Raw genomic sequence first — 213,123 nt, 5'->3', positions numbered from 1 at the left:
TGATTAATATACTGAAACCAAACCTCACCTTCCATTCTTAAAAAAAACTCTTATTTTATTATTCTTGAAGATAATGAATCTAACTATTGTTTTAATTAATATTTTCTGTATGCTGTTCCCCTTCCCTTCAATTGTTGTTGTTTATTCTTTCAGTCACTTCCGAATCTTCATGACCTCATGGACCAGCCCACACCAGAGCTCCCTGTTGGCCAAGCCAGTCACTTGGCATCTATCCATCTTGCCCTTGGTTTGCCCCTCTTCCTTTTTCCTTCCTTTTTCCCCAGCATGGTTATCTTCTCCAAGCTTTCCTGTCTTCTCATTATGTGGCTGAAGTACTTCATTTTTGCCTCTAATATCCTTCCCTCCAGTGAGCAGTCGGGCATTATTTCCTGGAGTATGGACTGGTTTGACCTTCTTGCAGTCCAAGGCACTCTCAGAATTTTCCTCCAATGATTCTCCTTCAATTTTTACCTAACACTTAAAAATAAATGATCTAGAATTTCTAAGTGTACAGTCGAAAAAAGTCAAAATATGTTGACATTGTTTCACTTGCTACAGCAACAAGATATTACCAATATTCAGTAAAATATAAGACTTAAGCAATATATAGGAAAGAAGGTCAATTTCCCCTTGCAAACTATACAACTAAAGCCAGCTAAAAATATCTAACTATTTTGAGTGCCAATAAAGGATCAGCAAAAGCATAAGTTGTTAAGTGCTACTCAGCTAGATTTTTCTTGAGACCAGCTTTTTGCCCTTGAAGTTAGAGAAATCATTTGCAGGGTCTCTGTAGTTAATTTAAAAAGAAAAGAACTAAAGCTTTTAATAAAAGTTTTAAAATGAAAAAGACTACAACACTTGTGTATTTTCAGTAGGGTATTGCTTCTCACAAGCCAACTTAAGTCTGGGGCACCGTGCAGCCACTATGGATGGCAGGGGGTATTTTCATTCACTGGACTAAATTTAGTGCAAATACCCAATATACACAAATTTGAATACTGGCAGGGTTGGAGAGGGGATGGGGGATTAATTTTGTAATTCAGGATTTGTAGTTGCTGGGATTTATAGCTCACTTACAATCAAAGAGCATTGTGAATTCCATCAACTATGGAACTGAACCAAACTTGGCACACAGAACTCTCCTGACCAACGGAAAATACTGGAAAGGTTTGGTGGGCATTGACCTTGAGTTTTGGAGTTGTAGTTCACCTACAACTGTGGACTCAAACAATGATGGATCTGGACCAAACTTGGCACGAATACTCAATATGCCCAAATCTGAACAAATTTGAGGAAAATAAGTTGACATTTGTAGTTATTGGGATTTATAGTTCACCTACAATCAAAGAGCATTCTGAACCCCACCAATGATAGAATTGGGCTAATCTTCTCACACAGAACCCCCATGACCAACAGAAAATACTGTGTTTTCTGATAGTCTTTCACGCCCCTCTAACACCTCCTTGTGATTCCCCTCCCCGGGGTTCCGACCTCCAGGTTGAGAACACTGTCCTAAACAGACAACTCTTACCTGCACTATTGGAAGCTGGATTGGGTTCATTGGGAAAAAAAACATAGCCAAAGTACCCCTCTCCCTTCATCCAGATCAAGGGTATTCACTGCTTCCATTTAGTCAAGATAAACAAACATGAAATATCAAACACATGATTGGAGTGAGATAACATCGGGTTTAATGAAGCACCAAATGAGAATAAAGAGAAGGTAGGGGTTAAACAGGGAAACAGCTTGCCTTGAAAAGATGGCAGTAGTCACTTGATCATTGGTAAATATTATGAACACCTAGTCAAGAAGAAGCAAGTTCTTTTTTCACCCCATTGGATACTCTGCTTGATCAATTATTATAAAAGTAGTCATTGCATAATTTTTTTTCTGAAGGGGAAACAGTGATCAAGGATCTCAAAAGACTGCATGACCATGTATAATTCTCAGCCAGAGCATTTCTTCTGGTATTGCCTCAAGCCTTTGAGCTGCACTTATCTCAAGCGTCAAGAATGCTTGCCAACATTTCTATAGATCATGGTTGGGAATTATGAGACTCCCAGCATTCATCTTCATTGCCTATACTGGCCAGACCAGTAATGTAAACTTCATTCTAGCAAAATCTACAGAACTACAAGATTCCCACTCCTGCTATCTGTATTACTCTTTATTATAAAGAGAGTGCAGTGAAGAGTTTTATAGGGAATTCAGATAACACTGCATTCAGTTATAGCTCTGCTGTGTTTTTCATTGTTTTTATCTCTTTTTGCCACATCAGGAAATGCACAATGACTTTTTTTTTGGAGCCTCATTCATTAAGTTGATTTTGAAGATAATTTTAATTAGCACGAACCATTCCCATGATACCAGAACTTTCCAAAGGAATGATCGACCAGACCACTGTAGTTACTGGAGAACTAGATTTTACAGAAAGATACAAAAGGAATATATGACTGTGCTGTGCAATATTTATTACCGTTCCTGAAGGTGACAAAGCATTGCCAGTTTCTTTTGCTTTTAGAAGTCTTTAACTTGACAGCTTTGTGAAGTGGGTTAATTTGCATGAAACATAAAAGATGCCATTTACAGAAATAGAAGTGACAACCGGAAAAGGCTGTAAATGTAGCTGTCAGATACTAGTCTGCAGCAGATAAAAGACAAGTGAAGCAAGAATGAACCCAGATGCAAAAGATAGGTATGTTGTGCCCATCAAAACACAAGATAGGTATGTTGTGCCCATCCCCTCCCTGGGGAAATACACACTGTAGTTGTCTCCTGGCAGGACAAAACCAGATTGCCAAGTGAATGCCAACACCTTTTCATAAATTTCTCAGACTACAGACAGGTTGGTGAACTCAGGCCCATTCTCATTGATGCCACAAAGCAAGTGTTCTTCTTAGGTAAATGACACACATTGTCTTTTGAGCAGTTGCCATATCAGAGGCTTAACATTTTCTGGACTGGACAAATAGATGGTAAGATGCTCTTGGCTGCATATATGGTGATTTAACTCTTTTTGTCAATAAATTGTTCCAAGATCCAGCTTTCAGGCTCAGTAAATAAACATAGGAGCAGGCTCCTTCAGCTGGCATGGATCCCCTGGTTTCAGCTTCTAGCTTGAGCAAGATTTTGTTGGTAAGATATTTTAAGATCAGGACTCAGCAAATTGTTATTTTAAGCTGGCAAGAGGCCATGGGCTTGGGGGAAGGTGAGGTACACTCAGGTCAAGCCCAAGCTGTCACATTATGGCATGGGCTGGTAGCAGCTAGGCACTGTTGTGGCACTGGGTTGAGATATGGTAGAGGTAGCCACAGCTCAAGTATAGTCATCTTGTTTTTTGAGGGAAACCAAAGGTGAGTCTCTCTTGCTAGGCAACGAACTACCCGACCAACCCTACTGCAGGTGGAGGGCCTGGAGCAGCTGCAGCAATTTGTTATTGCCTGGCACAAGGCAGTAACAAAACATCAAAGCCACAAGAAACTGAAAGCAAACCAAGAAAAGTTAGTAAAATATTGCAGAAGCCAAATCTCTACAACTGAGGGCTTGTCTATGTAAGGCAGTGTTTCTTAACCTGTGGGCCGTGAAGATGAAAATCTGGTCCACAAGCCTCCTTCCTCTTTATTTCTTTATTTTATTTATTTTATTTCTGCTCCTTTCATGCCGCCTGCCATTCTTTCCCTGTCACTGTCCAGCCCTAGTCCCTTGGATAGACGACATCAGCTCTAGATTATTAAACATGGTTTTCTGTGGGCGAGCAGATGGCGACTACTGGATGGCCTATGTTCTGTATCAGAAACTAGAGCAGATGTGGTCTATCCAATGCAGTTTTATGAATCAGCACCCCAACTAACCAAACCAAATCTAAAGTTAACCAAAAACTGATTTGTAACCCTTTTGGTACTAATGTTGGAGAGTGGTCCCTGGTCAAGTGGTCCCTGGTCAAAAAAAGGTTGGGAACCACTGATATAAGGGGTAAAATCGCTCACCTAGAACCTGGTACAATCAGGCCAGACAATGTATGGGAAACCCTTGCACTCACCTAGAAGTCAGTGCAATCAAACCAGGTGATTACTTTATAGAAAGACTGTTGCTGGCAGGTATTGTCATTGTCTGTCCTCCTCACTTCTGAGCACTAGAAGCACCACAGGCTTGCAGCTCTGCTTAAAACAACCCATGAATTAAAGTCTTACAATTAAAAGTATAATATTTAGGAGATATAGCTCAAGAATTTGCATTTCCTACAGGAGGGAAAGGTGTACAATACATGCATCTATATACCTTCCAAATTTTGTGTCACCAGATAATATAAAATAAGTGGGAAGAGAGAAAAATGCTTTGAGCTAGAGATTTTCTGTTTCCGCTTCAGAACTAGCTAAACCAGTAATGCTAGTACTACTTTGGGTTGGGAGCAACTATCTCTCCCACTCAATCTTTCTTTTTTTGTACTTTTTAAAGAAATCCTCTGTGGTGTTTACATATCAAAGTCTTTTATGTAGTACAAGCCTAACACTATCTGGCACTTATCACCTGGCATTTGCCTTTTTTTTAATTATTCCAAAAGCATTGCTACAGCAATAGCTTAATACTATGAACATTATACCATTATTTCTGATAAAAAGCCACAAGCACAAGATAGCAGCTGTTAGGTACTTTCTATGCAGATTAAAAAAATGAGTTCTGCAGATGCATGTGTTTCAGCTGCAATCTTGCACATATTAGGAGAATCTTGCACATCTACATTGGAGAATTAATGCAATTTGACACCACTTTAACTCAATAAAATGGAATCAAGGTCTTTCTCTGCCAATGAGACAAGGTCTTTCTCTGCCAATGAGAGCTGGTGCCTCACCAAACTACAAATCCCAGGATCCCATAGCTTTGACTCAAAGCAGTTAAAGCAGTGTCAAACTGCATTCACCCTACAGTGTAGATGCATTAATTGTGTTATATCCAGAACATGTAACTAGGAGGCAGATATAGTCTTCCTTGCTACTGCTTCTCAACAATACTGATGAATACTTTTAGCTAACCGTGAAACGTAGGTTCGAGCCCAGCAGACTCTCCTACTGCCAATGAGCCTGATTCAAGACACAAACTGGGTTTGAAGGCAACAGTAACAGAGGTTTATTTCTTTCAGGCCCAAAAGGATGTTAGATACAGAGTATCCACTTTTAAAGATCCAACATAAAGCATGCATCAAAGTACAGGACATTTTATTCATTTTGGCAGCCATTCAAAATACCTGCGCCCTCCCCTGATTGGATGAAAAGCCAATCCCCGCTAGGATCTGGGCATTTGTTGGCCAGGGATTTCTCCTGATGTAACAGGCAGTCGGGATTTCCTCCGTGATAGGAAAAATGAAATGTCATTTGTGGTTTTGAAGCTGGAGTCGTTTGGAAGGTCTGCCCTGAGAAAGATGCAGACAAGTGGAATGTGGTAAGGCAATATGCAAAGCAGTCCGTGATGAGATTAATTGCTCAGTCCAGTTTACACAAAGGGTGAGCTTCAGAGATCACAATGAGTTTTTATGTAAATATAACCAGTTCAAGGAAAAGTATACAGAGTTAATCTGTGCTCTGATGTCTGGCAGCAGCTCATCTCTGGACCCCCTCAGGAAGTTGGAAAACTACTTTACATTGTGGCATTAATTTTTCCTGCTGGCATTCACTCCTTCTGATGGCCCCACCTCATGGTAGGTAAGAGCCAGAAAACCCCTCAGGGATACACATAAAAAGTAAAGGTTTCCCCTTGACATTAAGTCTACTCATGTCCGGCTTTGGAGGGTGGTACTCATCTCCATTTCTAAGCCAAAGAACCAGCATTGTCCGTAGACACCTCTACGGTCATATGGCCAGCATGACTGCATGGAGTGCCGTTACTTTCCCATTGGAGTGGTTACTATTTATCTACTCACATTTGCATGTTTTCGAACTGCTAGGTTGGCAAAAGCTAGAGCTAACAGAAGAAGTTCACCCCACTCCTCGGATTTGAACCGCCGACCTTTCAGTCAACAAATTCAGCAGCTTAGTGGTTTAACCCACTGCGCCCCTGGGGGCTCCTAGGGATACACATAGGCATATCATATTATTTTAGTTTTTCCAAGAGATAAGTGCTGGACTATATGAACACAGATATAGTTCTCTGCTCCAGCACATGCAGTTACTTTTACTAATAAACATGCAATACCAGCTAAGCAGTGTAATTTCTCCAGTGGTGTGGGGCGCAGACACCCCGTGATAATGCGGCATGTCTCATTAAGAGCCACATCTACTGTTTTAGTGTGGTGAGATGTGTTCCACACTGGGCATGCATACTCAGCAGCAGAGTAGCTTAGCGCAAGGGCAGATGTCTTCACTGTGTCTGGTTGTGATCCCCAGGTTGTGCCAGTCAGCTTTCGTATGATGTTGTTTCTAGCGCCCACTTTTTTGTTTGATGTTCAGGCAGTGCTTCTTGTAGGTCAGAGCACGGTCCAAAGTGACTCCCAGGTATTTGGGTGCGCTGCAATGCTCCAGTGGGATTCCTTCCCAGGTAATTGCACCACCTGACATCCGCCGGGAAGTAGCAGCCAATAGTGAAAGGACCAAGGCAGAGACATCTCCAGCTCATCCCCTGTTTGGGTATCAGCCAGCACGTCAACGACTTAAATCAAGACATAGTTTTCTTAGATCTACAGAGACACTCACTGGAACACCCCAGCAAGCGAGAGTCCAAAAGTGGCAGGCCCAAACCCAGCACCTCAATTCATGGGTGATACCAGATGAGAGACTCCCCCCTGGGCACTCAGAAGACTGGGCGACTTGGAAGGCGCTGAACAGATTGCGCTCTGGCACCACGAGATGCAGAGCCAACCTTCAGAAATGACAGGGTGGAATCCTCGACATGCGAGTGCGGAGAAGAACAAACCACTGACCACCTGCTGCAATGCACCCTGAGCCCTGCCACATGCACGATGGAGGACCTTCTTGCGGCAACCCCAGAGGCACTCCAAGTGGCCAGATACTGGTCAAAGGACATTTAACCAAATACCAAATTTGCAAAATCTGTGTGGGTTTTTTTTTCTTTCTTTTTTTTTCTTTTTCTTTTTAATCTCTGTGTTTGTTTTGCTCTGTTAGAATTGTAATACAATGGTTGCTGATGACACGATAAATAAATAAATACTAATAAACATGTATGTGGAGATCACAGAGTTATGAAGAGGACCATGTAGGTTTTATAAATTATTTCTTAAAGGAGGATAAATTGATAGCTCTGAGACTGAGTGAAACCTCCTTTGTTAAAGAGCTCACAGATAGGTTGTAGCCCAGGATTAGTGGGTGCACATTTCCTGTTCAGTTCCCCTGAGGTGATTTGTTTGTGAAACATCAATCTCTTTTGGAATGTGGAGTCTTCCTGCCCCTCCTGGGAGGGTTACTGGAAATAAGGCCAAAGGTGGGAAGGAGAAATACTACTCTTTCGAGATTACAAAACTCTATAAAATGTAAAAAATAAAATAAAAATCATGTTTTTTTTGCTGTCTTTTGTCAGGGGAGTCCAATTTTTCAATACTATGGATACAAGCTGGCTGAAAATGCTACACAGATGGTTGGACATCCATATTAAATGAATTGGATTGTAGGGACTTGAAGACGTGGCTTTTCAATCAAGCCTTTAAGAATATTTAGCCCTTAGTTGTCCTACGTAGTAGTTACACATCCTGCACTTTATCCTATGCCCTCTCTCCATTACTGCAGCTGGCACTTATTTTATTCCAATGTTTACAGCCCGGCCACGGACTGTGGCAATTTACTACCATGATTAGAGGATTGCAGCTTGATTGAGTCTGAATTGAGATGTTTATATGTGCATGTGCATGTGATTTATTTTATTGCATTTTATATTGTGTTCACTTTTATGTTTGTTTTTGGCACTTTGTGCCATCCGTAAGCCACCCTGAGTCTCTTCGGGGAGATGATGGCAGGATATAAGAAGAAAGTTGTTGTTGTTGTTGTTGTTGCTTTTGTTTGAAACACAACAAGATGAGTCTACAGCAAACAAGTTCACTCTGCTGGCTGTTGTATTGGGTCACACGTCAGACACTTCCCAAATGTCTAGGACTGTGTGATGTATCAGCAAATGATGCGTGCAGATCTGAGTAGGGTGGCCTTCTGTAGCTGACAAATGGTAATTTTGTCAGCGCCGATTGTGTTTAAATGCAGGTCAAGGTCTTTAGGCACTGCACCCAGTGTGCCGATCACCGTTGGGACAACCTTGACTAGCTTGTGCCAGAGTCTTTGCCATTCGATCTTTAAATCCTCATATCGTGTCAGCTTTTCCAGTTGTTTCTCTTCAATCCTGCTGTCGCTTGGGATTGCAACATCGATGATACATACTTTGTTTTTTAACACGATCATGAGGTCAGGAATATTGTGCTCCAAAACTCTGTCTGTCTGAATTCGGAAGTCCCAGAATAGTTCAGCATGTTCATTTTCTGTAACTTTTTCAGGCCTGTGATCTCACCAGTTCTTTGTCACAGACATATGGTATTTGTGGCACAAGTTCCAATGAATCATCTGAGCAATGGTGTTATGCCTCTGCTTGTATTCTGTCTGCACGATCTTCTTGCAGCAGCTGAGGATGTGATCTATTGTTTCATTTGCTTCTTTGCAGAGTCTCACTTGGGATCTGTCGCTGACTTCTGGCTTTGATGGCATTTGTTCTAATGGCTTGTTCTTGGGCTGCCAGAATCAGGCCCTCTGTCTCCTTTTTCAAAGTTCCATTTGTGAGCCACAGCCATGTTTCTTCTTCTTCTTATTATTATTATTATTATTATTGGAGGGAAAGAGATCCCTTCTGTGAACACGCTTCTAGCCATAGAAGGCATATCTGGAATCCAATCCATTTACACTGGAGTAATCACCAGTGGAGCTCACTTTTCTGTCAGTTATGTATGTTTCTTAGCATGTGTAAGCCCCCAGTGGCGCAATGGGTTAAACTCTTGTACCAACAGGACTGAAGACTGACAGGTCAGAGGTTTGAATCCAGGGAGAGCATGGATGAGCTCCCTCTGACAGCTACAGCTCCCCATGAGGGGACATGAGAGAAGCCTCCCACAAGGATGGTAAAACATCAAAACATCCGAGCGTCCCCTGGGCAACATCCTTGCAAACGACCAATTTTCTCACACCAGAAGCAACTTGCAATTTCTCAAGTCGCTCCTGACATGAAAAAAAATCATGTGGTGCTTCCTACATAAGTAGGGTAAGATGAAATAAATTGTTCTTACTTGAGATAGAAAAAAGAGATGAGGAGGAAATCAGACTAGTGAAATAACTTGAAAGTAAGATCTGGAGGATTCTGTAAAAACATGTTTTATCATAATTTGATTTTACTAAATCAATGCTTTTCACTTATTTTTGAGCAGGTAAAAATCTTCTTTGATTACTCATTTAATTATAAGTGCAGGTTTTGGTGTAGAAATGTGGGTGTATTTTTGAAAGATCATTCCACAACTATGCATTTTGAGCTTCCCTGTGTGTAAAAGGGGAAGCTCAATTAGCAATTCTTAATTACCTTCCTTACAGGGATGTTACAAGGGCAAATTAATGATTGGGAGATGAAAAGGAGTCTGCATATTACATCTAAGCATTAAGACTGAAGAATTGAGATTGCCCTAATTTTACTGTTCTTGAAAAAAATATGACAAAGAAATTAGATAGTGAATGCACATTTTGTAAAAAGCCATATGATGATTCTTACCTTGACTAAAATGCAGGTACTTGAGAGATTGTATGCATCATATCACAATCTGTGTTACCTGTACAATAAACCTCTTGCTGTTTAATATCTAAAAATAGTCGACAAAGTAAGATACTCTGAGTATTTCAGCCAATATTTCTGTCCTCCACATAATCTGTTGTATTTCACATTGGGCTTAGCCATGTTTTTTGTCCTATCCCATTTTTCAGTTTTCAGATTTCACTGAAGTACTTTGCTTTATTCATTAGGAAACACACATATTTCAACGCCATATGACAGCTTGGAGAGCCATATCGGTTGACTATGGACAATGTTATATGTATAAAGCTCAACTGAATGCAGGGAGCCTACTGAAATCGGGAGGACAGATATCTGTTTCCCCCCTGGGGTGCTGAAAGATCAGTTTTCTATTGGCCTATTATGTTGGGGGGGGGGGGCTTCCCAGGCTTCCCTTCCTGTCATTTTAACCATTTAAGCTAGAGAAGAGGCGCTAGGCTGCAGGCAGGCGCACAAGCTTTCTGGGCCTGCATGCCACACACTCACTCTTTCCAAGGCAAGGAAGCTGCTCTCACAAAAAAGCAGGCAAGGAGCCGGGGATCGGCTCCCGCTTGCTTTCGTGTCAAGCTGATTTTCGTACAGGGAGGGGGCTTCCTGTTACGTGTGCCCAAAGGTAACAAAAATAACGAAAGAATGAATATAACGAAAGAAAATGGATCCATGCACAACTCTAATAGCCAGCTCTTCACAGGACTGGTTTCCAGATCAGAAAAAAATGTCTCTAGAGAAACGGTGTTAGGTTATTAAGACTAGAGTGAGAAGGAGTAATGTGATGGTCTTTCCTTGTGATTCCTACACCTAACACAGAAGACCCTGAATCATCTTGGTGGGAGCCCAATTGGTAAAATGGTTGCAACTCAATCTGAAATCTAATTCCAATTGATGATAGGACAGAGTCAGTTTCCATCCCAGGAATCTCTAGCTTTTCGTTCTTTCCAGATGATTTCACAAAGAGAATATCATGTATGCTTTTGTAAGAGATCCAGAGATTTAGCAGTGAAACTTATGATGCCTTTATATTGTAGAATTAATGCAGTTTGACACCACTTTAATTGTCATGGTTCAAGGCTATGGAAACCTCAAAGTTGTAGCTTGGTGAGAAATCAGTATTGTTTGATAGAGAAGACTAAAGATATTGGTAAACTATAAGTCTCATGGTGCCATAAAATTGAACCATGGTGTCAAACTGTTTTAATTATACAATGCAGATGTACCTGTAAATGGCCATTTCAAATATCCATGCTTTGCTGCTGGATAAGTACTGCTGCTCTAAACAAAACAAACTCCTTCATGCTCTGGATATATCTCCAATAGAATCCATTAAGTAAGAAACAGAAATCCCTCTACTCTGTGCACCACATGATATGTTATTGTATAATCATTGTGCTGTATTTACTCTGTACTAGTAATATTCTGACTCACTCAGTCACCAATAGCTTTTCTAAACGACTGCGTGTCATTTGGTTTGTTCTAATTCAGCTACTGCATAAATATATATGTCTAATTGGCTATGAAAGTAATTCAGGTGGACTATTAAAGTTCAGATTAAAGCAATGACCTATTTAACTTCCCAACAAATTAGAATTTATGAGAAGAAACTATAGCATGCCCTATCATTCTAGGGAAGAAAGCTGAATGTGGGCTTTATCCCACACTGCCCCACCCCTTTCTAAACACTTAGAATCCATTGAGGGTACCATTTATGACGGAGCACTTTTCACGGCGCAGGAGAACTTCCTGTCAGCTCCATCATGCTTCATTAGGGAAACATCTGAAACAGTCCAATAAAAGGGATAAGATGGTCAGAGATCATCTTCTGGACTCAGGAACCAGGATATAACCGGAGAAAACACACATAAACACACAAACATAAGAGTAATGTCAGAAATATTAAAAATTAACTAGGTATTTTAATTACAAAAATGTGAGTCAAACACTCAAAGGGTTAAATGAATGCAGTGACTAAACAAAAGCTGTAGTTCTATATAAGCAGGTATGCCTGTAACTTAGTAGTGTCAGTCTGTGAGAGGTCTCTGTGCAAGAAGGGCTTCAGTGTGTTTGTAGGCCTCATTATGAGAACGCCTCAGTGTTAGTTCACTTCAGTGGGAGAAAGGTGTCAGTCTGAGAGAGCCCGCTGTGTGAGAGGGCCTCAGTGTGAGTTAGTAGGCCTCCGTGTATGAATAGGCCTGGTGTGAGAAGCTTGTGTGAGAGGAAGCTCCAGTGTTAAGGCCTCATCTGAAATCTCATGCGTGAAGCTCCTGTGTAACTTCAATGTGAAAAGAGGCTCTGTGAGAGCAAAGCTGTTTATCTGCATAAGAAAGAAGCCTAGCATGGAAGCAAAGAAGAAAGTGTAAAGAACTTTGTTTGTGTTATGAAAATCTTGTTCTTGTAAATAGTGCAACCATATTATTTTGCTATAAAGAAAAGCCTATGGAAAAGATAACATTGGTCTGTGTATTTTAGTTATTTTTATCACTTTGAGCTACTGGTGCTGGGTCATGCTGCTGCTGATAAGTTACTCTGCTATACATTTATAAGGAGGGTCTTTTGTTAATAAGCCCACTTGCCCGACAGCTAGGAGATGTCAAATTGGCCCTGGTTGAATTACTTCAGTGACCAGGAGTAAAGGGTGTTCCTGTGGGCAGTCCCCTACCAAGCATTAACATTTGTCTCCCAAAACTCTGCGTCATGAGCCTACCATGGTATTTTTTAAATTAATGTAATCATTTGAAATGACAATATTTCAAAATATATTTGCTTTTCTTGTCTGTAATGCTAGCTTCTCGGATCTATGCAATGGAGTACTGTCTCTTTAAATCAGTGCCTATCAGCAGGGTAGGAGATAAAGGAATGGCAATATCTCCAAACTTTTTTCAAATGTTTTTTTTAAATGGAGAATGGTGTGGAACTGCACTTGCTGGTGTGATAAATCTGAAAATGGATTATTTCAGGAGAAAAGACAAGAAAGAACAACATGCGATAAGAAATGACAAACAGAACGATGTGCTTTGTAACTCTACAAGACTAAACTACACATTAATATAATCCTCTCCCCCACCCCCAGAGTGCTATGACTTTGTAGTCCTTGATCAGAACAAGTGTTCACCTTTTGTTAGAACCAGTTCAAGCTTGTCATGACTCATACATTAGATGCAAACCAGCATATTTCCTTGTACAGGTTTTTCGAATGCTCAAAGTACTTCATTTGTTGTTCATTCGTTCAGTCGCTTCCGACTCTTCATGACCTCATGGACCAGTCCACTCCAGAGCTCCCTGTTGGCCTTCACCACCCCCAGCTCCTTCAAGGTCAAGCCTGTCATTTCAAGGATAGCATCCATCCATCTTGCCCTTGGTCTGCCCCTCTTCCTTTTGCCTTCCATTTCCCCCACCATCATTGTCTTCTCCAAGCTTTCCTGTTTTCTCATTTTCTTTGCCTCTAATATCCTTCCCTCCAGTGAGCAGTTGGGCTTTATTTCCTGGACTATGGACTGGTCCAAGGCACTCTCAGAATTTTCCTCCTATACCATAGTTCAAAAACGTCTACCTTCCTTCGTTCAGCCTTCCTTATGGTCCAGCTCTCGCTTCCATAGATTACTACAGGGAATAACATTATTTTAACTGTGCAGATCTTTGTTGCCAGTGTAATGTCTCTACTCTTCACTATTTTATCGAGATTAGTCATTGCTCTCCTCCCAAGAAGTAAGTGTCTTCTGATTTCCTGGCTGCAGTCTATGTCTGCAGTAATTTTCTCGTCTAGAAATACAAAATCTGTCACTGTCTCCACGCTTTCTCCCTCTATTTGCCAGTTATCAATCAGTCTGGTTGCCATCATCTTGGTTTCTTTGATGTTTAACTGCAACCCAGATTTTGCACTTTCTTCTTTCACCTTGGTTCAAAGGCTCCTCAGCTCGCTTTCAGCCATCAAAGTGGTATCATCTGCATATCTAAGGTTGTTAATGTTTACACGTGATCTATTTGTAATTCTCTCATGTGAGGCATTATCTCACGGGGGAAATGGACAGAGGCTGAGATAGCGAGACTTCCCAAAGGCTTCTTAGTAAGTTAATGACAGAGGTGAGAGTCAGAGTTCTTAGTTCAACATTTACTCTCTTGGTCATTAAATTACACCTGCTTTGTAATGATGGATGCATTTGGATAATCACAATTGCTCATATTTCTTTGTACTTCTGCTGACACAACAACATATGCCTGTTATCCAAGGCAATTGACTGATTTCTGAGTTGCAGCAAATATGTTTTCAGAAATGGGGAACAGCAGTGTATTGCTTCTTTGCCGCAATATTATTTGTCAGATGTAACCTGAAATCTATATGCACGCTACTAAGGTATTGAACTTAAACATTGGTCTAATGAAAAAAACTTACTTACATTTTGCATTTTTCTTGTTCCTTTCCCATACTTCATTTTATTACCTGCACCAATGAAGAGTTCTGAAGAAACTGACAGCTTATACACTTTCAGGTTGGGCTTAATAAAGGAATTGCATACACTCCAACTGTCCGGATTTAACAGGAACTGTCCAAAGGAATCCTTTGATGTTCACCTTTTTTTGGGCTGCTATTAAAATGTCCCAGCTTCTTTCTCTTCCCACTTTCTGTTTCATTTGCTACAAACCAGGCATGGGCAAACTTTGGCCTCCGGTTGCTTTGGCCTTCAACTCCCACAATTCCTAACAGCCTCAGGCCCTTTCCTTTTCTCCCTTAGCTGCTTGAGAAATTAAAAGGGCCTGAGGTTGTTAGGAATTGTGGGAGTTGAAGACCAAAACACCCAGAGGGCCAAAGTTTGCCCATGCCTTTTACAAACTATAGTTTGACCTCACTAGGTTTCGTTCAGGAGGAGGCAGCAGAGGGGGCTAAATCCTGCTCTTTCTCGTTGGCTCAGGCAAAAGCTAACTGCTTCTTCTTGTCACTGAGGACTACAATTTCTTTATTAAATTATACATTTATCTCATAATATTTTTAGTATTTCAGAATAGAACCCTGAAAAGAAGCAGGGGAGCGGAGGGATGATTTATGTTGCCACCAATTTGAGAGGAACCAGTATTCAGGAGATTTTACCCCAGTTCCCAATTTTAAAAAGAACTGGCCGATTTGCAATGGAGGTTGCCGATTAGGAACCAAATTTACCATCAAGTTGGAAGGGAGGCTGTTCAATTGCACCTCCTCCTTTATTAAGAAAGTAATAACTTAGTAGTAATTACACTGTATATACTGTAGCGTGACTGGAGAGAAGAATATAGATTTATTTGGTCACTTTTCCCTGCATTTCTGCCACCACGTGAGGTAAGTTGTAATATTGTGAGAAATGGCACTTTGGACACAGAATAGACGGAGCTGAGGCAATCTTCAAATAAAAGTTAACAATTTTATTAAGTACACAGCATGTGGTTGCAAGACGTAACTTTTCCTTGTTGCACTTGGAATAATACTTGTAACTTTAACAGTTCATTCTTTCAAGTAACACAGTATCTTTCTGACGTAGAGCACTTGTTTCAGACAAAGTTTCAATACAGGGATGTTTCCCTTATTTGATCCTCCCTAGATCAAATACTAAGTAAACTATTCTTTAGCCTCTCCTTAGACTAAAAGAATACCAGCTATGTTTCACCATTCGGCTGCACTAGCCTGAGAAACTTCCAATAGCCAAACCCAGCTTTTCAAAGCCTCAAAGCTTTGCTTCACAAGTCACTCCGCCACCTTTCCTTTCCTTCTCTCCCAACTCCTAACTCCTCACTCCTCTGAACCTAACTCCTGACTCCCCTGAACCTAAACCCGGACTGCTCACTCCTCTAAACCTAAACCCTAACTGATTTTTAACTGTTGTTTTTTCAAACTCTCCCCTCTAAGCTCCTCCCACTTCCCTCTCTCCTGCATGGCAACGCACATGGAGGACTCCTCTGACTTAGGCCGCTCCAGCATTACTGCAGCCAATCTAAACACAAATACAGTTAAAATCATACAATTTATAATCAACTCCTGTACAAACCCATACTAAGATATCGAAAAATATGAAAGCTAAATTTAAATAAACCTTTCCACCATCAGCATATTCATGAACGTATTTTATTATTTGTTGTTTTGTGTGCCTTGAAATACCTTCTGATCCTAATGTGAAATACCTTCTGAAATACCTTCTGATCCTACTCTGTAGGATTATGTATTATGTATTTTATTATTGTTGTTTTGTATGCCTTGAAATACCTTCTGATCCTAACATGAAATACCTTCTGAAATACCTTCTGGTCCTACACTGCAGTAGAAGGAGTGCAGTTTGATCCCACTTTAACTGCTATGGCTCAATTCAATGGGATCATAGGAATTGTAGTTTGACAAGTGTTCAGCCTTCTCAGCCAAAAAGTGCTGGTTCCTCATCAAACTACAACTTCCAGGTTTCTATAGCATTGGACTACGAGAGTTGAAATGTAGGTGCACCCATAACATAACACTCAAACTACGTGCCATGCTGGCCCTCTCTCTCCTTTTAACTAGCATTCTTTATATCCCACCCTTTCCTTCAAAACCAGGACTCAACGAGACTTCAAATCACATTTAGTTTTTATATAAACACAATACTATTCAGTGCTAGGAAGGGTCAGACCCAGACTGGCAGAAAGAGACTTCTTTACTCTTGCTTCTTATGGCAGCGCATTGAGCCCCTTAAATAGCAGGTTTGGGAACGCTGTTAAATAGGATGAGTCTGGTTCAACAACAAAAAAAGGAATTCCTGGAAGCAGCCCAATGCACTTTGCAAATCCCCTGTGTGAAGCATATTGTATGAGACAAGACTGGAAGATTGCTTTGGGGATGGAGAGGCTGAATGTGCCTAAATCTGGAGCCAAAACTGAAACACTACTCTTAAGGAAGGCATAAAGATTGTGAAGCCAATTAAGAAACCAATATACTTTTGCTTATTTTTGCAGTCAAGTAACTTTGCAGAAAGATTCCAGGAATGGTTCCTGGAAAAAAAAATTATCGTCTCACATTCACCTTCACAAAAATAGCTAGAAGAGGCAAGAGATTAACATATTCAGGCTTGTCTCCACTTTGAGAACCACCAAGTAAAAGCAGTCGGAAGGCCTTTTTCTTCGGCCTCGTTCTCATTGGAAGGCTTCCTAGCGAGATCCACAATTTATCCCTTTGCACGGGAACAGTGGGTAAAAGAAGAAACAAGGACTTTGGTTTTCTTGGGTCACAGACAAAAAGAGGGAGTTCATGTGAACACAGTGTGACTCAACCAGAACAATTTTCCAAATCAGCACATTGCTCTTTCTGCCAGAGGCTGAGCTACAAGACAGGCAGCAGACATATGATGCATTTTCATCTTCCAGTTAAGTACCTGTCAGCCTCTAGCCATCAGGCCAAAGAAATACATTTTCTAGGATTCCTTCCCAGCAATAAATAAGCCTTCATCAACTTGATGCCCTCTAGATGTGTTGGATTATATACAGCTCCCATAATTTTCAGATAGTGTGAGACTGGCTGGGAGCTATGGGGAATTGCAATATAATACATTTAATGGGTACCAGAATAGGGAAGTTTTGTCCAAACCAGTGAATCTCACTCTTTAATTCTCCAAAAGTTTTAAAAATAAACTCCCAGAATCCCCAATCAATTGCCATGTGGTTTTGGGGAGGTTTAAATCTAAACTAAATCTAATTTTCTTTTCTTTGTGTCAGGAGCAACTTGAGAAGCTTCAAGTTGCTTCTGGTGTGAGAGAATTGGCTGTCTGGAAGGATGTTGCCCAGGGGACACCCGGATGGTTTATCATCCTGTGGGAGGCTTCTCTCATGTCCCCGCATGAGAAGCTGGAGCTAACAGACAGGAGCTCGCCCACTCCCCAGATTCGAACTGCCGACCTTTTGGTCAGCAGTCCTGCCAGCACAAGGCTTTAATCCACTGCGCCACTGGGGGCTCCTAATCCAAAGATGTGGGCCTTCCTGAAATGAAGGTAGCCTGATAACAGAAGATCTTTATCACTTTTCTTTTCAGAAGCAGAATTTTTAAAAACTTTTCCTCAGGCATACTCATTATTTTAATTAGACAGCTCAAAGTTAGCATCCTTAATGATGGATTTAAAGGAAATGCTTCAGACCCCACATACTTAACAACTTACTCAGAGATGTTTTTGTTCATGTGAATACTATGATGTGGGGATGATAAAACATCAGGTAGGAAGCTAATAAGTTAAATGCTAACTTTTATTAAAAATTGCTGAAGCATTGTCTTCTGAGCAAATACTGTTGTTGCGTGCCTTTAAGTCATTTCCAATTTATGGGAAGCCTAAGAAGCAGAGAGAGTGTGACTTGCCCAAGGTCACCCAGTGCATTTCCATGGCCAAGTTGGGATTCAAACCCTGATCTCTAGAGTCTTAGTTCAATACTCAAACCACTAAACCACACTGGTTTTCTTTACACATTTACCTGGAGCTTCCAGTGGCACTTGGATTCAGTTTCTCATTCACTTCCCTCACTCTTAACATGCTTTGTTTGTTAAAGGTGATCTGGTTCTGTTAGATTACAGAGATCAGCCGGGGAATTAACAGTGGAGCATGCTTAACTTGAAATGTGAGACTCTCTAGGCAGAAGCAGGATACTTTTGTGCACAATTGAATCTGCCTCCCCACTCCCAAGGACCTGTATGGAAAGGTCCCAAATATTTTTTTAAAGTGGCACATTATACCACAACATGCAACAGAAACTAATCCAAAACATAACCAATGAAGTTATTGAACCAACTTACAGAAAAACTGCAAAACTCTCCATATAAGGGGTATAAAGAAACGCCTTGACTTACTGCTGAAGAAATATTTTCTTCTTTTCCGTTCTTTCCAAAACTTAGTCGTTCAGCTCCAGATGCCAAATTGTTTACACTTTGTTCTAGAAACTATACAACGCATATAGATTTTTTTTCATATGTGATCAGACCACCAAATCCCAGAGCCATATAATGTGTTTATTCCAATTCTAATATCTCTTCTCCTGACACAGGTTAGGTAAAGGTAAAGGTTTTCCCCTGACATTAAATCCAGTCGTGTCCAACTCTGAAGGTTGGTGCTCATCTCAATTTGTAATTCGAAGAGCCGGTGTGGTCCGTAGACACCTCCAAGGTCATGTGGCCAGCAATGCCTGCATGGAATGCTATTACCTTCCCTCCGGAGTGGTACTTACTGACACCAATATTCCTCCACATTCCTGTACAATAGTTTTATCTTTTTGTGAAAACTTTTAGCTTCTATGAAAAAAGATTCACAGCAAGATTCAACCATGTGGATTAACATTTGTCACATAGTTTTGCAAGGTTGTGTGCAACACCAACATAATATGCAACCCACATATAATGGAGAGCAGAAGGACTAATGTTGCTATGAAAAATAGTAAGAATTACATGGAATATCTTCCCCACCATCCCATTATTTCAAGGCTCAATGATGTATATTTCTAGGTTTAACCTTGCAGGCAGGATATTCACCTGGAAGATGACAATATCTAACTTAAAGGAAAACTATTAACCAAACCTTAAAGTTAAAGGTAAAGGTTTCCCCTTAACATTAAGTCTAGTCAAGTCCGACTCTAGGGGGTGGTGCTTATCTCCATTTCTAAGCTGAAGAGCCAAAGTTGTCCATAGACATCTCCTAGGTTATATGGCTGGCATGGCTGCATGGAGTGCCATTACCTTCCTGCTGAAGCGGTACCTATTGATGTACTCACATTTGCATGTTTTTGAACTGCTAGGTTGGCAGAAGCTGGGGCTAACAACAGGAGCTGACTCTGTCATGCAGATTCGAACCGCTGACCTTCCAGTCTGCAAGTTCTGCAGCTTAGCAGTTTAACCTGCTGCGCCACCACAGCCCCAACCAAATCGTAGAGACTACAAATCTCAGAACCTCCAGCCAACACCAGCATGGCTGGCTACCATATAGTCTATGGGCTTGGGGCATTGTAGGCCCCCACAAAAAAGCCCGCGTCTTTCCAACACAATTTTCTGAACACAGAGCTTCATCAATTCATTGAGTCGAGTTGGTAGGCTTTCTGACTTAAAAGAAATGCCTTCTTTACATTTTGCTTGTGATCAGTCAATTTAGCATCCAAGCAACTCTCCCTTTTTATGAGCAGCACACTAGTGTTACAATCACAAAAAGAAGAAATAGTTATGTTACTTGTCTTCAGTCACATCATCAACTTGACAGCATTGCAAATTTCAAAGTCCAGCTGGAAGGGAAATAAATTATATAGTGTACTGTTTGAATGATATCTTTGAATCAAATGTACTTTTCTGGGAGAAAGATATTGAATTCTAGTGTGAATACAATGAGCAAAAACTGCACATTTTGTTGAGCCACATATTGAGAACCCACAAACACTCAAGGATACTAAAAATTTGCACTACCAAATTAAAGGAAGTGAAAGGAACATTTTAATAATGATGAACATATTTCATGAAATGAGGTGTTAATACCTGATTTCATCACCATCTATTAATGAGTATATGCAAGGAGCTGCAGTGGCACAATGGGTAAACTCCTTGTGAAGGCTGAACAGCTGACCTGAAGGTAGGTGGTTCAAATCTGAAAAAAGTAAAAACCTGGCTCTTTGAGCAAGCATTCGGAACCCTGGAGTAAACAGACAAACTATAGTTGGAAATTGACCCAGGAACGGCCAAGACAATGTAACGGATGAGGATTTGAACGAGGGGACATAGTTCTTTTTAAAATTGTTTATTATGCACTGTCATTTATGTTTAATTTGCACAATGTTTTTGCTTTATTAATGTATATAATTTGTTTCGGCATCGAATTGTGCCGACTATGTATACCACCCTGAGTCGCCTTCAGGCTGAAATGGGCGGGATAGAAATAATGTAAATAAATAAAATAAATAAATCCGTGAGATGGAGTGAGCTCCCATCTACCAGTTCCAGCTTCCCATGCAGGAACATGAGAGAAGCCTCCCACAGGATGGTAACATATCTGGGCATCCCCTGGGTGACGTCTCTGCAGACAGCCAATTCTCTCAGACCAGAAGCAACTTGCAGTTTCTCAAGTCGCTTCTGACACGATTAAAAAAAATGAGTATACGCAAGCTGTCTTGCAGCTTCCATGATGGGTTTGGTTCTAAAGCCCTGTAAGCGAGTGTTCAAACAACTGTGAAGCTTAAAATAAACATTAATATTAGTGGAAATATGCTGACTACCTATATATTTAATGCAGACAGTTGCCCTGCAACCAGTTTTACATGTAAGTATTTTTTGATCTAGTCATCATAGATGCAACCACTCCACTGTCTCTTGACTTTAAAGATCACATTGAACACATGAACACCAGCACATAATAATAATAATAATAATAATAATAATAATAATAATATTTCCCCCATTGGAACTTGTGCCACAAATACCATCTGCCTGTGACAAAGAAAGGGTGGGATCACAAGCCTGAAAAAGGTTACAGAAAATGAACACGTCGAACTACTCTGAGACTTCTGAATTCAAACAGACAGAGTTTTGGAGCACAATACTCTTGACCTCACGATCATGTTAAAAAACCAAGTATGGATCTTTCGATGTTGCAATCCCAGGCGACAGCAGGATTGAAGAGAAACAACTGGAAAAGCTGACACAATACAAAGAACTGCAAAGACTCTGGCACAAGACAGTCAAGGTGGTGATCGGCACACTGGGTGCAGTGCCTAAAGACCTTGGCCTGCACTTAAACACAATCGGCACTGACAAAATTACCATTTGTCTTCTACAAAAGGCCACTCTACTCAGATCTGCACGCATCATTCGCCAATACATCACACAGTCCTAGATATTTGGGAGGTGTCCAACGTGTGACCCAATACAGCAGCCAACAGAGTGATCTTGTTTGCTGTGTACTAATCTTGTTGTGTATCAGATTATCATCATCTTTTCTAGAACCAGAAAGGTAGAACACCATCCAGATAGTGATCTTTCAATATAATTGGCTTTTTTTCAGCTTGCACATTAAAATGAGGGCTTTAGGCAAAGAGACAAAGTGGGTACATTGACCAAAAGATAATTTAATTGCCAGACACACACTTTATACATTATGAATGAACTTAAAAGGGGTGCTATGGTGCGAGGGAATAAATGCAGAAATGAAAAGGCTATAAATGAGGATTTTGCATATAAAAAGCTAAGTATCCAAAGTTACATAACCAGAGTTTGTGACAGAAACAGCTCCAAGAAAGAAAAGAAATGCTATTTAGGGACTGAAATTACACAGGAGAATCTGGCAAGGCACACATACGCTAAAGACAATTGCAGTAGCAATTAAATGTTAAATATACGACGCTGCATCTTTTATTATCTCGTACACAACCTGGAAAGCAATACCAAGTAAAGCAATTAGGGGCAAGGAACCAGAACATATGTGGGAGGCATTTGATAGAGGAAAAGCCAAAGTTGTGAAAGTACAGGGAAGATTCCGAAAAGTTGCCATCATTTTTGGAAGAACGTTTTAGGGTAGTAGTTTTGGGAACTATTTGGAATCAAACCAAAAACATTCACTTAAGGCACAAAAAAAATTATGATAGAAATCTAGACTGTATAGAGAAAGCATGGGCAAACTTCGGCCTCCGGGTGTTTTGGATTCCAACTCCCGCCATTCTGAACATCCTCAGGTCTCTTCCTTTCCCCCCTCAGCCACTTAAGGATGTTAGAATGTTGAGGCTGGCCAATAAGAAACCATATGCAAATTAGTAGGTAGAGATATCTAATTCATGGGCCAACTTAGGCCCTTTGGGTGTTTTGGACTTCAACTCCCACCATTCCTAACAGCCTCAGCCCCTTCCTTTTCCCCCTCAGCCACTTAAGTGGCTGAGGAGGAAAAGGAAAGGGCCTGAGGCTGTTAGGAATGGTGCAGTTGGAGTCCAAAACACCTAGAGCGCCGAAGTTTGCCCATGCCTGGTGTAGAGGCTACAATCAGGTTATACTCTCCCAACCTGATCTCGTCCTGGTGCCTTTAAAATGTAAATGTACACAGCACGAATGAAGGAAATATAAGGAAATGAACGATGAAGGAACAGAAGACATTCCTAGCATTTTTCACATGTTCAGTTTCTACTTCTGCTGATAAAGAAGATTGATTTCCTTCTTTGTAGCAGACAGACCACATGCCATCTTCAGTATTCCTGGGAGGCTTCAGCCACAATTGTTGTTTTAATTGTGTGCATGTCTTCATTATCATTTCTGATTGATGATTTCTCAGACTAGGGCAGGTATGGTCAAACTAAGGCCTGGATCTGAATGCGGCCCCCTGGGTGCTTACCCCAAGCCCTCCTTATTTTCTCTCTCCTCTCAGCATAAGGACACAGTGGCCCACCTCATCCTTACGCAACGGATGGGTAAAGTAAGGGACGCAACAGCTGAGAGCCCACCCCAAGTCTTACCCTCCTCCCAACATAAATACGGGATGAGTCTTTACTGGCATTTCCCTTGCTCTTTTTTTTCCCCTTCACTTTTCTATACCTTATTGTTCTCTTTCATTGTATTCTATATAAAAATTTAATAAAATTTCTTTAATAAAAAAAGACGGGATGAGTAGCTCCGTCCTTATGCTGAGAGGACAGCATGAGGAAAGGCACACAGCAGCTAAGAGCCCTCTGGAGGGCTCTCAGTCACCACAAGTCTCGCCCTCCTCCCAACATAAGGATGGGATGAGTAGCCCTATTGTTATGCCCAGAGGACAGCCTGAGGAAGGCACACAGCAGCTAAGAGCCCTCCGAAGTGCTCTCGGCTGTCACTTGTCTCATCCTCCTCCTGGCATAATGCTGAGAGGACAGCCTGAAGATTGGGGGAGGAGGATCATGGAGAAAGATCATGGTAGTCGCCACATGTCTCGTTTTCGTCCCGGCATAAGGGAGGGGCAAGTAGCCCTGGCCTTATGTGAGGAGGACAACTTGAGGTTGATCCAGGACCTGCCCCGCCCCCCTCAGCCCCGCCCTATCTCATGCCCTTCCCCTCCTGGCCCACATAGCACGTGCCCAGCCACCCTCCCTCCTGGCCCAGCCATCCCGGCCAGCCCACAATGTAGATTATCTGCTTTGAAAATCTGGATTATATGGCAGTGTTGAAGGGGCCTAGGAAAAGAAGCAATTGATTCAAATGATAGGTTCCACCTAAACACTAGGAAGAACTTCCTGACAATAAGAGCTGTTTGGCAGTGGAATATGATGCTTCAGAGTCTGGTAGGGTCTCCTTCTTTGTAGGAAAATACAATTAAAGCACACTCAACAGATGGCTTCCACATACTTACACAATCTACTCCCAACTCAAGAATGGAAAACGGAAGGTTACTGGACAGGAAAAAAGATTTAAAGATGGGTTTAAAGCTAACCTTAAAAACTGTGGCATAGACACCGAAAACTGGGAAGCTTTGGCCTTTAAGCACTCTGACTGGAAGTCAGGTATGGCCAGCAGTGTTGTGGAATTTGAAGAGACATGAATGGAGGGTGAAAGGGAGAAATGTGCCAAGAGGAAAGCGTCTGACCAGGGGCCCCATCCCGCAGTCAACAAAATTTGAATGCGTCCACCTGAGGGTGGGTGACCGGGACAGTTTAGGGATTCTGTTAGTGTACCGTCCACCTCGCTGCACTACAGACTCCCTGACTGAGCTAGCGGGGGTGGTCTCGGACCTGGCGTTGGAGTCCCAACGGCTACTTGTGCTGGGGGACTTCAACGTCCACGCCGAGGCCATCTTATCGGGAGTGGCTCAGGACTTCATGTCTGCCATGGCAACCATGGGGCTGTCCCAACAGGTATCTGGCCCCACCCACAGTGCTGGACATACATTGGACTTGGTTTTCTGTCAGGGATGGGAGGAAGGTGGCGGTGTTGAGGAGTTATCCATCTCTCCGTTGCCATGGACCGACCACCACCTGGTCAGCTTTAGACTCACTGCACCCCTAACCTCCGCAGAGGTGGAGGACCCATTAAGTTGGTCCGCCCCAGGAGGCTTATGGATCCGGATGGATTCCTGACGGCTCTTGGGGAATTTCCCGCCTCCTCGGTTGGTGATCCTGTCGATGCCCTGGTCGCTCTCTGGAATGGGGAGATGGCTAGGGCAATAGACACGATCGCCCCAGAACGTCCCCTCTCGAGTAGCCGAGCTAAACCAGCTCCTTGGTTCACTGAGGAGCTGGCAGCGTTGAAGCGAAAGAAGAGGGTACTAGAGAGTGTGTGGCGTTCGGATCCGAGCGAGCCAAATCGAACACGGTTTGTGTCCTTTTTAAGGGCATATGCCGCGGCAATAAGAGCCGCAAAGAAGACCTTCTTTGCGGCCACTATTGCGTCTGCAAAGAACCGTCCGGCTGAACTGTTCCGAGTTGTCAGAGGCCTGTTAAAGCCCACCATGCAGGATGGGTGCCCTGATGACTCGGTAGCTCGCTGTGAAGCCTTTGCTCAGTTCTTTGCAGACAAAGTCGCTTTGATCCGCTCTGGTCTGGATACCATATTAACGGCAGTCTCTGAGGATGTAACACGAGCATCTGCTTGTCCGGTTTTGATGGATTCATTTCAATTGGTTCAATCCGAGGATGTGGACAAGGTGCTTGGAGGAATGAGAGCTACCACATGCATCCTAGACCCCTGCCCATCCTGGCTTCTGAAGGAGGCCAGAGGGGGATTGGCCGAGTGGGTGAAGGTGGTGGTTAATGCCTCCCTTCGGGAAGGCATATTTCCAGCCAGCTTAAAGCAAGCTGTGATAAAACCGCTGTTGAAGAAACCATCACTGGACCCCACTCAATTCGTCAACTATCGGCCTGTTTCCAATCTCCCCTTTTTGGGCAAAGTCATGGAACGTGTGGTGGCCTCACAACTCCAGGCATTCTTGGTAGACACGGATTATCTGGATCCGGCACAGTCTGGCTTCAGGCCGGGGCATGGTACCGAGACAGCTTTGGTTGCCTTAGTCGATGATCTGCGCCGGGAGCTCGACAGGGGGAGTGTGTCCCTGTTGGTGCTGCTGGACCTCTCAGCGGCCTTCGATACCGTCGACCACGGTATCCTTCTGGGACGCCTCGCGGGAATGGGTCTTGGAGGTACTGTTCTACAGTGGCTCCGCTCATTCCTCGAGGGTCAGTCTCAGAAGGTGTTACTGGGGGACTCCTGCTCAACCCCACAACCTTTGTCTTATGGGGTTCCTCAGGGTTCAATATTGTCTCCCATGTTGTTCAACATCTACATGAAGCCGCTGGGTGAGATCATCCGGAGTTTCGGTGTGCGATGTCATTTGTACCCAGATGATGTCCAACTCTGTCACTCCTTTCCACCTGTCACTAAGGAGGCTGTCGAGGTCCTGAACCGGTGCTTGGCCGCTGTGACGGTCTGGATGGGGGCGAACAAATTGAAATTGAATCCAGACAAGACAGAGGTACTCCTGGTCAGTCGCAAGGCCGAACAGGGCATAGGGTTACAGCCTGTGTTGGATGGGGTCGCACTCCCCCTGAAGACGCAGGTTCGCAGTTTGGGTGTGATCCTGGACTCATCGCTGAGCCTGGAACCCCAGGTTTCGGCGGTGACCAGGGGAGCATTCGCACAGTTAAAACTCGTGCACCAACTGCGCCCGTACCTTGGGAAGTCTGACTTGGCCACGGTAGTCCACGCTCTGGTTACATCCCGTTTAGACTACTGCAACGCTCTCTACATGGGGTTGCCTTTGAAGACGGCTCGGAAGCTCCAATTAGTCCAACGGTCGGCAGCCATGATACTAACAGGAGCGGAGCACAGGGAGCACACAACTCCTCTGCTGCACCAGCTCCACTGGCTGCCGATTTGCTACCGGGCTCAATTCAAAGTGCTGGCGTTGGCCTTTAAAGCCCTAAACGGTTCTGGCCCAACCTACCTATCCGAACGTATCTCGGCCTATCAGCCCACCAGGACCCTAAGATCTTCTGGGGAGGCCTTGCTCTCTATCCCGCCTGCTTCACAGGTGCGGCTGGCGGGGACGAGAGACAGGGCCTTTTCTGTGGTGGCCCCTCGGCTCTGGAACGCCCTTCCCATGGAGGTAAGATCAGCCTCCTCGCTGATGGTATTCCGAAGAAGACTAAAAACTTGGATGTTCAAGCAGGCATTTGGCTAATTCGGTACAATGAATGTGTTGATTATGGATTGGTAATATGGATGATGCAATTGGACCACGATTTTAGTCATGAGATGTATTGGATTGTGATTTCGTGTAATATTGTGTATTATGTTTTTTATGGTTTTAATTGTATACTGTGCACTGTATATTTTATTGTAAACCACGTTGAGTCGCCAATTAGGCTGAGAAACGGCGGTATACAAGGACAGTAAATAAAAATAAATATCAAGCCAACCCTGACCAGGACCACCTTCCATCTGGAAACCAATGTCCTCACCGTGGGAGAACACGTGGATCAAGAATAGGGCTGCATAGCCACCTATATATCCACCATCAAGACACTACACTTGGAGGGCAATCATACTCTAGATCAGGGGTCCACAAACTTTTTAAACAGAGGGCCAGGTCAGAGTCCCTCAAACTGTTGAAGGGCCGGATTATAAATTGAAAAAACATGAATGAGTTCCTTTGCACACTGCACATATCTTATTTGTAGTGCAAAAACACTTTAAAAGAATACAATAATTAAATGAAGAACAATTTTAACAAATATAAACTTACTAGTATTTCAATGGGAAGTGTGGGCCTGCTTTTGGCTGATGAGATAGGATTGTTGTTGTTGTTGTAAGCTTTCAAGTAGTTTCAAACATAGGTTGACCTGAGTGAGGGCTGGGTAAATGCCCTTGGAGGGCCGCATCCGGCCCCCAGGCCTTAGTTTGAGGACCCCTGCTCTAGACCATGGCCATATAGCCCAAAAAAACCTACAACAACCCAATGAGGGATTGCTTAAGTAAGTACATACACACATACATATGAAAGAAGATAGCCTTTTGCAGACGTAGCATCATTTAAGTTTATTACTAGCTGTTTAAATAGATAAGCAATAACTCCTGAAATCAAAACTTGTTATAAGGTAAAACCACCAAAGGTTCAGAAACAGAAACAGAGACCAAGTCTTATCTTTTTTATATATATTGTATCAATAGCAGTAAAGCCTCTTATATGAATTAGCTGAGCTAGTGGAATCAGTGGGATGTTAATATGCATTTGAATTGCTCTGGTGATAAAAACATCCTGAGAGTATGAGGAAGGAAGGTCAGTCATTCTCAACAGGATTGAAATACAATTAGGGCTGACAGACATTTTTTGTGGGGTAGACCGAGAACAAGGAAGAGGTTCAAAGCAACTGCCAGGGGACGCCTAGATGTGTTACCATCCTGTGGGAGGCTTCTCTCATGTTCCAGCATGGAAAGCTGGAGCTGACAGATGGGAGCTCACCCGGTCAGCAGTTCAGTCAGCACAAGAGTTTTACCCATTGCATCACCATGGCTCCTTGCATATACTCATTAATAGATGGGGATGAAATCATGTATTAACACTTCATTTATTAAATATGTTCATTATTATTAAAATGTTCCTTTCACTTCCTTTAATTTGGTAGTGCAAAATTTTAGTCCCCTTGAATTTTAAGAGTGGTTGTGGGTTCTCAATATGTGGCTCAACAAAATGTGCAGTTGTTGCTCATTGTATTCACACCAAAATTCAGAGAAGTACATTTGATTCAAAGATATCGTATTTCCATGTGGGCTTTCATTTCAAAGAAATTAATTTTAAATGGGTGATAGTCTAATAACACTATGTAACAACTTCTGAAAAAAAATCTGTTCATGGTTTGAAAGTGTTATTTCCTGTTTAATTGTAAGCACTTCTTTCGAAAATAGTTGCTATACTCCAGAAACTTTGTTCCTGTGGCTACCATTTTTTTTGCAGTTCAATAAACCTTTTCCATGTTTTTATGATAGAACCAATTAGGAAATGACATTTATAACTCAGGAACAAAAATCATGTTACATAGTGTAATCAACAGAAGCATATACGTCCCTGCACCCAAGCAGAAGTGTCTAGAGTCCACAAATCTTTGGGTGCCTGCCAATCAGAGAAAACGTTGTCGTCAGCAGGATCCACCCTTCTCATATGAGAAGGAGCCATTCTCATCTTCCCTTCCCAGCCCTGAATTTAGATGACCCGGCTTTTGTGCCAGGCTTTGGAGACATTCAGGCCCCTTCCACACAGCTGAATAAAATCCCACATTTTCTGCTTTGAACTGGAATATATGGTAGTGTGGACTCAGATAACCCAGTTCAAAGCAGATATTGTGGGATTTTCTGCCTTGATATTCTGGGTTCTATGTGGAAGGGCCTTCAGAGAGCCTTAGTTTTGACACCCTGAAAGCCCCAATGTGCACACACACACACACACACATACACAAACTCAACATGTCTCCTGAGAATAACATAATTGAAGGGATGCTCTCTACTGCTTTCTTTCTGCAGTTACCGACTGGAAAGGAAACCTTAGGTTCATCTCATCACTTGCTGAACAATGATGTAACACTATACATTGTGAGCAGATTTTTGAATCCATCTACCTCCATTTATTGCTTTTTAATTACTAATACCAGAAATATGTACCCTGAATAAGTCCAATTTAAGCAAAAAGTTTCATCTATATGTAATAAACATTTTTAATAGGTTGCTGTGAGTTTTCTGGGCTGTATGGCTATATTCCAGAAACATTCTCTCCTGACGTTTCTCCCACATCTATGGCAGCCATCCTCAAAGGTTGATGGGTCTGTTGGAAACTAGGCAAGTGAGGTTTATACAGGGTTAGTCAAAATGCATAGGCCAATAAGCCATTCAATTGAATGGCAGATTGGCCTATGCATTTTGACTAACCCTGTATATCTGTGGAATGTCCAGGGAGGGAGAAAGAACTCTTGTTTGCTTGAGGCAGGTGTGAATGTTGCAACTGATGACCTTGATTAGCATTGAATAGCTTTTCAGCTTCAAAGCCTGGCTGTTTCCTGCCCAGAGTAATCCTTTGTTGGGAAGTATTAGCTGGCCCTGAAGGATTCCTGTCTCAAATTCTGCTGCTTTTTGAGTGCTGCTCTTTATTTCCTCTCCTGATTTTAGAGGGTTTTTTTCATATTGGTAGCCAGATGTTGTTCATTTTCATGGTTTCCTCCTTTCTGTTGAAATTGTCCACATGCTTATGGATTTCAGTGGCTTCTCTGTGTAGCCTGACATGGTAGTTGTTAGAGTGGTCCAGCATTTCTGTGTTCTCAGATAATATGCAATGTCCAGGTTGGTTCATCAGGTGCTCTGCTATGGCCGGCTTCTCTGGTTGAATTTGTCTACAGTGCCATTTTTTAAAAACGTAAACAAGCACTTATTGTTTAAAGGATGCTGTGTTTTTGCAAGCTACGCTGGGCTCAGAGGGTGGTTCCTGACTTCATATGAATAAGGATAAAACATCGATGCTACTATGGTCAGGCTTGGCCTTTGTAAGTATGTATGTATGCAAGTATTTAGAGTATTTATACCCTGGCTCTTCAGCCACAAAGACTCTAAGAGCAACTAACAAATTGTTAATTTGGCAGTTGCCTGTCAACAGGTTTACAATGTCTCACAGCACATAAGTGAATGATAATGCAGGAGAGGATTCAGTCCAGCACATGCCACTAGTTCTTCTCTTCTCTGAGGCCACAGAATGCCATTTGGAAGGGAAAAAGGACCTTTCATCCCCTTCTAGGCTTCGGCATGATTTTTTAAAATTGCGTCAGAAGCGACTTTAGAAACTGCAAATCGCTTCTGGTGTGAGAGAATCAGCCGTCTGCAGAGACATTACCCAGGGGACACTTGGATGTGTTACCATCCTGTGGGAGGCTTCTCTCATGTTCCTGCATGGGAAGCTGGGGCTGACAGATGGGAACTCACCCCATCTTGTGGATTCAAACTGCCGACCTTCAGGTCAGCAGTTCAGCCAGAACAAAGGTTAAACCATTGCACCACCACAGCTCCTTTCGGCATGATGAAACTATGCCTTTCCTCCTCTCCCTCCAAGATTAGCAACTGAAATGGAGGATCTTTTGTCTGTTTCATCTTTCTATAGGAGCCCCCAGTGCCACAATGGGTTAAACCCTTGTGCTGGCAGGACTGCTGACCGACATGTCAGCAGTTCGAATCTGGGGAGAGAGGTTGAGTTCCCTCTGTAAGCTCCAGCTCCCCATGTAGAGAGATGAGAGAAGCCTCCCACAAGGATGGTAAAACACCAAAAACATCTAGGCATCCCCTGAGCAACATCCTTACAGATGGCCAATTATCTCACACCAGAAGCAACTTGCAGTTTTTCAAGTAGCTCCTGACACAAAAAAATCTTTCTATAATTACTTTCATACAATTTAATTTCTGAGAATAATCTCTCACAATTCATTGGGTTTATTTTATTTTTTTTGTCGTGTCAAGAGCAAGCGCTCCTGTTGTGAGAGAATTGGCCATCTGCAAGGACGTTGCCCAGGGGACGCCTGGATGATTTTTTGATGTTTTATCATCCTTGTGGGAGGCTTCTCTCATGTCCCCGCATGAGGAGCTGAAGCTAATAGAGGGAGCTCATCCGCCTCTCCCCAGATTTGAACTTGCGACCTGTCGGTCTTCAGTCCCACTGCGCCACCGGGGGCTCCTATTTAATTAAATGTGGACAAGTCAGACACAGCCAAGTTTTCACAACTATAATGACAATGGCTCCTGTGATCTTTAAACAAGAAAAGCATTAAACTGGCCTTGCTATTCCATCATAAATGTGCCTTTTGAGTTCATCTTGATTTGTTTTGTTTTTCATAACAAAGGCTCCTCTAGGTGTTTCATTCCAAGTATGCTCTTATGGCATTTTAGCCTTTATGGGACAATCCTATCCTACCGTGTTAAGAGGCAAAAGCACAACAGCTTCCCGGGAGATAAAGGTCAATGAAACAAAGGGAAAGAGAATTGTTGTGAAGCAGAAAGGGCCGTTTTCTGCAATATCAGTTGGCTTAATCGATGGTACAGCAGGGAGCACTCAGCCTTTAAAGCTTCAAACCGAAATGGTAATGATATCAATACATGTAGGTTGATGTTTAAAAAGTCAAAAAATGGCATTAAAATGACCTCAACAGATTACAGAACTGGGCGAAAACTAACAAAATGGATTTTAGCAGAAAGAAATATAAGGCACTATATTTAAATGGAAAAACGGAAATGCACAGATATTTTGATGAGCGGCTCGAAAACAAGCCATATGAAAGGGCTCTAGGAACCGTATTAGACCACAAGTTGAACATGAGCCAACGGCAGCTAAAAAGTCAATGCGATTCTAGCCTGCACCAATAGGAGTATAGTGTAGATCAGGCATGGGCAAACTGGGGCCTTCTGGATGTTGTAGACTTCAACTCCCACAATTCCTAACAGCCTCAGGCCCCTTCCTTTTTCCCCTCAGCTGCTTAAACAAAACCCTCTTATAGTACTGAGGCTGAATTAAATATGGTTTTCTGTGGGTAAGCAGATGGCAACTACTGGATGGCATATTTATTTATTTATTTATTAATGCACTTGTATACCGCTAATATCTCAGCCTAAATCAGCGACTCATTGCGGTTTACAACACTTAAAAAACACTTAAAAACAACAATATTCAGATTAAAAACATAGAACACATATACAGTACACAGTATTGGGCCACCAATACAGATCAATGCATCTCTTAACTAAAATCATAATCCAATTTCGTTGTCTGTGATTGCCAGTCCTTGATCATGAACTTCATCGCACCGGATTAGCCGAATGCTTGTTCAAACATCCATGTCTTCAGTTTTTTTCTAAATACCATCAGCGAGGAAGCTGATCTTATCTCTATAGGGAGGGCATTCCAAAGCCGCGGGGCCTCCACAGAAAAGGCCCTGTCTCTCGTTCCCGCCAGCCGCACCTGTGAAGCAGGTGGGATGGAGAGTAGGGCCTGTCCTGAAGATCTTAGGGTCCTGGTGGGCTGATAGGCCGAGATACGTTCAGATAGATATGTTGGGCCAGAACCGTTCTGAATCAGAATCATATGTTCTGAATCAGAAACTAGAGGTGATGTGGTCTATCCAATGCAATTTTCTGAATCAGCATCTCAAATAACCAAACTGAATCTAAAGTTGGCCAAAAACTGATCTGTAATCCTCTTGGTACTGATGTTGCAGTGGTCCCTGGTCAAACTGGTCCCAGGTCCAAGTGGGCCTGGGTCCAAGTGGTCCCTGGTCTAAGTGATCCCTGGTCCAAATGGTCCCTGATTAAAGTGGTCCCTGGCCCAAATTGTGCCTGGTCCCCAGTCAAGTGGTCCCCAGTCCAAGTGGTCCCGCGTCCATGTGGTCCCTGGTCCAAGTAATCCCTGGTCCAAATGGTCCCTGATGAAAGTGGTCCCTGGTCCAAGAGGTCCCTGGCCAAGGTGGTCCCTGATAAAACTGGTCCCTGGTCCAAGTGGTCCCCAATCCAAGTGGTCCCCGGTCCAATTGGTCATTGGTCCAAGTGGTCCCTGGTCCAATTGAGCAGTGGTCCAAGTGGTCCCCAGTCCAAGTGGTCCCTGATCCAAATGGTCCCTGATCCAAATGGTCCCTGGTCAAGTGGTCTTTGATCAAAGTGATCTCTGATCAAAGTGATCCCTGGTTAAAGTGGTCCCTGGTCCAAGTGGTCCCTGGTCCAAGTGATCCCTGATGAAAGGGTCCCTAGTCCAAGTGGTTCCAGGTCCAAGTGGCCCCTGGTCCAAGTGGTCCTCAGTCAAAGTGGTCCCTGGTCCAAGTAGTCCTGGGTCCAAGTGATCCCTGGTCCAAATGGTCCCTGATGAAAGTGGTCCCTGGTCACGTGGTCTTTGATCAAAGCAATCCCTGATCAAAATGATCCCTGGTTAAAGTGGTCACTGGTCAAGTGGTTCTTGGTCCAAGTGATCCCTGGTCAAAAAAAGGTTATGAACCAGTGCTCTGGTGGTTTTTAAACTGAGGCTGTTGGGAATGCTTTGCGCTTTTCCTGAAGGGCAGAATGGGGTTCGGCTCCGTGGCCCTTCCCAAGTCTTCGCTTCGGTGCTTCTGTGGGCCGGAGGCATTGTGCAGCCCATCACTGTGACGCCACGAAAGAAGTCCCCGTGTCGTCACAGCAGCATTACCTGTGAGGTCACAGCAGGGGTGACTAGGAACCTGGGCTGGGGGAGGCGGGGCAGAAGCGCCAGGCTCCTCCTCCTCCTCCTCCTCTCCTGGCTTCAGCCTCACCTGCCGGCCAGGTGTCGTGGGCAGCTCTCTCTCTCTCTCTCTCTCTCTCTCTCTCTCTTTCCCGGCGTGGCGAGCATGGCGGAGTCTCAGCTGCTCTGCCTGGAGGAGGTCTCGTTCTGCGGGGAGCGGGTCAGCGAGCACCACCCGCGCTTCTACTACGACGAGGCGCAGCGGCGGGCGCTGGAGGCATTGGCCTCCCGCGGGGAGAAGGCGTACCGGGAGCAGCTCAAGCGGGACCAGCTCCCAGACTTCCTCTCCAGCCGGGAGCTGCAGGCCCTGCGCGGCGGGTGGAGCGCCTACGCCAAGGGAGGCAAGCAGGGAGGGGGAGGAGGAGGGGGGGCTGCCACGCCGCTGGGCCCCTCCGGGAAGCCCCTCTCCCTGGTCTACTGGCCCGAGTGCTCCGACACCGAGATCCCGCCGCTGGACCTGGGATGGACCCACAACTCCTTCTACCGCGGGGTGCCCCGCATGGCCCTCTACACGCAGCCCCGCAAGGAGGACAAGGCGCCCCACCTCAAGCAGCTGGTCCGGGAGAGCCTCCAGCAGGCCCACAAGGTGGGTGACTTCCCAAGGGCCACTTCCTCTAAGTTCCCCTTAAGACTCATCCAAGGAGAACTTCAGGCAGCCTCACTTCGAGGACTTCTTTCGGTGGCCCGCCTTCCGTTTGCCTACTCGCCCAGGTATGCGCCAACTTGGGCCCTCCTTCCAAGTGTTTTCGACTCTATACCGGGCATGAGCAAACTTCGGCCCTCCAGGTGTTTTGGACTCCAACTCTCACCATTCCGGACAGCCTCAGGCCCTTTCCTTTTCGGGAAAAAGGAAAGGGCCTGAGGCTGTTCGGAATTGTGGGAGCTGGAGTCCAAAACACCTGGAGGGAGGGCCCAAGTTGGTCCATGCATGAGCTATCTCTGCCTACTAATTTGCATGTGGTTTATGCTTGGCCAGCCTCATCATTCTAACATTCTTAAGTGGCTGATGGGGAAAAGGAAGAGGCCTGAGGAATGGTGGGAGTTGGAGTCCAAAACACATATGATTCTACCTGGAGGGAGGGCCCAAGTTGGCCCATGCATGAGCTATCTCGACCTACTAATTTGCATATGGTTTCTGATTGGCCAGCCTCAACAGTCTAACATTCTCAAGCGGGTGAGTGGGAAAAGGAAGGGGCCCGAGGCAGTTAGGAACTGTGGGAGTTGAAGTCCAAAACACTTACTGGGAAGGCCAGAGTTTGTCCATGCCTGTGAAAATGTATTGCACTTATGGCCATCCTTGCCAGTGCATTTAGAAGTAGAATCTGTTCAGATGTGATGGCTCTTTAAATGCATTACTGTTCCTTCAAAGCCCATTTTGAGTGTTTATTATGGTGTGCCTTCCAAGTCCTTAACTACTTCACCAAAGTTTACGTGGGAAAGTTTGTTCAGAGGGTTGGCTGGTTGTTTCATCATCATCCAATGCATTTTCATGACTGAGTGGGGGAATCAAACCCTTGGGCCCACGAATACTTACTTCCTTAAGCAATCCCTCCTAGCCCGGGGATGATGGTCCTCCAAGTGTAGTGTATTAGCAATAGGTCTGTAGGTGGCTGTAGAGCCCTATTCTTGATCCTCATGTTCTCCCGCAGTGAGGAAATCGGTTTCCAGATGGAAGGTGGTCCCAGTCAGGGTTGGCTTGATGCACCTTCCTCCTGGCACATTTCTCCCTTTCGCCCTCCATTTGTGCCTCTTCAAATTCCGCAGCACTGCAGGTCACAGTTGACCTCTAGTTAGAGCACTCAAGGACCAGGGCTTCCCAGTTCTCAGGGTCTATGCCATGGTTTTTAAGGTTGGCTTTAAGCCCATCTTAAATCTCTTTTCCTGTCCACCAATATTACATTTCCCGTTCTTGAGTTGGGAGTAGAGTAACTGCTTTGGGAGATGATGATCGGGCATTCGGACAACGTGACCAGTCTAGCGGAGTTGATGCTGTAGGAGCATCACTTCAGTGGTGGTAGTCTTTGCTTCTTCCAGCACATTGACATTTGTCTGCCTGTCTTCCCAAGAGATTTGCAGGATTTTTCAGAGGCAACACTGATGGAATCGTTCCAGGAGTTAGAGTGTGACGTCTGTAGACAATCCACATTTCACAGACGCATAGCAGGGTTGGGAGGACAATGGCATTATAAACAAACACCTTGGTATCCCTATAGATGTCCCGGTCCTCAAACACTCTCTGCTTCATTTGGAAAAATGCTGCACTCGCAGAGCTCAGGAGGTGTTGCATTTCAGTGACAATGTTCACTTTTGTTAAGAGGTGGCTGCCAAGGTAGCAGAAATGGTCAACATTTTCTAATGTTACACCATTAAGCTGTATTTCTGGCATTTCAGAGAGATTGGCTGGTGACTGCTGGAAGAGCACTTTGGTATCCCTATGGATCATGATCAATGAGAGGCTGTTTCTCGCATGCTTCTGCAAAGTGTTTCGAGTGGCTTGTAGGATGCCTGGCTCAACAGCAGTACATGTGAAAAATATCTTGGAATCCTTGCAGACAACGTTAAACATGAGCCAACAATGTCATGTGGCAGCTAACAAGCCAATGGGATTTTGGCTTGCATAAATAGGAGTACAGTGTCTAGATCCAGGGAAGTAATGCTACCCTTCTATTCTGCCTTGGTCAGACCACATCTGGAATACTGTGTCCAATTCTGGGCACCACAATCAAGGGAGATGTGGACAAGCTGGAAGGTGTCCAGAGGAGGGTGACTAAAATGATCAGGGGTCTGGAGGACAAGCCCTATGAGGAGTGGCTTAAACAGCTGGTCATGTTTAGCCTGCAGATGAGAAGGCTGAGAGGAGACATGATGAGGGCCATGTATAAATATGTGGGGGGGGAGTCATAGTGAGGAGGGAGCAAGCTTGTTTTCAACTGCTCTGGAGACTAGGACGCAGAGCAATGGGTTCAAACTACAGGAAAGGAGATTCCACCTGAACATTAGGAAGAACTTCTTAACTGTGAGAGCTGTTCAGCAGTGGAACTCCCCCCCCCCCCTCGAGTGTGGTGGAGGAAGGATCCTTGGAGGCTTTTAAACAGAGGCTGAATGGCACTCCCTCAGGAGTGCTTTAAATATATTTTCCTGCTTCTTGGCAGTGGATTGGACTGGATGGCCCACGAGGTCCCTTCCAACTCTATGACTCTATGAATGTAGTTGGACACTGCTTTAACTGCCATGATTCAGTGCAATGGAACCATTGAAATTGTAGTTTCACAAGATCTTAGTCTTCTTTGCCCCAGAGTGCTGGTGCCAAATCAAAGTACAACTTTGAGGATTCCATCATACTAAGCCATGTGAGTTAAAGTAATGTCTTCACTGTATCAGTTCTACAGTGTAGAGATGCACCCTTGGCAAGGTTTATTCAGAGGGGACCTGCTATTGCTGTTTTCTGAAGCTGAGAGGATGTGACTCACCCCTAGTCACAAGGGGGGGGGGGGGGTCAGGCAGGAACTTCATAGCCAAGCAGGAATTTTAAACCCTGTTTCCAGAATCATAATCTAATGTGCAAACGACGCCACGCCAACTCCATAGATCTAAATATACATACTTAAGAGATCAATTCTGTTAACATGATGATACTTTCAATGCATTGCTATTCCTTCAAAGCCCACATGAGTGTTTGTTGTGGTGGTATGCCTTCCTTTCCCACATGGCAACCCTACCATGATGTTTACTTGACAAAACAGGGTTTTTAGTGGCTTTTTTGCCATTGCTATTTTCTGAAGCTGTGTGAGGGTGACTCATTGATGGCCACTGAGTGTTGATTAGAGGTTTGAGCAGGAATTTGAACCCTGGTCTCAAGGGCAGGCATAGGCAAACTTCAGCCTTACCGGTGTTTTGGACTTCAACTCCCACAATTCCTAACAGCCAGGCTGTTAGGAATTGTGGGAGAAGAAGTCCAAAATACTGCAGGGCTGATGTTTGCCCATGCCTACTCTAAAGTCAAAGTCCAATGCACTAATCACTACGCCACACACGCTCTATGGATCTAAATATACTGAACATACTTAGAGATTGATTCTGCTGGCACGATGATATGTTTAATGCACTGCATTTATAACAGCCCAACCAAAAAATAATCATTAGTTTCTTGATTTTGAGGCTTGTTCCTGTGGTCATTTAGAGCATTGATTCAGACAATTACATTGGCTCGATGGCATTAGCCTTAGTTTCCTAGATATGGTTTTCTATGGGCGAGTAGATGTCAACTGGTGGATGGCATATGTTCTGTATGTCAAAACCTACCACTGATAGGGGAAAACTGGTGCCATTTTTGGAATCAGCAGGTCAAATATTCCCAGAATCAGGTCAAGCAGTTGAGGCACCAAAAAAGTGTGTTGGTCAGTGATAATCAGTACTTGCCAGTCTATTTAGGTATAGAGTCTTTGCAGGCCTTCCAAACATATAGGTATTTGAAATATATTACACTATGTAACACGACTTTTGTTCCTGGGTTATAAATGTCATTTCCTAATTGGTTCTATCATAAAACATGGAAAAGATTTATTAAACTGCAAAAACTTTGTTTTTGTGGGACATCCTGCAGCACATTTTGCCGTAGATATTCAGTGAATATCTCGGAAGTGTTTCAACCAATTCAAGATAGTTTGTGGCAGCCACAATAACCAAGTTTCTGGAGTGTAGCATCTACTTTCAAAGTAAGTACCGCACAATTAAATAGGAATAATACTTTCAAACCAGGAACAGATTTTTTTTCAAATGTTGTTACTCAGTGTGTTGTGTTACATAGTGTTATCTACCCACTGTTATCTACCCACTGTTCCCAGTGTCATGCCCTCTAATATTTCACAGTTGAAAACTGGGGCACTTGTGGCCAAGCAACATCAGGGTGTGGTCAAAATGGTAAAAGTTATTAATTAGTGAGAACACACAAGATAGAAGAGGCTGTGGCAGTTTGCTTTTGCCTGAGGCTAATGAGAAGGGAAAGATTCCTCCTCCTCTTTCCATTGCTGAGTAAATCGAGTGCAAACTATTTCACAACTGGAACCCAGTTTGCAGCCATTGAAAGGTGAGAACAAAGGGGGATACTGAGCTGAGGAGAGACAAAATGGGATATTTTTAAAGCAACTGAAAAAAGTGGGATGACTGAGGATTAATTAGGACTGCCCCTGCCAAATTGAGACAGCTGGAAGGTATGCAGCATGTTTCAGTTCACATTGAAAATAAGGATGCCTCTACATCAGGCATGGGCAAACTTGAGCCCTCCAGGTGTTTTGGACTTCAACTCCCACAATTCCTAACAGCCTGAGGGGGGAAAGGAGAGGGCCTTCTCTACATTGTTTTAATAATATAGCTCAACATGACTTTAATTGATATGGCTCAATACTGTGGATTCCTGGGAAGTTGCACAACAATCTTTAGTAGAGAAGGCTAAACACTTTGTAAAATGACAACTCATATGATTCCGTACCATTGAACCATGAAGACTAAAATGATATCAAGTTGCATTATTTATACCATGGAAACCAGTGGTTCTCAACCTTCCTAATGCCGTGACCCCTTGATACAGTTCCTCATGTTGTAGTGACCCCCAACCATAACATTATTTTCATTGCTACTTCATAACCATAATTTAGCTACTGTTATGAATCTTAATGTAAATATCTGATATGCAGGATGTATTTTCATTCACTCGACACAAATACCCAATACTCCCAAATCTGAATACTGATGGGGTTGGGGGGGGGGGGGTTGATTTTGTCATTTGGGGGTTGTAGTTGCTGGGATTTATAGTTCACCTACAATCAAGGAGCATTCTGAACTCCACCAATGATGGAATTGGACCAAACTTGCCACACAGAACTCCCATGACCAACAGAAAATACTGGAAGGATTTGGTGGGCATTGACCTTGAGTTTTGGAGTTGTAATTCACCTACATCCAGAGAGCACTGTGGATTCAAACAATGATGGATCTGGACCAAACTTGGCATGAATGTCCCCAAATGTGAACACTGGTGGAGTTTGGGGAAAATAGATCTTGACATTTGGGAGTTGTAGTTGCTGGGATTTATAGTCCACCTACAATCAAAGAGCATTCTGAACCCCACCAATGATAGAATTGGGCCAAACATCCCTCACAGAACCCCCATGACCAACATAAAAACAATGTGTTTTCTGATGCTCTTTTGCGACCCCTCTGCCACCCCCTCACGACCCCCCCCCCCAGGAGTCCTGACCCCAAGGTTGAAAAACGCTGATGTAGACATATGTTGAGTCTATGAGTGCAATCCCAACTTCCAGAACTAGCTTACTGAGGTGGGATGTAAGTACCAGCTCCTCCATTGATATAAAACTGCTCATGAATTTAGCTCTGGATCTGCTAGATCCTCTTAAGAAATCTGATTCACAGTTCTTAAGCTGAGAAAAACTTCCACCCCAACTGACTTTCTAATATGAGTGACAAAAATCAACAAGGCCTTGAATGTGATAATGGACCCACAACTCCATTCCTCCCAATGCCTCTTAGGGTTGTTTTGTCCCGTTGTGTTTATAATAGATCTATTGCTTTTGTTTTCTAGCCCAGGGAATGGAGTGTATGACACAATAAATATATATACTTAAGGCTTAAGCTTTCCATGTGTTTTGTTTGTCCTTCAGCTTTTCAGTGATAACAGAACCCACAAAAAGCTTTTCAAAACCGATAATGCCTTTCTTGTTACTTACTTTCCTGTATTTCAGTTTTAAATGTTTCAACACAGTATGATGGTATTCTAACGAAACCTTCTCTTCTCTCCTGACTTTTTGATCTTTGCATAAGTCCAGTTTTTCTGGCTCCCTTCACACTGAGTGACGGACAGCTAGTTTGCATTTCAGAAACTGCCTGGGAGCACTTTTCCAGGACTTTCAACCCATGCTTGTTTGGACAAGCAAGATTATTCAGCTCTTCCTGGTTCCTGTATATGTGCACTATTATAGGACATGGTTGTACTAGGAGGGGGATTTTGAGAGTTGTCCTGGAAAAGTAACCTTTTCAAGGTCTGGTGGAATGTAAGGTGTGTTGTATACATGAATGATCATATAGAAGTGTCTCTCTCACAGTGGTCTCAACCTGGGGTCCCCAGATGTTTTTGGCCTACAACTCCCAGAAATCCCAGCCAGTTTACCAGCTGTTAGGATTTCTGGGAGTTGAAGGTCAAAAACACCTGGAGACCCCAGGTTGAGAACCACAGCCTTTGAACACATCATACTTCCAGTTGTGCTGTTCTGGCTAGAATAGAATTTCATTTACTTCAAAGTTAGTTAATTCAAAAATGAAATATATGATTCAAAAATGTAAATAAATAATAAATGTAAAGTCAAGACTTTGGAAGGAATTCATTCCTTCTTAGTAACTCTTATTGAGCAAAACTCATAAAGCGATACAATAATAAGGAATAGTTAATGGGTCAATGAAACAACTATGGACTTGATTTTGGATGGCATGATTTTAATAGGGTTAGGTAAAGGTTTTCCAATGACATTATGTCCAGTCATGTTCGACTCTGGGGATTGGTGCTCATCTCAATTTCTAAGCTGAAGAGCTGGCGTTGTCTGTAGATACCTCCCAAGTTCATGTGGCTGGCATGACTGCATGGAGTGCCGTTACCTTCCCGCCAGAGTGGTATCTATAGATCTACTCACAGTTGCATGTTTTCAAACTGCTAAGTTGGCAGAAATTGGGGCTAACTGCAGAAGCTCACGCCGCACCTTGGATTTGAAACTATGACCTTTTGGTAAGCAAGTTCAGCATTTTAACTCACTGTGCCACTGGGGGCTCCATGATTTTAATAATTGTTTTTAAATCATGTTGTTTTTAATCGGTTTTAATATCAATGTTATTGTATTATCAATGTTTAAATTTTTATGCTTTATTTCTAAATACTATTTTGCATTTATGTTTTAATGTGGTTAGGTTAATTTATAGTTATATGTTTTCCAGTTATATAGTTATATGTCTTGCTATTATCTTATGGTTTTCACATATATGTAAAGCATTGAATTTTGCCTTTATAATGTTGGAAACCACTTTGAGTTCCCTCAGGGTGAGAAAAGCGGCATATAAATGTAGTAAATAAATAGATAATATTAGATTCTCATAATACAATAATCTTAGTCCTGAGACAAAGCGAAAGGGGAGGCTACCTCAAAAGCACTTTGAGCTCATATTTGAGAGACATCACTCTAATATAATTGATCAATGCTGTGCAGTGCTGGGATTTGTAGTTTGATGAGGCATCAGCATTCTTTGGCACCCCTCATGACCCCGTAGCAGTGATCCAGGGCAGTTAAAGTGGATTCATTCTACAGCATAGATGGTTTCTTTTCAGTTGCTGAAAGCTTTGATGTTCTATCTATCACTTTTGTTTTTAAAGAAGGAATTATAAGTAGGCTGCCACTGTTAATACACACCTTTTAAAAGCCAAATTACAAAGAGTGTACTTTTTGCCACTGCATATTACATTTGCCAGCAAATACTTTTTTTGTTTGTTTGTTTCAGGGTTTTGAAAATTGGGGTGCTCAATAGATTCAATGGCACATTAGACTTGAATAAATACGGGATATATAAGGTAGCTGTTTGCTGAATTGTTCTTGGAGTCCTCGTGGACAACAAGTTAAACATGAGCCAACAATGTGATGTGGCGGCTAAAAAAGACAATGGGATTTTGGCCTGCATCAATAAGAGCATAGTATCTAGATCTAGGGAAGTAATGCTACCCCTCTATTCTGCCTTGGTTAGACCACACCTGGAATATTGTGTCCAATTCTGGGCAACACAATTGAAGACAAGCTGGAATGTGACAAGCTGGAATGTGTTCAGGGAAAGACAACTAAAATGATCAAGGGTCTGGAGAACAAGCCCTATGAGGAGTGGCTTAAAGAGCTGGGCATGTTTAGCCTGAAGAAGAGAAGGATGAGAGGAGATATGATAGCCATGTATAAATATGTGAGAGGAAGTCACAGGGAGGAGGGAACAAGCTTGTTTTCTGCTTCCGTAGGGACTAGGACGCGGATCAATGGCTTCAAACTACAAGGAAGGAGATTCCATCTGAACATTAGGAAGAACTTCCTGACTGTGAGAGGTGTTCAGCAGTGGAACTTTCTGCCTTGGAGTGTGGTGGAGGCTCCTTCTTTGGAAGCTTTTAAACAGGCTGGATGGCCATCTGTCAGGGGTGCTTTGAATGCAATATTCCTGCTTCTTGGCAGGGGGTTGGACTGGATGGCCCATGAGGACTCTTCCAACTCTATGATTCTATATCCTACACTATTGATGGCTTTGTTGGAATGGACTCAGCTGAAGAGAAATATAAGTTTTGGATTTATCTAGGGATTTGCTAAGTGTTTCAGGTGATTCTATGGTATACTTCCTTGGGAAGTTACCATACACATGCCTTGGAGGACCTAGAGACTCATTGAGAGGTATCATCTCAAGGAATTTGCTAGGTTCTCCAGGGCAATTCTATAGTATGCTAGGACATAGCTAATATATTTTAGACTGTTTGGATCATTTTTTGACATTCAGAAATTTACAATGCCAAATAATATTGTCGTATCATCTTTGGTAAGTGGAGGTCTGCCTTCCCTTTGGAGGTCACATCCGGACCCTTTGGCTGCCTCTCCCTTGAGGGGGGAGACAGCTTATGGGCCGTTGGTTAGACCCCCTGTGGGTTCGCAATCTTCACCAGCCTCAATCCACTGGGGAGTGAGAGCTATGCTCACCAATACCTCCATGGGCTGTGGAAACGTGAGAGAGCTATCACATCCACCGTCCTGCCGCCATGAACCCCACACCGGAAGTCATCACCTGTAGTATTCTGAGTGTTATTTCAAGTGTTTTAATTATAGCAAATGTATGAAATTCTATTAAAGTTGCATATGGATATATTAACCATATTGATATAATTTTTAAATTATAGAGAATTTCAGGATACATTAAGATCACATATATCTAGGAATATGTTGTTTGTAATAATAATAATAATAATAATAATAATAATCTTTAGTTGTACCCCTCCACCGCCACCCCAAAGGGACTCAAAGCACCTCACAGAAGCATTCCAAGTGCCACATGCAGACAACAATACATAAGTATAAATACAATCATAAAAGTATAATGAACAGCACATAAAAACCTCATTAATAAAATTATTAAAAAATTGAAAATTATAAAATTCCTAAAACACCGTGGAACCTGCCTGGTGGCTATCTATCATAACAATCAATCAAAGTGTGGGCCAGTACTATCAATGATTCATCACATTGGCCATGGATTACTCTGGATCAAAGGCCTGTCTGAAGAACCATATTTTTAGATTCACCCGGAAGGCCTGAAGAAAGGGGGTTAATCTAATTTCCTTAGAAAGGGTATTCCAGAGCCGGGGAGCCACCACCGAGAAAGCCCTCTCTCTCATCCCCACCAACCGTTCTTGAGACGGTGGTGGGCCCGAAACAGGAGGCTCCCCATCAAATCTTAATGCCCATGCCGGTTCGTAGAAGGAGATGCAGTCTCAAAGATAGGTTGGACCCAAAGTATATAGGGCTTTATAGATAATCCCTGCACTTTGAATTGGGCCTGGAAACTTATCGGGAGCCAGTGGAGCTGCTGTAAAAGAGGGTGGTATGCTCCCTAAGGCTCACTCCAGTTAATAATCTGGCTGCTGCTCTTTGCACTAGCTGCAGTTTCCGAGTCATCTTCAAAGGCAGCCCCATGTGGAGTGCATTACAATAGTCCATTCTGGATGTGACTATGGTGTGTGGACCACCATGGCCAAGTCAGGCTTCTCAAGATATGGTCACAGCTGACACACAAGTTTTAACTGCGCAAAGGCCCTCTCGGCCATTGCCGACACCTGAGCCTCAAGCATCAGTGTTGAGTCCAGGAGGACCCCCAGATGGCGGACGTGTGTCCTGAGGGGGAATGTGACCCCATCAAGCACAGGCAGCCATCCTATACCCTGAGTGGCCTTGCAACTGACCAAGAGGACCTCTATCTTGTCTGGATTAAGCCTCACAATCATAGCAAAATAAGTTGCAAAGTATTGTTGAAGACTTTCATGGCCAGAATCACTGGGTTGTTGTAGGTTTTTCGGGCTGTATGGCCATGTTCTACAAGCATTCTCTCCTGATGTTTCACCACAGATGCAGGCAAAATGTCAGGAGAAAATGCTTCTAGAACATGGCCATACAGCCCAAAAAACCTATAACAACTAAGTTGCAAAGTATTGGCACTCATTAGAAAATCACTGAGGGCCAAATCAGATATTAGCAAAGCTTGCAATAGTAGTCTCCATCAATTAGTAAGTTATTCCATCCCTTCTTAATACTCTGCTATAACTATAGCCTACAATTTGAAAAGCAAATGTGTTAAAAATCAATGACACAGCTTCCAATATTTCACAGATGAAAACCAGGACAGGTGAGACCCAGTGTGGTCAAGATGGCAAAACGTATTAAAAAAGAAGAGCACACAAGCCAAAAGAGACCGCAGAAGTTTGTTTTTGTGAGATTTACGAGAAAGGACACATTTCTTCCCCTTTGCTCTTTCCCCTGCTGAGTTACTTGTGCAAACTACTTTTGCCCTCTGAACTCAGCTTACAGCAATGGAAATAGTATTAGGACAAAAGAAGAAAGTGAGAGGAGGAGAAACTAGGACATTTTAAAAGCAATTGAAAAAATGAGATGACAAAGGTTTAATCAGGACCGTTTCTACCAATTGTGACATTTGGAGGGTATGCAGTGATGTTCAGCCTTATACAGTAGAGTCTCACTTATCCAACCTTCGCTCATCCAACGTTCTGTATTATCCAACGCAGTCTGCCTCTCGCCGAGATCCACAGCTGTTTCAATACATTACAGTGTTTTGAATGCAGTAATTACTACATAATGTTACTGTGTACTGAACTGCTTTTTCTGTCGAGTTGTTGTAAAATATGTTTTGGTGCTTAATTTGTAAAATCATAATGTAGTTTGCCGATTAATAGGCTTTTCCTTAATCCCTCCTTATTATCCAACATTTTTGTTTCTCCAACGTTCTGCCGGCCTGTTGATGTTGAATAAGCGAGACTCTACTGTATCTGGGAGCAATAGACTTTCTCTTAACTCGTTCCCCCATTATTAATGCTTCATCTCATATTTTATTACTACCTCGTGTACTTATGTTGAAAGCCTGCATACTTATTTATGCAACTGCAGTGAAGGTAGGTACAATTGTAAAAATGATTTATCCCTGTAATACTATGGCTAAATCTGTATAATCAATGGCACCTTCTTTGCAAGATTCATAACCATGATAAATGAGATTTCATATTTAAGCAGCTGAGCTTGCCAGGTTATGTGGGTTACTTTTATAAATGCAGTATTTATGTATTTTTAAATTTTTGCTGACTTGAGAAAACAGGAAACTTTCCTCCCTGTCGAGCTTGAAAGTGCTTGCATTTAAATGATACAGGTGTCTTGATAATTTGCTAATGTAATAAAATCCCGGAGCTCGTTTGTATTCCTATGCACACGTTCCAGAGACTTTGTGTTGCATGAAAATATCCCGTTTTTTATGCCTCTGATTTTGTGCACATATTTGTTAAAATGACACTAGCTTGGTCTGTGCTATCAATGAATACCAGGTTTGTAGACTGTATTTCAGAGGAAATAATGTGTAAACGCCCCTCTGAATATTTCTTAGCTAAGAAAACTGTGTGAAATTTTTAAGGTCATCATAAGCTGATGACTGGAAGACACATAGACATTTACAAAATGGCTTAATTGGTGGCCATTTAATTTTCAGGTAATTTGAGCAAGGGTCCAAAATGATTCTGAGTGATATTGGGCTTCAGTTCCATAATATATAATTACTCTGAAATTAACTCCATCTCCACAGTAAAGTAGAACACTATTTTCCTTGTCCCTCAACCCCATTATTCCATGGGTAAGCAGGTGGAAGATTAGCATTTATTAGTCAGATTTTGCACATTTTTGGTAGATTGGCAAGAACTCTGCTCATTCTTGTCTTGGGTTGGTTTCTTACTTTTTTAAAGTCTCAATATGTTGTACTCCAGAGCAGGAACACCTCTGTCCTTAAACACCACACCAGTTTGGTATAATCAGCAAGCAATTTATTGAAGAATATATGTAAGCAAAGCAATAAAAATGGTAAAAACAGTAAAAGATAAATGATAGTCCACGAGCTTCAAGGCACAAAGGTAAAACACAAGATACAAAGGTACAAAATCCATAGAACAAGGCAGCATGAAAATCCAATACACAGATCAAGAGCCTGGCAAACTTGGAACATAAAACTAGGAACACTTGGAAACAATGCTATCATGAAATTCCAACGTTGACGAGACTAAGCTAACTCTTTCCCTTGTAGCAATATAAAGCTTTTCCTGACCCCAGAACCGAAAGGAAAGCATTTCTCTTGCCCTTACAGCCATATAAGGATTTCTTATCTCTCTTTTCCTGCAGACGAATTGACCTGAGAACTTTGTTTACAAAAGGCTTGCTTTCTATCTTCACTCTTGTTAAATTCTGTACCTGGCAAATAATCCTCAGAAGACAGTTGTTTCTCAGCAAAAGACTGTTTAGGGCCTCTCCCAGGAATGTAACCTTGCGAATCTGCAGAAGAAACACTCCGTCCATGAGACACCTCGGGTTTCTCGCCTGGGCTTAACTCAGGCCCAGAAAACCCTCATTCGCAGTGCCAACAGACCCAGGCCCAGAAAAACCTTCAACCCCATTACCATCACGATCATCAGATATAGTCACAGGCTGAACTACAACACAATATTCATTGTAGTATAATATAGATATTCATTAGTTTCTTTTGATCAAGTCTTTGTACTAGTCATGCTTTGAGTTTAGTGTTAGAATCCCTGTTGTGGGATGACAAAGAATTATATTTTTGAAATATATCTTATAAAATGGGGCCTCTGGTGGTGCAGTGGGTTAAACCACTGAGCTGCTGAACTTGCTGACCAAAAGATTGGCAGTTCAAATCCGGGAAGTGGAAGTGGATAAGAGCTTCTGCTGTTAACCATAGCTTCTGTCAACCTAGCAGTTCAAAAACATGCAAATGTGAGTAGATCAATAAGTATCATTTCAGCAAGTACATGGCACTCCATGCAGTCATGCTGGCCACATGACTGAGGCGTCTACGGACAACACTGGCTCTTCAGCTTAGATATTGAGATGAAGGGGAAATGCTTCAGCACCACCCCTCAAAGTCAGACTCAACTAGATTTAATGTCAAGGGGAAACCTTTACCGTTACTTATCTTTTAAAATGCATTCATTAATATTGACTCCGCTGCCCCCAGCCCATTGTTATGTCCACAGTGAAGCTCTGATTAATGGGCCTAATTAAAATAAGAAAGCAGATGCCACAAGCTCATCATTTGGCCAGCTGCCTGGACTTTCCTCACCACAAGCCAATAAAAAACTGAAATAGAGATTTCAGTTTAGATGTACTTGAAATCAGTTTTAATGTAGATTGGGTGCATATTGTGGGTACATGTGTATGTCCTTCCGCCCTCTGGTATACAAACAAATGATAATCCCACTATAATGTCGGAAGGGTGCTGTCTCCTTAGAACATGCAACTAGTAGTGTGATGCTTGGTTGTTCCTCTTACCTTTCTTCCCTTTAAATTAATCACCACCACATCAGTTTTTGCAGATATATCTATTTATTTATTTACATCATTTATATTCTGCCCTTCTCACTCCAAAGGGGACTCAGGACGTATCACAGAACACATACATGGAAAACATTCAATGCCATTGGGCAGTCAGGACATATAACCTATGACCTATTTGCAGTTCCAGTATCCCAATACAGGCCTTCTAGCTTCACAACACCTCATCTTGGTGTAGGCGTGGGCCAAAGCATACATTACACAAAAGATATAGTGAGCACAATTGTCTTCATTTTTTTCTTTAATGACAGATTCAAGGAAAGGGTGGCATTACTGATAATGTAAAGGATAGGAACACATAACCTCCAACATTTCACAGATGAAAAAAGGGATAAAGGGAGTGCTCACCCACTGCCTCCAGAGTTAAAAGAAGGAATCACTGTTGCAGCAACCAGTTTTTCAGTATAGTCAGCAAGTTCCTGAACTGGGTTTTCACAGAAGGCTTTGGGAGACAAGACCAAGGTAATTAGAGAAATTTTAACTTACTAATTATAACATGCACACCTTCGTTTAACAGACAAGGGTTCTTTCTCCCACCCTGGACATTCCGCAAATATATATGCACTCCACCTGCCTCACTCCCAACAGAACCTCTGAAGATGCCAGCCACAGATGCAGGAGAAACATCAGGAGAGAATGCTACTGGAACATGGTCATAAACCCAAAAAACTCACAGCAACTCAATGATTCCAGCCATGAAAGCCTTTGACAATAAATATGAGAAATTACATATATTATGGAACTGGCAACATCTCCAGTTACCTAGTTTCCAAGATGCTGAAGGTCCAGACATTCAAGAGGCCAGTCTTGCCTAGTTTAAAGATGAAATAAACAGTGACAGACAAGGAAAGGAAGAAAGGAATGAGTAAATAGAAAGTGAGTGCTTGCACTAGCACACTAAAAGTGCAATGACTGTCCAGTGGAGCTCAAGAAACCTATCAACTTATCTACATCCTATATTAACATGTTGTTTAATTCTGAGTCACAGTCACAGGCAGTGTGATATTCTCTTGTAGCATTTAGAAAACTATGAGACTGAGATCAGACAGGTCAAGTAAGTTGGCTATGAACACTGACTGCTGTCAGTCAGTAACAGAATAGTTTTTCAGTTCTGTGGCCACATGAATAAGAAGTCAAGGCCCCAAAATAAACCAGAAGGTCCATTTGGTAGGCGGTGACATGGCACAGAGCAACAGGAAGTGTCATTTTGCATCCTGTTGCATTGTTTTGCTAGGAATCCACACACCATAGAAGAAGCTGATCAATTATCAGTGCTTGAAGTTGAAGCCATAGGATTAATTGTAGTCTGCTTTGGGAGTCTATCAAGGCAGCCCTGGCACATTTTGACTTGGACTACCTTCAACCCCATCCACTCTCTAATTCAGGCCTCTTGTTTGTCTTTTAACTTGTCAAAACTTTTCCTAGTGGCATAGGACAAGATAAAAGAGCTTTGCAAGTGTAGGCATACAAGGTCAGGCCCAGCTCAGAGGTGCAGGTGGAAGGAAACCTTGCAGTGGTTGGGCATCCTCAATCGTCACTGCATTCAGTTGACCTAACAATTGGGCCAGTCATGTTATCTGGTTTCTGGATTTGTGCTTTCCTATCCAACTCCAGACAGGTTTATCTATATAAAGTTGTGGGCTTTTTTACTTCCAGGCCATGTTATACTTGTTGTATTGGGGATACACCCTCTCCCCATACCAGCCTCTCAATGCTAGGCCTGCAATAGACTGTTGTCTTTATAATCCAGTAATGCAGAATATATTAAAGTTCCATAGCAAAGAAAGTGGGACCCAGTCTAATGAGACATGTCTCAATTGTGCAGTCCTTCCAGACTCCAACATAATGAGCTTCCCCACTCAGGAGCTATGTGCAGCAATGTAGATTTGCTTCGGGCTGTAAAGCGCACCACCCTGATTCTCACTTGTTTTTGCTGGCCCTCCATTCGGCTTGTATGGCCCTGTCTGTTTGATTAAAGCAGTACTCAGCAAGTTGAGACCTCTCTGAGACCCAGTTGACCCCCAGCAGGATTGGAAACAGTCTTGGCTAACAATAGCTCTGGCAAGATTTCCAAAAGCTTTCCAGCAGAAAATATATTTAACACAGAAGAGGAGTTTACTAGAAGCAGGACTACCATATGAATAAGCAATGCCTGTGTTGCAGTTAATCAGTTCATTCAAGCATTTGCAAAATTTTGTAGCTATTCAGAATTGACCAATGTGGCAAAACAGTTTGTGTGTGTGTGTGTGTGTGTTCTAATGCTTTCAGCTGAGGCTTTTATTGTGCAATTGCTGCCTCATACTCAAAACATGAAGGTATCGCACTATGGCTTTTTTTTTAACCACAAAAAAGAGGGAACAAAAAATATAGGACATCTGTACAATGTCTGTCGTGAAACCGATACCCAGCTTCCAAACATGATCATTCACAGCAATGTTAGTCAAAACAGCAAGCAGTCCCAAGTTCAGACTGAAGAATCCAGCCTAAAAGCCACAAATTGAAGGGACTAACACAAGGTGAGCCGATAGTCCATTCTGAGATCCAAGAGCCCATTTCCACAGATAACAAAATGCAAGGTCAGTCCAAATGCCAACGATATAGTCTAATGTTCATGAATTCCAAGATCACCAACAGTCCGAGGCCACAGCCCCAAACTCCGACGTTGCTGCCAGCAACAAGATGAAACTCCTAAGAACCTTTAATGCTAGGTTCTCAGGTGTTGCCTATTGATATTTCATTTTTTGAGCAGACCTTTTTCCTTCTCAAGTCTAAAAGAGCCAGAACATTTAACCCTTTCTCTGTATGCCCTGGCATACTTGCTTGTTCTTGCTCTGTATACTAAGACATGGTAGCTTCCTCTTCTTCCAAGCTCGGCTGAGGAAGCTGCTGGGCACTGCTGGGCTCCAGCTGAAACAATAATGTTTTTAGCTTGACAGTAGTAGAAGAAAACGTCCTCAATATTGAGCTAAACAGTTAGGGAGAAATATTGATTTGGAGGTTTGGGGAAAAGGTGTAAAATTTTGATAGCTGATTAAATTAGAGAAAATATGTATAAAATGTTTTATAGACGCTATATAATCCCAGAGCTAATGAACAAAATAGATCAGACTTTTTGAGGGGAATGCTGGTTGTGCAGGACGCAGAAAAACTCTTTTGTCATGTTTGTGAGTCCTGCAATATACTACAACTTTTTAAGGAAAAGGTGGTTATAGAAACAAATAATATGATCACAAAAAAGATTAAGAAAAACCCAAAAATGTGCTTTTTAGGATTTTTTTGAAAAGAGCATTAGTGTAGAAAACTTAAGAAATGTGCCAACACAGCTTTGTTGCAGCAAAACTAACAATAGCAAAATCTTGGAAGGGGAAAATAGAGTTAACTATTAAAGTTTGGAAAGATAAAGTACTAGAGCAGTGGTTTTCAACCTGTGGGTCCCCAGATATTTTGACCTTCAACTCCCAGAAATCCTAACAGCTGGTAAACTGGAGGGAATTTCTGTGAGTTGTAGGCCAAAACCCCTGGAGACCCACAGGTTGAGAACCACTGCGCTAGACTATATCCAAATAGCCAAGCTCACTAATAGTATTAGAGGAGGAAATAATTAAGAATTTGTAAATAAATGGAGGCTGGCATTTGGCTATCTGGAAAGGAAGGCAAAGATTTAAAAGTAGTCACAAAGGGAATTTATTAAGGCAAGAAACATGGGTAAATGCTTGTTAGATATGAGATCCACATTGAGTGGTGTCGGAAGTCTTGGGTGATGGGTTCATGGATGTGGGTAAGAGGAGTAGGGTTTGATAAGTGATAATTGTACAGTCATTAATATGTTGTCTATTATTTGCATTAGATGTCTGTATAACATCTAGTTAATGTTTTCTTTTCTTTTTGATGTATTTTTCTTTGTTTTTCTCTTTCTTTCATTTACACAAAACATAAAATTTATCAACTAAAAAAGAGAGAGATAACTTCCTCAAAACTTGCCTCCTAGGCTAATTCATAGTAATATAATTAGTGAGCTGAAGACTGCATTCCTGTGTGCACTTAACTTGGGTACTAAGTCCATTAAATTCAACGAGAAGCCAATAAATATGTATGGAACTTAACTGCAAGAATAGCAGATAAAAACAGAAGAGGGTGGGGATATTGACCTTGTTTTCCACTACAACATGGAACAAGGAATATTTGGTAGAGAAGCCATAATAGGAAAATGTTTTATAGCCATTCAGACTGTCCATTTTAGCCCAGTATCATCTCACTGGAATAAGTAGCTCTCGGAGATTTCTTGCATCATCTCTACATCATTCTTTCAATTGGAGATGGCAGAGATTGAACCTGAGATCTTCTGCATGCAGAGTATGTGCCCTGCCATCTATCCAATTTTTTGACATTTAGTTGCTGTTAGTAGTTAGTAATGGTCAGTTATAGCTTTTTGTATCCTACAACAACCCATGGATAAAGTTGTATTGTTTCATTACAGGTTTTTTGCCCAACATTCACACTATTCCTGCCTCATGTTACTGGAAAGGTTCACTGTTGACCCACAAGAAGGCAGGCTAAAGCGCTATGAACTATTTATACCACTACAGCTTCATGTCTTGTTTTGGTGCAGTAGGTTGTCCTACCATACCTTATCCTGCCTATAATTTTCATTCTGTCACTTCCCTAGACTTTACAATGGAAGAAGTCATGGTATACACAGTCATAATTGAAGTTTTATTATGGGAAAGATTTGTATAGGAAGCTGGCAAAGAGAACTAACATATGGAAGGACAGAAATAAAAGATGATTATAATCTAGTACTAGTGGCACGACACCATGACACATGATTGCTGGCAGTGTGCAAACAATAGGACAGAAGACTTTGGTGTTACAATTTGCAAAAAATGAGAATTTTCATTCACAAATGAGCCACTAACAGCCTGTCTGGAAAGAAGAAAACAATTAGAGGATCTGAATTTGTGATAGCAAGGATACAGATAATGACAAGAGCTTGACGCCCATTCTTGAACCATCCCTAGAAGAGAAACAATTATATTGCGTCAATTCCTTTTTGGTTGTTCCAAAGTCATTGACCTATATGGATTATAATGATGCCGCAGTTCCTCTTGCTGATGTTGATAAACCACTGGGGTGGGGTGGATTATAATCGTTTTTGCTGGGTAGATAAATACCAGATTGGTTTGTTTGTTACTGGTCGAGATAGTTTTTCTAGACAGTGTAGGTTAAAATAATTGTGAGAAACTAGTCTGACACATAGCACAAGGAAGGAAGGAATAAAGAAGGAACTATTGTGGAATGTTGCAGACATTTGTTCAACACAGAGCACTCAGTGAAAGCCCCAGGGTGGCTCTCAACAAGAACTAACAAGTTTTTCGTGTGTAAAAGTACTAAGACTCATGCTATGAAATAATGACATCTTGAACATGTTGAAGCATATATTGCTCATAATGTAGAGTGTCATTATATGATTTCCCTTGGTGGTCTGAAAATACAATTCTCTGTGTGTGATTTTGTAGTATTTTTCTGAAAAAAATGATTTCTTCTTTCTTTCTATGACTAGATCATTGCAATCGTCATGGACCATTTTACAGACAGAGACATCTTCCGGGATGTTGTAGATGCAGCATATAAACGGAGAGTCCCAGTCTATATCATCTTGGACGAAGAAGGCTCTAAGTTCTTCTTGGAGATGTGCAAGTGCATGGAACTGAGTGATTACCATATCCGGGTAAGAAGATGTGCACCTTGTCTTGATGTTCTTCCTGAAACATATGGAAGCACTGTACATATTTTGTTGTCCCTCTGAGATAAACTGGAGAACTGTGGTCTTTATGTAGGACTTGATACTTCCTTGAAGTATCAAGAAAGTATCTTTTAGAACCAGAATTCATAATTAATCTAAAGTCTATTCCACATTTCTAATTCTTCTCTCATTCGTCTTCTTCCACTTCTTCATAATATTTTCTTCTTCCTCCTCCTCTTCCTTCTCTCTTTCTCTCTCCCCTCCCTACTTTCCTCACTTTCTTCTCTTAATAAAAAAAGAATTTTATTTATTTATTTACCATATTTATACCCCACCCTTCTCACCCTGAAGGGCCTCAGAGCGGCTCACACAAAGGCACAATTTGATACCATACGAACACATATCTCATAAAATAAACATATACATTAAAACCAACTGCTAAAAACAACTCAAACATTATTAAAATCATATAATCCAGTATTGTAGTCCAAAGTCATTTCAGTTGTCATTGCACTATCCCACATCCATTTTGTGCACTGAAGATTATTATCCGAAAATCTGGTTCCACATTCACATCTTTAGTTTTTTCCTAAAGGTCAGGAGGGAGGGGGATAGTCTAATTTCATTAGGGAGGAAGTTCCACAGCTGAGGGGCCACCACTGAGAAGGCCCTGTCTCTCATCCGCACCAACTGCATCTGTGAAGGAAGTTGGACCAAGAGCAGGGCCTCCCCAGAGGATCTTAACCTCCAAGGAAAACAGGATAGTTCTAGTGATGCAACCCACCACAACTAAAAGTGCAGTACACTCGTCTAGCATTAAATGTAGGGGGAAAGACACATTTTAGAATCAGGATATGATTTCAGATGTCTTCTGAAATTATTTTATTGGTTTTCTGTGTATCCTAGGTACATTACAGATAGTAAAAAAATACAAAATGCTTGTATCTAATACTTTGATCTTAATTAGAGGGATGATAAGAACTCAGGAGCCTTTCTTCACCTACCAGTCTCATCAGGTTGACTTTTTATATTTGTAGGCATGCAGATTGTTATCTTATTTTAATGCTTGGATTTCCAGGCACTAGTTTAAATCACTTTTATAGGCACATGATTAAAGCTGTGGTGTCTAGGATCCTTGCTTTAACAGTTAATTTCTTCTATTATGCTGAGTATGAAAGTACCCAAAATACTGGGGAGGATAGCCAGAGAATCTTAAGGGATCTTGCCCAAGTGAGAAATCAAAGAGAGAGCAGAAATCATCTGAAAAGATTTCACTACAGCCCCTTCTACACTGCCAGATAAAATACAGATTATCTGGTTTGAACTGGATTATATGGCAGTGTAGACTCAGATAATCCAGTTCAAAGAAGAGAATGTGCACTATCTGCTTTGATAATCTGGATTATATGGCAATGTAGAAGGGACCTTTATTTAATTAGTGTAGGTTTTGATTATAGACTTCAAATATTCCTGTTATGACATCTATAGTTGATAGTAAAAATAAAGGTAAAGGTTTCCCATTGACACTAAGTCTAGTCTTTTCTGACTCTGGGGGGAGGTGCACATCTCCATTTCTAAGACAAAGAGCCAGAGTTGTCTGTAGACGCCTCCTCAGTCATGTAGCCAGCGTGACTATATGGAGCATCATTTTCTTGCCGAAACAATACTTATTGATCTACTCAACTTTGCATGTTTTCGAACTGCTAGTTTGGCAGAAGCTGGAACTAACAACAGTAGCTCACCCGTTTGCAGATTTGAACCACCAACCTTCCGATCAGCAAGTTCTGCAGCCTAGCAGTGGCCCCAGATAGAGATAGTTAATAATAGAGATATTAATTGTCAATCAGAATTTTAACACATGACTTCATGCAAAAGGTTCCGTATAGAACAAGCATGGTTCCCCATTCTCTCTCCTTTATCTGAAGGACTAAGAAGTTGTTTTGTTAACTATCCACATAGACAACTTAATAATATGAACACCCCCTAAGCATTACAATTTTAGAATATTTAACGTGGGGAATTGTCTGATTACCTGGATTTCCAACTTGTAAACAATAGTATTATCTGAAAAGGAAACTTAACACTAATGCCCCCTTTAAGTAATCTTAAGTATTGGAATTTCAGGATATTTAACATAGCAAAATAAACATGCAGCTTTGTAAAATCATCAAAACAGGGACATAGATTACCACTCCTCTTGAGGGAACACAGACTTTTCACCTAGACACATACCTTATATTCTGACACTGTATACAAAAAATGACACATCTTACATAATATTTGTTGTAGCTAGCATTATAGTTGTTACATATGTCTCTAATTGCCTATATGGACACCCCTTTTAAGCAATCCTAAGCATTACAATTTTGGAATATTTAACATGGGGAATTGTCTGATTACCTGGACTTCAAACTTAAACAACAGTATTATCCAAAAAGGAAACTTAACACGAATGCCCCCTTTAAGAAATCTTAAGTATTGGAATTTCAGGATATTTAACATAGCAAAACAAACATGCAGCTTTGTAAACTGATCAAAACAGGGACATAGATTACTACTCCTCTTGGGGAAACACAGTCTTTTCACCTAGGCACAAACCTTATATTCTGACAGTGTATACAAAAAATGACACATCTTACATAATATTTGTTGTAGCTAGCATTATAGTTCTTACATATTGAAGTCTCTAATAGCCTATATGGACCCTGTTTCTGGTGATTTGACAGCTTTCTTCCTAACAGCTCCACTGAGCACTAGCTGTCACTGGTTGCCGGTTCGTTTTAAAATCCCAAATGATTTCTAGTGTGTTGTTTTCAGAATCACAACTTTGTGCACCTGCCCAACAACTTCATTTCCCTTCTGTGTATCAGGTATGATGAATGGGCAAAATAGAGAGATTTTAATTGTTGTGTTGATTTGTCTTTTTAATTTTGTTTTATGATCTGTTGATTTATTATAAACTGCCATGATACACTGCAGTGTGAAAAGATGTATAAATTGCTTGGCCAGTGATATGACTTGGCCTAAGATAGTTAATTAAGAAGAAGAAGAGCCTGAAGACAATGTTGATTATTAAAACTGAATGGCTAGTCTAATTTCTTTAGTATGGTACCTTATTGAATATACTAAATTATCTTAATCCAGTTGTTAAAACTACCTTCTCATTGCAACAATGAATTAAAAATATTTTATTTTTTTCCAAGAAAGAATTAAGAAGGAAATCTACTTGCCAAGTTATGTTATAACTTCTTTTAAAGTTGCTCAAATACTACTTGATACAGAATTTGTATATCCTGCCATAATGGTTACTTGAAAGATGGAGTTTACACTGCATGCCAAGTTAAAGAATATGGAGGTTGAATTGTCAGGAATATCCTGTGATGGAAAAGATTTGTGCAGACTGGTGTGGGCATGAAGTAGATCACTCATTTGGTTTCTGCTAGATATGTTATGTTACCTGTTACGTGTATTAGGTATGCAGCAGTGCTTTCTTGGTTGTTGCCTGGCTTAGAGCAGTTAATCTGTGCTGGAGGCAAGTTTAAAAATGATTAAAAACCTAATTTTTAAACTGGCATCCAATGATGCTTAATTTGTTGCTGCTAAGTACCAACAAATGGATTTTAATATGTACACACTGTTATTGATGCCATTCAGTGTTATATTATGTGACTACTATTGTGAACTTCCTTGAGGACTTGTGGAGAAGAGAAAGAAACTGAAGGATAAGTAATAAGGAACCCATTAATAGCCAGCATTCTGAAATTAGATGTCTTCTCCCAGCCAAGAGATTCAGGAGGACTTTTCTCATCTTTAATTTTACACAGGATGTCTGGTGAATGAAAACAGTTTTCTTACCTGTTAAAGAACAGAATACATACTTTTTTGGGATCTATATCTTTTTCTGTTTGACAGCATTCTAATGTATTATTGTAGACAAGATTCAGTGTAAACCTGTAGACAAAGTGCTTTATTCACTGCTGTTTCTTCATCCATGTTTTAAAAAGATCTACAAACTGTTATCATAAAAACCCTTTAAGAAAGGTTTATCAGTGTTCTTACACTAAAGGTAACAAGAGTATAAAATATGAAAAAAATAGTTGTTAGACTAAGACTCTGGATTCCTTTGAAGCTAATCAGGACTTCCTTTTTTTAAAAAAAAAGACATCAGTAATGGGTGTTTAACACATCTGCCTTTACAAAGCACCACAGACACTAAGATCTTTTGGGGAAGCCCAGCTCTCGGTCCCACCACCGTTACAGGCACATTTGGCGGGAATGAGAGAGAGGGTCTTCTCAGTGATTGCCCCCTGACTATGGAACTCCCTTCCTGGCAATATTAGATCAGCCCCCTCCCTCCTGTCCTTCAGAAGGATGGTGAAGACCTGCCTGTGGGGCCAAACCTTTGGGAAAGTGCAATGAGGCAATAATAGAATGATGTCCTGAGATGGTTTTTAAGCTACTGATTTTAAAGTGGGTATGAGTGATTTAAATGTTTGTGTATTTTTATGGTTTTATGTCCCGGCATTGAATGTTTGCCATATATATGTTGTGCTCCGCCCTGAGTCCCCTGCAGGGTGGGAAGGGCGGAATAGAAATGTTTCAAATAAATAAAGAAATAAACAAAGCAGCCTAATTAACAATTTATCTGCCATTCTTAATCTTCCTTTGTGACTTCAGTTACAAAGGAGTGTTGAACACATTCTAGAATTAATTCCTGTGGGACAATAGCTAGGTGCAAAATGTTACAAATGGTTACAAAATGTTACAAAATAGCAAGGTGCAAAATGTTACAAATAGTAAGAACAAATCCTAAAATACACTACATGGAATCCATGCATCTAATAGCTCTGCACAAATTCCTCAAGAAGCATCTCTATGTAGCAATCTTCAAAATATGCTAATACTATATAGCAGTGGTTCCCAACCTGTGGGATTTTCTGAATCAGCACCCCAAATAACCAAACCAAATCTAAAGTTGACCCAAAACTGATTCGTAACTCTTTTGGTACTAATGTTGGGGAGTGGTCCCTGGTCAAGTGGTCCCTGGTCAAAAAAAGGTTGGGAACCACTGATGTATAGTTTATTATAGGTTACTAAGCAATATCCTGATTTTATTTAGAAGACATGGACTTGTTGGCCCAGTTTATAAGCTTGTATTTTAATCCTGCGGTTAACTGGGGCTAAGTCCTGTGGAACTTAGAGGGATTTATGGTAACTTTTGAATAAATGTTAAGGGGGTCAAGGCATTCAGTAGGCTACAAAGCTGGGATATTGCATCTTGAGGTGGAGCTATTCCTTTTGTGATCTTGAAATCTGATTTTCTGGATGACAAACCTAGTCCTTGTCATCTTATGTTCAGAATTAATTTGCCTTGATTGCAGTAGTGCTTACATAATTGTGCTGCGCATTTCATCCTTGTTTAGAAGCATGTCCTGGCAATTAATCTGTTCTCTCCTTATAAAAAGGGTGGTGCTCCTTTGTTGTTCCATCGCCTTCTATTTAATATTCTCTGCAGATGGTTGCTGGCTCTTGGGTGAAGATTCCCTTTTACTATGTCTTATTCTAGGGTCAAGAAGGACATGTCTTTACTCACTGTCTTTCTGCTGTATAGGTCTGGATGAGGTCTGGAATTGTGCTACTCTGAGCTGCAGTTCAGATACTTGTTAAACTGGAACATCATCCATCTAATACAGCACTGTTGTGTATCTGAATGAAATAAAAAAAATCATTAAACCCAACATGATGTGGGGGGCATAAATAATTATACAGAGAGAGTATTCCCCATATTCTTGTTGTTATTTGTTGTCAAGTTGGATTTGATTTATGGTAATCCAATGAATGAGAGATCTCTTAGAGCAGGGGTCCTCAAACTTTTTAAACAGAGGGCCAGGTCACAGTTCCTCAAACTGTTGGAGGGCCAGATTATAATTTGAAAAAAAAATGAATGAATTCAGTTCTTGTGGGGGTTTTTGGGCTATATGGCGATGTTCTAGAGGCATTTCTCCTGACGTTTCGCCTGCATCTATGGCAAGCATCCTCAGAGGTGAGGACCTCACCTCTGAGGATGCTTGCCATAGATGCAGGTGAAACGTCAGGAGAAATGCCTCTAGAACATGGCCATATAGCCCGAAAAAACCCACAAGAACTGAGTGATTCCAGCCATGAAAGCCTTTGACAATACAATGAATGAATTCCTATGCACACTACACATATTGTATTTGTAGTGTAAAAAACACTTAAAAACAATAAAATAATTAAAATGAAGAACAATTTTAACAAATATAAACTTATTAGTATTTCAGTTGGAAATGTGGGCCTCCTTTTGGCTGATGAGATAGGATTGTTGTTGTTGTTGTTGTGTGCTTTCAAGTCATTTCAGACTTAGGTTGACTCTGAGCGAGGGCCGGATAAATGTCCTTGGAGGGTCGTATCCAGCCCCAGGGCCTTAGTTTGGGACCCCTGTTTTAGAGAGAGTCTTCTCAATAGTCTTGCTCAGGCTTCTCCAACTGTAAAACACTTTCCCTTTTCTAAAGAGTCATATCATCTCTCTTTAGTTCATTGACCCCCAGTGAAAATTAATGGTTGATTTGACATCATTTCTATTGGCAGTAAATGGGGATGCCTCCCTCACCCTTTTCTGTAAGGTAACAATCAATTCTCATGTGAGGGACCCCTAATCATTATCTCTTATGTGTCAGGGATAGGGTACCATATTGATGTCCACTGGCTACAACTGTTTCTCTCCCCCCCTCCCCCCATGAAAACTCTCCAGAGACCTGCAGCCGATGGTTCATGGACTAAACCTTGTCCCTGGACTACAATTTTGAACAGCACTAATACTAGCAATATCATGTGGATTGATAGAACTATTCTTTAAATTTCTCACAACGCCCAAACACAGAAAGAAAGAAAGAAAGAAAGAAAGAAAGAAAGAAAGAAAGAAAGAAAGAAAGAAATCCTTGGTCTACTATAACTTTTGGACAGTCACCAATTGGGGTGAAAAACGATCCCCACTTTTCCCAAAGCCTCTCAGAGCTGGAGCTGGTGTTGAGTATATGAGAGGCAGAACATAGAAAAATGATGTGATTAAATTACTGCCTTTGTTGAGAAGATCATAAGACTTTGTGCATTAAGCCCATTTTTTCTTTGTGTCAGTATATCCGTGTGCGTTCGGTGACTGGAGTTGGATTCTATATGCCTTCGGGGAAGATCAAAGGCAATTTGTGCTCCCGTTTCCTGATGGTGGATGGCGATAAAGTCCTCACCGGATCATATAGGTCAGTTGACCTTTTACTTTGTTTGTACATGTATGTGTAAAAAAGAAAAGTTTTTCACCTGACACTAAGTCCGACTCTGGGGGTTGGTGCTCATCTCCATTTCTAAGCCGAAGAGCTAGCGCTGTCTGGAGACACCCCCAAGGTCATGTGGCCAGCATGACTGCATGGAGCACTGTTACCTTCCCACTGGAGTGGTACCTATTGATCTACTTACATGTGTGTGTATATCTATATAAATCTATCTTTCTATCTATTTATCAGCAATACATCTAATTATAATCGTATCTTGGAAACATGCAACTTTTGTCCCATTCCATTACAGTTTAGCTTAATTCATTTCTTCCAAGTTGAACATAAGAATTGTATTATTTTACTGGCAGTAACTGTTTAGAGCAGGCATGGGCAAACTTCGGCCCTCTTTAGCCTTAAGCTAAAACAAAACATCCTGCTTCTCTCCAGATGTTTTTGGACTACAGTTCTCATCACCCCTCTTCAGTGACTAGGGTGACTGGAGTTATGAAATTTGAGTCTGTCAACACCTGGAGGGACCAGATGGTTATCAAAAGAGCACTAATTTGATAAATATTTTGCCAATTTTAAGCTAAAACGTCAAGGAAAAAGGAGTGTATTCTTAGAGTAAAAAGTAGGATGTCTGTGTGTTCAGAAATACTATCTAGTTCTGAGCATGAAGCCACCTGAAGCCAAAATAAAGTAGAGATAACAAGAAAATATTCCAACAGAAAGGCTTTTTTGATAATTGAGCCTGGTTTTTCTTATGCTTGCAACACACATGTTTGATCACTGAACATTAATCTGTCTGCTGGCAAGATGGTTCTGGAGATTAGTGTAAAGAAAAACCAAAGACAAAAGATAAACTCAAACAGATAAAATACCCAACTATTAAAATTATTGAAGAGCATTTCAGCAGTGTATCCCAAATAAAAATTTAAACCAGGCTAAGTACAGGCATTTTTCAATGGCATCTAAAGTTCATAGGATTATATGACAGGCACATGGTGTATAAAGAACATTTACAAAGAAAGGTCAGTACTAATAAGAAGGTTTTATCCTTTGTGGCTACCCAACTAATCTTGGTAGTTGAGAAACCTGAAGAAGAACTTTAACAGAAGACCTGAAGGCACAGACAGGATCATATGCAAGGGAGTAAGCCTTGAATTGCAATAAATCTTGGTTTTATTTTACGTTTAGCTGTTCTTAACATGTTGTAACTGCTGTTAAGATTTTTTTTATGTTAATATATTAACTCTCACTTTTCCATCCAAGTCAATGCTATGTGCATCTACAAATAAGCAATATAAATTATTGTATTATTTTACTGAATATCCAGAGGGAGGGCTGTTAAATTCGCAATAATTTAACAGTGGTTCTCAACCTTCCTAATGCCACAACCCCTTAACACAATTCATTATGTTGTGGTGACCCAAATCATAAAATTATTTTCATTGCTACTTCATAACTATATTTTTGCTACTGTTATGAATCGTAATGTAAATATATTGTCGAAGGCTTTCATGGCCAGAATCACTGGGTTGTGAGTTTTCTGGGCTGTATGGCCATGTTCCAGAAGCATTCTCTCCTAACATTTCACCTACATCTATGGCAGGCATCTTCAGAGGTTGTGACCCGGAAAACTCACATCAACCAAGTAATGTAAATATCTAATATGCAGGATGTATTATCATTCACTGGACCAAATTTGGCACAAATATCTGATATGCCCAAATTTTAATATTGATGGGATTGCGGGGGTTTGATTTTGTCATTTGGGAGTTGTGGTTGCTGGGATTTATAGCTAATCTATCATCAAAGAGCATTCTGAAATCCACCAGTGATGGAATTGAACCAAACTTGACCAACAGAAAATATTGGAATAGTTTGATGGGCATTGACCTTGAGTTTGGGAGTTGTAGTTCACCTACATTCAGAGAGCACTGTGGACTCAAATAATGATGGATCTGGACCACACTTAGCACAAATACTCAATATGCTCAAATGTGAACACTGGTACAGTTTGGGGAAACAGACCTTGACATTTGGGAGTTGTAATTGCTGGGATTTATAGTTCACCTCCAATCAAAGAGCATTCTGAACCCCACCAATGATAGAATTGGGCCAAACTTCCCACACAGAATCCCCATGACAAACAGAAAATACTGTGTTTTCTGATGGTCTTTGGCAAAGGCTCTGACACCCTCCTTGCGACCCTCCCCCTACCCAACAATGCTACTTTTTTAAAAATATACTGTAACCCAGATTATGAGAGAATTTCTTTTTTAACACTTTTTAAATATATCTTTCTAAAATTCCTACTTATTTGTGTGTTTCTTCAATACATTTTTAAAAAGTATTTCCAATTATTAACATGAAAATATGTGAGGGAGGAGTAGATTTCCCAGGTCAGCCCTCTTTAGACTCAATTAAGGCCCAGAGATAAGAAGAAACTGGCTCTCTAGAGAGTCTTTGGTTGGCAGTGGCAACAAGGATGTGTCTTTTTAATGATTCATCTTTTGGAGGGAAGGAAGAAGGGGGAACAGGGCAGAGGGGAAGATGAAGACCATTAAAGGAGAAGTGATAGTGACTGTGGCAACAGGAAGAAGGATGGAGGAAAAGGGCTGGAGGAATAGTGAGCAAAGGCAGTAGGGAGGAATGGCCCATTTTTCAGGGGTGGTAAAAGTTCCATAACATTCTGAAATAGTCTGTAAAATTTCCAGATCTGCTACAATATTCAAGCAAGCTTTTAATATACAGCAGTGATTCTTAACCTTCCTAATGCCACAAGCTCTTAATACAGTTCCTCATGTTGTGGTGAGCCATAACCATAAAATTATTTTCGTTACTACTTCTGCTACCTTTATGAATCATAATGTAAATATCTGATATGCAGGATGTATTTTCATTCACTGGACCAAATTTGGCACAAATACCCAATACGTCCAAATTTGAATACTGGTGGGGCTGGGGGAGGAGATGGATATTGTCATTTGGGAGTTGTAGTTGCTGGGATTTATAGTTCACCTACAATCAAAGAGCATTCTGAACTCCACCAATGATGGAATTAAACCAAATTTGGCACACGGAACTTCTTTGACCAACAGAAAATACTGGAAGGATTTGGTGGGCATTGACCTTGAGTTTTGGGGTTGTAGTTCACCTACATCCAGAGAGCTCTGTGGTCTCAAACAATGATCGATCTGGACCAAACTTGGCACGAATACTCAATGTGCCCAGTTGTGAACACTGGTGGAATTTGGTGAAAATAGACCTTGTCATTTGGAAGTTGTAGTTGCTGGGATTTATAGTTCACCTACAATCGCAGCGGAGGAGGACTTTTGGTGGGAGGATTCACTGTGTTGTTTCCAAAAAAGAAGAGAAGGATAGGTGGAGATGGTCTTTGGCAACCCCCCTAAAACCCATCTCGTGACACACACCCCCAGGACTCCCAGCCCCCAGGTTGAGAAACACTGATATACAGGAATGATCTCAAAATTGAATACAGAATATTATTTAGAACACTGATTAAAAATGGAAAATTTGCAGAAAGTCTCAAATAATTTGTTCAGTATTCAGAGAATATTCTAATCCTGAAGAAGGTTAATCTCATCTAACACCATTACTCAGCAGGTCGGGGGCATGGGTAGTTCATTCTGTGTTATGAGTCCCTTCATGGCGAGAGCTTGTTCATGAGAAAGTATATCTTTATAATTGCAATTCTTTAATAGCATATTCTGTGTTTTGTAGCTTCACATGGACCTCATCTCACATAGACAGAAGCATTCTCTTGTACTTGACTGGGCAGCATGTGGAGATGTTTGATCTTGAGTTTCGTGAGCTCTATGCCATTTCAGAGGAAATTGATCTCTACAAAGAGCTGGATATCCCATGTCCTTTCCGATTAGGAATTGAGAGAATGGGATTTTCCTCTTCTACTGTGGCCCGGAAAGCCATCAACCCAAAATACGGACTGGTGGTGGGACTTCCTCCGGGGGAAATGTTGCGCTGGGCCTCCCACCAAAGGCAAGAGACACAGGAGACATTAGAAGGAAGAGGAGAAGAAAGTGAATCAAATAAACGACTGCATTCTTTTCTGAATGACCTTGTAACTGTGGAGCAAATTCTGCCAGAGATTGAGCCTCCACTTGAGGACCTGAACAGAGGAAACCGGAGTCCTCAGAAGTTACTTGCCATGTTCCAACTGGACCCAAAAAATAAATCCAAATCCAGAGAGTCCATACTAGACTCTACGAAGAATGATATTGCCAATGGGGAAGCTGGTTCCAAACAGAACAGAAAATTTGGAAGTGGACTTTTCAGAAGGTCCAAGCGACCATCACCTTTAAATGCTGATGCCAATTCTGTTGCCAGTGAAACCACAGAAGAGTTTGTGGTTGTGAAAGTGCCAAAGGACAACCAGAGCAACTTTCGCCCTATTAGTGCCCGTAGCAATGTGGGCAATTCAGGTAAATCTCCAGAGAAAAGCCTCTCTTTATTTTACTTTTTGAACAATTATATATTTATGGAATAATTTTTTTAAAAAAATCCTAGCACTAACCAAAATAAATGGGTTGGAGAGGGAGAACACTTCCTTGGAAGGGCTACAATCAAAAGAAACAAGTGTAGCAGCCAGCCATTCACATACTTACTGTATATCCTTGAGTATAAGCCTAGTTTTTCAGCCCCCTTTTTAGGCTGAAAAAGTTCCCCTCAGCTTATACTTGAGTCAAGGTTGTTTATTATTTTACTCTGTTAGTAGGGTTATTTTTATTACATTTATTATTTTACTCCATTATTATTATGATTATTACATTTACATTATTTTACTCTATTATGAATATTATTTTATTACACTTATTATTTTACTCTATTATTATTACATTTGTTATTTAATTCTATTATTACAGTTATTATTACATTTCCATTATTTTATTCTATTATTATTTTATTACATTTATTATTTTACACTATTATTATTGGAAGGATACGTAAGCACATTTACACTGAAGCAGGTTAGAATTATGGTTTAATCAGAGTTGGACAGTCTGATCTTAAATTACACAATTTTGCAAATATTCAAAAAACATTTAACCTATTGATGTCTCAATTAATGTAATTTTATTGGTATCTATTTTTATTTTGAAATTTACCAGTAGTTGCTGCATTTCTCACCCTCATTATCCTCGAGTCAGTACACTTTCCCAGTTTTTTGTGGAAAAATTAGGTGCCACAGATTATATTCGGATTGGCTTATACTTGAGTATACACGGTAATATCTATAGTTCAGCCTATAATATCACCAGAAGCTAGATCTCTGGTTTCAAGGCTTATCCAAATGTTTCTAAATATGCTGGCCAAATTTTCAGACACATGTCTGAAATTTGGCAACCTTGATATTTTTTATCTTTTTTTACCTTTAACTCTTGGTTACTTGTTCAGAATTCCTTTTTGCAAAAAAAAAAACCCCTCCAAAACACCCCCCCCTTCCAACATTTGTTTTCATTTCCAAAAATCTTCTGGGTATAACATTAAGGCATAATAATAATCTCTCAATATTTTTTAAAAACCTATCTATATTGAAAGAGTGGAGTGGGAGGAGAGCAATTCTGTCAAAACTAGCACCATCTAGAACAGATATGGGCAAACTTTGGCCCTCCAGGTGTTTTGGACTTCAACTCCTACAATTCCTAACAGCCGATAGGCTGTTAGGAATTGTGGGAGTTGAAGTCCAAAACACCTGGAGGGCCAAAGTTTGCCCATGCCTGATCTAGAATCTTGACTTGGTTTAGTTACATCTCACAGATTTGTTTTCAGGTAAGTATGACATAAGGGGTTAATGGGAGAAATTCACACGTCTTTCCTGTTTGTAAACTAAGTTTGATAACCAGGTGTCCATGATTCCAAGGAGGAGGCAGGTTGTCATCCTGAGAAATGTGAATGCATTAAAACTGTGAAATGCCTCTGCCCATCGTACATTTGTTGTGACAAGCATGGGAAGTATCTGTATTCGAGCAGCATCCCCAGATACAGTGAGCTGAATCCTAAACAGAAGCCTTCTGTTCTATTTAAGCCTTTCACTAAACTCGTTGAAACATTTAAACTGTAATCCTATTACCTTAGAAACACACCCCAAGGGACAAATCTCTTGCTCTGAGGTCTTTGACAGTGTTCAGTAGAGCACTACCCACTGAGATGGAGGGAATCCAATGGCCAGTTTCACCCACTGGCTTATGCAAATTGCTGCAGTTGACATCTCCCTCCTTGGAGGCCAGAATCTTGACCTTCAGAAGGGACCAAAAACAGGTATTTTGTGGGATCTTAGTAGGAAGGGAAGTAAAAGTCTAGATCCACTGGGTTCCTCACATACTTCTATAAAAAATTAGATGTGCACCATCTAATTTCCTCCCATTATAGCAAAACCAAGAATGGTTTTGGTATAAAGTTTGGAAGGGGGAAAAAAGGGAGGAGTGAAAAGCCACCCCTGCAGATATTTCTACCTTGCTGGCAATACCAAAGTAAAGGTAAAGGTTTTCCCCTGACATTAAGTCTAGTCGTGTCCAACTGGGGGTTGGTGCTCATCTCCATTTCTAAACCGAAGAGCCAGCATTGTCCATAGATACCTCCAAGGTCATGTGGCCAGCATGACTTCATAGAGCACCGTTACCTTCCCGCCGGAGCAGTACCTATTGATCTACTCACATTTGCATGTTTGTGAACAGCGAGGTTGGCAGAAGCTGGGGCTAACAGCAGGAGCTCACTCCACTCTCCAGATTTGAACCACCCACCTTTTGGTCAGCAAGTTCAGCAGCTCAGTAGTTTACCCCATTGCGCCACCGGGGGCTCCTGTCAACACCCAAACAGTACCTTATTTTTTAAATGTGGGAATGCCTGATAATAGAGGATTGCATTCTCCAGCAATTTAGGATTGCAATCTTATGATCTACTTTAGTGGCTTTTAGTGACTGATATAAGCCCTATAGATGCCAATAATTTCCTTTCAAGTGTGTTGTTGAAAGCTTTCATGGCCGGAATCACTGGGTTGCTGTGAGTTTTCCGGGCTGTAGGGACATGTTCCAGAAGCATTCTCTCCTGATGTTTCACCCACATCTATGGCAGGCAACCTCAGAGGTTGAAGGGTCTGTTGGAAATTTCCTTTAAAGCCTTGTGTCATCCAAGCTAAAATCTGATAGTGTTCAGTACAAGAAAAGGAACTGCAAAAGTAACTTAACATATTGGAGAGGAATGAACTGAAGCTGGAGAGAAGTGTCTTCGCCCTTCAAAAAATGAGGGCATTCTGGGAACTAGGAAGACTTGGGCTTGAGTTTTAACACAAAGTACATTTCATTTAAAAAAAACATTAAGAGATATTTGCCTTTTAAATTTAAAATCTTTTTTGGTGATCAATACTATTCCAAAAGTGTATAAATGTAGAAATATAATAAGCTCAATCTTGTGAGAGAGAAAAATAAATGACAAAACCAAAGGTGAAAAACAGTAATATTTGTTTGTACCAGGCTAGACAGTTCACAGCGGGGATGCTATTCAGCTGTGAAGCTGGATTTGACAAATGCATTTGACAAATAAAGGGTCTTGTCCTCCTTTTGCTGCAGTTAAATGTAGAGGAGGGATGGAAGGGAAGGAGTATAAACCTTTTTCATGTGGCCAGAACAGGTTTCACCAATCTCATTCCTTGTGGATGTGTTAAAGCTCACCATGCTGCCTGGACCTGGCGGAAGCTGGCATCTAATTCATGTGGAAGAAACTATGTTGAAGGAGTGGGTTGCTGTGAGTTTTATAGACTGTATGGTCATATTCCAGAAGCATTTTAATATTTAAAAACTCTAAAATCAGGAAAGTAAATAAAGAACAACACTCAAAAACAGGGGAATTCCAGACAAGAAACAATCAGAGCCAGCTAATCACCTCCCAACAAAGGATTCCCCTATGCAGGAAGTAGCCAAGCTTTGAAGCTGCAAGGCTGTCTAATGCTAATAAGGCGATCAATTGCAACATTCACACTTGCCTCCAACAGACAAGAGTTCTTTCTCCTACCCTGCACTTTCCACAGATATATAAACCCCACTTGCCTAGTTTCCAACAGATCTCACAACCTCTGAGGATACCTGCCATAGATGTGGGTGAAACATCAGGAGAGAATGCTTCTGGAAGATGGCCATACAGCCTGGAAAACTCACAGCAACTCAGTGATTCCGGCCATGAAAGCCTTTGACAACATATGTTGAAGAAGGCTGGAATAAGGTTTTCATTTCTGTTACATATAAGAGGAAGTCCTCTACCGTTCAGGAAGAAAAAGTGGAATACTGTAAGAGGAAATTCTAGCTAGATCTTTTGGAAGGAATCTGATTTTTAGTGTACAAAAGTTGGGTAGAAGTACTCGAGTTGCATAACAGAGTATGAATTGTGAATAGAGAGTTCACTTACTTAAAGCATCTTGAGGCCCTGCTTGACAATAGGGTCTATTTCTTTGGAGCAGGCCTACATGAGGTAATACGCTTTAGCAGTACTGTTTCTCAATAGATAGAAAATAACTTACGTTTTTGCAACAGCTTATTAAATTGATGAAAGGACACACAGCAACCCCTAGTGACTCGATCAGAACATAACAGAGGATATTCTGTTTACCTACCGTTTATAAGGATGTAAATTACAAAAGCCTAAATTTGATTAATAATAATTCAGTTGCCAATTCCTGTTCTGAAATATATCTGCTTTATCTTTCAGAGATATGTAATCCCAGTGAGGGTGGTCACCAGAATTTTCAGTATGAAAAACAAATAAAAACAATGTGTTGTCGAAAGCTTTAATGGCCAGAATCACTCGGTTGCTGTGAGTTTTCTGGGCTGTATAGCCATGTTCCAGAAGCATTTCCTCCAGATGTTTCACCCACATCTATGGCAGACATCCTAGGAGGTTGTGAGGTCTGCTGGAAACGAGGCAAGTGGAGTTTATATATCTGTGGAATATCCAGGGTGGAAAAAAGAACTCTTGACTGCTTGAAGTAAGTATGAATGTTGCAAATGGCCACCTGTCTCAAGCAGACAAGATGTTTTTCTCCCACCCTGGACATTCCACAGATATATAAACCCCACTTGCCTAGTTTCCAACAGACCTCACAACCTTTGAGGATGCCTGCCGTAGATGTGTGTGAAATGTCAGGAGAGAATGCTTCTGGGACAGCAACTAAATAAAAACAATTTCATTTAGAGGCAAAAAAATATTGATGCAGGTGAAATGTTAGGCGAAAATGCTGCTGGAACATGGCCATACAGCCTGAAAAACTCACAGCAACCCATTTTCATATTTATTATTTCAGCAATTAAATCTTGCAGATAGCAATTGACAGGAAGTGCTTAGTAATCTTATTAATATAGAAATTGTTTGTTTCTTTATTGCCATTATCCATTATCCATAATGGAGTTAAAGGTGATGTACAACTTTAAAAAACTAATACAGGCAGTGCCCCATTTACAAACACCCAACTTACAAACGAATAATAGTTAAGAACAGAGGTGAGACAACAGGAAATCTACTTTTTGGAAGGGAAATTCACTCCTGAAAGAGTTATCATGGGGAAAAGGCGTCCTCGCTGAAACTTTCTCTCCGGTCCTTGTTTTCACAACAAGCCAATTTTTTTTCAAACTCCAATTTTCACAGGGAAAGAAAGTGTGGTGAAATCTTCTGAACAGGGACACAGACCGCCAAACAGACACCACCTATCTTGTTCATATCTTGAGGACTGCCTGTACAGCTAAAATCTCTCCATACAAATGTTAAAACACGATGAAACTAGACCTCTGTTAAAACCAATTCTAAAAATATGTGTTCTCCTAGTGAGTTATATATTTTTTCCTCCATTGGAGAAGGGCTGTGCTAGAAATTGCTTGGTTGAGTTATGGATTATGTGTCTGTCTCTTTAAAGTGTGCGCTGAATAAGTGCGCTATTCAGAGGAGGCAAGTGACAAGGAGGAAAGGATTAAACCTCCTTTTCTAACTGTTTCATTGTTCCAAATTCTCATCCTCCAAAACGAGACCTTTCTAAAGGTTGAATTCCTTACATTTTCGCATCTAGCTAATAAGAAAAGCTGAAAACAGAGGATTTTCCCCAATGCAACCATTTTGCTGAAAGAAATGCTGTAACTACGCAAACTCAGCTAAACATGTGCATGTGGGAGGTCTACTGAAGTGTATGGCCTGGGCTTGACTGATTCTTTGCCTGGTTGGTCATTCGGGATCTCTTCCCGATGGCGTTTTCTATGACACATTGGAAGAAAACTGCTAGACGAAATATCTAGTCAGCAATAACCAGAGCTTGTATTGTGGCCATGATATTCTGAGTGGCACAGTCCAAAAAAGGAACTTCTCTAAGCCCTGAAAGCATCACGGTTGCATAGAGAAGCAACCCTCAAAAGGAACTGTGCTGGGAAGTTTGAGATAAACTATTGGGGCTGTCATCAGCCTTTGGCACCTGAGATGGCTGCATTAATACTAAGCCTGGCCATGCTATTGTCAACAACATTTTACTTTGAACTAAACTCTTTCAGTCTAATGTTTAAATATACTTCAGCTTTAGTTATAGGAGTCTCTTGGGTGCACACAATTCCATTAAAGTATTATCAATTAAGTGGTATCCCAAGGGTATCTGCAATTCTGTTAATATGTTGAAACATTTCACTTTGTGGTTGATGAAATTTGTAAATCTATTATTTAAACAGAGCCACAAAATGAGCATTCTTTATTCAAAATTTTGAAATTAAATCACTCCAAATTATCCTCATGGGTAGTTGAGGTAGTTATACATTTGCTTTCTGATGCCTTGATGTACACAAACATTGTTTCATGCACAAAATTATTTTAAAAGATTGTGTACAAAATGACTGTCAGGCTATGTGTTTAAGTTGCATATGAAACAAAAATCATGGAATCATGAAATTATAGAGACCACACAGGCCACCCAGTCCAACCCCCTGCCATGAAGAAAAAGCACAATCAAAGCACTCCAGACAGATGGCCATCCAGCCTCTGTTTACAAACCCCCAAACACAGAACCTCCACCACACCCGAAAGCAGTTCCACTGTTGAACAGGTTGTGTTTAGATTTGTGTCTCATCTGCAAGATATGTATCACCATTATGTATATATTTACATAATATGTATATATTTACAAACATAAATAGTCCAAATCTGGTGGGGGGGGGGCAATTAATTAAGTCCACATGCTCATTTTCCTAGTAAGAGTAAACAGACTACAGATTTCACATCTACAAATTGTAGAACAGCTGTCCTGAATACTCCTTGTCTTAAGTATTTTGGATAAGGAATATCTGTAGTAATCTATGATGGTATTTTCAGAAATTGCTTCCAATGTCTGCGTAGGCTCATCTCATGATTTTCAGAAATACAAAAGTGAGAATCCTGTTCTCAACTTGTGGATCCGCAGGCGTTTTAGCCTACAACTCCCAGAAATCCCAGCCAGTTTACCAGCTGTTAGGATTTCTGGGAGTTGAAGGGATCTGGGGATCCACAGGTTGAGAACCACTGCTGTGAGGAAGGCATGGCTTAGCATGAAACTTTAAAACAAAAGATTTGGTGGAAACCTTTAATCAGATTTTCTTTTCTTTCTTTCTTTTTTACTCCAGGTAAAATTAGTGCAAGCTCCCATCCAGGAGAAAAAACCAAGCACTCAGCCTGTGTGATCTCATGACGTAGGAGAAACCGGAACGGGAAAACATAGACTCCTAAAGGGAAGCTGCTAGGGAAGGCTGCTGGGCTCCTTTCAAACCTACAGCCTGATTTCCTCACAGTGATCTGTATAACGCTTGGAGTGTCCAAGACAGAGCTGGTACCTTTACTTTCAGGGTAAAACATATGACCTGGAAGATGCTTGTATGATGATGAAGAAGTAGCAGCATTAATTAAGGAACTGTGATAACTGGATTTTACAGTTTTTAATCTTGCAGGGGAACATTCCATTTCTTGGTGGTGCTCTTTCCTATTGTCTGGCTATAGACCGAGAAGAAGATTACTGCATCATTGATTGTTGACTGGAATATTATTATGCACTACAATGTGTAATACAGTGACATTTTTTCATGTCTCTTGTTTTAACAGACTTGTCAGAGAAAGTGCCTTGGGGGGGACTCATAGACCTAGGAAATACTCCCTTGTTTCTTATGGCTTCCATTTGAGTGAAAAGATGGGAGTAAAAATTTCAGTGCCTGATTGTTTCTCTTGTGGGTTATTATTAAGTTGCCCTAATGCAATGAAAGTGTAATTAAATTAGCATGGCAACACTTATCATTCCATTCCATTCCATTTATACCTGGAGTTTTAATGAAATACAACAAACAGAGTGATTGTGTGTATGAAGGAAAGAATTATAACATCAGTTAATGCTCACTAAGACATAGGGACAAAGTTTTGCATGCAAGAGAGAGCATCCAAAACTATCAATGGACAGAAGCGATTCCCAAATAAGACATTATGCCATTTGTTATTGTTTAGCTTAGAAAAAAGGCAAGTGAAAGAAAATATGAGAGATGTTAATATAGTTATGCACCATATTATTTTTATTCCCCTCATAATTCTGGAACTCAGGGTCACCCAATGAAGTTAAATGATGAGAAATTCGGGAGAGATAAAAGGAAGGATTTTTAAAATACAAGATGTTGTTAAAATATGGAGTTTGCAGTTATAGGATGTGATTGTCATTCCTTTGGTCTGTTTCAGAAGACAATTGGACAGATTCATGGCAAATAAGGTTTTCAATGGTTACTGGCTATAACTGCCATGGGTTGTCTTCAGTATCATAAATTGTGCACTTCTGCATGCTAGTCATTGGGATAAATGAATGATTTGATGTGATTGAGCTCACACTGTGGATTATGAGCTTTTCACAAGCCTTTCTTTGGCTACTATGGAACCAGTGATTCACTGAAGCATTTCTTATATTCCAGTGTTCTCAATAAATTGAACTATACAAATATAATAACAAAATTGGTAAAAATGTAGGATTGGATCTTACAAAGAACATTATATTTTGTTGAAGGCTTTCATGGCCAGAATCACTGGGTTGCTGTGAGTTTTCTGGGCTGTATGGCCATGTTCCAGAAGCATTCTCTCCTGATGTTTCGCTCACATCTATGGTAGGCTTCCTCATGAGGATGACTGCCATAGATGTGTGTGAAACTTCAGGAGATAATGCTTCTGGAACATGGCCATATAGCCCGGAAAATTCACAGCAACCAAACATTTTAACTTCCAAAAGGTATAGCCATGCATGTATGTATGTCCATTAAAGCCAAAACAACATTGTCCCGTGGCCCTTTAAAAACAAATTTATTGCATGCATTTTCATGGACAATATATAACTCCATCAAATTAAGGATGCATTATCTAGAAATTCAACTTTACATGACTACACATGGCTTTGGCTGGGATTGTAGACAGTGCAGTCAAGGGTAAATAAAATGCAGAAAACCATGACATGAGAGTGACATTATTCATATTGGGCAGTCACCAAATCCAGTAACAATTTGGTGAAGGAGCAGTTTCATCATTACTATAATTCTCACTATGAGCATATTTGCATTTAATTTCCTTCTGATCTTCCTGTCTATAATCCCATTCCCAACCACTTCATGTATCAGATGGACTGGGGTATAGTACATAGATGTTCTGTTATAATTTGTTTTCCATGTCAGAAGCAACTTGAGAAACTGCAAGTCACTTCTGGTGTGAGAGAATTGGTCATCTGCAGGGATGTTGCCCAAGGGACGCCCAGATGTGTTACCATTCTGTGGGAGGTTTTTCTCATGTCCTCATATGGGAAGCTGGAGCTGACAGAGGGGAGTTCAACCTGTTTCGCGGATTTGAACTGCTGAACTTCAGGTCAGCAGTTCAGCTGGCTCAAGGGTTTAACCCACTGTGCCACCGCAGCTCCATGTTATAATGATTTGGTTGGTCTTGATAGTGTCGCCAGATTTTTAAATTATGTTTATCCTTCTCCATATGTATATGTATGTCAGGTACTTCAACCATTAAATCACATACATATGTTTCTATATGACTCACGTGCCTAATACTAGAAGGGAAAATATCAAAGTTGTCAGAGCAAAAATCCAGGAGAGGTTCATGCTAGTTTTTACACACCCAGTGGATTTATTCAGTGTATGTACATTTGTCTTCCAGACAGCTGTCCTCTAGTCCAGATTACAGTTTAATAGTGCCTTAAACTTTAGCATTTTACTTGCAGTCCTACCTGAAGTTATCTGTATTTTGGTGTCTGCTGTTATAGAATACTAACCAGCAGAGAGAGGAGGAGAATTGCAGGATTGCGTGCAGGTTTTGAATGCTGAGCAATGCAGCACATCCAAAAGAAAAGTCACATACCTTGTTTACGCTTCCACAAGAGAACATATAACAATTGATTATAGTTTTGAATGACTCAGGGTAGGTGATGATCAATTAATTGCTATTATTTAATGTTGATTTAGATGTAACAACTTGATGAGTGCTTGATGTAGATCTCTTTTGCTCTCAAAATGACAAGTTATACTGGATGTCATGGAGATCAGCAGTGTATAAAAATGGGAACGAAATTGTCTCCCTCTGGTATCCATATTCTACAGGGTAGCATTCAGTCACAGCTATAGCACTTATGCAGTCTGTTTAACTGCCAAGCGAAACTGTGTGACTAGTATTACAAGAGCAACAATCTCTGCCTTCATTCTGCTGGAAGTCATGACACTTACTTGGAAATTGCCTCAATCCTCTTAAAATTGTATTCTGGATGTATCTGTAGTTTAACCCAGGCCTGCCTTTACAGTGAAAAACATTACAGCTTTTTATATTTTGAAGAAATAAATTGTTTTCCTAAACTGATTATAATAGAAATGTACATGCACATATTTGCAGGATGAAGTTTGTTTCCAGCCATCAGCAAGCCAAGTGGTTTGTGCTTTTTATAACCGTAGTTTTTAATATCTTTTATGACCTCGTCGCACTAGAGAATGAATCCACTTTAAATCCTGTTTCTGCCTCTTTCAGAATTCTAGGGTTTGTAGTTTAGCAAGGCTAATAAAGATTCCTCCCAAAACTACAAACCCCAGAATTCTGCAGGAGGCAGCAACCAGATTTAAAGTGGATTTATTCTCTAGTGTGAATAGGCAACACGGGGATTCAATACATTTTTCCAAGACATCTCCAAATACATTTTGAGATTCTTTATTCTCTGTTTCAGGTCCTATTCCTTCTGTCAATATATTTGACAGAAGTTAGCAGATTCAGTGATCTGTTCCATTTGTTTTCCCATCTGTAACTTTATTTTAAAAAATACTTAAATCTCTGCACAAACATTTTGTTTTAAATTTAAATCACTGCATGAGGCTAAGGATTGTTTGATCCCCAGGTGTTATTGAACATCAATTTCCATCATCAGTTTCCATCATCAGTTTCCACACAGCTGTATAAAATCCCACATTATTTGCTTTGAACTGGAATATGTGGCAGTGGGGACTCAGATAACCCAGTTCAAAGTAGATATCGGACCCTTCCACACAGCCATATAACACAGATTAATATCAAGGCAGAAAATCCCACAATATCTTATTTGAACTGGGTTATCTGAGTCCACATTGCCATATATTTCAGTTCAAAGCAGATAATGTGGGATTCTATACAGCTGTGTGGAAGGGGCCATTGTCAGATTTTCTGCCTTGATATTCTGGGTTGTATGGCTGTGTGGAAGCGCCCTTAGACAACCTGACCCATTTCTTTGCCTTTATGTTATTTTTCTCATATTTGAAAGATTAACCCCGTGTCACAACCTGGAAAATTTACTGTCTGCTTCTATCAGAATTCCCCTACTAGTCATGATTATAAAATCTTTTGGGTTGCTTGAATGAAAATACTTTCTATTAAAAAAGTAGTTAAAATTACACACATAGATAGATAACAAAAATAATATAGTAGTAGGAAAACAAAAAATGTACACTGTCATTTGAATGGCAAGCACTCAGTGGTGTGCACTGGATGAATTGCATACGTCTTTAGTTTTTAAAAAAAATATTGAGTGGGTTATTAGGAAAATACTTTTGCCCAAGACTTTAGAGCATAGCAACCTCCAGTCATGGAAAATCAGATATTGAACTGGTGATTTATCCATGACAAAAAGCAGGTTTCATATGTCCATTCCCCTGGAACAGTATGTATGCACATGCATGAGTTAGGAACCTGCTGCATACTCCGGTTACTGATTCATATACACTCAGGAAAATAAATATTTGCACTATGTCATATACTCTTTTTTTTCTTCCTATAATGGGATTACTGCCAGGAAAGAAAAATAAACCATCCCTGGTATATATATTTCAATGAAACACTCCCAGTTCAGTGATAATATTGTTTCCCCATTCTATCCCAAACTGAACATATTATTGACTTTTTATGCCTTCTTTTTAGGAATACATTTTATGTGCATTTTAGACTGGTTTTTCCTTGCCTGGGGTATGCTTTTTAATCTCAGGTCTCATTACACAGGGTTTTGCCTTTTAACACCCCTTTCCACACTTTTTGGATTTCTTATCATTTCTAGTACATTTGCTTTCTTACACTCTGGTAGTTTTTTTAATACCAATTATCTGCTTTAACAGCTAAAACTTTTTTTTACTATTGTCAGCTTAGATTTTGCTCAGATATTCTGGCAAAATAAAATAGTTGGTTTTATTTGTGCATACTGAAGGTAAAACTTGCAGCTACCAATACTGAGAGAGAATTAGCTAAATTCAAAGAGGGCAAGAATATTGTGGCTTTATATTATATCTAATATAGGAGCTGATATCTGAGTATCTACTGTTTCGAAATGTGGGATATGCCCTGCTTCCAAGTTTCACAATGTGATCTTGATCACTATTAATTGTTTTTCATATCAGGAGCGACTTGAGAATAAGTCACTTCTGGTGTGAGAGAATTGGCTGTCTGCAAGGACATTGCCCAGGGGACGCCTGGATGTTTTACCATCCTGTGGGAGGCTTCTCTCACGTTCCCCGCATGAGAAGCTGAAGCTGACAGATGGGAACACACCCTGCTCCCCGGATTCGAACCTTCAGGTCAGCAATCCTGTTGGCACAAGGGTTTAATCCATTGCTGCACTGGGAGCTCTGCTGTGTGATAAAAATGTTGGACTAGAAAGACTTTTTATTGACCAAGTAAGATTCTTATAACTTCAGGAATATGCAAGGAGTGAAAGCAGGGGATCATTATAATTTATGACAGTTAGCCCCTATATTTTGTGAAATACATGGCAGCAGCCCATTAAATAGATTTACATGGCATTTGTTTTGTCAGAGAAATAGTTCTTTTAAGCTTTCAGTTTACTTCTCAGGACAAATCTAGTCTGCCTAAGACTGTCATATGCTTGCACTAATACTGAAACATGGAGCTGGAAGTATAGAAAGCAAAGAGTAGTGTGACAAAAGAAAGGCTTCAGCCTAAATCATGATTACTGGATTGTGAAAACTACACATCTACCGCTCGTGCTGCACAGAAAGTTTTGATATATAGAAATTGTTCCGCGGCTGAATATTTAACACGCACAAATTGTTAATGCGGTTTGTGTATAGCTTCCTAAAAAAACTATAATGACCAATCATTCAATGACTTGTGGCTTTTGCACTGTGAAACTACTTAAAGCTTCACTGGAAAATGAGTTTGCCCTTCTGACCTTCGGTGGAATAAATAGAGGAAGTGAAGCAGTGCTGTTAGTGTTGTTGATTCAGGGAAAGATCTGTCCCACTTTACCCTTTCTTTCTTGCTTCCCTTTACTATGTAATGGTGCCTGAGCTGTTTGTGCCTTATAAATACTTGAATGCCATTTGTAGTTGGGAACAAAAACCCTGTGGTAGACTCAGCCCATTAATGCTGTCCTGGTTTTGTTGTGCATAAACATGCTTGTTATACAGTGTATATATGTGCCTTAGGGGTCACAACCAATGCATTTTATACAACAAATAACTAATGTACTGTGTTTAAAGAGACTGTGTTGATTGCTGTGTTGTCATCCTTCAAAATGTATACATTTTTCTTTGTAATTTATAAATAAACTGTGGGTGTCTAATCCTTTCCTATTGTTTTCCTCACTCTGAGTCCTAACATAACTTTGGGATATTTAGAATCATAGAGTTGGAAGAGATCTCGTGGGCCATCCAGTCCAACCCTTTGCCAAAAAGCAAGAAAATCACCTTCAAAGCACCAGTGACAGATGGCCATACAGTCTCTGCTTAAAAGCCTCCAAAGAGGGACCCTCCACCACACTCCAGGGCAGAGAGTTCCACTGCTGAACAGCTCTCAGAGTTAGGAAGTTCTTTCTAATGTTCAGGTGGAATCTCCTTTCCTGTAGTTTGAAGCCATTGTTCCGTGTCCTAGTCTCCAGGGCAGCAGAAAACATGCTTGCTCCCTTCTCCCTATGATTTCCCCTCACATATTTATACATGGCCATCATGTTACCTCTCAACCTTCTCTTCTGCAGGCTAAACATGCCCAACTCTTTAAGCCACTCCTCATAGGGCTTGTTCTCCAGACCCTTGATCATTTTAGTCACCCTTCTCTGGACACATTCCAGCCTATCAACATCTCCCTTCAATTGCAGTGCCCAGAATTGGGCACAGTATTTCAGGTGTGGTCTGACCAAGACAGAACAGAGGAGTAACATAACTTCCCTGGATCTAGACACTAGACTCCTTTTTATGCAGGCCAAAATCCCATTGGCTTTTTTAGCTGCCGCATCACATTGTTGACTCATGTTTAACTTGTTGTACACGAGAACTCCCTATATCTTTTTCACATGTACTTCCCTCAAGCCAGGCGTCCCCCATTCTGTATATTTGCATATCATTTTTTTCTGCCTAAGTGGAGTGTCTTGCATTTGTCCCTGTTGAACTTCATTTTGTTAAATGTATTGTCGAAGACTTTCATGGCCGGAATCACTGGGTTGTTGTAGGTTTTTTTGGGCTATGTGGCCATGTTCTAGAGGCATTCTAGAGGCAAAACGTCAGGAGATAATGCCTCTAGAACATGGTCATATAGCCCGAAAAAACCTACAGCAACCCATTCATTTTGTTAGTTTTGGCCCATCATTGTTTTGAATTCTGCTCCTGTCTTCTGGGGTATTGACTATCACTCCCAATTTGGTGTCATCTGAAAACTTGATGATCATGCCTTCTAACCCTTCATCTAAGTCATTAATAAAGATGTTGAACAGGACCGGGCCCAGGACAGAACCCTGCAGCACTTCACTCGTCACTTCTTTCCAGGATGAAGAGGAAGCATTGGTGAGCACCCTCTGGGTTTGTTCACTTAACCAATTACAGATCTACCTAACCGTAGTTTTGCTAGTGCACATTTGACTAGTTAGTTTGCCTGAAGGTCATGGTGAACCTTCTCAATGGCCTTACTGAAATCTAGATACACTACATCCACTGCATACCCTGCATATACCCATCTTGTAAATCTATATATATATAAAGAGATCAAATTGGTCTGGCATGACTTGTTTTTGATAAATCCGTGTTGACTATAAGAATGACCACATTCCTTCCTAACTGTTTGCAGACCACTTCGTTAATTATCTTTTCCAAAACCTTGCCTGGTATCGATGTGAGGCTGACCAGACAGTAATTGTTTGGGTCGTCTTTTTCCCCTTCTTGAAGATAGGGACCGCATCTGCCCTCCTCCAGTCTGCTGGGACCTGTCCCATTCTCCAAGAACTCTCAAAGATGATTGCCAGTCATTCCAAAATGACTTTCGTTAGTTCCTTCAATACTCTCGGATGTAGTTGATTTGGCCCTGGAGACTTGAATTCGTTTAGAGCGGCCAAGTTTTCCTGGACCACTTGCTTCCCTATTTGGGGTTGGATTTCCCCTAAACCTTCGTCCACTCCTTGTTGCTGAGGTTATCCTATTACAATGGCCATGTATGCTGTCAGACTTTTGGGCAGATAATTATTATTCCATAGGGGGCAATTGTCTGTTAATTGCACCAATTTCATATTGTTCCATGGTGTTTAAGAAACTGAATTTAACAGAATGAAGTAGCTGTCTTTGCTTATGTATCCACTCCTTCACAAGGGACTGAATTCTCAGCCTCCTAACGCCCTTTCTTGCCTGCCCCAAACTTTGGTTTTACTTCAGTGTGTGCTACCATTTCAGACAATTTCCCCCTATTTTCAGAGATGTAATAACTATTTGTCACCTCTTCAGGAGTCCTTGTGGTCTTGAAGATGATACAGAAATGTCTTAAATAAATAAAACAATGCTATTTACCTATTTACTATATTTATACCCCACCTTTCTCAACCCCATAGAGCACTCAAGGCAGCTTATATATATAGGCAGCAATCCGATGACATGAAAACATACACATACATTAAAATAATCATTAAAACATATCAAACCTTAAAACCACTTATTTAAAATCATGTTATCCAAAATCATTGTCCATGGCCGTTCCAAATTGTCATTGCACTGTTCCATATTCTCTAGTGGGTTACAAACCAAAAGCTTGATCCCACATCCATGTCTTTAGCCTCATCCTGAAGGTAAGGAGGGAGAGGACTGATCTAATTTCACTAGGGAGGGAGTTCCAAAGCCAAGGGGCCATCACTGAGGTCTTGTCTCTCGTCTCCACCAACCACACCTGCAAAAGAGGTGGGACCAAGAGCAAGGTGTCCCCAGACTATCTTAACCACCTAGTTGGCTCATAGAGGGAGATACATTCAGACAGGTAAACTGGGCCGGAACCATTTAAGGCTTTATAGGCTAAAGCCAGCACTTTTAATTGTGCTTGGTAGCAGGCAGGCAGGCAGTGGAGTTGACGTAATGGAGGAGTTCTATGTTCCCTGTACCCTGCTTCAGTGAGAAATCTGGCTGCCTCCCATTGGACTACTTGAAGCTTCCAAAAGATCTTCAAAGGCAACCCCACATGGAGGGCCAATCCTCCACAAAATAATCCAGTATTATACTCAAGCAGTCAGCCACTGTTGTTCTTTACTCTCTCCTACAGAAAGTAGCAAACTAAAAAGGGAAGTTTTCCATATATTTAAATTTCACATCACAAGAACATGTTCCATTAAATTACAAAAGTTCCCCTTGCCTTGAATTGAAGTGAATAGGAACCATTTTCATATGGTCAATATTAAATAGTGCTAGTTGTTGTCTTACACTCTCTCTTATACACAATGTACTGTGTCTGCTATATTGTCATTTAATACAACTGTCAGTGTAATATCAAAGCAAACACCTTTTCCTATGATAACTCTTTCTTTCCTAGGGGTAGATTTTGTGGTGGAATTAAAATCACGCATAGTTCACATCTTTACCAATCCATACACTGTCTTGCTAGAGAAAAGATATGCCATGCAGATGATCAGTAAATAATAAGGTGTTTACTCTGTGTTATGCAGAGCAACATATATACAGCCATGTGAACAGTTGCGCTGACTCACACAATATCCCTTGAGAGAGATTTAAATGGTCCATAGGTGTCCATGTGAAAGATCTTCTTCCAGCAGCCCAAAAGCAAAAAAATACAAACTGTCTTCACAAGCTCCTGCACAGAAAACCTAAACATATAACTGTTGCCAAAACTCCCTGGCTCATCTAGCTTCTCAGTATAGCCCAACCAATCAGCTTCATGCTCTGCATTTTTCAGTTAGCACATTCACCAACTGATTTTTACATGCTCCAACAGATTTCTCCCACTGCCTGTTGTCTCACCGTTCTTAACTATGAGTCTTTTTGTAAGTTAGACATTTGTAACTCAAGGACTGCCTGTGTACTCAGTCTTGGCTCTCCTTTAAAATATTTGACACTCTGCCATGCTCCAAGGAAACAAGTGCTCCATCGTTTCTAACCTTCTACTACAGATTCTTTCCATCTGTCGGATACTTGCCTTGAACACTTACAGCTGAAAGAGGTGGGAGGAAAAACAAGTAAAAACAAACTGTGATCACTCTTTGCTGTCCCACGGAGTATAGTCTATTTGTATCAAAAGATTGGTTGCTCTAATTTATCACAGTCATTAGTGCCATTGTGCCGCTCCTTGGAAGAACAGAAAATGGTTCCAATTCAGTGTGCTAGGGATAACTGTAGCAATCATACAAATTAGAGGTGGATAAGAGGGGGGGAAATAACCATGGGGTCATCTTGTCCATTGCTCTTCCCCAATGCCATTATTCTCCACAGTACATTTTCTAGCAATTTGTAAATGATTCAGCCATTTGTATTTCGCAGGAGTCTATTCCACACTCTGTATCCTGGACAGACAGTTATAAATTACCTCTACTGAAATGCTCAGTCTATAGAAGCTTTGTGAGCTGCAACTGTGAAACAAAATGACCTTTACTTCCCTTGGTGTACCAGAGCATCTGCTGTTCTACTTTTGAGATAGGAATCCAGTAATAAATGCAAAGGGGGGAAAGGGGTCTAAGGAGGGAACATTTAAATAAATCTCTTAGAAGATGATGCTGAATATGCTTTCTGGATTTCTTTTATTGGATATTGGCAATGGCTTGCAATTCTGAACTACCTGGGAGAGTGTTTGTATAAATGTGTATGAAGTTTACATATGCATACACATTTCTATATATAATTCACATTGTTTTCTGGTGGACTGTTAGTTAAGATTCAAGACAAATTTGAAACAAACCCTTTGACAGGGAAGCACATACACAAATCACCATGCTAAACCCAATGGAGATCTAAGTTTGTTATAGTTTTACAAGGTCTTTTGCCTTCTCTGCTTGATAGTAATGGTGTTTCACCAAACCGCAAATCCCAGTTAAAGTGGTGTCAATCTGTATTCATTCTACAGTGTGGATCAGGCATGGAAAAATTTTCTAACTTGGGGGCCACATGCTAGCACTCCTTGCTAGGAGGACTGGCTGGCCAGTGATGGAAGGAAGGGAAAAAGGAGGAAGGAAAGAGAGAAGGGAGGAAGGGAAGGATGGAAGGAAGGAGAAAGAGGGAGAGGGGGAAGGAGGGAGAAAAGAGGGAATGAAGGAAAGACAAAAGGGAAGAAGGGGGAAGGGAGGGAGGGAAGGATAAAGGAAAGAGAGAAGGAAGGAAAGCCAAAAGTAAAGGAAGGAAGGAGAAAGAGGGAGAGAGGGAAGGAAGGAAGGAAGGCTGAAAGGGTGGAAGGGAAGGAAGGAGGGAGAGAGAAAGGGGGAGGGAAGGAGAGAAAGAAAGAAGGTAGGAAGGATCGGATGGTGTGAGAGAGGAGGGCCTGCGAAAAGAGCCGAAAGGGCCTCATCCAGCCCCCGGGTCTGGGTTTGCCCATACCTGGCGTAGATGTACCCTTCTACATAACCATTCAGGCAGAGAGGCCTCCACCAGTTTTCAATCTAGCACATGTTATACACAATTTGATAAAAATTAACATATATTGATCTGTAATTATTTTAACATATATTGATCTGCAATTCTTCCATTCATCCCTTGCCTATAATTATTATTGCACAGATATTGTGCCCTTTTCTGTAGAAACTTGTATAAATATTTCTAGGCTGAATCCATTTGGACTTTCTGAGTTGGGAAATAAAAGCTTTTACACATCCTGAGACTGTTTTTCTCTTGACGTCAGATTTAGTGGATGCTTCCAGTTCCTTCTGCCTTTGGTGGCGAGCCAGAAAACAAACATTTGGCAGTGTCAGTACAGTGCATTGCTATATCATGTGCCGGCAGTGACACAGCGGGAAATTGCTACTGTCTGACCCAAAGTTGCTGCTGCTGCAGGCTGATATCTACATGAGCAGTACACAATGGCATTAACCCATTATGTTGAGTAATCTAGATTAGGATGGCACTAAGGGAGAGCCCAAACCGGATGAAATTACTTTCTCAGGAGGGCTCATATTGGCCCTGCTTTCCTTCTCTGTTGCTATTGCAACCAGATGGAATGGCTGCTGCACTTTATTTATCTGCAAATTGTGTTAAGGAACTCTTTCATCTGCAGATGGGTTGAAATGCTTTCAATAAATAAAATTACGATCTGGAGTTCAAGCAGATGGGGTGAGGGATCTACATGTACAGCGGAAGGTAATGTGAGGAATGAAATTATTTATTTATTTACCCTATTTATATCCTGCCTTTCTCTATCCCGAAGGGGACTCAAGGCAGTTTTACATATAGACAACTAATCAAGGCCTTTGGACATCATATAGTTAAATACATTTAAGTTAAAATTTAAAATTTAAATTAATTAATCACTATTTAAATGAAACATAGAATCATGGAAGAGTTGGAAGAGACCACATGGGCCATTCAGTCCAAGCCCCTGCCAAGAATCGCATTCAAAGCTCCCCCGACAGATGGCCATCCAGCCTCTGTTTAAAAGCCTTCAAAGAAGGAGCCTCCACCACAGAGAGTTCCACTGCTGAACGGCTCTCACAGTCAGGGAGTTCTTCCTAATGTTGTGGTGGAAACTCCTTTCCTGAAAGATGCAGCTCTTCATTCCCTACCCATTAGTTACAGTTACTTCTAGTTTAGACTTAATAATGTTATCCAATTAACCAAAAATGTTTGGGTTTCACACATTTTGTAGTGGGCTTTCCATGTCATGGTACTCCTCTATTCTGCCTTGGTTAGACCACATCTGGAATATTGTGTCCAATTCTGGGCACCACAATTGAAGAGAGATATTGACAAGCTGGGATGTGTCCAGAGAAGGGCGACTATACAGGATTGTATATGTACAATAAGATAAACCACATCCTCAATTTAAGTGCTCTTAGAAGTTGTACCCTCTGAATGGCCTATTGGGCATACATGAAAAGAACCAAAATAGTAAGCAATAAAGGCAAGGGGTAATGAAATGTAAGAAGTACATTCTGTCGTAATTCTATGTGAAACTAAAATTTATAACAGATTTTGCTATGGCAATAAATTGGAAATCATAGTTGGATTGACTCTCAGGAAAATCAGTATAAGATTGTAGATCAGTGTTTCTCAACCTGGGGGTCGGGACCCCTGCGGGGGTCGTGAGAAGCTGTCAGAGGGGTCACCAAAGACCATCACAGGGGTTCTGTGTGGGAAGTTTGGCCCAATTCTATCATTGGTGGGGTCCAGAAAGCTCTTTGATTGTAGGTGAATTATAAATCCCAGCAACTACAACTCCCAAATGACAAAATCAATCCCCCCCCCCAACCCCATATTCAAATTTGGGCATATCGGGTATTTGTATCAAATCTGGCCCAGTGAATGAAAATATATCCCGCATATCAGATATTTACATGATGATTCATAACAGTGGCAAAATTACAGTTATAAAGTAGCAATGCATATAACATTATGGTTGGGGGGGTCACCACAACATGAGGAACTGTATTATGGGGTAGGCACATTGGGAAGGTTGAGAAACACTGTTGTAGATGGAGATATGCTAGATCAGGGTTCCACAAACTTTTTAAGCAGAGGGCCAGGTCACAGTCTCTCAAACTGTTGGAGGGCCGGATTATAATTTGAAAAATAAAACATGAATTCCTGTGCACGCTGCGCATATCTTATTTGTAGTGTAATAAACACTTAAAAATAATACAATTATTAAAATGAGGAACAATGTTAACAAATATAAACTTATTAGTATTTCAATGGGAAATGTGGGCCTGCTTTTGGCTGATGAGATAGGATTGTTGTTGTTGTTATGTGCTTTCAAGTCGTTTCAGACTTAGGTTGACCCTGAGCGAGGGCTGGGTAAATGACCTTGGAGGGCCGCATCCGGCCCCCGGGCCTTAGTTTGAGGACCCCTGTGCTAGATATTAGCAAAGAAACCCCTGATCATGATAAAGTGTTAAACAAATAAAATTAAATGTACTGTTGAGCTAGTTTGGTGGTTTCATGTTGGAGTCTCTCTGCAAAGTTTATTTGTTGGAGAATGTGGATTTTCAGCCCAACAGCAGAGGCTCAAATGCTCTTTTACTGAATGTTGACATTTTAAAAATTAAATGTATTAGTTTACAATGTGACCAATCAGTTTTGTTCTATATAGCTAGTCGATAAGAATTCAGAGTACATGACAATGGGGCTAGAAACATTAAAACAGGACTAAGAAAACTGCAGGTTTGAGCCTGCATTCATTTGTCTAAGGTTTACATGTATTGGGTAATGTGGCCAGATCACTATTTCCCCATCATCTCCTACCTCACAGGATTGTTTTGAGATTTAAAACATGAGCAAGAGAACCACACAAATTGCCTCAAGCTCCTTGAATAAATAATACACAAATGCTGCGAGATAATAGCATATATCATGGAACAGAATTCGATTCACAAATGAACTGTGACTTTTTTTTTGTAGGGAAAGGTTTCACTTCATCCTTTCCTCCCTACGGTGCTAGAAACCTCCTCTCATCCTATTTGTGGTGATTCAAGAGTAACTTAATCCAAGGTTTGCTGATTTCACGTTAAAGTTTAAATTGGGTTAGCAGAAATAATTTGATTAGCACAGCAACTAGTACTATTCAGTAGTATAACAGTGACACATAGCGGCTAAAAGAAGCATTTTCTTCCTCTTCCTAGTATTCAAACCAAAGCATAGCACAGAAGGGTTGCTTTGAGTTTTCTGGGCTTTTTGGCCATGTTCCAGAAGTACTCTCCTCTGATATTTTAGCCACATCTATGGCAGGCATCCTCAGAGGTTGTGAGGTCTGTTGGAAACTAGGCAAGTGAGGTTGGCCACCTTGATTAGCATTGAATGGTCATGGATAAATAAACATCACTTGGCAACAACCAGCCAGGCTTTGAAGCTTCAAGGCTATTCAATGCTAATCAAGGTGGCCAATTGCAACAATCATTTAATGTTTTTATCATCCTTGTGGGAGGCTTCTCTCATGTCCCCGCATGAGGAGCTGGAGCTGATAGAGGGAGCTCATCTGCCTCTCTCCGGATTCGAACCTGCGACCTGTTGGTCTTCAGTCCTGCCGGCACAGGGCTTTAACCCACTGCACCACCGGGGGCTCCTACATTTCAGTGGGACCCATATACTAACTACTGGTAGTATAAACCAATATTCTGGTATAGATTTGCAATGCAAACAACAACAATGCAAACAAGGGTACTGCATGTGTCAATAGATCTTAAGAAAATCGTTTCTGCAGTATACAAAGAAAAATGAAGTTGGTAGGTTGCCTTTGAGAGAGGGAAGAGGTAGCATAGTTGCATACGTTTCAAGGTTTCAGATAAAAATCACAAGACATATGGCCAAGGAACATCAGTACGTTTTCAAGAGGTCAAAACTTACATGAGTTATAAAGGATTAGGTCCTGTCTGATATTGGAAGCTAAACAAGGTCAGCCCAAGACTAGGTTAGTACTTGAATGGAAGACTGTCAACTAAAACCCAGTGCTGTGGGCTATATTTCAGAGGAAGGATGTAGCAAATCACCTCTGATTATTCCTTAAGAAAACCCTATGAAATCTATGAGGTTGCCATATTTATTTGTTAAAAGCTAATTTCCGTAAAACGGACAGTAGGCAAAATGAGTGCCATATTGCCTTAAGCAAGCAATAAAAGGTAAAAGTTTCTCCTTAACATTAAGTCTAGTCATGTCCAACTCTGTGGGTGCTGCGCATCTCAATTACTAAGCCGAATAGCCAGCGTTGTCCATACACGCCTCCTAGGTCATATGGCCAACATGACTGCATGGAGTGCTGTTTCCTTCCTGCAGAAGTGCTACCTATTGTTCTACTCACATTCGCATGTTTTCAAACTGCTAGGTTGGCAGAAGCTGGGGCTAACAGCAGAAGCTCACCCCATCCCCTTTCGGTCAGCAATTTCAACAATTCGGCGGTTTAACCCACTGCGCCACTGGGGCTCCTAATGGGTGCATCTACACTGGAATCATGGGATTTGTAGTTGTGCCAGGTCTTTAGTCTTCTCTACTACTAAAGAACTTTCTAGGTGCAAAGATTACTGCAGACGCAGACTGCAGCCAGGAAATCAGAAGACGCTTACTTCTTGGGAAGAGAACAATGACCAGTCTCGATAAAATAGTGACGAGTAGAGACATCACACTGTCAATGAAGATCTGCATAGTAAAAGCAATGGTATTCCCCATAGTACTCTACAGATGTGAGAGCTGGACCATAGGGAAAGCTGAGCAAAGGAAGATAGATGCTTTTGAATTTTGGTATTAGAGGAAAGTTCTGAGAGTGCCTTGGATCGCGAGAAAAACCAACCAGTCCATACTTCAGGAAATAAAGCCCAACTGCTCATTGGAGGGAAGGATATTAGAGGCAAAGATGAAGTACTTTGGCCACATAATGAGAAGACAGGAAAGCTTAAAGACAATTATGCTGGGGAAAATGGAAGGAAAAAGGAAGAGGGGCAGACCTTTTCCAAGAGTTCTGAGGCTGTTAGGAATTCTGGGAGCTGAAATCCCAAATGCCTGGAGGGCCCAAGTTTGCCCATGTTTGTTCTGGTCCCACTCCAAGCCCTCAGGAGGAGAGCACCACTGTGCATGCGCGCACAAAGCAATTTAACTCCCTTGGGCTGAAATTTGCCCATGCCTGGTGTAGACGCAGCTTTTGATTCTTTTCCACATTTTTGCTACAAACCACTTTAATGTGTCAAGTGAACTACAGAAAAGAAACACTAGTTTCATGTATTCAAGTAGAAACGTGTAGCTGCAAAGCAGTACAAAGGCTTATTTATTTATTTTATTTATAATGTCAGGAGCGAACCAAAACAGTTGTATTGCATTAAAAACAAACAAACAAACAAACAAACAAAACACAAAGTTAGCAGACTTGGTATTCTATTAAATGTCCTTTGGCCAGTAGCTGGCCACTTGGAGTGCTTCTGGTGCATAGCAGAAAGTGGTCTGTGGTTTGCTCTTCCCCACACTTGTATGTCGTGGATTTCACTTTGTAGCCCCATTTCTTAAGGTTGGCTCTGCATCTCATGGTGTCAGAGCGCAGTCTGTTCAGCGCCTTCCAAGTTGGCCAGTTTTCTGAGGTTCTGGGTTTGAGTCTGCCACCTTTGGACACTCGCTTGCTGAGGTGTTCCAGCGAGTGTCTCTGTAGATCTTAGAAAACTATTTATTGATTAAAGTTGTTGGCGTGCTGGCCGAAACCCAAACAGGGGATGGGCCGGAGATGTCACTGCATTGGTCCTTTCACTATTGGTTGCTACTTCCCAGAGGATGTCAGGTGGTGCAGTACCGACTAAACAGTATAATTTCTCCAGTGGTATAGGGTGCAGACACCCTGTGATAATGCGGCATGTCTCATTAAGAGCCACATCCACTGTTTTAGCATGGTGAGATGTGTTCCACACTGGGCATGCATACTCAGCAGCAGAGTAGCAAAGCACAAGGACAGATGTCTTCACTGTGTCTGGTTGTGATCTTCAGGTTGTGCCAGTCAGCTTTCGTATGATATTGTTTCTAGCGCCTACTTTTTGCTTGATATTCAGGCAGTGCTTCTTGTAGATAAGAGCACGGTCCAGAGTGACTCCCGGGTATTTGGGTGTGCTGCAATGCTCCAGTGGGATTCCTTCCCAGGTAATCCTCAGAGCTCAGGATGCTTGTCTGTTCTTAAGATGAAAAGCACATGTCTGTGTTTTAGATGGATTAGGGCCCTGAGTTGCCTTCGGGCTGAAATGGGCGGGATAGAAATAATGTAAATAAATAAATAAATAGATAAATAGGGACCAGTTGGTTTTCCCTGTAATAGGCAGTAAGAGCACCTAGAGCAGTGGTTCTCAACCTGTGGGTCCCCAGATGTTTTGGCCTTTAACTCCCAGAAATCCTAACAGCTGGTAAACTGGTTGGGAATTTTGTTGAAGGCCAAAACACCTGGGGACCCACAGGTTGAGAACCACTTACCCAGAGCTTCGGAGAACTTCTGTTCCACCATCTCAAAGCTCCTTGCTTGAGCAGTAATGGCACGATCATCAGCATAGATGAAACTCTTTGTCCCTTCTGGCAATGGCTGGACATTTGTGTAAATGTTGAACATTGATGGAGCAAGCACGCTCCCCTGAGGCAGGCCGTTCTTCTGTTTTCGCCATCTGCTTCTTTAGCTCTACAACTCAACAAAAAAAGCTCCTGTTTTGTAGCAGATTTCCTGTGAGTATTAAGATAATATGAGTGCTTATTAGATTAGCTAGGAGCCCCCGGTGGTGCAGTGGGTTAGACCCCTGTGCCGGCAGGACTGAAGACCCGACAGGTCGCAGGTTCGACTCCCTCTATCGACTCTAGCTCCTCATGTGGGGACATGAGAGAAGCCTCCCACAAGGATGATAAAAACATCAAATCATTCGGGCGTCCCCTGGGCAACGTCCTTGCAGACGGCCAATTCTCTTACACCAGAAGCGACTTGCAGTTTTTCAAGTCGCTCCTGACACAAAAAAAAATAATAGATTAGCTATTTTTTAAACTGGAGTTACCACAGACTGAATGTGGGGTTCCTGGTTGCTTTTTGCGAAAGTGTATCATTAGTGGCAGAATGGATGCAGAAAAATCCTCTGCATATGCTCAGAAGCACTCAAAACAGGTCTGACTTGGAATCTCTCACCTTTGATTCAGTTATTGCTCTTTATAGGATCGGATAATCACCTTCAAAGGTATGATTGGCCCAGATCCAAGTTTGCAGGATGGAAGGGGCGAGGGGAGGGAAAGTGAGCTGAGCATGCGCAGAGCGAGGAGAAAGTGAGCATGCGCGCGACACTCGAAGTGGGGGCGGGGGGGACGGTAGCTGCCACCGTCACGTGGCGCTCGCCAAAGCCCACGTGCGGGCATCGGCATCTCTCTCTCCCCCCCCCCCCCCCACCGCTGCGCAGAGAATTCACTGCGCTTGCGCGGAAGCTCACCGCGCGTGCAAAGGAGGGAGGGGGAGGGGCGGAGAAGCTGTTCTAGTCGCCCGAGAGCGACAAAGGGTCAAAACGGGTTATTGAATCGCACGACCTTGGCCAAGTCACAGTCTCAGCTCCTCTGAAGGAAGTCTACATTGTAGAATTATTGCAGTTTGATACCACTTTAAACTGCCATAGTTGAATGTCATGGAGTCCTGAGTGTTGTAGCCTTTAGACACCTCTTGCAAGAGTGCTACTAAAAATCCGAGAATTCCAAGACTTTTAAAGCGGTTTCAAACTGCATCAATTCCACAGTGTAGATGTGCCCTCAAAAGCTCGATTTCAGACTGACATCACAATTCAAGAGAGATATTGACAAGCTGGAATGTGTCCAGAGGAGGGCGACTAAAATGATAAAGGGTCTGGAAAACAAGCCCTATGAGGAGCGGCTTAAGGAGCTGGGCATGTTTAGCCTGAAGAGAAGGCTGAGAGGAGATATGATAGCCATGTATAAATATGTGAGAGGAAGCCACAGGGAGGAGGGAGCAAGCTTGTTTTCTGCTTCCCTGGGAACTAGGATGCGGAACAATGGCTTCAAACTACAAGAGAGGAGATTCCATCTGAACATGAGGAAGAACTTCCTGAGTGTGAGAGCCGTTCAACAGTGGAACTCTCTGCCCCGGAGTGTGGTGGAGGCTCCTTCTTTGGAAGCTTTTAAACAGAGGCTGGATGGCCATCTGTCAGGGGTGATTTGAATGCAACATTCCTGCTTCTTGGCAGGGGGTTGGACTGGACGGCCCACAAGGTCTCTTCCAACTCTTTGATTCTATGATTCTATCACAGCCAAACAGTAGACATTAACAGTACACATTAACAGTACACATAACAAAGCGCACGCCCCAGCGCATGCGTCTCGGAAGAATTTATTTTTCAGGCCCAAGGTTTATGGCGGGTCCAGCTCCGTGCAAGAGATTAGTTTACGAAATGCCCAGCCAATCAAATCAACGTATGGAAAAGAGTGGGTGGGGGAAAATCTGCCATTCATGCAGATAGGCAGCGTTTTTAGCCAATGAGAGGACAGCTAGGGCTGAGGCAGCGAATAGGCCCGAGTTAAAACGACGTAGAACCAATAGGGAGGAGGTTGATTTACATGCTGCCCAATTATTATGATCAACCCTATAAAGGCGTGGCTTGGCTGGATCGGCATCTCTGGCTACGAATACCTCGTGAGGTTTTTGAGGCTTCGGCCAATAGAAACCGAAGAGAAGACGGCAAAGGGGGCGGGTTCCCCTGTGACGGCTAGGCGCAAGAACCAATTGGCGGCTGCGTTATTGCGGAGTTGTCCAATGGCCGGCGCCGGGGGCGGGCTTTGATGTGTTTGGGTTCGTGCCCCTCAAGGGAGTGAGACGACGGCGACGAGGAAAGTTTATCTCTTGGTGGTGGCTCCCTCGCCTCCCCCTTTTCCCTCCCCGCCGCTTGTTTTGATCTCGGCGCCTGGAGGCTGGCTGTGCCCGGCGGGCGGGAAGAAGCGGCTCTCTCCAAAGGCGGCGGCCTCCGCCTGAGGCGAAGAGGCGACGCGCGGCCTCGGTGGTTTCTTGGAGGTGAGCAGCGGCGATGTAGGCCTCAGCCCTCCACCTCTGGGCCTTCCCTTATTCGGGCTTGCAGGATTGTCGGGCCTCCTTTCGAGGGGGAAAAATCTCCTCAGACTCGGCGGCAAAAGGCTAAGAGAGCGATGTGAGAGTGGTATTTAAAGGGCGGGAAGGGAAGGTTGTGAGGCGCCGTCTCGTTCGAGTGTTAGGGCCGTTTGAGGCGAGGGGAAGGGTCGTTAGGGAAAGAGCTCCCTTTCCCGTAGTTGTTGGAACCGGGCTATTCGAATGTGGCCTGAGGGGGTGAAATTGCTTCTGTGCGCATGCGCAGTGGAGCTCTCTCTGAGGGCTTGGAGTGGGACCAGAGCAGGCGTGGACAAACTTGGGCCCTTCAGGCGTTTTGGACTTCATGTCCCAGCATTCCTAACAGCCTCAGGCCCCTTCCTTTTCCCCCTCAGCCGCTTAGCGGCTGAGGGGGAAAAGGAAGGGGCCTGAGGCTGTTAGGAATGCTGGGAGATGAAGTCCAAAACCCCCGAAGTATGAAACCCCACAACCCCAGTACGTATGAAAGATCTTGGAGTCCTTGTGGACAACAAGTGAAACATGAGCCAACAATGTGATGTAGCGGTAAAAAAAAAAAAAAAAAAAAACCCAATGGGATTTTGGCCTGCATCAATAGGAGCATAGTGTCTAGATCTAGGGAAGTAATGCTACCCCTCTATTCCGCTTTGGTTAGACCACACCTGGAATATTGTGTCCAATTCTGGGCACCACAATTGAAGAGAGATGTTGACAAGCTGGAATGTGTCCAGAGTAAGGCGACTAAAATGATCAAGGCTCTGGAGAACAAGCGCTATGAGGAACGGCTTAAGGAGCTGGGCATGTTTAGCCTGAAGAAGAGAAGGCTGAGAGGAGATGTGATAGCCATGTATAAATATGTGAGAGGAAGTCACAGCTTGTTTTCTGCTTCCCTGGAGACTAGGACACAGAACAATGGCTTCAAACTACAAGAGAGGAGATTCCATCTGAACATGAGGAAGAACTTCCTGACTGTGAGAGCCGTTCAGCAGGGGAACGCTTTGCCCCTGAGTGTGGTGGAGGTTCCTTCTTTGGAAGCTTTTAAACAGAGGCTGGATGGCCATCTGTCAGGGGTTATTTGAATGCAATTTTCCTGCATCTTGGCAGGGGGTTGGACTGGATGGCCCATGAGGTCTCTTCCAACTCTTTGATTCTATGATTCTAAAGGAATTATATTGTCGAAGGCTTTCACTGGGTCGTTGTAGGTTTTTTCAGGCTATATGGCCATGTTCTAGAGGCATTCTCTCCTGACGTTTCGCCTGCATCAATGGCAAGCATCCTCAGAGGTAGTGAGGTCTGTTGGAACTAGGAAAATGGGTTTATATATCTATGGAATGACCAGGGTGGGACAAAGAACTCTTGTCTGCTGGAGCTAGGTGTGAATATTTCAACTGACCATCTTGATTAGTATTTGATGGCCTGGCAGTGCCTGGGGCAATCTTTTGTTGAGAGGTGATTACATGTCCCTGATTGTTTCCCTCTGTTGTTTTGCTGTTGTAATTTTAGAGTTTTTTTAATACTGGTAGCCAAATTTGGTTCATTTTCATGATTTCCTCCTTTCTGTTGTAATTGTCCACATGCTTGTGGATTTCAGTGGCTTCTCTGTGTAGTCTGACATGGTGGTTGTTAGAGTGGTCCAGCATTTCTGTGCTCTCAAATAATATGCTGTGTCCAGGTTGGTTCATCAGGTGCTCTGCTATGGCTGACTTCTCTGATTGAAGTAGTCTGCAGTGCCTTTCATGTTCCTTGATTCGTGTTTGGGCGCTGTGTTTGGTGGTCCCTATGTAGACTTGTCCACAGCTGCATGGTATAAGAAAGAAATTGCCGTAGGGTCTCCAGACACAGTCTTGATTTAAACTCTGTCAGAGTGAGCAGTGGTTTGGAAGCGAATTTTGATGAGAGAGATCATGTTGGAGAAAAGAAGGCTGGGAGGGAGATGTTAGCCATTTATTCTTTAGTTAGTTAGTTAGTTAGTTCATTTATATGCCGCTTTTCTCACCCTGGGGATGGAACTCAAAGTGGTTTCCAACATATTCATGGCAAAATTTGATGCCTAATATACATATAAAAACCTAGCATAAAAGTAACAGTAACGTATAACTATAAATAAACGATTAAAATAGAAAAATGAAAAAAAACCCATTTAGAACATAGAATTAAATATATTAATATAAACATTAAAATCACATAATCCAGAAATCATATTCTGAGGCCTTTCCAAATGTCAGTTGATTGTGTGTTCCTGCATGGCAGGGGGTTGGGTTGGATGGCCCTTGTGTCTTACAACTCTATGATTCTGATAACCAGAGTGCAAAAGATCCCTTTTTGGGCGACAGCTCCCAGCATACCCAGCCAACCTATCTATTAGAAATACTGACTAGGGATAATGGGAGACATGGAAATATCTGTAGACATTACACAGATATATAAACCTTACTTGCTTAGTCTCCAACAAACCTCACAACCTCTGAGGATACCTGCCATAGATGTGGGTGAAAGATCAGGAGAGAATGCTTCTGGAACATGGCTATATAGCCCATAAAATTCACAGCAACCCAATATAAGTAATGTTTCCTATCCCTGATCCTAGCCAAACTCTGAAATAGATATTTACTGCAAGTGTAAAGACAAAAACAAACTGAGTGTCATTCCTACATGGTTACAGTAAGTACAAATTGAGTACCTCTTATCCAAAATACTTGGGACCAGAAGTGTTTTGGATTTTGGAATACAGTACCTGTATTTGCTTATATGTACATCATTTTGGGAGATGAGACACAAATCTAAATATGAAATTCACTTTTATATACCCCTCATCTTCATAACCCAATGGTAATTTTATACACAATGTTTTTAAAAGTTTGTATATATTGAGATATCAGAAAGCAAAGCTGTCACAATTGCACCACCTATATATACAACTTTGGAGTATTTCAAACTATGGTATGCTTAACTTGTGTGTCATTTCAGTGGAGGGTGGAAGTCCTGAAATATGGCGAGGAGTGTGATTGGTTGTTGATCTGCAAAATGTTTGCGCTACTGCCTGGCTGCACAGAGCCTCCATTCTGGTCCCCCCCCCCCCCAAACTCTCAAGTTTTAGACTCCGGTTCTGTGGTGCAGTCAGTCAAGAGTAGGAACTGAGGCTGAGGACAGTCAAGAAGCCTCTGGTGTAAATCTTATTTATAGCACCTCTGGTTCTAGCAATTGCCTTTGAATGCAACATGAAAAATGATCCTGGAGGATATAAATAAATATAACCCGGCTGCTTGCATCTTTCTCTTCTCTCCCTCACTCCCCTTGTCTCTTGATCAACAGGACTGCTTAGAACCCCAAGAGAGTGGCGGCTACGTAAAAGTTACATATAATAAGATTTAGATTAGGATTCGTAACCCTTCTTTAAAAATGTTGGAGACAGTATTTTTGTTTGAGGGAAATGTGAAGTTATTTCCCTTAAACAAGGTTGGGTGACAAGAAAAAGAACAATAAAAGTGAGAAAACAGTTTTGTGTGATATGGTTTACTAAAGTATCACGAGGAGAACATTATGTTTCGGACAGCGAACTACTGACTAAAACAGATGCAACTTTCTCCTGTCTGTTACACACTGTTTCCCTGTGTCTTGTTCACCGTTGCCTTCTAAAAAGATAATAATTGAGGTGCTGTTACTTGGTATATACTGGCAGATTTGAAGTGTATGTGTGCCTTCAAGTTGCCTTATGAGTCCATGGATTTTATTGGGTTTTCTTAGGCAAGGAATGCTCAAAGGTGGTTTAGACAGTAATCTGTATTTATCACCCTTTAGCTGCCTTAATGATACGATTGCAAAGGGTAAAAAGGCATTACACTGATCTCAAAAATATATGATAGAGACATATTAACATTTTGGAGCTAAAGCAAACCAATAATCTATTTTCAGACTATGAAGTTATCCATTTTTTGGAAGTATAGAGTGGAATCTGAGAAATGTAGGATAGGTTATTTTTTTGGTCATTTTTTGTGTTTTGAGTGATCATGCTATCAATTATGTCAGCTGCTAATCAACCTCAGAGTATGATTTAAAAGAAGTGACTTTCTTAGTGTGACTTGTTTAGTTCTAGGTATCATAAGATAAATTTTGTTATTTCTACGATAGTTAAGGATTTGGAGGAGCGGGGATAGTAAGTTCGTATTTTTGTCATGATGGAAAATATTTGTCAGTGATTCTGAGATTGTGTTTGCTTGAACATAGTGAAAGCATTGCCATGACCTCCTTTTCTGCAACATTTATTTAAATTTCTAAGGGCTTTCCTCATTTAAAAATAGCATCCCTGTAGTTTTCCGCTTTTACACTGTAGTATTAAATTCTTGTTCTGGTTCATTGCAAACATTTGAATTTTGCATTTCATTGTGATTGTAAGTTCTTTAATATAGCAAAATAAAACCACCATATGTTTTTTCATATTGTTTGGATCAGTAAACTGTAGGTAAGGTGAGATTAGTCTCTTGAAGAATTAAAAAAAATAGACTCACGAGATATTTGATGGAGGCTCATTGCTCTTTGTTGCTTCTTAGAACAGTTTCCATAAACGAGCGGTAGGACAACTGCGAAATAGTTGCTATATTCATGTGCTTGTAAGTTAAGGTTTTATTATTGCTATATATTTTAAGTCAAATGGAGGTTAGAGTTTGTTCAAGGCATGGCAAACGATCTCATTACGTCAGAATGGAATGTTCACACTTGTTTCATTTAATATTCCATAACCCAATCAGTCTTGATTAAGTCTTCCGCATCTCCAAATCTTTATTCCCCACTTACCTAACATTGCAGAAATTTGTATTTAGCATATGAAACTACTTGGTACCAGCCACAAATTGACCACCTAGCACATATGCAGGTGGTTCTTAGTACGCCCTTCCTACTCCCTCAATATATTAAAAACACCTTCCCCCATACAAATCAGAGCAAAACATTATTGTCAAGAATCGTAGACTTGGGGCCTTATCATATTATACAATTACTGTGCTGTTACTCCACTTTAACTATCTTGACAACATTGTATGAAATTCTAGGATTTGCAGGTTAGGAAGGGATATTTACAGTCCTTAGCCAGAGGATTCTTGGACTTCACCAAGGTACAGACCCCAGACTAATGCAGAATGTCACTATGGAAGTTATAAAGGAATAATATTAATATAACAATTTAGTATGATAGGGATAATTAATGAGAGAATTAACAAATATCTTTGATTGAACAGTGTGATTCTGTGCTTTTAAACAATAGTGCTTTTTTCCTTTTGTTTCAGTTCACCACTTTCATGAGCTACCTTGAAAAAGCATTAATTAATAGTAATGTGATGTCTATTCACAGTGATAGGGGATAGAACTACCTTTGTTTGGGTGGTAATGTTATTTTGTATTAGGGATAATTCACAACATTTTTAAAGAAGGGTTACACCACAATAAGCCACAATAACATGCAGGTACTCAACATTAGTTAGTGTTGACCATAGCACTAGTACGTCCTTTAACTATAATGGTGACAGAACATAACACACATTTCCAAGGCTGGGGAATTATTACTCTATCTACATTCATCTTGTAATTTCAACATGTGAAGTTCGAAATTTTGTTCAGACCATTGCTTCCCTCAGCCATTTATCTTCATTACCACAATTTAAGTTACCATAGCAGAAAAAGATGGTTTTTCAAAACTTTTTAGTAATGTGCTTTCTGCCTTCTTGTATTACATTTTCATCCAAAATTATTTTTGTTAGTAGCCTAAACTGAAGAAAGAATTTTGAAAACGAGTTTCTGTACATTCATAATTCAGCAGTGTGGTTGAATCGTTTGCCTATTGTGGTCTTAAACACTATGTAAAATGAAGGATGAATAATTGGTGATTATAAACTTTGTGATTATATCTCTTATATCTCTTGATGTCAAATTACTTTCAGCAAAGTTCACAGCTCAAAACTGTTGAAGTCTCTTCTAAATATTTGTGTTTATATAGACATACGATTACATATCTAATTTTTATATTGGAATATATACAAATATATTATAAAAACAAAAGTATTTGGGAACCTTAAAGGCTGTTAAGCTTTATTTGGCATAAACCTTTATATACTTTACACTGTTTTATCAGATGTAACTGGATTGGATTCCGCAAGAACTTATGCCGTGATAACATGTGTTATTCTTTAACCAAGTCTGTGTTTTCTTTTCTGCAATAGACTGACATGGTTACCACCACCATCTATAAAACTTAAAAAAAACAGATTTTAAACGGGGCTGACAATTTTGGCCAAGATCCTGCATTGGAAGACCCATCTGCAGAGATGTAGGTATGTTTTCCAATGCTACCATTCCAAACATACCATCTTAAGATCACAGCCCTGTTACCTAGCAAGGCAAGGGATTATGGAGAAGTGCCCATTTGCTATAGAAGCCTTTGTATTGGGAGAGAGTTCATCTTCACGCTTCTCCCTGCTCTCTTGTGGCTTTTTAGTTGTGTGTCCAATGACCATAAACATGAAGTGTGATGGCACACTTCAGACATACATTATGCAGTACAAACTCATATCAATGACAGATACATTTCTGAACCTACTGAAACAGGAAGCCATGGATAATAGCTAGCCCTATTGAAATTAACATCTTCTAACAGAAGTTATCATAGCATATAATAGAAAATGCCTAGAGGACCTAGGAAATGCCTAGAGTGAATCTATTTTGTCAGATGTGAGTGGGAAACTGTGTCTGTCAACTAGTTCTATGGATGTGGGGATTGTATTACAATTACTAAGCTAGATGACAACTCACATTCAAAATACCTGTGTTGGGGAAAAGAGTAATAAACACACTAGTTGAGTCTCTGCTAGGAGATTTGCCACAGTGACATGAATGTTCCTGTAACTTGCAGCTTGCATATTTTGATTTATGTAGACAGCCTAGTTACAGTACCAAGTTGATATAGGGAGCTTAATGTGTTTCAACATTTGGAAGAACTGTGTTTATTTCAGTTTTGTGTTTTTCACTCCTTTCAGGCCAGTTGCCGCCATCATGGTTGATTGCTGATTTAGGTGCTCTATAGTTTAATTTAGTATTGCAGTATGGGGAGGTATCTGATGTGAACAGCTACAGTGTTTTTAGACAAGTATTCTAATATGGAAATATCTAAAATAATGTTAGGTGTAGTAGTGTTGGGTGTTTCTATGGATCATCAGTACAATTTTATTACTGTTCATCCAATAGTTTCCTGCAGTTTTTGCCAGTCATGAAAGTATGGATTGTAAACACATTGATACTTGACCACTTCTGTTGCCTTATTTTGGGAACATTTTTACCTTCAAATTTTTGCCTGTTACATTGTTTTAAGATGATATGTGCTGATAAGCTTTGAACTGTTTTTTCCCCTTTTATTTTACAGTGGTTTGACTTTTGCACTGAATGTAGCCAGCCCGGACCTTTTCGGGCTTCAGCAGCCCTGAGAAGCTGTCAAGGTAATTCCTGTATAAAGAAGAAAGTATGTATTCAATAAAGGGATGAGGTGACTAGCTAGGTTAAGTCTGCATTGATATATTATGGGTTGTTTTTAATTCCAAGTAATGATATAATAAGGAATCTGTGGGAAGGATTAAAGTATATATTCAGCATTTTGTAAAATTACTCAATATAGTTTGTTACTCAGCAAATAGGCGCATATAGATAATCTAAGAGATACTGAGAAATATCTTGTTCATCTGATGTGAAATTTTAGATATACTGTTCAAATGTTTCCATTATGTTCAGTTGATATTGATATACAAAATGAGTCCTTTTTTATTTGAAATTATTGGGACCAGAAGCTTTTTGGATTTAAGGTGCATTTTTTCAGATTCTGAAATATATACATTATAATATATGTACATAAAATGTGGTATCTGTACTGTACTGGAGTTCTCTGCGAACCCATGAATGAAATGGAGTGTTGTGGATGTTGGTGACAGCAGAAGCAGTGGGGAGAGTGGGTAGAGGGAAGGAGGAAGAGTGTGTGGCTAGCCAGTACAAAAGAACCGTAGGTAACTTTCTCCTGGTGGACCCAGGCCAGCCCCTTGCAGGAGGCATAAAGAGTCAGAGGCAATGAAAATAAATAATCTTCTCATCCTCAACTGCAGTAATAGGTGCTACCAGAACATGAAGTAGTGAGGAGGCCTGGCTCAGGCGCCTCCTATGGCAGCAGAGGCTCCTATGTGGAGACAAAATTAGAGGCCAACTCAGGCTCCTCCTCCTCTTCAGTGCATTCTTCTCACCTTTGCATCTTTCTGGTAGGTGGAAAGGGGTGTTCAATGACCTTCCAAGGCTGAGTTGTGTGCAAGTGAGAGGATAATGGGGAGCCAACAACAAAAAGTTTTAAGGGATTTTCAGATTTTGAAATTCTGGATAAGGCAGACCCAAGCCAGTATGTACAGCGAGTCAAGTGAAGATGCATATAAGCTGAGGATCAATACAAGTAGCACTGGAAAGTTGAGTCCCACATTCTCTAGAGTGGTTTCTACCAACATGGGTCCATAAAGATGTGCTTGGCAGCTTCCATCAACGTAGCACGATAAGTTGTCGTGAATAATGAAAATAATAGTTGGGGAGTCCAAGTTTGGGGATGGAGGGTGCGTCTACATTGTAGCTATGGAATCTTGGGAGTTGTAGTTTTACAAGGTCTTCCAAACTGTGTCAAAGAGTTCCGGTGCCTCTCAAAACTACAATTCCCATTATTCCATAGAATTGAGCTGTGGTATCTGTGCATTAATCTTAAAGGGTAGATATAGCCTTAGGCTTATTTCTATAGATAAAAATATTTGCAGTAATTCTAAGATGAGTAATGTCCTTTCATACTTTATAACTGTCATTCCAGTGTACAGCATCTCTAAAGAACAGACAGTTACCATAAACAGTTTGCTAGTTGCCTTCTTTTCGCAACAATGTATAGTTTTATAGAATATCAAATTACCTCATGTGAAGATGTTTCATGGTCTTTCTTGAAAGTTAAAGTTAGATATGTGGACATTTTGCTTACAATGTTATTTGCTCTTATAGTAAAGAGAAAAAAAGAACAAAAATGTCTCTGTTTGACTAAATTGCTTTCCCAGAATAAAGTACTGCGTAGCCTTTCATATATTTGACTTGCATAAATGGGCTTGTCAACTACTTGTGGCAAATAATCCTAAAATCTATGGCATGCTGTCATATTTGCTGGTAATATTTGCCAGTATATGTTCTTTCCCTCTAAATTTCAGTATATTCTTGGAGACTAAATGTGGGTTCAATGCATTCTCCATCATAAGATAGAACAATCTTTTCTTCCTGTGTTGATCCTATAACTGGGGCACACCTCTGTTGTTGCTAGCTAAACCGCTATTTGATCACTCCAGAACGTGAAAGGGTATTCATTGGACTCATGCATACTCAATAACAAGTATATATTTTTCTGCATATTATAAAAATGGACTGAGACATTTTTCAATCTGCTCACTGACCCATTCTGCAAGATCTGGAAGTTCTTGTATATAGTAGAAGTACAAAAAGTGATTTGCCATGCACTCACTGTTCATGCAGAAAAAAAAAAACATTGAAGTAACTATTTTGTTACCCACTTTGTTTCAAATTATGGAATGACATAATTGTTCAACCTTTTCATGAATGATTTTGTATTTTTTAAAACACCATGTAGTTGAGGCAGAATGCAAGTTTCTGGAATTAACAATTTACTATCTGTAAAATTCAGGGGGCAAACTCCATATGAGAACAAAGATTAATTTTCTGTAGCAATAAGTTTAATGAATAATTTGCACACATAGAATAATTTCTGTTGTAACACAGTAGTAATTAATTTTAATTAGTATTTTTTTAAACCCAGCAGAGTGGGTTAACCTTTCTACAGGCTCAATTCTGCCCAAAATTTCTTAGTATACATATTCATATTTGCACATCATTCTTCTTACCCCTTTCAATCTTTTTCACCTACCTCATTTCTGTGACTGGGATGCTTGTGGTGGAATGCTTATATTGGCCAATAAGTTAAGTATTTACAATGTGTGAATTGATTCATTAACTCAGCTTCCAACCTATTTTTTTCAATATGTTTTTCTTTCCTTACCCCTCACCCCCCCCCCCCCCCCAACAGAACTTCAGATTTTTGCGAAGTTTTGCACAGATCCTGTTCCCATGCAAACTGATGAGGGAGAAATTTTGGAGGAAGGCAGTTCTAAGGTCAGTGAAATGGATGCATGATGCTAGAAAAAACGTTAATTTGCACATTGATTATTGTTTATATATTGGTATCTAGAAGACTTCTAGATATCCTTGCATTAATTAAGATGATTTTTTTTCAAAGTTCAGTTTTCCATTTTATGCTAATATTTCCAAATTAGAGGATGTGGCATTTTATGAGAATTTGGCATTTGCCAGAATATTTCTGTCCTGAAGATACATTCTCACCTGTCTGTTGCAGATAAATCCTATATATACATGTCTGATAGGGTTGTAATTTGGTATTTCTAATGAGAAATTTGTCTTCTAGAAATTTAAGAAAAAAACTTGTAAACTGAAGAGTTCAATCTTCACACTGTTTATTATGTAGGTTGCAATTTTATTCAAGTACCCAAGATTAAATCTTATTGAACTTGTAAAGTTTATTTCTGAGTTGACATAGGGTTATGCTGCACATTATTTCCAAAGGAATAGCCCTGCTAGTTTGTTGTAGCAAAACCAATAAAAAGTCTGTTGACAACTTGAAGATACTCAAATTTGTTACAACAACACTTTTTTGGGCTATCAGATGTCCCTGGTAATGTGGACTAGAGTCCGCATATGAGTACTTAAGGTGATTCAGGGGCATGTTGCTAGGCACTGCTTCAGTTAGGAATTTCTGTGGATCAATGTGCAAAAATAGCTTTAAAAACATTACATTTTACAGAAAGATGAGTAAAATAATTATTTCAAACTACTGCATATAAATAATAAGTCAGCTTTTAAGAAATCATTAATGAACATATGTTTCAGCATGGGTTTCTATGAAACATATATTCATTGGAAAGTTTTTGTCTGGATCATTCTTGTTTTGCTGGTACTCCTTAATTAGTAGTCCTATCTGCTTCTTCAAAATAGCTGCATAAATTTGTGTTCTGCTTAAATCTTCCTGCTTTTCAGACTAGAATGAGACTGCAGTTATTCACTCATCTGAAATCTGCTATGCGTTCACATCGCAATCCATCCTGATGCTTAATATATTGCACTCTTGCTTGCAAATTATTATATCTCACTTTGTTCTTCTTACTCTTACATTCCACTTCTTGGCCAACTGTCATTGTGGAAATGACTTGATTCTCTGCCTTTGAAATTCAGGGCTGTGTAATAGTGGCACTGTCAAGCCAGAAGGGATGAGAGTATATATTTTTCAAAAGACAGATTACTGAATAATGCTATTTCACATGCAATAATGCTCTTTCTCAGACTTGGCAAACATACCACTATCTAATAGTTTAGACATGTTGAACTTATTTGTGGTATTTATAATTAGGGGAGCTGCCAAAAGCAAATGAGGCAATATATAGCATCATGAATTTGTAACCAGCTATTTGTCTGAAATTAATTGCTGTGTGCCACAAATGAGAGTCAAACTGTAGGGCCAAAGTTAATATCAGATATCATATTGGCAGTGAATATATGTGTAACTGCTTTATAGTGACTCAGAACATTAATGCATTTATATCAGTACTCTCAAATCAGATTAGGAATATTGCTAAAAATTAATTATTCCAAGCCATTGAATATGAATTTTTAATGGGAGCAGTGCATGCAAAGCATGTGCTCTGGATCTATATGCCTTTACAAAAATCAGCCACATTAAAGGATTTAATACTTTCAGAATTGTACTGCTCTTCTGAATGCTGAATTTTGGACTTCAGGTCCAATAAGAGAAATATGAATTAAAAGATGAAAGAAGAAGAACAAACATGCATATGGAGTTTGGTACAACCAAATCTATCCCCAGTGTTTCAGTATTTGAAAATGGATTCATGCATACTGCTAGTATGCTTATTTGTTTGTCCTGGTAATTGATGCTATTTACTATAGAAATTTAGCATTCAGTGTGGTTAATTATTTTGCTGTTATGAGTTTAACTTTTAGCTATTTATTTAATATTCACACCCTACCCCCATAAAGGCAAAACATACATTTTATTATAAAATGATATGAAACAAAAATGGTAAATTGCATTGCAGACTAAAAGTTTTGTAATACTATCTTCAAGCAGTCTAACTTTTAAAAACTTAATTTTGAGATCTTTAAACTATTCAACCTATTATAGTCTATGATCAAACTCTAGTTTATTACTGGGGCTTAATTTCCTTTTATCTGTGCTTTTTGCCAATGGGACTAAAATCTTCTGTTTCTTTTATCTTGATGAAGCGAGTGGGAATTTTTTTAATGAAATGTTTTAGCTGCTGTTGCTATGTGGAGCAAGAAAAAAAGAATGAAATGTTTGAAAACTTTTGTAGTGGTTTGATAGCAGTGGTGTCTTAGTAGGCTTGAGCTCTTAAGCAGCGTACGAGATCATAAGAAATAAATAAGAACAGGATCATAATTCTCATTGGTGCCCTTACATTTCCATCATTCCTTTATTCTGTCTATGGTACCAGTATTTTGTTATCTGTTCTTAACCACTTTTCCTCATTTATTTTATGCCAGAACTGTTAATTCATTTGTTTATTTCGCTTGTCATACTTAAACAATTCTAGGACAACTTAAATCACCGTAAGTAGGCCAGTCAAATTTTCTATAGGAATTGAGTCCAAGTAGCTCCTATACCCAAACATTGTCTTGAGTCCTATGTCCCTCAGAGTAATGGTAAATATGCAAGAAAAAAACATTGTTAGTGGAAGAAAATAGAATGAGAAGGTAAACAGTTGAGAGTGTTTAATGAAAACGAGACCTATCTCAACAAAAAAGGCAGTTCATAAACATTCTTATGTGACCTTGGCAAGAGCCATGGAAAGTGATTAGCTCAAAGCAGACCTGCACAACTAGTGAGTAGTAAGGGGCCAAAATCACATAGATTAAACCTCTTGGGGCCACAAATAAGTTTTTAGCATCTCACTTTCCAAGTAAGGTATGATTAATGATTAATTGCGATTGTTGTTGTCTGCCTTCAAGTCGTTTCAGTCTTAGGGTGACCATAAAGTGACTCTATCACAGTTTTCTTATCAAGATTTATTCAAAGACCGTTTGCCTTTGCCATCCTCTTGAGGCTGAGAAAGTGTGGTTTGCCTAAGGTCACCCAGAGGGTTCAGTGCCATAGCATGAGGTTCAAAAGACTACACTGTGTTTTCTGAATGCCTTCCCTCTCTCCTCTTTCTTTCTTTCTCCCTCCCTCCCTCTCACTCCTTTCCTCTATTTTTACTATCTCTTTCTTTCCTTCTGCCTTTCCTTTTCTCCTTCACTCCTTCCTTTCTGCCCAGAGGCAGACAGCGGCAGTGAGAGAAAGCAGCAGCAAGCAGGCAGCTGGTGCAAGTGGCAATGAGGGAAAGAGGCAGGAGGCTAGCAGGCAGGTGGCAAGCGGGTGACCGGGGGAAGCAGCAGCAAAGCAAGCGGCAGCAAAGGAAAGGGGCATTGGGGCAGCAGCACTTAGGAGGCTGCACCAATGGCTTGTGTGGGCCACATGTATGTTGTGCAGGCCTGGTCTAGGCATTTGGCCTCAGCAGAGCAGAGGCCTATTGACCTGTTTCCGTTCCATCAGGTCATAGGTAGGATATGGGAGGTATCTCCTAATCCTTCCCATAGCCTGACTGCTTTGTTTTAAAACATCCCAATACTTAGATTACTTAATTCATGGATGAATCAATCAATCAATCAATCAGAGAGGTGGAAAACATTATACAATCAATCAGAGAGTGAAGAACATTCTTTTTTTACAACCATTTATTGTTTTTAACTTCACAGCCAGAAAGTTTTGTTATATAATCTATAATTTCATTGTTCTATAATTGTCCTTGGTAACTGTGCCATTGTATTATTGAGGTAACAGAGAATGCCAACCTGGTAGGATGCTGTGCTCATTGTACAACTTGTAACCAGTTTTTTTGGGTTTTTTTGTTTTGTTTTCCCACCAGGAGTGTAGATAAATGATTTGGAGAACCTACTCTTGAGCATGCTCTGTATAATTGCACATGTGAAAAACTTGGTGACTACAGTTGATATCACCACATTTGATTGGCTTTTTTGGAGGTGATTGTGAATGCAAGCTTTACCAGAAACTGCAATTGCTTAAAACGGAAGGGCATATCTGTTGAAATCAGTGGAATACAGGGAATGAATACATCATTGCCCTTTCCCTCCCCAGTCAATACTGTTGCTTCTATGATGTTGAGCAGCGAAGACTTGCACCATTACATAGCCTAGGTGGGTTGAGATTTAGAAGCAGCATGATAGGCGAACCATAAGTTGCAGGTGGTTTTCTCAAGTAAGGAATAGTCAGCTGTAATTTTGCCAGTTTATTCTTCTGAAACATAGCATACAGTACCTGGTGTGCATTAACATTTTCCTATCCAAATATTGATGAAGGCTGACCGTTATTATTTACAGTAGAGTCTCGCTTTTCCAACATAAATGGGCTGGCAGAACACTGGATAAGCAAAAATGTTGGATAATAAAGAGGGATTAAGGAAAAACCTATTAAATGTCAAATTACATTGTGATTTTACAAATGAAGCACCAAACCATCATGTTTCACAACAAATCAACAGAAAAACCAGTTCAATACATGGTAACATTATGTAGCAGTTAATGTATTTACAAATTTAGCACCAAAGCATCGTAATTTATTGAAACAGCTATGGATCCGGGTGGGAGGTAGACTGCGTTGGATAATACAGAACTTTGGATGGGTCAAGGTTCTGTTGTATTTGTTTTATCCCGCTGTTCTCCCATGGGTGGGAACCTTACTTTGATTCCAAGATCAGACATAATCTGGAACCTAACATTAGTGGACATTTTAGAAAGAAATAGCTAGATCTTAATATTTTCTGTGTTGTATTACCCTTTACAGTAATAGCTGTTGTTAATTGTTGCCAAGGCAACTTCAACTTAGGGAAAACCTATGAATGAGTGAATTTCAAGTCACCTTGTCATCAGCAGTCCTGCTCAAATCTTGCAGACTCAAGACCATGGCCTCCTTGGTTCAGTTTATCTGTGTGTAGAGTTTTTGCCTTCTATAGTGACTTATGTCGTCTTGTGATAAATGCAGAGTGTGACTGCCTCACTTTAATTATAACAGCTTCTAGAGAGAGTCAGGCTTGATTTGCTCTAAGGCTCATTTATGTTACCTTCCTTATAGTCCACTGTATCAGTAGAACTTTTTCCCATTACCACATCCCAAATGATTGGGTTTTCTTCTTACCATCTTTCTTCACTTTAGTATACAATGATACATCTTTACACTTTGGATCCCATTTAGTTCCTTCATTACTGCCCTTCCAAGTCATAGTCTTTTGATTTCTTAACTGTAGTCTCCATCCTGATTGATGGCTGAGCCAAGTATGGAAAATCTTGAACTATTTCAGTGTCCTCATCATTTAAAATATATAGATAGAAAAGCTACCTCAGAGGGAGAGATGACAAATGCAGAGGGCTCAAAAGACAATGGATTCCCAAAATCGCAAAGACACAAATCCACTACAAGCAGTAGTACATAAATCACAGAGGTAAATGTTTTTTTGCAACTTATATAATACAACATTGAACGTATATACAACTTATATGATAAGCATTGAGTGATTTACAGAGAATATAAGACTGTTATATACACAGTGATTTGAAATGGAGAGGGCTACCATATCAGCAAGAAGACACTTTAGGGATTCCTTCTCAGAAGGCATATCCATCAAAAAGGGCCTCTCTGGCCCCCTCTACACTCCCATATAAAATCCAGATTATCTGCTTTGAACTGGTTTATATGGCAGTGTAGACTCGTATAATCCAATTCAAAGCAGGTAAAGTGGATTATCTGCTATGATAATCTGGATTATATTGCAGTGTAGAAGGTGACTCAGAGGGTCAGAACGTTATCATGGAAATGTTCTAAAAGAGGCTTCCTCAGAGGGCTAAGCAAAGATGGTGGAAGGAGATGGGCGGCAACCCCTCCAGCCCCGCTTTCATGTTGGGGGGGGGGGGCGCAATTCTGAGAAAGGAAAAGTGGCCACAGCTTCTGAGGAGAAGGAAGAAGCCATACCCGAGCAACACCAGGTATATATACTACTACTACTATAAATCATAGGATCATTTTCTTCTAAAATTCTTTGGCATGTTATTTTATCCAAGAGTTATTTGTAGCATGATCCCTCATACCCCTTCTTTTCATACACCCAGCTTGGACTTCTGACATCTCTCATGCCATATATGGTAAAAAATTTAAGCACATTCCATTTCCTGATTTTAAAATGTGATAATAGTAGTTCAGGTATATTTGTATCTACATTTATTTATTTGGCTGCAGTTTTGTCAGTAGGATGTTTTAAATTCACCTTTAAAGTGCATTTGGACAAATTAGGTTCTAACACTTGGTGGTTTATAAGGTTTTTTACAATCTTCCCTATCAGTATGGAAGACGAAGCTTAAAATTGCCCATCTCATGTTACACAACCAACTAGTAGATGTCTGTCAAGTATGATAAGAGCTTATCATTATTGCTCAATAAGGTGTTTAGCTTTAATCTTAAAGCATATGTCAGTGTGAGTTATGAGAGTTTAGGCAGTGTCCAAAAAGGTTAGAGAATTACGGAGACTGAGTAAAATGTGTGGAAATGAGGAATTTGTGGAGTTGACTACAGTTTATTCCAGCACAGGAAGTTTACATCCTGAATCATTCGTGGCCCAAGAACAAAAATATTGTCATGCTAAATTTTTATCTCCTCCTTTCTAGATATTTTCAAACTTACCCTTTAATTGTTCGATTTTAAGCTGGGAAGGATAAGGGGAAAATTGTAGCTCAGGGGCTGCATGTGGTCCCCCCAAACTGAATTTGAATGGAAAAGGATGAAGCAGTTTTCTTAGAAGCCTCCAGTGATTCACTTTTAAAAGAGTGCAGGATTTTTTCAGGCTTTTAGGGAGTAATTGTTGGCAGTCCAAATAGTTCCAAGAAAGCCCAAGGGACAAAAAGTGGCTCTCAGTCCTGTCAAAATTGCCCACCCTAACTTAGACAATGTAACAAGTAACTGTAGCACGTTTTAATTTAAGTATTTTTGATTCCTTCAGTTAATACATTGTTTGCAGTTTGAAACCTCAACTCCAGAGGTAGGTAACTGTAGCAAGATCGGAAACTTGTTTCTGTTCTGGTAACCTGTTTAAGAGGCTCACTATGTGTTTTGTTCTTACTTTTTACTGTTTTATTTATTTATTATTAAGAAGTATAATAAAAGTAAGTATACTACACTGAAAGTAAATTTTCTCTCCTCATCGTCAGCTGAAGGGACAGAGACAATGTTGCCAACAGCAGCTGATAAAGAGTTTCATACAACAAAGCTCCCTCAGTTGCAAGCCTGCTGGTTTGGTGGTTTTTCTTTGTTTTCCAAACCATACAGGTTAGAGTTTACGGTCAGCCCTCTGTGTCCACAGAGTCAACTATCTGTGAAAATATTTTTTTTAAAAAAACTCCCAAAAGCATACCCTGACCTGTCGGCAATTCTAAATATTTTCTAGTTATGGACCTAGCTGTTGATTCTTGAATACAGAGCTTTTTCAAAGCATTCTTCAAAAGAATGCCAAATGTAGAACTTGGATAATATTATAGTCTCAGTTTCTCTGATGCCAGTGTGTGTAGGGGAGGGATGTACTTAAAACTGGAAGGTTTCTTTTTCACAAGAAAGGAAACATTGAATACACAATATAGCAAAATCCACAAAAATACATTGCACTGATATCTTTATTAGGCCAACAAAAAGGTGCAAAATAACATTATACAAACCTTTGACGCTCATAGACCAAAGTCATTTTAGGGGAAGAAATGTACTGAAAGGTCACAGTTGGCTCTCTTGAAATAGTCGTATAAGAGTATGGTAGAGGGAGGTTTAGTGTAAGTAAAGCCTAGTGGCATTTGAAATACAAAAGCAATGCAAAGCAGTCAAATATTATTCTCCATTATTAGAAAAAACACAAAAAAAGTTGAGTGTAACCTGTATTTGACCTGTGCAAAGCTACAGGCATATACAGTGAACCTCTTGAGAAGCCTCTGCATTTGGACATTTGGAAACAAATTTAGGTGTTGTAAAAGACAAAATGTGCCACTGATGGCTGATAATAAAAATTTGATCTCCTTATTGTGATTCAACCAGCAGGACAATTTGTAGGACATTCCATATGGATTTACATATATATGGACCACTTGGGTGTAATAGCTGTGAGCTTTCAATGGGACTAAGATTTTTTCTCCTTCCCTACATTCCTTTTCACACTCTCAGTAAGTCTGCTTTTAATTCATAAAAGAGCAATAAAAAGACAAGTAATAAAAATTCCGCCCCCATTAGTAACTAAAAAGTAACTTCTCTTGAGAACCATCTGTTACTGACACATGCAAAACTTTATTGACAGAGAACAATATATTTCTGAAGCCATCCCTGTACTGTTGCATTTGGAAACACCTTTAGGTGCGATATAGGCAAAATTTGCCAAAATGTAATCCATGGAAAGACATGTATCTTTGTTGGAAGTAGAAAACATCAAAGCATTAAATCCTAATCCTTTAGTTCCCTATCATTTGTGATTCCACTGTTGTGGCTAAATTTGGTATATTCAAATTTAGATAAAATATTCTGGAGTAGCTGTGTTGGCCATGCAGCAAAATATGACAAAATCAAAAATCCACAAGCAGCAATACCGTTATTGGACCACCTTCAAAGCATAAAATAGATATCTTAGTTTTTGCAGCTCCACTGGCTTCTTTGGGGATACATGCTAAAAATCAAACAGGTGAAAAGTGGTAGTGATAATGTGCCACACTTGCATGTTGTGGTTTTTGCAACAAAGCATGTTCTGTTTTTTATGTAAAATGCTGTAGAAACTGGATACATGTTTGATGTCAAAAGCCAAGTATAATCTTTCAAAAAAATTAATGGAAGTCGTGTCTCAATAGCTTATTAGAATTGTAGAAAACACACAGAAAAGGGCAATCTTCATTATGTGGGAAGATTAAAACATTTGGGAATATTTCACTTAGAAAAAAGATCACTAAAAAGAGATCTGATAGAGGTGTATACAGCAATCTATGATGTGGAGAAAAAAGAATAGGGAAGAGGTGTTGTCTCTTTCTTAAAAGAATAGAAAGTGGGACTATGCATTAAAGCTGAATAGTGTGCAATTCAGAACATTTGAAAGGAAGTATTTCTTTACAAAAGGCAAAATTCAACTGTTCTTTACAAAGTGCAAAATTCAACAGAAATTCTCTCCCACAAGATTTTTTAAGAGCTGCCAACTTGGGCAGCTTTAAGTGGGGACTAGCTAAATTAATAAAGAATACAGCCCATGGTTGCTGCTCATTAGGTTGGCTGTGTGTCACTTCCAGTCTCTGGTAGTATTGTTTGATCAGCACTATGTGACAAAAGCTGGTGTTGTACTCATGTAGGATTTCCATAGCTGTTTATTTGATTATTGTGTGAACTGAATGATGGAATAGATACACCTTTTTGTCTGATCTAGCATGGTTCTTTCTATGTTCTTGGAAGCTTACATCATATTTCCATGTTGTACAAAAACAGTGGTCAATTTCTAGGCAGATAAATTCCTAACTTCAGTGTTCAAATGGTGTAAAACAGCTCTTTTTCATTCAGTTTTTCTATCTGGACAATTTAGAACTTTCACTAAAGGCTCTATACAAGATCTATTCCATATTTCACATCAGGCGAATGCCACTATGATTGTACAGGCGTTTGCCATACTATGAATCCAGAGCTAGCATGGTGTAATGGTTTGAGTGTTGGACTGTGACTGAACACCAGGGTTCAGATCCCCAGATGGCCATGGAAATTCACAGGGTGACATCGAGCAAGTCATTTTCTCTCAGCCTCAGAGAAAGACAAAGCCAAACCTCTCTTAAACAAATTTTGCAAAGAAAGCCCCATGATAGGTTTTCCTTCAGGTCACCTGGTGATCCCATTATTTTCATAGGGCTTTTGTAAGGAAAGAATGCTCAGAGGTGCCTTTACCAGCTCCTCCCTTAACCTATAGCGTCGTCTTTCAGTGGTCTTCCATCCAAGTACTAACCAGGGCTGACCATAATTAGCTTCTCGTATCAAATGGCATCTGTTAGTTTTTGGACAGTTAGGTGAGGCTCACCTTAGGGTCAACATAAATGACTTGAGTGCAGACAACAACAAAACTATGGATTCATGTTTTAAGATTCATGTAAAATAAAGTTCAAAGTTTTTCATATGAAGAGGTAAAGAATCCAGTGCCACTCTAATAATTCCATGTGTCAACTTCTTCTAACATTCTTCCTATTTGCCTTTATGCAGTTAAGAGCTTACACTTAGGAAAACGTAGTATGGAGGAGAGATATGACCATGGATGTGTACATTTGTTAAACTACAAATGACAACCTCCTGGTTACAATTAGCAGTGAAAAAGAGGTGATAGATTGTGTTAGGGAAAGGACCTTTTAGGGCAGCATGTATTTTGCTCCATCAATGCTGACCTCCAATGCTTGCCTTCGCAGATGGAACATGAGGATTTTGTAATGGAAGGGCATGGCAAGACTCCACCTCCTGGTGAAGAAAACAAACAGTGAGTCATGTTTATTTAAAAAGGGCCTTAATAAAATAAATGATATAAAGCACACATACATAAAGTGGTCTGAAGCACTTTTAAAGACATCTACCATTGTAATAGTAAAATCGAAAAAGTATAATCCTTAATATGCTTATATGGAAATAAGGCCCATTGAATACAATGGTCCTTACTTCTGAGTAAGTGTGAATGGGACAGGAGTGTAAGTAATACAGTAGACTCTTTATGTTAGCCTATATCTAAATTTGAGGGTCCCCAGGTGTTTTGGCCTACAACTCCCAGAAATTCCAGCCAGTTTACAAGCTGTTAGGATTTCTGGGAGTTGAAGGCCAAAATATCTGGGGACCCATAGGTTGAGAATCTCTGGCCTATATGCTGAATCATTGCCAAATATGACTTGTGTAAATCCCATTACTTCAATATGTCTATGCTAGTTAGGCCAGCAACTGGATTTAGACTATTGAAAATTATAAATAAATAATAATTTTGATGGCTATAATCTAGAAACATGCTATGTTGCTATGATAACAGAGGTCTCTATCACATTAAAAACTAGAGGATAAGTAAATTAGGGCTTGCCTGCTAATGTACATAGTTAAATAGATTCTTCTGGTATGTGAGCCTTATGTTTAAAGTCCTGCAGGTCGAGTACAAATGTACTTGAATTGGTACTGTTGATCTCAGTTATAGCTGCAGCTTAATTATAATGTTTTTCTCCGGCATATTATATTCTAATTAGTAAATGCAAATATTTTGCTGATAAACTTTATGTGAACCTGAGTTTGTTATCTCTATTGCACATAAGCTTTTAAAATATGTAATCCAGTATTGTGTAAATTATTTACCAGTGTAGTCGAGCTTGAGTCTTCAGAAGACATTTCATAGAATCAAAGAGTTGGAAGAGACCTCATGGGCCATCCAGTCTAACCCCCTGCCAAGAAGTAGGAATGTTGCATTCAAATCACCCCTGACAGATGGCCATCCAGCCCCTTTTTTAAAGTTTTGTGAAACAAGTTTTGTGAAACAAAAAAGCATTTGCAAAAATGTAAAGTAATGCATGAAATGTAAAGTACTGCCTTAAAATTGAATTTTTGAGATATACAAAATTTAGATTGGGGTAGGGTACCCTAGGGCATGGGCCAAAAGGTCTTTGGAAGTATTTATGGGTTCAGGAATGGAGAAGCAAACCACTATATTAGTGTATAATATGAGGGAGAAATATTGACATGCTGGGAAAATGTTTTAAAACAAAGGAAGAAACTTTTAAGGGGCTTTAGGGACTGCAAAATGTGGGAGTTACATGCTGCCTACAATCTACACTTCCCAGTCTTTAGTTTATATGGTAATACAGTTTCTTTTTGTTATTTTCTTTTATCATTTATAGCAGACTACCATATTTTGTTTTATGGTTCAAACTAGTGTTGGAATACAGTGTTCTTTGTGGTTTCTATGGCTGACGGAAATGGGTTATTTGCACCTGTACAGCACTGAGTTTGTCATCGTCATCAGTAGTAGTACCTTATTGATCTCTCAGGCTGAGACCCAAAGCAACTCATAAACCTAAAAACAATACAGTTTAAAACATACAAGTATAAATCTTAAAATAGAGTTAAACATATAATTATTGTGCTGTTATGCAAGCCTTTTGACAATAGCTCTGCCCATGCTCAGCAGCAGTATATAGTGCCTTTTCTACCTAAAATCTTCCATTTATTTTCCTCTGTCATAGCAGAAACATCCAAGAAGCAATTCTTGTGAACTGTTTCTCAGACCTCAGTTTTCTCTGGTGTTTTTTCTTATTTTGGTTTCATTTTCAACTACTTTATCCACTTATCCTATGATTTGAATCTGCAGTGGTGTTTGACTTCGACTTTGCGCTTTTCTTGACTTTTCTTCAGTAACTCTTTATTTTTCTTTCCAATCTTTGGGATGACTTAGCCTGACTTTTGTCTTCAGTGCTTTCTACCTCATTTAAAAGGTGTACCACCCACAGCAGCAAGATTCCTAGCCACAATTGCTATTCTTATAACATGAATTCATGTGTCCATTATAAGACCATCAAATCCCAGACTGGAAACTCGTATGCATTGGTTCTAGACCTATCAGGTTCATTTCTTTGACTTGCTACAAAGAATCCGAGATGAATTAGAGATATTCAAAAAGGAAGATAACATGCTGGACTTCAGTGATCAATACCGTATGTCTGCCCATGGTTTCAGCAGCTTCTCCTAACTATGATCTTGCAAGTTTCCATGTCCTTCTGTGGGTGCCTGTTACTTTTGGATGCTCTCTTGATTTTATGTCCTCGGATCCCATCGCAAAAGGAATAAGGAGAAGCACAATAAGAGGGGGAAAGGCCAAACATCATAATGAGGCAGTATCTTCCCTTATTGCTTCTTGGATCAGGCCACTCATACCCCGATGGGCTACTGTAATTTGCATTCTCCAGTTTTGGGACCAATTCTGGGTTCAATTCAGACCTAGTGTAGCCTCAGCTATCTTGGAAACCCTTTAATGCAGTGGTTCTCAACCTGTGGGTCCCCAGATGTTTTGGCCTTCAATTCCCAGAAATCCTAACAGCTGGTAAACTGGCTGGGATTTCTGGGAGTTGTAGGCCAAAACACCAGGGGGCCCACAGGTTGAGAACCACTGCTTTAACGTATGGCTTATTGCAACATTCATTTGCCTACTGGAAACTGGTATTCTTGATATAAATTATTTCTGCCAGGAAAGCAGAGAAGATATGTATTCTCTGTTTTGACCAGTTCTATTTAGGTTTCCCACAAAACAAGTTCATCCTCAGGCCATAAATGTTCTTATTCTCTAAAATAGTATCTTAGTTTCACTTAACCAGGACATTTGTACTGCCTGCAAAATCTAACTATGGACTTAGACAGAATTTTGCATTTATTGATGCAAAATTCTACATCGATAGGACTCCTAGTTCATGGAGGAGCCAGAGATTTTTAGTCTGTTATTTCTCCTTGAAACTTGGACTATTGGTATCAGCACAGTGTCTTTCAAAGTCGGCTATTGTGACAATCCACTTAGTTATGAATTGGCTAATAAGAGACTGTTCTGCTCACATACAGAAACATTTTACATGGGCAGTTGCTTCATCTTCTTAATTTCTGAGTGGCATTCCTTTGCATAATGTTTGCAGAGCAGCTTTGTTGTCCCATCCTTAAACTTTCATTTTCCATTAGACTGGATGCGCAATCCAGGACTTGATGCTACTTTTGTGAAAGCAGTGCTGTTTTCATGTTTGAAATAAAGTTCATAATGAATAACTAGGAGACATGTGTTATTTTTCTGTGGCATGACACTCCCATCTCCTGTGGTTAGTAGCTTGCTAGTTTTCTTTTGTGTGAGTCATAGACATCATGAAGAAACAAGGACAGGTTGCATATCTGCAACTGTAGTTCTTTAAAAGGGTCATTTATAAACTTGCAATCCTGTCCATCTTCCTGTAATTCTCTCTTGCCTTTCTTATCTCTTTGAGGCTACTGTTGTGGCATTCATGGAACTGAGGATTTAGGTGGACATAGTGCTACATAGTGTCATTGAAGGTAAGCAGATTTTTACCAAAAAGCTTGCATAACAATTTTAGAAGGTTCTCAGCAGTATATTGCAGAGACGCATATAACCTATTTGTGTGAGTTCACAGATGACCACTTGAAAAACTACGTATGCAGTGTGTTTGCATCTTTTCCAAATTTTCTCTTGGTTGTCCATTTTTTCCTCCCTTTCCCTATGGTGTGTGACTTTATAACTCATAGCTGATGTTTTTTCTCCTTTGACTTTTGCTTTCTGCAAAAGGTAAACAGAAAGAATATACTATAGAGTATAGACTTAAACAAAATATGCTGTTCTCCTTCACTTCCCATTGATGAAGACTGCTAGTTGAAATGCATCTAGGTTCTTTTTAAATGAATTGGACGATACCCTGAGTCATATTTTTCCTTCAGCAAATCATTCATACCCTGTACCTTCTCTCTTACTTCTGTTTACACACACACACACACACTTTATATTCATATCCTAAGTCTCTTTTTTACTTTTCATTATTTCACTGAGTTAGGTCTTGTCCTTTCCTTTTATCCTTCTTTGGGTCCTCGTTCTCATCTTGTTCTCTTCTCTGTTTTCTCCCAGGTACCTGCTTCTATTCTTACTTAAATTTTTCTTTTTAATTTATCTCATTCATAATCTTCGTTCATTCAAGACATGCACCCTTAGGTTCTTTTCTTCTCCAGTATCTTTCACTTGCACTTTACTGTGACTGATTTCATACAGTTATATGTGTTTCAGCTTCCATTACTGAAGCTACATGCTTTTTGGTACTCTGTTGCTGATTGTTTGCCTGTGGTTTATGAATATTCAAGTGCATAACCATTTTTGAAAAAGAGGGAAGTTTCAGATAGAACTTCATTTTATTTAATTTATATTCTCCTTTTCTCCTAATACTATAACTCACAACATGCTTAGAAAGGGAATACAATCAAAATGTGATAAGTTATAATATTAAAATGCAATTAATACTATTTAACACATTAAAACAACAACCAGGTTTCAAACATTTAAAAAGCAAATCAACAACAAAAATACAGTAGCCCTGTTAAAAAACCTCTTCCTCAGCAATTAGTCAGTAATCGAAATTATGTCTGATTAAAAGATTTTTTGTTTCCTAGGAAGAGGAATGGCAAGCAAATCAGTCTTAAGTCTAATTTGGGAGAGAGTTCCACAATCCTGAGAGCAGAAAGCAAATAACATATGCATGAAAATGCTATAGCAGGTGTTGAGATTATTCATTAATGATAGAAATAACATTTGGATTGATGTTGTATCAGGTTGAGTTAAGGTGAAGTTCTGAGTACTTTTCAGTAAAATATGGGCTCTGTTCTTTTAATTTACTAAACTGAGAATGAATCCCAGAAGTCATTATTTTGTATCATAAAATATGATCAGTCTGAACATAGGAATCTTTACAAAAAGGATCCTGCCCCATTAAATAGACTTTGTAGTAAATGGCAAGGGCCATTGTCTCATTGTTGTTATTGTGTGTGTTCAGGTTGTTTCTGACACATATACCGATTCTATCATGGGATTTTTCAATTTGCTCAGAAAAGGTTTTCCATTGCCTTCCCTGAGACTGTAAAGGTGTGATTTACCCAAGGTCACCCTGTGGGTTTCATGGTTAAACAAATTTAAACTCTAGTTTCCAAAGTCATAGTCCAATGATGAAACCACTACACAATACTAACTGTCTCATATGTGACCAAATCATGAATTGTGGAGATTATTTTGGACCAAGCCAAGAATTCACAGTTTGCATAGCCACTTGTTCAAGGTCACTGAGTGGGATTTTATGGCTTAGCAGAGATTTGAACCATGGTCTCAAGTCATGCTCAAGCACTTAACCCTATAACACACTGGTTCTCCAGTTCTGTTTAGAGCGGCATGATCTAAATGAGTAGAATTAGATGAAGTTTTGCTAATTGGCAGGCTTTTATCCTTGATGAGTATGGTTACAACTTCTGTGGCATAATCCATGCATCTTTATTTATACATGTTCTGATAGATTCTTGCTCAATGAGGAGATTCTGAGTATTTTCATTCTAGTGTTTAAAGCTTAAAGTGAAGGATATTTAGGCATGTGTCACAGATTGAACAAACACTAAATCATCATGGGAATTACATGGCTCTCTAGATGTCTCAGCAGCCCTAACTTTGTTGTTGTTCATTCGTTCAGTCGTCTCCGACTCTTCGTGACCTCATGGACCAGCCTACGCCAGAGCTCCCTGTCAGCCGTTACCACCCCCAGCTCCCTCAAGGTCAGTCCAGTCACTTCAAGGATGCCATCCATCCATCTTGCCCTTGGTCGCCCCCTCTTCCGTTTGCCTTCCACTTTCCCCAGCATAATTGTCTTCTCTAGGCTTTCCTGTCTCCTCATGATGTGGCCAAAGTACTTCAACTTTGTCTCTAGTATCTTTCCCTCCAGTGAGCAGTCGGGCTTTATTTCCTGGAGGATGGACTGGTTGGATCTTCTCGCAGTCCAAGGCACTCTCAGCACTTTCCTCCAACACCACAGCTCAAAAGCATCGATCTTCCTTCGCTCAGCCTTCCCTAAGGTCCAGCTCTCACATCCATAGGTCACTACAGGGAATACCATGGCTTTGACTAGGCGGATCTTTGTTGCCAGTCTGATGTCTCTACTCTTCACTGTTTTATCGAGACTGGACATTGCTCTCCTCCCAAGAAGTAAGTGTCTTCTGATTTCCTGGCTACAGTCTGCATCTGCAGTAATCTTTGCACCTAGAAATACAAAGTCTGTCACGGCCTCCACGGTTTCTCCCTCTATTTTCCAGTTGTCAATCATTCTTGTTGCCATAATCTTGGTTTTTTTGACGTTTAGCTGCAACCCAGCTTTTGCGCTTTCTTCTTTCACCTTGATTAGAAGGCTCCTCAGCTCCTCCTCGCTTTCGGCCATCAGAGTGGTGTCATCTGCATATCTGAGGTTGTTAATGTTTCTTCCAGCAATTTTCACCCCAGCCCTAACTAGAATTGCCAAATACTCATAAGAGTACTGGAAAATATAGTCCAATTGCATTAGGGAAGAGTACAGGATTCCCATCGAAAAGCCACTTGACGTTACAAAATAAAATTCTTGTGTGCCTTCAAGTAATTTCTGACTTATGATGGTCCAAAGTTGACCGTATCATGCGGTATTCTTGGCAAGATTAATTTAGAGGAGATTTACCCTTGTCTTCTTGTGGGTTTCCATGGCCAAGCAAAGTTTTGAACACTGGTTTCCCAGTGTCCTAGTCCAACTATTACTCCACACCTGTTCTCTTCCAACTAGAAATGAAACCAATGCAATCTTTTGCTTACATATTGATTGTTTCTGCACCCTATCTCAAATATTGGGTTGACTTCTCGAAAACTGCAGACAGACTACTTGAAGGGCATTTTTATGAAACAGTTTGGGCATGCTTGCAAGTTGGCCATAGAGGTCAGTTCAGTTAGAGCAAAATACCAGGTTTGTTCAAGGATTGCCTTGTGTTTATAGAACTTCTCACAAGGATAATACATTTGAGTCTTTCATTGTTATCCTTTGAATGAGACTTTTTTATTTCTATACCCTTTTAGTTAAAACAATGGACATTTTCCCATATATTTTTCACTCTTTTAAACTGGGAACTTTATTGGATGGATTAGAAGCTATTTTATCCTGCTTTTAAAGTAAAAATTTAGTTTAGATATGACTTTTTAACATTTTTGTGATATTTTTATACTTCTGGTAGCAATCAAATGTCATTTTCCTTATTAAACACAGTGTTTTGTGAGCAATTAGCTATGCATATTTTAGTTTTTACTCATAAGTAGCAATTTTGGCCTATACAATTAAAATTCTAGCCAAAATCCAAGGAAGCTAGCTATAGACAAGAATGCTGTTTTTATGGGCTGCCCACACCAAACAGTATGAATAATTTGCTTGCCTCCAGTTGCTTTTAAAACATGCATTCTTTCATCTCTCGTTTGCTAGAAAATCAAAGTAGGGTCATGGTTTTGTTTTGTTTGGTAGTATGTAATTGTTATATTCAACATTATTTGTGTATTTATTTATTTATTCATTCATTGAATTCATTTATTTGTTTCCCATTGATAGCATAAGTCTAAGTGACTTGTGCTGAAATTAGTTTAAATAATTTAAAATCAATAAGCTAATAGCTAGCTGTGCTTTAACTTACATTAGCCTTCCCTAGTCTGATCTTCCAGAAAGAATGAGCATTTTGGTCAAACACATTTCTTCCAGGCTGGAAAAGATTGGTTACAGTCATTTTCTTTGGAGCTCTGTATGCACAAAGAATAGCTATGTCTGTGTTTTGTCAGGTGAAAAAACTTTTTGAAACTTTCCTTGGTTTCTCTGATGTTGGACATTTTAAGGCTGTTCTAACAGATGCTGTAAGATTTAATCTGCATTATTGCTTTTGTATGATAATTGGCATTGTGTGCAATATTACAGACAAAAACAAAGTGAACAATATCATCATAAATAAATATATAGCAATAGTTCTGTGGTAAGACTCTGCCTGAGGTAAGATATGTGTCTTCTGAAAGCAGCCTGAATGCCAGAATATGTTCCTCAATTAATGCTCAGATCATATATTCAGTGTGACAGGTGTTCCATGAAGGTGAGTTTGGTAAAGAAAACAAATTTATCTTAAGAGCCAAGGGGGTTTATTTTAAAGGAGCAGCAAAGTTATGAAATAAGGAATATTTTGAATTAGTTTTCAAATTGTGGAAACAGAAAAAAACTCAAAAGCATTGGAAGATATGTGTGCAGAGAGTGGATATTTTTGAAGGGTGAGAGATGCAGTACAGCGGTAGCCCAAAGGATAGTGGGAATAGAGGCATAAACATGACCTATTCCAGTACCAGGGTACTGCCATCAACCTTGACTATGAATTCTCTTAGCTGAAAGAGATTATTATATACTGTGACCATCTTATGTTAGAATTTAGAAGAAAAAAATGTGAGAACCGAGACATTTTTCGATATTGATTGAACAATATGCCCTCCAACATAGCAGAGCAGAGTATTTGAACTGGGATTTTCCCAACATTGTATCCAATACTTTAAGGAGGTCTGTTAAGAAAAGAGTTTATGTTGGGTGCATTTATACTGTAGACTGAATAAGGTTTGGCATCACTTTAAATGCCATGGCTCAGTGCTATGGGATCCTGAGAGTTGTAGGTTTTCAGTGTCTTTAGCCTTCTCTGCCAAAGAGTCCTGATGCCTCACCAAACTACAAATCCCAGAATTCCATGGCATTGGTCCATGGCAGTTAAAGTGGTGTCAAACTGCATTCATTCTACAGTGTAAATGCACTGTTCACTATCTAGAAACCTTTGAGAGTGTTCATGCACGTGAAACTCTGTCTTGCACTACCTCTTGATCAGTCTTTTTAGTCTATATTAGTTCACAGGGAAGTGGTTATGACATTCAGAGGAATCTGGATGCTGAAGATTGAGTAACTGTATTTGTAACTGAAAATAGGAAAGGGATTTTTTAAAAGAAAACTAAAGTTTATAATCTTCCTCACAGCTTGCTAATGTTATTTTCAATAGTCAGAAGTCGAAGTTTGTGAACTGTAATAGTATAAAGGTCATAGTTACCTATCTGTTGTGAGTTTAACACTGTATATACGTGTGTGTCTACATGATAGAATTAATGAAATGTAACTGTACTTTATCAATGCTATGGAATACTGGAATGTGTAATTTGTTGTGGGCACCGCCAGTCTTGGGCAGAGAAGGCAAAAGATCTTGTAAAACTACAGCTCCCATGATTCCATAACATTGAGCCATGGCAGTGAAAGTGGCATCAAATTACATTAATTCTACAATGTAAATGCACCCTTAGGGCCCTTCCACACAGCCATATAACCCAGAATATCAAGGCAGAAAATATCTGCTTTGAACTGGCTTATCTGATTCCACACTGCCATATATTCCAGTTCAAAGCGGATAATGTGGGATTTTATTCAGCTGTGTGGAAGGGGCCTTAGTTTTAAATAAGGGCAGCTAAACTGTTCCTTTCTGCCCAGCTTTAGTCCCAAATTCAATGCGATTCAGACTGCATTATATGGCAGTGTAGATGGGGCCTTTGTGTATCCTGTGCTCCCTTTCAACAGTGATTTCTTTTCCCATCCTTAGTGTTAAGGATTTGCTGTTTCAATTCCAGGAGAGAAATTTCAACCAATTGCTGAATACTGTTTGTTTTGTTTCAAAACGTACATTATTGCCATATTTATTAAAAGAATAGATGAAAGAGGGACTTGGTTACAGCTGGAATAAAACCAGGTCGAACCAAAGCGGCAGCTTCTCCCCCTCCCCCCCCCCCCCCAAAAAAACTCTGCGTCTCCTTTAAGAGCGTAGCTTCCAACCCCCTTCCTGAGTGACAGTGTGCCCAAGTCACGTGACGCGCCTCTATTTGAAGGTCACAAAAAGCTGCTTCCTTTATAGAGGCGGGGGGAGGGGGAGCGCGCGGCGGAGAGAGAGAGGGAGTGTGTGTGTGCGCGCGCGCGCGCGCGGCGGAGAGCGAGAGGGAATGTGTGTGCGCGCGCGCGCGCGGCAGAGAGAGAGGGAGAGGGAGTTCAAGCCAAGATGGCCGACGGATTCTCTGCTGGCTTTTGAACATTGCAAATCGAGCGACTAGAGAAATACGACGGGATTATTCGGGGATCTCTTCACTTCCATTTTTTTTACCTTGTATGCCTCAACTTGCTGGATTTTAAGCACTGTTGCACTTTATGAGGTTAGTAAGCTTTATATATACCTTTATTGGGACGTATATATATATATTAAAAATGGTACGTTTGCTTTGACCGTTTCGTTTGATCCTGCACCACGACGTGTTGTGTCGCGCGGACGCGGTGTAGTTTTGCCACATTTGGGGAGGGAAAACCCGGACGAAAGACGTGGCATATTTTGGAATAAAAATTTTATGTATTTTAAAATAGGCTTGTAAGCATCTTCGTTCAAAATCCTCGGCCATAATGAATATTTTCTCAAAGATTCGCTTCAAGCGCATTCCTTTGAAAGCGCACACACACAAACACACACACAGGGTTGAGGCTTTTTAAATCTGCTGCAAAAATTAGCATAAATTAAATAGGCTTGCATTCTTTCTTGCTTCTAGGATTGGCCAGGGAAGGGGGGAGGTGCGCATTTTTATCAGAAACCTGTATTTCTATTCACACACACACACACACAAATACACCTTTGAATATAGAGATTTGAATTAAGAGTTGAAGGGATTTAGTATTTTAGGAGATGTCTGTGGGTCAAAATCTGCTATAAAAATCTTTATGGATTAATATTTTGCTATGTGATAGTGTGCCCCCCCCCCCCCACTACTGTATTTCCAATTCTTGTAACCAAATGCTTTTCAGATTGCAGTTGAAACCAAATTGTGGTCCTCTGTAAATATGACGTTTACATTTCATGGCAATTTTAGCAGTAAGAAATATCAAGTACTGCAGTCCCATTTCTCTAGCAGCTTTGCTTCCCTCCATCTGACGCTTCAAGTTTAAAATATGATTTTAATTTTTTTGAAGAGGTAGAATAAATGATTTTGCATTTTGAATAGTATGCTGCTGCAAATGTGAATTTAAGGGAGCTGGAAAAAGATGGTATCTTCCAAAGGTTTTTTCTGTTGGTTTTCCTTTAAAAATTCAGTCCTGTGTTTCACATCTCTCATCCCTCCAAGGGAAGCAGAGGAGCAGCATTGTAAATCTTGCTTTCTGTGGGCAAGCCCTTCCCCCTGCATTGTGAGAATGTGATGTAATGCACTGGGGTGGAGGGTTGAATAGGATAATACACATTTTGACTGCCGTGGATTTTCACCCTTTTTCTGAAAGGCCTTGTGTTCAGTTTGTGTTGCAATTATTTCAGTAAAGACAGATGGAGGTAGTCTGTGTTTTTATGCTGTGATTGATAAATTAGTTTACCAGAACATTTATTTGAAAGTGTTCACATTGCAGTCACTTGCCATCATCCCGGTAGTCTTGTAAGTTTCTCATAGCACAAATCAAGTAAAAACCCAAACCTGATGACCACAAGTTTCTGAATTTCACAACTTATTTTTCTGTTGTTTTTAAAAAAGTCAAATGAGCTATGTATTAATAAAGAAATAAATTGATGTTGAACCAAAGTTTCATTGCTTGAGGTTGCTCTGCACACATGTGAGGAAACATGCATGTCTTCATGTGGGTGACCTATTTAAGCCAAAGTAACCTTGGCTTAGTTTTTAGAGTTAACAGCTTAAGTATGTATTGTAGTATATGTGTTTCTTGTATATGTGATTAATTCTCTTTCTAAATCTTGTTATGGGTATGTAGTTAATGATTAAAATGCTTTTGGAAATTCAGCAAAGGCAATGAATGCTATCTTAAGCCATGCAGACCATTAGGCCGACTTACTTGATATGTGCTATTTCCTGAAGTAATGATGCAGAAATCTATGCCAAGGGTTTTGTTATATCCCTTCTAGCAGTTGTTCTCAGTCTGTGGGTTCCCAGATGTTTTGGCCTTCAACTCCCAGAAATCCTAACAGCTGGTAAACTGGGTGGGATTTTTGGGACTTGTAGGCGAAAACATCTGGGGACCCACAGATTATGAACCACTGCCCTCTAGGCATTTTCCAAGTTCTCTAGGCAATTCTGTGATGTGCTTCCACCGGAATTTACCATAGAGTTGGCCTGGAAGTCCTAGCAAATCCTCTCTAGGAATTTGCTAGGTCTTCTGCTGACTGTGGTAACTTCCAGTAGAAATAGTTCATTTCAGTGGGTTCCGTATTATCCACAGTTTCCTGTTTCCATAGTAAATTGAGGAGTGTACTGCCATGGATACCGGTGATCATTCTGTAGATTTTTGATGCACATGCAAGTTGTTGCTGGGAAATGTTATTACTAGTGAATATTCATGGTAGATAGGTAGCGCCCCTGATGGCGCAATGGGTTAAACCCTTATGCCAGCAGGACTGCTGACCAAAAGGATGGAGGTTCGAATCCGGAGAGTGGCGTGAGCTCCCGTCTGTCAGCTCCAGCTTCTCATGCAGGGACATGAGAGGAGCTTCCCACAGGATGGTAAAGCATCCAGTCGTCCCCTGGGTAACATCCTTGCAGGCCGCCAATTATCTCACACCAGAAGTGACTAGCAGTTTCTCAAGTCACTCCTGACACAAACAAGGTACATAGGCATGAAATATGAATATAAAATAAACATGCAATTCTGTTAGCTGAATCCAGTCATGCCAGCTTTGCTGATAAATGTTTTCTGTCAGAAAAATACAGTTAAGGTTATAGATGAAAGTTTAATTTTCATAGGTTAAACAATGGATTTGATTTACTATGTTGCATGTTCGCATTATGGAAAGAAAGCAAGGATCTAATTATATTATATTCTTGATTTGAGATCACTCCCTACAGTTTAATAGTTGCAGAGATTCATGAATCTCAGCTAGACTTGCGAATTGTTATATGTTCAGAAATGTGGGAACACCATATCTTTAGACTTCACATTTTGCATTCTGTTAGTTTCCTCCACTAGCGATCATATTGTGACAATTTCAGATAATTTGTTATATTATAACTAATACTATATTCCTGTGTCTGGAAAATACCTATCTCTATGAATTTGGAATTGGTTGTTGTGAGTTTTCCAGACTATGGCCATGTTCCAAAAGCATTCTCTCCTGACGTTTCGGCCACAACTATGGCAGGTATCCCCATAGGTTGCGAGGTCTGTTGAAAACTAGGCAAGTGAGGTTTATATATCTGTGGAATGTCCAGGGTTGGAGGCAGGTGTGAATGTTGCAATTGGCCACCTTGATTAGCATTGAATGACCTGCAGCTTCAAAGCCTAGCTAATTCCTGCCTGGGGGAATCCTTTGTTGGGAGGTGTTAGCTGGCCCTAAGTGTTTCATATCAGGAATTTCCCTGGTTTTAATTTTATTTTTTATTTGTTTTACTCTCAATTTACAGTCCTGATTTTAGAGTTTCTTAAATAGTGGTAGCCAGATTTTGTTCATTTTCATGGTTTCCTCCTTTCTGTTGAAATTGTCCACATGCTTGTGGATTTCAGTGGTTTCCCTGTGTAGCCTGACATGGTAGTTGTTAGAGTGGTCCAGCATTTCTGTGTTCTCAAATAATATGCTATGCCCAAGTTGATTCATCAAGTGCTCTGCTATGGCTGACTTCTCAGGTTGAATTACTGTAGTCTCTCAGTGCGTTTCATGTTCCTTGATTCACATTTGGGTGCTGTGTTTGGTGCTCCTTGTGTAGACTTGTTCACAGCTGCATTGTATACAGTAGACTCCTTCAGAGTTGAGAGGATCCCTGTTGCCCTTTGCTGAATATAGCATTTGTTGAATTTTCTTAGTGTTCTGTAGATAGTTTGTAGGTTGTGTTTCTTCATCAACTTCCCTATGCAGTCAGTGGTTCCTTTGATGTATGGTAAGAACATTTTCCTCTGGGTAGATCTTTGTCTTTACTCTTGTGGCTTGTTCTTGGTCTTGTAGCTCTTCAGATTTCTGTTGTAGAGTATCCATTGTCCTACACTGGTGGCGCTACAAGATTTGAAGCTGCAAGGCCATTAAATGGTAATCAAGGTGGCCAGTTGCAACATTCACACTTGCATCAAACAGACAAGAGTCCCAGTCCCCGTCCCCCCCGAACATTCCAAAGATACATAAACCTCACTTGCCTGGTTTCCAACAACAGACCTCACAACCTCTGAGGATGCCTGCCATAGATGTGGACAAAATGTCAGGAAATAATGCTTCTGGAACATGGCCATACAGCCCGGAAAACTCACAGGAACCCAGTGATTTCAGCCATGAAGACCTTTGGCAACACATCGGACTTGGACTTCTTTTTGATATATCATCTCCTGGAGTTACTCTTAACTTTTAAATCTAAATAGCCAAGTAATTTATCAAATAAGTTTTACTTTGCAAATTTTGATTTTACTTTAATACTCAGTTGTTAGCACAGTCACCAAAACCAAATCCTGATTGCTAAAATGATCATTCTTTTGTGGAGATCAAGACAATCCCATGGTTAAGATTAGGATTATAAACAGGAAAAAGAGATAGATAAGTGGGGGCTAATGGTATCTTTGTTAAAATACTACCATCAAAATGACCCCTCCTAAATCCTATTAAATTCTGGGTTTTTTCTTACTTCCTTGGTGTGGAGGAGAGAACAATATTTTATTACTGTGGGTTATTGTCTACTACAGAGTTGATCAGCATTTTTGAATGGGCACCACAAATAATGCAATACTTATGGTACAACTGACTGAAATTTCCATCTCTTGAATGGGTCAATTGGCAAGGAAGTTTTTCTAGCTGGCTTTCTGTTTGCCATTTTCCAAGCAAATGAATCCACTGTGAAAAGGAGCTGAAAGCTTCAGCCTTAATATGTTTGGTATCAGTTCTTCAAGCTGGTGGAAGTAGCAGTCTGGTCTCTTTTCATATTTGTTTTGAGATGTGGATTGCACCAGCTGGTCTTAGGAAGGACTTCTGGATCATAACACCCTCAGAAACAAACTATGCTTGAAGAAACTGGTTCAGAGTAAGCCCTGTTAAAATATTGATTAAGGAGACGTATTGTTGTGTGATTACCAGAAAGATGTGAATTTTAAAAATAATTTTATGTATATTCAGAGTCACTTTTGAATTATCAATACCAGTAGTCCATGGCGATATGCAGTTTTTATCTCCATTTTACTTATATGCATGTGTGATTGACTGTTGCAGTAACTGTTACTGGTAGATAGTTTTAAGGATACTAAGTCTTGTCATAGTTACGAGGGTTGAATGGAAAGTAATGCCTCCACCTTCGTAACGCCTTAACAGATGGCAGTACTGGTATGCGGCAGGTACTGGCTTGTTCAGTAGACTCTCTTCTACAGTTCCATTTTGGCGGGAAGCCTTAGCATTGAACGATGGTATTGTTAAAGTGCGAAGTATGGAACCTTGCGTAGAGGGTTGGTCAGTGCGACTTAAGCAATGTGCAGTCATTGAATTCTTGACAACAGAAGGTGTCACCCCAAAGGAGATTTGTCAGAGAATGCAAGCTGTTTATGGTGATTGTGCTGATGTGAGTACTGTGCATCGTTGGGTGAGTAAGTTTAAAGATGTTGAGGTGGGAACATATGACTTGCGTAGCAAACAAAGAGTTGGATGTCCTGTGACTACAACCACCGAGTTTCACAAGCGAAAGGTTGACAGATTGATTCAGGACAATCGTCGTATAACTCAGAGAGAATTTTCAAGCATAATCAGCATTTCACAAGAACGTGTGGGTCACATTATTGCTTTGCTTGGCTATCGGAAGATCTGTGCACAATGGGTACCCAGGATGCTGACGCCTGAAATGAAAACACACAAACTTGAAACTTCAGAGACTGGATCTCACCACTGTCCGACATCCTCCATACAGTCCAGATTTAGCAACGTCTGACTTCCATCTGTTCCTGATAATTAAAGAAGATCTGCGGGGACATCATTATGCTTCTGATGAAGACGCTGAGGGAACTGTGAGACGCAGGTTGCAGAAACAGAGTGTTGACTTCTTCCGTGACAACTTCAGAAAACTTGTTAATTGTTGACAGAAATGTATCCAATTATCTGGTGATTATGTGGAAAAGTGAATAGTGGTAGCTAAAGAACACATTCTAAGGATTATTTCTGCATTTGATTTATTAAAATATTCCCATCCAAACTAACGAAGGCGGGGGCATTACTTTTCATTCAACCCTCGTATTTTAAGAAATTTTGACTCAAAAGTTCTAATTTTTACATTTTAAAACAATATTGCTCATTCAGTTTAAAAAAAACTTCAGGCTTAATCACACACACACATACTATCAATTTGGCATACTGTCCAACCATTAAATTAAAAACTGATCATACTAACTTGTAACAGATTATAAAACTGCTCTTATAACTCTGTAATTAGTTACTTGATAGCTCTGTATTACATTAGGACTGATGCTTTGTTCTTCGGTGTGATATGCAGTACTATGCAGCATATTCCACATTATGACATTTTGCAGATGAGTGTTTGGTTCTACAGTATATTTGAACCCAAGAAATATATATTTTCGCATGTTGAATAGAGGGTATTTGGAACAGCTAAATAGCTGATATTCACAGAGTACTAATCTTAGAAAAGTGATACCGAACAGAGTGGGAAAAGATCACTGCATATAGCCTTTGCAGAACAATCAGCTTGCATTTCTAATATTTTGCTTAGTACTTTGTCCTGACTTCATAGCTTTTTATTAATTTTGATGTTTCAACTACTTTTCACCTGACTGGATGTGTCTTCGTGTGAATCAAGAACCTTTTTTGATTATCCATTCATATTGCTTAACTGTCATGCATTGTTGCACCTTGTAAAATCAATAGTACCACTGCTATTGCTGAATATTAGTAAATTGTGGAATATTTCATTTTCTCTGTTTCACTTAACAAAAGAAATACCAGATTTGAACAGATAATTAAATGTTTGGTTCAGGCTGTTGCCCTAAGATAGGTTACCTTGTAACCCGTAGTATAAAAACATAAATTATATTCTTTGTGTCAGCATATCTGTGAGAACTTGTTTCAGTTGTCAGTGATCAAACCAGAACTACTAATTTCTATTCAAATTCTCCTGTAACATTAATTTTCTTATAGTTTGCCATATTAGCAAGATGATTTCAGAGTTTGTGTAATAGTGTGCACTACAGAAGCAGTCAGCTGCACATTTGTATATTTGTAGGATGTATATGAAATCTAGAAATCTAAAAGGTGCATGACCATTACACAGATTACAGTTCATCCCTCACAAATAATCTTTCAGTTCTTTCTCTAGTACACTGCTTCTTGAATTGTGGGTCCCAATTGCAAATGGAGTCCTCTTAGCTCAGTGTTGGGGTACCACAAATTGGCAACAGTGAATGTTTTCTGAATGTCACTAAGTAGCTGTTTGAGACATTTACATTAATCTATTGTGCAGCGTTTATGGTACATAAAATATCTTTATACATGAGGTTACTTAAAAATTACTCAGACTGAAAGGGGTCATGAGTGGAAAAGTTTTAAGAAGCCCTGGTCTAGTATTCTGAACAGACTGGAAAGCCTAACATAGAAAACCATCTTGGGTCTTGCCCTGGGAGAAAAGCATGATATAACTTAAAGGACAGTGAGATGTTTTTCCGGTTGCATACACCTAAATCAAGTTGTGATCTATTGAAATCGCAAAGCTTTAAACTTGAAAGATTTGAAGGAAGAGGCCATTACAGATTCTTCAGACCAGTTAATTTTTTATTAATTTTGCTTCCCAATGATGCACTGCAAAGTATCTTCAGACAAGATTCCTTCTGTTGTTTGCCATCATGCCAGATGTACCTTATTGAAAACCCTATGAATGACAGACCTTTAAGAGTCTTGGTTATTAACAGCTTTGCATAAGTCATAATCACTGAAGGACATGAGTTCCTTGATCGAGTTGATGCAATCCTTTTCTACTGCTTTCTACTTTAATAGTAGCCTTTGTTTAGTTATTATAAAAGTTCATCTTCTTGTATCTCACTGGTGTGTGTGAATGTATGTTTTGGTGCTGTGTCCTTGGAATATGAATATATATATATATATATATATATATATATGTGTGTGTGTGTGTGTGTGTGTAATATATTTATTCCTTTGCCTACTTCATGTAAAGGCTAATGTTTTCAGGACCAGCACTAATTTCCTGGTCTTTTAGTTTCTGTGCATAAATGTATTTTAAATACAGACATACCTCAATTAACAGAACTTCAGATAATGGAGCTCCTATTTACAAAATGTTGTTATGCCTGCTCAGCCCTCCTTTTCCTTCTTGTCCTTTGTCTTAATGAAAGGCTTTTTAACAGTACCAGCATTGAGAGCATGCTGAAAGAAGGTTGAAATAAAACATACTTTCAGTACAGGATTAAAATAATATGTCAGTATACAATATTACAGTATGCAATGCAATAAAACTCAAGCTTGGAAAAGAGACTTCTGTCTCTATAGGAAGTGGTGGGTACCTGCCTAGAACAGGCAAGGTGAAGAATACCCTCCTCCAGGATCAGACCATGTGTGAACAACAAAACAGAGAAAAGAAGAAACACATGTCTCACTAACGACCACTAGCATGGTCAATAAAAGCATAGCTCTATAAAAAAAATCACCAGAATGGAAATTATGAGAAAAGTAGACACTTAAGAAAAAATAACATCCCTGGATGCATTTTGAATGAAGTCTTTAAGGAGCTACAGACGAAAACAGGCAAGCTGGCAAGAAGGAGGTGAAATGCTTTGGACCAGAAGTGTTTGGGAGGGGAGAGGCAGGGGCTTGCGAAAAGTATCTATGAGCCACCTTTTCCTCCCTCTCTCAAGCGGTTCTCTCTCTCAGTGTTGGTTTTTTCTCCCCTTTTGCAGGAGGGGGGTGGGGCGAGGAGGGTGTCATTTTAACGCATGCTCTGTATAGTCATTTAGTTTTGTGAAAGATTAAGTTATTTCAATTCATCCAGTGGTTTTTGAGTTCTGTTAATCCCACAAACGAACATTACATTTTTATTTATATATAGATCAGACCATAAGTGACTGCACCTCATGACCTCATCAACGAATTCCCTGTGCATGGCCTGAATATATTTGGTAGTATCAATTATAATCAAGTGTTAAATTATGGTCAAGCTTTGAGCAAACTAATGTTGAACTGAATGTTGACTCACCAAGTTTTCCATTGATTTTATGGGGTTAACGATTGTGTGTGGTGCATTGTTACACCTTTTTTAATCTGTTCCAAAAACCTACCACATTTGTTGTATGTGGTGGTATGTCCTAAAATTGTTTCCCATCATTAGGTTTTCTTGACAAGACTAGAGTGGTTTTGCCATTGCCAGTTTGTCTTCTGAGGATGATCTTGCCAAAGATCACCCACTCGGTTTCCACGGATGATTTAAGTTTCAAAACCTGCTATGAATCACACTAGAGAGTGAATCCACTTTAAATCCATTTCTGCCTCCTGCAGAATTCTGGGGTTTGTACTTTAGTGAGGCTGTTAAAGGTTCCTTCCTAAACTACAAACCCCAGAACTCTGCAGGAGGCAGCAACTGGATATAAATGGATTCATTCTCTAGTGTGATGAGGTCCCTGATCAACTTGGGATCTAACTTAACACTATACCATACTGACTCTCCTAATGTTTCTTTAACATACAGTATGCATAAATATTTCCAAACCCAGTGCCTACCCCAAGCTCTGATATTACATTTAGACACAAGAATGTCCTTTGAATATAGATTCCAAATTTATCACCCAATACTTGGCTTCTGTGAAGGAAAAATCAACTTACCATTCTGGACTATTTAAACAAAAGGAATAGTGGAAGGATGGCCAACAAAATACACCTTCTTTCGGCCTTATTCAGAGGCAACAGGGCAACAGAAGTTGTATAAATGTCAGTACCGTCAAGTACTAGGTTCTTGTTGACACCAACAAAGTATCAGTGATATAATATTAACATCAATTAAAATCTATATTGAGAATGTAACAATTGCTTAGTTAAGGAGCACTGCATATAAAAACGATCAGTGTTGGAGGCGGCGGCGGGGGGGTGGTGGTGGTGGTGTTTTAAATACGTACAATTTTAGTCAAAACTGAACTTGCACACACAAGTCCCCAGAAGTCTAAAATCCTCCAAGAACTCTGACTAAATTTGTTTCCTCATGGTTCTCTGAAGAAAAATAATCAGGTAATTATGGAAGATGCTTCATCTGAAACAATACTTCTCATCTCTATCTTGTAATGTGCAGTAGATTTTTAAAGAACAATGCAGTGTTTCATTAAACGCAAATGTTACTGTGATAATTTTTCAAAGTTGTAATTAACTGTGACATCCATATGCTTTAAAAGTATCTACACATTTTCCTTTTCAAACAGCTTTTCTGTTTTACAATGTAGATCAATGCTTTAGATTCTTTTTTCTTTAACGTTATTGGAATTAATGTTCTTTATATAATTTAAAATTGTGTTTTTTATATTTCAATTTATTTATGACACAATGTTTCCAGCTGGATATTTTCATCACTTCTTAAAGGGGACTCAATTATGTTTTAAATGAATCTTGATTGTTTACTTTAAATTAATCTCCTACAATTCTATGAGATTGACTTCTATTTTTCCTTGAGTTAAACCAGATCAAGATTATTTGACTAAAATCCAAGCTCTTGAATTTCATTATTCTGTTGTTCAACAAGTAACACTAAAAATCAGTATGTTTCGTTGTATTCTTTTCTGCTGCCTCGTAGAGACAGGAGGTGTGGTTTTAGTTCTGCATTTAGCAACCAATTCCATAACGGAACTTCTGCTCCGTCATTCTTTTGTGGTCTTACTGCTTTCAGTATGGAGGAAATCTGGGTAGTTGCTACAAAGGCAATACCAGAGCATTACCCACTGTGACCTGTAGGCATATTCAATGCTATATCATGGCTCCTGCCAGATTCAGAAATGCATGAGGATTTTTAAATATATAAATAAATAAATCTCAGATTTTGATTTGAAAAAATAGTTCTGAGATGCATTCAACTTACTAAATGTGTAGATGCAAAAATGTTTGGCTTGCTAAGAATGTCATACTCTATGTTTGTGTTGCTATTTTCATAATATGGCCCCGTGAGAAGCAGTTACATATTTGTGTAGCAGTATAAAATCTGTTTTGGTAGGATTTGTCTTAAAGAAATTGAGACGGTTAAAAGACTCATGTTTGAGTAGCTGGCTCCTGCAGTTGCAGTTTTGGGAAAGATAAAAGGTGAATAGTGCATTTGTGCCTACATTAAATGCCTGCATATATGTGTGTGTGTGCATAAATATTCCCATAGAAGGTAAAAGCAAAACTATTATTTTACTATATGTTCAAAAATGTTATATACTCCATTTTGTTGGTGAAAAAAAAGGATACTATACAACATTCGTTCTCAACCTATAGGTCCCCAGATGTTTTGGCCTTCAACTCTCAGAAATCCTAGCAGCTGGTAAACTGGCTGAGATTTCTGGGAGTTGTGGGCCAAAACACCTGGGGACCCACAGGTTGAGAACCACTGCTATACAAAGATATCAAACCTGTGGCCCTCTGGATGTTTAGGACTCTAACTCCCATGAGCTCTAACCAGCTTGTCCATATTTGACCAACTGATTCCAGAAATGACACCAGTTTTTCTGTATCAGCTCCAGATTTTGAGATACAGAACATACACTATCTAATAGTCATTATCTGCTCATTCATAGAAAATCATGATAACCACATCTAAGAAACTAGAGCAGATGTGGTTTATCCAGTGCAGTTTTCTGATTTAGCCCCCCCCCCCCCCCAAAAAAAAAAAAACAACCAACAACAACAACCAAGGCCTGAAAACCAAGGCACAATTTTGCTTGGGCTGTGTAATTGAACGATTCTTTGGTTATCTTTTTTAAAAAATTGCTATTGAAAATGCAAGTACAGGGCTCCCCTTTACATGCAGAACTGGTAACATCACACTTTCAGTTAACTCTTTGGATCAAGGCAGGACAGAGTGAGTAAGTTTATATAATTTATTTGACCACTCAGTACCTCCTTTCATTGAAGTGGTTAAATCATTCCATTCAGTAGATGAGTGAACTTTCTAACAGGTCACATGGTTCATATTATTAAATGCTCATGACAAAGATCAACTTGTATACCTGAGAACCTGGGCATTTTTTTAAGTTAAAGTTTAAACCAACACTGTAAGATTTATTTATTCTTTGCTGTGTCAAGATCTTCATAATGCTGTTTGCACATCATTCTAAATATATTTCTACTGTACACTTGTTCAGATGTTTGAGCATCTCTTGTGTCAAATTGTGTAGCCTAGTATAGAATTTTACCCAGGGTACAGATCGCATTTACAACTGTACCTGGATAGCAAAACTCAGAACTGAGCCTGAATGCCTAGTCTTTGGCAGTGGCCAGGAGTGCATTTGCACAACTCAAACTAGTGTGTCTGTACTGTACCTGTAGATTAGAATGGCAGAGCTCATTATGGTGCCACATGCTTTGATTACATCCCATTTGGATTACTCTGTGTGGGTAGAATTCAAAGACATAACCATGTTATTCTGGAATATCAATATACAAAGGGATCTTGTAGCACCTTTGAGACTGAGATAAGTTGTAATGTAAGCTAGTCTGTTTCTTCATGATCTCTGTGATAAATGGGTCCTCTGCACCTATGCAGAGCATTGTTTAGGGCCTTCTAGGCCTGCTGTGTAAAGTTTTTGGCAATAATCCCTCTTTCTCCAGTATTACTTTATAGTACCCTTCTTACCTTAAACCTTCAGTTACTTTTTGTCTTACAAGTGAGCAGCGAAGGAATGTCTCTCGTGGGCTGTTTATTTCGCCACTCTTTTTCCTTGGGCTTTTGGATTTTTTTATACTTCTGGTACTCTTTGGATTGGGTGCTGTCAGCCTTCTACATTGTTTAAGATGCGTACTACATGCAGCAGCAAGATCCTTACCCACAATGGTCATTCCTGGTGCATATTATGTCTTGGATTATGTCCCCATTGTAAAGCTTTCAACCTGGAAGAACCATGAATCCAGACTAAAAGCTGTACTGTACGAGGAGGACCTTGAAACCTTGATTCCATTGTGGTTTCTGCATCTCCATATGCAGTGTTAGTTCCAGTGGGTCAAGTTCATCCATTAGACTGGCTACAAAAAGATTGGTTCTCAAACCTGAGGTTACATTAAAGGTGTTGAGACATAAGGGTTTTTGCTTGGCTGCAGTCTCAGCCTTTCATACCCTGACTGATCAGATTCTGTTTCAATTCTCTCCGTGTATGTCTGCTCAACATTCTAGTAATACCAGTGCAGTTATCTTTCTTAATGTTCTTCCTACTCCTGTGTATTCTGACCTATTTGGACCCTCACTGATGGGATGGCAAGAACAAGCATAGGAAAAGGAAAAAGGCAAAATACTCAGATAAAAATGCCTCCTCTTCTGCAGCTACTGTTTCTGACCAGGCCACACATACACATCTCTAAACTTCTGCGAATGAAGGTTGCAACTCGAACTAATTTTCCCCAGTCTGCTATAGCCCCTGAAACCCAGCCTCATTCTTCCACCAAGCCCTTACAGATTGTTCAGATCCAAGTTGGCTGTGCATCCAAAGGGGAAATTATGGACCAGTCTATGACTTCGCAGTCTCCTGAGCTGTCTACTGCTACTTTTTTTCTCAAGTGACTCCACCCCTCCAGTTCACTGATGAGACTTTGTCACTCCTGAGACTTTACTACATGTGTCTTCCTCTCCACTTCATTGTACATTTCAATGTGTTTATTTATTTGTTTCATCCTAGCCTTCATTGTTGGCTCAGCCTTCCTCATGTAGTAGATCTGCAGTCAGTCATCACTTTCAGTATGCTTTTGAGGACTTCCTGTATTTTATGTTATATTACTGCCTGTAATTATGTTCTAATTTTGTACTATGTTTTTAAATTGAATTGTGCTTTTAAAACTTCATACACCACCTTGACATCCATGCTGGGAGTAAGATGGGATATACATTAAACTACATCACTAAACAGAGCTCATTGTAATTTAAATCATGGCTGTATTAATTTTCATATAGAATAAATCCCCACATGCATTTCTAATTGCCTTAGAAAATGTTCAGTCTATTGGTATTGCTTTGGCAGCTTAAATGGGACGATGTTATTTACCTCAGTTAATTGCTTTAAAATGCATGCCATCTTATTGAGAAAGTCATATATATCTATTGTTGTTTGTGCACTATTAAAAGAAGACAAACTTCCTCGCCAGAATCTCAATGAACAATTTTTTTTCTCTAATAGTGATTCATGTAGTTGGCTGTCCTGATTAGCTGTACCACTAAAACAACCAAACGTTGTAAAGTGTCCCTGCTTTTCATAAGCTCTTAATCCCTAGAGCTTTTCCAGCCTCAAAGAAAATTTTCATAGCCTTGGAGAAGTGTAGCTATGAGTAGAGGTTCTTTTCATGTCCTACAGGAGTTTTTATCTTGAATATCAATTTTTCATCACGTATTTACTGTGGTAAAACCTAGGAAAGAGCAAACTCTTTCCTTTAACTATAGTGTCATTCCCCCCCCCCCTCCAAAAAAATCCTTTAGAATCAATTTTTCGTGCTCCTGAACTATGATCTAATAAACAACCCTTCAAGATAGCGTGTAAATAACCCATTTTAAATACCCCTTTTATTAGTCATGTCACTCAGTTGTCATTGTATATTAGCTTATTATTCCAGGAGTAGGTGTGCTGGTAGAGAAGTATATAGAAAAGAACTTGGTACAGAGATACAAGCTGAGTTTCAGTGGACAAATGTTGGTGGTCACTGAATGGGTATGTTTTCAACATGAGGATCCTGGCTTATAAGACTTGATTACATATACGTGAAATTGTTTTAGTTCTTGGAAGAGTGGATTGTAAACAGTCTGTCTTCCCATTTTAAGATATCAGATGTGTTTGAAACAGTACTGCCAACCATCATTTGTCTAATTTTATTTTATAACTTACATTTTGGAGAACTAGAAAGCTTGTGCAGTATTTTGTAACCTTTTATTTCATCAAATAAAAGGCATTGCCCTAATAAGGATTTTGAGTTTTTTAAAAAGTGGTTTTCACCAGTCGAACATTTAGCCTTTTGATCATCAGCAGTATTAGTAATTTTGATACGGGTTCATTATCCAGGTGGAGGCCACCAGAGGGGTGTTAGAGAAAAAAGGATAGTCTACTCTATGGGGGTGGAGGGTGGGTTGAAGGGGGAAATCCATTTCCCCCTGTTTTCCTGTTAATTCCTCCCACCCACCCATGTTCCTGTCCTGGAAACAACCCTTATTTATGAAATAGGTAGTGGGGAGGGGGAATAACTTGTGAAAACGCGAAATAGATTATCCTAGTGCCCCCTGGTGGCCTCCGCACAGACAATAAAACAGTGCCATAATGTTAAAAGACTTACTTAGATGGTTTTATTGCTATATAAAGCTCTCTCCATTGTAATCTTGGAACTGGGAAACGTGTCAGTTGATGCTAGATTTCAGATAGATACAGTGCAAGATCAATGACAAGCTCCTTCATCACATCCCTGGTGACCATGCTAGACTGAAAACAGCTAATTCTTTGATTAATTAACACATTGGGCATGTCTGATGTTATAAGATTTTAATTTGTTCTTGATTTTGGCATAGTGCCTATTTGGATGACTAAATTTTAATTTAAAATTCTTAACAGAGAGAAGGAGCAAGAAAAGGAAGAACAGTTAATGGAAGACAAGAAAAGAAAGAAAGAGGATAAGAAAAAGAAGGAATCTACTCAGAAGGTAAGCCAGGCTTGTCTTTCTTACATGAATGTAAGAGATTAGCATATATGGACTGTTTGCCAACATGCTACAGCTGAGATCTTGTGTGCTAAAGGTTCGTATTTTTCATCCGTAATGGTTGTGTACAAATTATAAGTGACTATTCTGTTTCAAGTCCATGATCCTGTAGCAACCTGCTATGGAATCCTGATATTTATAGTAGTTTTGTGAGGCACCAGCACTCTTTGGCAGAGAAGGCTAAAGGCCTTAAAGAACTATAACTCCCAGGATTGCATAGCAATGAGCCATGGCAGTTTAAAGTGGTGCCAAACTGCATCAGTTCTGTAGTGATATACATCCCAGTGTGTGTCATCAGTAATGGGCCGGAGGAGTACAAACAAATTGAAATTCAGACAAGACTCCTGGTCAGCCAGAAGGCAGATTAGGGGATAGGGAATTTAGCCTGTTCTATATGTTACACTTCCTGAAGACACAGTTTTATGGTTTGGTGGATGTACCCCTGAATTCAGCTTTGAACTTAAAGTCCTAAGTTTCTATTGTGGCCAGGAATGCCTTCACACAGTTAAAGCTTGTGTTGCCAACTGTGCCCATAGAATGTGTTACAGTAATTTAAATAGGATGTAGTTAAGGCAGATGGTACTGTGGCAAAATCTAAACTTTCATGGAATGGGAGCTACTTTTGATTGTGCAAACTCATTCCTGACCACAGGGAACCCAGCATCCTATCGATCAGTAGTTCTCAACCTATGGATCCTCAGATGTTTTGGCCTACAAGTCCCAGAAATCCCAGCCAGTTTACCAGCTGTTAGGATTTCTGGGAGTTGAAGGCCAAAACAGCTGGGAACCGACAGGTTGAGATACAGGGTTCTAGATACAGGGCAGTCTATAAACCTGAAATTTAAAATCTCATCTACCATACATTGAGTTCCATATTGCCTGATGTTCCTGTTTCTTAGACCACAGCTTATATGCATAGATGTAATTTTCAGCTTATTCTGTGACTAACTATGTCTCAGTTTTTTGTTATCTTTGTATACAAATGGCAGAAAATGCGACATTGTTTTTTGGGTATATGATGTTATTACCACTTTCCAGTTGGTTACGTAATCATTTTGTTGCTGTTGTAACTCTGCTGTACATTGAAGCCATCTAAGCCATTTAAAAAAAAAAGATCAGTTAGATAAGATTTTAAATAAGAACTAAACAGTCAAATTGGGTTTTTTTCCTGTGTCAGGAGCAACTTGAGAAACAGCAAGTCGCTTCTGGTGTGAGAAAACTGGCTGTCTGCAAGGACATTGCCCAGGGAACACCCAGGTGTTTTACCATCCTATGGGAGGCTTCTCTTACGTCCTGCATGAGAAGCTGGAACTAACAGATGGGCACTCACTCCATTCCCCAGATTCAAACTGCCAACCTTTCGGTCAGCAGTCCTGCCAGCACAAGGGCGTAAACCATTGCACCAGCAAGGGCTCCAGGAGGGATGTGATCATAATGCATTTAGAATATGACATTTAATGTTTGGATGGTTTTAGGGAATATTGAACAGGCTTATGTTAAAAGGTATAGTGTATTGCTCTCCCAATTTAATTATATTTAAAAATAAAGCATTGCCTTTATCTATTGAGATGGCAGTAGACAAATATAGGGAATTATCTGTCTGTTACTTATCTCCTGGTTTTTGTCCAAATTTGAGACTTAAGAAGGCTATGTGCTTTGTGGTGAAACCTGATAATATCACACTTTTAAGTTAATTTCATATCTGCAATGCCCATTTAAGATTTGGCTGGATTTGTGTATTCTCTGCTTCTCTGCTTATCCCAGATTTATAATGCCGAATAAAGAGCCTGAAGGACTTTGGAACTTGCTTTAAAAACATTTGTGCACATACACACATGAACGCATGATATTTGGATAGCCCAGTACACATATTACTCAGCTTTATTTTTCATTTAGTTATTGTATCTTAGAGTAAAAATAGAAACATTAACATGTGAAAGATTTTTTTGTGGGGATAAATTTAACTTGTATACTTCGGTAAAATCAAATAAAAGGGGGATGTGATTTTCCCCTTCTGCCCATATGAAACGTACTTCATAGTTGGTACTCCATTTTGATCAAGAAGATCCTTGCAATCCAAAACTGTAACCAGGAATTACAGAAGATCTTCATCCCTAATACAAATTTTCCTCCTTCCAAGTAGAAAAGTGAAGAAGATTATGATGATACCTATAGAAGGACTTCTTTGCTTTCGATGTGAAACTTGTGTAAATTACAAGCATACCTCACTTAATGAAGCAGATATGTTCCTTAGCTTTACTTCTTTCACAGAAACATTGGTAACAAAGGTGTAAATAACTTGGAAAGAATAGAGGAAATTTCCAACACCATAAAAGGGAACGGTTCAACGCGTTTCAGCATAGTGTTCGACAATACATTTCAGTGAAGTTTTTATTCAAAACGAACAGTATGACCATTTCAAACCTTTTCCAAAATGCATCCAAGGGATGATATTTTTTTCAGCAGCCTCCACTTTCTTAAATTTTTTTTTGATGGCGACCCTTATAGATCTATGCTATTTCAACATGCTAAGGTAAACTGTTGATGAAGGTGAATCTGATTTCCTCTATGCTTCCTGCGGTTCTCTTCACACATATTCAGTGTTTTAGGAGGCAGTTGTTTACCTTGCGTGCTTCTACATATGCACACATAGCTAAAGTGGAACCATCTTGACTAGAATCTCATTCTTCCCAAAGTCAAGTTTTATTTAATTATGTACTGTGGACATGAAGCTGCAACCCAGCATTGAAAGTCTGTCTTTCTCCTGCCCTCCTTTTAGCATTCTCTCTCTCTCTCAAAAAAAAAAAAAAAAGGCTGGAGGGAAGAGCACCTTCCAGCCTAGGCAGACGAATGAAGGGAGGGCTGGGCTCATAGGCTAGGGAAAAAAAGGGGGATAAAGCTAAACTCCCATAAAAAGTTGTATAAGGGAGCTTCTTTATCAGAGGCTGAAATACGACTGTAATACTCTGCATCATTCTGTAATAGTAGAATGTAACCTGCAGTGAAAGTTATCTTTGAACAATAATTTCTATTCTATTTCTTCTATGGTATTCTTTGTACTGTAGAAAACTCAGCTTCTTTTCCATAGTAGATTCTTTACATAGGAGTTCCATTTGAGTAATCTGACTGTCTATCCAGTGACAAAATACCCCATCTACTTGGCAGTTTTTTGCCTTGTGCTTGTCAGTGTGTATGTATCTAATTAAATATCACAGTTTGGGTCACCTGGACTTCCAAATTGCAAACAACAGTACTGTCAAGTAGACAGATAAACAGCATTTTATTTTAACATATTTCGTATTTCTTGGGTTCTAATTTGAAGACATTGATATTATCATTCTTTTATCTGTTTTTGTATCTTTGTAAAGTAAAACAGTTAGCTTATGTTGTGTAGTTTATGCAATATAGCTTACATGCTCTTTGTAGAGGTCACATAGAGACTAGGGCATATTGCTTTTATAAACATTATATAGCCAAGGTGTATTTCTTTTTATAAAGAGAGTGTTGCATACTTATGAGGCAAATGACACAGGCAGATCAGGTAACTGGCCAGATCAGGACCCACATTTGGATTTTTGAACGGCCCAAGGGATTCCCCTTTTTATTCTTTTTTATGTTTTTGTCTAACTATAAATCTCTGTCCTGTGTAATCTTAGATAGACAGTGAACCAATGGCTCTCCAAACACATGTGTGCACATACACATCCCTGGAACCTCCCATTTTCCTTGTATAGTTCTAAGTGCATGGTGCAGTTTTACTTATGCGGAGAAATATAAATGTTATTAGAAATATCAGTTAAGAAGCACTGGTTCCATTGTGCTCATGTAGGTTTATTATTTGTTTGCAGAATGAGAATGAGGGTTTGAGGAAGTGCCTTTATATACATATTTTGGTTTGTTTGCAAGCATAGGAATTAAAAAGAGGAACAGCAAACAGTGAGTAGGGGAGAAATCAGGAGAATGAGAAAGCAAGGGAGCAGCAAGAGAAACAAAAGATGGAGTTTTGTGAGAGAAATGTCTGTGGTACTGCAGTTTACATCAAACCACATTTAGTAAAAGCAGCACTACCTGGGCTTAAAAATAGCTGCTCTTTTGGTGGTGGTGGTGGTGTGGATCCAGTGATTCGGAGGCAGCACATTGACATAAATGAGCATTATATATCTCACATGTTGAAAACATTTGTGTATGTCATACAGAGCATGTGCATACAATCCGGTATCCAATCCAGCATGTAAGTAACATTTCTAATCAGTTTATCAGAGTATTATAAATTAAAGTATCTTATCAATATAGAAAGGATATTTTACTACTCAGTAGTCCAAGGGCTAGCGGTCAAGGATTTGATATAAGCTTACAGGACTCTTGGTGACAAGACTTTACTAGCCTACAGCCTCCTGATTTCAGTTATTTACCTGCAGGAGAGCACACAACACATATGGGGAGAGGAACTTGCCATAAACCCAGATGCCAAGTCTACCTATACATCTGCTTAGGAAATATCACAGGATCTAATAACACCCTCCATAATATTAGAGGTACTTTCACTGCTCCATCCTTTAATGTGATCTATGCCTTCTTCTGTCGAACATAAATTTCATAACTCTATGTTGGACAAAAAGGCCAGTCTCTGTGCCTGAAGATAAACATAAAGTACTGAAAAACACATACATAAGCAGGAAACAAAAAGGAGATGTGCTCCATGTGCTAATTATTCCCTTAAAAAGCATAAGGTGCTATTTAAAAGAATAGACAGTTGACTATCATGGAGTCTGTCTCCTTTTTCTCTTCTTCAGAGGATAAACAGACATAAATAATTAAAAATGGGATAAACATTAAAAAATGGGGATGCACAAAAAATTGCAGAAGACACCAGTCTTCCTGGAGACTCCATCTAAGACCTCAAAATTGCAGTCTTTTACTGAAAATAATACAGAGGAAACTTGAAAGAAAAATAGCAGAAATGGATTATATCCACAAACTGCAATTCATCAACAGCGGATTGAACAGAGATGTAGTTTCCTAAAAAAATTACACACATTTTAATATATTATAATGTGTGTAATATTTTATAATACTGGCTAGCACCCTAAGGTTATGAGGATTGCCAATTTTTTCATATCACCTTTATGATTCTGAGCCAGTATTAGTCAGGTTGAATCTTCCTTATCCAAAATGCTTGGTAGCAGAAAGATGGTGTTGGATTTTGGAATATCTGCATATGCATAGTGATTGAGGGATGGAGGAAAGGGGGTTAGTCACACTTCCAGTTCCTGCTAAGTCTTCCTTCAAGGACATCTGCTGTACCACTGCCAGAAACCTAACAGGGGAAAGAGAAGGAGAGGAAAACGTCATTTATATATCATCCCTGCTTTTAGCATGTTTTCCGCCCTTTAAGCGTTGCTCACAGTGCATTCATTCATATAAAAGGCAAATAAAACCAGAAATTACAATAATGTGAATATTTCATTACTTACATAAAAGTCTACCTGCTATATAGATTTTTTAAATTCCCGTTTTCCTGGGAAATGAAGGGCTTTAGGGAAAGGAAAAGGGCTTTAGGGAAAGTAGCTGGCTAAATACTTGCTAAATACCACACCACAGTAATATAACTATTACTAGTATTTTAACATTAAGACTTGATAATCAGATGGTCTTTAGTTTGCACACCAATTCTGTTTTCCTAGATTAGGAATATCCGAGATGAAAGCTTCATAAAGTAAACTGGAAAAGAACCAAACCAAAATCTGTTGTACAAACAAAAATCTGGGAACCAATAGGTGTGAGCCCGTTTCATGCAACTCAGTAGGAAAACCATCTGTTCTCACACAATTTCTGTTTCTCATTAGTTTCAATAATTATTTTAATATTTTCCATTCATGAAAGCTGTCTGAATGGGGTTTTATGGGGGGAGGGGGAGGTTCAGGTTTTTGAAAAGTAAAGATTAATTTAATGAGCATATTTCAGGTTTCAGTGTTTGTTAAGTCATCTGTTGACTTATGATGACCCTGTGAATAGCATTGTGTTTTCATAGGCAATAAGTACTTGGAAGTACTTCCTTTCTCAGAAATGTAGGCTAGTGGTCTACCACCCAAGTACTAACCACGGCTGATCCTGCTTCCATCCAGGATCAGATAGGATCTGATGTCTTTATGGTATTTAGGTCATTTCTGTAATCTAATAGTATTGAATTTACTTGAAGATATAACAGTACAGTGTTGGTCATGACAGTGTGAGTGGTGTAGTCCACATGGAGTTTACTTGTTGCTTTTCTTACAGTTATATTGATTGTTTTTGAGATCGATTTCCTTAGATTGAAGTCAGTTTCTTCCCTAGACCTGTTTGCAAAATACTAATAATAAAACATTTGTAAGAAGACAATATAGTGTTTCTTCATAAAGTGTATATATAGTATGCTAGTAGAAATATTGAATGGGATACTTGGCTAGCATTTTAAAGCATGAATATCAACCTTCAATTTATAGGCTATCTCATCTTTCAAGCATACTTTAATTCACACGTATACCGTATTTATATTTATCATTTAATTTACAGGTCACAGATCAAAAAACCAAAGGTAAGAAGCTTTTCATTTTTTCTGAAAGTATAACTTACTTTGCTCTTTCTTTCCTTAACAGAGTCTTATACATTTACTAGGTAAAAATTGAGTTGGGAAGCAAGGAGAAGCAGCACCCTTTCCCAGCCGCTTCTCCTTCCTTTCTCAGCTGAGAGGTGAAGGAAAAACTATCTCCTCTCCCTTCCTTCACCCAGCTGGGGATGGGTGCAAAATGGATGGCAAATGCATTTTTGGTAATGTGCACCTCAAAATTGAGGTATGCATTACAATCGATAACCACTAGACTCGAGTAAATACGGTACTTCATTTGTAAGTCAAATGCAGATTTGGGGGATAAAATTATTGATTTTTATATGATCTGTGGATAAATCAAGGGTCACTCAGAGGGGAAAGCACCAATGCTTTCCCTGGCTTTCACTGTACCATTATCCTGCCCCGGTATTCAAAACACCAAAAGTGGCACCAGAGTGCAGAGAATAGAAAGGGTTGGTGCTTGTTCCTGGAATGAAATAAACCTTTGCTTTTTGCAGTTGTTCCTTTTCTGTACTTACATTGACCTGTGATTTTTGTCTAAATTTTCTAGATTTATACATGAGTATATAGGATTGTTTCTCTTAAAGAAAGACTGGGAACTAACATAATATCTTTACTGGCTTAATAGGGAAAAACAACACAGTGGAAAATTAGAATATATGGTTTAAACCAGACACAGGGCATATGTGACTCTTCAGATATTGTTGGACTATAGCAATGATCAGCCTTATCTAATGGTAGTGGTGGTGGGAGTTTAAGTAGAATGGCCCCACATTTTTTTGTCTGAGATTGAAATTTTGCTACTGTGCTTGCTAGCTGTATGGTTATAAAACTCTTGAATGCCATATTTCCCAGAAGTAAAAAAAAATATCAATGCACACGTGTGTTTGTGTATGCTCCTGGATTGGCCTCTTATGTTTACTTCTTCCTCGTGTAGTCTGTGAAATGCGCACTAATGGGTTTCTGTGCGCATGCGCAGTGATTTCGGAACATTCTAGATGAAAAGAATTTAGGCAGGAGTCCCGCCCACCCTCCCAATGGTATAAAAGGCAGTAGGCGGAGTTCCGCTTCAGTTCTTCTTTCCGCGCGACAGCAGAAGCATTTCAGACTTTCTCCTCCTTCTTACTTACCTTCAATCCTTGCTTGACCCGAACTGCATTTCGACGACTCTTCCTTCTCCTTCCCCGGCAACGGAACGGCAACGGACAGGCTAGCATGTCGACCCTTTCTTTTAAAAAATGTTCGGCTTGCGGAGCAAACCTCCCAGAAGCCGACAGGCACACCAAATGTCTGTTGTGCCTGGGGGAGTCTCATAATCGCTCGGCCTGCGAGATTTGCAAAGCCTTTACATCCCGAGCCCAAAAGAGCAGAGACTCCCGTCTAAAAGCTCTTTTGTATGAGCAGGCACTGGCCCCTGAAGAGACTCGCCAAGCCGCGCTAAGTCTCTCTCAGCAGCCTTCGCCCTCCCCTCTCTCCGGAGAGCGGCCGGGCCCCTCCTCTACTCAGCTGGAAGAAAGCCATGCGGCGCAAACTCCTCCCCTTGGGGAGGAACCGCCGCCGAAGAGACCCAAAGTCTCCAAAGCAGCCGCTCATAAGAGCAAGGCTAAAGATAAACAAAATAAGAAAAAGGGACGGCAACTCTCTGGCGTGCAGCCCCTGAGTCCTTCCCCCTCGGTACCGCCGGCTCAGCTGCTCAACCTCCCACAGGAGCAGATGCCGCCGCATTTTTTGGAATTACAAGAGCCTCCTGAGCTCCTTCCGATCGAGCTGCTGAACTCCGAGCTCGATCCTAGCCTTCCTACCTCCCCCCCCCTTCCTCCAGTCGGCTCAACCCTCTAGAGAACATACCCCTTCCCCGGTACCGACCCTCCCCACTCCGCAAACAGACCGTGCTCAATCTGACCAAGCCGTGCCTCCAGACGCCGGTCCCGATCTTCCTCTCGGTCCCGATCCCGGTCCCGCAGTCCCCCCTCCTCCAAACGTCCGCGCGGACATGATCCGCGCCTCCCTTATCCTTTTGACTACCCTTTTCCTCTTTACCCTCCTCCTCCCTTCCCATATTACCCTTGCTACCAAGGAGAATACCCAAAAGAGTACACTCCTCCTCCTTATCCCTATCCTTACTTTCGCCCCCCTCCTTCTGCTACCATTTCCAAACCTCCTCCTGAACCTTCCGTTCCTCAACACCAGGTGGCAGCACCTCCAGACCCTGCCACTCCTCAACAAGATCCCCATCCTGATACAGATACTGTTGATTTGGAATCCTCTGGTGATTCACCACCCATCCCTGCTCTTCAACCTGAGCCAGACCCAGACCCCATACAAGCGAAAGAGTTTAAAAACTTTTCTGCTTTACTCATTAGACTTTCCAGATCATTGAATCTGGCCATCCCCCAGCCCACTAAGGCTGTGGAGGACCCATGTTTTACCTCATCTGAACAACAGCGACCCATGTCGACCATACTGCCCACCTTGCCTTACCTTCTACAAGTTTTAAAAACAAGGTGTCTCTCCAGCCCTGGTTCCAGCCACACCAAAGCGAGCTGAGAACCTTTATCGCATTGACCTCACAGCAGCTTCATGGCTTGCCAAACTGCCCAAAGCCAACTCAGTTGTTACAGACGCCCAGCCCAAACCAGTTCAGAGGAACCAGGCCTCTCCCTCAGATAAAGAAGGAAAGAAACTAGATGCCATGGCAAAAAAGTTTTATTCCTCTGCTTGCCTCTTCGCCAGAATGGCGCATTATGGCATTTACATGAGTGTGTATCAAACGTTCCTCTGGAACAAAATTTTACCTTATCTTGATCTCTTACCAATGGCTGATCAAGCAATGGCAAAAGCCTTTGCTCAAGAGGCACTTCTCCTTTCTAAGCTCCAAAAGGACTTGGCAAAAAACACAGCTGATACATCCGGCAAACTCATTGCCAGGGCAGTGGCCTTGAGACGTCACGCATGGCTCAGGGCGTCCACCCTTTCTCCTTCAGCTCGCACACTGATTGAAGATCTTCCTATGGATGAAACAGGATTGTTTAATCCAGAAACAGACTCCCAGCTTAAACACTCCCATGAGATGAAACAAACGGTCAATAAATATGACCAACAACCTTACCAGCAGAGACAACGATGGGGTAATTACTATCATTACCCCACCTATCATAGAGGCCGTTACAACCCTCACTCATACAGAGGGAAACAACGTCCTCACCCTTCTTCTACCACCACTGGGAAGCCACCTGTCCCCTTTAAGGGTCAGTATCGGGGCACTAAACCACCAGATAACAAAAAACGGCGTTTTTAGCCCCCCTCCCTCCCCAATCTTAAATCCACCTGTTCTCCCCCCACCCTCCACACACCCTACACCCACCTTACCTTCATACCACAACAGACTCCACCCATACTTACCTGCTTGGCAGTCCATAACCAATGACACGTGGGTCCTCCGCATAGTTGAAGAAGGCTACGCCATTGAATTCGATTCTCTTCCCCCACTGGGAAGAATCCTACCAACTCAATCCTCTCCCATGCTTTGGGATGAGATCCTCTCTCTTTTGGAAAAAGGGGCAATTTCACCTGTACATCCCGAACTAGCTCACACTTGCTTTTTCTCCCGCTACTTCTTAGTAGATAAAAGGGACGGAGGCCAACGCCCCATCCTGGACCTCCGTGGCATTAACAAATTCATTTCACCACGCAAATTCCGCATGGTCACACTAGCCAACATCCTCCCCTTCATCACAAGCGGAGCATGGCTCGCCAAGGTTGACCTCAGAGATGCATACTTCCACATCTCAATTAGACAGAGCCATCGCAGATACCTCTGCTTTGCGCTGGACAACCACATTTTTTCCTTCTCCGTATTACCCTTTGGTCTCTCCTCTGCCCCCAGGGTTTTCACAAAATGCATGGCAGTAGTGGCTGCTCACCTACGCCAAAACGGCGTAATGGTTTTTCCATACATAGATGATTGGCTTTTTTCGGCAAAATCTCGTTCCCAACTCCTTTCTGACATCTCCTTCACCTTGTCTCTCCTACAGGAACTTGGACTTGTTGTGAATCTCGACAAATCCCACCTCATACCTACCCAGCGCATCCATTTTATTGGTGCCCTGATAGACTCCATATCCCAACGGGCTTACCTCCCAGAAGACCGGTTCTCCAATCTCTGCCAAGCCATCAACAGCCTTTATTCTTCAGGCCGCTCCTCTGCATGGGCTATCCAGTCCATACTTGGCCACATGGCGTCCACGACAAGTGTGACCCCGTTCGCCCGACTCCGCCTCCGACCACTCCAATCCTGGTTCCTGGGAGTTTTCGATCCCATTCACGATCCGCAATCCATGATCCTCCACCCTCCCGCTCAGGTCCTCCGCTCCCTCCTATGTTGGACAAAGGAATCCAATGTATGCTCAGGTCTCCCATTCACACAACCCCCCCCCCCCCCCGCCCGTCTCTGTCGCTAACGACAGACGCCTCCTCCTTCGGCTGGGGAGCTCACCTCCGAGACCTGACGATCAGCGGCCGCTGGTCTCACTTGGAACTACAACTCCACATCAATGCACTGGAGTTACTGGCAGTGGGGAAAGCCCTCCGGGCGTTTGCTCACCTAGTCTCCAACCGCACCATCCAGATAGTCACAGACAACACGTCAGTAAAATTTTACCTCAACAAACAAGGGGGAACCCACTCCCCAACCCTCCTATCCATAACATCCGAGATTTGGGAGTGGTGCATCCAGAGGAACATATTCCTCATTGCAATCCACCTCCCGGGAAAAGACAATACCCTGGCAGACTCTCTCAGCAGGACCCCAACCACAACTCACGAGTGGCACTTACACCCCAGAGAATTCAACCTTCTGACCCGTCACTGGGGCCATCCACAAGTAGACATGTTTGCTTCTCCAGACAACACACAGTGCACACTTTTTTGCGCGAGGCTCCACCCTCACGCATTCCCAGGCTGCTTAGGAGATGCCTTCCTCTTTCAGTGGTCGCAAGGGTTCCTCTACATCTTTCCCCCACTTCCTCTGCTCTCCAGAGTAGTAGCGAAGGTCATCACAGACAAAGCCAATTGCATTCTAATAGCCCCATGGTGGCCCAGGCAGCCGTGGTTTGCTCCTCTCCTTCACGCATCGCGGAGAACCTTTCTTCGCCTACGATCCAGCCCGGATCTCCTCACTATTCAGGACGGGCTGATCTGCCATCCAGATCTCCCAACTCTACGCCTCACGGCGTGGAGGATCAAACAATGAGCCACCTCTCTGAGGCCGTACGGCTCATAATCCAATCGGCTCAAAAGACTTACACCAAGAGATCCTATACCTACAAATGGTCAAAATTCAAGTCTTTCACTCACCCCTTGGGCTTTGAGCCTGACTCAGCCCTGGTGCATGTTGTTTTAGATTTTCTAGTTCACCTTTCCTCCCGGGGTTTTTCCCTATCCTCAATCAAGTGCTATTTGGCAGCACTTTCATGGTATAGGAGGAAATCGGGACTACCGTCCCTCTTTCAAGACCCGTTGGTACAGTTATTCGTTAGAGGTTATAAAAATGTTCATCCCCCGGTTTCCCCCCCTCCCCCGGCTTGGAGCCTTGAGCTTGTATTGTCTCAACTCTCCAAACCCCCCTTTGAGCCTATGGCTTCCTGTGACATTTCCCATCTCTCCTGGAAGACGGCGTTCTTAGTTGCCATCACTTCCGCAAGAAGGGCCAGTGAACTCGCTGCTCTCCGTTCAGACCCTCCCTTTATTAGATTCCATGAAGACAAAGTGGTCCTTCGGACTGACGTTACCTTTCTTCCCAAAGTTGTCTCCAAGTTCCATATGTCCCAAGACATCACTCTCCCTGCCTTTTTTCCTAACCCTTCCTCTCCCCTGGAAGTTGCACTCCACTCGCTGGATGTCAAAAGGGCCCTCTCCTTCTACATATCCAGGACAGCCTCCTATAGGAAATCTCCAAGACTTTTCCTTAAATACCGGAAAGACGCCTTGGGCCTGCCGGTAACATCTCAAAGGCTCTCATCATGGATAGTGTCCACAATCCGCCTAGCTTACAGCTTAGCAAACAAAGAACCTCCATCTACTATCCATGCTCACTCCACAAGGTCTCTCTCAACGTCTCAAGCCTTCCTCCATGGCGTCTCTGTCCACGACATCTGCAAAGCAGCAACATGGACAACACCTTCCACCTTTGCCTCTCACTACAAGCTCGACATCCTCGCCAAGAGAGATGCGGCCTTCGGCAGAGCAGTTCTTTTCTCCTGTGTGGCATGACCCACCTCCAGGTTGGTAGCTTTACAATCACCCATTAGTGCGCATTTCACAGACTACACGAGGAAGAAATATAGGTTGCTTACCTGTAAACGTATTTCTTCCAGTGATAGTCTGTGAAATCCGCACGTCCCGCCCGTCCTCCCCTCTTATGTCATGCCTCTTTTCCTGGCTGCTGTCTGGCGGCAAGGAACTGAAGCGGAACTCCGCCTACTGCCTTTTATACCATTGGGAGGGTGGGCGGGACTCCCGCCTAAATTCTTTTCATCTAGAATGTTCCGAAATCACTGCGCATGCGCACAGAAACCCATTAGTGCGGATTTCACAGACTATCACTGGAAGAAATACGTTTACAGGTAAGCAACCTATATTTATATTGACACAATATTAAGTTTATAACTGAGGTATCCCTAAGAATAGTAGGGTGGGGAAAAATAAGAACAGGTTGTTCATATCCACATGTCCAGGAATTCAAACATTTTAGTTTGGCTTAGAAGGAGGTTTTTAATTTTAGTCACCACAAATCTTCCCGTATTCTTTGGACTTTAGAAATATTTGAGGGGTTGGGATTTGAAGAACATAGAAAATCTCAAGCAAAATATTTTATCTTTTTAATTAGTGACATGTTCTTAAAATTCTTCTCCAAAATTCCAGGAATAGCATAGAATGAAAATTTGGGTTTCATATAGGAAAACGTAGTGCATATATATCAGTTTCTTTGCATCACTTTTATGCCAGAATGTTCTCCAGAAAAAAAGGAATTGTTTTCCATTTCTTTCAGAATTTCCAAAAATTTTACATCTCTGATTGGAGACATGCTCCCATTTTGATGAAACAACTTCATTCATTCTCTATTTGTTTCTAGGCAGACATGAAAGAGTTTTTCTGGAACTTTAAAGCACTTTATTGTTCAGTGCCTTTGGCTTTCAAAAGACTACCCCCTTTCTGTTGGACCTGTTTAATCTTTAAAGTCATTTAAAGAGTCCTTCTCTCAATTACCAGTGCATGTGGAGCAAGTGGTGTTTGTCTTGCTACTCATAGACATTGGAACACAAATAATCCTTTTCGCCTCTACTTATTGTTCTGATTCTGCAGTGTTAAAATCTATGTCAATCTCTTAAACATCTTTTTACTGTGGTTTTATAATTTTACATATTTATAATTTTATAATTGATGCTGTTTTAAGTGATTTTAGGCTATTTTTGGCGGCTGTGGCTTTTGAGATGTCATAGTTCTAATAAACGAAAGTGGGTACACATATTCTAAACAAATTATTTCTAACATAGAATTATATTTCCACCCTTAGATAAAACAGCTTTTTTAGGTATTCAAAATATGTTAGGCTCCATCACCTTATGTGAATTGTACATATATCATTTTGGCCTTTAAAATCTCATTTCTTGGTTTATTTCATTTCTTTAACCAAATGAAAGAAGGAACTCTGCACACAATTTAGTTTCATCTATATACTTTACTTGACCAATCCGAGATGCACACCACTTATTTAAAAAATAAATAAATAGCTAGCACCAGGCCTGATAGATGTGATTATATTTGCAACCTATCTTTCATTTTTAAAAAGCACTCAAGAAACATAATTAAAAAAATTAGACGAAGTGTAAAATCATAACAATTACATTGCTCATTACGGTAGAAAAACGCATTGTAATTAAGCAGTTTTAAAAGGCCTGTGTGAAAGTGGTGTCTTGATTTCCTTCTTTAAAGCATTAAGAGTTGGAAGTGCTTGCTATTTTTTGTAATACTTCTGGAAATACATTAAAATGTATGTGGTGCTCCTCCTGAAACAATTAGTAATCTTTGGTGGAACCTTATCTTCCCCCTCAATGTGCATGATCATGCATAGCTCAGATAAATCTCTGTAGTTATTTTGTGTCTGCCATGCTAGTAGCATCTTCAGGAATGTGCTCTTTATTTGCTGATCTCATAATGTTTCCTATTGTTCTAATATTCAGTTTCTTTCTACATTTTTCTGTTTAATATTTTTTGTCACTGGATTTTTTATTCTGCATGTGTCGTCTAGTGAGAGGTTTCAAAGTCTTTATTTAAATTATGTTTCTCCTGTGGAAGATAAATTGCCCCTTTAGATTGACATTCTGGGTGTGCATATTGTCCAGGCAAGAATCATAAAGTCTGCTGCTTGTATTTGCCGTTTTTTGTTTGTTTGTTTTTTTCAAAACAAAAGCTTTAAGAACAAGCAACTCAGCCCAAGGTTGACTGCTTGGGAAGACGCTCTCAGCTCAGCTGACTTGGTTGCTAAAAACCCAGCTTTGATTATAGCATGTTTATTCATACTGAAGAAGAAATGGAAGTAAATTTTTACCAGGCGGTTTTGTTTCCAGTATTTGTACTGGTACTTTCATTTGTGCCAGTTGTTGACTGGTGCCTATTGAAGGGTTTTGCACCCATTATTGTGGGCTGGCTCCAGTGCCCAGTACATTTCACTATCAGCTTCAAGGTGGCATGAACTTCCATGCAATCTGAGAGAGTATTTCCTTCAGTCCAAAAAAGGATTGATTTTCAGCAGGCTATTTCAAATGCCCTGAGAAAAATCTAAAGATCAATTGAAGAAGAGAGCTTTAATATCTACAATGTTCCTTTATGTCTTTTATACATTCAGTATTGGTTTCCATTGGCATTAGCATTCATTAATGCCAGTCTTTTGGTGTTAATAAATCTGCATATTCTTAGTTCGGATGAGAAGGCAGGCAGAATAACTTGACCAGCTTTTTCTAGATTTAGCACTTCTGAATTAACAGGAAATAGTACAAATTGTTAGGTTCTCTAGATCAGGACTTCTTAAACTTTTTCCACTCAAACTTTTAGATGATCCCATATAGATAGGTACATTTACTGATAATAAATTAGAATTTGCAAGACTTGCTAAACAGGCTGATTTTCCTTTTTATGAAGTACAATTGAAACATGTCCTGCAGAATCCAATGTAAAGGGTTCATATTATTACTTACAAATTCATGTAAACAACTAAAATGGACACCAGATTTACTATTGCCAAATTTGTTGCGACCCTAAACTCAGCTAAGAAGACCCCATTTGGGGTCAGGACCCACAGATTAAGCTTTGCTCTAGAGGTCCTTTGTGTTGGTTCCTCTTTGTTGTTGTTTATTCATTCAGTCGCTTCCGACTCTTCGTGACCTCATGGACCAGCCCACACGAGAGCTCCCTGTCAGCCGTCACCACCCCCAGTTCCTTCAGAGTCAAACCAGTCACTTCAAGGATAGCATTCATCCATCTTGTCCTTGGTCGGCCCCTTTTTCTTTTTCCTTCCATTTTCCCCAGCAGCATGGTCTTCTCTAAGCTTTCCTGTCTTCTCATTATGTTGCTAAAGTACTTCATCTTTGCCTCTAATACCCTTCCCTTCAATGAGCAGTCAGTCTCTCTTTCCTGGAGTATGGATTGGTTGGATCTTCTCGCGGTCCAATTTTCCTTCAACACCACAGTTTAAAAGCATCTATCTTCCTTCGCTCAGCCTTCCTTATGGTCCAGCTCTCACACCCATAGGTTACTACAGGGAATACCATTGCTTTAACTATGCAGATCTTAGTTGCCAGTGTGATCTCTCTGCTCTTTACTATTTTATCGAGATTGGTCATTGCTCTCCTCCCAAGAAGTAAATATCTTCTAATTTCCTGGCTGCAGTCTGCACCTGCAGTAATCTTTGCACCTAGAAATACAAAGTCAGTTACTGCCTCTGTGTTTTCTCCCTTTAGGAGAGACATACAGGATACCTCTCCTCGTCAAAGTGATTTTCTGAGTTTGATTGCACTCTGTCAGGACTGAAGCAGATAGGAAGTGTTTGCACCAACAATCTGCTCAGGACTCCCGCTATTAAGTACCAAAGGCAGCATATGTCCCCTCAACATCTTCATTTTTATGGTCATACTACAAAATATTCTCCATCTTTGTTTTGTTTTGGACCATCACTGTCAGCTGAGAAAAAAGTGGAAATAAGATTGAAAAGATCTTCCACAACATAGATACCGGTATTCAAGAATCCCTAGCATTTGAGAAGTTATTTAATCATGTAACTTTTTTGCACATGGAAATGTTTTATTTCCTGTTCTGGTACCTAGGAATGCTTTTTTTTGTATCGATGGGAGATCACCTCTTCTACATTTTTCTCCCACTCCCTCTGTTGACAAAAATAAAAGTGAAGACAGATCGTATATTATGGCATTATGGTAGTCTCTACAGCCATGGTTAGCAGTGTTGCCATGGCTGTGTTGGGGGTCATTTTTGGTTGACACATCAAGCAGGTCTTTTCTCTGAAGGATCTGGTAAGGTTTATCATCTAGAGTTAGAGACATAGTTCATGACAATGTGAAGAATTTAGCCATTTTATGGCAACAGTTGACTGTATTAAAAGTTGAAAAGAAAATCTCTACCAAAGGGTCCTATGTTTTCAAATGGTCTTGCTTCTAAAACTTTTTTAAATGACTCGGGAGTATTGATTGACAAAAATTCCCCTGTTGCACCTCGAATATTCTGGTTTGCCTTTTTTGTTGTTTTATAGTTTATTGAGTAACCATATCTTCTAGACTAGCTCTGCATAAGGGTTCACTATTTACAGATCTATTGGTCTGATGTTTTCTAAAATAGTTGCAACATTTATTTCCACTATTCTATTGCTTGTAAAGCCTTTACATGTTTTTGTCATGATTACTTTCACAGCTTATGAAAGCTCCCTTTGGGCTGTTGGCCACAGCTGATCTTCATTTGTTATCTTTCAAAACAATTTTTGTTTTAGTTACGAAACTTCCAGAAGGGCAAGCACATTTAATGATCTTCATGTGGATTCTCATTGTTTGGTTGTGGCAGCTAACTAACAGTGGTTTCATTTTTGTTGTTGTTCCTAGAAATAGAAGTTCTTTCATTCACATGGAAATTTCCCTTCAATAAATTTGTGATTACCTTTGGAACAACAGTTGCCTTCTCCTTCATTCATCTAATATATTTAAAGGGTGGAATTCTTTTAAACATAAGCTTGTAAAAGAGACTCTCTTTGACACTTAAAGCAATTTAAAATGTAAACATTTGGGTTTTTTTTATTGTAGTGCCCGAAGCGACGAAACCAAGTTTAAGCCAACCAGTGACCGCCAGCCCGATTGGCAGCTCTCCATCGCCACCTGTTAATGGTGGCAACAATGCCAAAAGGGTGGCAGTGCCGAACGGTCAACCGCCAAGCGCCGCCCGCTACATGCCTCGGGAGGTGCCGCCGCGATTCCGTTGCCAGCAGGACCACAAAGTGTTACTGAAACGTGGGCAGCCCCCTCCGCCATCCTGTATGCTCCTTGGGAGTGGAGTAGGGTTGTCTTCTTCTTCAGCACCTGGAGCAAATCCAAACAACGCACAACCAGTACCAGGAGTGTTGCTGCCGTGTGACAGTGGGACTGCAACAGGTATGAAAGCTTTTCTTCTCTGCTCCTTGATTTTCACCTGGATTTTGACTTTGATACTACATCATAATTATCGACCTTTCATAGCAATTACTTTTAACTAATCCTGTATCCTGTAAGCTTCCCTGTAAATTAAAAAAAGGTTTACAGCAAAATATATATTTAATTATTAAGTTTAGTTCACTTCAACATTTAATTCAATGTAGCAGGAATATTGAACCATTGTTTTGAATCATCTATTAGTTTTACAAAGATGTCAAAAGTGATGGTTATTTCTGTGTCCTGAGAATTGAAATCCAGAAAGGTGGAGAGAGGTGGTAATTGGAGATGGGAAGGTAGCTGTGAAGTCCATGACATCTAAAACTTGACATGCGTGATAATCATTTATCTTGCAGGATTCTAGGCCTCTCTGTATGCTACTTCAGTTTGACAAAACTATTGCTGCCAATTTATTTTCTGTTATCAGCTAAATTCAATGTTTTCGTAGATTGTATGCATTCGGGGTATTCTATTGTTTATGTCTGTTTTTCATTACTTGAATTTGTACAATGGATGAGCATCACAGACTTTGCTGAGCCCTTATGGCTGATGAATAATCCTCCTGACACTTTGAAATGAATGTTTTCGGCACCATTTTTGTACTTTGTTCTTTGTATGTATATTTAAATGCCAAAAGAAAAAGAGTGCAGTCCAGCATATAGCAAGTATATTGTGAGCTTACACACAAGTAACCACTGTCTTTTAAGGCATCCCTTGGTGTTTTTGATCACTTCTGTATCTTGGCTTGCATTTTATTCTCAGTTTCTTCCTTCTAGTGACTATTAGGGTTCATTTTGATTTATCTTTTCAAACTATGTATTTCTTCTGAATCAGACAAGAAAACAGTATTTGAAATTGATCTCTGCCAGTGTTGCCTTTGTTTGCGGGGAGCTCCTGCTCAATTTCTATCTGTTCATTTTCATGCACAGTGGTTTTTTTAAAAAAAATAAAAACTAAAATGCTACTTTTTTTATCTTGTCGGAAGTGACTTGAGAAACTGCAAGTCGCTTCTGGTGGGAGAGAATTGGCCGTCTGCAGAGACGTTGCCCAGGGGACACGCAGATGTTTTACCATCCTGTGGTAGGCTTCTTTCATGTCCCTGCATTGGAAGCTGGAGCTGACAGAAGGGAGCTCACCTCATCTTGTAGATTCAAACCGCCGACTTTGACATCAGCCATTCAGCTGGCACAAGTGTTTAACACATTGCACCACCACAGCTCCTGCACTGTGGTATACCAATATGAGGTTATAGTCTTTCAGCTTATTCATGTATACACAGAAGTAAGCATATTATGGCTCAGTTTTGATTCTCAGCTTTTTGCAAAGAGGAAGTACCTAACATGTAGGATACTAGAAATGCATGGAAACAAAAGAGAGGGTTAGTATCACATCCTTCTTGTCCTGTAATAACAGCTCGCCCCAGCCTACTTCAGTTATTGATTTTCCTATTGAACATGTCATCTTAATATTTACTGGTTTATTTATGATTGGGGGAAAAGACAGATGCATTAGGAAATTAGGTAGCACCAAATAGATTACAACAATGTTTGTGGAGCCACTGTAAACTTCTCTGAATTAATAATAATAGCCTTATATGGAAGTACCTGAAGAGTTCCCAATATGACCAGGAACCTCATATTTCACTTGAGGATACTTGGTCACTAGAACAAGTCACTGTGCATGATTTTCATTGCAATTATTTAGACTATACAGGGGTGGATTTTGGTACTTGTCTTAAAATGATATTTTCTCCAAGTATCACACTGACCTGAGGAAGAACCAGGGATCTGGCAGGAAAAACCAAAAAGAGCATATGATCCATTCCCTTGCCTGAGCAGCAACAGGAGTTACTGCATTCATGGATAGCATTCCATAGGATCCAACCATTGCAGTTAAAGTGGATTTATAGTGCTGTAACTGTAGTGTAACATGGCCCAGAGAGATAAATCTACAATCAAGGTTCAGATAATGGTATTAAAAGGTGGTTTTGGTTAGATCAGTCAAGGTCTTTGATCTGCTAGAAACAATCTTCCTCCACCAATGCATGCCATAGACGTGGGCGAAACATCAGGAGAGAATGCTTCTGGAACATGGCCGTACAGCAACCCAGTGATTCCGGCCATGAAAGCCTTCAACAACACAATGCATTGGTTTGTTTTCTTGTTTCTGTGGTTCCTATTGGAATCAATAGGAGGAAAAACTGAAAAAACTATAGGTGATAGAAGTCAAACTAAGTGTCTGAATCTGGTCATTCTTCCCCATATTAATTGATGTTTGAAGGTCTGTGCTTCATGAGTGGCAAATTGTTACAAGTAATTCTAATATGGGAATTTCTTCATGCTTCAGAACTGCTATTTATAGAATGTAAACAGAAGACCCACGTTCTGATGCATCTCCAATTACTTGCTCTATATTCAGAGACAATATTCATTTAAAATTGATTAATACAGCTAAAACCAATCAGTTGTAACTTTAATAAATCAACAGAGCCTCTTCTGTCAAAACCAAACGGCATGAAAACAGTTTTAATATCTTTTAAAAACAAGAATACACAGTCCAGTATTAAAAGAACCCACTGCAAAATCTGGAAGCAACCACCATGAAGACCTTCTTTTTCTGGATTCACCAAATAAGCATTTGAAGATGAAATGCTTCCCTATAGATCTCTAAACTCATATATGAGAACGGTGGTCTTAAAGGTTGTCTGGACCCAAGCTGTGTAGATTACTATTTATTGATTATATCACCACTTTGAAATCTAATTGGAAGAGATCAGTATTCTATTGTTGTAACATGTTCCTCCTATAACCAGTTCTAGTCTGGCTGCAGCCTCTTGGAGCCACATCTGCTTTTGAAGACAGCCCCAGGTAGAGTGCATTACAGTACTCAAAATGTGGTATGACCAAGGCATGCCCAGTGCTCAGAGCAAGCACCTCCAGGAAAGGGTCCAGTTGGCATCTTTTTATCTGTGCAGATGCAGTTACCACCATCGAAATCTTGGGTGGTGGTGCACTGAGCCAAGTCTAGGAGTTTACACAGGGTAGTGACCTGAATTTTGGGGAAATGCTGGCATAGTTTGAATTTTATTCTCTGATTTGCTTTTTGCCTATACAGGAGCATCTCTATCTTATCTCAGTTTAGTTTCTCTTGGTTCTCCTGTCGTCCAGTCCTTTACTGATAATAGGCAGTAATATGGTTCAAATAGGTTTGAACCAAAGTGACTATTTAAAAATTAAATGGAAAGGGAAAGTTTAAGCGTCATTTGTGTACTGGAAGCATTGAATCTGACACAATGCCTCATAGAGGTTTATGTATATGTTAAAAAGCATGGGAAACCAACTGAACTCTGAGAGAGCCTGCCAACCAACAGGTATAGAAAAGGAATTTATTTACTTACTTACTTACTTACTTACTTCATTTATATCCTGCTGTTCTCACCCCGCAGTGGACTCAGAGTGGCGTACATCATACATCTAGCCAAACATTCAATGCTTCAAATCTACAGACAAGTAAAACCTCACATAAAATCATTAAAACAGTAGACCTAAAATATAATTTAAGACCATTAAACATATTAAACATTTTTTTCATGTCAGAAGTGACTTGAGAAACTGCAAGTTGTTTCTGGTGTCAGAGAATTGGCCATCTGCAAGGACGTTGCCCAGAGGATATGCGGATGTTTTAACATCCTGTGGGAGGCTTCTCTCGTGTCCCCACATGGGAAGCTGGAGCTGGCAGACAGGAGCTCACTCCATTTCATGGCTTTGAACCGCCAACCTTCAGGCCAGCAGTTCAGCCGGCACAAGGGTTTAACTCATTGCACCACCACGACTCCTATTAGCATGATAACTCCAACATACAAATAAGACATTGCACCAATCTTTAATCATAATTCAGATGCTTCATTTCTATCGTGACAGGATGTCAAATTGTATGTCACTCGCCGAAAGCCTATGTAGCATCTCAGTGTCACAATTTGTTGTTCACAATATTGTTTGTAAATAACATGAAGTTCAGGCTATGCATACCAGAAGTCATATACAATAGGCCCTTGGTTCCAGGACCCCCCATGGATACCAAAATCCATGGATGCCCAAGTCCTACTGTATACAATAGCTTTCTTTTTTGGACCCCCACCCTTTTGGGAATATTTTAAGTAGTAGAGGGTGAAATTCATGGATATAGAAGTGTGACTGCATGATATTTGGAATCTTCTATATGCTTCTGCATAATTTTGCATATGTTTTTGTTTTAGATTCAATAACTGGAGGTGCTGCTGCTTCAAATTATGCAAATTCCACTTGGGGTCCTGGAGCCTCCTCCAACAGCACCAATGCCAACCCAACTCACGTCTGGGACAAGGTGATTGTAGACGGGTCTGACATGGAAGAGTGGCCTTGTATTGCCAGCAAAGATACTGAATCTTCTTCCGAATACACCACAGACAACAACAGTGCCTCGAACCCTGGTTTAGAGAAGAACACTCTGCCAGGAAGCACCACTAGCAACAAAGGAAAAGGAAATCAGTGCCAGTCTGGAAGCTCTGGTAACGAATGTAATCTTGGGGCTTGGAAATCTGACCCCAAGGCTAAATCTGTTCAATCTTCCAACCCTGCATCAGAGAGTACCAGTGGTTTAACAAACTGGAGGAACTTGAGTGGGCAGGACAGAGTTGGACCCAGTCCTGGCTTCACTAACTTTAACCCAAATAGCAACCCATCTGCTTGGCCAGCACTAATCCAAGAGGGTAATTCAAGAAAGGGGAATTCAGAATCTGATAATGGTGGATCCAATGCACAGATCAATACAGCAGGTCAGACTTGTAGGGAACAGCAGTCAAAGATGGAAAATGCGGGTGTTAACTTTGTCTCTGGCAGAGAACAGGCTCAAATTCACAACACTGATGGACCAAAAAATGGAAACACTAACTCCTTGAACTTAAGTTCACCAAACCCAATGGAGAGTAAGGGAATGTCCTTTGAAATGGGCTTTGGGAATCCCTCCAGGAGCACAGATGCCCCTTCACAAAGCACTGGAGAGAGAAAGACTGGGAGTGTTGGGTCTTGGGGTACAGTTAGGGGGACTTCTGGAATGGACAGTGCTTCTGGTCAAAGCAATCCTGGAAATCATGGGAACAATGGAAAGGATAGGGAGGACTCGTGGAAGGGAGCTTCTGTTCAAAAATCGAATGGGTCAAGAAATGATTCTTGGGATAATAATAATAGGTCTACGGGTGATGGGTCTTGGACCATTGGCCCTCAACACTCTAGTGAAAGCAAATGGAGTGAAGGGAACAAAATGACATCAGGGGTGTCTCAGGGAGAATGGAAACAGCCGTCTGGGTCGGATGAATTAAAGATTGGAGAATGGAGTGGTCCAAACCAACCAAATTCTAGCACTGGAGCATGGGACAATCAAAAGGGCCACCCCCTTCCTGAAAATCAAGGCAATTCCCAGGCTCCCTGTTGGGGAAGATCTTCCAGCTCTACAGGAAGTGAGGTTGGAGGTCAAAGCACTGGAAGCAACCATAAAGCAGGAAGTAGTGATAGTCACAATTCTGGACGTCGATCATACAGGCCTACACATCCTGATTGCCAAGCAGTCTTGCAGACTTTGTTGAGCAGGACTGATTTGGACCCCAGAGTGCTTTCAAATACTGGATGGGGTCAAACTCAAATCAAGCAAGATACTGTTTGGGACATAGAAGAAATGCCAAGGGCAGAAGGGAAGACGGATAAAGGAACTGAGGGGTGGGAGAGTTCTACCATACAGACAAAGAGCTCAGGGGGCTGGGGAGATGCACCCAGCCAAAGCAATCAAATCAAGTCTGGATGGGGTGAGCTCTCTACTCCAGCAGAATGGAAAGAGCCCAAAAACACTGGAGGATGGAATGATTATAAGAATAGCAGTACTAATTGGGGAGGAGGAAGACCTGATGAGAAAGTAACAACATCTTGGAATGAAAATTCCAACAAAGATCCAGGTTGGAATGGGCGGCCACCTAATCAGGGTTGGTCTTCTGGGAAGAATGGCTGGGGAGAGGATGTTGATCAAACAAAAAATAACAACTGGGAAAGTTCAGCAAGCAAGTCAATGTCAAATTGGGGGGAAGCCAGTCAAAATGAAATTGGGACTTGGGGTAATAGTGCAAATGCAAACTGTTCAAAAGGAGGGTGGGATAATAATAAAAGAACTCCAACATGGAACGATACTGGTAGACAACCCAATTCCTGGAATAATCAGCAGCAGCCACACCACCAGCAGTCAGAGACACCTGGCTCCTGGGGCCCACCGCCACAACCTCCAGGTAATGGGAGACCACCCAATCCTAACTGGAACAGTGGGCCACAGCCAAATGCCTCAAAAGATGATGAGCCAAGTGGCTGGGAAGAACCATCCCCCCAATCAGTCAGTCGAAAAATGGACATTGATGATGGCACTTCCGCATGGGGAGACCCCAGCAGTTACAACTATAAGAATGTGAATCTTTGGGATAAGAACTCACAAGGCGGACAAGCTCCACGAGAACAGAACCTCCCTACTCCAAGACCAAGCAAAGTAGCAACCTCAGGTATTGTGCATAATTTCTTCCTTATTATGATACTAACTATTTATTGTAGATCTGAATAAAATACGATAATTGCCAAGTATATATGTAGCTTTTAAATGCACTGTTAAGACACACCAATGTTCATTATTGAGATGCATCAGTTTAAAAACTGGATAATTGAAATAGAGTAGTGTGTCTTCCCATGAAGTGTCTCACATCTTAAAGGAGAAAGAGCATAGTATATTATTATTATTGTTGTTATTTATACTTTGCTTTTTTTTTCTCCACAAAGGGGACTCATGATCTGATGTGGTATTGCCTCAGATTTGTCATCCAGATGATAACACAGGAATTGTATCTATGTACAGTTAGGCTCTACTACTGTGTGTGTTTGTGTGTGCATTTGCAAACATCTGGTATCCCCAAAGCATATGAGTGTAGGGGGCCACATATCCCCCAGGAAACTATTCCTCCTACAAGTCCCCCATCCAAATTTATTTTGGCCTAAAGTGCCCTTTAGGAGGTGTGGAGCTTACATATATATAACAAGATGAGAATAAGAAGTGTATAAAGGCATGGTGAAAATGCCCCTATGCTCTCCACAGCTGGAGATGTTCACTCATTTCAGTTGAGGAAATTCCATAAGCAGGAGATAGATTATGTAGGTAAACCGGATACTAGATCAGGACATAAGATTATGCTTTCCATAGCTGGATCATATTGTATACCAGGACTGGATGCAGTCTTTTAATAGCCATGGGACCTTGCAGATGATTTGCAAGATCCTGTGGAAATTGTGCTTAGTTCTCCGGTTTAACAGGTGTTTATTGCTTTTAGTGATAACTGATTAACTAATTATGTGCCTCCTTATACACATTGAATTCTCTAGATTAGCATTTGTGAAGACGCATCACTATAAGTAATAATGGTTTTTCTAGACAACCTCCTGTTGTTAGTACCTGTATCCTATTATTTTTCAGTAACTATGTGTAGCCCCATCTGTAGGAAGCCTTTGGCCTGCAATTAATTTAAATTAACTGTTCACAATCCAGATTATCTGATTGGTATGTTTTATGGTCTGTTGACTGCTGATAAAAGGATTGGTTATTTGGGTTTGTATTAAATTGTTTGGCATTTCCCAAGCATTAGAGTCTAGTTTGATAACGTTATGTAGACATTTATTTATTGAAGAATGCTATGTTGCATTGCATCCATGTGTGCCAAAATGTAATGGGATCCTTCTCTCTTGCAAAGGATTATTGGAAAGGGTCATTTACACCTGGAAAGGAGCAGAGGAAAGAGCTACTTAGATTTCAACCAGTCTGCCCTTGCTTCGCTGTTTTTGCTTTCTACCTTTATTGTTCCAGACTTACATTTTCCTATCAACTGTGAATAATGGGCAACTGTTAACTAGAACTGCAATGTAATGTATACTATATATTGCCATATCTTGCTCTCATTCAGCTATATCTTCTTTAAATAAGTGCTCATCTAAATCATCTTCCTGTTTAGTATACTAATTTTAACTCAGGTAAACTATATTGTGTATAGGATCAAACTCAGGTCTTAATAGTGCAATATTACAATGTTAATTAAGTAATTTTTTCTACCATCAAGAATGAAATAGCATAAAATCTAGAACAAATAGTGAAGCATGAAACATGACATAATGAGGTCAGTTGCATAGAAAAGGGGGGAGGTTTTGAGTGATACTGTGCTGTTAGAAGGCAACTCCAATTCATAAAAAGTGCATAATCAACACTCTTTCTGTATGAAGTCTGGAACAAAAGCACACCTCCTGCTCCAGATAATGGTACAGCTGCTTGGGGTGAACCAAATGAAACTACCACAGGATGGGGTGAAGTTGATGATGCAGGGGCTTCTACCAGTTGGGGAAATGGACCCTCCAGTGCATCAAATGCCATAAAATCTAGTGAGTACCTCCCCCAGTTTCCATTTCTGTTACAGTGTTCTTGTGGGCACCTCATTTTGTACTCTCTGACCAACTGGATGAGTGATGTCTGATTCCCTTTACGTTCCCAGATATGTTTATATGGACAATCACGATGACTCATGACTCAAATCACCACCATGGAGATACTCTGGTTTTCAGAATAAATAGAAAGGCTTTCTAGTTGAATTAAATTTGCAGATGTACTATAATATAGAGCAGCAATTCCCAGCTGTGTTCTGTGGAACCCTAGAGTTTTGCAAAAGCATCATAGGGATTCTGTGAAAAATCTTTTTTAAAAATGTCTGCATCAGAGTATGATGATCTTATTGAAATTCAGTGTATCTCAGCTTTAAAACCTAAATTTGAATATGTGCCAGTGAATGACTTTTGGATAGAACTGATAGACATTTCCCTCCTGTAACTGGAAAAGCCATCTAAGCTCTGCTCCCCTTCATGTCTACCTGTTGATGCAAATCACTCTTTTCATCTTAAAACTATTTTAGGAGTAAGGTGGATGATGCCTGGATTTATGTATAAACCCCAGTTTGAAAACTATTTTAAGTAAAAAAATGAAACAATGTCAAACATCACATTGGATGTGAATCCAATGTTTTCTTGTAACAAAATGAAGGTTTGTGACTATATTTAAAATGTTTTCTCATTATTTCTAAACCTACTACATTATACAAAATATTGGAGTAAATGTAATAGGAGTAAATGTAAGAAGGATGAACTCTAAGTTCACAGCGCTGAATAAGATTCAGGGATAAAGTTATGGTTCGGGAGGGAGGGGTGGGGGAAGTTTTCTAAAAGGTTCCATGACTGAAAAAACGTTGGGAAACACTGATATAGAGTATTGTGTCTTAAAGGCTGTCTTGTCATTCTAACATACTGAGGAATGTTTGAAAGTTGCTGCTTTTATCTGCAAGCTTTTCACATTGATAACTACCGTCTGAAGTTTAGTGTCCTGTCAGTAGACAATATTGCAGATTTTATTTTGAGCATAAAATAACTTTTTGCCCTTATTGGGTAGCTGAACTTTAAAATTGACAGACATATCCATTTTAAATGTGTATTAATTAGTAGAAAAGAGGTTTTATGGCACTTTTGAGACTGAGAGAAAGACGGTTGCATAAACTTTCATAGATTCAGTCTGCTTCATCACATGCATTCAAAATTGATGTTATGTTTTAGTTGGATGTTAATTCTATATTTGGATTCTATATTTTATAGAATTATGCAAAATTTCATTAAAGTGAGCACAGCATTTGAGCCTATTAATAAAATATATGAAAATCTGTATGATCATTCATTATGGCATTATAGATATCATGATTGTTTTTGAAGCTCCGACTTCGGTATTTGCATGCTTTTAAGTGAGTTGACAAAAAGGAGATATAATTTTAAAAGTACAGGAGTTGAGGAAAGAACAACATAATTGGTAGTAAGTGAGTAGAAAAGATATTTAGCTGGTTACTTGAAGGATTAGGAGCTGAGCTGAGCTGAACTGACAAGAAAAAGATACAAAAAACGTTTTTTTAGATTTTAAAGAGCATTTGAATCTCTGTTGGCCTTTGGTGGTTTGAATTAGGAAGTTATATCATTCTGTGCGTTGTCTGGTATTGCAATTAATTTGACTGTAAGCTATGAAGTGTTTACATATTACCTATGCATATAATAACTAACAAAACAGACTTCTAGTGTCTTTGCTTTTTGTTCATAATTAAAAAACAGTAATACATTTCACTTGTAAAGAGAGTTTCTAGAATACTGTTGGTTTTTTAAAAAATTCCATTTTGACAGATGCATATTATTTCTCATTTCTATATCTTAGTTCACCACATAATTCTATATACATTTCTTGAAACTTACTCATTTTGAATATACAGCACTGTTTAATTCTAAGTAAACATAAATAGGATGGGATTGTGTATAACTCAGGATGAGCAGCCGAGTACCCCATAGATTGTTTTGAGCAGAGGTGTCAAAATTCATTTTCGCCGAAGGCTAGATCAGCCTTATGGTTGCTGGATATTATTGAACACGCGTGGAAGGCGTGTGTTGAACTTTTTTTTCAATTGGTTGATCTTGTCACATGGTGTCATTAAATTATATTTGTTGATAGTTATACTTTTCCAAAACATTTAAAATTCCTTTCAAAGGTTCCAAACCAACACAAGATGGCTGGGGGGATAATGATGGGCCAGTATCAACACGGCATTCCAGCTGGGAAGAGGAAGAAGAAGGAGGAGTCTGGAATACAGCAGGCTCTCAGGGAAGCAGTTCCTCCCATAATTCAACAAGCTGGGTACAAGGTGGCAAAAAACCACAAATTAAGGTGAAAAAATACCTACAAGATATTTTCTTTCACAAGATAAATGAATACACTGAACCTGTCCTCTTAGTTGTTAGCAATGTAGAAGCCTTGATTATGCTATTGAAATGTAACATTTATAACAACTAGTTTACCATTGGATACAGCACATGCCACAGTTTTCCAGATATAAAGATTTTGCCATTAGAATTATTAAATGGTCCTCCTTATGTTAATAGTCCTGAGCTATAGCATAGAACATTTGATATAGACTGCAAAACTAGTATGTAAATTAAGACAAAAAAATAAGAAAGTGAGTTGAACACACTTTGAATTTGATTAATTTTTTACACAGGAAGTAATTCACTAGAGCAAGAAAAATGAAGGTTGCCACAATTCACTTTTCACTACTTGTGTGAATGGCTATGTTATACCTACTGTCAGATAATAGCTCTTTGCACATGTCCACTTTACAGGCGCATAAAGCAAAATTGAGGAGGGCTGTGTCAGATCAGTGCTTAGATTGGAAAACATTTGGGAACCACTGCACTCGATTCCATCAAGAAATAGACATCTGTTAGTAATTTGAAACAAATTCTAATTCATGAATTAATGTATGATGTGTGGAACTTGCTAGCAAGATTATTCACCATGTTATGTACATTATTTTATATTCAAACATCTGCAGTCAAGTTTCAGTGTACTGCTATTTGATTCTATGTACTTTTCATCTCATGAAGTGAATGTGTTAGTTTTTAAGCTACTACAAGATTTGTTTTTGCAGACAACAATGAAACAGAAAATTCTTAATTTTCTTTTTGCTTTTAGTGTTCATTAAAAGGCGGAAGTAATGATTCCTGGATGAATACATTATCTGATCAAATTTCAAATATGGGATTGCTGGTAAGGATTTTGAGAAATACTTTTATTATTCCAGTATCTTTCAGGCTTATAAACAGTTTCTTGTCTGAGCTTCTGGTGTGAGCAGAAAGGGAAATCCCTGTAAATTGAACGAGTGGAAGTTTTCTTCTCTTTCAAACCACTATATAACTTGGATTCATTTGCTTCTTCACAAAGAATGAATTTAATATCCCCCTTCCAGGAAGCTTCCACATTTGAAACATTCACAGAGAAACAACAAGAAGATCATGAGAGAATTTGAGGCAGGAGTAAATAATGGGAGTATATGTTATTGCTTCATGTGAAACATAGGGTGCATCCTTACTCAGTTATAGAAGTTTCATAGTAGTTTAACTGTCAGGACTCAATCCTGTGGGATCCTAGGATTTGCAGTTTGGTGAATGTGTTTGAATTTTTCAGAAGACCTTTATAGTAGTACCCTAGCCAACAGCAAAGGGCTTGAAAATATCCTACCAGACTACAGATCCTGTTCTATTTGATGGTGCCATAGCTAGCAAGTTATTAAAGTGCTGTAATTGTGTGGCATATATAAATCCATAGATTTTTTTCAAATCCAGGGTGTGTTTTTTTGGCACATGCTATGCCGTACTGTAGGTAATCTGAAAGCTCATCCCCCCCCCCCCCCAAATGAACATTTCTGATTATGGCAAGAGCTTGTGTCATCTCGTCTTTTCTAAACACTCAACAAGTGTAAACCCTAGAACGGTGGTTCCCAATCTTTTTTTGACCAGGGACCACTTGAACCGGGGTGCTGATTCAGAAAATTGCCTTGCATAGACCACATCAGCTCTAGTTTCTGATACAGAACATAGGCTATCCAGTAGTCGCCATCTGCTTGCCCACAGAAAACGTATTTAATAAGTCTCGCACTATAAGAGGGTTTCATGAGACGAGTCGCTCTAGTTGCAACAGTGTAGTAACGGTGAGGCCATAGACCATATTTTAGTTCTTGCGGACCACTGGTGATTCAGACTACAGGCAGGAACCACTGCCCTAGAAGCATACTCAATTAACACAAACAGCAGCATCCTCCAGTTATAGATACACTTCTGATTGTCCATTAGTAGATTGTCCAGTTCTATTCATGCTTCCTTAAAAATGAGACTGGAATTGAACAAGATGAAATGCATGTTCCAAACCGAACATGAGAATTCAATTTTTGTAAATAGTTTAAGTAATTTAAGCAGTTAGGACTGTTTGTGATTTGAGACTATTGTAAAAATCCTTTTAAGGAAATACATTACTTCAGTATATCTGCAGTTGAACTGAAAGCAGTGGCTTGTAGCTGTGGAGATTATATGTGAGGTACAGATTAACATTAAAATGCAGTTGCAGTTTGAACCCGTTTGAAGCTTTACCTCCCATATAAATTACTGTTCCTGACCATAGGCTAGGCTTGGACTACAGTGAATGTGTAGGAATGGAAAATGGTTTCACTTTATTATTTGGAGAATCTATTGCTTGATGTACTGAAGAACAAAAGTCTGAGATGGGAAAATTAGATACTGTAAAGCCGCAATAATGCTTATAAGTAGACTGTAATATTCACCCGGAGTTGGTAGTAATGAGCATGTAGTTTTAGTACAACTCCAGTACGTTCAGTTTGACAGTTTCACCTTTCCAAAGTTACAGGAACATTCTGTCCTAAATTGCCAGCAGAAGAATTACTTGGCAGCACATTTCAAGACTAGATGTTTCTTAAGGATGAGGTGACATTCTGGCTGCTCTTTGCAAAATATAATTCCTTGACCATGGAAACATAAGAACAGAAGTTTGTATCTAGTGCAGCTGTCCAGATATCATTCTCTTCTTCTGTAGTTCATATATTGCTGGCTATATTTTTGGCAAATTACCAAGAAGAGCATTCAAAGAAACTTTCTCAAAGTTTAGCACTCCATTTTTTTTTTTGTTATTATTCTCACAAATAAATGTTCTTCAAATTCTGAATTTTGTCTTGCACATTTTCCCCCAAAACTTTCCCAACATAGAGTTTAGTTCCTCAGGAATTACTGTGTGTTTTCCTTTACAGAATCAACCTGAGGACACTCCAGGCAATAAGATGGACTTACCTATAGGTATGGTCAAAATCTCACATAGTTTATGATATACATAGCAGAATTAGGTCAGCCTTTTTGCTTAACAAATTTTAAGTAAGTGTGGACCATGATCTAGGGTAGGTGAAACTGCAGATACTGGTAGGTAAAGGGATCATACTGTAAATACAATGCATACCAAAATGATGTCTCTTATATAAAATAGTGAACTACTTAAATGTGTGCTGGAGAGAACCTGAGGATTTGTGAAATGTCTGGAAGCTACAGCAGAGTATTCGTATACGTCAGCTTATTGCTTGGCATGCAGTAAAATCAAAGTTTTGCTTGTAATGTTTTCCAAATATTTCACAGTTTGTTGAATCCGTGGGTGTAGAAGCCATTGATATGGACAGTCAACTGTATCTGGTTGCTTAGTTTGTGCATGATTCAAACAGCTATTCTTGTACAAATGTTTTTATGAGAACTAATTTTCTCCTTGGTGGGACAAAAGGTTCATACCTTACTTGAGAAAATGGCAAGATTAAAGATGTACTCTCCAGGTAAAGAAGGGCTGTTTTGGTTAGTTGTAGTACATGAAGCAAATGCTTTTAAGGTGCTGTATGAATGCATACAGCATAGTAAAACCCTTCCCAATACAACACAAATAAAATTTTATCTCCTTGGAGAATATTAACAAATTTCTATTAAATGATAAGAGGTTGGAGGAAACAGAAGTTGATTCACAGGTTCTGAGATTGTCAAGAGAAATGTTTTGTATGAGTAAAAAATCTAGCAATTTACACATATATTTCTGATCCCACATTTTCCTTCAGGTGGGCTCCAGGATAAGAAGTTTGATGTGGACAAACGAGGCATGAATCTTGGGGATTTCAATGACATTATGAGAAAGGGCCGGTCTGGTTTTCGTCCTCCAAATTCCAAAGACATGGGAACCCCAGATAGTGGGCCTTATTTTGAAAAGGTGAGACAAATTTTCCTCGTAAGCATCTCCTGGAAAATTGGCTCTGCTTTCTGTCTGCATTTCATTTTCAACTATGTAAAATGTAATTTGATCAAAGGAATGGGGGAAGCAATACTCATGAGGAAAGAGTAAACGGGAGAATGAAACAAACCTATGGATATTTTTGTGGTAGTTACTATTCTGAAAGAGCATTGGTCTTGACATTTCGGAAATTTTCTCACTACGGAAAAGCAGATTCACAATTTGTTTCTGCTCTTTTGAAATTTGAATCCATAGGGGAAAATAAATCAGAATGAAAATCTTAGTTTTTAAGAAATAAGAAATTAAAGGCATGAAATAAAATTGTATTCTGTTTATGGTGAAAAATATCTTGTGAAATGCTTTTTTCAGATTGAGTAAATGCCGCTATTGTTTTTGATTTAACAATTTTACAAGCAGTACACTTAGGACTAGATAACACAATTGCAGCACGTAATCAAATATTTACTGTGGGACTGTAGCCTTGTAACATTCCAGTCATATGGCTCTAGTGACAAGATGACAAGACTTTTACATGACAAACTGCCCTGCTCATACAACTCATCTCAGATTATTTCCATTTATCTCATAAAAAGAATGCGTATTTCACAAATGCAAAAAAGGCAATTTGTTGGAAATTTTGTTTGAGTTTTGTTTTTGTTTCCTGAACTGTGGAGTTTAAAACTCAATGAAAGTTAAAGTTGGAGGCCATTATCCTTTAGGTGATGACACTGTAATACCCAACAAGGTAATTTTGCTGGCAGAACTGGTTTTGTCAGTAGAATCTGGAGAACATAATGTTTCCTCTATTGCAACCTGCTGTCTATTTCAAAAGCCTGTTCCAAAGGGTTGGAAGCACAGGCGTGATTTTGGATTTAGGCTACTAATTTGAAAAATATATGGTTTAATGTGCAAGCATGTATCATCTACTGGACTAGAACAGTGTGTATAACAGACAACTTATCTAATTCTAGTTAATCAGATACTATTGAGGAAATCCTAACAGACTTTTCAGTCGTAAGAGTATCCTAATTTATTGAGATACACTAATTTTACTGATATCCTCTTACTGTTTTAACCTCTTTTAATTCTAAGCTACAAACATATAAAACAATGCAGTGAGATAAAACAGATTTTAAAGTTTTAAAAACTATAATTAAGGCTTGCATTGAATTTATAAGGCTTGAAAGGCTTCGGTGAACAGCCAAGAAATGCATATATCTGTTTCTTCTGAAAACAACAAGTTAGTCTCCAGGTTTGAACAGGTTAAGTTTTTCATTCCTCTATAGCTCTACACCTCCTATTGGTAGGATGGTCTAAATGGGAATGAAAGGCTTGCAATTACCAAAATGCAGTGTGTGAAAAAAAAAACAAACACCAAAATCCTCTGGAATTCTACCTTATGGTTAGTTCAGATTCTCTTGCTGGCAGAATGAGCCACAAGGAAGAGAAAGAATTGCAAGCATTGGCACGTGGTTTCTGGTTAGAATTCTGACTTATTGTTTTGTGTGAGCATGTCCAGCAGCTGATTTTTAGGCTATCAAATGGGTTTCTTTGTCATTACTGTGCACTATAGTTTCCCTTGACCTCTAGTGCCACATAGTCAAAGGTAAACAATGGGATCATGCCTTCTACTCCTATCTTTAGGAGTCATCTGCTTTCTACTACCATAGTCTTGAATTTTTTTCTCATGAATATCACTACAGAGATTTGAGTCTTTCTGAGAATATTTTGAATCTTACCTGTGCATGTATCTTTTTCTGTCCACAGTGTTTAGTGTAAATCTTAATATTCATTGACTTGCATGATAGAGAGATATTGATGGCATGCTGACTATTTGAGTTACCGTTTGCACTCACTAGATGATTCCCATGTAAATCCCAATCATATTCCTCCCACTATTGCTACTGGGATTTAGATCACAAGATAGATGTGACTTGACGTTCCTTACTACCAAAAAGGCCCAACTAATCACAGATTGTATTTTGTCTCTACCACCTGTGGTAGACCTAATTGCTATAAAATCGTACATGTTAATTCTTGGGTGAGTTCAGTATTTTTGAAGTCTTAAAGAGCATACGACGTTGTTATCTGTCGCTTCATCATGAGAAGCACTTATGCCTTCCTCCATTCTAGACCTATCAGATCACCAATCAACACCTGTTTTGGGAACCATGACAATTTCCTGCAATAATTATTGTAGAATTGTTTCTTTGACATCAAATTCTTTCAAACTTTTTTTCTCATGAATATCACGTATCTGGGTGTGATACCATTCCTTCTTCTTTATTTTCTGCAGTCAATACTAACACAGATTAATCTAGCTGCTTTACTTCTGTTTTGCTGCTGACTCTGTTACTGCTGATTCAGTCATTATTTTCAAAGGTACTTCAATCTTTTATTCACAAGGAACATTTAGTTTCAATTTCTAAAGACACTTCTGAATCGTATGATACATCATATTTTACTCTTTCCCTAGATGTTGTCATTGTTATTTAAACGCATAAATAAGATAGCGGGATATATTTGTCTGTATTCTGCATAGTCTCAAATTTAATCAGGCACTGTCAGCTATTAACAATAGGTAATTTAGCATTTCTTCTGATGTGGCAGTTCTTGTTACCCTCCCCATGTTCATACCTCTTGTAGAATGCCAGAGAATACCACTATTTATTCTCTGTATTTTATGTGTATAGTGAAAAAAGCTTCAAAAGAAGTTGTTAAGTGCTACCTCCAAAGAAGGCAGAGTGCAGGAGGCAAAAGATATAATCAGTAATCTGATGAAACCAGAAGATACTGGTTAGTCCATGACCTGATTCTAGTGCACAAACATATTGGACTTTATAAGACACCATGAGATGGACAAGGAAACAGGTGTATGTAGTCCTAAAGTGAAGAGCTTTCAGGATCAGAAGGTGAAGGTGATCACTGAGTAAATTAGTTCATTCAGTGGAATTTTCGCTCTGAGTCCTTGTATACTTTCTGCACATCCCACATCCATGTCTTTTTAGAACGAAAAGGGGCAACTTTTTCTTTGTAGCTGGTACTTCACACATGGACTCCATAAATTCACTTCCATGAAAAGGAAGCTACATGTAAAACAGTCCTGATGTATCTTTACTTTGCCCTTGTTCTAATCTAAGTAATAAAGAATGGTATCATCCTGAGCAGACAGCATTATTCTGATAACAGAAACAACTGATCTTCATCAAACACTGCCTCATTATCACTGTACCGTCTTTCTCTGTTTCTTCCCCTCTACTGATCAGTGAGCAAGGATTTTCAACATTTCATATAGACTTTACAGCCTGTTGTTATTCCCAGAAGATTGGTGTGAATGTTAATTTATGAAATGGAAAATAATCCGAAGATCTAGATTGGTTTAGATCGATTTGCTTGGTTTTCAAATATGTTTTAATGACAAAATATTATCCCATACATTCTCTTGGTTTGCCCATTTGAGGAAAAAATGTGTGCATTGCTGTCACTGCTTTCATAAAGTACTGCGTGGAAGCTAAGAACTTTATATTGCCAAGAAACAGATTTTGGCATTCTGGATAGTGCTTAGAGAAAACACTTTCTACCCCACATTTGCTGCACTGATCTGTTTAACTCAGTTTCTTTGTGTGTTATTTAGTTGTAAGTCCTACAGAGAAACAAAAATGTGCAGTATTTAATTGAGTTTCATACTTTTCAGTGACAATCACTTCCTTACACAGGATAGCATGAGCTGTGGGAAAGGGTTATACATTATTTTTCCTGTTACCTCTTTGAAGTAAGTAGTGCAGTTCCTAGGAATTTGTCCTTTTAATGGTTGAAATCATACCAGTTTTGCATATTCGTGGTCACTCACGGTCACTCTTTCTCTTCTTGGACTCTGTTGCTTCACTAACCAACTCCTGCTGATTGGCTAACTACTGCTTCAGCTGACTTTGCCTTTCTCCAATCAAGATGGGTGCCTTGGGGATGAGGCTCCCTGCTCTCCCTTCTCCCCTTCTCCCAACTACAAGCTGTCTCCCTCTGGTTCCACACTACCCAACGTATGCCTTGGGGCAATCGGCTCAGGGCTCAACCCCCCAAACTTTGCTGCTAGACAAGTAAGAGATCACATTCTTGGTTATGTTATTGCTTGGCTGCGCCCTATGCTTAATCCTGGTCAGCTGTTTCTCCCTTCCCCCTTTTAATTTAAATATGTTATGTTCAAGGAAATACATGAAAATAAGTAAAATTCAGCAGCCCATCAGTTAGTCTTTCTCTGTCTCTTGTCATTCAGGATATTGCTTATGTCTGTCACTTTGGCTTCTTACAAATTCCTCATGGCTGTCTTTCTACATTCGCTTTCCCAAGACACTTCATAACTATTGGTGAATGAACATATTGGATACATTGTGAAAATGAGTCATTTCTCCTCAATAATAATAATAATAACAGCAGCAGCAACTTTATTTATATTCCACCCTATCTCCCCAAAGGGACACAGAGCAGATTCTAACAAACAAAAAGGGCAAACATTCAATGCCTTGATACAACCTTAGATACACATACAATAACGAACCAACCAAATCTCAAAATAAACCAACATCTAAGACCAAATTATAACATACAACCTAGAATTAAATAATAACATGACTTGTCCATTAAATTATATCTAAACGAAAACATGAACATCAATTTTAAAAAACCACCAATGGTTCAGTTACAATAATATTTAAAATTAATTATGTAACCAGTAGTGTCAACAGAGCCAACAGCGCCAACAGCGCCAGAGTGCAATAGCAGTTTCTGGTCAGATGCATATTAGCTATATATAGTCATCTAATCCTCCTCTCTATATGCTAATGAGCAAAGATGGGTTTTTAATTGTTTTTTAAAGAAGAGAAGGGAGGGGTCCATTTTTGTTTCTTTAGGAAAGGAGTTTCAGAGCTGAGGGGTGATCACAGAGTAGGCCCTTTCTCTTGTTCCCACCAGCCGTACTTGAGATGGCGGTAGGACCGAGAGCAGAGCCTCATCTGCTGACCACAGTGTCGAAGCTGGTTTATAGGAGGATATGTGAGTTGTCAAATAGCCTGGGCCTGAATTGAATGTTATCACTAAATATTTTTAGATCTCTGCAAAAATATCTTTGTCTGGGTTTCATGTTGTCTTTGGCCTTTAAGGAAATGAATATAGCATAAAATAGAATCTCTCAGCAAGAAAATGAAGTCAAAACGCCAAGCAGGACTGAAATATCCGTGACTTTTAAAATAATGTAACACTAATGGTGTTAATTGGAATATGTGTGTAATAAAATTAAGTCCATGCTTCAGCTAAGGTAAGCAGTTATTCTCACAGTTTCGTTTATTTGTTTTTTAGGGTGGCAATCAAGGTCTGTTTGGAAACAGCACAGCACAATCGAGAGGAATGCACCCACCAGTGCAACCACTGAATCCTTCTCCCAATATCCGGGCACAAGTGCCTCCCCAATTTCTTTCTCCCCAGGTAATCATTGTTGATGGTGCAGTGTAAATCATATATTTTAGTATCTTTAGATACACATATAGTGTTGCTACTGGTCAAATCCCCTACATGATAAAACATAGTTGATTTATGGTATGTGGTATGAGTAACAAAACCCCAAAAAGCTTACTTTTTCCTAAGCTGATGAAAGTAAAAAAAAAAAATCCTTGCTGGCATGGCTGCTTTGGGTCCCCCATTAGTACCAAGGCATTTCTCTATGGAACAGTAAAAAGTTTCTAGGCCAGTGGCATTATTCTTGCTTTAGATTAAAAGCAGAGAGCTCTTTACCATATAAATCATATGGTTCTATGTTTTAAAATTATGAAAAATACAGACTAGTAAATAAATCACCTTTGCACCAGGCCCATGTGTGTTTTGAAGGTGATTATGGCAATTCAATCATGTGAGAAACATTCTTATAATAATAGACTGGTAAACTAACATGACCAAGTGCTTTAGAATATTTGTGTTGGCACTTTGAAGTGCGTGTTACCATTTTAGCCAGGAGTTACCCACTGTGTTCAGCTATAAATGTCTCATTGCTCTAAGTATACTGTAATGGACATGGTGACACACATGTTCATTTGATACACATTGCCATTGAAAGACAATTTAGAAGGGGCTTCAGACTAAACCAGGCATGGGCAAGCTTCGGCCCTCCAGGTGTTTAGGACTTCAACTTCCATAATTTCTAACAGCCGAATTGTGGGAGTTGAAGTCCAAAACACCTGGAGAACCGAAGTTTCCCCATGCCTGGACTAAACTGTCTATAACAACAAAGAAGTTCTGGATAGAGAAACTGCTGGCCAGTGGCAAAATCCAATGCATCTCACAGTTTCTCTTTCGCCCTGTCTTGCCTGTTGTCGTATGAATGAGAGGAAGAAAGGCTGTAAAAGTATATGGTGATTATGGCCTCATCCACCCTTTATTCCAACAATGTAATTAGGATTCTGATGTGCCTTTAGTATGTGTTTTTTCAGCAGATTTGTGTCTTCAGTTATCCTTGTAGATTCTCAGTTCTTTGCTTTGAAGCATTATGTTTTCTTGTTTGGTTTTTAAAGGTGTCTGCTGCCTCCATGCTCAAGCAATTTCCTAACAGTAGCTTGAATCCGGGTCTTTTCAACATGGGTCCCCAACTTTCTCCCCAACAGATTGCTATGCTGAGTCAACTTCCACAAATTCCTCAATTTCAGCTTGTAAGTAACAACTCTTTACAATGTAGATTAAATTTTCTTCCTGTGATTATTTTTGTAGATTTGATGTGCCTGAGAAAATGTTGTGTTTTGTAATTGATAAATTGATACATTATGTAATGAAAATACACACCCATGCCATTTATTAAATTGGTGGGATGAATGTTTTCTATCCCTTTGGTATCTCAATTATGCATAAGCTTAACATGAAAAGCTGAACCTGCTCCACCACCAAGATACAATAAAATATTCGTACAATTAACATTACATTTTAAATTAAATACTTCCCCAACTCCCACCCACAACCTCCCCAGCGGTGTGCCCCTCATCCTCCTCCAAATGCCTGATGACAAAGAAAGGTATTAGCTTGCTTATGAAAGGCCAGCAGGAATGGGGCCATCCTAGTCTCCAGTGGAAGTGAGTTCCAAATTCTGAGAGCAGCCACCAAAAACACTTTGATCTGTTTCCCTCTGCTAGTGAGTAATGCGTTAATCTCCTGTTCTTTAAAAGACAGAAGAAAAAGAGCAGTCACGTGTAACTACAGCTCTTTAAATTATCATCTTTGAATTCACACAACTGCTGACAGCAATTCAGCATATATGGAACTGATTAGGCAGCACTTGAAATATATACAGTAACAGAATGGTCCAGGTTGCTGGCAGAAAGTTTTCACACAGTTCTGAATGGTTCCGAGACTTCACTGTTAAAATGTAAGTGGCCCAGTTATGTTAGTTCACAGACAACACCTTAAAGAATCACAGTTACAAGTAAGCAAAAAAATTTCATGGTAATTTTGGGGTTTTTTTTATTTGCAGAAAAGGTGCTGTTGTTATCTGCTAAAACAGTGTCTCTTTGCTACTAGTTAATTGTAATTATAGTCATTGCAAAGAAGTTTCTTGTTCTTCATTTACCTTGCAGGCATGTCAGCTCCTTCTCCAGCAGCAGCAGCAACAGCAGCAGCAGCAACTGTTACAAAATCAGAGAAAGATTTCCCAAGCTGTACGACAACAGCAAGAGCAACAGGTATAATATTTCAACAGTAAAGGGCGTACACTATGTGCATTTACACCTCTCTTTGTATTTAGAAGATGCTATTAAAGTTTCATTTTTCTTCATGGTCTCTATGACTTACACATATCGGAATCTCTGGACTTGCAGAGTTTCCAAATACGGTCTGGCGGGTGCAGAGATCCCCATATGAATAAGTTCACCAATGATCATGATGAAGAACCACAATTATAGGTAGACCGCCTGTGTCTACTTCCTGTAGAATAGCATGGTTTTTAGAAAAGAATCCCAGTTTTGTTCCAAGCCAACCTGTGCCTTTTTTCTTGTGTCTCCCCCCTCCCCCTGCCCCTAAACAGCAGCTTGCCCGTATGGTGAGTGCCTTTCAGCAACAGCAGAGGCAACCTGGCATGAAACATTCCCCATCACATCCGGTTGGGCCTAAGCCACATATAGACACTATAGTGTCTGGGGGTCTAAATGTGGGTCTCTCAGATATCTCAACCAAAGGGCAAATTCCTGGATATGGTTCAGGTAAGTACTGAAAATGGCTATATATCTGCTATATTTCTTGTGCACCAAGAATTTTTGCACTAAACTCAAACAGTAGACTTGTAGTTTATGTCATTTATATTGCTGAATAGAATCACAGCATCAGTTCTTCCCATGCAGTTTACCCATACAGCAGTATAAACCGAGTATATAAGCGGCCCTCTGATATCCACAAGTCATGATCCAGGATAGATCTGTGTCTTTGTCTACAATCATCCACTTGTTCCTAACATTTTATTTTAACAGTTTCCAAGTATAAAATAGATTCCATGTTTCACATTGATATTCTGAATCAAGTGCAGTAATTATAAAAACACAGCTACACCACAGAATTAAAAGGTGTTGTGACTGAAATATTTATGTGCTTCCAGTAGTAAAGACGTTAACAGCAACAGTTCACAAAACTTAGGATCCAAACAGTCCAAAGCTTGTTTTCTTTTTCATTTAATTTGATTAATTCACTAAATTTGTTTCATTTCTGTAACATTTAAAATGAAGCCAAATTATGTTGTGTGTGTGTGTTGTACTTTCACAGGTTTCGGTTCAAGTGGCATGGATTATGGCATGGTAGGAGGGAAAGAGACTGGATCAGAATCTCGCTTTAAACAGTGGACTTCTATGATGGATGGGCTGCCACCTGTAGCTTCCCAAGATGCCAATATGCACAAAAATGGTGAGAGATTTCCCTTGCTAAGCATGATCTCATTCTCCTTTAACATACTAACTTTATTAAGTGGGAGATTTTTAATGCATCTCCTATTTTTGGTAGGCTTAGTTTCTGAAGCAAAAAAATGTTTTCCCTTTAAGTTCTCCCAAATGTATTAATTTGTATTTGTTTTTCTTTCTCATATTCTGTTTTCTGACACACTAGTAACTTATTATTGCTATGTGTCAGATATGATTTGTGGTTTCACTTTCACCTGGATTTTGAACCCTATCTCAGCCACAACCCTGATTGTGTTTCTTACCAATGTATGTATTTTTTTTCCTCTAGGGACAATTGTGCCCCCTGGAAAAGCCCGAGGAGGGTCGCCCTATAACCAATTTGATATAATCCCAGGCGACCCACTGGGCAGCCACACAGGCCCTGCTGGTGATGGTTGGTTACCTGCCAAATCTCCACCAACAAGTAAAATTGGAAGCAAATCCAGCAATGCCAGCTGGCCTCCAGGTAATTGTAGTTTCTGTTGTATTTGTACTATTCATAGATTGTTCATAGTCATCTCGGGAGGGCGGGAGAGAGAAATTCTCATATAATAACCTTTCTGCATACCATATTCCAAGGAAAATGTTTTTTCATTATTCTTTCGCTATTTGCATATTTGAGATCGCAGGGTGATAAAACTACATGTATTAGGGAGGAGTTTTTCTTGTATGTTCAGAAATCCATCAAAAGAAAAATAACCCAAAAAGTCATAAAGTTCCATTAGTTTGCAATGACTTTATGCAGAATAAAATATTTAATAATTAAGCATAGGCATTAACTAAACGGTCTGTACATATTTTTAAAAAATCAATACCTGCAGGGTGCACATTGCGGTATAACAAAAGTGACATCTTTATTCTGTTCAGTGACAGATGGCAGTACTTGTCTTTAGGGATGTAAAGGCTCACATAATTTACGTGAGCTGTCAAGTCTTCAAAGTGCAGGAATATAATTTAATTTAAATGGACATTTACTAAACAGAATTGTTTGTAAAGTATGAACACTATGAGTCATAATTTCTTTTCAAAACCTAACAGCCATATTGCATTGTCAGCATCTAGCTCTATTAGACAACTTCATTCAAAACTACAGCAAGATGCCTGAAATACTGATCCAAGTTCTGTTCTAGTTTTAGATAAGTAAGGCATCAAAAGCCTAAATTAACTTTCTAGTGATCCACATATGTGAGCTAAGCATTTATGGATTTTGCAGATTACTGTTTCTGTGGCTGCCAAATGCCATCTTTAACACAAACCATCTTTTGCTTTTCATATATGCTCAGTAAATAATTCTAAAGGCACCTGCAGTTTAACTTGCCTGTTGTAATCAGACCCACTGCTAATTTAGAATTGGCTTGACTATAATCCTAACCTGGAAAGTACATGCAACGGTGTGAAATAAAGCGATGAACAATTTTGTTTGAAGTACTATCTGGTGATTATTATGTTTCAGAGTTTCAGCCAGGAGTGCCATGGAAAGGTATTCCAAACATTGACCCTGAATCTGACCCCTATGTGACCCCAGGAAGTGTGCTGGGGGGTACAGCCACATCCCCCATAGTAGATACTGATCATCAACTTCTGCGGGACAACACCACAGGTTTGTTGGTTGCTGCTTCTGTTACTGCCCTCACTATCGCTTCTCTCCTCCTCTTTCTATTCTTCCATTGAATTGTTATATTGTTCAATTTCTAGCAGGATAGATGAGGCTTAATTTTTCTATAAAACCTCTTCTGCTTTCTTTGTTCTTTTTCTCTCAGTGATGTTTATATGTGGAAAAGACAGTGGCAAAGTAAATGATTGAGTACTCCATTGTTACTTGACCAGTTCCACCTGCAAAAGTCCACACCCCTGATTAGTGCCAGGAACTAATCATACATTTTTGCACCATTTTGGTGTACTTCATAAAAGCATTTATATCCCGTTTTAAAACTGTCATCATAGTTTCCTGTTAATATCTGGAATGTTTACTTTACCTTTCTTATTTGTCACAGGGTCTAATTCTTCCCTCAACACCTCGCTGCCTTCACCTGGTGCCTGGCCCTATAGTGCCTCTGACAATTCCTTCGCAAATGTTCATAGCACTTCAGGTATGTTTCCATTGCGTATCTCTTCAAATCATGCCAAAAAACCTCCATAATATGGTGACTGTAAGTCCAAAATGACTTGAAGATGTACAACAATATATACATTAAATGCATACCTTTTGTGGATAATCACCTGAAAAAACTATTGCTTTTTGAAAGGAGACATAATGATCAGTTCTTTTGAACTTGCCTTAACCAAAATTCACTTTGAGTGTTACTGCTTAGAAAAACTATAACATAAGTAATTAACAGACATTAAACCTTCCTGGGTGTAGAGATTTCAGAACAATTTAGTAATAGATGTCCCAGATATATGTGGTGCTTGATACTGTTGGTAGAATCTATCATTTATTGTGTGTTAACTATTGTCTTGTTCATGTCTTTGGTATAGCAAAGTTCAATGATTACAAATCAACGTGGTCCCCGGATCCCATAGGACCTAATCCTGCTCATCTCTCCAACAAGATGTGGAAAAACCATATTTCCTCAAGAAACACTACAGGGCTGCCCCGCCCACCACCTGGTCTGAGTAATCCCAAACCATCCTCTCCCTGGAGCAGCACAGCACCCCGCTCACTCAGGGCGTGGGGGGCACAGGAGTCAAGGCTTGCCTCTGGTGCGTTCCTTTTTTGGGTAGTCTTTATATTAAAGTATACAGACTGCAACATTGATAGTCTATATATGAAAATCCTTCAGTTAAAAGATGGTGATATCTGCAGAATGCACAGAAAAAAACTTTCTCTTTAAAAAGGTTTGACAGTTATCTAGAGTGGTTCTTCAAAACTGCTGGGGAAGTAAAGTGAGAAGAAACCCCAAAATACTTGTGTTATCATAAAATGTCCTTGAAAGTGTCTAAAACATATGTTTGGTAATTTAGGATATGAAGGCAGTAGATCTGAAAAAGATTGTGTTGTATTTCATGATCATGTATAAATATGTGAGGGGAAGTCATAGAGAGGAGGGAGTAAGCAAGTTTTCTGCTGCCCTGGAGACTAGGACGCAGAACAATGGCTTCAAACTACAGGAAAGGAGATTCCATCTGAATATTTGAATGATTTGGGTGGGATTGGATTTTAACGTAAATTTGTTGTTTTGATAATTCTATGCTTATGTTTTGCGTACTCTATATGTTGGTGTTTTGCTATTTGGAAACCGCCCTGGGTCCCCTAGGGGAGATAGAGCGGTATATAAATAAAGTTTTATCATCATCATCATCATTATAAGAACTTCCTAACTGTGGGAGCTGTTCAGCAGTGGAACTCCCTGGCCCGGAGTGTGGTGGAGGCTCCTTCTTTGGAGGCTTTTAAATAGAGGCGGGATGGCCATCTGTTGGGAATGCTTTGAATGTGATTTTCCTGCTTCTTGGCAGGGGGTTGGACTGGATGGCCCATGCATTCTCTTCCAACTCTATGATTCTATGACCTCTGTAGTTACACACATGGGTTCTGTCTCTGTTTAGTATTTAATACAACTATGTAATAAGGTCTTGATGGTTTCCCCAGCCATGAACTTCAGTCACATAGATGAAAGCACTGTTTCCTCTGAATGGTAGCATCTGCAGGATCATGAACTTTCTCCATAGAGTGTGAGCTGAAATTGGTTGTTTGGTAGGGTTGGTTGTTTTTTTCCATCACATGAGGAGTTGACATCCTATACAGTGGGGAAAAAAGTATTTAGTCAGATACCAATTGAACAAGTTATTCCACTTAAAAAGATGAGAGAGGCCTGTAATTGGCATCATAGGTAGACCTCAATTATGAGAGACAACACGAGAAAACACATCCAGAAAATCACATTGTCTGATTTTTAATGAATTTATTTGCAAATTATGATGGAAAATAAGTATTTGGTCCATAACAAAAGTTCATCTCAATACTTTGTTATATATCCATTATTGGCAATTACAGAGGTCAAATGTTTTCTGTAAGTCCTCACAAAGTTGGCACACACTGTTGCTGGTATGTTGGCTCATTCCTCCATGCAGATCTCCTCAAGAGCGGTGATGTTTTGGGGCTGTCGCTGAGGTTGTGGACAGGGCATCATGTTTTGGGGCTGTCGCTGGCTTTCAACTCCCTCCAAAGGTTTTCTATAGGGGTTAAGATCTGGAGCCTTGAAATTCTTCTTACGAAGTCACTCCATTGTTGCCCTGGCGGTATGCTCGGGATCATTGTCATGCTGAAAGACCCAGCCATGTTTCGTCTTCAGTGCCCCTGCTGATGGAAGGAGGGTTGCACTCAAAATTTCACGATACATGGCCCCATTCATTTTTTTCATGTATATGGATCAGTTAACCGTGGTCCCTTTGCAGAAAAACAACCCCAAAGCATGATGTTGCCACCCCCATGCTTCACAGGAGGTATGGTGTTCTTTGGATTCAACTCAGCGTGCTTTCTCCTCCAAACACGATGAGTTGTGTTTCTGCTAAACAGTTCTCCTTTGGTTTCATCTGACCAGATGGCATTCTCCCAATACTCTTCTGGATCATCCAAATGCGCTCTAGCAAACTTCAGTCAGCCCCGGACATGTACTGGCTAAAGCAGGAGGACACGTCTGGCACTGCAGGATCTGAGTCCCTGGCAGGGTAGATTGTTACTGATGGTAGCCTTGGTTATGTTGGTCCCAGCTCTCTGCAGGTCATTCACTAGGTTCCCCAGTGTGGTTCTGGGATTTTTGCGGTGGTTCTTGTGATCATTTTGACCCCATGGGGTGAAATCTTGCGTGGAGCCCCAGATCAAGGGAGATTATCAGTGGTCTTGTATCTCTTCCATTTTCTAATTATTGCTCCCACAGTTGATTTCTTCTCACCAAGCTCCTTGCCTATTGCAGATTTAGTCTTCCCAGTCTGGTGCAGGGTGACAATTTTGTTTCTGGTGTCCTTCGACAGCTCTTTGGCCTTCACCATAGTGGAGTTTGGAGTGTGACTACTTGACGTTGTGAACAGGTGTATTTTATACTGATAACAAGTTCAAATAGGTGCCATTACTACAGGTAATGAGTGGAGGACAGAGGAGTCTGTGAGACCCAGAAATCTTGCTTGTTTGTAGGTGACCAAATACTTATTTTCCACCATAATTTGCAAATAAATTCATTAAATATCAGACAATGTGATTTTCTGGATGTGTTTTCTCATGTTGTCTCTCATAAGTGAGGTCTACCTATGACGTCAGTTACAGGCCTCTCTCATCTTTTTAAGTGGGAGAACTTGTACAATTGGTATCTGACTAAATACTTTTTCCCCACTGTATGTTTGCGCCTCTTCTCCCACTTGCTCCCCTAGACTGGAGATTAGGGGGAAAAGAACAAAAACCATCCAGCCTCTGCATTGGGAGAGCCAATCCCCAAATGCCCAGTCTTGTTTCTTGTCTATGCTTCTACAGCAGCTAACTGTACCCAGCTAAGCAGTCTTATTCCTTATTTTTGTCTTATTCCTTTTATTTATCTTTAAACCTTCCAACCTATTTCTTTCCTAACCAGAACATCCTTATGTTTAAAAAAACACATCTCCTTTTAAATATCTATTATCTGTTTCTCTTCATTCCCCAAGCTTCCCCCACTCTTGCTGGCTCTTTCGGGCTTTTGCTTGAGAGCACGGGGGGGGGGGGGGGTGGAAGAAATAGTTAGGAGGAAAAATGCTGTGAAAGGAAGAGAACCAAAACTTGGAATTAATGGTTGCTAATTACAATAAATTAAAATACAATATTAAACTAAAAAAACTGACTAAAAACAATACAAATATACTAGAATAAAGAAACAACAGTCCATGTAGCTATAAATCAGCTTACAACAAATTGTTGTATTTAATGTTGTTTTTACATCAGTCTGACCAAAATGTATGCTGTTTTTATAATTTGTAGCCTCTACTTGGAGTGATGGTGGTTCCGTTCGTGCCAGCTATTGGCTGGTTCTTCATAATCTCACTCCACAGGTATTTCTGATTTTCACTCCCTGGTCATTACTGAAACTTTAAGCTTTGAATGGTTGTTTCAATATATTTTCTTGCATTGCAGTTCAGTTTCTCTCAATAGTAACAAAATTAATGTGATAATTCTTTAAGTGTAATGTGTTGTAAACCAGTGTTCGACTTCATCTTATTTTACACCATAATTTGATCTTGTTTTGTGAATTGATTTTAATGCTTGTTTGCTTAGGTAAATGAGCGATTCTTTTAATGCTAAAAATAATTTTTACATGGTTTGCACGGTTCCAGCTTCTTCAGGACATTGTAAGGGCTAGACAGAATTGTCAATTCCCCTTCATCTCCATAGAGAAACCACAGAATGTTTCCAGTGCTTCTGCCAGCAATACATACTAGGAAAACTGTTCCAGCACTTAATTGTGCCTCATTGTCTGAATTAATAATATTTATTTTGAATCCCAATTTATTGCAATTTCAATAGAGGAGAATCACAATTAAAATGAGCCTCCAACTACAGGAGTTTTGTGGTTTCCATTTCTTTCTATCCAGCCAAAGTAGTACATTGCACCACCTCATATATAGAATTTTTCAGTTTAAAAGCTAAATCATTAAAAGCAAATGGAACTTTGAGTCAGCTGAGATGAAAAAAGGCATTAATGAATAACAGAATGATTCAGCTGTCACTGAAAAACAGGAGTTAGTTAATAAACGGAAGGAGTTACTGCGTAATGGCTTCCTGTGAGGTGACTGAAAAAAATGAAATAATTGTTTTAACAGTATATATCTTTGAGCTTTGCTTAGTTGGTGCTTAATATATTCATTTGCCTTTACACTTTATCTCTACACTTAACCTGATTTTTAAAAATAATTAAATAGTATAACTTTACTTACAGACAATTGATATTTATTTTCTAATATTTATATTTTTATCAAGAAAAAGGGACATTTGCTTTGCCACAGATGCCACTCCACAGATAGACTTCTCTGAGTCATTTCATGGTAATGGTATCAAAATCATCAAGAGAGCTGTTAATTTCTGTCTTTAAAAGAAAGCCTACTGCTTTAGAATAACCTGAAAAGTGTCAAAGAAAGGTTTCTGAAGCAGAGGAGAGTGTAACAATCATACCTTTTCCCTAGTCAATGTTTATTATTAATAATACTATTTTGTTTTCCCTTCAAAGGTTTTCCCTAAGCCTGATAGCCCCCTTTTATTGTATATGGCTATCAACTTGCAGTGAATGGACCTTGTTGGACTGCTTTAAAGCTGCACATTTATCCCCTGAAATATTTTTTGCAGTTCAACAAAACGTGAGGGTCCATGCTGATACATCAACCTTAATTTAAGGCGACAGTGTTTTAGGCGTGTAAAGACTTACCACTTGAATTAATTGCTGGTGGTGATACTGTTCTACTTCTAGTGCACATTTCCTAAGATTAATAATGTTGTGCTTTGAGGCCTTATGTCACATTATTGGTAGTACTCCTGTCTAAGAATGAGGAGCTTACACTTGAACAGCTGCTTGTTACTGCACAGCGCCACGGCTTAAGTCGCAAATGGACATTGCTGTTTGAGAAAAGGGTGTGGCTAACAAGTTGTCCATTTTGTTGCTAGTTTTATGACTGCATTGTGGTTATGGTGCTGATATTTAATTTCATTGAAAATGTTGTTTGTCTTTGCTGTTCATTCCAAGATTGATGGGTCAACTTTGAGGACTATCTGCATGCAGCATGGTCCACTGCTGACATTCCATCTGAACCTGACCCAAGGCACCGCCCTTATCCGATACAGCACCAAGCAGGAGGCAGCCAAGGCCCAGACTGCACTGCACATGTGAGTTATGCCAGCAGCCTCCCCAGCTATTCACAAGTTCATTATGTCAGTAGATGACAAACCTTCTGCAGAGAAAGTGTTTATTTTGTCTGTTCAGATTCTATTTACACTGGGCGATTTCTTTTTAAGACTGTTTTGCCAAGTAAATAAAATTCAGCATAGATTCTATCAGTACAAGAACTATTAGCTTATTTCTTTCCCAGTTCAGTTGTACAGGCAATCCCCATGTTTCTCCCACGTGGTCTCTGTGAAATCGTGCATATGGTAGTTAAGTGCACGTGTGCTGCAGTGTCAGAACCATTAACAGATGTTTCAACTTTAGGCTATGGCCTCACCCACCCTCCCCAGAAGGTATATATACTCTGGGTGGGGATGAAGCCATAGTTCCATTTTTTTCCAGCGGGTAGCAGCAGCATTTAGGAACCTCTGCAATATATTTTCCCCACAGTATTTTTTCTCTCTTAGACTTCCTCAGTAAGTCAGGGCAGGTTTCTAAAAAGTGTGTGACCTGTGGAGGGAAACTTGTGGAGGTGTGATTCATTGGCACCTTTATAGGCTCTGTCGCTGGCATGGCACGGCTACCAGAGGACCGTTTTTGAGCTCTGTGTGCATTGGTCCTAGGGGCTCTTCATTACCCCCCTTCATCGGCTATGCAAATACAGACCATCCTTGGACACATGGCCACCACGACAGCAGTCACATCTTTTGCCCGCCTCAGGATGAGGACACTGCAGGCGTGGTTCCTCAGGGTATGCGACCCACACAAACAGGATTCATGTTCTGCCTTCCACTAGACATCCACCGGTCCCTACACTGGTGGCTACATCACTCCAGAGTCTGTTCTGGAATACCGTTCCACCCATTGGGACCATCCAAGACAATTACAACTGATGTCTCAGTGCTTGGGAGCCTTCCAGAGCCTTCTCCGGAAAACTAGCAATACATATGGTCACTGGACCGATCTCGAGTCTCAGCACCATATGAACTTCCTGGAGCTCCTAGCACTCTTCAAGGGGCTCAAGGCATTTCAGGATGTCTTTATGAGAGCCATGGTTCAAGTCTGCACTGACAACACCACAGTGATGTGGTATATCAACAAATAGGGGGGTACTCGCTCCCAAATTGCATTAATTCAAAGCCTCCAGGAATGGCCATTTACCATTTTCAATAGCCCCACACAAACACACACACTTTTTACCATTTAGCAGCAGAAATTTTCAAACCCAGGAGTGAACCTCCAGCCATTTTGATTTTGTTACTGTTTTCAGATAGGTATTTTTGGCTTTAACATCATACCAAGGCATAAAATTGGTCCCCAGATGCCCACTGCAGTTGCTCACACCTATTTGCCTGTCTCGGCAATAGCCACTGATTGGCCACTTTTGTAAATAGGTAACTAGGCTACATATATTCATTCCAGTTTCAACAGAAATACAAGATAGTACTTTACTCTCTTATTTAAGTGAACTCTTCTGAACTCTAGGCAAAGTCCATTTTGTGACATTCTACCAGTTAGGCAAACTAAAAGAGCAAATAAAAATTCTTTTGCTAATAAAGCCAAACAAGTGTATTCAGGAAAGGGTTTTTGTAATTATCATTTAATTTAAAATCTTTTAATGCAAACTGTTTTTACATGAACAGAGAAAGTACTTTCAGTTGTATTCTGATTAAGACATTCAACTCCTGGGTTCTAGCTCTTTATTAAGGTTGAAGTGTAACTTTAGAAAAGGCCTAAATATGCTAAAGGCCCTAGATTCCATCTGATCTTGTAAACTAAGCAGGGCCACCCCTAGTTAGTATTAAGAGGGAATACCTCCTATGTATGCCAAGTTCTGTAGACTATATTTCAGAAGACAGAACTGGCAAAAGAAGTCCTGAATAATCCTTGTCTTCAGAAACCATAATAAATTAATGTGTTCACTGTAAATTGACAGGCAACCTGTAGGCACATGCACACACAAAACTATATAAAGATTAGAAATGAAGAGAGATACTTTGAACAATAGCTTTGATTTAGACTGTATTTTAAATAGCAAAATATGATTTATCACTACTTGAATTAATCACAGAAAGCCTTAGATTTGCTTCTTCCCTTATTTTATACATGACACAAAGAAATTAAAAGCTTCCAGTAAGATAGGAGATAGGGAAACCTGAAATATCCTGTATTTTCTGAACACTAAATTATGGGTAGTATATTCTCTGCAGGTGGTATACAAGCTTACTTTGGAAGCAATCTGATTTTTTGTTTCATGTTAGTACAAGCAAAACATGGTTACATTTCATCCCACTGGACACTTGCCCTACTCTTCTCTTTTGTAAAGCTGTCATGAGGTAGGCTATGAATTGCAACTTCAGAATATGGAATAATTTCCAAACAAATATTTGAAATCTCACTTGCAACATTCCCATTGTGAGTTTTTCTTAGATTCCCAAGTGTCAAGTATTTCACGTACTAGCATTTACGATAGAATTTTTTTGAAAAATACTCCCAAGAAATTAAATTGATTTTTTAAACAAAAAAGAATGCTTCCAGTAAATGATTACAGTTAAGGTAAAGTAAAGGAATATGAAATGTTCAAATTGTGAATTCTGGTTATGTTACTTTGTTGTTACTGTTGACTTCTCTTTCTCCTCACTATTGCCCCCCCCTTTTTTTTTGTTTGTCTGTATGTGTTGTTTTAGGTGTGTTTTGGGAAACACTACCATCCTGGCTGAGTTTGCCACAGACGAGGAGGTTAGTCGCTTTCTGGCACAAGCCCAGCCTCCACCTGCAGCAACACCCAGCACACCTGCAGCAGGCTGGCAGTCTCTAGAGACAGGACAGAATCAGACAGATCCAGTGGGACCTGCTTTGAATCTTTTTGGTGGGTCAACAGGGCTTGGGCAATGGAGCAGCGGTGGCGGCGGCAGCAGTGGGGGTGACCTTGCTGGTGCTTCATTGTGGGGCCCCCCGAATTATTCTTCAAGTTTATGGGGGGTTCAGAGTGTTGAAGATCCCCACAGGATGGGAAGCCCTGCTCCCTTACTACCTGGAGACCTTCTAGGTGGAGGGTCGGATTCAATCTGAACTTAAAACTTTCAACTCTGACCTCGTGACCTTTTTTTGGAACAGCAGCAGCACTAACTTGACCTTTTCTTTTTTTTCAACTTGCAATAAATACATTTTAAAAGGAAAAAAGAAAATGGAGAGAGAAAAAAAGGTGGGTCATTGACAGGACTGTCTGAGCACATAGTTGCCTCCCTTATAACTTCAGTTTTTTTGTTTGGAATATGAATCCAAAAAGAGAACATATCACTCTTGAAATACTTGAATCATGAACGCCAACTTAGAAAGACAATGTGAAGCAAGTACACATACCATTTAAATCTAAACACAAAAAATTTAAAAAAAATTAGTTTCTAGTTTTTCACTTTTTCATGTTATATGGAAGTTGTTGCTAAGAAACATATATACTGAAAAATAGCTTTTTAACTTTGTTTGCACTGGGTGTGTTTCCGTCCTTAGGTCTACTATGTTGGGAAGGGGTGGGTTCAAAAGAATGGGGGGAGGGGAGGGAAAGACTTGACGGAGCCTCACTTTAAAAAACAAAAAAGGAAAAAAAACACTTTGTGATTGGCTGGTTGATATATACCAGTATGTTCTGGCACATGTAACTGCCCATGTGTGTGTGTTTCAGTGTGAGTGCATATGTGTGCATGATTGTGTGTATGCGCGTGCGCATTTCTGTCTTGGAAGGCTGCATTGCTATTGGTCAGCAACCTATCTGACTAGACTCTTAAAATAAATAATGATGGTGCCTGTGACTGATAAAAAATCAAATTGACCTGTGTTAAAACCTATCAGTTGTTGGTATTTTTATTTTATCAGGGTATTCAGTTCAGTACAGATCTTGTTCTGACCCTGTCATAAAGCAAAACACTGCCATATCCTAAGGATTTGGTGTGAGGGGTGCCAGTATGGGACTTCAGACTTTGGGGGTTGGGTTTCTGTTTTGCTTAGAGGCGTATTTGTCTCTAGGGAGATTTTTTGAATGAACCCAAGCTTTTTTTTTTTTATGACAAGGCCTTTTACCTTTTGAGGATGACAGAAGGCAAAGGCCATCACATTTATGTGTGACTATGACCTATGTAATGGTTGAAACTTCTGCAGTCCTTAAGAATTGAGTCCTGTACTTGTTTCTCAAGTGTGTATATGAAGATACTTATTCATGAAAGACCCACCAACAATTTGGGCCTAACTGTACTTTCTAAAGCAATCTGCTGTTTGTGACAAAACTAAATGTCAGTAGTTTGCTGGCCTGTCTCATGTTGTGAAAGCACATGCAGCAACCTTCGTTCTCCTTTTGTCCATGGTGAGCGTTACCTGTGCCAGGCCTAGGTGTATTACAGCACCAGACCATCACTGACAGAAACGTTTACTTACGAATGTTCTTAAACCAGTGTGTACTTTTGAGCATTTTTTCTCTGTATTTTCCTGTGTATGTCTTGCTTAGGTTTTGCTTAGGCAGGCATATAACTAGCAAAGACTTCTTTTGTTTATAAAGTATTGCACCTTTATTATGTTGACTTTTCCCTGTACTGTTGCTTTTTATTGTCGGTATTTAAAGAAAGGTTGTATGTTGTTGTTGTTTTGTTTTTTTTAAAAAAAACAACAGTGTAGTAGTACTCTGGGCAGGATAGGGGAGACCTATCAGAGGTTTGAATTTACCCATAGCCAGTGTGTGCACTGGGAACAGAATTGCTTGTTGTGAAGAAAGCTGTAGCAAAAATTGCCTTTACAAAAAGCAGTTTGAGGGTGGGCAGGAAGGATAAGAACAGAGGGAGAGATGGAGGCATTATTTGGAGTTTTAGAACTTAGCCCTGGCTTTTCACTAGATGTACATTATACTGAATAACAAAGTGCTGCAATATTCTGTACCAGCAAATACCTACATACTCTGGCTCATTGCAGTAGCAGATCATATTGTATGGGATGATAACAACAGAGTCATTCTCCTTTAGGAGTTTCCTTGAAAAATGCAGTGATATCAGATATATAGATATGCGAATTGATAGCACCATTAAAGTACTTTTTAATGTTTATATCAAAAGGGAGGAGTTTGTGAATTCGCTGAACCAGAGATGGGAATCATGTAGCTGTCTAGATACTATTGGATTGCAATGCCTAGCATTCCTTTCTATTGACTGGCTAGTATTGCTGGAACTTGCAATGCACCAACATCTGGAGAGACATGTGATTTTCATTCTTGCTATACACAAACCCAGTGTCACAAAAAAGATTGAATAGGGGCTTGCTACATTTAATCTGACTTACTCTTTTGATGTGAATTAAGTTGGCAAGTAATATAGGCAGGAATTCTGTACTTAAATTTAAGATTCTGCAGCGTATATGGACCTGACAAGTGTTTCCCCTTGTTTCTCCTCTGTCATCCTGTCTCAAATAATGATGCAAAAAGCCCCCCCCCCCCCCCCCCGGCCACCCCATTTCTGCCAGTTAAGTTTCCCTTGCCCGCCCCTACACATGCCTGCTCCTAAAATAGCTGCATATGTTTCTGGGGCCTCAGTGTTGAAAACATGCAGGATAAACTATAGAAAAGGTCCTCAGCTGGGAGAAGATCGGATTGCAGCACCTTGTGGCTCAGAAAAGAGCTGTGTGCTCCAGTATGTGCGTTTATACACAGGCTGGTTCACTACTGTGTTACCGATCTCTCTCCCAACCTGCCCTATAGTCCCTTTTGCCTGCACTTTGGATTTGTTGAGTTCATTACGATACTACGGTGAAAGCCGGGTGCTAGAGCCCCTCTTGTTTACAAGACATAATGAGGGATATGATATATTTAAAAAAAAAGAAAGCTAAAATGTTCTTCCATCACAAGCTTAAAGGGAAAAATGAAAACTTATTTAAAAAGACCAAAAAGTGCGTGTGCATATATATATATATATAAGATGAAGACTAACTCTGGGAGCATTTAACAGTGTTTTTGTGTTTAACATTTATTTTCCTGCTTTAAATTTGCAAGCATTCTCAGGAATTCTAGGGTAGGAAGCCAGTTTTTGAAGATGGTTTATTTAACATTTACCTTATCCTAGATAGATGGCTGTTTCTTTCATAAACTTTTACAAGTTCCTGAACCTTCAAGAAATTTAAAAGATTTTTTTCTTTACAAAAAGCAAAAAATTGAAAAACAAAATTCACAAATACAGACTCCAAATGTCAGAACAGGGGATCAGATTTTTTTAAAAGTACAAATTGATTTGAAAGGAGTTCTCAGCAGCAGCAACAAAAATTCATTGTATTCTTAAAAGTGCAAGTTGTGAGAAGATTTATACTTGTAGAGCTTAGTCTCAAGTAGGCGTGTGTGTGTGCGGTTGAATGGGGAAAGGGTTGCGTATGAATGAAACTATATTCATCTAGTTATTTCACAGTGAACATAATCTTCCTCCAAGCACCTTTTTTTAGAAAAAGAAAAAAGAAAAAAAACTCATTTTGGTTTGACTAAGCAGGTCAACCACAGTTAAGGGTAGTTGCTGAGAGTATGGCATGGTATTTTTGAAACTACTTTTAAAGTGAATGAAAGCTTCAGAAAGGAAATATCTTTATTGTGTCCCAGTAATGGAGCCATTTTAACATACTCATTTTAAAATAGCAAAAAGAAGCAGAAGTTATGATATGAGAATTTAGTGGAATATACTTTGGAGAAGAATCGGCTTAGTTGGCTTTAATTATCATTTGAAGAGATATATATATATATATCTTCATTTCTCAGTCAGAGTTGGGTAAATCAAAAAATTTGGGACATTGGGGGGAAGTAAAATACATCAGCTATTGCTGCCAGACTTTGGGACTTCCATCCTTGAAATCAGCATATTGAAGCTTTTTTTCTGGGATTGCTAGCTCCTAACTTCCAGCACAAAAAGACATAAAGACTTAATTTGCCTGAAGCTTTTTAGATGGAATGAAATCACAACCACTTTAGTGCCTTTGTAATACATCCATGCATCCTGCTAAAGGACATATGCAGTCCAGTCACTCCCAAGGAAATCAAGCAATTGTTTTTTCTAAATTGAAAAAATGGATCTGAGCATGCTGAAAAGATGCCTCAAGGACCTATCATACAAAGAACATAATATAAAATTATATTTGTGTAAAAGTGCTTCTTGGAAATCTAAGACAGCTCCATGTACTGCTGTTTTCTTGTTTTGAGATATACAAATAAACAAATGTGTGAAATGTGATGCAGAAGACCCAGTTATCCGGTGGGGATAATGAAAAATAAAATCACACATACTGCACCTCACTTAGTGTACATATTTTCCTGAGATAATACTATCTCGGTGTAGAAAAACAATAATGTGTGAAGTAATGCTTAGTGTTCTGTGACAACAGTTCTCCTCTAAAGCTGTATGTTGCTCTGCTTCCCGTAAGAGCACATTGAAAAACGTGCTTCAGTTGATGCTTGGTGTGATAGGTCATCAAAGGTTTTTGTTTCATTTTGAAAGGAAACTAGCCGAATGCCTTTGATTTATTGGCTAACTCCCAGAAGAAAATTTTAGTAAAACAATACAAAATAAAATCTAATTTTATTCCCTGAGAAGAGCCATATCTGAAAATGGCTGAAGAAGATGTAATGGGAAATGTACAGTGCTGTCCTATTTGAAGCATCCTTTTACCTCTCAACATTTCAACCTATGCATACGAAAGATTCACACTTTTAAAGACACAATTGAAATATAAAATTCCTTGAACATTTTAAATATGTGGTTTCTGGATATTGCAATACAAGTTTCCAAACTGTTTCTGTTTTGTTTTGAACTTGATATGCTCTATCTGTTTAGTGAACCAAACAGAAGCACCAAATTAGAACACCTTTTTTTCTAGAGGACAAACTGGCTTGTCTGACTCAAAATAGAAATAGGCATAAGGGAAGCAAAGTTCACATTTGCAACTCTTAACAAATCTGAAAAAATAGTGGATAGGGAAATGTTTTCAGCAGCTATTTTGTCAGTGATAATCATATTTTCATTCATTTTCTACTCAGAAGGGGTAACAATTACATGAGATACTGATCTGGAACTGTTGATCCTCCATAGCTTGATGCCACGTGTCTGTATTTCCTGTTTTCATGAAAACAGGTCTTGCTTCCACTAAGACAGAAACAACCCTTATTACTTTTTGTCCTGCTTCTTTTGAACTGTATATTGTAGTTACTCATTCCCAACTTCAAACTCTTCTACTGTTTTCTCTTTCCATATACACAGTTTGGCCTGTATAAACTGAAATTATCAGATCTAGAATCTCATTTGGATCTGTTTTGTCTTCCTCTTTTGTCTTGTCCAAACCGCTCTCAGATAACAACATTAAAATCTTATTTCCAAATATGTCATGCTGATAAATCAGGAAAAGCTGTAGTTTTTCCCAGCACACTTTAATAAATCGGGTGCTGTCCATTCCTTTTGTCAAGATAGTTGCATTTCTTTTTTCTTACTTGTTCTGAAATATGACTGTTCATTTAGGCTGCAGTAGCCATGTCAAAGATTAGAAGCCAATTTACTGTTACTATAAATTAGGACCTTTTTTCTTCTTTTGAAGTTTTTCAAAATATAGAAAATGTAAATCAATATATATTCCCAGTTTGATTTTAATTGCAGGCATTTGAACTGTCAAATGTGACAAATGATAATACTTCTTTCAAGCCAACTATTTCTTTGTGCTATCCTCCATAGACTTGAATAATGTTATCCCATAACCAGTTTGTACATTTTATTGGGTATCTAAACCCATTCTGCAGATCAAATACCTTAACTTACTCCGTTCCCACCTGGATAGGCTATGTTTGGCTGGTCTTTACTGCTCCTTCATTATCAGTGTGCAACAATGACAAAAACACTCTACATGCAGTATAAATGCTACCCTAAATGCAGTTAAAATTACATTGAAGTCATTGCTTCTCATCAAGAACATGCATAAAATCTGTAATGTTGGCCTTCCATATTTTTCCAAAAAAATTGCAGTTAAAATAAGTTCTGATTAGTTTTCATGATAGCACTGATATGTAGTTGTGTGGCTTAATAGTATGTTAAACCTTAACTGTTGCATTTATCGTTTACAAGAATTTGACATTTTGTCTTAATTCTCTTGTACTACTCTGGGAAAGTTTTCAGATTTACTACTGCAGCAATCCATCTCCAAGGCTGAAAACTTGTGCAAGAACACAGTAGCTTTTGATCTGACCCATGCAAATTTATCGTAGCCTTTTTAATTTGTTATGAAAGTGCAACATTCTAAGAGAATGTGCTCATAAAATTGAGTGACTGGATGAAAATGAAATTAGAGTTGAACTTGAGAACCTTTTCCCTGCTTTAGAACGTTGCTTTAAACATGTGCAAGCAATAGCCAAATCAAAAGAATTATTTTCCCTCCTGTGGTACAAAGGGGAACAAATTTTAACCATGTGTTGAACCTGGCAAGTCTCCTAACATGCTAGCAGTTGCCAGACCAACATGGCTCATAGAAACACAGTTCCCAGTTATGTGGATTCTCTTAGCATAAAACAACTCCCATAGGGTTGGGAGACTGTTTATGGGCACTAAAGACATAACCAAATCCGTGATATATGCAACAGTGACAACATACTTGCGTTTTGAGTTTTTTTGTGCAGTATATTTGCAAATCTCTCAAAGATATGGGCCATAGAAGGATCAAAAGAGTCAACCTCTTAGAGCCAATTTCTTCCTCTTCATATGCTGGTTATGACGACAGCTAAAGTTGTATCCTTGTATTAGTATTAGTATTATTATTTGCATTTGTATTTTTTAGCCATAGAGTTGGAATGTATCTGTACTTGAGCCCATCCAACCATACATTTTAACAAGAAAAACCCAGTGCACTCCAGGATATTGAAGGTAAATATTGTGCTAGGCAACCTGTGGATTTATTTAGACATATTATTGGATGTGTACAGAACAGAAGAAGATAGGGATGTGGGCATGTGGTCCATGGATAAACAAGGCAGATGGACAGTGTTGAGCAGGAAGTGTTTTTGTAAGCGCTTAGTGCCTCATCATAGCTATTAGTGTACCAACCAATGCATTCAAATAACTAAATTCCTCATTTCTTAGTATGTTTTAATTTTTAAAAATGGATGTGGGATTTTTTCTTTATTAGAAAATTCAACCTTTAGTTGAGTCCTTGTTATAAAGAATTACTTCGCTTGCTGGATATTTTTTGTGGCATGGTTGTGAATATCAAGTGCTTTTCTTCTCCTTCCTGATCCCAGCCAGATTGGCTCACCTTCTTTTTATATAAAGTGCTGAGTGCTTTGCAGTTTGGGTGGGAGGGGGCAGGGGGGAAAATAAATAAATGGGAGCCAAGTTTAGAGCAGCCTTACTTTAGGGAGTAGCCTTACAACAGAGCTTTATAGTGAGGGTGTGCTGTATTCCAAATTGTGTAAGCCAAAAATGAAAAAAAAATCATTTATGCAAACAGAGGTGTTAACTTCTTAAAGAAAATATGTACCTTCTGAAGGTAGAATAGAGTCTCACGAAGTGATACATTGTGAAGCTTCTTGCTTGGTCAGTCGGCATGGGATTTGGGATATAAGCGCTTAACATTCCCTGGTGTTTTTTTGTTTTTGTTTTTTGGAGGGGGGCAATGTTTCAGAGGTGGTTTTGTTTTGGTTATTTAGTTTTAAATGGGCAGTAAGTTAAATGTGGTCTCTCTGAATGTGCCTTTGTGAGTACGTGACTGTTAGTTCAAGGAAACTACTTGGGCTTAACAGGGAGGAGATAGTGGTCAGTTTATTCTTTCTAAAGGTCAGGTGCAAAGATTCCAGCCTTTTGGTACCTTTCAACAAACAGTGTCTTCGGGGGCTGGTCTCTGAGCTGCACCATATGCAGTTGTTGATGGCAGATGCATCCTGGTGTGGGTGGGGTTGTAATTCACATAAAGTTAACAATATTTATGCTAGCTCTCAGTTGCTGGTTGGATTGGTATCTGTGTTATGTATCTATTACATTTGTATATGTGGCTTGCTTTAACCTTTTTTTAAAAGCACTGGAAAACTGAAAAACGCAATGATGTTTGAGATGCATGTAGAGAAGAAGGTATTTTGTTGCTTCTGCCAGTCGTGGGTATGTAGGTACACTTTTTGCCCTCTGTCTGTCCTGATGATAGAAGAAGAAAATATCTACCCTATAACTTCTAGCACACTTAATGTTGCCATTTAAATGAACAGGGTATTACACAAGAAAATGAAACGTTTTTGAAATGGTGATGAAGAAGTGTTGTGTTGTTGTTGTTTTTTAATCTAAAGTAATTATTTGTTTCTCTTGAAGCTGTTTGTAGCTAAACATGGGAATCTGCAGTGTCTCCTGTCATTTATTCTTTCATATATATTCCACCTCTTCTTCTCCCCACCTCAAAAGCAAGGTGTACAAAATCAAGAGCAGCTGTAGCACCTCCCAGCTCCCTTCCCAAATGAAAGCTCTAGCAAACTCTCTTCAGCTCCATTCAGGAAGATAAAGGGGGGAGAGATGCTGCAGCTTTCTTTGCTTCGCTCTCATTCCTCTCTAATGGCCTTGAAATGTATTATTATGCAAATGTGAATTTTGATACTGAATTTTAAGAAGAGGTTGTTTCTTTTTCAGACAAACAAAAAGGTCCCATATGTGGTCAGCATTGCTTCTTTTATCTTGTAAGTGAAATGTTAACTATGCATTCAGCAAGAGATGGTCTGGGGGAGCAAAAGAGAGCCCTGCTAAACCGTTGAAATTGTTTCTGTGTCCACTGAATTCCCATGGAGTAGGAGGAAAGAGATTGATGTTGTTGAGGAAAGACTACTTTGATTGCCAGGCAAATATTTTTGGTGTGTGCGTGTTAGAGATGGACTTGAGAAATTGAATGACTTTTGCCTGTTTCACAGGTCTATGCATTCTTGCCATGCAGTGTTAGATCAGGGTCAGCAGCATAATACACAATGTCCCTGCTTTCTCTAAGAAGAGAATTTACCATCAATACCATCTCCTTCAACCTCAGGAAACCACACATAATGCACTATCTTCAAGGATTTATTCTACTACTTGTTCTCCACTACAACTGTCCTTGGTCCTCAGGAGAATTGCAACATGGCTTCTCCCATATTACATTTCCAAAACATTTAGGTTTTACCAAACCTAAAGTGTACTACTAATTTGCATTACAGATGCAACTTTCAAAGCAGTATCAATCAGGAGTGAGTATAATACTGTACTGGCATTAATTAATTCCTTGACTTTAAATGCTGATCTGAATTGGTCAAGGAAGACTTATATCTACTTCTGACACTTGTGAATTATCTGAACTAATTCTACCAGTCTTGGAACAAAAGTGAATTATAGCAATGATTAAAAATGTACAAAGAAGCCATTCTAAATTTAAGTAACAGGAACCTTCTGTAAATGCAAAAACATTTCACACTTACCTCTAGAATGTAGAGTCTGCTTCCTGTGTTAACGGAGGTGCATTGCCTTGACTGTCTCCCTTAGATTTTGTGAACTATGGTTTTTGCCTTGGTGTGCTTGGCATTATCTTGGATGCAGTATCATAGCCAAGAGATTCTACTACCTGTGATTCAGTGTTCTTCATACTGCAAATTTTGTTGGTGTTCACAGTACTGTAATGAATAATAGACTTGAACACTCATTCTCACATGCATACTTGCCTTGCAGGTGTGATCGTATCAGGACTCTACTCTGGTAGATGCCTTGGAAGGAAGGAGAAAAATGTTTCAGCTCTTTATCACAAAATACCTCATGGTGCACATTTACCTTTAGTGTATACAGAATCCTGGAAATAGTCTCTTTCATACTTAGTGAGGTTATATTCTAACTGAATTTCCCCCCAGTGGTTTGAAGACTGGATTGAGATGCTGAAACTCCTGAGAACTAAACCTAGCCTTCCTCTTTTTGCCTTAGGCGAGAGTCAGTTAACCTTTGCCTCAGTTTCCCCATCTGTAAAATGGGGATAATAATACTTACCTACCTCACACGGGTTTTGTGAGGATTGGCTAAAGGCTTTTGTGAAGTGCTTCAAAGAAAAAGTACTTTTTATAAGTATTATTATATGGAGGTGTAACTAGCAGGATACCTCCTTTCCCATATCACACTAGAAGGAATGGGAGAGGAAAGTGTATTTATTCATTTAAGCCATCAGATATTCTGAAATACTTTTAACCATTAGGAAGAAATTTAGGGGACTGAACAATTCACGCTGCATTATTCTCTCCTGTTATGTCAATCATCCCCTTTTGACTTTTGCATAGAAAATATAGACATGCCAGGCTTTAGCACATACATTTTAAACAAGAAAGCAAATTTTCTCTTATATGAAAGATTTGCAGTCCTTTCCAGACGTACTGCTATATCTTTTATTTGCTTATGGGCTTTTAGCTAGATTCACTGCTCAGTGGCAGTTGTTAGAACAAAGAACATCCTCTTGCAGTTTGCATGAAAGTTGTAAAATGATTAGAGTTGTCCCAATAGCCCACTTAAGCTGGAGATACTATCCCAGCTTCCTTCCCTGATTGCGTGTTAAACATATACTGCCTCATTCCCAATACACACAAGCCATTATATGCCAATAAAACATGGAAACATTAGTAGTGTTTGATAAAAGAAGCTGCTTGTGAAAATGCCTTACAAACTTCCCAAAATCCTTTGGAGCTGATGGAAGAAAAGGTTTGGGTAAATTCCACATCTGCAGGGAGCCTTTGCTACTTTCTCTCCGTTCTGAACATAAGGGTTACTCTGATCTCTTAAATATTAAAACGTGCATCTCAGGGATGTGCATATTGAGCCCAAGATTTGGGATTTGCATCTTAGAAAACCTAAGATTTGGTTCTGTTCGATCTGTAAAGTCATATTGGACACTCCCCTATAGTTTCCATACTTTACTCCTCGAGGAGCAGCTCTATGCACAGCTGCTGTGTGATTCATAAATCTACAGAGATTAAATTCAGAGTGATACAGGCATATCTATAGGATCAGTGCTTGTGTATGCACATTCCAGACTTCACCAGCCTGGTAAACAGTGAAGTGCAGAATCTCCCTTCATCAAACAGCAACTTTGCTCTGCAAATAATTATGCACTCTTTCCTTTGGAAAATACCTTTAATGTTTTCAAGTAAGAAAACCAACAATATTTCCTGGTGGGAGGGATAAGGATAGCAATGGAATAAGGGGTTTAGAATTGCTTTCACTTCCACTGTTTAGATAAAGACTTGAAATGCTGCTTAAATGTTAGAGCTCCTGTGGGGCTATGTTTACAAAGAACTGATCAGGAAACTGACCCAATAGTGGATATCCAGCTTAGTGAATTTTGCTTCATTTTTCCGGTAAGCAGGCTATTAGTGGAAAAATGTATTTACAGGAAATGGAAGAAGTTAGTTCCATCTGGCCTTATTTGTGAAGCAAACAATCCTGTGTCCAAAACATCTGGATTGGGAAAGGCAGCTTTTCTTTTTTGCACATAAATAGGTAATACGGAGAAGGTACAGTTGAGATGCTATTGCCTAAAACACTGTCCCTTCATCAAGCAGGCATAATAATGGATACATGTATTGAGGCTCTTTGCAAATATACCTATTAGTATTTTTCCTTATACTTGAAATAATATACCCATCTCCATTTGTCTATTGGGCATCCAAGGAGTGTAAGACAGTGGGAAATAGGAAAAGGCATAGTCTCTTACTCAAACTTGCTCTTATTTTTTCCCCAATCTCACCTTGATTTCAGTTTACTTTTTATCGTAGGAATTCACATGGACACAGAAACTTGGCACATTGTGCTCTTGCATGGCATGCTGCCCTCCCCTTTGCCCTCTCTTCTCTATTTTTATTTTAGTATAGTGGTACTTAAAATCACTGGCTCACTTAAAAAGACAATAAAATGTTTAAACTCTACTAATGTACAAATAAGCTGAAATGTTGCATTTATGTGTATTTTGCCATAGCAGGTACTGTATTTCTCATGCTGGATTTCAAACCAACAAAAGGGTGATGTTTTATTGGAGTGTGACAAGTTGAGAGTAATAAGGAAATAAGTCGTCGTCATTTCATTGAAATTGAGAGATGGTGTAATACATATTACGTTTTCTGAAGGTTTTTTGCTTTTAAACGGCTTTTGTTTTTATTTTGTTTTTATTTTATTTTTTTAAAGATATGATTGTATTATGTGCAACTCAGTTGCTTACATTATAACTACAAAATATTTTTTTGGGTTCCTGGAAAAAGAAAAGACTAATAAATGTGTTTGGCTGCTAAGCATTTAATCTTTGGACTCCTTGTCACTTTTTTCAATACTTGTTTTCTCTTTACAATAGTGTCTCACGAAAATGTAATGTTTTTGGACTGTGTATCATTCCTCTGAGAGTTCCCATTGATAGCTTTACTTTCTATTTCTCTATTATGCAAATAAAATGAGAGATCAAGATGGATTTCCTACACTGTACCTCCTAGAGAATGTTTCAAAGACTTCTGATAAATGTTATCAAGAAGATCAACATACATGAATGTGAAAATCTGGTTTTGGGCATAAATGTGTGTTGTTACAGTGCACAAAAATAAGAAAAATGAAAATGAGAAAAAAGTGCAAATTTGTGACCTTATAAGTTCCCTATTGAAGCAAGTATGCCTTTGAAGGGAGTTAATTTCACAGAAAATGGGATGTAGATACAGTAAAGTCACTTATCCGACCTTTGCTTATCCGACATTTCGTCTTATCCGACATTTTGTGTTATCTGACGCTGTTATACAATGCCCCACTTTTCCTCCAGCATTCCTGCTTCAATTAAAGGAGCGCTCCCCTACTCAATCTCCATTCCCAATAAGTGAAAAAGGCAAGACGAGGAGGAGGGAGGGAGGAAAGGGGGAAAAGAAGCAGAAGTGGAAGCGGAAGCGTCCTCCCTCCTTCCCTCTGTGATTTCCACACTCTTCTTCCACATCCGGGCACTTCCTGCTGGGCTGCTCTAGCCTCAAGGCATTGCCTGGCCGTAACCCTTTGAGTCTCTGTTAGTATTCTAGGTGTCTAGCACCGTATCATGGATACAGCTGCCAAACTACTCAACTGCCTCAGACCTTGAGGTAGAACGACTGAGCACAAACAAAGCATCCCTGACAGGTAGCCACCCAGCCTCTATTTAAGAAGGAGCTTCCACCACACTTCAAGTCAGCAAGTTAAAGGAAGAAAGAAAGGTATGTAGGAAATGGAAGGAATTCAGAAAGCATGGTGTGGTGGTTTGGACCTCAAACTATAGCTCTGAACAAAACTGGGTGACTTTAGGCAAGTCACACACTCAGCCTCAGAGGAAGACAAAGGCAAATCCCATTTGAATACATCTTGGTAAGAAAACTGCAATAGAGTTGCCCAAAGTCGGAAACGATTTGAAGGCACACAACATCATAATTGAACATAATTAAACCTTACTTGGAAAGTGAGGTGCTAAAAATCTATTTGCAGTCCCAAGAATCTTAACCTATTTAATTTTTGCTCATTACTACCAAATTGTGCAGACGTGACCTAGACATTTCTGGTGACAACACCTTCAGAGGAATTTCTAGGGCCTGATGTGATTCTGTGACCAGCTACCCACCAAAAAGTAGCCATAGAGTCATGCTGGAAGATGTAGAATTCCTAAATAGTTTTTTTTTTCTCATGTTAAAAAAAATATCTTTATTTGCAGTGTTTTGCTTTCAGCGGTGTCCTGAGGCCCTAACCCCAGCAAATATGGATAGCTGACTCTATGTGAAGAGTGAGAACATTTCTAAATGATCTGGAGGAAAAAAACACAGTGGGTTCTGAGTCCCAGTTAACATTAACAGAAAAGCTGCTTTCACCAACCCCTTTTTATATAAGGTTCTTCAGATGGAAGAACATCTGGATGAGAGAACCAGGAATGTTTGCTGTGTGTCTGAATTGGAACTCCCAGTTCCAATAAAGACAACAAATTTTTGGCTTGACTAGCATAAGTTTGCCTGTCTAAAAACCAATAGTTTGGACTTGGCTGTGGAATTAATCCTCATTGATTCAACAGGATTGTTCTAAGTTTAAATCGGTTTCTGGAGCTACCAGATTGGCTGGTATTTTGATTACAACCTGTTGGGATGCTTTAACATAGTCTAAAGGTGCATCTATACCAGTGGTTCTCAACCTGTGGGTCCCCAGGTGTTTTGGCCCACAACTCCCAGAATTCCCAGTCAGTTTACTAGCTGTTAGGATTTCTGGGAGATGAAGGCCAAAACATCTGGGGGCCCACAGGTTGAGAACCACTGATCTACAGTGTAGAATTAATGTTGAACACCACCACTTTAACTGCTATGGCTCAATGCAATGGAATTCTAGGAACAGTAGTTTTTTAAAGGGTCTTTAGGCAGCCCTACCAAATAACACTGGAGCCTCGCCAAATAACAAACCCCAGGGTTCTGTAGTATAGAGTCATGGCAGTTTACTGGCTATTAGGAACTGTGGGAGTTGAAGTCCAAAACACCTGAATGGCCAAAGTCAAACTACAGGAAAGGAATTCCACCTGAACATTAGGATGAACTTTCTGACTCTGGGAAGCAGTTCAGCAGTGCAACTCGCTACCACGAAGTGTGGCGGAGGCTCCTTCTATGGAGGCTTTTAAAAAGAGGCTGGATGGCCATCTGTTGGGGGTGCTTTGAATGCAGTTTTCCTGCTTCTTGGCAGGGGGTTGGACTGGATGGTCCACGAGGTCTCTTCCAACTCTATGATTCTACCCATGCCTGGTGTAGATGTACTCTAAGTAAAGCTGCATCTAGAAACCAAGCTGCTGAATTAATGCAGTTGGACACCACTTTACCTGTTATGGCTCAATGCTTTGGAATCCTGGGATTTGTAGTTTGGTGAGGCACCAACACTTTTTGGCAGTGAAGACTTAAAAAACCTTACAGAACTACAACTCCCTGGATTCCATAGCATTGAGCCATTGCAGTTAAAAGTGGTGTCAAACTGCCTGATTTCTACTGGTGATGCTCCCTTGGACATTCAGCTCCTAGAATCTCTGACCATTGGCCGAAGTGGAGATGAAGCCCAAAGGAACTAGAGGAGCAGAGGTTGGGAACCATTGCCATACCTTGGTTGCAAACATGCCAAACCCTGCAGATATACCCAAGATCCTCTTAATGCAAGCATGAGCAAACTTGGGCCCTCCAAGTGTTTTGGACTTCAACTACCACAATTCCTAACAGCCAACTGTTATTCTACAGTTTTGGCAGTTTTGTTAACCCCTCGGCTTCTGTGATCAAGAGCTACAGGGTGTCTAACTTTCCAAGACGGCAAGATCCACCTACGGTGAGGTGGATCTGTAATTGGTTAAGTGGACGAACACAGAGAGTGCTCACTAATGCTTCCTCTTCATCTTGGAAAAAAGTGACAAGTGGAGTGCCGCAGGGTTCCATCCTGGGCCCGGTCCTGTTCAACATCTTTATTAATGACTTAGATGACGGGCTAGAAGGCATGATCATCAAGTTTGCAGACGACACCAAATTGGGAGGGATAGCCAATAGTCCAGAGGACAGGAGCAGAATTCAAAGCGATCTTGACAGATTAGAGAGATGGGCCAAAACTAACAAAATGAAGTTCAACAGTGACAAATGCAAGATACTCCACTTTGGCAGAAAAAATGAAATGCAAAGATACAGAATGGGGGACGCCTGGCTCGAGAGCAGTACGTGTGAAAAAGATCTTGGAGTCCTCGTGGACAACAAGTTAAACATGAGCCAACAATGTGATGTGGCGGCAAAAAAAGCCAATGGGATTTTGGCCTGCATCAATAGGAGCATAGTGTCTAGATCTAAGGAAGTAATGCTACCCCTCTATTCTGCATTGGTTAGACCACATCTGGAATATTGTGTCCAATTCTGGGCACCACAATTCAAGAGAGATATTGACAAGCTGGAATGTGTCCAGAGGAGGGCGACTAAAATGATCAAGGGTCTGGAGAACAAGCCCTATGAGGAGCGGCTTAGGGAACTGGGCATGTTTAGCCTGAAGAAGAGAAGGCTGAGAGGAGATATGATAGCCATGTATAAATATGTGAGAGGAAGCCACAGGGAGGAGGGAGCAAGCTTGTTTTCTGCTTCCTTGGAGACTAGGATGCGGAACAATGGCTTCAAACTACAAGAGAGGAGATTCCATCTGAACATTAGGAAGAACTTCCTGACTGTGAGAGCCGTTCAGCAGTGGAACTCTCTGCCCCGGAGTGTGGTGGAGGCTCCTTCTTTGGAAGCTTTTAAGCAGAGGCTGGATGGCCATCTGTCAGGGGTGATTTGAATGCAGTATTCCTGCTTCTTGGCAGGGGGTTGGACTGGATGGCCCATGAGGTCTCTTCCAACTCTTTGATTCTGTGATTCTATGATTCTATGATCTGCTTATAGTGGAGAAGCAAGAATGTCAGTCAAATATGGACCAAATATCAAGAAGCAGATGTGATCAAGAAGCAGATTAACCAAATGTCAAATCCAAAATTCCTGACCAACAAGGTTGTATTGTTATTGCATATTATTAAATATGTTTTAGAGAGTGAAAAAGGAAAACAATACATATAGCATATGCTACATAAACATTGTAAAAATTCTATAAATATACATATTAAAATGTATTTATATAAAAGAGACATATTAAAACGTTTATGTAAAAGCTGTCAATCAACAGGGTTGAGGGAACCAGATAGTTGTACAATGTGGGCCAAAACTCATAAAAGGATTTCAGTATTTAATAACTCCTGTATTTACATATTTATTTTTAACTAGCCTTCCCCTGCCACGTGTTGCTGTGACCCAGTCTGGTGATCTGGAAAATAAACTAATCAGAAAGTGTTGGTTTCTAACATATGTAATTACTTTATGCTTGTGGGTAAACAGTATTTCTTGATGTTTCTTTGTCAGTGTTGATGTGGAGAGTGTCTGGTTTGCCTACTCTGGAATATGCAACATATCATTGTCCTTCATTAGGGTGTGTGAATAATATCTATATCTGTGGCTTTAGGGGTCACTTTCAAATCTATGATACTATATCTGTGTGTGTGTGTCATATATATCTATTTATGTCTATGGCTGGATGGGTCTTTATCAGGAGGGCTCTGATTACATTTTCTTGCCCTGGTGAAGAGTTGGACTGGATGGCCTTAAGTATTGTCTATTGGTCATGGGGGTTCTGTGTTGGAAATCTGGCCCGATTCTGTCGTTTGTGGGATTCAGAATGCTCTTTGATTGTAGGTGAACTATAAATCCCAGTAACCGCAAATCCCAAATGTCAAGGTGTATTTCCCCCAAACTCCATCTGTGTTCATATTTGGACATATGGAATATTTGTGCCAAGTTTGGTCCAAACCTATCACAGTGCTCTCTAGATGTAGGTGAACTATAACTCCCAAACTCAAGGTCAATGCCCACCAAACCCTTCTAGTGTTTTCTGTTGGTCATGGGAGTCCTGTGTGCCATGTTTGGTTCAATGCCGTAATTGGTGGAGTTCAGAATGCTCTTTGATTGTAGGTGAATTATAAATCCCAGCAACTACAACTCCCAAATGACAAAATCAAAAAACTTTGGGTTGTTAGGTGTATGCTGTCAAAATTTCATGTCAATTGTCCCACTGGTTTTTGAGTTCTATTAATCCCACAAACGAACATTACATTTTAATTTATATAAGATTTACACCACAGCATCATATGATGATGATGATAATAATAATAATAATAATCCTTTATTTATACCCCGCTAACATCTCCCGAAGGACTCGGTGCGGCTTACAAGAGGCCGAGGCCCAACACATCAATAAAACAACAGCATAACAAATACAACAATAAATAAACTCATAAAGCAAAGCAATAAAACATTAAAACAATAGCAATAAACATTAGACAATAACACCACGACGCATTTAAAACTGAGGCCGGGCCAAATGTAATGAATAATTTAAAAAAAATGCTGGACATGACAGGTGAAATTGATAAATTTTTGGAGATAGGTGTGGTGTGCAGACAATCTTAAATCTCTAATAAAGTGCATTTGGGACATGATGCTCAGAGTTTCCTATTCTGGGAAGGCACACTGGAACAGCCACGTCTTCAAGCTCTTCCTAAAGACTGCCAACGTTGGGGCTTGTCTGATGTCCTTGGGGAGAGAGTTCCAGAGTCGGGGGGCCACCACAGAGAAGGCCCTGTCCTTCGTCCCCACCAAACGCGCTTGCGAGGCAGGTGAGATCGTGAGCAGGGCCTCTCCAGATGATCGGTATATGTTGTTGTTGTTCATTCATTCAGTCGTCTCCGACTCTTCGTGACCTCATGGACCAGCCCACACCAGAGTTCCCTGTCGGCCGTCACCACCCCCAGCTCCTTCAAGGTCAGTCCAGTCACTTCAAGGATGATGCTCATCCATCCATCCATCTTGCCCTTGGTCGGCCCCTCTTCCGTTTGCCTTCCACTTTCCCCAGCATAATTGTCTTCTCTAGGCTTTGCTGTCTCCTCATGATGTGGCCAATGTACTTCAGCTTTGTCTCTAGTATCCTTCCCTCCAGTGAGCAGCTGGGCTTTATTTCCTGGAGGATGGACTGGTTGGATCTTCTCGCAGTCCAAGGCACTCTCAGAACTTTCCTCCAACACCACAGCTCAAAAGCATCGATCTTCCTTCGCTCAGCCTTCCCTAAGGTCCAGCTCTCACATCCGTAGGTTACTACAGGGAATACCATGGCTTTGACGAGGCGGATCTTTGTTGCCAGTCTGATGTCTCTGCTCTTTACGATTTTATCAAGACTGGACATTGCTCTCCTCCCAAGAAGTAAGCGTCTTCTGATTTCCTGGCCACAGTCTGCATCTGCAGTAATCTTTGCACCTAGAAATACAAAGTCTGTCACGGCCTCCACATTTTCTCCCTCTATTTCCCAGTTGTCAATCATTCTTGTTGCCATAATCTTATTATTATTCTTATTATTATAACTTTATTTGTACCCCGCTAGCATCTCCCAAGGGATTTGATGCGGCTTACACAGGCCGAAGCCCAAACACAATACAACAATACAATACCTAAAGCAAATTAAAAACAGTTAAGCAGAAAAACAATAACAGTAACAATACAAC

The 213,123-nt window shown here is 40.0% G+C and overlaps 2 protein-coding genes across 9 annotated transcripts; both read left to right on the top strand.

The window, feature by feature from the left end:
• The first annotated feature begins 33,975 nt into the window (after window positions 1-33,975).
• Window positions 33,976-79,903, top strand: FAM83F (family with sequence similarity 83 member F). Its single transcript, XM_060777089.2, has 5 exons — window positions 33,976-34,578; window positions 54,297-54,464; window positions 61,635-61,756; window positions 65,516-66,234; window positions 73,426-79,903. Exons 1-5 carry the CDS (start codon window positions 34,099-34,101, stop codon window positions 73,488-73,490), a joined length of 1,554 nt encoding a protein of 517 aa, XP_060633072.2. The 5' UTR covers window positions 33,976-34,098; the 3' UTR covers window positions 73,491-79,903.
• A 14,085-nt stretch (window positions 79,904-93,988) lies between these two features.
• Window positions 93,989-206,301, top strand: TNRC6B (trinucleotide repeat containing adaptor 6B). 8 transcript variants are annotated; one of them, XM_060777095.2, is made up of 27 exons: window positions 93,989-94,228; window positions 100,504-100,614; window positions 101,700-101,772; window positions 104,430-104,515; window positions 115,007-115,074; window positions 140,945-141,032; window positions 147,642-147,663; window positions 159,057-159,401; window positions 163,693-166,008; window positions 167,765-167,920; window positions 170,104-170,279; window positions 171,084-171,158; window positions 173,206-173,251; window positions 174,043-174,191; window positions 178,136-178,306; window positions 179,562-179,687; window positions 180,767-180,901; window positions 181,817-181,921; window positions 182,263-182,437; window positions 182,991-183,128; window positions 183,450-183,626; window positions 184,614-184,760; window positions 185,155-185,250; window positions 185,639-185,863; window positions 189,102-189,172; window positions 190,855-190,994; window positions 193,680-206,301. In XM_060777095.2, the coding sequence occupies exons 4-27, from the start codon at window positions 104,471-104,473 to the stop codon at window positions 194,062-194,064; spliced, it is 5,577 nt and encodes a 1,858-aa protein (XP_060633078.2). In that variant the 5' UTR covers window positions 93,989-94,228; window positions 100,504-100,614; window positions 101,700-101,772; window positions 104,430-104,470; the 3' UTR covers window positions 194,065-206,301. The 8 variants fall into 8 exon arrangements, with proteins under 8 accessions (XP_060633078.2, XP_060633076.2, XP_067325286.1 ...); XM_060777093.2 differs by lacking the exon at window positions 100,504-100,614; XM_067469185.1 differs by lacking the exon at window positions 115,007-115,074.
• The last annotated feature ends 6,822 nt before the right edge of the window (window positions 206,302-213,123 follow it).

This window comes from Anolis sagrei, chromosome 5, assembly GCF_037176765.1.
Source record: "Anolis sagrei isolate rAnoSag1 chromosome 5, rAnoSag1.mat, whole genome shotgun sequence".
In the NCBI taxonomy this organism is placed as follows: Eukaryota; Metazoa; Chordata; class Lepidosauria; order Squamata; family Dactyloidae; genus Anolis; species Anolis sagrei.
Note: the sequence above shows the minus strand (reverse complement) of the source record. Positions and strands in the feature narration are given on the sequence as shown.

Excerpts from the sequence above, each read along its gene's own strand:
- TNRC6B (XM_060777093.2), top strand. The coding sequence starts at position 104,471 with ATGCAAACTGATGAGGGAGAAATTTTGGAGGAAGGCAGTTCTAAG. Across the intron at positions 104,516-115,006 it reads TGGAGGAAGGCAGTTCTAAG|ATGGAACATGAGGATTTTGT; the intron begins GTCAGTGAAATG and ends TTGCCTTCGCAG. Across the intron at positions 174,192-178,135 it reads GTGGGCCTTATTTTGAAAAG|CTGACTTTGCCTTTCTCCAA; the intron begins GTGAGACAAATT and ends CTACTGCTTCAG.
- FAM83F (XM_060777089.2), top strand. The coding sequence starts at position 34,099 with ATGGCGGAGTCTCAGCTGCTCTGCCTGGAGGAGGTCTCGTTCTGCGGG. Across the intron at positions 54,465-61,634 it reads TGAGTGATTACCATATCCGG|TATATCCGTGTGCGTTCGGT; the intron begins GTAAGAAGATGT and ends TCTTTGTGTCAG. Across the intron at positions 61,757-65,515 it reads GTCCTCACCGGATCATATAG|CTTCACATGGACCTCATCTC; the intron begins GTCAGTTGACCT and ends TGTGTTTTGTAG.